Genomic DNA, 288,358 nt, shown 5'->3' on the forward strand with positions numbered 1-288,358 from the left:
TTTCAAGACGCTCATCAAGATCTCTCCCTTTCTGCACCTGCTCGTTTAAGACTTTCTATTATAATCTCTTCTCCACCTTGCAAAAACAAAACAAAAACAAAAAACAACAACAGCAAAAAAAAAAAAAAACCTTCAAATCACTCAGCCCAGGACATAAAGGCTTATAAGAACCATCCACTGACTTCTTCTGAAAAAGAATTAAAGTAAGCTTAGATTTGACCCAGCTTAGCCAGTCATTTTTTTTTTATCACCTTTTGAGAAACGGAGAATCAAGACCACAGATTATCCATAGTGTCGCTCACCTATATTTGCTTATTCTGCTCAATGCCCAGGGCCTTTTCAGTGGATAGAATTACCAGCATTTTGCAAATAGTAAAAGGAATCAACCCAGGTCCCAGAGATGCTGGGAATGTTTGGGTTTTATGTTTCCATTATCACAGGCCCAGACCAGTGCATAGTAGGACTCTCAATCTCCTCGCAAGTCCCAGGTCTTATTCTAGGTCAAAGCTGAATTGTGACCGCATACCTCCTCGAAGCTTCATTTTCTTAGCTATGAAAGTAGAGGGTAGGCCTATATTTTATATATAAACTGGAGTGTCTTTCAATTCGGAAATTCATTGAAAGCACGATTTTTCAGCCGTCTTAAAACCAATTTCTTCACCTCGGTCTCTTTCTGAAAGACTCCATGGCCTCAAGCGAAAGGCATATGAGAGAAACTGTCTCGATGATTGAGTTGAGTTCTCCGGCTTGATTTCTCTGCTGAAAAAAAGATTAAAAAAAAAAAAAGAAAGAAAGAAATGTAGAAATGATTCGGACTGTTTCCATTACAAACATATTTGCATTTATTTCAAGCTTTTAACAACCTAACATGTAATCATGCCTTCTCTAGGAGGAATAATACTTTTTCTATGATCGCATTACACAAGCCGGCGCTACATCTTTCTACTAATTTATCATTTATTATGACTGCTTATTTGGGGAGGTTGGCATAACAATTAGCCTAAGTGATGACATTCTATTCTAAAAACAAAAGAAGAGAATGGTACAGTTTATCTTGTCTCTTTGCCTGACTTCATAGTAGGGGATTTCCTAGATCGTATGTATTTTAAATAATAATAATAATAATAATAATAATAATAATAATAATAAAATTATAATAATATAATTATTATTATTTTATTATATAATTATTATCACCATTATTATATTATTGTATAATATAATAATATAATTATTATATAATAATATAACAATTATTATATAATAATATAATCATTATATAATAATATAACAATTATTATATAATAATATAATTGTTGTTTATTATATTATTATATAATATAATAATTATATAATTATATAATAATATAATAATTATTATATATTATTGTTGTTATTAATATTATTATTATTTGGGGTTACTGAGGATTGAACCCAGAAACATCTACCTCTGAGCTACACCCACAGCCCTATTTTATTTTTTTGTTTCAAAACAGGGTCTCGAGCCGGGCATGGTGGACACCCATGTAATCCCAGCGCTTGGGAGGCTGAGACAAAAGGATTGCACAGGTTTGAAGCCAGCCTCAGTAACTTAGTGAGGCTCTAAGCAACTTAGAGAGACCCTGTTTCCAAATAAAGTGTAAAAATAGGTCTGGGAATATAGCCTGGAGGCCCCTGAGTTCCACCCTCAGTACCACACACACAAATCAATCAATCAATCAATAAATAAATAAATAAATAAATATTGCTGAGGCTGGACTCGAACCTGTAATCCTTCTACCTCAGCCTCCCAAGTACCGGGATTCCATGTATGCACCACCCTGCCCAGCTTAATTTATCATCGATTCAAGTCAATGGTAAATAACTTCATGAACGCTGAGGTTGGAAACGAGTTGTACAAGTTATTAAGAATCTTCAGGACTTCCGGGAAGATGGCGACCGAGAAAAGCGGGGCTTAAGAGCCCCGCTAACAACTAATCTCCATTACCACAAAATCAGCGCCTTTCATAGCCAGAAAACACCATCACCAGAGAAACAAAAAAATCACCAGGCTCCAGAGAGAAAGCAGACTGAGAACAGAGCTCAGAGCCACAGAGGAGATACACTGGCCACACGCCCGAGGCCAGGGGAGCAGCGCCATACTGCCGGTGGCAGCGGCGACTTCACCGGATGGCTACAGCAAGCCGAGGTGAGCCGCTGCGGAACAGCCAGGCAGGATTTCTCAGCGCAGAGGGCATCTAAAGCTCCCAGTGGCTGAGCTCAGCACACGCTGCAGGGATTCAGAGTGGAAATCAAAACCATGACCGAGGGCATAGCAGTGGCGCCATATTGCCACCGGCGGCAGCAGCAGAGAATTCACCGAATCCAGTACAGCTACATCTGCGTACTCAAGAACAGTGAGTCAAATTGTGGGCCACAGAGGAGAAATCCCAGTACTGTACTCCCTGGGACTTGACCCAGTGGGGAAGGGGCGGTGGCAGAGATATCACACCATAGGAGAACGTGCAACCTGGCACCCCCCACAGTCTAAAGCAGCCTCTATCAACTCTCTGGGTCGGAGACTCTGTGATACAACTCAGTAAAGGAGTAGTGGGGTCTGAGATACTACAGACTCGAGATCCAGAGCACCTTAAGTGAAGTCATAGTGACTCAAGGGAAGAACCCAGAGAAGGCACAAACTTCCGAAATCATGGGAAAGAGGAATAATACTGGAGCAATGAATGCCCACAACCCCACAACATCAGAACCCGATAAAACAGAAAATCAGAGATTTCTAGAAGAGCAAATCAGGAAAATAACTGTAGAAATAATAGAGGTGCTTCGAAAAGAACTCAGAGAGAGCCAAAAAGAGATAAAGGATGCAGTTAATGAAGTAAAGGCCTTAATTCAAAGCACAAACAACCGATTAGACCACATGGAGAACAGAATCTCGCTCTTAGAAGATGATCATTCCAAAAATGAACGCATAGTTTCTAATCTAGAAAAAAATATCCAACAGCAGGAATCTGATATTGAAGAAATATAGGCCCATTTTAAGAGAGCTAACCTAAGAATAATTGGAATAGAGGAGGGAAAAGAAAGTGAAACCAAAGGGATCAACAATCTATAGCAGAAAATTTTCCAAACATAGAGCAAGAGGTTGATACACAGGTCCAGGAAACTTATAGAACTCCCTTTAGACATGATCGGAGAAGAGGATCCCCATGCCACGTAATTGTCAAAATGACCAATGTGGAAGCCAAGCAGAGAATCTTAAAGGCAACAAAAACAAAGGGCCAAGTGACATTCAGAGGCAAACCAATTAGAATCACTCCAGACTTCCCAAACCAAGTCATGAGAGCCAGAAGGGCTTGGAGTAACATATTCCAAACTCTGAAAGAAAACAACTTCCAGCCCAAAATTTCCTACCCAGCAAAACTTTCTGTCAAATTAGATGGAGAATTAAGAAGCTTCCATGACAAACAGAAACTGAAGGAATTTATGTCTTCAAAACCAGCACTAGAGAAAATACTCAAAGAGATTAACTACAAAGAAGAAATAGGTAACACTCACCAGAACCAGAGAAACAAGATTTTCCATCCAACAGACAACTAAGATTGGTTATCTGTGGAGATTCATTATTTATGTTAGTCTTTTACCTATCTCTAAATGGTATTGTTTGCCTTTATTGTTGTTAATTTTTAGGATTTCTAGTTGGAATATTAATATACCTTCAGATATAGCATTTGTGAAATATTTTATCCCATTCTATTAGTAACTGTTAACTCTGTTTACATTGTCTTTGGATATACAATATTTTTTTTATTTTTTAGGGAGTTTGTATACTCTTCTGTTGCCTGTGCCATTGAAATCATATACAAGAAATCACTGCCAATTTCAATGTTGTGAGGTTTTATTACCCAGATTTTCTTCTAAAAGTTTATAGTCTTAAGATTTATATTTAGGTCTTTTATCTATTTTGAGTTAATATTTGTATATGGGATTAGGTAAGGGTCCAACTTTATTCTTTTCCATGTAATTATTATGTTTCAACAATATTTAGTTAAAAGATTATTATTTCTACCACCAAATGTTCGTGGAAACCTTGTCAAAAATAACTTGACAATATAGGGAAGAATTTAGCTCTAGGCTTGTATTTAACTCCAATGGTTTATATATCTGCCTTTAGAATAGTACTACACTGTTTCAATTATTGTAGCTTTATATGGTTTGAAATCAGAAAATATATATCTTCTAGCTTTGTTCTTTTTCAAGATCGTTTTGGGTATCTAGAGTCCATTTTCCATATTAGGATAGATTTTTTTTCTGAAAAATAAATATATAAATATATGATAGTTTCACCTAAAAAAATAGAAAAAAAATATTCTCTGGTAAGAAAGAAAGTAAAAAGAAATATTGAAATGTTATCTTTAAGTCATCAAAAGCTTGGTATCAGACAAATGAAACTGTTATGTGAGATTATCATTTTTAATTTTGGATAAATTGCTATAATACTAGATGTCAACCAATAAGCCAAGCATGGGAAGGAGGGATGGGGAGAGAATGGGGTGGGGATCGGGTGGGGGCTGACTGGGCGATGTGTGCGTGTATGTCTACAAAAGTTTGTATCCCACTATGATGTATGAATACAGTGCACCAATATAAAATTTAAAAAAAAATCGGAAAAAAAAAAGAATCTTCACTCACATCTTCCTGACTCTGTATTTTTCTTGCCCTGAGGTCACATAGTGGAGCTACCTGAAGAAAGTGGATTGGGATTCTTGATGAATTTGATTCAGTTAATTAAGTGGCCAATTAAAAACAAAAGGGCAATTAGTGCTGAGCACATTTGTTCTTTTGATGAACCTGCTGGCTGAAAGCGGATCCAGATTTTGTTGTGAAATTTCTTCCCGTCAAACCAGTGTTGTTACAAATAGGAGGGAGAAGAAAGTCTATTAGGCATCGCGAACTCACAACAGTGGTTTCCTGATAGACCAAGCAACAGAACTCAGACAGGACCCAAAGGAGAAGTCGGCCAATATATTAGAGCAATATTCCTCAACTAGCTATGCGTTGCCCTGGACCAGGAGCAGTAACCATAGCCATTTGGCAGCCGTCCCCCCACTCCCGTCACCACCAGTATGAGAAAAACCATTTCAGCTAGTGCGTAGGGTTAGAAAAGGATGTCATTAGTAATCAGCCGGAAGGTGCCTATAAACTACACGCATGCTCACGATCCTCCACTATCCAGTTTAGCATCATCTAGATGTATTTTCAGAAATCAAAGAGCATTATGTCAGCTGTGTGCGGTGGCCACTGAGCTATAATCCCAGCACTTGGGAGAATGAGACAGGAGGCTCACAATTTTGAGGCCAGCCTCAGCAATTGAGTGAGAGCCTGTTTCAAAGTTAAATAAAAATTTAGGACTGAGGTTATAACTCAGACACCACTGGATTCAATTCTCAGTAGCAAAAAACAAAAAAACAAACTTGTGTTGAGAGTTGGACAGGAATAATTTTCCATTTCTCTCCATTATCATGTAATATAGCATTTTAAGTCATCATTGGTCTTCCCTGAAGCTCATTAAGTGTAGTTGCTAAGACCCTACACGAATCCTTTACGAGCTCATTGCAAAAGTTTATTACAACGCTCTGCCGGCACCTCCAGCCTGACTTTTTAGTCAGAGGAATATCCCTCAATCTCAGCGTAAAGACAAGCTGGGAAACTCTTTTATAAAGGACGCAGAAGAGAGAAGGCATCTCTGGGACGCTGGGTACTCACTCCATGGCAGTGACCGCCTCAGGCCTGGCCACCACTGAGCACCCCGTCAACGGTGGCTGCGCGCACAACGGTTTAGGGACCAGGGCACGGATAGAATGACAGTGCACCATTCCCAAACGTGATTTTTCTGAAGCCAATCAACTGTCGGTATTGTCTGAGTCAAGCACAATTAGCACCAAGGAAGACCCTTGCAACTGTAATGATTTCTTAATTCTTTCCTTATTGGCCTTCTGGGATAAGATACAGATCTATGGAAGACACATGGTAAAAAGAGGCCAGTTAAAGGCAGGAGACACCGTCTGGAGCCATTTCAGTATCCAGGACCCACTCTTTCTTTTCTATTTAACACATGGTGTTGAATATATATATATATATATATATATATATATATATATATATATATATATATATTGTATATATTTAACACGGTGTTATACACACATACATATGTGTGGGGTTAGAGAAGTAAAATTCTGTCATCTTTATATTGAAAACCTCACATTCAAATGTATTTTAGAGTTACAGTCACTTAGACAAATGGGACTCAGAAAGAAAGGTCACTATGTAAACCTAATTTACAGGGATCCGCAAAGAAATTTTCAGAGATTCCAAAGCCATAAAGAGTCACATAATAAAATTTTAGAAATTTTGTTCTTTGGTTTGTGATACTGAAGTTTGAACTCCGAGGCACTAGACCTCTGAGCCATGTCCCTCAACCCTTTTTCTATTTTGTTTTTTGTTTGTGTGTGTGTGTGTTGTTGTTATTGTTTTGAAACAGTGTCTCACTAGGTTGCTGAGAGTCTTCCTAAATTCTCCAGGCTGGACTCAAACTGCAATCCTATCTCCGCGTTCTACATTTTGGGATTACAGGTATGCACCACCACACCTTGCTGGGATTTTTTTTTAATTGCAAGAAAGTGATATCCACACACACACACACACACACACACTCTCTCTCTCTCTCTCTCTCTCTCTCTCTCTCTCTCTCTCTCTCATATTTTTAGAGCATTTAAAATAGTTTCTTTTGCACTGAGAAAACCCACAAAGAATAAATGAAGACACACGATCCGGGGAATCCACAGTTTAACCTAGTAATAAGAGAACAGTTAGCTCTGCAGACAGGTTAGGAGTCCAGCTACCTACCTCTGGGCACCAAGCACCACTGAAAACAGCATACGGCCTGTCAATCTCAGCTTCAGCCCAAAGTGAGAGAGAACGTTTATAAAATGTTTTTAGAGCTCCCAGAAGTTCTTTGAAGTGAGGTTTACATAGTGACCTTTCTTTCTGAGTCCCATTTGTCGAAGTGACCTGCAGGATGCCAGGGACCAGCGGCCGATCCGCACGCCACCGAACAGGACCTCTTTCCCGCTGCACTGTGTCCCTGAGTCCTCTGTGCGGAAAAAGCCAGACGTTCCTCGTCCGGAGCATTCTCGTGTGGTTCAAGTAGTCTCCGTCCTCGGGCACTTTCAACTTTTCCAAGTGGAACTTTTGCAGTTGGTAACCAATGCATAAATATCAGCTGCTTAGCCCACTTTATAGAGCAACGCCAAATAAAATACCTTCTGGCTCTGTTCTTACCGTTTGCTGAGAGGCAGCCAGTTATAAAGGGCAGTGTTTGCTATGAAGCAGTACAGTGGGTTGAATCACACGGCTTTAGAATACTGGGGAAGGACGGGGCTTAAAAATGGTTCCTAGGTTCAGCCTTCAAAGGAGGAAGCTGATAGTCAAAGTGACTATAAATGTCACCCCTGTTAACTACTCCTCAGCTAGGTAAGAGGAAGGTGGTGGTAACAGCAAGGGACGTGCAGTCCCACTTCAGCCGTCGCCCCCCAGTCCTCACATTACTAGGTTTATGTTTGCTGTTCAAACATCAAACAAAAACCTAGCACCTAATTAGTGCATAGATCTGAACTCTGCATGAGATAACACATCAAATTAAATTTTTTTTTTTTTTTTTTTTTTTTTTTGCGGTACTGGGTATGGAAGCCTTGGGCCTTGTACCTCTGAGCTACAACCCCAGCCCTAGATTTTATTCTTTATTTTGAAACAAGGTCTCACTGAGTTGCAGAGGGCCTCACTAAGTAGCTGAGGCTGGCTGCGAACCGTGATCCTCCTGTCTCAGCCTCCCAAATGCTGGGATTATAAGCGTGCGCCACCATGCCTGGCTTCAAATTAGTTTTTGTTTTTATTTCTTAATATTGCAGATTGAACCCAGGGGACATTCTACTGCTGAGCTCTGTCCCAGCCCTTTCTATTTTTATTTCTTAATTTTTTTGGTGCTGAAGATTGAAGCCAGTAGCATCTTACCTCCGAGCTACCCTCTCCCAGTCCTATTTTATTTTTTAGTTTGAAACAAGGTCTTGCTAAATTGGTGAGGCTGTTCCCAAACCTGTGACCCTCCTGTCTCAGCCTCCCAAGTACTGGGATTACATGCCCACACCACCACATCTGGCTCATAATTTCAGTCTTGATCAAGATAACAGCTGTGAAATAGCCTGACAGACCAGTTCAAAAGGTGTAGATAGTTAAAGCTTAAGGAAAAGCTTACACTCTCATCCTGAGAATATGGACGGAGGTCCTGGCTTTGACCGTCATGGATTTTGGTTAAGGCGTATGGTCCATCTCTATACAAGATGCGGTCATCAAGGGATGGATTCCTGACCCACAAAACCCTGGTTACAGGTTCTTCCCTGGAGCCAGAAGATAGAGCTGGTACCATTCCAACTGTGTGGACCCAGGTTATATAGGGAAGTGGTGCCCCTAATAAAGTCACAGAGCTGAGGACAGCCAGATAGGGTGGTATACACCTGTTATTCCAGTACTTGGGAGGCTGAGATGGGAGGAGCACAGGGTTGAGGACAGCCTGGGCAACTTAGTGAGGACCTCAGTAATTTAGCAGATACTGTTTCAAAATAAAGAATAAAATAGGGAGGGAGAGTAGCTCAGAGGTAGAATTCCCCTCCATTCATTTCTCAGTAACACACACACATACATGCGTGCATGCACACACACACACACATACACACAAAGGACAAAGTTGGGTGTGGTAACACACACTTGTCTTTCTCGTTACTCTGGACACAGAGGCAGGAAGGTCTCTAGTCTGAGGCCAGCCTGGGCAATGGAGACAATGACATTCCGTCACACAGTAAGATTTGAAAAGCCGCGTATGTCCTAGTATGTACGAGTCCCTGAGTTCCATCTCTACTACCAACAACAGTAAATAAAAGGACAAGAATGTCTTGTGGGGAAAAAATAATGAATACCCATTAAACAAGTGGACCATGTAATTTATCTTGTAAACTAGATTTTTTTTTTGAGAAAAAAGAGTACAATTAATAATCCTGCCAGGACATTTGAGTAAACAGGAATTGTTCGGGGAAAACTGGTATAAGATGGTCTTGCTACTATCACGTAGTTTTGAAAGGATTTACAGGTACTATGGGTTTTTTAATACAAATCAAATAGCGTGTATATAGGGATAATGTAGGAATCTGTGTCAAGTGAGTGGGAACAGATCTTTGTCACTGAAGCCCAATTAAACCGGTTATGAAAAAGGTCATCCATTTCTTTATGACCTTGAATACCATTCCAAGGACTTCTGATGTTTCTGCAACTGAGAATGGCTAAAGGTTTTAGCATATTGGCATAGTTGGTCCAAATTCTTTTAGGAAGAGAATTCTGGGGGATAATATTCAGATGGGTAGGGGGAAAAATATTTGAGGCAGGAAGGCTGTTCAGCAATTTAATTTATTTTGCCTTGCAAACCATTACTTTAGTTAAAGTAAGCATCCCTTTCTCCAATGACAAAAGTAACCCTTAATTTATCTGCACAATTCTACTCTTTTCTCCATTCTTTCCTTTGTGGACAGCAGCCAGAAATGTATATTCAATTTTTATTTCACTCTCTACAGAATCCCCAGCTATAATCCTAAAGTACTATACCCCTACTGTGGCCTACAGGTCTTAGCCACTTGAGATTCTTTCTCGTCTTCTGGAAATGCCCTGGTCTCCATCAGATCGACCCTTTTCAGTCTTTAAAAATGTAAACTCAGAACAATAGTGAGACCCTCTGCAGCTCATCCTTTTTCAAAATGAAAATAAAATATTATTGGAGGTGGAGCTCAGAAGTAGAATTCCCCTGGGTTCAATTCACAGTGCAAAAAAAAAAAAAAAAAAAGGAAAATAAATATTTCATTATTTATTCATTATTTACTATCTTCCAGTTTAAATTCTCCATACTTCCAATAGGTATTTAAGAGTATAAGAAAATATATTTCTACTAAGTTAAAACTTCCGAAAAGGTCTTATCATTTTATATATAATAGTTTATATCAAGTTTTTATCAAATATAATCTGAGGCTATTCTGAGCTCACTCTCAATTTTTCTGAATGTGAGCTTTTACAGCCTTTCTGTTAGACTTTCCTTTTGAAGCAAAGGCCAAAGTTACACTTTATCTTGATTTCATTTATCACTGCATAGCTTAAATGTCAAAATAAATTAGAGAAAATTACGATGTAACCCCTTAGAAAAAGCAGGTTTTGTTTCTGAGAGATAACACTGCCAGAAATTGATTTCTTGCAGAAATTTTGAAGTACAATATTAGTTTAAGTTATACTAACATTAGGAAAGCTAATGTTTTCTAATGACTGTGCTCTCTATAATATTGATAAACCATGAAGAAAATCTATGAAATTTATAAAATCACTGCTACCATTTTTAAGATAGTTTCTCGTAATTAATAATCAAAAATACAGCCCGCCAGAAGCACTGTAGAACTTGATTTAATATGCTTTTATCAGCTTTAACATTTCAAAAATAATTGAACTTAAATTTAAGTTAATGAAGCCAGGCTTGGTGGCATATACTTGTAATCCCAGTGCTTGCTTGAAAGGCCGAGACAGGATAAAAGGTTCTAGGACAGCCTCGACAAGTAGTGAGACTCTCATCAGCCTAGTGAGACCCTGTTTCAAATTAAAATTTTAAAAATAGGGCTGTGGTATAGCTCAGAGATAGAATTTCCCTAGGTTTAATCCCCATAACCACAAAAATTTAAATAAATGAATATTTAATCTACATGGAACGAATTCATTCAAGTACCATTCTAACTCATTTAAAACAACAACAAATGCCACAGCAGATAATATATGAGGTATAAATAGAAATCATAAACATAAGAACCGAATCTAGTGAAACTTCGCAAGACATATATATATGATAAATGTAGCTATTTGCATTGATTGATGGTGGATAATTGTATCTTAATGTTAAATTGAATCAATATCTAATGACCGTCATAGAGGCATTACAATCCTCATGTTTGTATGTTTGTCATTTCATGACAATTTTGTTTCTTTCAGACTGTTGAGATACTGAGTGGAAGAATCCTGCTGATTGTATGGGAGAAGATTTTTTTACCTTAGCAAGTGGAGATGAGGTTGCTATGGAAACTGGTAATTCTGCTGCCACTCATAAACTCTTGTACAGGTAAAGTGTCCTCTTATTTTGAGTTCAGACCGATAAATACGTTGGCATTGTGTGTCTTTCTAGAGGTGAAACAACTTTCAAAATGCACAATGCATATTTTATTGGAATGACTAAATACTAAAGTTTTGAAGGTGATCTCTATGGCTAATATAGGGAAATTATAATCCCAAAGATATATACTATAGTAGCCTTTATATATCTATATAGAGGCTATTTATCTTTTTTAGATAATTATACAGAGATCTATAGGTTAAAATGTATATGTGTATAGATATACATTTATATTTATACCTATATAAATATATTAAGATATAGGTAAATAGATATGTAGAAAAATAGATATAATTAATAAAATTAATTTTATTACATTTGTAGAAGTTCAAATATGACATTTCATAGTAGAACATGACGGCTTTCATCCCCAATAAACAATAAATGATTATTTTTATTAAATTTCGCTTATAGTATCTAAAAGACTAAATTTGAAATACGTTTCGCCTTAAATGTGTCATTTCTCTTGAAAAAGTTGCTATGTTGAAATACAGGAGTAGACTATTACGTAAAAGGTGAAATAACCTCAGTAATATTTTCTTTCCCTTCTAATATCCCAAAGAAGATCAGAGCCCGTTGTTTTGACCCAGCCTGTGTATCAGTTAACATTTCAGATAGCCACGAAGCGATCAGGTAGCTTTGTAACAAGCTACCTTGACTCAGAGAAATCGAAATACCAAGTAGCCACGTATTTAGGGGCATTTCTGCGGCTGGGCGGAGTAGGACGGACTCTTGTGCACCGTACCACCCTTCAGGGTTTGCCCGGGTGACGGCCACCTGTGGTTAGCTAGAGGTGACTGACGTCTAATTAGTCGAGAACATTCTCAGCCAAGACAACTGGGCTCCTCTGAATTTACCCAGGTGGCCTTTGATCCTCTGTGAGTCTGGGCTCGTCCACGTGGTGTCTGTTTATATTCCAAGAGGAGCTCTGGGGCCTGGGCTGGAAATCCCCACGGTGTCACTTCTGAGCCATTCTTTTGATAGATACAAGTCATGCGACAAGCCCGATTTGAGGGGTAGAGAAAAGGCTCTTTCTCCTGATACAAGAGCTCTAAAGCTCCACTGTGAAGGGGCATAAGTATAGGACAGAAAACTATAGTTATTTTGTTGAAAATAATCAACTACCATTTATTAAGGTTTTTTGTAGTTCTATTTTTTTTTCTCTTTTTTTGGTGTGTGTAGTACTGGGGATTGAACCCATTCTACCTCTGAGCTGTATGCCCTAACAGTTTATTTATTTATGTACTTATTGTTTATTTATTTATTTATTTATTTATTTATTTATTTTTGTGGTACTGGGGATTGAATCCAGGGTATATTACTTCTGAGCTATTTAACCCCAGACAGATTGTATTGTTTATTTTGAAACAGGTTCTCACTAAGTTGTGGAGGGCTTCACCAAGTAAGTAGCTGAGGCCGGCCACAAACCTGCGATCCTCCCATCTCAGCCTCCCAGGTACCACCACGCCCAGTTTTTCTGGTTTGTTTTGTTTTTATTTGAAACAGGGTCTTGCTAGGTTGCTGAGAATCTCCCTTAATTGCTGAGGCTGGCCTTGAACCTGTGATCCTCCTATCTATCTTAGCCTCCCAAGTACTGGGTTTCTAGGTGTGGGCCACCCTACCTGGAAACTGCAGTTCTGTTCTTACTTGATAAGCCCGCCTTTCCTAGAAGCTACTGAGGTATCTTCCAAGAGCATGGGGTGTTGATTAGACCGTCACACTACCACAGTAGCCCTGCCCCCGTTATTATTATCGTTCTGTCCTTCCTAACCGTGTGATAACATTTACTATTGACATTTCATATATTCATAACAGCAGTAATATATTGGGAGAAACACAGGAACAAACATAATAGCCTACAAGCCAGGAAACACAGTAATCGTAAGAGACATATATTTAATAGCAATCCCCAGAGAGATGGGAAAGGAGAAGAACGCTAAAATAATGCAGAAATCAACCAGAAAAATCAAGAGTGCTACACAGAGGTATTTCACCCCTAGCAAATCCACCAACTAGAAATGCCACTGTTAAATTTATTTTAAGCAATCACATTGTTTTGACTGATGTCACTCCTGATTCTCGGCACCAAAGATTCTGAGTTAAATAATAATGTCTTCGTTTTTGTAATGGATTAAGAAAAGACAGACGAGAGTCATCGAGGTGGCTCCAAATTATATGTGTGTGATTAAGAATTCGCTGTCTACCCTAAAGTTTCAGCTTCCTGTCAAAATTCAACATTAACATTTCACCCTTTAAATGTGTCTATTGAATTAGCATAGGATCTCCAAAAGACCTTTTGTGTTAAATGGAAATGATTATTATTCTCAGAACACATATCAAATCTGAGCAATACTCTAGTTCTTCTATTAACTTTTATTTATCCAAATTGGATGTGACTGAACATGGCCCTTTTGATTTGTCCTAAAGGAGGAACCAAGTATATATTCTTGGGAAAGAAAAAAATTTGCTCTAAGTTTTAAGTCATTGCTATTTAAAGGGGATAATCTAGGGTAAACATTGCCCCGGGGGTAAAGACGCCAATAATGTCATACATGAGAGAATGTTGTTTTATATCTGTTAGTTTTGTAAGAGATGTCATCGTGTCTCTCTACCTGTGGATCTTATGTTAGCTTAGAAAATTATGTCTGGTGATAGAGTTCTGTTTTTATGCATATGCATACTATCTTGTTTACCTGAAACTTTTTCTTGATTCGGAAAGGCTAACACGTCTTTCCAAATTACGTGGTTTTTTTTTTTCCTTCCTATTTTCACTGTTTAATTTTTTTAAATGGCGATTTTAAATCTCCCTAGACTTCAAATTGGAACTGAAACATTGTGCCACCAACCAGGGTTTCCTTTATGTTTTGTTTTCATTAACTCTAATACTTCCTTTGCTTTTATCACAGATACTGGCATCTGGAACCTGTAGAGTACAAATTAATCCATCTAACACCATTTATTCTGAAGTAGTTTTAAGGTTCTGAGTGATTAAAAGTAGACTTGTTCTCTTTTAGTATTTTTTTTTTAATTTTAGGAGAAAAGCAATGTGTAGTGTGTGTGTGTGTGTGTGTGTGTGTGTGTGTGTGTGTATTTGATATCACTGTGGATTGAACCCAGTCCATCCTACGCTTGTAGTCTATCCCCAGCCCTATTTTTTTTTTTTTTTTTTGAAACAGGGTTTTGCTAAATTGCGATGTGCTGGCCTCAGACTTATGATCCTCTTAGCCTCCCAAGTACTGGGATTACGAGCATTCACCACCATGCCGGGATAGACACTTTAAAATGATTTTATTAATAGGTAGGTTGGGTTAAATAATACCCTTCTACCAATATCCAGGTCTGTAATAAGGTAAAGTGGGTTTTGCCGGTATGGTTAAGGATCCTGAGGTGGAAACCTGGACCGACCTGGTAGGCAATTCAAAGTGTCTTCATAGGATGGGGGCAGTTGGATTGGACCCAGGAGAAGTTAGAGAGAGATACGATGATTCTCCATCATGGGCCTTAAAGATGGAGAAAGAGATCAGGAGCCCAGGAATGTACAGAATAAAACTCTAGAATCTAGGAGGGTAAGAAATAGATTCTCTCCAAGATGTATGGGGAGGATACTGCTCTCCCAACACCTTGCTCCTGGCACTATAAAATACGTCTTAAATTTCTGACATCTGGGACAGTAAGAAAATCAGATGTGTGGTTGTAAACCACAGTGTTAGCAATGATTTTTCCAGAAACCAGAGGAAACTAAGCTAATATGTTCCTCCCTCACTCGGCTTTAATATTTAAGATGGCAAGGACTCCATCTTCCTGCCATTCGGTAGGAGTTCAGTAAATACTTGTGAAATGAGGGAATTAAGCTGGGCGTGGTGGCACATGCCTATAATCCCCATACTTAGGAGGCTGATAAAGGAAGATCTCAGGGTAGAGGCCAGCTTCAGCAACTTACCAAGATCTTGTTTCAAAATAAAAAATAAAGTAGGGCTGAGTGTATCTTGGAGATAGAACACCTCTGGGTTCAATCCTTAGTCACACACACACATGCACGCGCACACACACAGTAATTCATCTCTTGCTAAAATTTATTGGTTTTGTTCCTATTTATAGTAAGAGAAAACAGAATGTATTTAACTTCATAAACTTCTCTGGGGAGTTTGGTCTAATCCATCTCTTACCCTTGTCCTTGTTGTATGATGTTAAGTTCCTAGGACTTTATTTTATTTTATTTTATTTTTGGTGGGACTGGTCATTGAACCCAGGGACATTCTACCTCTGAGCTAGAACCCTGGCCCATTTTTTTAATTTTGAAAGAGGGTCTTTCTAGTTGGCTAAGAGTCTCGCCACACTGCTGAGGTTGTCCTTGAACCTGAGATCCTCCCGTCTCAGCCTCCCAAGTACTGGATCCAGGACCGGGTTACAGACATGCACCACCACATCCAGCTGGAAAGCGCTGTGATTTCCATCTGCTTTCTTCGACTCTTTTTCTATCTGCTAGTAGATGGATTCTTAGTATCTGTCAAGTGAAGACCGTAGGACATTCATCTGAGCAGATGTGCGTATCGATTACCAGCTGTGACGTTCCAGTAACCGAGCCCCGCGTTGACCCCCAACAAGCCGAGCGCCCTGGTCCCTGCCGTCTTTGGACTAGCAGTTTGGAAGGGGAAAGGGAAAGCAAAAGCCCGTGAAGGATTGCAACAGGGGGAAGACAGGTCGATAGTTTAGGAACACGGCTGGAAGCTTATAACATGGAAGTGGTGCAGGAGGACACATCTCCGATGGTTCTGTGTTCATCCATTGCTCCTTTCTCTGGCAAGACTCCATCTTTTATACTTTTATTGGTGCATTGAACTTATACATCATAGTGAGACGCAAAATAAAATGTTCCGGCAGTACTCTCGGTACATTTTCCTGCATGTTTCACCCTCCTCCCATTCCTCCCTCCCCATATATATTAGGGAGATCGGTAGTGATCCTTTTGTGTAAGGACAGAACCTTATTTGAATTGTGCCCTTCCTTAAGCCTGATATTTCATCTCCATCCCCCTCTCCCTCTCTCAACCCCTGTCTACTATTCTTCTGGTCTCTCTCTCCCTTTGTCTAGAGGCCTTTTTATTTCCTCTTCTCTCTAGTTTCCACATGTGAGATAAGACGTACGACCCATGGTTTTCTGAAACTGGCTCACCTCAATTAGCGTACTATTCTCTAGTTCTATCCATTATTCTTTTCTACCAATCACATTATTTTCTTTTTCTTTATGGCTAAGTAGAATCCCATCATGTGTATATATACCAAACTTCTTTTTATCCAGTCATCTATGATCTGTTGATACTTAGCATAGTTCCATAAATTGACTTTTTTTTTTTTTTTGGTGGTACTGCGGTTCCTGGAAGCCCTTCTACCTCCAGACTACACTCCCAGACCTATTCTTACATTTTTATTTGGAAACAGGGTCTCCTAAGCCAGCGCGCGCGGCTGGCTTCGAACCTGCGCGATCCTCCTGTCTCCGCCTCCCAAGCGCGGGGATGACGAGCGTGCGCCACCACCTCCGGCGACTATTTTGAATTATACTATAAACTTGAGCACACATATATTGATATAATATTCTGACTTTAATTCTTTTGGAAAAATTCTAAGGAGTGGCAAAGCTCAGTTATATGGTGGTTCTGATCCTAGTCTTTAGAGAAGCCTCTACACTGATCACCGTAGCTGTTACACTAGTTTGCAGCCCCACCAACAGTGTATATGAGTTTCTATTTCCTGGCATTTATTATTGGTGCGTGTGTGTGTGTGTGTGTGTGTGTGTGTGTGTGTATCTGTCTCACACTGGTAATTGAACTCAGGGGCCTTCTATTTCTGAGCTATACCCTATTCAGGATATATTTTTTAATTTTTTTTATTGGTGCATTTTAGTCTTACATCTTAAAGGAGTACAAGATGGTGGAGGCATACATGCACATATCACCCAATTCCCATCTCATTCCCTCCCCCCATCTAATGTTTGGCTTAGTAATTGACTTTGACAGTTTGTGGCTGTACATCATGTGTATTAGAGAATTTCCCTCTTCCCCCTCCCATCCCCTCAGTTAGGCCGCCTTATTTGCTCATCTCTAGTCTCTCCTTTGTCTCGAGTTCCTCCTATGGCCCATTTTCTCCCTAGCTTTCACACGTTAGGGAGAGCATCCAGTTTTTTATTTTTGTGTGACTGATTAGTCTCCCTTAGCATAATGCCCTCCAGTTCCATCCATTTGCCTGGAGATGACGTAACTGTGTTTTTCTTTATGGCTGAGTAAAATTCCATTGGATACATATCTCATAGTTTTGTAATCCATTCATCTGTTGGTGGGCAGATACACGTGCATTATTTTGGAAGTTTGGTTTCCATTCTTTGGGGTAAATATGCAGGAGTGGTACTGCTGGATCAGATGGTTAAATCCATTCCCATTCTTCTGAGGATTCTCCATACTGTTTTCCAAAATGGTTGCACTAATTTGCAGTCCCAGCAACAATGTCTTAGAGTTCCCGCTTCTCCACGTCCTCGCCAGCATCTGTTGTCGTTTGTGTTTTGAACGATTGCCATTCTAGATGGCAATCTCAGGGTAGTTTGATTTGCCTCTCTCTGATTGCTAATGATTTTGAGCTTTTTTTTCATACATTTATTGGCCATTTCAACTTCTTCTTTCATGAAGTGTCTTTTTAGTTCACTTGCCCATTTTTTAATTGGGTTATTTGGTTTAGCGCTGAGTTTCTTGAGTTCTCTATATATTCTAGATATTAGTCCTCTATCAGAGGAGTAGGTGGCAAAAGTCTTCTCCCATTCTGTTGGCCCTCGGTTGAGGTTCTTGAGAGTTTCTTTGGCTGTACAGAAGGTCTTCAGTTTAATGCAGTCCCACATATTGATTCGCCTTTAAGTTTCTTGTGCCTTTGGGGTCTTGTTGAGAAAGATTTTACCTGTGCCTATGTGTTGCAGTGTTGGACCTGTGCATCTTCAAGGAGCCTCAAGGTCTGTGGTCTAATGTCCAAGTCTTTGATCTATCTTGAATTGACCTATACAGGGTGAGAAAATGTGGTTTATTTCCATTTTTCTGTATTAAAAAGTCAGTCCTTAAATTAATTTGGAACAACAACAACAACAACAAAAAAAAAAACAGAATAGCCAAAGTACTTCTCAGCCACAAAAACCATGCAGGAGGAATCACAATACCTGACTTTAAACTATACTACAGAGCTATAATAATAAAAACAGCACGGTACTGGGACAGAAACAGATACATAGACCAGTGGAGCAGAATAGAAGACTCAGCAACAAATCCACACACTTACATTCAATTGAGTTTTGACAAAGAGGCCAAAAGCATGCACTGGAAAAAAAGATAGCCTGTTCAACAAATGGCGTTGGCAAAACTGGTTAACCATATGCAGGATACGTTTTATCTACGCACGTTCCTGGGTTTTTGCTAAAATAACACGGCAGAGACGTAATTCCTTCGGGTTGTTCTGTACGTACAGTCTAAGAATATAGTGGGATCTACTATGCTGGGGGAGCCAGCCTGAAAATGGAAACGAGCCCAGCAGCAAGACATTTCGAGAAAAGTAAGGCCCAATGTTTTAACTCTTCCTTTGGACCTTTAAGTAATACATGCCAATAATGTCTTTTTCCCTTTTTTATGCTTGTATCAATTGAGATTCTATCCCTGGAGACTGAACAAAAATTTAAACCACAGACGGAGAGTTTTGCATTGCAGTGTTGTGCATCTTCAAGGAGCCTCAAGGTCTCTGCTCTAATTTCCTGCTGATGACTAAAGACACTGAGGTTAGGTGAGAAATGGAACTCTGCTGGGGTCGTATCCACCCACGGCTGGGAATAAGGAACGGAGCGCTTAAAAGGGCAAAAGAAGTCAAGGTTTCCTGGAAGGGAAAAAGAATCGGGAAGTTTAATGTAGCGGGGAGCATGGTGGTACGTGCCTGTTACCCCAGTATTTGAGGGGGCTGAGACAGGTTCAAAGACAGCCTCAGCAACTTAGTGAGACTCTCAAAAACCTAAAGAGATCCTATTTCAAAACGAAAAATAAAAGGCTGGAGATGTAGCTCAGAGGTAGTATGCCCCTTGATTCAATCCCCATTACCACAAAAAAAAAAAAGAAGAAATTATTTAATGTAGTTGGGCATGGTGGCACAAGCTGGCAATCCCAGCATTCGGGAGGCTGAGACAGGAGGATCAAGCTTCAAAGACAGCCTCAGCTACATAGTGAGGCCCTTTGCAACTCAGTGAGACCCGGTTTCAAAATAAAGAATAAAAATTAGGCCGGGCGTGGTGGCGCATGCTTGTAATCCCCGCGCTTGGGAGGCAGAGACAGGAGGATCGCGCAGGTTCGAAGCCAGCCGTGCTGGCTTAGGAGACCCTGTTTCCAAAAATAAAATAGGTCTGGGAGTGTAGCCCGGAGATAGACGGGCTTCCAGGAACCCCAGTACCACCAAAAAAAAAAAAAAAAAAAAAAAAAAAAAAGAATAAAAATTAGGGCTGTGGGTGTAGCTCGGATGTAAAATGCCCCAGGGTTCCATCCCTAGTACCACAAAAGAAAAAAAGAAATTATTTAATGTAGACTCAGTAAATTTACTTTTAGCTCCCAATAACTGATTTACCCACATGTCATAGGGCAGAAAAAAGACACATTCTAATGAGACAATTTCGGGAACTACAAGTCTCACTTTTTTCCGTAGATAATGTGAAAGTAATTTTCATGAAGAAATACCTTATTATTCATAAGAGATTAATACTAAATAGTACGGCTGAAATATAGCTGTGTAGATACAAAACAAGAATCTATCAACTTTGTAGAGCCAGATCCTGCTGGTGCAAAATTGTTTTATGTATGAGAAACCTAAACCCCAGATGTAGTGTTGCACTCGTGTAATCCCAGCACTCAGGAGGCCGAGACAGAATAATCGCAGGTTCAAGGCCAGCCTCCGCAACTTAGCAAGGCCCTCCGCAACTTAGTAAGACCCTGTTTCAGAATTAAAAATAAGATAAAAATAGGGCTGGGGGTGTAGCTCAGAGGTAGAACATCCTTGGGTTCAATCTTCAGTAACACACACACACACACACACACACTCACAGAGTTTATGGATGAAGTTGGTTAAGTGCTAAATTTTCCAGTACTGAGAAAAGGGTCAAGATATACCACACATTCTTTTTCATAAATTGTTTCCCTTATTAGGCATTGTAGGATTTTATGTGTCCCTGAAAGATTCATGTCTTGAAGGCCTAGCCCTCATCATAGCAGTACTGGGAAACAGTAGGGCCTTTAAGAAACAGAGCCCAGTAGGAGACATCCAGGTCCTTAGAGTGCACCCCAGAAGGTGGTAGTAGACCCACATTTCTTCACCTTTCACTATTTTACTTCTCACCCATGAGGTAAGCTGTTAGGCGCCATCCTACACTCCCGCCGTGATGTACCACCTCACCAAAGGCTTAAACTACAGGAAACTCCAAAAGTGTGAGCCAAAATGAACCTTTTCTCTTTGTAAATTGATTGTCTCCTGTGTTTATTAGAGTCATAGGAAACTGATCTACTTTTTTTTTCTTTTTTGGCGTGTGTATGTGTTACTAAGGATTGCACCCAGGTATATTCTACCTCTGAGCTACACCCCATCCCTCTTTTATTTTTTTATTTTGAAACAGAGTCTCACCAAGCTGTGGAGGGTCTCATTAGGTTGCCGAGGTTGGTCACAAACCTGTGATCCTCCTGGCTCAGCCTCCTAAAAAATGGGATTACAGGTGTGTAGCACCGTGCCCAGCAGGAGTAAAAGTTTAAAAAAGATTTGTAGAATCAAAGTGACCCTCAACAGCATCATGCACTGACCACGTATAAGTTACGCAGGCCTGGACATGCACAGTTTAAAATCCAGCAGTTAATAGAAGCTCTGTCTCCCTTAGTAACATTTTAAACGAGGGTTAATGATATGTCTTATTAACTCAAATATAATAAGTAGTAGCAAACATCACTGCTTATAAGGCGTGTGATTTCCCTGCCACTCAATATTTTTGCTGTTTTAAGAGTTTCTGCTTCATATATTATTTTAACTTTGCTACTTAAACAAAATGAAGTCATCTGAATGGAAGTGTCGGGTTTTTTATTTGTTTTCTTATCAACTTGGCTCAGGAATGCAAGAGGTTAATTTGTGCACCGTTTGTGTTTTATGTGTGCCCGTGGGTTCATAAATCTAAAAGGCTCGTTTGTGGCCCACTTGTATTTATTTATTTTGCTGCAGGTTGCAGTGTTCTGTGTATATCTTACAAAATTATGAACCGAGCATCTCTTTGGTCAGTCCTAAGGAAGTGCCGTTATTCAGCCTGAGACCTGGGCTTGTCAGAGAGAGGCTGAATAATTTATGAAATAATAATAGAGCCAGTCACACACATTGGCAGGCGAGAGCTACAGGCTTGCTCTGGCTCGGGGGCCATTGTATGATGTCATTGCAAGCTAATGAGCTGTTTTCTCCCGCGGCACTAATCACTCTTAAGGACTAAGCTTGAGACTTGAGATCATAGGAAGGCTTTCCTGAATCTTTTCCATGTAAAGTCTACTGATAATTATTCTCAAAACATTTTTATTTACTTTCAGTACTGTCGGGAGCATTCTACTGAGATACACTCTATTTTTTTTTGGGGGGGGGGGTGTACTGGAATTAAATCCTAAAGCATTCTACTACTGAGCTGTACCCTTAGCCCTTTTTTTATTTTTTTTATTTTGAAACAAGGACTTGCTACATTGCTGAAGCTGTCCATGAACCACGATCCTCCCGTCTCAGCTTCCCAAATGCTAGGATTACCAGTGTGTACCACTGTGTCTGGATCTTAAAACTTTTACATGGTAGTATTATATTATTCTCAAAACTTTTATATTATTTTACGTTATGTATAATGTAAAATAATTATATATATATACATATATATGTATGTGTGTATGTGTATGTATGTATGTGTATGTATGTGTGTGTGTGTGTATGTGTGTGTATATATATAAATTTCTTGCCGGGCGTGGTGGCACACGCTTGTAATCCCAGCATTTGGGAGGTTGAGACAGGAGGATCATGATTTACAGACTGCCTCAGCTACTTAGTGAAGCCCTCTGTAACTCATTGAGACCCTGTTTAAAAAAAAAAAGAATAAAAACTATGGTTGGGGGTATAGCTCGGAGGTAGAATGCCCCTGGGTTCCATCCCCAGTACGGCAAAAAATACAATAAAATAAATAATTCTCAGAACTTTTATATTGATTTATGTTATACAACTCTATATTATTACAAACTTATATTATTCTCCAACATTTTATATTATTTTATATTATATGAAATATACATTGTATTATTCTGAAAACTTTTCCCAAACTAATTGATTCTTAGAACCTGGGTTCAGTTGTTTTTTTTCGGGCTAATGCTGATAAAGAAAATATTCTATCTTGTCAGAATTTTCATGTGGCTTGCCATTTTAGAAATGGAGCAGCCTAGAAGAATATTGGGGGGAAATTTCATCCCTTGATTCTCAATAATCACAATCAGGTACTAATGGTAAGAATTCATTGAAAAGCATCTGATAGTTGCTTGAATTTTGCTGTTTCAAACATGGGCCTTTTATTGAATTGAAAGCCAGGGTAAGCGAACTCCCCAAGGGGCAGGGGGAGTCACGAGAATTGTAATATTCTCTATGACCAGGATTTCTTCAAAGAAAACACTGTGTCACAACACAGCAAATCCATGAAAACTGGCAAATGTAACAAACCTGCTTTGCGTGAAGATCCCAGAAGCATAGAACGGACACCCCTTTGGGTCCAGTGGCAGGGCATCGCGAGGCCTCGCAGCCTGCACTCTGCCCCTGGCCACGCTCAGATTTACTGTTAGTTTAATAGCACCTTTAGGAACGGAGCGCTCGGCCATATTTTTAAGCCAAGCGACATCTTTGCAATTTATAATAGAGACGGCCCAATTTAGAAATGCTGAGAACACCATTTTTATTCAATGCTGTCCGATACGAGGTGGTTATATGATGATCGGCCCTTCCTTCCAGAGTAATGGATTCTTAAGCCCTAAGTGAAAGTGTTTCTCAGGCCTGAGAAGCATGTGGGGAAGGAGCTCACTTGTCAGCACGGGGAGGAAGTGACGGGGGCGCGGACTCAGAGGAGAGGAAATACGGACCGTTAGTGGAAGGCGTGTAAATAGCGTGGGCAACAGGAAACTTTTGGGAGAGACGGTCAGGGTTTCCATAACCAGGATAACGTCAGGTAATATTTTTTTAATCTTAATGGTGCTTATAAATAGCTATGCCACAATTTGAAAATATTATGTAAAGATTGGCAGAGTTTTTCTTTTCCTTCGTAAAGCTTTCTTGAGGCTTAAAGCCAAACTCTTTACTAAGGCCAGCGATCATTAAGTAATCTCTCTTTTGCCGCATATCCTCCATCCTTCTTTTTTATACCGGGAACCAAAAACCCAGGGACATTCTACCTCCAAGCTATACCGCCACCCGTCCTTTATTTATTATTATTATTTTCTTAAATTTTGAAACAGGGGCTCATCTGGCTAAGTTGCTGAGAGTAAGTTGCCTAGGCTGGCCTCGATCCTGCGATCTCCTGTCTCAGCTTCTCAAGAACCGAGATCGCAGGCGCGCGCCACTACACCGGGCTCCTTTCCAGCCGCCGTGCAGCCAGATAAGCCCCCACCCCCGCCATTACCTCTCCTGGAGAATTTCCAGCAGTCTTGTGTGTGACTCCCCCGTGTCCCAAGGCATCCTTCCCACGGCGCAGTCTGTCAACACACACTCCTGCACACACACAGCTTCATGAAGCACATCTCGTGGTGTCATTACTCTGTGAGGATCTTCTCAGACACCATTTCCTGGGAAATTCAAACTGTCTAATCAGGCATTCAAATCTAATTTCCTTCGACAAATATTGGAAGTTCTCCAATTAATTCAATTCATCCTGTGTCAAGACTTATGCCTCCCCCTGCCCTCCTCCTCGTAGCCTTCATTCAAGCCAGACTGTGCTGGGAAGATTCCGTCTCCTCATCCCTCCTGGCGGCAGGTCTCCGCCTCCAGCTTCATTCCTCCCCTCTCTTTCTCCCTCCTCTCTCTCTCTCTCTCTCTCTCTCTCTCTCTCCCCCTCCCTCCCTCCCTCCCTCTCTTCCTCTCTCTCTCTTTCGGTCTCTCTCTCCCTCTCTCTTTCTCTCTCCTCTCTCTGTCTCTCTCCCTCTGTCTCTCTGTCTCTCTCTCCTCTCTGTATCTCTCCTCTCTCCTCCTCCTCCTCCTCCTCCTCCTCCTCTTCTTCTTCTTCTTCTTCTTCTTCTTCTTCTTTTTCTTCTTCTTCTTCTTCTTCTTCTTCTTCTTTTTCTTCTTCTTCTTCTTCTTCTTCTTCTTCTTCTTCTTCTTCTTCTTCTTTCTCTCTCTCTCTCTCTCTCTCTCTCTCTCTCTCTCTCTCTCTCTCTCTCTCTCTCTCTGATGGGAAATTGAAATGAGGGACGTTCTACTTCCAAGCTACACCAGCTCTATTTGTTTACTTATTTATTGAGATACTGAGGATTGTACCCAGAGGCATTCTATCTCTGAGCTATACCCCCCGCCAGCTTTACTTTATTTTTTATATTTTGGATCAGGGTCTCACTAAGTTGCAGAGGCTGAGTTCTGAGGCTGGCCTCAAACCTGCCATCCTCCTATCTCAGCCTCCCAAGTACTGGGATGACAGGCGTGTGCCAGCCCACCCAGACAGCATTTAGGTTTTGATATTTTTTCTTGCAGAATTAATGCTTAAATTTTGGAGCAAACAGAACACAATTTTGACTCTGTTAAAAAAAAAATCTCCTGAAGATGCATCAAATAGGTTACCAGAAAAACAGATTAAAAGAGAGTATTTTTCTGACATAATTAAAAAATCAAACCCACACTTCTTGTAGCTCACAGATAACAACAGGTTTCTATGCTCACTTTGCCAAGAGCTCCCAGTAGAAAGAATTAGGTACCTACAGAATCTATAAACAACATCGTAGGAAATAGCAAAACTCTCCTTGCCTGTTCTGATTAACTCTATAATCAGGTCTCAACACAGAGCCCAGAAGCAATGATGGTACTTTTAATGGCAGCCCGGGCAGGGAGCTTTGTATGTTTTACTGGTGTGTTTTATCTATAATTTCATACACACAAATTTCAGAAAGCACTTAAAATCAAAGAAGGCACCCTTTGGTGGTTGGAGCTGTGCACAGCCTCAGTTGTACAGCTTGAAAGGGAGGCAGGGCCAGATGCGGTGGTTACCCCCCTGTACTCTCAGTAATTGGGAGGCTGAGAAGGGAGGATCCCATGTTTGAGGTCAGCCTCAACCATTTAACTAGATCTTGTTTTAAAATTTAAAAACAAATAACTAAGCTGGGCCTGGTGGCGCACGCTTGTGATCCCAGCACTTGGGAAGCGGAGACAGGAGGATCGCACAGGTTCAAAGCCAGCCGCACTGGTTTAGGAGACCCTGTTAACCAAATAAAAAGTATAAAGTAGGTCTGGGAGTGTTGCCCGGAGGAAGAAGGGTTTCCAGGAACCCCAGTACCACCAAAAAAATAAATAAAAATAAATAAATAACTAAGTAGGGTTGGGGAGGCAGCTCAGGGATACAGCAGCCCTGATTTCAATCCCTAGTTCAAGAAAAAAAAAATAGAGGGAGGGGGAGCGGAGGCACACACCTCCGTCTCTAATTCGAAATCTTGTTCAAAGACACTAATAATTGGGGTAGGAGGAATAGCTGAGAGCAAATTATTGAGATGTGTGTTTTGTGGTTTCAGCATCTTTTATTTTGTTTTGAATAATTAATTAATTTTTATTGGTGCATTGTAGTCATACATCTTAATGGGGCATATGATAGTAGAGGTACACACACACACACACACACACACACACTCACACACACACGCACACGCTCAGCTCCTTCAGCCCTTCCCCATTTCCCACCCCGTCCCCTCCCCCTCCCTCCTTCTCATGTCCGGCCTAGTGATTGCCTTTGATGTGTCTGTGGATGTTAATCATATGCACGAGGGAAAACCCAGCATCTCTTAACCCTTTGTCAATCCCCTTCCTGCCTCGGTCTCTTGGATAAGGCTTCGCCCAGCCGACCCCAAGGCCGTCACCGCAATTCCACACACCTAAGTTCATGGCCATTCACCTGATCTGCTTATGCAAAATCTCAGTCCCTCTTAAACAGAAGCTGGCATCCGTTAAAAGATCTGGCAGTGCCTGAAGAAATATTCAAGGAAGTGGTTTGATCCTACTTCTTCGTGTTGGAGAATACATTTCCCGGGCTCAGAGTGAGTGAGCACCGTTCACAGGGCTGGGCTCCGAGAGCCCCTCTCCCAGCAAAGCCACCTTCTACTGAAATCCCGGGTTTTTCTATTTTCCACCCAGCTGGACATTCTATTCCTTTGCGTCTGACGACTGCTTCTATTTTCAGTGTCAAAATCACTAAAAATGAGAAAAGAGGGACAGAAAAGAAAATAAAAGCTCAGCTCAGACTTTGGAATAATTCCCCGTCTGGAGACTGGCCCATCAGCCACTGAGTTCTTTCTTGTCCCTTCAAGGCGGATGGGGCCAGACATGATGGCACATCCCTAGAACCTAGCACCTGGGAGGCTGAAAGGCAGGATCTGAGGTTGGTGGCCGATCTCAGCAACTTAACAAGATCCTCGGCAACTTAGTGAGACCTTGTTTCAAAGTAAAAATATAAAATAGGATTGGGGTGTAGCTCAGAGGTAGAATGCCTTTGGGTCTTCAGTTCCCAAAAGTACTTTGGGAATTTGCCTTTTGGTTCCCAGTGACCCCCAAAAAAGGATGAGTTCGTGATTCTTGTACCAAAAATCCCCATTGTGCGTCCCATTTCTGGGACACCGTAGTTTAAAGATAAAAAGCATAGCGGGGTTTTGTAAATTCTTGATAGTCCTGATGAAATACATACACGAGGATATTGCAGGGTCTTTAGCCCCAGGGGAGTTTTCTGAATTTTATTTTTCTGTTTTAAGCTGCTCTCTCTGGTAATTGTAAGTAAATGGCTGTGTTCTCCTTTTGATCCAACAATATTTTTTAAATTTTTTTCCTCCCTTTGGCACCAGAGACTGATCCCCAGGGGCATTCTACATCTGACCTACACTTCCAGCTCTTTTTTAAGATTTTATTTTATAAGAGAGTCTCACCAAGTTGCCAAGGCTAGCCTCAAAGCTACACTCCTCCTGTCTCTGCCTCCTATGTGCTAGGATTCTAGGCTTATGCCACCACATCTGACTCATGGTTACACTGAACTGATTGTCCTTGATAGACTGCAGCCACGGCGGGGCAGTGTTTCCGAAACTATCACCGTGCCACCACTCTCTCTCTGAGTAAGGCTGTGGTGTACGCTCACATCCCACTCTTCAAAGCCTTCTGACTACCCGGCCTGTCTGTCAATATCATCAATCAGGTCATTGGAAGCGATGCCCAGTACACCACAAACAAACTATTAATGGAGACTGGCAGCCTGTAACACATGTCACAGCTGACGTCGTAAACACTTTGCTGATCTATAATCAATTGGCACTTGTCTGTGAATACCAGCACGTAGGTGTGGTAGAAAACTGATTGAAAATCAGGGGGAAATTGCATTATGAAACAACAGGACCCACGGACTGACACAGTTAGCTTGAGTTGACTGGAATTTTCTAAATTTTTGTCCCTTTCATGTACAGGTCTGTATTAAGGACTAAAAGATGACCAAAAGAATTAATGTGTATTCACAGGGGAGAAATGATGGTACTTTGTGAGCGCTATGTGTGTGTTATCCAATGAGACAGGTAGATGGTCTGTTCTTTTATTACACTCTTTCAGGGTCTACACCCTTAAAACTATTTCTCCCTCTTTTTCTAGATTTTTTTATGTTAATGGAAACTGAACTCAGGGCCATTCAACCTCTGAACTACATCCCCAGCCCTATTATATTTTATTTTTTATTTTAGAACAGGTTCTCATTAAATTGTAGAGAGCCTCACTAAGTTGCTGAACCTATAATCCTGTCTCAGCCTCATATGTACAGGTGTTAGAAGCCTGTGCCATGGCGCCCGTATGTACAGGTATTAGAAGCCTGTGCCACGGCGCCCGTATGTACAGGTGTTAGAAGCCTGTGCCATGCGCCCGTATGTACAGGTGTTAGAAGCCTGTGCCATGGCGCCCGTATGTACAGGTGTTAGAAGCCTGTGCCACGGCGCCCGTATGTACAGGTGTTAGAAGCCTGTGCCATGCGCCCGTATGTACAGGTGTTAGAAGCCTGTGCCATGGCGCCCGTATGTACAGGTGTTAGAAGCCTGTGCCATGGCGCCCGTATGTACAGGTGTTAGAAGCCTGTGCCATGGCGCCCGTATGTACAGGTGTTAGAAGCCTGTGCCATGGCGCCCGGCTAAAGAGATCCCCTTTTGCGAATTATCTATAGTGGTTTTGCTTTCTTGATAGAACCATGACTAATACAATTCAAATTTCCCTTACCTGATGGGGAAAAATTATCCACATCACCATACTTTGATTTCCCCTGTGTTATCTGTTGAATATTAAGGTTTTTGGGAGACTAGATATTTCAGGTGAAGTGTGATTAGTATACTGAATAACTCCTTGGGAAATTTTAGTAGAAGCAGAACATGTATGGCTCTAGGCAATATGACATATATTTGCAAAGATTTCCTCCTGTGTTCTCTATCTATGTTGAAATTTACTATTTCCCTGTGTCATTTGGTTATCAGAAGTTAGTCGCTTTTTACCACCCTAAACTTGTAACCTGTGACTCTCCATAAAAGCCACCTTTGGCCTTATGTTCCCCACAGCTCGAATTTTTTTTTTTTTTTTTTTTTTTAGTGAATATGCTAGTTCCCACACAAAAACTAAAGAGTGGTCTCATGTAATCCCTGTACCCGTCTCCATCAACCTTCACCTCACTGTGATTCAAAACAGCTGGCCACGCAACTTAGAGGAAGGAAAATGTATTTGCTCACGGTTTTTGGAGATGCTGGACTCAGTCCATGTGTGGATGGGACTGGGGAGCTCAGGCCATGGTGGCAGGAAGCAGATGGAGGGAGAAAGCAATCAAATCATGAAAGCCCAAAGCAGGAGAGATTCAGCAATCGAGGGGACTCGGAGACACAAACGCAGTCTCCAAGGCCACACCCCCAGCGACCCCCAGCAAGTCCATCACGGCACCTTCATCTCCTGATGAGATTCCAACCTTCATGACACAAGCACATATCTCCGAACATGAACGCGCGAGCTCTTCGGGGGACGGTCTCCATCTGATTATAACAGCACCTCTGGGCTGAGTCACTTTTGATTTGGCCATAATTTGGGGGAACTTTAACTCAAAGGAAGAAAAAATACAAGCAAGTGTAGGAGAGTATCAGGCTGTAATAAAATAACAGGGTTGTACGTTTTTAATGGCAACATGTGCAAAGAGGAGAGCATTTTCCCGCTTCATCCCTTATGGCACACATGATTTCTTGGGAAGTATTTGGAAGGGGGAATCATTAGCTGTGATGATTTTGTGTCCTCGCTTTCCTGTTTGATCCACTAAAATGCGCTCGCACTTCAGTGAAATGAGGTCACGGGCTCCCGCCATCCCTAATCTTATGACTCAGTTATCCCTTATCTTTCCTCTCACCCAGGTTATTTTCAAAAGAATCTGCAATTGTCTTTCTTCTGTTGTGAACCCTACTCTTACTCGTCTCCTACTAACAGAACTCACAGATAGAGTCGTCTTCCTTTTCTTGTGTGTGTGGTACTGGAGATGGAACCGTGGGGTATTGGACCTCTGAGCTACACCCCCAGCCCTGTTTTTTACTTTTTACTTTTTTTTTGTTATTATTATTAAACAGAGTCTCACTGAGTTGCAAAGGGCCTTATTAAGTAGCTCAGTTGTTCCTCAAAACGCCATCCTCTGGCCTTCGCCTCCCGAATGGTGCGTGTGCCACCATGCCTGGCCTTTCTTTTATTAGTTATTGTTTTGTTACTGGAGTTAGCCTCCAGAGGGGACATTCTAGCCCTGCGCTATTCCCCTGAGCCCATTTTATTCATATTTTTAAAGTTTGGGACAGTATCTCACTATGTTGCTGAAGCTAGCCTCGAACCCATAATTCTCCTGACTCAGCCTCCTCAAGACTGGGATGACAGGCTTGGGTCACCACGCCTGGATTGTGCTCCTTATTTTGAGATTTAGTTTCAGAAGAACATCTGCTTGGATCTTATATATTGAGTGTGATTCATTTGGTACAGAATCAAGTGGACTCTTCCCAACATCATAGTGAAGCCCTGGGAAGCATTTCCATACTGTCTTTTGTCCCCACTTTTATTTTATAAAAACCCGTTGCACCGGGCAAAAGAAGAGCACGCCCCCGTTACACCGACCTGCCTAGTCAGTTTTTTTGTGTGAAATATATTGGTCTCAGTAATGCAAAGTTGACTAATGCAAGTATCATAGGAAGTTACTGGGCTGGGGATATAGCTTGGGTACAAATCCTAGCATTTGAAATAAGGAAGGAAGGAAGGAAGGAAGGAAGGAAGGAAGGAAGGAAGGGAGGAAGGGAAAGGAATGAAGAAGAAGGAGGAGGAGGAAGAGGAGGAAGAAGAGAAGGAGGAGGAGAAGAAAGAAAGAAAGAAAGAAAGAATGAATGAATGAATGACTCTGAATGAGGATTTGGGGCAAGCAGCTCTTGTCTACCTAGGAGCAAAGGCGAGCTTGTTTCAGCAGACCTGTCGGGCCAGCTGTCTCTTTTCGGGAATGATTTAGAGGCGTCTGGCCTCTCTGCTGTCAGTGTCTCTCCTGGCCATTCATCACCAGAGGCAGGACAGCCGCCTGCTTCACAGAAGGCACGTGTCTTCCCGCTAGCAGGTCGTCCTCCGAGAGCGAACGGTCCAGGCCAAGGTCTGTGCGTGCAAAGTCGAGCGGGGGCTCTGTGCTCTCCACGCCGCCCAGCACTGACTCGGCGCCCTCTCCCACTTAACCTGCTCGTCTTCCTATTTGGGTTTCTTTTCTTCTAGCTGTGACATCTTCAGGCAAGCCTTCAGGAGGGGACGTGTTTAAGGATATCTCCGTTTCTTTCAACCTACACGGGTTTAGCATCCTCGCTGAAGCTGAAGATTGTACGGACCACACTTCTTTCCATTTTGCAGCAGGATTATATCAGTTTTGTTTTTTTTGTTTTTTTTTTTTTCGTCTTCTGCTTCTCCCTCCACTCCAGCTTCTTCTTTCAGAAGACTACACCTCGTGCTGAGCGCCCTGAAGGACTTCAGCGTGCACAGACAATAGTGTGAATGCCCCAGGAGAATTAGCTGCCTCTCTGTGTTTGACAGCATGCGCTATCATCATGCTAAGGGCTGAGCAATTGGCTGAATCATTTCATTTAACCCCCAGAAAACTCGTAAAGGCTGGAAGACTCTTTAATTTCCATTTTAGATAAAGACAATGAATCAGGAGGTGTTAAATGTCCAGTTTCAAATGTCCAGCTTCCTACTATGGAAAAGGGTTGGGATTTGAACCTCTATCTATCTAGGCCCTGGGCCCAGCATTGTGACCTTCCTGTGGATATCTATTGGGATTTTATTTTTATGAATGTATGTGGTACTAGGGATTGAACCCAAGGACATTCTACCTCTGAGTTACACTGCTAGCCCCTATTTATTTTTTATTTAAGACACAGGGTGTCTCTTGGTTGCTCAGAGAATCACTAAATTACTGAGGCTGGCCTCAAACCTGCAATCTTTCTGTCTTAGCCCCACAAGTACTTGGAGGACAGGAATATGCCGCCATACCTGGCTTGTTTGAATTATCTTTTCTTGTTAGACCAGAAATATTATTTGCTTTCTCACTTTATTTGTTGGTTGACAAGATGAATATGTTCTTGGAATCTCCAATGACATGTAAATTGCATGACAAAAATGATATCTGAAACTCCCTGTGTCTTACTATTTTTCCTATTTAAAGAACCCAGAATAATGACCTAGCCTAGGTGACTTGTCTCAAATCTGCCAGCACTGACTCTCTCTGACAGGAGAAACACTAGATTCCTGGCTAAATTTGGAGTTCTTCATTTGTGAATCGGTGGGGTTGGAATTATGAATGCTCATTTCATTTCTCTTTCTGACCTTCTAAAATGTCCTGATGCCAAAGGCATGTCCGCCTCTCAGAAGGCGTACAAAAATCCACTAGAGGAAAAACACCAGTAGAAAATTCTACATTCGCATCTACTTAACTTTATCCTCATTCAAACATCTCCATAGCACCTCTCTCCAGAGACTCCAAGCACTTACTTAATTTAATACAGCCCTTGATAAAATGGGTCTTCTCTGCAAATCTCAGCTCCGGGCATTTCTCCGGTATCCACACTATACATTCACTCTTACAGAGTCTTTATTTCCCTCCCCCCTAAGAATTTCCTGTTCATTTAGCTCCAGCCAGAGGTAAAACTAACAATTTGTACATCTCTTCAGAGGCACACGATTTACTAAATGTCTTTTAATTGGCATGGGATCCTGTAGAATGCCTTCCAAGAGGCGACGGGAAGAGTTATTCCCTTAATTATAAAGACGGAGAGGAATATCTATAAGCTGTGTCTCTTCCTGGGCAGTAGAATGGACTGCACCCCAAGCTGAAATTGTCTAGCGGCATCTCCTGGGCTGCCCAGGCGTTCTTCTGCCCGTTCTTCCTGCTACGGTTATGACCTTGACCAATGAACGGTAGAAATGATACCATCTGAATACTTGTATTTTTTCTCCTCTTTAGATCAAAAACATCATTGTGATAGGAGGTAGGGTCCGCAGTAATCTCGCAAACTCTCAGCCATCCCATCCACAGTTAGTCCGGCATCATCTCAGTGTGGAAATCAGCTTCTGCCCCACAGGAAACAGTCTGTGGAGAATGTCATTAAGTTGGCGTGGACTGTGCCGCGGGTCAGAGGATGAACAAAAGCGACTCTGACACAGGTGCAGAGTCTAGACTCCAGTCACTGTTTGTTCTCTCACACATAGGAACAAACACACACACACACACACACACACACACACACACACACACACACACCCCAGCTGGGCATGGAGGACCACAGCTATAATTTCAGTATTTGGGAGGCTGAGACAAGAGAATTGTAGGTTCCAGACCAGTCTCAGCAATTTAATAAAATTCCATTTCAAAACAAAAAATAAAATAGGGCTGGGGGTAGCACATAGGTAGGAAGTCCCTGGCTTTATTCACTAGTACCACAAAACAAACAATCAAACAAACAGATCTTTGAGAACATTTTTTAAAAATTCCTTGTTCTGGAGAGCTCAAAATAAGCACACTTAGCCCGGTGCATTGAGCTTGCATACCTGTAATCCAGTACTTGAGAGGCTGAGACAGGAGGCTCACAAGTTTAAGGCCAGCCTCAACAACTTAGTGAGACCCTCGACATCTTAGTGGAAGGAACCTTGTTTCTAAATAAAAAATTTAAAAAAGACTAAGAGTCTAGATAGAGGTAGAATGCCCTTGCTTTTAATCCCTGTTTCCCCCTATACAGACATCCCCCAAAGAAAAAAGACACTCTCAAGGAATTAGCTTCTAACTAAAATATAAGTAATAATTGATCATTGATTATTTGCAACGACAAAAGGCCCTTAACATAGAGGCGATTTTTTTTTTTTGTACTAGGGATTGGACCTAGAACTGTTCTACTTCTGAACAACACTCCTCGCGATATTTTATTTTATTTTATTTTTATTTGAAGACAGCATCTTGCTAGGTTGCTGAGGCTAGCCTCAAACCTGCAATCCTCCTTTCTCAGCCCCCCAAGTACAGGGATTACAGGTGTGTGACACCATGCAGGGGCTGAAGAACGTTATGTTAGGTGAGATTAGCCAAGTGGAGAAAGAGAAGGGACAAATGTTTTCTCTAATATGCTCAAGCTGGGGAGTATTAGGGAGCCCAGAGAGACTCCAGATAATGGAGGGGAAACCTCAGCAGAGCCAGAAAGGAAGGGCAGGGGAGGAAGAAGGCTGAGGCTAGTTAATGAAAAAGCTACATTTGAATATGTGTAGACATGTGATTAGAACATTGTTAACCTAGACAGTCAGTATTGGGAGGAAGGGAAAAGAGAGAGGGGACACCAAGGACCACGCGGATATATGCCATCGTCAACTCGATCCACATTATGATGTGAGAAAATAGTGCACCAAGAAAAGAAAATAAGAAAGAAAAGTAATAAAACAACAGTATTCACAATAGCAAAAAAAAAAAAAAAAAAAGCAACAGCAAAATAAAGACATGGAAGGAGGCAGGACAGGCTAGCAAGGTTAACGGCAGGCAGTGCAGACAGCAACTGGAAAACCTGCCCACGAGCGACAGGTCCCCTCACAGATAATTACGGACTTATCTCTTGGTCCTAAAACAGAGTCCGCTCACTAAGGAATTTCTAGCCAGAAGCCACCACCATGCCTGGCTTCCTTTTCAAACGTCGCATGGCCCAAGTAGAAATGGAAGGATGCTGAAACTTATTTTCAAATAAATTCAGCCAAAAGAACACGGAAAGAAAGATCTACAGTCCATGCACAAAAGAGAAGCAGGTAGAGACAGAGGTTCATTAACAGGATCAGAAAGATTAAGAAAGAATTGCTGCGTCTAGATGCTGTGAGGAAGGGCTCCCCTAATGCTTTTAGCAGGACCTTCTCAAAACTTAGTGAGATCCATTTCAAAATAATAAATAAAATAAATAAATAAATAAATAAATAAATAAATAAATAAATAAATAAATAAATGGGCTAGGGGGGTAGCTCAGAGGTAGAATGGCCCCAGGTTCCATCCCCAGTGTGTGTGTGTCTGTCTGTCTGTCTGTCTGTCTGTCTGTCTGTCTCTCTCTCTCTCTCTCTCTCTCACACACACACACACACACACACACACACACACACACACACACACAGTAAACAATTGAGTAAAGTATTATTTACAGTAATCCCAACCAAAGTGGGCGAGTCATGTTTCTCTCTCTCCCTTTCTGCTCATCAGCCCTAAGACACTACGAGCTCTGTTTCCAAAATCCAGGCCTGATAAATATTTCATCTTCTTATCCCCCAGCAATGTTTCGAATAGGAACGAATGCTTCTGCATAAATGAGCCTCTCATTGAAAGAGTCAGCCGATCGGAAAGAGCAGTAAATTTGGAATTAGGAAAACAAACTAAGCTTCTGCGCAAGCTGGTTCTTTTTATGAATATTTGCGGAGAATCTAGAATGTTCCACTGATTGTGACAGAGGGTCCAGAAGCCAAAAAAAGAAAAGGCTAGCTCTGCTACCTGCCAGGTCTGTGAACTCGCACAGGTTTGCGTGGTTCATATCCTCTTATCCTTTGTCTCCATCTCTGAGGAGCATGAACAATATCCCCCAGCCTCAGTGAGTGCGAAATGACTTTGCGTGTCATAAATGAATCACCCCCAAACGTATTACTGTAGTCTTTTCCTTGCTGTGTATTCTTCTTCACTTGTTCGGTGTCTTCTCGTAACTTTTCTTGCTTCCCTCCACATTTCCGCAGCGTCCTTGGCCTTCGTTTCTGACTTGATTTCGTTTGCGGCTGCTTACGGTGTTATTGTCATTTACAACCGGATGTTAATCAAAACCGTGAATTTCCGCACGGGCCTCGTGGGTGACCTCTCTCCCTTTGATCCTGGCTTCTGAAAGCTTTTTATACATTCTAATTCTCTTCCATTTTAATAGCTCTGTGAAGCAGGACTATTTTCTTTGACTGATAAGATCACCGAAGGTGACCCGATTTTCTCCCGAGATGCAAAATGAATACAGCTTGTTTCCGTCCACATCCTTCAGCTGGGGGACGGGGAGGAGACTGGGGTTACGCCGCACGTAAATATGGGGGTCGCCAGAGGAAGAAGGGGCTTCTCAGACCCTGGTTACAAATGCCTCGTCAAATTACGCGCACCGCTTTATCTGTTACTCCACGTCTTTGCTTATGAGTTTCCATTGTCAGCTCATCTGCTTTCTGCATCAAATTCAAGTGCAAAAATTTACACCACAAGAAATACAGTGTTTGTTTTTGTCTTCTTAATGAGCTCGGATGATATACGCACCTTAATTTGGGGGCACCATCTCACTGGGGCACAAAAGTACACATTCATATATATATATATATATATATATATATACATATACATATACATATATATACGTATATATATGCATGTATGCATGCTTCCGTAGAGCTGTGTGTTTGGGTGCCCCGGGCTGTCACATTCACGCCGCAGTGGTTGGTTTGCAAGGTGACCCACTTCTGTCCTGGTATGTGCTCTGTGCACGGGCTCTGCTGTCCTTGTGACTGGTTGGCGTCATGTTAATGACTCTTGGCTTAAACAGCCTGGCCATTCATAGGTGTGGAAAATTGATATTTGAGAGCATTTTATTTTGCTCACTCAGGCTTATTCTTTATAAGGAATCCAAATACCGATAACATTTACAGAAGACTAGCGAGGCGAATAGCCAGTGAACATCTCTTCCACGGCCTCGTGTCTTTCTGTACCCTCTCTGTGAATCACTCTGCCCACCATTACCCCCAACAACTTGACTCCTCGAATCCTTCTCCCCTCAAGTCACCCCCGAACATCTTTCTCTTGTTCCGTGACTGCGCTTTTATTTAATAACCCTATTTTTCAAAGCTTCATACTTTCTCTCTCTTTGGTATGGATTGCATCATTTAAAAATATTCTGTATTCACCCATTTGGGTAATATTTATTTGTTACTATGCTTCTATCCATTTTATTTAGGAATGCTAGAAGACTCTGCCCAGAACATTATCTCAATATTAAGTATAAAAATAAAAGTAACTTGTCTTTTTCATGAGCATTTAATAGTTATGGTTGCATATAGAATATCCCCCAGAGAGCTCATGTATTAATGTTCAGAGTCGGTATGGTTAAGTCATGAGGGTTATAATATCATCCGTGGATAATTGTGTCCTAATGGATGTGCAGGTGCAGTGAGGATGGAGAATTTGGGTCCCTGTGCTGGCACCGTGGGCTCTCCTCGCTTGCTTGCTCTCTCTTGCTTCTGGGCTCCATGGTGTGAGAGCAGAGCCCTTACCCTCTCCCTCTCCCTCTCTCCTTCCTGCTTCCGTGATCCGAGCTCCACAGACCTGACCCATCCAGGCAGGAACCAAAACTCAGAAATCTCAAAAACAATTGTATGCAAAGAAACCTTCCTGTAGTTGTGCGGTCAGTTTTTTTTTTTTTTTTTTAATCAGAACAATGTAAGTGTTGACTGAAACAGTCCCATGAAAGTTGAAAAGAGGGACCCCTCATAACTGACTCTCCATAGTTATTTTCCACACGGTGCTAGAAAAAAAAACAGGTCATGCAGATTAGAATGGAGTGTTCCTGAAGTTACTGTGGGGCCACTGTTGCTCTGTAGTTTATTTAGAGCTGGTCTCTTTGACTCTGTTATAATTCAGAACAGTATCAGATTCCATTCTCATTCAAAACAGTCTCATCATCAGAAGCAAGGACGGTAAATATGTGGCCGTAAGGAGGACTCTCTTAATCAGGAGTCTGCATTGAAAGAAAGGCGAGCGTTCTGTCTGGTGCTTGTACCGTTTTCTCTAGTTTTCCTTATTTCTTTGTAACTGCTAAAGTATAAGTCATACAAAGTGTGGATATATTTAGAGCATATATCACACATTTCATCTGGGTAAAAGGACAGAAAATTGATCAAACATGCCTCAATGCTTGTGGGATAAAATCATATTTCAGTTCCAGCTATAAAAGTGTAATCCAATTGAAATGTTTACCATGCATCTGTGAATATTTTTTTCTTGCATGCATAATGGTGTTGCATAGACAGATTCATTTCTTTCTTTTAAAAGTAATCTTGAAGAGATCCATATGTACGTGTGTGTGTGTGTGTTCACCATCCTGGGTATTTAACCCAGAGGCACTTTACCTCTGAGCTATACCCCTGGCCCTTTATTTTTAAATTTTGAAGCAGGGCCTCACTAAGTGGCTGAGGCAGAGTTGCTGAGGCTGGTTTTAAACCACACCTGGATTTCTTCTGAACCTTTTTAATAGATACAACCAAAGACTGGTTCTATCAGAGTCCAGAGTGAATGCATGAAACATATTGTCTCCGTTATTTGCCTTATGGTTGACAAGCTCTCATTCTTTAGAAGGCATGGAATGTAGAAGGTAACATATAATGTTGCCAGTGTCCTATTGACACTTACACTGGAAGGAGAAACTGAATTCTCTCTAAGGTTGAGATTATCATCGGAAATAAAAATGTGGTGAAACAAAAAAGTAGAAAAAACCAAGAGCCCCTGTTAAGTCTTAAAGATATTTTGTGACAAATTCTGCTGTACAAAGAGAAGCCAGGCATGGTGGCACATTTCTGTAAAACCCAAGTAGTTGAAAGGCTGAGAGAGAAAGATTGCAGGTTCAAGACTAGTCGCAGCATCTTAACAAAATAAGTGCTGAAGTTGTAGCTTAGGGGAAGAATACGGCTGGGTATAATACCCAGTATTACGGGCGTGGTGGCGCACGCTTGTAATCCCAGCGCTTGGGAGGCTGAGACAGGAGGATCGCGCAGGTTCAGAGCCAGCCTCAGCTGGCTTAAGAGACCCTGTTTCCAAATAAAATATAAAATAGGTCTGGGAGTGTAGCCCAGAGGTAGAAGGCCCCTGGGTTCCACACACACACACACACACACACACACACACACACACACACACACACAAAGAAAGGTCATGGCTTAATACATGTTATTAACCAACTAGTAATTTTATAGTTTGAAACACAGAAAAGTAAAAAAAATAAATAAATAAATATGTTGAGCAGAGGCTTGGGTAACCAGAGAGTTGGTCAAGACCATAATTATTGTCTTTGAACGTTAGTTGAATGCCACACAGCCTCACAAGATTTATATTGTATAGGCTGCACAGTGTATCGCTGGCTTTCCCGTTTTGTAGTCCTCAGTATCACTGGCTTTCCATGCATTTTGGAAATCTTGTGCTTTTCCGTGCAAATGTTCCGTACGTTTGACGGAGCCCTTCTTGGGCTCCAAGCCCCAAGTCCGTTCCTGGCAGCCTTCCCAGAGGACGGCCGTTGGAATCCCCCTATCGATCCTCTGTGGCCACATATCAATACTTTCACAAATGGGAGTCGCTTAAAAGCAAAACACATTTCCTGCACCGTAGTGTCTGTGGGTCAGTAGTCTGGGCCTAGTTCCACCGGATCTTTTGTTTTAAGCTTTCAATTTAAAATTGCAATTAAGATAGCAACCAGCCGGGCGTGGTGGCGCACGCTTGTAATCCCCCCGCGCTTGGGAGGCGGAGACCGGACGATCGCGCAGGTTCGAAGCCAGCCTCAGCTGGCTTAGGAGACCCTGTTTCCAAATAAAATATAAAATAGGTCTGGGAGTATAGCCCGGAGGTAGAAGGCCCCTGAGTTCCATCCCCAGTACCACCAAAAAAATAAAAAGTAAAAAGACAACTATGAGTTAGTCAGACTGCAGTGAGAGAAAGCTACTTCCAAGTTCATGTGGCGGTTGGTGAAACTTTCTCCCTTGAGCTCGGCCAAGCTCTGGGCCTGGCTACTGGGTGTAGGTGGCCCTCAGTCCTTCATAACCAGTTTCTTCCGTCACTGGGTCCCTTCTCTCATTACCCCATCTTGGGAGCAAAAATTAAACAGTTTCCCCTCTTATCTGACAGTTGTTCAGCGGATTTTCTACAAGGAAGTCCAGACTCTGGTGAAGCACGTGGACACATGAAAGCTTATTTGCAGGATAAGAAAAAATATATAAAATAGAGGGAACAGCCACTCAGGTTTTGAGGAAATGAGAGTTTATTCCTTCTTGTAGTCCTTCATCTGCACTTCGGTGATTGTTCACAATCGGGTCTTGGAGGCCCAATGTCTTTTGCCCAGTTTCAATTCTTAATTTGAGTTTTTTCCTCTATTCTCCTGTCTCCATATATCTCCACCCCCCCCCCCTATCTCTTCCCTTTGATCACACTTGGAGTTGTTCACAAAGTTTGTTCTTAGAATACTGCTCATGGAAGGGACTGAAGTTTTGCTTTGATTCCCGTAGCTCTTGCCTGGCCATTGGTACCCTTATATCTTATTAGCCTTTCAAGTCTGGGATCTTATATAGATGGTTTCTTTTAACCCTTCCTGTTTCCAGGTACCTTGCTTCATGAACCTTTTCTTCAAGGCTGTAGAAAAAGTATCCAGTTGAGTAGGCTGTAGAGATGATCATTAAAGTGTCCAGCTGAGTAGGTTCTGCAGAGAATCTTCTTGCAAGAGAGAAGTTTCAGTCCTGTGGACCTAGTCATGGAAATGGCGTACTGTTACGGTTTCGGTGTGTCTCTCTGTCACGGGCTCACACCTTGGTGAGTGAACCCCAAATGGAACAGCACTGAGAAGTGAGACTCTGGAGAGGCAATTACGTTCTAGATTACTGGAAGTGGTTCAATACCATATTTTTTATATAAAACAATAACTTCAACCCCCTCTCCCATCTCATGTTCTATGTCCCTCCCGCCTTCTACCCTGGGACGACATGATAAGCAGGTCCTCACCAGTTACCCTAGTCCTGATCTCAGACTTCCCAGATGAACAAATTGTGTGAAATAGGTGATCCATTCTGAATCACTCAGTTTTCACAGTTTTTTTTTTTTATACCAACAAAAAATGAACTTAAACGCCATCCACCCCTTGGCTAGCTTGTGTGAGTTAGAAGCAAGTCTCACGTCCCTGTCCACACCTAAGAGCCAAGATGGAATAGGAGGAGGCAGGGTCTCTATTTTGTAAACATAAAAGGAAAAAAAACTTATTTGAGAAATAAAAATAATAAAAACAAATTTTCTGTTAGTTGGTAATTTGAGCATTTTTCCAAATGAGATATCGATATGGATAACAGAGGATTTAGTGTCTGTCTCTGAGTCTAGGTCTGACCCAAAGCGTAGGGTGAAGATGGAGATTCAGACGCATGTGGACATTACTTGCTTCTCTTCCTTGTCTGCTACAGAAAACCCTTGTGATTCTCGATTCAGGAAAACAGCATTTTGAGATGATCATGTATTGTAAAGGTGCCTCCCTTCAACCTTTTGTGGATATCCGTATACAACGCCAGATACTTGTTTTCATAGTAACGTGAGTGTGGTAAGAATGCAAATAAATATGGTTTAAAATGTTGGGAGGAAACACAGCCCATATTTGTAACTCGTCCTGATACATAATCCAGTGATTACACAGGGATGCAATAATGACCCTCTACATGAATGTTTGAAAATAAGCAGAAGTTACTTTTTGGACCTAGAAAATGATTTCCATAACGACTTGAAAACTGAGTTTGCGTATAATTATAGTATTAGGAACAACTTGTGCTTATTTTAGCATTATGTTAATATCCAGTCAGTGTGGATATTACAGAGAGCAAAAGGGAAGACACAGTGAAAACTGTTAGATCTACACTTAATTGTTATCATTCCATTAAAACTATTTGGTAAAAATCATTCCTAAAATTTGAGGACTAGTGATTCCTGTGACATCCTTACCTAATAAGGAATTACAAGCGGTTTAGAAGTTAATAAAGAAAGTTCTGTAGGATACAGGTACCAGAATATTCCTCTCCTTAAAGTTATTAGATTCAAGAAGGTACTGCTTGCTAACTGTATAGTTACTTTTAGTAGTTTTAGCACTCAGGGATTTTCATTGCTCCCAGGGTGGATGTTATTTATTTTAAAAGAATGGTGATAGGCATGTATAGTGGCGTATGCCTCCAATCGTAATACTTGGGAAGCTGAGCTAGGAGGATCACAGGCTTGAGGCCAGTCTCAGCAACTTACTAAAACCCTTAACACAAGCCGGACGTGATGGCGCACACTTGTAATCCCAGCACTTGGGAGGCTGAGACAGGACGATTGTGCAGGTTCGAAGCCAGCCTCAGCTACTTAGTGAGGCCCTTTACAACTCAGTGAGACCCTGTTTCACAATAAAGAACAAAAAATATAGTTCTGGGGGTGTCACTCAGAGGTAGAAAGCACCTGGGTTCCATCCCCAGTACCTCAAAAAAAAACTCAGTGAGACTATATTTAAAAATAAAAAGAAATCAGGCTGGTGGTGTAGCTCAGTGTTATCATGTCCTTGGGTTCAAACTAGACTTTTGCACTTTAAACTCCTTACTAAAGAAGGCATTTGATTATTTACCTAGAAGGTGTCAGAATGAGCCTTAGAGATAGATGGCTGATGTTTACCAAGGGCCATTTCAAACCAGGTTTGTAGCTACGTGATATAAATAAAAATGTCAGGCACCTTCAAACCTTCCTGTCAACTCAAACCCAACTTCATACATTCCAACTGCTTCCCCAAAACCATTTTGGAGAAGAAATGACCTGGTTTGCTTTAGCTATTTTGAGAAACTTTGATATAAAAAGTTTGATACACAAACTTTGTGTACACACACACACACACACACACACACACACATCTTTAACTTAGACTAAGCCAAATATTGTATCTTCCAGATGGACCTACTAAACCAAAATCAAATGTCAGTAATTTTGTTACTCTACCCTCTGTTTGGGTGGTGTTTGACTTTCTTGGATATTTCTTCTGACTTTGGGCCCTTTAATTTTTGATTTGTAGCATAGAAGCTAAAGGGGTGCCTCTTGGCTCCTCCTGGTACCAAGTGGGAAAGATGGTGGCCCATGGCTATAGTGAAATGTTTGTAAATGTGGTCTCCCTGGCTGGAGGCCTTTACAGGTCTGAGCCCCTTTTACAACGTTTAAACATCCGCCTCCATCAGTTACCTTTCTGAAGTCACTTGATTCTATCTTTATTATTTTTAATAAGGGGGCATAAAAGAAGTAAACCGGCATGGTGGCACACACCTGTGATTCTTATACTTTGGAGACGAAAACAGGAAGATTGCAAGTTCAAGGCTAGCTTCAAGCAATTTAATGAGACTCAACAACTTAGACCCTACTTCAAAACGAAAATCAGAAGGGCCGGGGATGTATCTCTGAGTTGAAATGCCCCGTGGGTTCTATTCTCAGTACCACAAATAAATAAATAAATGAGTAAATAAGAAGAGATGAATTATACTGCTCCTAACTTTTCCTTCCCCCTGCTTAAATACAGATATAACCTTGACATCTATAAAGAACTCTTTAATGGTGTCTACAAGAAAAAGGGAATTGGTAAGTGAAACCAATTAGGAAAGATGGAAGAGAAAAAGGGGATACCAGGGTGTCCTACTAAACACCCAACATGCAGGGACTTTCACCTATTTTATGCACATAAAATGCCTTGCAGAAAGACTTTGTTGTTGTTTTTACAATTTATAGACTCCCCACTGATAAATTCCAATGGTCCATTTCCCTCTTAAAGTGAAAACTTTCCTTTGGGAGATAAAATTAAGTTCAAATCCCTGCTTGATGTTCAATAAAGATTTTTTTTTTATTTTTTCTTTTTTGTAGGCCATACCAATTCTATCCGCACATACATTTTTATGTCTCTTTTTTTTACCCAATCACCCCCTGCCCTGCCTTCCTTTGAGCCCTGGAGGCCAATGAGCATGAAATACAGTTCGTGCCCTGTTGTACACAAATCATCCTCCAGGAGATGTCTTTGTGTGGTCTTTTGTAGAAAACATAGTATGTTTATCTACACAGTCACAGGCCCATGGGGTCAGGCTACAAAGGCTTCAATTCTCAGTATCCAAAGCCCTCCTGCGATTTTCCAAGGATAAATTGGTAACTTCCCTCCTGTAACCCAGCAGGTGACTGGGTTTTAACTTTTGGTTCTAAAGATTTTATGGGGCGACAGTAGGGGAGCTGAGGTGATCTGAAGAGTCTTAGCAGGGAACCAAGGATCGTCCTTACCCTGAATTGGCTAAGTTGTGGAACCGAGAAAAAGTGCAATTGTGAGACCCCCCCCCCTCTGTATAAAATACTGTGCAGGGCCCTCGAAAGCACAGTGTGCTGTGTAGCTGCATAAGTCAAATGTGACCCACCCTCGTCCCCGGGCACACGGGCAGCAAGGGCACTAGACATGGCTGTCATTTGGAACGTGAAGTCATTGTGCGTGGTCAGGCAGTCTATGGTCTATGACTTCATGCCGTTTGGGGGTCGTCGGTTTTCTGAGTACTTTCTCAACCAAAAGCCCTTTAGACAAATCTCTTGGTGGATAACTCTATCGCAGTGCAAAATATTTACTAGTGATCCGTTACTCAAGAAGAATATTCAAGCAATGTTCAGTAACAACTCAAAAGTCATGCCCATCATCTCAAGGGGAGGAAGGATTCAGTCTTCCTAAAGTATCTGGTCTCTACTCTCAGAACTGGGGGGACATGTTTACATGTCTTCATGTAAGATGTATGTATGCTGGGTGTAGTGGCACACGCTTGTAATCCCAGTACTTGGGAGGCCGAGACAGAAGGTTCGTAGCCAGCCTCAGCTACTTAGTAAGGCCCTCCACAACTTAGTGAGACCCTGTTTTAAAGTAAAGAATAAAAAAATAAGGCTGAAGGTGTAGCTCAGAGATAGATAGCTTGGAGGTAGAATGCCCCTGCGTTCCATTCCCAATACTAAAAAAAAGAGAGATGTATGTCTTTCTCTTTCACAGTATGGATCATAAGGTTCCACTTTTTACAAATTCTTTCTCCAATAGGAGATTTTATTTTATATTTTGTACTGAGGATTGAGCCGAGGGACTTTTTACCTCTAACCTAGACTCCAGCCCTATTTTTATTTTTGTTTCGAAAGACAGTCTTACTTGGCTGCTAAAGGTCCTGCTGAGTTGTGAAGCGGGACTCAAATCTATGATCCTCCTATCTTAGCCTCTCAATGGCTGAGATTAGGTTATGCCACCAAGACATTCTAGAACCAAGAAGATATTTTTATATCAAGAATATAAAAGAGTCACATATTACAGCTTTTGAAAATAGCAAGAATTTTAAATTTTTGGAATTTGGAGAAATTGACAATACAATAATATTTTAAAGTTCCATATTTTTATTGTATCAGGAAAGATAAAGAATCACTGGATATAGAGAATTATCTAACTTATTCATTATACCTTTGTTTTTTTTTATAGTCTCTAAAGACTGGATTATGGTTAAGAAAGCAAATTTAGCAATTAAGGGCTCCTAAGTCTCTTTTATTTCAACAAACCCAACATTGCAAAATGAGAAATAATTAATTGTATAATATCAAAAATGAGTTCTGCTGCCAGCTGTGTTGGCACCATCCTGTAATCCAAGTTGTGGGGAGGCTGAGATAAGAGAATTGCAGATTTGAAGCCAGCCTTAGCAACCTAAGGAGAACCTCTCAGCAACTTTATTGAGATCTTGTTTAAAAATAAAATAGGGCCAGGAGGTTGTGGGTTGGCAATACCATGTCCCTGGGTTCAATCCTTAGAATAAGGGGGGGAAAAGGGAATGCTGTCAATGACCAAGATAAATAGTGGCCATAGATACAGTGAAAGCTCTCAGTTTCAATATTGATAGGAGGAACAGGGAGTTGGTTCCTGGAGAGAGAGCGGTGGGCTTTCTCCCAAGCCTGAGCTGTGTAATATGATATGAAATTGTTATCACTGCCTTTCTATTAGAAATCATCTTCCAATTCCTTTTCTTTTATTGGTGCAATTCCCTCGTGTTTAGGGCTGGGCTGCTTGCTCTGCACATCTCCAATTGCAAATTCTTCTCCGTAGCCTTAAGTCACTTCATTTCATGGTATCACAGACCTGGTAGGAGCCTCACCTCTGGCATGCAGATAGCACAGATGATATAACAAGAAGCTGAAAGAGTCATTTGTTGAAAATAATAAAAATATAATAATAATAATAATAAAGACTCAGCATGGTTTGACTACTTTCTAGACAGGCAGGCTCATATATTTGACTGGATGTTATTAGACTCGCCCAGTGATTTCAGGGGCATTTTTTTTTTATCTCATATTCAATTTTTGACTGTGATTTTTGACAGGGTTCTGAAATCCCTTGAAATTTTCCGGGTCATAGAGCGTCTTTTGGTTGAATAGGTGGCAACTTTTTTTTTGTGGGTTCCTAGATAGCTTTGGGATGGGAGATGGTCGGTAGGAAGACCAAACCATGATTAGAAGTTTGGAACCTCCAGCCCCAACCCAAATACTTTGGAGAGTGATAGCACTGGAGATTGAGTTAATGGTCAACCATGTCCATGTCGTGAGACTTCCACAAATCGCCTCAATTACTGAGCTTCAGAAAGCTCCTGTGCAAACTGGTGAATTACAGATGACATGGTGAAGCATGTCTGTCTGTAATTCCAGGATTTGAGGGGCTGAGACAAGAGAAACACAGGCTCCTGGCCAGCCTCAGCAACTTAGCAGGACCCTTTACACCTTAAACCCAGCTTCAAATTTTTAAAAATGAATTTTTGAGGGGGTGTAGCTCAGAGATAGAATACTCCTGAGTCCAGTCTGCAGTAACAAACAAATGTAAGTAAAGATCTCGTTTAGTGACTGCATACTTGGTCAGGGGTATGGGGTACCCCCAATTCCATAGGGAAGAAATTCCTGTGCGTGGCATCCTTCTAGAGCTCTGCTCTTGGTCTGACTATTCATCTGCATTCCATACAATAAGCCAGTAAATGTAGCTATTTACCTGACCGTTGTGAATTATTCAAGCAAATTGTGGAGTCTGGTGATGGGCTGTGAGAATCTTTGTTTTGTTGAACAGGGCTGTGGACATGCCAGATATCAAGCATTTACAATCGGAGCCTGAGATGGAGGCAGCCTGCGCCACTGAGCCCTTAACTCAGGGGCCACCACCAACTCAGGTGCTGTTAGGATGGGATTAAACTGAGGGGCACCCAGTGGGCCGTGTCTCCAGCGAATGGGAGCATTGCTTGGTATGAAAAATATCTGTGACCAAACTGGGCATGATGGCACACACCTGTAATCTTAGTATTTGGGAAGCTGAGACAGGAGGATCACAGGTTAGAGACCAGCTCCAGCAACATAGGCTGTCAGCAACTTAGGAGACACTGCTTCAAAACAACAACAACTACCACTACTACCACTACTACCACTACTACTACTACTACTAAAAATAAATAATAATGAGGATGATGTAGAGCTTAGGATGTAACTCAGAGGTAGGATGTCCCTGGGTTCAATTCCCAGCAGAATGTGTACACACACACACACACACACACACACACACACACACACACACACGTTTGTGAATAGAAAAGCAGTTTTAAGCAATTTTATAGTGTTAGGAGTTTTGAAAAAATCGCTATTGTGATATGTGTATATAATAGAATAGGAAGTGATCAGAGTGTCACTTTGACTTCTAATGTGGTATGTTCAAAAACCCTTTTTAATATTAAGTCTGCGTCGCAAATAATTCTTTCACGTAGACCTTCTCTCAGTCCTTTAGATCAGTCTCTCATTATCTTTAGTTTGAAGTCTCCTGATTCTTCTAATGAACAAACTCATCTAAAAGATACCTGTGGGATAACACTCCAAACCTTTAAAAGGCCAGAAAATCTTTATTCTTTCCCCAGGGATATCACCAATTCCCACTTTAATAAACATTTTATGCTTTAGTAAGGCACCATGCTATTTGATTTCTTTACATCTGATTTCCTAGCAATTCTTTTTCCTAGAACCTCTTACCTTACCAGGTGTTACTGGTAAACCAATACCTATATTCAAGACTTAAACCCGTCCAGGAAGCTCTTTTTTGTTTAGTATTCTGGCTGTCGGTAGGTATAACCATTTGCAACATGTAAAGTCAAATGTACCTTGTTGACTGCATAAGTGTCTCGGGTGTTGTGTTTAGCGAGCTTCAGTTCCACTCTGCAGACTCGAGAGCTACCTTTTGAAGTAGCCCTGTTCTTCTAGAGGTAAATGGGCTTAACCTTAATCCAAAGTTACTCATATCTTGCCACAGATCCATATATGCTGCTGGGTTTCATGCGGGCATCACAACAAGGCTAGCAATAACAAAATAACAACTGAGCATCTGAACAACACACATGTACGCATGCACTACCATGCGTACTCCATGAAGGGCGTATGTACCCAGGAAGGACTCGTTGGATGGGTTTTAACTCTGTGAGTATCATAGGGTGCGTGTGTGTGCATACGTGCGTGCGTGCATACATGCACATGCACATGTGCGTGCTCAGGTGATTGTAAATCACTTGTCCAAAGTGGCTCTTGACACAGTATCTAGGCAAGGTGGTACACATCTCAAATGCCAGTACTTGGAAGACTGAGATTGGAGGGCCACAGGTTCAAGACCAGTCTCAGCTATTCAGCAAGATGCTCAACTTAGCAAGACTTTGTTTCAAAATTATAAAAAAAAATATGAAAGGGAGCCTGGCACATTAGCACACACCTATTGTCTCAAAACTTGGGAGGTGGAGACAGGAGGATGGCAGGTGCAAGACCAGACTCAGCAACCTATTCAGACCCTATTTCTAAATAAAAATAGGGCTAGGGGTATAGCTTAGAGGTAGAACGTCCCTGGGTTCCATCTCCAGTACCACACACAGAGAAAGAAAAGAAAATACATGAAGGAGGAGGAGGAAGAGGAAGAGAAGAAGGGAAGGAAGGAAGGGGCTGAGTGTATAGCTTGAAGGTAGAATGACCCCGAGTTCAATCTCTGGTACCAAAAATAAAAATAAAAATGCAACTAACAGGACCGGGCGTGGTGGCGCACGCTTGTAATCCCCGCGCTTGGGAGGGAGGCGGAGACAAGAGGATCGCGCAGGTTCGAAGCCAGCCACGCTGGCTTAAGAGACCCTGTTTCAAAAATATAGAATAGGTCTGGGAGTGTAGCCCGGAGGTAGAAGGGCTTCCAGGAACCCCAGTACCACCAAAAAAAAAAAAAAATGCAGCTAACAGTCGAAGCTGAGGTTAGTGCTGGTACAACATGGCATATTGTTTATAGTAAACTACTGGTTTATATGTAGAAGAGGCACACTCCAAAATAATGATAGGCAGAATATTTAAAAAATAGATTGTCAAAAATAGAGAAGCTAGTGGCATGTTTGGTGCCACTGTGTTAGTTCGTAAGGGTATACGCTACGTTTTCCTGTGACTAATCGCACGGTAGATCTGTTGAGAGCAGCATGTGACAGTTAATGTCAGTCATGTCAGGAAAGCGACAATGTCACTGGTGATAAGAATTTTTTATTCCAGTATAATATTATGGAACCTCTGTCCTATATTAGAATCATCATTGAAATGTTGGATGTATATGTATAACCATATACGTATGTGAAATAAATATGAAGAAATATATCTAATAAGCATCGCAAACATAAAGAAATATGTGAAATAAAGACTTTAAAAGTTTATTACAGTGTGAAAACAAGACCTAGTTTTTATTTATATGCAGCGTTAGGCAGCTTAAAGTTATCTCCTACTCAATGTACCCATCATTGCTTCTTGGTTTACTACGGCACAACTGAGCTGCTAGTATGCAAACGACACAAAAAAAAGAGGTCTAAGAAGCCAAGTGCAAGAAAATTTAACACCACGGTCACAAAAATGACTCAGTAAACACAGCACCTCCTCCCCACGTAACACAACTTTGTCTGTTCAATGTACATTAATTTGCCTGGAGTTACTGAATTGGCTTCATGGAACGCCACTGCCACCTTCTGGCCACACTGAGTTATTCAAGTCCTGCAATTAACCAAATTAATCAATTAAAGGGGTCGGGTTTTGCTGCTCAGCCTCTCTTTTCCTGCTCATCTTTCTGTTTTCCCGTGACATAATTTTGTTCCGACTTTTACCTATTTGGAATTAGAATGGTCGGTGTGACCGAGCTGCCGTTTAGTGACCCAGCCTGTATAAACCAATTTAGGCTGACCCATGTTGATGTAATGGAAGTAATATATCTTCATAGTAAAGAACACAGACTTTTATATCAAAAATAAGAATTTCAAGGCTCGGCGCCTTAATTTGTTAGCTACGTGACCTTCAATAGGTCACTTAATTTGTCTAGACTCATGTTGTTCAAAAAGGTTAAAAAAAAAAAGTAGAATAATAGCAGGGTTTTCTTTGTAGGGTTGGACATAACAACTAAATAAGAACTTGGAACCACCAAGCGGGACCTACATACAGTGAGACCGTGTCCTTGAATGTTTTTACAGAGTCACCTTCGTCTGGTTACCATTCTTGTAAACATGCCACCTCCCTCGCACTTGTGTTTTCTCGTGAACCTCATTGTTCGGTTTACAAATGTGTGATATTCTGGTGCTTTTGCATTTATTATGAGAAGGTGAGCGCTCTGTCTAACCCTGTCTACCTATGAAAAACTTCATTCTGCACACATGGGTTTTGAGCCATCTCTCTTCCATCTGTACTGGTTTTACTTATTTATCCATTTCAGTCTTCCTCAACTTTTGTTTTATTGTCACCCTTACCCCTCCCAAAGAAGGGCTCCCTGCCAACGACATTTTAATACCAGTTACAGACTACATTTCTGTGCTTTGTTTATAAAAAAGTGATACTGTTTTCAGTGCCTGCCTAGCCTCCAGAACCAATTTTTACCTCCACGAGGGCAACATTGAACGCTTTGGGGAATATTATGACTTATATTTAGAACGTTACCCAGTCTTCACCTCAAAAACCAAGCCTTGCTAAGGGAGGGATTTGATTTGGCAGGTCCCTGAGGGGTGGCCATGAGGACTATGTATAACACCCTTCTTCCCTAGCTCTCTTTCTTCTTGTGGCCACCATGATGTAAGAACAAGTCCTTCAGTTTTCTTCTGCTGCTTCAGACCACTTCTGGTCTCTCCCTCGCTTCTGTCCTCCAAGATTGGAGAACAATTTTTCTCTTCTCTCCCTCTCGGGGCAGGTATTTCCACTTCCGGCTGCCATAATGCACGGGGCAAGTATGGCAGCCTCCTGCCGCCATGAAACTTAGGGCACGTTCCTTTGGCGTCTCCCTCTGCTTTCAGACACCATGATGTGTGGGCAGGTTTTTCCGGCTTTCCCCTCACTTCTGGTGGCCATGATGTGAGTGCAAGTCTTTCTGCTCTCTACCTCTGCTTCTGGAGGCCACGATGCGAGCCCCAGGTCTTTTTGGTCTCTACTTCCACTTCTGTTTCCCGCCGCCATGATGTGAGGGCAGGTCCTTGGGTCTCTCCGTCCACTTGAGGCCTCCGTAATGCGAAAGCTTCTGCCCCTTGGGCAAATCTGTGCTTTCTGCCACTGAGCCCAGAGCTCCGCATATTTCATCTGGCTTAACATGGACTTGCCTATTCCTTTTGAACAATGAGTAACACTATATTTTCAATAGTAATCAATCTTCTCAACTGTTGTTCTCATAATACCTGAATAATTAGAGTGTGTGTGTGTGTGTGTGTGTGTGTGTGTGTGCGTGTGTGTGTGTGTGTTTTGGTACTAGGGATCGAACTCAGGGACATTCTACTTCTAAGCTACACCCTCTGCTCCTTTTATTTTTTAATTTTTTTTTTTTAACAGAGTCTTGCCAAGTTTCTGCCGATATCGGCAAGTTGTTGGGGCTTAGCTGGCCAAGAACTGAGATCACAGTTGTGCTCCATTGCTCTCGCTCCAACCTACCTTTTCAACCATTTCTGTTTCATGGCGTTGTTTGGCTTTCATGGGGTAAGGATGATATTGAGGGGTGTTTTTAGAGTCATGGTGAAGCTTCACAAATTCTTACATGTTCTTTACAAAGTGATGAATGTGCAGCCTTAGCACCCAGAAGACTCTGACGACCCTCTTGATTGGCCAGTTCCTAGCTATATCATAGTGCACAAATCTTTTAGGCCTCATTTCATGGTCTTCAAAGTGTGATGATGAACATGTCGGTCTCATGGGGATCATGTGAGTAGTTCATAACATGTGTAATACTTTACAAGGGCAGGAAGTCTCCAGGCTACCCTCATGACTGATACTTCTGATAAGTCCAGGAGGTCACCAAAAACACCCCCACATTTGCTAGAGGATGCAGGGAAATACATAAGCCATGATAATGACTTACAGCTTAATGCAGTTAAAGAATACAAAGAATACAGATGCAGATCAGCCGAAAGATGAAGCTCAAATGGCACTGTATCCGTGCACTTTTGGGCCCTGTGATTAACATACCAGACCAGAGCAACGGAGAAGAGGAACGGTTTATTTGGTTCAGGGTTCTAGAGGTCAGTCCAAGGCTGGCTGGCTCTGAGGCAGAAACATGGCGGCAGGACACAGTAAAGGAGAACTGTTCAGCTCAGGACAGCTGAGACACAGAGGAGAGAGAATAAGACTGACCTTGGAGAGATAACATTCCCTATTTCCATGTTCCCACTGCGGTCCTCCAGCCACAGCCCATCTGCCTGCAGTTGCCACCCAGAAAATCCCTTCTAATTATTCTTGCATCCAGTGAATTCATACGTTGATGTGGTTATCAACTCCACACACTGTACAGCCAGCAGATAGCATTCTCTGGGGGAACAGCTCGTATCCAAACTGTGACGTGGCTGGCCCCAGGAAAGTCCCTCCCTATCGTCCTCTCCTTCTGAACTCGTATGTGTGGTGCTTGCTTCTCACCACAGGAGCATGCATCAGAATGCAAGGAGGCTCACCCCTCCCTGGATGTCCAAAGATTTTACTGGGGCTCAGTCAGACGCATGGTTTCTTTGTGGTCTGGCCTTTGTCTCCAGTTTCTTCATAGGTAGAGCTGACAGCCTGGCCCCAGGCTCCCTTGAACGTCCCATACCATGAGTCTCACTATTAGCACATTATTAATCCCCCACCATAACCCATAGTATTGGCATAAACTCTGTGGCATCGACACTTAGAACATGAGCCTGGAAGAGCTGCCACGCTCATTCAGAGCACGGTATGCATTAGTATTATTGAATCACACACCAGCTCATTTGGGGATAAAAGAATCTTCATAGGAGACTATTCCTGAAGAATGTTATAAAACTACTGTCAAACCTTTACTCTTTTTGCTTTTCTCTTCTGGGTCAGTACAGGTACCTCTGTGTTATTAAGGTGTTTTTAGTCATTCAAGATAATAAGGTGTACCTGGTTAAAGCTCATAGCCTTTGATATTTCCTCCACCCTGTCTGCCTCCTTCATCTGTCTCTTGAATGGACTTGGGTGTCCACAGACCTTTTCAAGGACATATTTATAGTCAGCCCCTTTGGCTCTCTGGACAGATGGTTGATCTCATTCATTATGCATTGCGTCTAACCATCCTAACCTTTGGGGTAAGCCTATTTCCAACATCGTAGGGATGAACCACCATTACTTGGTATATCCTGCACCAGTGCTATCCCAGATATTTCAGTAGCCAAAGAGAGCATATTTCTTCTCATAAGCTGGCATAAAACCCTGGTTTGAAGAGGCGCTATCACAAAGCAGGAAGACACAAAGAAAGGTTGTTTTCTTTCTTGTCCTGTCTCATTATTGTTGATGCAAAACTCCAAACTAATTTGTTTGTGGTCAGAGAAATATCTCCTTTGACCTTGGCAAATTCAATCAGAAACAGTTTGTTTTAGAGGTGAGCATGGCATTTTATCAGACAGAATACCCATCCAGAGACTCTGAGATCTACTTGTTTATGTAGTGTGGTTGTTGTTGCAGAAATAGCTCATAGAAGACAGTGCAGACGGCCTTGGGCATGGTGGCTGCTGGATAGGCAGTTGGTTTTGATTAGCAGTGAGGTATCTATCTGTGGTCAGTATCTGGGCTGAACTGGAGCCAGGCTACTAATGCCCTTGTTGAACTACTTGTCCAGCCCATCGTGGTGGCACATGCTTGTAATCCTAGTACTTTGGAAGCTGAGACAAGAGGATCACATATCTGATGCCAGCCTCAGGAAATTAGTGAGACCCATGGCAACTTAGTGAAAACTTGTTTCAAAATTAAAAAAAAAGAAAATAGGGCTACATATGTAGCTCAGAGGTAGAATATCCCTGGGTTCCATCCCCAGTACCATAGGGAAAATAAATATGTAAAACTACTTAACTACTCTGCTAGAGAGGGTTCGATAGTGGTGACACCGTATTCTTTTTATAATCATCAAATAGAAGAGCTTTTGTGTTTTATGTTCTGCTTTCTGCTTCTAATGGGTAGAGGAGGCATCCAATAAGTATTTTTGTTGTTACTAAATGAACGAATGAAGGGTCTTGATGGGGGTTAGCTAGCTTCATAGAAACAAAAGCCCTTAGACCAAGAGCTCAGGAATTACTAGTCACAAAAATATCTAACTACCAGGTGTGATGGTGCATACTTATAATCCTAGGACTTGGGAGGCTGAGACAGATGGATCACAAGTTCAACCCAGACTCAGGAACTTAATGAGACTCAAAGCAACTTAGTGAGACCCTGTTTCAAGACAAGAGAAAACAAACGAACAAAAAACTAGAATAGAGTTGGGAGTGTAGCTCAGAGATAGAACGCTGCTGAGTTTAAACCTTAATAAATACCAAAGGGGGGAAAAGTTCAGGTAAATCGATACGGAATTAACCCTCTATATGCAAAGAGGGTCTTGGGAATTTATATGCAAAGAGGGTCGTATAGGTAATTTATTAACTATAATATTAGAAACTATAATTTGCATTTTACATTTGTTTGTTGATGCACCAGATATGTATTATTGTATATCATTTTTTACAAGGGTCTGGGAGATTCAGAAATAAACAAAAATAGCCAAAATAAGAGATCTCCATTTATAAAACTTTCTTCCCAAGCCAGATGTGTCGGTACATGCTTGTAGTTCCGGTACTTGTGGGCCTTAGACAGTAAGATTGCAGGTCTGAAAACAGCCTCAGCAGCTTAGTGAGGCTCTCTGCAATTTGAGAGACCCTGTTTCTGCCGAAAATTAAAATAGGACTGGGGGTGTAGCTCAGGTGTATAATGCCCCCAGTTCAATCTCCAACACCACCAAAACAAAACAAAACAAAACAAAAAACTTTCTGCCCAGTATAGGTCATTTCTGAATTCCCCTACCCCTATCAATATCTATGAGCAAAAGGGGAAGAAACCTGTAAATGAGTGAGGAAAATCAGTGTTCTGATAAATAATATTCCTACTAATCCTTTGCCATTTGTGGATATGTTAGCTTCTCTAAAAAATCAAGATACCAAAGCATCTTCCCTAAGACAAGAGATTTATTCAGAGCCCCTCCGCTGCCTGTGTCTGCCTGAGAGAATTTCTCAACTAGTTGCTTCAGGTTACAGACATAATTGGCTATTAGTCATTTTGGAGGGATTGTTCATGGACGCACGTCTCAGCATCATCTCTCAGCAGTCTGAAAGCAAGGTCCTGGTTTCTGATTAATCTCTGACTGGCCATTGTGGATATCGAAGTAGCTCTTGGTTAATTAGACCGTTTTGTTTCTAACCCCATCCATTCTCCGGCCGTAATAGCAATAGCGCAATTCCAAGCCTGGCCGGGGACCTTCCTAATCAGCCTTTGTGACTTGACAAGGATAGCATCGTTCAAGTTATTAGAGTCAGATTGTTGTGAGAGGTGGTAAGTAAGTGGGCATTCTTATCTCTAAGTCAATTACACACATGTAATGGAAACGAAGGAGCTCATAAAATGAGAAATAAATAAACAGCAGCACTTGGTGATGTCAGTCACACACACACACACACACACACACACACACACACACACACACGGCGATAAAACAGAAGTCTACAGTTATATGGAGAGAAAGCCCACATGGTACTTGGAAGTAGGAACAGCTCTCTTTTTACCAGCTGGGAGAGCAAGCGTAGGTCAGCCTTCTGAATCACAAACTTGGTTCCCTCTGTTTATCCGGTGATTTGAGATGGGGCCAGGAACTGGAATAGGAAACGAGGTGGAGTACTTAGCACCAAATGATAAGTAACTAGAATGTGCTAAGTACTGAGAGCTAACGAGCCCATTAAAAGACTAGTACTCTAGTTGAGTACTGGGTTCTAGGTACTGCAAGTACGAACTAAGTATTCCAGTTGAATGCTGAATGCTGAGTACAGCTAAGAGCTCACTTACTACTCAGTACTCCGACAAAGAGCTCACTATGGCCCAAACTGAAATCTTCTTTATGTTTTCTATGATGCCGTACAACTGTGTCATTACAAGAACGTGGCACTGGCGAATCCCAGGCGTTTGTGGCAAGTTTATGTGGCAGCCACTTTTGTGGGAGCCTCAAGTGCAGCGTAAGATAAGGAATACCTGAAATGCCCTGGCAGTGTTTGTTAAAATGAAGTTGCTTCCCTGCTTAGCTCTGGAAGCTGCTTGGAAAATTGAGCTGAGGATGTGAATTTTCACAAATGCAGAGCTGAGTACAATTTTGCTGTCTTTTCTTTGTCTGGAAAGACAAAGAGCCAACATGTATTTTTAATTTGTCTCATCGGGCAGCTGCATCCAGTAAAGACTGTGTGAAGGTTCAGCCTCTGGGTGTCCATGGCACTTGGTGGCTGGGCCATCTGTGGGGCCCCGAAGCCAGCCAGCCGCAGGAACAGCCGAGGTCATGCCATGAAAAATGCCAGGGCCAGTTGGAGCCTTTGCGGTCTGACAGGCAAATACAGAACAGAACATTAGCCTTTTTTTTCCTCAGTTCTTTCTTAGCTGAAGTCTACATAAAATCTTGACTTTGTCTTTTAAGTTCCTTCATCATCTCTTCCTCTGCCTCCTCCTCATCCTTCTTCTCTTTCTTCTTTTAATGGTACTGAAGATTGAACCCATAAGCATCCTACCACTAAGTTATACCCTCCATGGCTATTTAATTATTTTGTTTATGAAATAGTTTCTATAAGTTCTGAAAGTCTCATCACTACCTTGCTGAGGCTGTCCTCAAATCGCAGTCATCCTGTCTCGGTCTCCCCCATACCGGGATGACAGGCGAGAGCCACCCACCACACCCGTCTGCTGTTGAGCTTCTTAAGTGCAAGCCCGAACACTTCTAATTTCTAGGCACTTTTGCATACAGAATTTATATATGCTTTGCAAATTCCAAGTATATTCACAAGCTCAAGGTGTGTTTATGGCTCCCTTAAACCCTCAGGGTTATCCCTTTGTTACTGTTTTTATTATTATTATCATTATTATTGAACTAGGGAATGAACTCAGGATATTCCATCTCCCCACTACACCCTCAGATCTTCTTATATTTTTTGTTTTGAAACAAGGTCTTACTACGTTGCTGAGAGTGTAGCTAATTACTTATACAGTCCTCGAAACCAAGTACTGGGAATACAGGTGTGCGCCACCATGTCGAGCATAGTCTCCTTTCTTTAAGATATCTTTGGGTAACTTCTTATATGACCCTGGTTACCTCTCTAGCCACATCATTTTTCAATTCTTTCCTTAAGGAGGATTGCTGGAGTTTTCTGAAGGTTCTCTTCTTTATCTCAACCCAAGGTATTTACATATACTTTTCCTCTCTTTCTATAAGAACTCCTTTGCTCCCAACCACTCTGTTCTTGCCTTGTTAAAAGTGGTTCAACTAGTACACTGACTAGTTTGAAAGTCTGTTCATAAAATGGGGAAATAAGTAAGCTGGGCGTGGTGGCGCACGCTTATAATCCCCGCGCTTGGGAGGCTGGGACGGGAGGATAGCACAGGTGTGAAGCCAGCCTCAGCTACTTAGTGAGGCTTTTAGCAACTTAGTGAGACCCTGTTTCCAAATAAAATATATATTTTAAAAAAACGGTCTGGGAGTATAGCTCAGAGGTAGAAAGCCTCTGGGTTCCACCCCCAGTACCACCCATAAAATGGGGAAATAAGTATATTTTATATTTGTATAGTGAAATTTTTTTTTTTTTTTGGTGGTACTGGGGTTCCTGGAAACCCTTCTACCTCCGGGTTACACTCCCAGACCTACTTTTTATATTTTTATTTGGAAACAGGGTCTCCTAAGCCAGCACGATCCTCTTGTCTCTGCCTCCCAAGCGCCGGGATGACAAGCATGCACCACCATGCCTGGCAGTATAGTGAATTTTATTTATACAACACGCTGATGTCTAGAGTGATAGGAGCAGATGTCCACACAATTCCTAGAGCACTTCCATTCGTTTTGGGTCCCACCGCCCCTCCTTCCCGTGAGGTTGGCATTGGTAATGTTATATGTGTACCTAGCACTATTCCAGCTGTGACGTTTTTACATCCGCTTTCCCGCCTTCCCTCCCTAGACCTCCTCCATCGCTCCATTGGCGTCCCTGCTTCTCTATCTGAGGTAACTCTTGATTTCTCAGAGAGAAAACACACAACTATTTGCTTTCCGAAACTGGCTAATCTGGCCTAGCAAAATATTCTTTCGTTGTGTTGTTTTTTTCCATTTTCTTGCAGATGACATTATTTTGTTCTTCTTTATGGCTGAGTAAAATTCCAGTCTGTGCGTATACACCACAGTTTCATGGTACATTCATCTGTCATGGACTTGCAGTACGATTCAAAGAGATACTACTGAAGGCGAGGGTCGCACATGCAACACCAAAGAGATACTGAAGGCGAGGGTCGTACATGCAACACGTAGTATGTTGCCACGAGTCTCATTATCACGGTCTCCTCTCAGTCCCAGCTTGGATGGATATCACCGGTATTCAGAATGACTCTCCGACCCCACAAGACTCAATTGGGGGGAAATTGGCCAGAATTATCCAAACACTACAAACTTGCATTCCCCTGTATCTAGTAATTCTGCTTCTAAAATATAAGCTAAGGGGATATTATAAATATAGACAAGACACTTGTCATTGCATTATTTATATTAGACAAAACCAAGCACTGTAATTGTTTTCATTTATATATATATATAGAGAGAGAGAGACAATTATTATGGATCATTATGAGCTTTGCAAAATATATGTTTTGGTTAAAATAAATTGCATAAGAACAAGTGAATGAGAGGGATAATAATTACATAATTAACTGAAAAACACAAAGATATATATGTATTTATATAACATAATATATATTAGATATATTATATATAGCACATGGCTATATAATACTAGTAATTCTGCGATGACAAAATTGAGGGGTTTTTTTTTAAGTTCTTTATAGTCTTGGCTTTTTATCATGTATGTCTGTTACTTTTGTTGTGGCATAAAATAATGTTTCCTGCGAGTATCTGTGTATCTGTATAGGCTGGTGTGTGTGTATGTGTGTGTGTGTGTGTGTGTGTGTGTGTGTGTATTATGTGAGTATTACGTGTGTGTATGTATATTACTGGGGATCGAACCCAGGAACATTATACTTCTAAGCTACATTCTTAGTCCTTTTTTATTTATTTTTTTTACTTTCTATTTGGAAACAGTCTTGCTAGGTTGCTTAAAGCCTCACTAAATTGCTGACTCTGACCTCAAACCTGCAACCCTTCTCTCAATCTCCCAAGCACTGGGGATTTAGGCATGCTTCACCACAGCCAGCTTAAAATAAGCATCTTGATTTTAAGAAAAAACTTGCTGTGTAATTGAAGCACTCTCCTATGTGTCCATGCCAACTCTTGCCAGTCCAGAGTGTCACGTATTATTTCTCTTACCTCATTCTTCCTTGTTGCAGAGAATATGGAAGCCAGTTGATATCAACAGGAATGAGGCTGGCATGCAGGCACACACCTGTAATCCCGGTACTTGGGAGGCTGAGACAGGAAGATGGCAGGTTTGAGGACAGCCTCAGAAACTTAGCGAGGCCCCCGGCCACTTAGAGAGACCCTGTTTTCAAATAAAAAAAAATAAAGCTGAGGGTGTAGGTTGAAGGTAGAATGACCCTGGGTTCCATCCTCATTGCCAAAAGAAGAAAAAGGAGGGGGAGAAGGAGGAGGAGGGTAGAAAGCGTTCAGTATACTTATCCTTGTAATGTGTTTACAGTTAATGTATCATCTTCATAAAATTATTTATGTTTGAACATTTATGAGAGAACTAGGTACAAAAATTCAGAACTGAAACTTGAAGGAGTAAACAGAAAATATTTAGGGCTCTTCTCTAAAGGGAGTCAGCTAGTTTTCCTGCTCATTAAGAAAAAGAAATACTTTTACTTTTTATTTTTATTTTTGGAACTGATCACAGTGGTGCAGGCAAACCTGAAACCCCAGGAGGGTGAGACAGGATGACTATATATTTAAGGCCAGCCTCAGCATCTTAGCCAAATCCTGTTTCAAAATAAAAGATAAAATCGTGCTGGAGATGTAGTTGAGAGGTAGAATGTGCCCCGGGTTAACTTTCAATACCAAAAAAAAAAAAAAATTTTAAATTGGGGTTGATTATAAATCTGAAAGAAATGAACTTCCTCATTATTTAATCTTTATATTGGGAGGAAGGCAATATGGCATATTTTCTTATTTCATATTCGAATTCAGTCCAGTACAGTCATGGTGTTTGTGAAGTTTAAACTGATGTAGCCAGGGAGAGTTGGAGAAAATGAGTACTCATTCAGCGCATCAGCGCGAGGAAGGTTTCTTGATGACAAAGGTCTCTTTGGCAGCTACACGAAGTAGAAGAGAAATTTTTCTGTTTTCTTGTTTTTCTTTGTGGTACTGAGAATTGAACCCAGAGGCATTCTACTTCTAAGCTACACTCCTCAGCCCTTTATTTCTTAAATTTGAAATAAATTCCAGGTCGCTGACACTGGCCTCAAATTTGTGATCTTCCTATCCCAACCTCCCAAGTACTGGGTTAACAGGCATGCAACTACCATGCCCAGCTTCAAGAATAAGAATTATAAGCCCAAAACATGAATGAACAAGGTCCAATTTATCAGCCAATAATGTTAATCTATAACAAACTTTCGTGGTGATTGATTGGAAAAGAATATCAAACTAGGAGTAAGTAAATCTTAAACTCAACTCCAGACAGTGGTGGCAGAAACATTTCTCAGTTGCAGCCAGATAGAGACAAAGATGTAAACAAAAATACCTCACCTAGCCAGTCTGTGAAAAAAAACAAAAAAAAGCTCAGAAAGAACCAGGAAATTATAAATGAGTAGATACGCCCTTGGCTGTAGATGAGATCCTGGAGACAGTAATAAGGAACGAGGTTACCAAACAACCAGAGAGAGGCGAGCTGATAAAACTTAATCAGGCTAGTTTCACAAAGGGCAAATGTTTTCTGACAAATTTGGTGGCATTTTTGCCTGGCACACAGGCCAGAGGGAGAACGTGACCGGAATGATAGAATTCTACTGGAGAAGGCTGAAAGGTGGGGAAGACAAGCATGGGAATGGAATGGACGGGAGACAGCCTTAGTCTTCCTTCCTGAAGAGGCCACTCGGGGGACATTCCACCCCAGACCCGGCCACGTCATTAAGATAGTCACACTGACAGTAAGCATAACTCAGCTCAGTGGTCTATCATGTGGCAATGTGTCCCCCAAATTATATGCTCTTTATCATCAAACAATGCACGTGTGGGGTATATAAGAATGCCTGCTCAATTCAGAGATGGCGTAGAATATATCGCTCAGGTATTTTTATCTTTTCCAACTGTTCCTTCAGTTTGTTATTGGTGAAGACGTGAAATTGGTGCCATTTCTGAGAGAGCTACCAATGGGCCCTTGTAAGATCTTAATGATAATAATACATTTAATGGCGATCTCTAACATCTTTACTCTGGAGAGTTAGAGGAAAGTGCTTTTAGGTGCTTTGTATACTTGACAGCATGCTGTTATTTTTTCAAAGGTTAATGTTGAAATGCTCTAAAATTGAGGAAGTAATAGGGTCAGAGACCCAGAAGTTCAAAGGAGAGAATCTGAGTTTCGTGCTCGGTTGGGCTCTTGGTGCCAGGCTACATATAAGCTTGTCTCTTTCATTCTAAAAATATAAGTAATCAAAACTGAACTGCACGAACACAAACACCTTCTCCAGGTCGTGCTGTTCTTTTTTTTTTTTTCCTCTCACCTTTTATCATCTACCTTTTTACACAGAAGTCCAAATACCATGTTGCAATTTTCTTTCAGTCCTCTATTTTTCTTTATGTATCAGTCTATCTTGACTTTTATCATGAAGCGTCTCCCACAGAAGAAATAGGACAATTGCCGATTATCAATACTATTGCTTTGTTTTTCTTCATTTTTATCATTACTTTCTTTTTTATTTTTATTTAGCTTTTATCATTACTTTCTAATATGTGTGTGTAATCATGAACACAAGAAACTGTGACCTACATCCTACAGAGGTCATTATAGAGTCTCTTTTTTTGGTCACTATTCTCACTACTGTAACATGAAACAACTGACCACACAGCTTAGAGGAAGGGAGATTTTTTGCTCATTGTTTTTGGAGAATTCGGGGTTCAGACCATGTCAGGCTGGTGGCTGCAGAGCTCAGGGCACTGTGGCAGGAAGAGAGACATCTGCTCTTAGGCGATAGAGGCCAGAAGTAAATGAGCCAGCAAGCAAGGGGATTCAAAGACACAAGCAGTCCTCAAGGCCACACCCCAGCGACCCATCTTCTCCTTTCACGCCCTACCTCCTCCGTGACCACCCAGTAAATCTACTTCAATGGATCATCCGCTGATGAGCTTGGAGCCCTCGCGACTTAATCACAGCAACTCTGAACAGTGATACATGAGCTCTTCAGGCAACATCCTGTGTCTAACCCTGACATCTCCATTTTTGGCCTTTTATATGATGGATGCAGTAGGCAGAATAGCAGCCTTCAGAGGGGAGACCCCCATCAAAGTAGCAAGACCCTGTTCAAAAAGATACAGCTAGTGGAGTGGTGTAAATGTTAGGAATCCTGGTACTTGGGAGGCTGAGATGCAAGAATCCCAGCTCCGAGGCCGGCCTCAGCAGTTCAGTGATGCCCTCGGCCACTTATCGAAACTCTGTTTAAAAAAATAATTAGGGCTGGCTGTAGCAGAGAGGTAGAATGCCCCTTGGTTCAATCACCAGTACCAGAAAATATAAAATAAAATAAACAGGGCTAGGGGTTAACCTAGCAGTAGAACACCTCTCAGTTCAATCCCTGGTACCTATATATAGAGAGAACTAGTTGTGTGTGGGCAAAGAAGGATGCTAAAATGAATTTCTAAATGAATACAAAAGAGGTTCATTATGGGTGAATTGCATGGTATGTGAATTACATTTCAAGAAAGAGGTTATAGAAATAAACAAAAAGCCTCCTTTATCCACAAGGGAAAAAGGGGGCGGGACTATATGCTTTCCACCGGGCACAGTTTATTTGCATGACAATGGCCAAGAATTATGCCTATTCTTCATGGTTTTCAGCATCTCACAGTGTGGAAAAATAGTTAGAAGACACTGGAAACCTGAATGAATAAAATATTATGATATGTAATATTTCATATATACATATATAATTTCATAATATGACTAGTCATTTGATGCTATATATTTGTGTATGTATATGTGTGTGTGTGTGTGTGTAGACACAAGTAGACACACATATACAGTGAACTTGTATCTACTTTCTCATCTTTTTTCCCTCCCCCTTTCTTCTTTACCAGTTAGACTTCAACATAAATGTTTGTCTGCATTTATCTGTAATGATGAGCTCATAGTGTGTGTGTGTGTGTGTGTGTGTGTGTGTGTGTGTGTGTGTGTGTGCGTGTGCGTTTTACTGGGGATTAAACCTAGGGGCATTCTACCTCCAAACTATACCTCCAGGCCTATCTTATTATGATTTTTTTTTTCCCCCAGTACTCGGAATGGAACCCAGGGACATTCTACCTCCGAGCTATACCCCCAGCTATTTTTTATTCCTATTTTTTATTCCTTATTTTGAATAAGGGTCTCACTGAGTTGCAGTGGGCCTTACTTAGTAGCTGAGGCTGTTTTGTGAACTGTGATCCTCCCGTTTCAGCCTCCCAAATGCTGGATTACAAGCCCGCGCCAGCACACCGGGTACTGCGATTTTTTTTTTTTTAAACGGTCTCTTGCTAGGTCGCTGAGGGTTTTACTACTTGGTGAAGCTGGTCTTGAGCCTATGAACGTCCGGTCTCGGCCTCTCGAGTTCTCGGATTACAGATGTGCGCACGGGCCCAGCCAGAGTCATCTTTAGTGCTCTTTCTTCTATCCCTCATGTCAAATCAGTGATCACATTTTGTAGACATGGCTTCTGAATGCCTTAAAACAGCTCTCACATCCTGCCCGTGGTCTTCATTTGTACCGACAGTGGCCAATTATCTCTGTGTTTTCAAATGTTCAATTAATAATCTCTCTCGTGTTTGTGTTTTGTTTCTTCCTCCGGCAGTGAATCGCAGATATAAGGATGTCATAATTCTGCTTAAAACACTTCCATGTTTTTGGTTTAAGGCCCGTCCTTTAAAACTCTTTTTAATCTACCATCCCATTCTTAGAATTAAATGCTTTCTTAAATTTCAAACTAGTTATCTTTGTTTGTTTGTGTGATGGGGATTGAATCCAGGGACAGTTTTCCATTGAGCTACACCCCAGCCCTATTTATTTATTTATATATCTATTTATTTATTTATTTTATTTATTTATTTATTTATTTTTTTATTTTTTTGGTGGTACTGGGGTTCCTGGAAGCCCTTCTACCTCCGGGCTACACTCCCAGACCTATTTTTACATTTTCATTTGGAAACAGGGTCTCCTAAGCCAGCGCGCGCGGCTGGCTTCGAACCTGCGCCATCCTCCTGTCTCCGCCTCCCGAGCGCGGGGATGACAAGCGTGCGCCACCGCACCCGGCTATTTATTTATTTTAGAAACATGGTCCTGCTAAATTGCTAAAGGCCTCACTAAGTTGTGGAGGCTGGTTTCAGAACCTGCAGTCCTCCTATCTCACCCTCCCAAGTACTGAGATTACAGACGTGCAGCACCACACCTGCATAGATGTCGTCTGCACACTACATGTTTGTTTTGAATGACGTGTGTTTTTTTATTTTTTATTCCAGCCCTTCTTAAAATTCCATCACTACAGCTTCCCACTCAGTGATACTCTCATTTCTATTCTTTCCCACATCGCTTAAATATTGCCAGTTGGCATTCTTCCATAACCTCTAGCTTGAATCAATTGCTTTCTCCTCCGGGCTCTCTTAAAATTATATTTATGCTTTGACATAATACTTACTCCATAACATTGTAGTTTGTTAATTGTTTTCCAGAAGAGTTCTTTTTCTGGAGTGAATATCACAATGAATTAGGTATAGGTTTTAGATTCTGATCACTTAGAGTCAAAATTGGGCTCTAGCCTGGCATGGCGACCCACATCTGTAATCTCAGTAATTGTGAGGCTGAGACAGGAAGACCACAGGTTCAAAGCCACAGGGTGGAAATTTAGAGGGACTCTCAAAATTTCACATAAAAATAAGGATGGTAGTGGGCTACCTGTGAATGCATGTCTAACATCCTAGTACTTGGGAAGATAAGACAAGGGGATTATAGGTTTGGGGCCAGCCTCAATAACTTAGTGAGACCCTGTTTCAAAATTAAAAACAGCCGGGCATGGTGACGCACGCTTGTAATCCCCGCGCTTGGGAGGCAGAGACAGGAGGATGGCGCAGGTTCGAAGCCAGCTGAGCTGGCTTAAGAGACCCTGTTTCCAAAATAAAAAAGTACAAAATAGGTCTGGGAGTGTAGCCCAGAGGTAGAAGGGCTTCCAGGAACCCCAGTACCACAAAAAAAAGAATAAAAAATTGGACTAGGGGTGTAGCTCAGAGGTAGAATATCAATATCCCTAAGTTCTGTCCCCAGTACCAAAAAAAGGGGACATCCTGAGTAGAATACCCTGAGATGCAATCACCTGTCTCACACACACACACACACACACACACACACACACACACACACGGTTCAAACTGCTGCACATCTGCAATCCCAGCTACCCAGGCTGAGGCAGAAAGATTGTGAGTTCAAAGCCAGCCAGGGCAATATTGTATAACTAGTTCTCAAAAAAAAAAATTATTTTCTCCACAATGCTATTTGATACTGGGAAAGTGACTTAATTGAATGAAAACGCAGTTTGTTCTTAAAATAGGGATATTTGAATCATCCTCACAGAGTCCTTTCAAGGGCCAAATAAGATCATTTATGGGCAAGTTCAACTTTAACTCAAGATTTACGGTGTGCGAAAGTGGTTCTTATTTTACGGTCAGTTTCTTGAGCATAATTCACTTATTTTATATCATTGCTATATAAGAAAGGTTTAACATGGACTCAGAACTAATAAGAGTGGGTTGAGTTTTTTGTGTTAAATTGTATTTCTGCGTGCAAGTAGTGTCTAAATAAATAATAATGTGGAATTTTATTTTGGTCTGACTTCCATCTGAAGAGACCCATAGAAGGTGAACTAGGTGGTTAAGAACAATCCATACCATGATTTATCGTCTTGATTCCACTTCTAGGACATCATCTCCAAGCAGGTTTCATGCTTAATTTTCAAATTCTAAGGCCAGGAGAAATATAATATGGAGACTACATGTCTCCAACCTTAGAACCTGACAGTATCGCTATTTCTTTCTGAAAGGGGAACCTATATAATAATGATCAGGATGGTTTTCTCATGACCTAAGTAGACTTTCAATGAAGAACTGTCAAAATGTGGAGCTTCTTATCCAAAAAGTAAGAAACCAGATTCTGTGAATGGTGCTAAGGTAGAGAGTTTCCATACTTCTGTGGTATCTCGGCCTGATGTTGTAGATTGGTCCTGAAATGTCCCTCAGAGGTCCTTGTGATAAAGCTTTGGTCCCCAGCCTGCATTGCCGTTGGAGGTAGTTTATCCTGGAGAAGTTACAACCTGGCAGAAGGAAGTTGTGTCCTTGGGGGACACGACGTTTGAAGGTATTATTGGGTCTTCCGTCCCCTTTACTTCTCTCTCTGCTTTCCAACTACAATCATGTAAACACGTCTCCTTTGAGTATCCTGTTTACCATACCGTATTATAATATCTACCTTATCATATCATGCGGCCACAGGCCCACCATCCATGGACCGAAATATCTGAACCCATAAGCTCAAAGTTGGTTTATTTTAGAGACTTTGCCCAGCAATAGAAAGCTGGCTGGCACACCTGGTGTGGTTTTTTTTGTTTTTAATTTTTATGCAAGTTTCAATGTCATTCTCTCTTGGCGTGAGAATGTTAGCTGAGTGTAGGAGTGGGACACTTGTTTGGCCAGACTCCACTGCTTGGTACAGGTATGAGTGCCCTGCTACTCCGTTGGCTTCCAGGTTCCCTCCTTCACCAGCTCTCTGACCAATGCATAGTGACCCAGTCCTGGGTGGTAACTCATGGCAGACACATAACTGTCAACAATATCACAACATCTCTCTCAATTAGACTCCCACTGCAGAAGATATCCTGGGGTTGTAAGGAGTGGTGTGGGGAGATACATTAGTAGGTACGCGATTGTAATAGAGTTGATTCCAGGGTGTGCCTCTAGAGATCTCTGGATGAGCCCAGGCCTCAGCAATGAGCCTATAAGTAGGACCCAGGCCGGCATAACTTCTAATTTTGTTGTCTTTAGATTCAGACCTTCTTAAGTCTCCAGATCTCTAACTCTCCCTTGAGATTGACTTCCTTTAAACATGTATGGTTAGCAGTCGTGCTGGCCCATGCCTGTAATCCTAGTACTTGGGAGGCTCAGACAGTTTTAAGGATAGCCTCAGCAAAGACTCAGCAACCCAATGAGACCCTGTTTTATTTTTGTTTTTATTTTTTTATTTTTGGTGGTACTGGGGTTCCTGGAAACCCTTCTACCTCTGGGCTACACTCCCACACCTATTTTTATACTTTTTAAAATTTGGAAACAGGGTCTCTTAAGCCAATGTGGCTGGCTTCAAACCTGCACGATCCTCCTGTCTCCACCTCCCAAGCACGGGGATTATAAGGGTGCACCACTACGCCCAGCTGAGACCCTGTTTTAAAACAAAACAACAACAAATAAATAGGACAGGGGTGTAGCTCAGAGGTAGAACGTCTCTGGGTTCAATTTCCAGTAGCATAGATAGATAGATAGATAGATAGATAGATAGATAGATAGATAGATAGCAAGCCCATTGTTGCCCAATCAGGTTGATACTTTAAAGTTGATACTTTATAATTCCAGAGAAATGAAAAGTAGCAGAACCCAATTTTCTTACTATGCTTTACTTGAAGCCATCTTGCTTCAGCTTTAGTTGAAAGAAACTGTGACTCTTCAGATCATGGCTTAAGTATCCCAGAGACGGTGCTTTCCAGAGACTGGCACCCAGGACAGAGAAGCTCAGGAAAAGCCGGGCACGCTTGTGATCCCAGCATTCGGGAGGCTGAGACCAGAGGATCATGGTTCTTGGACAGCCTCAGCTACTTAGTGAGGCCCTCGTTAACTCAGTGAGACCCGGTTTCAAAATAAAAAAAAAAGAAAAATTGGGCAGGAGATATAGCTTGGAGGTCAAATGCCCCTGGGTTCCTTCCCCAGACCTGCAAAAAAAAAAAAAAAAAAAAGAAAAGAAAGGAAAAGAAAAGAAAAGAAAAGAAAGAAGAGAAAGAAAAGAAAAGGAAAAAGAAGAGCTCAGGAAATATGATTTCTCTAAGTTAGTCTTTTCTCCCCATGCCTTTGATGCCTTCCAACTAGTTATTTCTGCGTCTCCATCTTCGTCCTTTACATAGACTAGCGTCCTCTGCCTTTTCACGAGTGTTCCCAAAAGCAGGCATTCGCAATGCCCAAGTGTGAATAACCCCATCTCTGTTCAAGCAACCAGCAGAGACTAGTATCTCGTGATATTGTTTCTAGATCCCCAGGACAGAGAAGCACCGCCATCCAGTAAGACGATAATCACGGCTGGCCACTCGGGCTTGTCTGAAGGAATGAAGTGAAATTAATCAAACACCCCTTTATGTTTCCAGTTCTGCAGGTTAAGAGCTTCTCTTACAGGTTACGTAGCTCATGGGGCACTCAGAAATGACAACATCACCACCTTAGAAATAATCAAATGTTACCACCAGCATTCAGGCAGCTATGATGTGCTGGAGACGCTGACAGGTTTGATCTTGTATTATAGTGGGATTATAGGAATTTTTTTTTTTTTTTACTTTTTCCAGAAGATAATGAAAGCCAGGGCAGAATTCTATGCATACATTTTAAAGCATTGTGTGATTTGCTTTTAATTATCACTTGAAAGCATCTATTTTACGGCATTCGTCTGTTGCAAAATTCTTGCTTTACTGACAAAGAAAACACTTTGTAGCATCGTAATAATAGGAGACTTTAGAATAGAATGTGACTTCAACACAATTATTTAATCACTGAGTGCTACCGTAGCACAAACTATCCTTTCATTGTATTCTCTAATACATTCTTAAAGCAAAAGTACTTGAAAAGCATTTTGATTTCTTGTTTTTGAGATGATCATGTTTCTTGCTCTTCTTGTAGAGAAAACCAGCATTATCTTTCCTCTCTAGAAAAATGGCAAAGTGACAAAAACCTGCTATTATTCAATCATTTTATTATGGTATGAAAGTATCTAACAATTTCCTAGGAGAGAAAATAAAAACTACCTGAGGAGCTAAAAATTTTACTTGTCAGATTGATATAATGATATAATTCAAACTCATAAAAAGTTGATAACAAAGAAATATTTTTGGTTGAGGAAAATTTTTCAAGTCCCAACATCTTTGTCTTTTGAAATGGACCCAAGTTCATCATTAGAAAGTACCTGGTCTTTTAGCCTTAAGTTCCGCATCTGTCAGATGGGAAAGGAAATATGCAATTTACCAAACTAAATCGCACAACTTAATTTAGCAACTTGTGTATGTGGTCGTCCCGGGACACTACAAATCACTCAAGGAAAATATAAGATATTAAGCCAAATTATACCCCTTATTTAGGACATGTAATATTTGAAAAGTTCTTTTATCTAAGTAAGGATAGAAAAATGTAAATGAATTAACTTATATCGTATACCTGTTTTGTGCCCGCTACTATATTTGTTATTAATACACATTGTTTCAGAAAAGCTTTTTTCCAGGTGAGCTGGGAAATTCGGGGTTGAAAATTTTATAGAGTTCTACAAAAATTAACGGAAAACCCATTCATACTCCTGTCACCAAAAATTGGTTATCATCTCAACATATCTTTTCCAGTATTTTTCTTCATTTAGAAAATTTCAGCTTACTTGTTTACCATGCTGAATATTTATTTTAATTATACACACTTTGAAATTCATGCAAAAAATAGAAATCTCATTCCAAATACAAATATTCCTAGAAACAATTAGTGCTGTTATGGTTGGATATAGAACATATATAGAGCTAAGGTTATTAATGCCCAGCATTGATATAATCAAGTCATGAAGGTTGAATGTCATCGGTGGTCAGATCTACTGTAATGGATTTACTGAGTGGTCACCTAGGCAGATGCAGGTGTCTGAGAAGGTGGATTCCTGGGAGCGTGGTCTTAGGGACTATACTTGTGTCTTGTCTCTTCTTGTTTGCTGGCTCTCTGCTTCTGGCCTCCATGATGTGAGAGCAGAGCCCTTTCTCCCTCTTTCTGCTTCCCATCACCATGACCTGAGTTCTGAAGACCCAGCTTGACACTGATGGAACTCTGAAATCTCCAAAAAACTGTGAGCAAATAAATCTTCATTTCCCTAAGTTGTGTGGTCACTTGCTTTGGGTTATAGCTTCGAGACTGTTGACTTAGACAATTCATATTTAGTAAAATCATAGCCCTCTTTCTATGCATAGATATACAAATTCATAGAGGATATAATCATATGGAGGTAAATAAAAGCTTTATAAAAGGAGAAAAAATAATTTTATAGAAATGAAAGCATGCCATAAGTAATAACATTAATTTTCATTTTAGCTTAGCGCATAAGAAAGAAAGAAAACAAAGAAAAATGAAGAAAAATTCTAACCTGCAATATATGACTTAAGACAACAAATTTTTTAAAACATTCTTCAAGGTTAAAACACAGTGAGTAATAGTAAGAGGTCAGAATACGTAATGCCTTTAAAAACTTAAATAAAGCCAGACAAGAGTAGTCCCAGTACTTGGGAATCAGACAAAGGATGATCACAGATTCAAAACCAGCCTCAGCAAGGTAACAAGACTGTCAACAACCTAAAGATACCCTGTTTTAAAATGAAAAATAAAAAGTACTGGGGGTGCAGCTTGGTGATATCCTGGATCTGGGTTCAACTCCCAGTACCATGCTCACAGGAAAGTTCAGTAATATATGTGTATAGACATATGTACTTATAGTCATTTTGCAAGGAAAGATAAAATTAGCACTCATGCATTTCTAACTATATTCTCTCACCCACTCTGATTTTCTATGCATATTTTTATTTTATGGTTACACTATTTACGTTTTTAACATTACTGTTCTGTTCTAGAATTTAAACTAACGTGGTATAAGATGTTATATGATGTTATAATACGTGTACAAATTTGGTATTTATATATACATAATTTATAAATAATTATATATAAATGACATCTGTAATATAAAACATATTACATATAATACATAATATATGGTATATAATATATACAATCTTTTGGTACTAAACACTGAACCCAGGGTCATTCTACCTACACACATTTTATTTATTTATTTTGAAACAGTTTCTCCCTAATATGGAAAGGGCCTCTCTAGATTTCTGAGGCCAGTCTTCAACCTCCAGTCGCACCACACTGGCTTAGTGTGCACTCTTAATTCCCCCTTTATTCTTGGGACTTGTGCATTGATTCATTTTTAACTGAATGAGTTTTATTTTTAGGTGATTTCCTTAAGAAAGGTTGTTCATGGTATTTCTTTTTTTAAATATACGTGACATGCTGTAGTTCACCTCAGAATGCCCTTCATAGTGATAGTGGTATGTATGCACGCAGCGCTTCTCCTCTCTCCCTCTTCTCCTTCTCCATCTTGAGATTGGCTGTGGGAACTTCACGTATGTCAATAATTTAAGTGAGAGCGTCTCCTTCATTAACCCTCCATCCCCTCCCACCACCACCCTTCCCTGACTCCCTCCATCTCCTTACTGGGGCATCATGTTGTTTTTTATAAGCAAATTTTAATTTTCAAGCATATATGTTGCATGTCATTTTCTTTGACAAGCAACTTCGTGGGTGGTAATATCATGCCACATGTTTATTAAAGATATCTGTGGGATCCCGGAGTGGTAGCACATGCCTGTGATATCCGTACCTGGGAGGCTGAGGTAGAAGGATTGCAGGTCCAAGGCCAGCCTTTGGAATTCAGCAAAGTTTTGCTTCAAAATAAAAATACATAAATAAAATGGGCTTGGGGTGGAGTTTGGAGGTGGGATACCCCTGAATTCAATCTCCAGACACACACACACACACACACACACACACACACACACACACACACACACACTGTATATATATGCTTTTCAGTGTTAGTTTTTGGTATGAAATGCTAAAGGCTAACATCTGAGATTAATGTAATTTTTTTTTCATTCCTCTTGTAGATGATTTGCTCTTTCACTGTGGTCTTGTAAAGTCTTCCTTTGACTCAGAAGGCCAGTTCCCTAACCAGCATCTGCTGTGTTGTCTAGAGTCTTCTCTCTCAGATGCTCCGGAAACACAGGACATTCTTTTCATGCATGTGATTTATTTTTTACTTGTTTGTGATGGTGGCGGTGGTACTAGGGACCAAACCCAGGGGCAGTTTACATCTCAGTTACACCTTCCCAAACCTTTTTAACTTTTTATTTTAAAATAGGGTCTCGCTACATTGCTGAGGCTGGCCCCCAACCTTCAATCCTTGTGTTTTAGCTTCCCAAGTACTGGGATTACAGGCGTGTCCCACCACACCTGCAAACTTATGCATGGTGATACCTGTATGTTTGCTTGTTCGACTCCCTGACTCAGTGGCAGTAAAGATTTTACATTCCACTATCTTTATATTCCTTTCTTGCTGTGTTATCTGTGCTTTTAAAAAATTACGTTATTTACAGTGACCTCACATCATTCTGTCATCAGCTTGACTTTCTGTGTATGCCTGCTGGACTGCTCCAATTGATTTAGCAGTTCTCCAAAGTTCTCTCGTGATATTTTGGTGACAGTTTGTATTCTTACATTAGCAGCTACCTCATTCATCCGACCCCACTATCTGTGTATTTTGTCATTGTTACATCATGTAAAAATTCACATTTTTATTCCACGGCCTGAAGCAACGTTGAGAAATTTCCTGGATATTCTTGAGTTGTATTTTATTCTGCATTGGGTAGTTTATCTATCTTTGGTATTTTGTTTTTTTTTTTTTTTGCTCTTGTAATATATTTGCATAGCTACTATTTCATCTCTGTCTTTGTTGCTTCATGTGTTTGAGGAACTGTAGATAGAAATTTCACTTATAACTTAGTAGAGGGGGAATACTTCATTCTCATAGTGTATGGAACTATCTGCTTTCTCTTTAGTTCCAGTTTGGAGGATGGATATATCATGAGCACCCACAGTTTTTAGTCTGAGGGGATGACAGGGTTGAGGAAAGTTCAGCCCTTTCTAGAATTTCTAGAATGGTGTTTTTCTCTATTCAGAAATAAATGTTTTAATGGGTTGTAATCACATAATTAGTGGAAAAGACACAGGCAAATTTCATTGGTAAATAACATTTTCATTTTTCTACTGGGCTTGGGGACATCCTGTATCTAACTGTAACAAATATTTTTTATTAATTTTTTTTGTTTGGATCACTTTGACATGAATAACTTTGGAATGCGTCTTGTTTTTTGTTCAAATGTTGATAAGTTCCCTTTGTTGTCTATATTTACCATGTCTTGCATGAATCATTAGGTTTCGATGTAAGACAAGTCCGCGATACATCTTCAGTCCACTCTTTACCAGTCAGCTCTCACGAGCACACTAACCTGTGAGACCGACCGTTGTCATTCAACAGAAGAGAAATCAAAGAATCTGAGTGGCTAAGTAACTTGCCCAGCATCGGGGAACCATGTAGGAATCGAAAACTTCATCTATATATTCTTCTAGGCAAATACTAAAATACCTTAAAATTAAAACTTAAAGCTGACAGAGAGATTTCTTAGTCTACTTGGGTGCAAGTATTTTAGAAGAATAATGGGAATGGAGTATGGAAATCTTAGTGGACGGCGAAGAGGAGGAAGAGAATATGCTGACCTCAATTTAATTTCGTGCTCTCTCTGAAAGCAGATGGTAAATTTGGAAAAGATAATTTGACTTCCTGGGTTTCAATTTTCTTGTCTGTAATAATAATAAGGATAATGGAAATGACGGAAATTACTATCATAATTTGATGCCTTTCCATTTATTTGCACCATATATAATGTGGCATACTTTATAAGTAAGCATTAAATCTTGAAGCAACTATCTGATACAGATGTTACATTTATCTTACTAGTGAAGACAGTCTTGCCGGAATCCACTGAGGCCTGCTAGATTCCAGGATGTATGTTTTTAACCTCTAATGATACTCTTTCCGAACTAAGATGTATGATTTGAATGGTTCATAAAATATCACCTAGCTGGTCATGATGATACATGCCTGTAATCCCAGTACTTGGGAAGCAGAGGCAGGAGGACCACGGGTTTGAGGGCAGCCTTGGTATTTTAGTGAAGCCCTCGGGAACTTACAGAGACCCTTTTGCAATAAATAAATAAATAAATAAATAAATAAATAAATAAATAAATAAAGCTGGAGTATGGCTCAGAAGGTGAATGCCCCTGGGTTCAATCCCCATATCAGAAAAGTATGGGTCGGGCATACTTTTACAAGCGTAAAAGTAATGCTTATAATCCCAGTATTCTGGAGGCAGAAAGCAGAGGATCACAGTTCACAGATAGCAACTCAGTGACACCACCCTGTTTTAAAAATAAAGAAAGACAGCAGGCGGAGTGGCGCGTGCTTGTGATCCCCTCGCTTGGGAGGCAGGGACAGGAGGATCATGCAGGTTCGAAGCCAGTTCACTGGCTTAAGAGACCCTGTTTGCAAATAAAAATATAAAAATAGGTCTGGGAGTATAGCCCGGAGGTAGAAGAGTTTCCAGGAACCCCAGTACCACAAAAATAAATAAATAAATAAATAAATAAATAAATAAATAAATATTAAAAAGACTAAAAAAGTAGGTCTGGGGGTGTAGCTCAGAGCTATAGGTCTGGGAGTGTAGCCCAGAGGTAGAAGGGTTCCCAGAACCCCAGTATCACAAAAATAAATAAATAAATTAATTAATTAATTAAAATAAAAAAGACTAAAATATAGGTCTGGGGATGTAACTCAGAGGTAAAATTCCCCTGGGTTCCATCCCCAGTACCACACACACACAAAAAAAAAAAGGCAAAAGAAAAGAAAAGAACACAGCATCCTTGAATCTCATGGTGTAGAACACCACAGACATAGGGTTAAAGAAGGGAAAACCCTGGCATTAGAGAACGCTGGCTAGCTTGAAGGAACCTTACTTATAATGGCAAATCTCTTAAAAAGAGCCCATCTTAAGAAGAGGTGTCTCGCGCGCGCACGTGTGTGTGTGTGTGCGCGTGTGTGCTCAGTCCCGAGCCCCATTTCATTTTTTAACAGGGTCTCAGTAAGTATAGAGGAGCTCACTAGTTTACTAATTTGCTAAGACTCGCCTCCACACCGTCTTATCCTGCCTCCCTTTATCTGAGCCTCTCAAGTGCTAAGATTACTGGCACATGCCACTACACCTGGCTTATTAAAGTCTTACAGACTGCACGCTGGGCGTATAGCGCCTAGCAGGTCGCTGTCCTTGGTACTGACTGCGGAAGGAAGCCCCCAAAGAGTGAAACTTCACCAAAGCATGACTTTCCATCACTCTGTTACCCTCTAAGGTCTCCAGGCCAGAAACATCAGGGAAAGACATGGGGGTTGTTCTGAAATGAAGCGGACTACAATTACAAGATACAGTTAAATGAATTTTATACTTCTCAACAGCATCCCTGTGCTGTCAAGAATGTTATTCTGAAAAATAACACAACGAGACCAAAAGCTAAACTTCAGTGTTAATTCCTCGATATTATTGGTTTTGTTGCGGCTTTCTGGAAGGATACCCTCCATTGGTCAGAAATATCAAATATTTGGAGTGAAAGGGGATCAGGTAGCAAAATTATTCTAGGCAGTTCAGAAAAAAAAAAAAAGATTTGTTCAAGTGGCACATGGTGCTGCACACTTGGTATCCCTGTACCCTGGGAGGCTAAGACAGAAGGAAGGCAGGCTCGAGGAGGAAGCTTCAGCAAGAAGGAAGATTCTCATCAATCTCATGGGACTGTTTCAAAATAAAAAATATCAAAATAGCTCAGATGTAGCTCAGAGGTAGAATGCCTCCGAGTTCGATCCCCAGTACCCACGCAAAAATATTTATTTTTATTGTTCTTGCAACATTTTCTGTAAGCTTGAGATTATTTCCAAATGACACACACACACACACACACACACACACACACACACACACACACACGGATGTGCATAGACTTGATACTTTCTCCTGACTTGCGCTCACTGTTCTGCTGTTCTTTTCTGTCCCCAGGTAATGGACGCTTTAGCCGTCCTGTTTTTACTCAGGAGCCACAAGATATGATTTTCCCTTTGGATTTATCCAGATCTGAAATCATCCTGAACTGCGCTGCTAACGGTTACCCTCAACCATATTATAGGTAAACATTTTACCTCTCAAATACATGTTTTTCCATTATTTTCTTAACATTTTCGGCATTGATGTAAAACATACAACTAAAATTGATAAAGCTTGGCGCAGTGGCATAAGCCTGTAGTACCAGTACTTGGGTGACCAAGACAGGGTGACAGCAGATTTGAAGCCAGCCTCAGGTACTAAGCAAGACTTTATTTTAAAATACAAAATACAATTAGACCTGGCCATGTAGCTCAGAGATCGAATTCCCTGGGTTGGTTAATTCCCAGTACCATACACAAAATTTGCTTTTATTAAAATTACCCTAATTTTAACCAGGCGTGGTGGTGCATTCTTGTAATCCCAGCATCCAGGAGGCTGAGACTGGAGGATCGTGGTTCGTGGCCAGCCTCAGCTACTTAGTGAGGCCCTTTACAACTCAGTGAGACCCTGTTTCCAAAATAAAGAATAAAACAAGTACGGCAGGGGGTGTAGCTCGGAGGTCAAATACCCCTAGGTTCCATCCCCAAACCTGCAAAAAAAAAAAAATTACCCTAATTTATATTCTTCAAAGCATCTTTTCTTTAGATACGCAGTTCTATGAGGAAAAAAGAATATATATATATATAGATAGATCCAGTATATTACATAAATATATTACATACATACATATATCTATAAATGTATGTATGCATATATCTATATTTATATAATAAATACATAAATATATTTCCAGAATATGTATTTCTAATTGTATTTCTTATATATCCTAGAAAATATATTACACATATATATTTGTATATATATTTTTTTTCAGTTTTCCATAGTGTCCCCTAATGCCACTTTCTAGGTCCTATTTCCTACTAACCACTACCTCCAAGCAGCCACTGTTATTTCTCTGTCTTATAGATGAAGTTTTCTTATAATATATATATGTATGTATATATGCATACATATATATATTTTTTTTTGGTGGTACTGGGGTTCCTGGGAGCCCTTCTACCTCTGGGCTACACTCCCATAACTATTTTTATAATTTTTTTATTTGGAAACAGGGTCTCTTAAGCCAGCGAGGCTGGCTTCGAGCCTGCGCGATCCTCCTGTCTCTGCCTCCCAAGCTCGGGGATTACAAGCGTGCGCCACCACGCCCGGCCATTTTATTTTATTTTTTATTTTTTATTTGGTGGTTCTGGGGTTCCTGGAAACCCTTCTACCTCTGGGCTACACTCCCAGACACCTATTTTTTTATATTTTTTATTTGGAAACAGGGTCTCTTAAGCCAGCGAGGCTGGCTTCAAGCCTGCACGATCCTCCTGTCTCCGCCTCCCAAACACTGGGATTGCAAGCGTGCGCCACCACGCCCGGCTATAACATGTATTCTTGAATTTGGTCCTACATAGTGTCATTATGATGAGAACTGAAGAGATCAGGATGGAGGGAGAAAGGAGGAGGGAGAGTTTGATAAGGAGAGAGAAAATATAGAAATATTAAAAGAAAACTTACAGAAAACGGGGAAAGAAATATAATGAGAACGTAAGGGGGGAAAAAACTTTTTTGACCCCATTTGAAATACTAGAATGTAAGCTTCCTTGTGTATTCCTCTAAAAGAAATGAATTAAAATGGAAATTTAGGGCTGGGCATGGCGGCTCATGTCTGTAATCCCAGTATGTGGGAGACTGAGGCAGGAGGATCACAGATTTGAGGCCAAACTCAGAAATTTAGCAAGGTCCTTTGCAACTTACTGATGCCATGTTTTAAAGCAAAAATATAGAAAAGGATTAGGGTGTAACTCAGAGATAGAATCCCCCTGGTCTCAATTCTCAATGCAAAAATAAAAAATAAAAAAGGATAGAAACTTTACAAAAGAAATTCTGTGACTTCACGGCTGGTTTCCATTACCCAAAGTATTAATTTTAAAAGAAAAGACATTGAATACATCTTCAGAGACAGAAAGACAGTTACTGTTGCTTGCAAATAGGAAAAGTATCCATTCCTCACATGGTATTTGTGGAGTAATAGGGAAGAAGAATCAATCCCAATTTTGTTCTTATCTTACAATTGTGGAAAAGGAAGAATTTGATCCATTTCGTGGGTGAATTCACAAATTCTGGACAACTCACACGTATGAGTTGCACTTATGTAAATGGTGTTTTCCTGGTAAGAATTGCGTATGCAATGTGAATACAGGAGCAATCCACAGTAAATGTTAAAAATGGCTTCTCATGATTTGGATTTTAAAAGTATTTTCTCTAGGTCTTAGTGTTTATATGTGAAGTTAGATTGACATCCACAAAGGGCACCGATTTAAGTTCATTTTGACAAAATTGGTTTCTTTTGCTGAATTTTTAGGTTGCAAAAAAACATAGTGTACATGTGTATAATCACTGCGATCTCAAATTTGCTTAGATGAATTAGCTAAATATATATATATATATATATTTTATATATATATATATATATATATATTTTTTTTTTTTTTTGGTACTGGTACTGGGGTTTGGTTTGGTTCTGGGGTTCCTGGAAGCCCTTCTACCTCCGGGCTATACTCCCAGACCTATTTTATATTTTTATTTGGAAACAGGGTCTCTTAAGCCAGCGCGGCTGGCTCCGAACCTGCGCGATCCTCCTGTCTCCGCCTCCCCAGCGCAGGGATTACAAGCGTGCGCCACCACGCCCGGCGTTAGCTAAATAATTTCAATGCACAAACCTAAAGGCAGGTCTACCTTATCTTGCTTGGGGAGCTAACTTTTGCACATTTTTACAATGGAAGAGTTGAAAAGCTACAACTTCTCATTATACCTACTAAAACTTGCCTGTCTTTGGGATTCCTAAATCAGTTGAATTCAACTGTAAGAGGAAGATGCATTACTTTACCAATCATTTTGCTCAATTCAGAGTTGGTTTGGCAGTTCCCTTCAAATAATGAGCTGTATTTTTAAATTTAACATAAAGTTATATACATGAAAATATTGATACTTTTTTCCATCATATATAATCTTGAAAAACTGTAATTTTATTTCCAAGAAGCTAGTTTCTTTGACGCGAGGGAAAAGGATATATGAATTCTTATCATTTTTAAAAGTTGGCTAAACATAAGACTAATCATGTACTTGTAAAATGTGTATTGGCTTAGATAGGTGAAAAGACATAAACAATAGTTGTGAAGATAATTTCCTAAATTAGTACATCTATGAAGAAAAAAACAGACAAAAGACTAGAAAGCCTATTGTTAGATGGCCAAAGGTATTTGTAAACTAGAAAAAGATTAGGAATTTAGCATCTTTTTTTTTTTTTTTTTTTTTGGTGGTGGTACTGGAGTTCCTGGAAGCCGGGCTACACTGCCAGACCTAGTTTTACATTTTTATTTGGAAACAGGGTCTCCTAAGCCAGCGCGCACGGCTGGCTTCGAACCTGCGCGATCCTCCTGTCTCCGCCTCCTAAGCGCGGGGATGACAAGCGTGCACCACCACGCCCGGCTAAATTTAGCATCTTTTAATTTCCATAACCTGACTTTGCTCCTTTCTATTATTATCTTATAAAATACTCAAAGGCAACGGGCTTGGAAAAAGTGATAAAAAGTTAAATTTTTAATACTTAAAGGTCAGACTCAGACTACTTTCACCGATATAAACAAAGAACAAGAATATTACAGATAATGTGCGTTTGTAGCAAAATGTGAAGTGTGTGTGTGTGTGTGTGTGTGTGTCTCCAGAGATTGAACCCAGGGACATTTTGCCTCTGAGCTACTTTAACCCTTTACACTTTTTATTTTGAAATAGAATCTCCCTAAGTTTTTGGTGTTGCTAACCTTAAACTAGCGATTCTCCTGTCTCAGCCTCCCAAGTACTGAGATTAGAGGTACGCACCACCACACCCAGCTGAAATTTTGATTTTAATTACCCTTTCTTTTTTCTTTCTTTCTTTTTTTTTAATTGGTGCACTGTATTCATACATCTTAGTGGGATACAAACTTTTGTAGACATACATGCACACATCGCCCAGTCAGCCCCCACCCGATCCCCACCCCATTCCCTCCCCATCCCTCCTTCCCATGCTTGGCTTAGTGATTGACATCTAGTATTATAGCAATTTATCCAAAATTAAAAATGATAATTTCACATAACAGTTTCATTTGTCTGATACCAAGCTTTTGATGACTTAAAGATAACATTTCAATATTTCTTTTTGCTTTCTTTCTTACCAGAGAATATTTTTTTTCTATTTTTTTTAGGTGAAACTATCATATATTTATATTACCCTTCTAACTGAGATTTTATTGAAAAAAAAAATTGCTCCTGCCAGGTGTGGTGGCACATGGCTGTCATCCTTGTACTTGGGAGGCTGAGACAGAAGGATGGGATCTCAGGTTCAAAGCCAGCCTCAGCAACTAGCAAGGCCCTCAGCATCTAGTGAGACCCTATTTCTAAATAAAAACTAAAATAAGACCGGAGTGTAGCTTGGAGGTAAAACATCCCTAGGTTCAATCCCCAGCATACGCACACACATAATTTTTTTTTTTTTTGCTTATAACCATATTCATCTTATAGTGTGTGTGTGTGTGTGTGTGTGTGTGTGTGTGTGTGTCTACCAAAAAGAAAGTCTTTATGCTTACACAGATTCTAGCAGTGCTGGGTTACAGTGTGCAATAATACAAAAGAACCCTTGGTTCAGAACTAAGAGCTATTATTTCTAGTCATAGTTTTGTTCTTCCATTTTTGACCTTTGGATAATCATTTCTGTCTAGGCATCGGCTTTCTTACCCACATAACAAGAAGGGGGGTCTTCCTTGAATATCTTCTGTTGTGTTGTTTGAGTTTTGCACTGAGGATTGAACTGGGGCCCGCCCTCATGCATGGTAGGCCATTGAGCTGGGTCCCCAGTCCTTTATTTTTCCCTTCTATGTTGAGATAAGGTCTCACCAAGCTGCCCAGGCTGGGCTCAAATTTGAAATTCCCTTGCCCCAACCTCTCAAGTAAACCTATATAACATTAAAACACACACACACACACACACACACACACACACACACACACAGGAAATAAAACCAGAAAAATCTGTTGTTTATTTTTTTTAAATGGTATATATATTTTGTGTGTGTAGTACTGGGGTTCGTGGAAGCCATTCTACCTTCAGGTTTCACTCCCAGACCTATTTTATATTTTTATTTAGAAACAGGGTCTCTTAAGCCAGCGCGATCCCCCTGTCTCCACCTTCCAAGCACGGAGATTACAAGCGCGCGCCACCACATCTGGCAAAATGGTATCTGTTTTTTATTGTCAACTACTTCCGTTGAGCATCTCTTAAAATATATATTGTTCAAAATCCAAGGCCTTTAATTTATTTATTTTTTGCATGGTATTTGATTTTTTTGTTTTTATTTATTTTTTATGAGGATTATATTGAAAATGGCACACATTTAGACTGTGCTTGGTGCCCTCCTCCCCCTCCCAACAATGAGTGTCTAGGTTGACCACGTTACATTCACACTTTCACACATAATCGAATGTAGCTCCTCCATTAATCAACCTCAGCCTTCTTCGTCTCCTACTCTCCCATTTCAGCTTTGCTGAGGTTTCCCCTCCGTTATCTGGAGTCCCTCTCATATCCCCAGTGCTTCCTAGTTTGGGCATATTAGAGAAAACATATGCCCCACTCTTTCTGTGTTTGGCCGATCTCACTTAGCATAATGTTCTCCAGGGCTTTCCATCTTCTTGCGAATGACAGGATTCCGTTCTTCTTATTGCTGCGTAGCATTCCACTGCGTGTTACTTCCCATGATTACTTCCCACGTGTCGGTGGAGACCTGGGCTGCTCCCATATCTCGGCTATTATGAATCGTGCTGCTCTGAACACGGGTATGCATGTGTTAACAAACAGAATCATGGCACCAGATTTACATTCTTCTGCTCATTCTTTTTTATTTTATTTTAGGATGTGTTTCCTTTCTTTTAGTACATCCAGCATAGCGGAGGCAGTCTCCCGGCAGAAAAACAGCAATATTAAAAAGCAGAACTTTGAAAACAGTTCAAGAGCAATTAATTCTGAAGTCCCTTTAAATGAAGTAAATACCTTCCTAAACAGGAGCTTAGTGACGGAGAAAAGATTAAACATTAGGCAAGTCTGGTCCTGGCTCTCCTCTGGCAAGGATTACCTGTTTTGTTTCAAAGACTAAGCGACGTGCGAGAAGATAAGGTCTAGACAGCAGGCGTTACAACAGGAAGAGGAATGGGTTACCCCAAGAGGGTACCCGGGTGGGACTGCTTAGACCTAGAAGGCCCAGGGAAATCAGATAGCAGTCAACTTAATTCCACGTATTTTGCTTCTTATGAGAATGAAATATTTCTATGAAGGACATGATTGCTATGACGGATGTACTCATTCTCAGAATTTTTTCGAAGTTGTTTTTTGTTTTGTTTTTTTGTTTTTGGTACTGAGAACTAAACCCAGGGACATCTATCACTAGTGACATCCGCCAGTCACCCCTTTTTAAGTTTTAGTTTCAATTTTCAAACAGTCTCACTCTCCCTACATTATTGAGGCTGGCCTTGAACCTGTGATCATTTTTTCCTTGGCCTCCCAAGTACTAAGAAAAGGACTTAAAATATCATAGAAGATTTCTGGCACATCTCCTCTTGGCCTGGTCATCAAAGGATTCTCTTTTCTAGTTTGTTTGGTTTTCTTAATGGTAGGAATTGAACTCTGGAACATTCAACCTTTAATCTACACTTCCAGCCCTATTTTATTTTATTTTTCAGTACTAGGGATGGACTTGAGGGGCATTCTACCTCAAAGCTACACCCTGAGCCCTATTTATTATTCTTTATGTTGAAACAGTGTCTCACTGAGTTGCAGAGGGCCTCACTAAGTAGCTAAGGCTGGCCTTGAACCACGATCCTCCTGTTTCAGCCTCCCGAATGCTGGGATTACAAGCGTGCGCCACTCTGCCCAGCTTCCTGTTTTATTTTTTATTTGGAAACGAGGTCTCTCTAATCCTGATGAGGACCTCACTAAATTGCTGAAGCTGATCTCAGGGGACTGAGCCCGGACACGTCCTACCTCCGAGCTACATCCCTAAGCCTCTTAATTTCACTTTCCACTTGGCAGCAGGGCCTCAGTAACTCACTGACGGTCTTGCTGTGTTGCAGTGTCTGGCCTGGAGCCTGCCATCCTCCTGTGTCAGCCCCCCAAATATTGGGTTACAGACATGCACCACCACCCACATCGGGTGTCACTCAAACTTTTTTTTTCCTTCACCATTTTGTTATCTAAACAACCTCATGAGATGCAGCAGGAACCGTATGATTGTACAAGATCGTGCAGGTTTCACAATTTATGGGCACGACTTCTGGATGATGAATTAAGGGGGCCTGACCATGGCCACCTTGACAGCCATGGACTGACTGTCAGGGAGAGAGACAGGACTCCGACTCTCTCTGTAGCCACAGCAACACGGGCAAAAATGACTCTGCAGTACAGTTGCCCAGGAACAAACATACACACATGGGCTCTTGTCACAAGCATTGAAGCAGTGCTGAGTGTTGCAAAACAACACACACACACACACACACACACACACACACACACACACAGAGTTTCTCCTACATTATTGAAATACGCCATACAGCCGGGCGTGGCGGCGCATGCTCGTAATCCCAGTACTTGGGAGGCTGAGACAGGAGGATCGCACAGGTTCAAAGCCAGCCTCAGCTACTTAGCGAGGCCCTCGGCAACTTAGTGAGACCCTGTTTCAAAACAAAGAGGAGTAAAAAATAGGGCAAGGGGTGTAGCTCGGAGGTCGAATGCCCCTGGCTTCCATCCCGAGTCCCGCAAAAAAAAAAAAAAAGAAAGAAAGAAAAAGAAATTACTTAAAACACGTTTCCGCATTTTTCAGCATAAGAAGATTCTCCCCGCCAGGCAGCAACATCAGTACCGTGTGCACGGAAATCAGCTGGATTCGTTAAGACCATTTCTCCATTGATTTAGCCATATTAATTAGGTCAAAGCCCACACTAGGAGTTGAGCCACTCATCTAGCTGCACAGTTTAATAATCATTGCACCGTTGTGACTAGAATCACGATGGAGACCCTGAAAAATTCATTTGCCGCAGCTAAGCCAACAACTTCGGATTCGTGTTGAAAACAATTACTGAACCTAATTAGGATCGTGTAATGATGACAGCAGCTATTTCGGTGATTGATTCCAAAATTAAAGAGAACTGGCAAAGTGAGAGCGGAGTAATCTTTGCTTTGGGAATGATGGGGTCGTGGGGACCTGAGGGTCGCACCCCGTAACCAGATTAGGAAGGATGGTTTTACGGCTCTGGTGAGGAGAATATTGGCCTCTTGAGACGGACCTAGAGAAAAGACAAAAAAAAAAAAAGGTTTTTTTTTTTTTTTTTATTCTAATGTTGCGGACAAGAGTCAGACTCTACAAATTCTTTAGGAAGAAAGAAAAGCCTGCAAACAAATTGGCAGAGAATCTAAGTAGTTGAGATGTAGTCTTTGACGGCTGTACGTCAAGTTCCTTTGTATTAAAGAGGGCTGGAAATAGTCAAAACACACACACAAAAAACAGCCAAACGCCTTAAAAATGATGGCGCAGAGCTTTAGATTGAGTTCACATTTGATACATCACTCCACAGCCTTAACGGGATGGAAGATCACCTAAATTCATATTTCTTTTCGATTTCGGTAGGCCTTTGTCGGATTTTCCTCATGTTGTTTCAGGGTGCTCAAAAAAAAAAATAACATGTGAAATCATCCTTTATGACGATTTGATGATTTCGTTCTAACAATTGGCCACACCCTTCAAAATACTCTTTTTTTCTTTCTTTCTTTTACTTTTTTTTTCTTTCCTTTGGTACACGGAACTGAACCTACGGAGTTCTACCTCTAAGCCATACCCCAGCTTTTTTATTTTTTTATTTATTTATTTACTTATTTATTTATTCATCTTGGAAACAAGTCTCACTAAGTTGCTGAGGCTGGCCTCCAACCTGCAACGCTCCTCCCTCAGCCTCCCAAATACTGAGAGGAGAGGAGTGCGCCACCAGGCTTGGCCAGAATGTTCCAGTTCCATTTCCTGATGAAGGGAAGAGTCACAGCAGAGTTGGCCGAGACCCTAAAAAGCGTGGTCCATAAATTGGCTGTATTGCATAGAAAGAGGCCATTCCGTTATTGTTCAAAGAAACCGAGCTGGGGTGCTGTGGATGCATCACCACAAAATATGGTAACTTGACCTTGGAGAGAATGGGAAAGGGGAGTTCACACCAAACTGCACCCCCTCTTCTTCCCTGAAGTAGGTCATACCAGCTTCTGCCCAGAGGTACCTTTTTTAAACCCAGGAACTTCCAGATCCTTAAAGACACCGAGATACCAAAAATGACCAAACAGGCGGGACTTGTTGGGTTCTCCCACATTTGATATCATTTAATCTTACTTTCTTTGGCTAATTATACTTTCTACAACTGTCCAGTCTTGGTCAAGCCCAGTATAAAATGCACAGGTTTAACTAGGCATGTTGGCACATACCTGTAATTCCAGTATGTTGGAGGCTGAGACAGGAGGATCACAGGTTAGAAGCCAGCTTCAGCAACTTAAAGAAGCCCTCTGCAACTGCCTTGTTTCCCAATAAAATTTAAAAAGAGCTCAGGATATAGCTCAGAGGTAGAATGTCCCTGGGTTCAATCCCCAGAACAATATTAAGGAAAAGTGAAGGAAGGAAGGAAAGAAGGGAGGGAGGGAGGGAGGGTGCTTTCTCCTCATTTAGCGGTCTGGTGTTACAGTGGCCTCAACCATAAATTTAGTAATAAATTAGAAAATACTTTTTCTACCTCTACAAACTGGTGGTCATGATTCACTATTTTTAAATGATTTCTTAAGTGGCTCACAACACCACAGTTTATGCCTGGGAATACGTGTCATTAAATATTGCAGTATTCATATTTCAGGATGTTTTGAGATTTTGATGGAAATGACAGGTGCTAGATGGGGAAAGGAACCTGGTTAGAGATGATGGCTGAGTATTCATTTGTTTTCAAATGACCAAGTAGGATTTGAACTGCCCATCTGTCTGTCCGTCCTTCCTTCCTTCCTTCCTTCCTTCCTTCCTTCCTACTGGGGATTGAATCCGGGGGCATTTTGCTTCTGAATTATACCCCATCCCCTTTTTTAAAATTATATCTCTATAAATATATATCTAATATATGTTTTGTGGTACTGGAGATTGACCCAGGGCATTCTTCCAGACCGATTTTGTACTTTATTTGGAAACAGGGTCTCACCGAGTCGCTGAGAGCCTCACTCAGTAGCCGAGGCTGGCTTCGAACCTGTGATCTTCTTATACCAGCCTCCCAAGTACTGGGGTTACAGTTCAAATAGGATTTTTAAAACTATGTAGACGTCTTTGAAAACCTGTATAACTCCATTGTCCTCCAGCTAGTTAATTCCTGTAGTGAAGGGCTGTTGTCGCAACAGCTAAGAAACTTTTTGCTTCCTGAAACGAGAACTTCTCAAGCTGCGCTCATGTTGCTTACTTGCCATTTCAGGAGGGCAGTCGCAAAGTACTGTTGAAACGTTTTCAACATGATGAATTTTCCAAACCACAGAGACAGTCACATCCTGACGTCGCCAGGTTATAATTGTTTTCTTATCAGTCTCAAATTGGCATTGTGAAAACTCTGCCGATGCTCTTCCGGGCTATTTGTAATTACAAGCCTTTCTGATTCCTATCTCAAAATAATCTTTGACATTCACTTTGCCATTACTAGTGGGAGTTTCGATGTGGGCCTGCATTCTTTGAGACGTTTCTAACACAATATGATGAGCCACGCATGGTGGTACAGGCTCGTCATCTCAGAACTTGGGAGGCTGGGACAGGAGGATCGCAGGTTTGAGGACCGTCTCCGCAACTTAGTGAGACTCTGTTTCAAATAAAAAGTGCTTAGAGGTAGAATGCCTCTGGATTCAATTCCCAGCATCAAAGAAAGGAAGCAAGAAGGGAGAGAGACGGCCAGTATCACTGACTGGATGTCTGCTTTTTATTATCCACGTTAAGTCTTCTCTTGCCTCTCCGTGTATATTTGTGTTAATATTTGTGACTTGCAAACAGCACAAAAGCCTTCAAGTAACCTCGTTGCTGGTATTGCTGATACCACGGCCAAGCTCAAGGCAGTAAGCTTTAAGGAACCTTGTACAATTAGCTCCACATGCAACCAGACTTATTGTTCCCTATTGTTTTTATGTTTGTAGAAATTAAAACAGTATGTCATCTGAGACAAATAGCAGTCCCCTCTCTGTCTAAGTATCATTTGATCGCCTTAACATTTTTTTTTGCTGTCTTTGCAGGTGGAAACACAATGGTAGGGATATTGATTTCACCACGAGTTATCACTACAGGTTAGAGGGAGGCAGCTTGGCCATCAGTAGCCCCAGCACAGACCGAGATACCGGAGTCTACCAGTGCCTGGCTGCCAACTTCCTGGGGACCATTCTGAGTCAGAAAGTGAAGCTCCAGTTTGCATGTGAGTTTTTTGGGGGACAAAAAAAAATCTATACTTCTTATGTCACTGAAAATATAATAGTCTTCCAATTAAGTACAAAATATATATACTTATATCCCAATATTTATCTATCTATCTCTATATATATAGTGCCTATCTCAATATCAATCTATTCATACATAATTTATTGCAATATATTATTTATATTAGGAAAATCCTGCTTTGCCAATAATCTGCTCTTTGAGAACGAAAATAACTTGCTGGGGGTAAAAGGATGTGATGGGCTATATTTTTAAAATCTAGACTGCTGCCGGGCGCGGTGGCGCACGCTTGTCATCCCCGCGCTTGGAGGCGGAGACAGGAGGATCGCGCAGGTTCGGAGCCAGCCGCGCTGGCTTAAGAGACCCTGTTTCCAAATAAAAAAATATAAAATAGGTCTGGGAGTGTAGCTCCGAGGTAGAAGGGCTTCCAGGAACCCCAGTACCACCAAAAATTTAAAAATAAAAAATAAATAAATAAATAAATAAATAAAATCTAGACTGCTAATTCTGAGTCAGAAGAGTAGCTTCACTTAACATGTGAGTTTTGGGGGAAAACAACAATATTCTTCATGTCTCTGAAAATATAATAATCTCCATATATATTTATGTCCATTTATGAATACATATATATGCATTATACATATATATATGTACATATTAGGAAATATATATATTAGGAAAAATAATATATATTAAGAACAATCTCACTTTGCCAATACTCTGCTCTTTGAGCACAAAAATAATTTAATGCATGTAACAAGTTTTGACAGTGTCTATTTTATAATTCTAGACTCCTGGGGGTGACAGGAACGTGTTAGAAAAGAAAAGAACATGCCACTGTTATGATATTTTATAAATTATTTTTAGAAACATCTCCCAAAGTTTCAAATATAAGTATTAAGATAAAATAGGCGGGCATCATTGTTCTTTCTCTCCGTTTTTCTTTGGCACTGGATATTTGTGTGCAAAGCCCAGGAAAGAAAGAAAGGAAAAAAAAAAATCCGAGGGCAGAGGTGTCTTTTGGAGGAGGTGGTATTCTTCCAAGAAAAGCCATCACACCCCCACAGCGGGATGGAGATGGAGAGGGGTTGCCAAAAGCAGGCTTTATATTAACGGTACCAATGTCTAGCTGCATTCCAGAAATGCCATCCGAGTAATTACCTTGCTGACATTTGGGGACATTAGCAGATGAACAGTGGACCCACTACTTCTTATTTCCTCTCAATAGAGTTTCCAGGGCTCAAATGCTTCATAACGGATTCAGCAGAAGCCTGGTTGGAGAGTAATTATGTCTGTTGACGTGGACAAAGAGAAAGGCTTGCTTTTCTCTCTGTGTTGTGCCCTACGCTCCAGAGCTGAAATCAGGAAGCCAAAATGGGTAGCTGCTACTTTTGGGGGACAGTCCATGAGGGTCAGGCAAATGTCTGCTGTCTGTTACACTGGAGAACCAGACGCTGTTAAATCGCATTCATTAATACGTGATCCACCCCGCCCTGTGGAACTATGTCGCATCAACAGATACGTAAATGAATAACTGACTCTCTTTCTTGTTGCTAATCTTGTGTTCCTGAGATTATCATACACCAGAGATTGCGTGGTTTTCACCCTGATCTGCTTATGTTTGCCTTTGGGGGCTGGTCTTGTTTCTGAATTTACACACACACACACACACACACACACACACACACACACAAATATGGAATGCATGCATACACATATCTACACACACACAAATCACAACTTGTATCTGAATGTGTTTTCATCCCTGTAAATAAGAGACTGTATAAAATCATAGACAAACATGAAATACATATGGGTAAGGCCTGGTAGCTGGTTTAAACTTGGGCACAGTTAATTTGAGCAATTGATTCCTGCATCTTCTCCTAAGATGATCTCAGGGGAAAAGAACAGGGAGCAGGATATTGCAGGTACTTATTTTTCAAAACTGCAGGATAGTCCCAGAAACATTAAATGATTCTGCCGTAGTTATTATTTCTTTCTCCAGCTTGGGAAGGAGATGGCCCTGGAAGATGAGCATAATTTGAGTCAGATTGAAAATGATAAATGTCATTTTCTGGTAAAGAAAATGTCCTACAGCATTCAGCACTTAATTGCTACCCTTTGAGTTTTATCTTGCGTTATAAATTCTATCTACTCTTGAAAGCAACTGCATTCCTACATCTAAAATTAAAGATACCGTGCTTTATGTGCCCATGTATTTTTTCTCCTGAATTATTCTCCACGTTTTATGAAAACAACTTTTAAAATTATTTGCATTACTATTTAAGTTGTTTTTCCTACTTTAAAAACACACCTAAACTGGGCATGATGGCATATGCCTGTAATCCCCGTGCTTGGAGGCGGAGGCAGGAGAAGCTCGGGTTCGAGGCCAGCCTCAGCAACTTCGGGGGAGCCCAGCGTTCTAATGAGACTCTAGTTCAAACTAAAAGAACAATATGGGGCTGGGTCTGTAACTCATAGTTAGAACACCCCATGGATTTAATCCCCAGTGCTAAAACACACACACATGCACGCACACACACGCACACACACACACGCGCACACACACACGCGTGCGCACGCACACACACACGCGTGCGCACGCACACACACACACACACAGTTTCCCTAGTTAAAACACATTTTGTTTTTACCCAAAAAAAATGAAAAAAGAGAGAAAAGGTTAAAGTAGAAAGAAATTTAATATTTTTATTTGGAGAAATGAAAGAAGGCAGTACTGTAGCTATCGCCGACTTTCCTGTATCCACAATTTATTTTTCCTTTGAGCTAAACGTATATGACTGTTAATCCTTAGAAACGCTTCCATCACTATTCATGCAGAAAGCGAAACAACTGTATCCACTAATTGAACTTTCTCAAAAGTTAAAGGATCTTAAACTGTCAGATTTTTTAGCATGTGAAAAAAAAAACAAAACAAGAATTGCTAGCCCTCTGCCTCTCCGTCCAGCACTACAGTGCTACCATGTCTGAAGTGGGTTTTATTACATCCAAGGAGAGATTTGCCAGAGGGTAAATTACCTACTACACGACTGTCCTGAGTCAGATCTGCCTTTAACCAGCCGTTAACCCAGAAAATGTAGGGGTGGATCTCTTGTTTCTAAAGAGGTGAAAAGTTATTACGTATATAACTGTATCTTCAGCCCAGCTTTAATTCCTCAGCACCTCCTTTCTATTTTATAAACAATGATCGTATGGCTGGAAAGGTCCTTGGTAGGAGAGGAATGGTGGCTGAATGCCGCGGTGTTGGATATGGACAGGTCAGAGTTCAGATTGTATCTCTATCAAATATCTAGCAGAATGAGCCGAGCATAGTGGCGCACAACGGTAGTCCCCAGGACTTGGGAGGCCAAGACAGGAGAATTGCAGGTTGGAGGCTAGCCTCAGCAATTTAGCAAAGGTATTTAAAAAAAAAACAAAAAGTGGGGCTGTGGTTTGGAGGTAGCTTGTCCTTGAGTTCATTACTCAGTACAAAAAAAAAAATCTAACAAGGAAATTAGGGCGGATGTTAACAACATTAAACCTCTGTTAGGAAATCTGACAATGAAAATCCACCTTTCTCCTGAGAGTCTTCTTTCACTAAATCTTATACACATGACCTCCTGCAGCAGGTTCTTAGTGAGACCCTGATTCCAAATAAAATATAAAATAGGGCTGGGAGTATAGCCTGGAGGTAGAAAGCCTCTGGGTTCCATCCTCAGCACCACAGAGAGGAAGGAAGGAAGGAAGGAAGGAAGGAAGGAAGGAAGGAAGGAAGGAAGGAAGGAAGGAAGGAAGGGAGGGGGAGGGAGGGAGGGAGGGAGGGAGGGAAGGAAGGAAGGAAGGAAGGAAGGAAGGAAGGAAGGAAAGAAGGAAGGAAGGAAGGAAACCCAAAGCCAGCCGTGTATGTTGGCACATGCTTGTAATCCCAGCACTTGGGAGGCTGAGACAGGACGATTTCAGGTTGGAGGCTAGCCTCAGCAACTTAACTAGAACCTATTTAAAATAAAAAAATAGAAAGGGTCTGTGGGTGTAACACAGAGGCAGAATGGTCCTGGGCTCAATCCCCAGTACCCAGAAAAAAAAAAAACAAAAACAAATAAAACCATAGCAGCAACCAGAGGAATTCTTACACCATATTCCAGGTTTGATTTCAAAATGGTTCAAGGTTAAAAAGCAATAGTAATGTATTTCAGAGACTAGAAACTTGTAGGCATTGACATTGCTGGTAATTTTTCCCCCCAGAGGGATGCCAAAGGTTTTACCTCTTCCTGTTCCTCTTTGTTCTAAACCTGTGAGCTACTCTGAACCGTGTTTTACGGATGGAGGAATTCGAGGTGAAACAACTACGTCCCTTGCCAAAGGTCACCCCAACAGTGGCCGACCCAGAAACTCTCACATCGCATCTCAAAGCAATCTTTTAAAGCGTGTGTTGGCTTTGTAGGTTAAGGAAAGAAAACAAAACCCTCATAAATCAAAAGCGTAGTTAGAGCGCAATGAAAATGGTAAAAGTCCTAATGTAAAGGTCTTTGGTTCCTTCCAGGAGGATTTCTACGATATTCGTGAACTGGAAAATGACGTGTGATTTTCTTTCTATTTCTTGGTCACAGTGTTTATGAACAGGGAACAAACAGACAAACAAAAATACCCTCACAGTTAGAGGTAAATTTGAAAAGCTTTGTGCACACTGACCAGTTCCAGATGTCACCAAAAGCCTTTCATATATAGAAATGGAAAAAAAAGAGTCGACCATCTTCCTGATGATTTGGGGATAGAGTATATTCTCATCTGGGAAAGAAATTAAAACCCAGGAGAAGTTTTAAAAATAACACTGAAACTTGCATTTGGAAATTTTAAAGTCTCTGATAATTATAGGAGTGCAAAGTGGGAAATGCCTAAATTGTAAATGAAAATGCTAAGTGCCTTTCTACACTTTTGTACATCACAAAAGAACTCGCTAAGCAACTTTCATGAAGAGGGGTTCTTGCCCTTAATTTCTTAAGTGAGAGTTGACAAATCGCTATTGGTTTGTCATTATTACGTGAAAGTAGCATGAAACAACCTCGCAGCGGATTTAATATATCTTTCTGAAATAATAGCGTAGCCACCAGTTGGTCTCCTACCGAGTAGAAAACGTCATCTTTGCTTTGAAAAATTGCACAGGCCTTCCACAAATGGACTGTGAGCGGGGACATGGTTAAATCGCGGCAAGCCACGATTATATTTATCTTTAAAACCAACAGGGGACTTGATTCTCCAATGTTTTAGCTTTATTTGCTCCCATATTATCACTGTGGGACTTCTATTTATGTATTTTCTCAAAAAGGATACTTTCTGAAAATCAGGACTTCTCCAAACACCCACCCTTATGCTTCTATTAAGCAAGACCTCATCTTGGGGGCCCGTTTGAGTACAGCTGAACATTCAGGCTGCCCAGCTAAGGATCTGGTTGAGATTGGACATTTTTTTTCTTTTTTTAGAAAGTAAGAGATTTACCCATCGCACCCAAGTGTTCCCGATTTGTAATAGTAACGAGGAACCACAGGACTGAGATGTAAAATGTGATTCCTGATTACTCGAAATAGTTTGGGGTTTTTTCCCCCCCTGTGGTACTGAGGATGGAACCCGGGGGCATTCTATCTCTGAGCTACACCCCAACTCTTGAAATGGGGTCTCACTGCGTCGTGGAGGGCCTCACTAAGTAGCTGAGACTGGCCTCACACATGGAATCCTCCTTTTCGGCCTCCCAAGAACTGGGATTACAACTACGTACCACCAGACCTGACTAATAGGTAATTTTTTGAAATATGGGTCACATTTCAGAAAAAAAAAATCCCATGATCCTCCCATCTCAGCATCCCAAGAACTGGGATTACAAGTGTGTGCCACCACACCCAGCTACTCTTAAGCATTTTGACAAATAGTTTTGAGGAAGTTTTGTACGTAGCCTTTATATTTTCTTTGGAGATTTATAATATTAGTTCAGATTACAGCAACATTTCTTAATCACGCTAATGGAACAGATAAACCACTTTCTGGCATTGCTACTGACTACAGATCCAGTATTATATGAAAAGTAAATAGAATCAGATGTTTTAAAAAGAAATTTCAATTAATCAAGAGTTTTGGTAGAAATCCCTGGAAATGTTCATTATATTTTAATGTATTAATTTATATGCTACTTTTTCCATTTATATACATATAGGAAAATGTATACAATTAAATGAATATTATTAGCCCATACTTAGGAATAAAATATTGCCAACCAGGTGTGGTGTGAATGTCTGTAATCCCAGTATTTAGGAGGCTGAGTCAGGAGGATCACAGCTTTGGCCAGCCTCTACAGTTTAGCAAGGCACTTAGCAACTTAGTGAGATCCTGATTTGAAATTTAAAAGGTAAAAAATAGGTCTGGGGTGGAGGTAAAAATGTGAAATTCTTCCTTGAGCATCACTGTATCTATTTTTTTATTTTTTTTTTTGGTTTGTGAACACTTTACATTTCTATGTTGTATATACCAGGAAACAGAGTCCCAGGGCCGTTGAGTGTATAAATGGACACATCCATAAAATAAGGTACCAGGCTGTTGCTATTGCGGTTTTACTTTTTATTTTTAATTATTTGTTCGTTTATTTATTTATTATTTCGGTACTAGGGATGGAAGTCCGGAACATTCTACCTCTGAGCTCCACCGCAGCCCTCTTTATTTTTTTAAGTCACACCACGGTCTCACCAAGTTGCAAGGGCCTCACTAAGTTGCTGAGGCGGGCCTTCAACCTGCGATCCTCCTGTCTCAGCCTTCCAAGTACTAGGATTACAAGTGTGCACCACCACGCCCAGCCAGTGAGGTTTTAATCACTTACGCGCTTACCAACAGGGTTTTTGTTCTATCTTCTTGAAAGCATGTGATATCATCCTTTTATTTTTTATTTGTTGGGCACAGTTTAGCACTTTGGGAAGGCCATCTCCTTTGGGATTATTTTATGTGTCCTAATAAGTAATAAGACTATCCCTTAATAATATTTATTGGCCGTCTGGAAATCCTGTTGACCATTTATAGGGAAGTTTAGCTCAAGTTTTCTTTTTTTTTTTTAATCATGTCTTTTCCTCTGTGGTGCTTTCCAGACAGTAGCTCTTCGCTGCTTTTATGTGTGGGAAACTACTTCTACTGTGTGGTCTGCCTTTTTATTCTCTTAATTATATCTTGTGATAAACTTTTGCAATCAGCAGAGTTCAATTTGTTTATCTCTTCCTAAACGGGATGATACTTTTTATATGGGAATCGTTCTCCGGAGCGTTTGCAAGGTCCTAACGTTTATTAGGCACTTATTCAGCCTTTCAGTTCTCAAATCATGAATATACTGCCATGTGCCATCTTCTTTAATACGGATTTGTACTTAATATTTCAGACTATAGTACTCCTGACATGACTTAATTAGCCCGGTGTAATATCCCTTCAATACGCAGTCATTCCTTATATCAGGGGGACTAATTCAAGGCGCCCTCCAGATGCCAAGGACTCTGAGCATTCGTGCTCCTTACATAAAATGATTTTGCTTTGTGTATAACCTAGAAACATCGTCTGGCACGCTGTGAAACATCGGAACATCAGTTACGATACCAATTACAGTGTACATGCCGTGGCACTAATAGTATAATCTGTATGGATTCTGTATAACATCTGTATTCAGTACAGGTGAATTTTCTTTGCGTCATCTTTGACTTATGACTGGTTGGGTCCACACATGCAGAATCTGTGGACACAGAAGTCTGGCTGCACGTTTTGTTCTTCTTCTTTGGGGATCCGGCTATTCAGTACATACATTAAAAACAGCGTCCTTTCTTTGCCGTTCCCTTTGCCATCTCTGATGGAAATCCAGTGTGCGTGCCCGCTCCGGCTCGCTTTTGAACTCTCTGCTCTTCCTTCCTTTGTTGGAGTTGTCTGTGCTCATGTAAGTGATACACTCTATTAATTATTAGCGTCGTACAACGTATTGATATCTGGAGGCAATTATAATAGATGATATGGAGAAATTGGTTCGCATCAGAAGCTGAACCAATGCAGAATAAAATTGAAAGGGAAGAAAAGGAGAATAAAAATTCCTGCCCTAAGGTCCTATCCAGTTCCTGCAGGTGTGCTTTCTAGAGGCCACGGCAAAGCAGGGTGCGTCTCTCTCATGGAATAAAACTGTGCCTCTTGCTCCTGAGCCGAATCATTCTGCCTCTCACTGCGAGACGTGTCTGCGGTGCCTCCCCCTTCACAGCTTTTGCAAGGTACCGGCATTCACTAGGTATTTATTAAGGACTTGTGCACGATGTTTATTTATTTATTAAGAGACTTCCCAAATAAGTGTCCGGATTATGGTTTGAATGTGAAACGTTTCCCCCAAAAGCTTACATATTGACCGCCTAGCAAGGTCCCGAGATGGGGCATGGCTAGAGGACGGCCAGGCTCGGCCCTAGGAACTAGTTTGTGGATGGCCTCTGTCTGCCTCGCCCTCTCCTCCTGGCCTCCATTGATGGAGCAGCTGTCTGCTGCCCCCGCCCCCGCCGCCATGATGTTCTGGCATCGGAGTCAGCCAACCCTGGACTGCACTTCACAAACCTTGAACCCAAATGAAAACGTCCTGCTCTAGGTTGCTCTCGCCAGGTACTCTGGTCACAGGGACGAAAAGGCTGTCAGCCTGCTAGCTTTTACTGCCATTGGAGCCACGGTCAGCAGTGCTTGGGGACCTCACGGTTTCGTGGCCGTGGCTATAACCAGATCCAAAGGTCCTCTAAAATACACAGAGTGGAATCCAGTTGCTAAACTTGTCAAACTTCAATTGAATTGAATGTTTCCTTTGCTCATATATAATATGGCTTTTCTTCTCAAAAGACTCAAAAAACAATGACTGCAGAGCTCTGCTTACCTATTTCCGAAAAGCAGGATGGGAGATTTCCCTCGAGCATCCCTGTGTGTGCTTTTATGAAGTGTTTCCATACTTCCAAGATAAAAGCTTTGGTAAGGTCGATACTCTGAATCCCAGATGTATTAGTACATTTACGTGACACTTTCTCCATCATTGCAACAGTGAAGAAATGATGTGAATTTACGGAAAGAAAGCACACGACCGTTTCAAGTTTCACAACAGTGAACACATTTCCTATGATGGACAAAGCTTTAGATGTATCTCCCTGAAATTACCGGATAGCACAACAGATATTTTCAATTACAAAAAGGATAAATTTAATCTAGTTGACTCCTTCCAAATACTATGCAAAATAAAGGACCCTGCTGTTAGAATCCTGATTTTATAGATAAGGAAAACATAGTTCAGGGGAGTGAAGTCATATACCCGAAAACTTCAGGGCAGAGAGAGGCTGGGATTGGACGTCAGGCATTTCTATTTTTTCTTTTTTTGGTGGTACTAGGGTTCCTGGAAACCCTTCAACCACCGGGCTACACTCCCAGACCTATTATTTATATATATATAATTTTTTTTTTTTGAAACAGGGTCTCTTAAGCCAGCATGGCTGGCTTCGAACCAGCACGATCCTCCTGTCTCCGCCTCCCAAGCGCGGGGATTACAGGCGTGCGCCACCACACCCGGAATTTTTCTATGTTTTATCCACTTTCTTAACATTCCGCAGCACTTGTCAAATTTGAACGTAAACACAGACCTCCTGTGAATCACACTAAGAGCAAATTCTGACTCAGTAGTTGTAAACTGGGGACCGACACTGGGCACCTTGAGCTGAGTGCCTTGGTGACACTAGTATTTCTGGCTCCAGGGCCATGCTCTGAGGCGCAGACAACCTCACAGAGCTTCGGCCAGTTCCAGAAGAACAACTGTTAGCAACATTACCATAGACGTTATCTCAAGATGCTTCAAAACAGATCACACAACATATTTATCAAGCACCTACTACATACCAAACACAAGTGTAAGCAGTGAGAAAAGTAATCTATTTTCTGAATTTGTGCATGTGCTCCAATACAACTGCAGGTTCATTTAAAAAAAAAAAAGCAAATATTTTAATGCCTTTGGAATAAAGAACGAGGAGAAACTGTGCTTGAGTATTAGCCAAAGAAATAGGTTTTCAACCTGTAATCCCTTCCCAGAAATGCTATCCTCCAAGGCAGTGTTTCTATTCATAACAGAAAATGCAAATAAGGAAAAACCTAGATCTACAGACGTGATTGAACAAGTCACGGTGTTTTCCCCTTTTGGAGAGCTGTACATTTGAGAGATCTGCTTTTTACATACATATTAATGAGTTGTTTTGCATAAATCAATGCTGTTTTTATGAATGGAGATTATGTAACCCTCTCTTAATTCTTCCAGAAATCCCATCCAAACACACTCGAGTTCTTCCTATTAGAGTCTGTCCCTGGAGCACAGAGGATTTATTTTAATTATTTCATCAGGTTTAAGCAAAAGTAATCAAATAGAAACAAGTGTTCCGGAGGGCCTCACCCTCTGCCAGCTGCCTCTCAGCCTTCTAGAAGGTTCTCTGGTTTTATATTTTGTACGGCTCTCAGTATTCATGTAGAAAGTAAATCCTTTATATTAAAAAAAATCACTATGAAATATTTCTAGATTGCACTTAAAATTGTTGGCATCTCTTTTTGGTAAGTCTAGCTGAGGACTGTGACTATAGTTATTAATATTAAGTATTAGTGTTAATTAAAGTTTAGATGTATCCAGAGAGCCAGTCGCAGGGCAAAGCAATTCCTGGATTCATTTAATTCTCAAAGAGAGCGCAGGGTCACAAGCTTAGATCTGAGCTGTCTAGAAATAGAAGTCAAGCAATGAATCCAACATGGGTCTTTCCAATCGTTCCCCAGCAGCCGATACCCTAAGGGGGCAGCTCTCCCCTCCTGAGGTCCCAGGCATGTCACTCTTCTTTCCAAAACCCTGCCCCTCAGCAGGAGCAAAATGGCTGTTTGGGGTGTATGGGGTCATCCTCAGCCTGACCTCATATTTGCTCTGACAGCAGCATGTTTGCCCGTGTGTGTGGACGGCATGCTGAGCTCAGAATGGCTGGCTCTCCTCTTAGAGCCCATTGCCCCATCCAACAGAGCTCTGCATGTTCTATCAGAACTGCCATCTCCATCCTCCTGATCTCGGGAAGCTCATCCCCGGGCCTCCCAAAAACCAAGAAGCCACCATCACTAAACCCCGTGCACAGGTGGCCTCCCTGGGCACCCCTCCGTACTCTGTCACCTCTCTGGCATTTGACTTGCATCTGAAGATGCTTCTCTCTGCTGCAGGTGGGGACCGTTTCCTCCCAGATCCCCACCACTGGGTTAGGAGTAGGGACAGAGTCATCCTTTCTTCTCCACGTCACATCCAGACGGTCCCTCCTCCCTCAAGGGTGGTGCATCTGCGAGCGTGGTCAGGCCATCGGGCAGCGCTGCCCACTGCTTCTCTTTGCTGTTGCCATGATCGCACCCCAAACCCCAAAGGGCTTTGAAGAGTCATTACCTCCTAGCCCACCGCCATCTCCATGACACTCGTGACCCATTTCCTGGCAGCTTCCTCCCCTGACGAATCCAGTATTTGTACTCAGTATCCTGATTTCTCAGTTCCTCCATTCCCTCCCTTTTGTTACTGTTCATCTCTTCGCCTGAGCCAGTAGCTGCTCTGTGTCCCGTCAAGAAACTGTCAGTATCTATAGGGCAAGTTTCACAGGTAACATGGCACCTGCCTTCAGTCCTAGCCCTTAGAGGGCTGAGACAGGAGGATGACAGGTTTGAGGCCAGCCTCAGCAACTCAATGAGACTTAATGTTTCAAAATCAAAAGGGCTGTAGCTCGGAGGTGCTGGATCACAGATGGTTTTTTGTTTGTATTTTGCATTATCAGTTCCGAGCCAGGGAGGACATCCCCTGCACCTGTGATATCAGAGACTTGCTTGGTTGCCTAGCATTCAGGCCTACTATGTGAATTTCAGCTTAATAAAGGTAGAACCATTTTTCCAAACGACCTGAGGGGATGGGAGGGGCGAAGAGGGAAACTCCCTAAAGCAAATGACATACTTAAACAAAACATATCAAAGTCAATCACTAAGCCAATCATGGGAAGGAGGGATGGGGAGGGAATCGGGTGGGGAGCAGACAAGGGCTAATTGGGTGATGTGTGCATGTGTGTCTCCACGAGTCTTTTATACCGTTAAGATGTATGACTACAATACAAAATAATGCCTATGAAACATCAAAACAGAAGGCAGCCTCTTCCTTTGCATAAGCCCAACTCTCAATATTGGATTTCTTCCATAAAGTCCCGAGAGTTGTGAATTTGGGTGTGTAGGCCAGTTTTTAAAACACTGCCAATCCTATCTTTCCTCTTATTTTTTAATGTTTTGCTCACATGTTACATTTGTCATCTTTATTGTAGCTTGGCACATGTATACAAGGTGTAATGGTCAAAAGTTACAAGCACTTGTATTTCCTTAAACATTAAGCATTTCTGTATGTTGGCACTTTCATACTTTTCTAGATATTTTGAAATACATCATAGAATTACATGAATAAAGTTAGGAAACTAAGATGCTCAGTTCCTAAATTTTTTTCTTCCTCTGAAATGAAAGATTTTATATAGAGACAGGCGTAAAAATGGGTAGAGTTTGATATTCTAATTAATAATTTAAGCCTTTATTTTTAATTATTAATTAATAATTTTTATTTTTAAAATAATTTATGATTTTATTTAATAAATTGTTTTATTTGTTAAATATTTTATAATATAATATATAATATATATAAATAAAATAAATTATTTTATTTATTAAATTTTATTTAATAAAATAATTTTTGTGTGTGTGTGGTACTGGGGTTCCTGGAAGCCCTTCTACCTCCAGGCTACACTCCCAGACCTCTTTTTACATTTTCATTTTTTGGAAACAGGGTCTCCTAAGCCAGCGCACGCGGCAGGCTTCGAACCTGCGCGATCCTCCTGTCTCTGCCTCCCAAGCACGGGGATGACAAGCGTGCGCCACCACGCCTGGCTATAATTTATTATTAATAATAATTTTAAGCTTTTGTTTTTATATTATTTTATCATTATTTTGTACTGGGGATTGAACTCAGGGACACACTTTCAACCCTTTATTATTATTATTACTATTATTTATTTTGAAACAGAATCTCACTCAGTTGCTGGGCTGGATTCAAACCTGTGATCCTCTTGTCTCAGGCTCCCACGTCCTGAGATGACAGGTGTGTACGCCACACACAGTTCATCCTGTTTTATTTTGCCAGCAGGCAAAGCCCTTCAGAATACCAAATAATTCTTCCAGATTATTATCCTGGTTTCCATCAGATAACTTCTTTGTTTCACTTGCTTTATTACTAGTACCAACATTATTTATTGATTTTCCTTGCCCAAATCCATCATTACAGTCCCATAACCTTCACCCTTATGTTTATAAAAGGAAAAAAAAGAAACGTTTCTATTTGTATTAATGATTTTAACTCATTATTCTTCAAAGACAGAGATCTTAATAGATATCAAAGGAAATTTTCACCCTTTTCCTTGATTTAGAATAATATGCTCTCTGTAATTATTATGTGCTGGTAAATGATAATATATAAAACTGCAGATAGGGAAGAAAAAAATCCCCTATTCGATCACACGATTTAGTAGATTACAGAAACTAATTTTTAACTGATGTGCTCTGGCTATTCTGTGTCATAACGTGTTAAAAGCAGCCATAGAGTAAGGAGGGAAACGTTTGGGAGTCACCTGGACCAAGCAGCTCTTACAGGGTGGACACTTGGGTGAGACACCGCCGTGAAAACTTGCAGATGTTGCCGCGCCATCTTGGATGTTAAGTCAGCCAGCCACTTCCAGCTGGGATGTGGGATTAGATGGAGAGGATGGTACCAGAGACGTTCAGGTGGATAGCTGATGTGTAGCCTTCTCTTTGAAGAAGTACTTTGAGGAAAGGACTTAGAGCTGGGTTTCCCAAAAGTCGGGAGCCTTGATGGGAGATGTCTGGGATTGCAGAGGGAAGCTTTGAGATAACCGTGTGCGTCCGAGAGGGACCCACAAACACGTGTGCTCTGGGGCCTGGGAAGAATTTGAAGTTAGTTGCCATGAGTCAAGTTTTCAGTCACCAAGAGATAAAGTCTCTGAAATGAATCCAACATAGTTCCAATTACCGGGAACAAAGGAATATCCACAGATGTGCTGGCACTTTTAAATGGCAACTAGTGTCCTAGTATATAACTTTACTGCAATTATTCTAAATAAATGGCTCATGCTATATTTTTTTTCTTTCGTAGGCAATGATTTAATTACTGTTGTATATCTCTTTACCCATATGACCAAGTGTATCTTTAGTGTGGATTCATGAAGGTTGAAATTTGGGGAACAAGTAGGTTATACAATTTAAATGTGAATATACTTTTAAAACCTTTGAAAAATAGTTAGACCAAATCATACTGGCAATACCAATTGCTTAAACATGCTATATGTCAGCATCTCACAATAACATATATACTGTGTATACAAATAAACACACAATTTTATTAAAAATTAAATTATTACATTATTAAAATATAAGTATATATATTTACTATTCATAGCAATCTGATGAGGGATACATTTTTTTGTTTTCCTTTGGATTTCTTGGAATGTTTACTAAAACTGAACTTTTTCTATACACTTAGTGGCAATTTGGAATGCTTTTACAAAGTTCTTCACTATCATCTTTTCTTTTTCTTTTTCAGTTCTTTTATATAGCATTATTTCTTTTTTTAAAATTTTTTATTGGTGCATTATATTCATACATCATATTGGGGTAAAAAAACTCGTGTGTACATACATGTACATCTTTGACTACTTTTCTATTGAAGAGTTCAGATTTGTTTATAGAAAATATTCATTTTCTTTTTTAAAAGAAAACGTTTTTTGGTCCGTTGTTGTCTTGGATCCTAATGGAGTTCAGAGTGTCTAGATGGTACATGCACATGGCACCTGGTGCACTCCTCCTCCCCTATACATGGGGTTGATTTTGGCACGGATACCTTCACATATGTATGTAGTGCACACTAATATTTCTCTGATATAAATGAATAATTTCTATTATAAATGATGTGAAGTTAATATCATTTTATTATACATCATGTGGAATTTATCCCCATGTGTTTTAAATTGTCCAGTGATATTTTCGTAATACAGGATATCTAGCATAAAATATGTTTTTCTCTTTTTAGATACAGGGATTGACTGATCCCATGGGCGTTCTGCCTTCAAGCTCCATGCCAAATCCTTTTTATTTTTAAGTTTAAACAGGGTCTCACTAAGTTGTTGCAGGTCTTGTTGAGTTGCACAGGCTGGCTTTGAACCTGCTACCCTCATGTCTCAGCCTCCCTGATACTGGGATTACTGCCAGGCGCCACTGTACCCACTCAAAATTGTTTAATTCAACTTTTCCCTCATTCTCTTTCTAATTTTTATTCTGTGACACATGAAGAACCCTTTTCTCGGGCCCTGAATTAAAAGAGGCGTTTTTGCTTGGCACTCTTGTAATTTTGTGTATTACTCTAAGCTTTTGATTCACTAGTATTTTATTTTGGGGATGAGACTGAGATAAACCTCAAACGCCACATCCCTCCTCTGAGTACATAAAGTGTGCTCAGTTCTACTTACTAATTTATGCAATGTTGGCAGAGCCAGTTTTCTACTTAAAATCCAAGTGGTTTTCCTCGGGGGAGGCAGTGGGTTATGATGGTTAGGGGAGACGTCTAATTGGGCTGTGTGACTTCTCTTCCATCCACTTCCCCTCCTAGCAATATGCAGTACTAGTTGGCCAGGGGGAACTGCTCTCCGCTGCCCAGTTCTGCACTGCGGGGTAATATTTCTCCTCTAGAGAAAGCCCATCCGTTTACTAAGGAAAAGCTTTGAAAATGGCAGCAGTGCCCAGATTTTAGGGTTCCTGGTGTTTTATTCTTCCGGTGAAGAGGTAAGATACAGAAGAGTCAGAGGCAGCATTGAGACCAGACGCAGCCGCGTCTAAACTAGGGAAAGCAAGCGAGGAGTTGCCTTTCAGTTCACCCCATCCATTTCATTGTAATCTGATTTATTTGGCTATATGTCTGTCCCCCTCAGCCTTCCCGATATCTGCTTTATCACAAATCAGTCCCGGGCAGGTTGTATTGGAAAAGCAATATGTTTGATGGAGATGCTGTTAACAACAAAGCCACCTCGGCCCCCAGAGTTGTTAGGTTCTGATTGATAAAATTTAATATTTTGAAGGGAGGGGAAAAAGTGATTTCAACTCCTTCATCTGTAGTATGGCTGAAGTTCCTTTTATCTCCTCTACTTTCGTTGTAGCAGTATGACCGAGATTCCAATAAATTACTGAATGCAATATCCAGATGTCCGGATGATTTTTTGGCACTGCTTCTACTTCTTGGTAGGCAAGGAAAAAAAAATAAAAATAATAGCTGAAGTTCTGCAAAAAGTGTCAAAGTGTAGCCATAAAATAAGAATTTCATTGAACAGAAACTAATGAAATCACCGGATTTATTTCCCTTTCACTGTCGTAATGCAGGTAAATCTCACTTCACAGGAGCCACAAAACTGGATATACCCTGGTCTTACTCCTGTGGTGTGCATGGTTTATCTCCTGTGGTGTGCATGGTTTATGTGTGAGGGATTGGGAAAGTACTCATAAATACCTTTGTTAAAAAATGCGTGGAGTAAAGCAGCTTAGTTTTAGAAATAAAGAAGTTTCATTTGTGTCTGGGATTTCGGGCCATGAAAAGTCAACTTTTTCCATTTTTCCTCTTGGCACCACCTGCTATGGTTAGATAGAGACTGTCTGAAGAGCTCGTGTATTAATGTTCAGAGCTGATAGAATGAAGTCAGGAGGGCTGTCATCTCCTCAGTGGATGAGTGCACGGTAATGTATTTACCGGGTGGTCACCTAGGCAGGAGGGATGTGGCTGGAGTAGATAAGTTCCTGAGGCTGTGGCCTTGAAAACTGTGCTGGTGTCTAAAATCCCCTTGCGTGCTGGCTCTCTTACTTCTCGACCCCGTGACGTGAGAGCAGAGTGTCACCTTCTCCTTCCCTGTTTCCCTTCTCTGTGTACTGAACTCCATACACCTGGCCTGGCATGGACTGAATCTGAAATTTCCAAAACCAGGAGCAAACAAATCCTCCTCCCTCTAAGTTGTGTGGTGAGTCATTTTGTATTACATCAGTGATAATATTACCACAGTGAGACACCACCCACCTTTGCAGTAACTCTGGTCTTTTGGAGGGATGGATCTCCCACTCATCTGCTCCTCTTAGATCCAGGTGTGATCTACTCCATGACACAGCTGCCTTTGTTCAAGGGGACCTTCCATTTCCTCTATCGGATGCTTTTTTTCGCTGTTTTGATGGCATTGTTATTCTGAAATGACGTGAGGGATAGGATAGACCAGGGTGAGCAAAGTTTTTCTCAAAGAGCCAGACAGTTGATAGGCTTGATCTCTGCTGGTATAGGGAAAAGCCAGCCCGATGACACCTGGTTAACTCATGAATGTGGCTGTATTCCAATAAAACTTTATTTATAATTAATAGGCTATGGACTAAATTTGGCTCATTCATTGTTTTCTGAGCCAGGAAATAGAATAGTTTTTAGCTGTTTTCTGTCAATAATGACAGGCAACACTGATTGAGTATTTACTAAATCTCTGGATGGATTATTGTGTTTCCCATGTCATTTAGCAAAACTAAAAGGAAGGTAATTTTGTAGATACATAAACTGAAGTAGAAAAAAATCAAATAACTTGCTAGTGCATTATTAGAAGGGCAATTGAGCTTATAACTACTCCCTTTTAGACTTTTCTAATTAGTAGAGATTCAAATGCTATGGAAACTCACTTTGGTGGAATTTTTCCATGTAAGTGTACATTTTGTTTGTTTGGTTGGTTTTGGGCAGGTACTAGAGAATGGACTCAGGGTCTGACCTATACTCTTAGCCATTTTTACTTTTCATTTTGAAACAAGGACTTGGTCAGTTGCTGATGGTCTCACTTAAGCTCCTGAGGCCGCCCTTAGACCTGAGATCCTTCTGTCTCTGCCTTCCAAGTCCTGAGACTACAGGTATATCCCCACCATGCCTGGTGATGAACACATTTTATATACTTAGAAATTAAATATGACTCATGTTCCTCTTAACTACTCACAGAATGCTAGATTGCTTTTATTATTTAAATTTATTATTTACGTTTCTATTTGGGAAAGATTACTGAAATATTTTAATAACATGTAAGTTAAGTAAAATACTAAATATAAGATATATAAAGTCAACATAAAATGATAGAAAGAGAAAGGAATCCGGACTTACGTGAGCTGAATCTCCAAATTTGGCTCTGTGTTTTACAAAATACTCAGCTCTGGGCAAGCTACATTCTGAAACTATCTCGTCTAATCCACAACACTGGAGAAACACTCTGTCTATATTTGCAATTATTTTGAAAATCTATGGAATTACTAAGCACAGAGTTGCTTGTACAGACATGTCATTATATGATAATTATATTTTCAGTATAATATATAGAAGCATACATGCATGCTCATAGTTCTGTCTATATATACATATGAAAACACACATGTATGAAGGTCTACATTAAAAAGCCCCCTTTTCATTTGTAGGAGTAAGGGATTCTGTGTTTAAAGAGTGTACACTAAAAATACTTTGAAGCAGAAATTTGGAAGGTATTTTCACAGATCCTGAGGCTTAAGGAGTCCTTTAGGGTCATTCTCTGTCTTTAGGCAGAGATCTCCTTAAGCCAATGCAGATCAGAATCTGTCTATTTCTTTTTGAGAAGCAATTTAGCCAAAGTGCCTCTAAACCATTTGCTGATAGAAAGAGAACCTCTTGAATACAGATTGCCTCCCTGGTTTCAAGTGACTTTGTGATGGCATGCAAGCAAACTTTGCAAAAACACGGAATATCAAATTCCTTTTTTGTTTTGGTGAGTCTGTTGCCTGGCACGCCTGTGGTTTCCAGATGGGGAATCAGACTGAAAACATCCGGAGGCTCCATGAGCACTTAGTATGCAACTCAACACCTCCTGGGGTCCAAAGGTGAGCCTTAATATTTTATACCATTAACCGTGTGCTTCCAAAGATGGATTCGGGCCGGGTGTTTGATGTCGTGGTTTGTTCAGGTTGCTGAATACCATAGTGACTTCCCTTGCCTGTCTTTGACATTTTCATAGAGGTAACCACAAGGAAAATAGTCCCCTCATCACTGGGGCTTTAGGTAACGGTTCCCCCAAAAGAAAGCAGATTGATGTGTTTCTATCACCCATCAGAGTCTCAGCTTTATGAAGAAATAATTAAGGACACTGACTTTTCACACTCGCCGTGAAGCTTCAGAAATCTGTGTGCCATGGGGGGGGGGATACTGGGGAAATATTGATTTCCCACAGAATAATAATCTATTCTTTCTATTTGTGTCATTGCTGAGCTCCTAGAACACTGCCTGGCAAATGGTGGCTGCTGAGTACATGAGTCTGAGCATTATTATCGGTAGCACTCTCTGTCCTTCTGTCTGAAAGCAGGGCCGGTGACAAAGATGTGGACTGAGTGGTATATTGGGTGGTCATCTCAGGGGCCATGGTGAAGGGTGGAGATGGGGAAGGGAAAAAAAGGATAAAGCAAGAGTTCCTGAATGGGCTAGCACGGGGGCCAATTGTGGTTCCACGTAGCCGAGTCCCTCTGGTAAATTTCAGAGCACACTGCACGAGCATCCCAACACTAACCAAGGAAAGCGGGGTATTTTCTCGTTACGTCTCGTAGCTCCTTGCTTGAGTTTCACAGCCTGGATCAGGGATGCTGCCCGTAGACGTTCATGTGTCGAAGCCCAGTCTCCAGTGCAGCAAAATTCAGAGGGTCTTGCAGACTCTGTCTGTGCTTGGCCATTTCCTTCCCCCACCCCCCCCCCGCTCTGCTTCCTAGCCACTCTGAGCTGAACAGCGTTCTTCCATCACACCAATCTGCCAGGATGTCTCAGCCCTGGAGCCTGAACCTCTGAGACCGCGAGCCAGATGAAACGTTCCTCCTCTACGCTGTGGTTGTCAGGCATTTTACTTACAGCAGTACAAAAGCTGACTGATGCATTGAGGGTGACCCTTGAGGGCATCAAATGCTCAACAGGCTGGCCACTTTTCTAGGAAGGCAAGTATAAACTGTGACATAAAAGTCCTAAGAACAGTGTCAGGCCGAGAGACCCAGGTTTTGAAGGGAGTAAGACCTCACCGGTAAGACCTTATCCCCCCCACCCCCAAGATGACAGGTAACTTTCCACGTGCACTAAGTAGATATAGGACACGGGAAACCGACAGTGGCCGCCACCATGATATCTTAAGAAAAAAAAATACCACTTTAAGTTTGCCAGGTCAGTCAAAATGTGAGAAAAGTTAAGAAACTGGCCTGCTTCTGCATTTTTACATAGTTTCAAATGTAAAAGGTCATAGGTGCTTATAAAGCATAAAACACTCCTATGCCTTACATAAATTAATATCTTATGTGAACATTTGAAAACAGCAGTTTAGGAGTTATATTCATTTTTACCTGTATTTGTCTCTAGTGCTTATATGAGTAAATCGATTATTATGAAGTTATTCCTGGTCGGTTGATTACTATGTCACTGGATGCTTATTCTTTCTTAAACATAATCAAAATACAAAATTGAGAAAGTTGGACAGTGACCTTGATTAATCATTATTGTACAGAAGTCGATAGCTTCTGTTTCTGCCTGTCTTATGAAAGCTCAGGCTTTGGGTGCCGAGTGGGTCACCTCATTGCTGTAGTCACAGATGTGCTAAATATCTCAAAACCGTGAAGGAAGACACAGAGACCTCCATGGTCAGCTCGGGAGCTGAGAAGCTCACAGAGTATCTTGGCGAAGATAATCCAAAGCAATGCCTCCCGCTCTTTTATTTAGACTCAGTACATTTCTCTTCCTGAGACTCAAAGAGACAGGATCATTGAGCGCATGAGTATTACTGTCCTAGAAGCTGGAATGAACTAGAAAATCAGCCAGTTGGCTTTCAGACACCATGGCATCATGGTGAAGCGACAGGTCATCCTAGATGGGATATGGCTCTTGACTGCCTCACGTGATTACCAGTTCAGTGTCCTTTTGGCATTTTTTGAAAATGTCTGTGTTTTAGGTTTCATATAGAAATGGATTTGTTAATAGTCCCTACTTCTTATGCAGTATACTTAGGTAGTCAGCTCGTGTGTCCACAGTGGAATAGTTCCAGGTCCCACCCTAGGAACCAAACTCCACCAGTGTTCAAGTCATTTATGTAAAATGGTGTCGAATTTGCATATAGCCCGCACACATCCTGCTGTCTATGGTAAATCATCTCTAGGTTAATTGTTGGCCTTAGTACAATGCAAATACTATTCAAATAGTTGCTTTACTGTATTGTTTAGACAGTAAAAACAAGAAAGAAGAGATCTGTATATGCTCAATGCAGACACATATGGTTTGTTGAACATTTTTGATCCTTACTTTGTTGGACCTGAGATTCCTTAACTCAGATATGGAGAGCTGTCAATGAATTGAATGAGAATAACATGTAAATATGATTTCAACATGATATTATCAGAAATATAAAATCTACATATATGTGAAACGAACTCTGAATCATCCCAACAGTTATGTCTCATTGAGGGCCATTTGACATGGATATTTAGCAAATTACATATATTTGCTTCTTTAATTCTCACAATTAGATAATGTATTTTTTGGGGGTGGTACTGGGGTGGAACCCAGAAGCTTTCTACCTCCGGGATATACTCCCAGACCTTTTTTATATTTTATTTGGAAACAGGGTCTCGCTAAGTTGCTGAGAGCCTCACTAAGTAGCTGAGGCTGGCTTCGAACCCGTGTGATCCTCCTGTCTCAGCCTCCCAAGCGCGGGGATTACAAGCGTGCGCCACCACGCCCGGCGATAATGTAGTTTTAAAGAATTACATTTCTGGGCTGGGCGTGGTGGCCACGCTTGTAATCCCCGCGCTTGGGAGGCAGAGACAGGAGGATCGCGCAGGTTCGAAGCCAGCCGCACGCGCTGGCTTAGGAGACCCTGTTTCCAAATAAAAAAATATAAAAATAGGTCTGGGAGTGTAGCCCAGAGGTAGAAGGGCTTCCAGGAACCCCAGTACCACCAAAAAATAAAAATTAAAAAAAAATAAAGAATTACATTTTTTGGTGAGATGTGGTGACACAGCTGTGATCTGAGTACTTCAAGGGCTGAGGCAGGAGGATGACAGGTTTGAGATCAAACTGAGTGACTTAGAAAGCCCCTCAGGAACTTTTTGAGACCTTGTTTCGACATTAAAAATAGAAACAAATATGGGGATATAACTTAGAGGTAGAACTCCCCTGGATTCAATTCTTAGTACCAAAATAAATAAGTAAATTATATATGCTTATATCATTATTCTTTTTAGTGACGTTCCTTGAGTGGCCTTTACATATAAGATTCTGAGCATATTAAGGAACATTTAAAATCTTTTAAAAGTACCCTTTTCAATGTCTTACAGTTTATCATTTCTGGCTTTAGATACAAACACAGGTTTGTCTGATTCCAAAGTGCAAACATTTTTCCCACCCCGTGACTTCTCTTTCTTTTCATACGAAAATACATTTCTCTTCTGCTTATGGGTTTGCATGTCTTTTTTTGGCCGTGGTAAACTCATAAAACAGTTTGGGAGATGACCTGTCTTAACTTCCAACAGTAAATCTCACTTTGCTGGTCCAACTTGAGTTTGCACCTTTGATCAGCTTTCCCTCTTCCCCCACCCACCCCTCTCGCAGCCCGTCAGTCAATGAGCTTGTCGTTTCTAGATTCCGAGTAGAGGTGAGATCACGTGGTGTTTGTCCTTCTGTGCTTGGCTTGTTTCACTTATCACGGTGTCCTCCCAGTTCATCCATGTGATAAGATATGACAGAGTTTTCTAATTTTACCAAGACTGAACCCATCCCGTTGTGTCTATACAACACATTCTCTTTATCGTCCGTCTTTGGGTAGACAGGTAGGTTGTTTCTAGGGCTCGGCTAGTGTGAATCATGGTGCAATAAATGTGGAGGTATAGATGTCTCTTCTGTACTGGTGTCAATTCCTTCTCACATGTGTCTAGACTAAATGGACAGAGTAATCATTGCTGTAGCTAGAAAACCAGTGTCCTCCATCACAAATAGAGGAAAACTTGGAGAAGCAAAGCAGAGCTGTGGAAACTTAAAGGGCATCTGTTTTCCTAACGCCTAAGCGAACTGCCCATGACCAGTGATAACTGTCTCACATGCGGGTGACATCTCTCAGGGTGGTTACCATCTCTATCTAAAAGTAGAACATAAGTGAATGTGCTTTAGAAGAGAATTTATTTACAATATTCTTCTCTTTTTCTCATTCTCCTCTTCTTCTTTCTCCCTCCATATCTCTCTCTCTCTCCCTCCCTCCCTCCCTCCCTCTCCTTTTCTCCCTCTCTCTCTCTCTCTCTCTCTCTCTCTCTCTCTCTCTCTTCTCTATATCTATCTCTATTTCTGTGTCAATCTTGATCTCCCTCTCTCTCTCTTCGATACTGCATATACAAAGGTCCTTATCACTGAACCAAATTCCCTTCAGGGCTGACCAGAGAAAGGCACTAACCACGTTGCAGACTGTACTGTGGCCCCAAAGACGCTGCTTAGCACAAGGCCCGTTGACGCCTCGACAGCACTTTCTAACAACACCTTGAGAGTCGCTCTACCTATTTCCCACGTGGCTGTTCTACACACTGATGCCAGGAGATCGAAGCTCTGCTAAACTTACTGCTCACGTCCGTGAGAGGTCTTTAAAAATAACGGTTCTGATGTTATACTCCTGCCATGAACAGGACACAAAACACCGATTTCTTTTTTCTCCTGGTGTTGGGAAGCTGTTCATAGCTTAGTCAGCACCTCGCATAGCATATTTAATTAGCCCAGATCTACTCAACACCCGCTGCGCTTTGGATTCGCCTCTTTGGCGTGGACGTTGGCAAGAGAATAAATGCATGCTTCACCTCTGCTGTCCCAGGCTTCCTCAGGAGCATCCTCAGATACTCGCTGTGGACAGAGCAAGCGCCACGATGCTGCAGAGAGCGAGGCCCACGGTGCCTACAAGCCGCCCTGCCTTCTTATCCACTCAAGGACTCGGTCTCTCTCGAGGGCCCCTGCTTTTGGTATTGAGAAATGTCAATTTCATTACCTCATCCCAGGATGCAGAAATAGCCCCGAGTCATATCTTGAGAGATTATCAACTTAAGAGGTAGGGATGCTGTCTCCCTTGAAGAAGAAAAGTTAGGAAGATGAGCTTTTGTCAGAAAGCAAAGGGCGAGAGCAGCAAGAGGCAGGCAGCCTAGACTTTTCCTGGCTTCTCAGACGCCAAGCCAGGAGGTGACGTCTGCCTCCCGCTGGGCTGGATGGCTTTATGGACAGTGGGTTTCCATGACCCTCCATCCAGCAACGCGTGTCAAGTCAGAGAAACATGCTCCAAAATGAAAACATAACAGGATGTGGCAGTGCTTGGAATCAGAGTCGCATACTTTGGGCTTTAGGCTTTTTTATTATTATTTATTTGTTCGCTGGGCATTTGAGCTGACCACTTGGTAGCGAAAGAAGTCAGGCTCTGTCTTTCAGAAAACATGAATAGTTACATCAAAAGACAGAGATACATTCTGAAAAAAAAGAAGACCTTTGAAAAATTGCAACCATCCTGATTTTCCTGGTATGTATTGGTGTTATCAGTATTGGAATTGAAGCCCCCACATCATTTATTTTGTGCTTAGCACCACCTATGCATAATGGGGACAATTACTGTCACTCATCTGAGGAAGGTAAAAGCATTTTAAAAGTAGAAAAACTTGAAGGAGGAAGAGACTAATTAAAGTTGGCATGGTGGCCCATTCATTTAATCTCAGTACTGGAAGGATGGGATAGGAATATCATAGGATGAAGGCCAGCCTCGGCAATTTAGTGAGGCCCTCAGCAAACTGGTGAGCCCCTGTTTCAAAATTAAAATAAAAAAAATTAAAACAGGGTCAGGAGTGTACCTTGAAAGTAGAATGCCCCTGGGTTCAACCCTCAGAACCACAAAAATAAAGAAAAAACTAATGACTCTCCCCTCAGTTAACACTTGGATTTGATACACATTCTTGGACCCCAGACCTATGCGTTTCGTCATTTTGTCTCTCTCTAAGCTTTTACAGAATGTGTTTGTGGGCTGCGTAATCTCTTTTGCACCCGTTTCTTTCCCTTAAAAAAAAAAACTAAGGGGATGGACTCTGATGTTCTAGTTAAGTCATACGGTGTCTCTCCTCGTACACTGTCATAGTTCTGTTATGTTTCTCTTTCTTTTATCTAATTAGAACTTTAGGGATTATGGCGATTTAAGGGGCTAGTTTGAAGACAGCTCATGTCTAGGACTTGAGTGCTTAAATGGCCATCCCTTCCTCCTCCATTTCTTTACATCCATCCTTCCTTCCTTCCTTCCTTCCTTCCTTCCTCCTTCCCTCCCTCCTTTCCTTCCTTCCTTCTTTTCTATAATCCCAGTACATGGGAAGCCAAGACAGGATAATCACAGGTTGTAGGCCAGCCTCAGCAATTTAATGGGGAGGTATCACACTTTTTATAACCAGACACATAAGTCCATTATAAAAATAAACCATACCCAGCCCTATATGTTATTATAACAGATCAATTAGGTGTTTCATATTTCTTGTTCTCTATACAAAACACTTATCTCTGTGGAAATCTACATGCTGGGCTGACAGAATAGAATGTCCCCTCTATTTTTAATCTATTTTCTCTTTAACGTGGTAAGAAAAGAGTTCTCAGTGAATTTATTATTCCCAGGAAACCAAGTAACAACTCACTTGCTTTCTACTTACTTATGAATTTTTATTTAAAAAAAAATCCTTCCACATCTCCAAAAGAAGAAATCGTAAGTGGGATCGTAAGTGAAGTTGACACCAGAAACTCTCGCAATAGTTTCCCACTCCCTACATGGATATTAGCATTCCAGATTTACATCCAGCATCAGGATTTAGCTATTGTTTATTTTATGAGATTTGACAACAGCATTGTGCTTTATTAGGTTATGTCGTGTTAGGTTACTGAGTTATGCTCAGAAACACGGTAACATCATGAACACTAAAACCCTGCGTGTAGCACCCAGAAAATGAAACTGGTCTCTAGAGAGATATTTTTTGCACACCACTTAATAAAAGCCTGAGGAAATTAATAATAGGACTAAGACACCTCCTTAATCAAAACCACCCAAGAAATAGGAAATGGTAACAGGAACAACTCGGATAGTCTCCGTGAGACCCTCTTCCAAGGAGAAGGATGGATTGCGAATAGCTTGGTGGATTCCTGTCTTAAGATCCTTCGGGAGGATTTTAATTGTGAAAGCTGCTCGTTCTGTGTTAGGGAGTGCTGTGTGTCTACTGCAGAACCAGCGGACTTTTTTTCTTCCCAGCGTCTTTTACCATTTCACATTTGTTGGGCAAGGTATCCGCATTTTTCTGCCCAGCAAGTACATCTTGCCTTAGGCCACAACAAAGCGTGGGCCTTCACCATGGGAACCAAGTCAGGGAGGTAAAGTAGTGTCCTGTGGACGCCAACACGTCGCTCGGCACCAAAACTTCTCTCTTGAGGAAGGGTCCTCAAAGAGGGGGAAGTCGTATTTGATTGATGGAAAGCAGGGGCGAGGGGGAAGTAATACCACATCTCAGTCTGCGAAGCGGCGACCAACGGGAATCGCCGTGGAAGGTTGGACAGGGTGGTGCAGAGAACGGTCTCTGACCCGGAGCAGATCACAGGGACTGGGTCTGGGTGAGGGTCGAGGGAGGGAGCAGGCGAGATGGTCTTTAAGTATCAGGGCTCTGGAACTTTGGGGTCGAGAATTGAATTTTATTTTTGACCTATGTCAACTTAGTGTAGATTAATTGATTTCAGAGAGAGAGTGAGGAACCAGAAGGAACTGAGGAACTGAGGGGTGTGTGTGTGTGCGCGTGCGTGTGTGCGTGTGTGTATAGATACTGGGGATCGAACCCAAAGGCTTTCTACCCCCAGGCCATTTTTCTTCCACTTTGAGACAGGGCTTTACTAGATTGCTGCAAATCTCCCTATGCCAAAGAGTCTGTCCTCCAACCTGCCATCCTTCTGTGTCGGCCCTCTAGGTCCCGGGATTGCAGGCATGTGCCACCATGCCTGCACTTTTCTTTTTTTTTTAGACAGCAGAAACTAGTAAGATTTATGATTTCTCTTGCCTCTGAATAAAATAATGGTGGTAGGGAGGTAGTGGAAGAGGAAAGTAGATACAAGAAGCAGAGGAGAGCTGGCTAAACGGTGTTTTGGTTTTAAGGCGTTAAGAGTTGAGCGGAAGGGGCAGCGCATGGCTGTCGTTCCGATACTGGGAGGCTGGGACGGGAGGATTGCAGGTTTGAGGCCAGCCTAAGCAGCTCAGAGAGGCCCTCAGCAGGTCAGTGACCCCCGGTTGCAAAATAAAGAATGAAAAGAGCTGCGGGGAAGCTTGGAGGTCGAATGCCTGAAGAGAAGGAGGGGGAAAGGAAGGAAGGAAGGAAGGATTGAGTGGAGCTGCGCTTTTACTGAGTCAGTGAGATCGACGCATGTGCAGAGAGGAGCAGAGGTGCTTCGTGGTAGTCACGGGAACATCTCTAGGTGGAAGGCAAAATAAGGGGAGGGTCCACGTGTGCAGCAACATGAATATGGGGATGAACCCAGACACAAACGCAGGTTCAAAAGGGCCAGGATGGGGGAGAGAGACACTCTCTAAAGCTCAGGATGGACTTACACAGACTTCCCGAGGTCAGTCACTAAGCCAAGCATGGGAAGGAGGGAGGGGGAGGGAGTGGGGTGGGGTCCGGAGGGGCTAAATGGGTGATGCGTGCATGTCTGTCTCCACAAGTCTTTTATCCCGTTAAGATGTATGACTATAATGCACCAATAAAAAATGAAACCGGAAATAAAATAAATAGCCCAAAAGAAGAGTCAAGAGTCAAAGATGGAACGCTTCCTGTTTTCTAAAAGCCTGGCGCCCCTGTCCCTGGTCACAGCGGTACATTTTTTGTAACCCCAATACTTGGGAGGTTGAGAGAGGAGGACCCACTGGTCGGAGCCCCACCTCGGCATCTTAGGGGGACCCCCAGCCACTTAGCAAAGCCCCGTTTCAAAATTAAAAATTAAAAAAAAAAACGGGGGACAGGGTATAGCTCCGATATACAACACTCGTAGGTTCAATCCTTGTTACCAAAATAAACACATATTAAATAAATAAAAAATAAATAGATATATGCAGGCACCCCTACCTTCCTCCAGGAAAACGCACAACCCTGCAGAAGCATGGGGCTTCGGTTTTACGTGGTGTGGCAGGAATATCAACTCACTGCGCTTAAAGCGACAGGGAGCCGGGCGTGGTGGCGCACGCCTGTAATCCCAGCGCTCGGGAGGCTGAGACAGGAGGAGAGCGCAGGTTCGAGGCCAGCCTCAGCTACTTAGAGAGGCTCTCGGCAACTTAGTGAGACCCTGTTTCCAAATAAAACATAAAGTAGGTCTGGAAGGACAGCCCAGAGGTAGAAAGACCCTGGGTTCCACTCTCAGTACCACATAAATAAATAAATAAATAAATAAATAAATACTAATAAATGAATAGATAAAGAATAAACGAATAAATGAATAAAGTGGCGAGGGCTGCAGGTTTACACCTGGGGATGGCGGGGCAGCGTGGCGCCTGAGAGCGTGAGCCATGGAGACAGCTGCTCCGTGTCAGCCCTGTCTGGGCTCCTGGGAGCCCCGTGGGCTTCGGCCAGAGCGAGTCCTCTGCAGCCAGTTTCCTCCTCCTCCTCGTATTCAATGTGACCGTGGAGCATGCCTGGCAGGCTGGCTGTGAGGTCTCCACAGGGGCTCCAAGTGTCTGGCCCAGAGTAGCTATTCTTCACATAGCAGAAAAAGCAAATGAGACGGAAAAAAAGAGAAAGAAGACTTCCAGTGTGAGATGGAAACCCTTCGCTCATCACAAATGTGCCAAATGCAATTACCATCATCGTTCAGACTTTGCCTCCGCCCCGATTCCTGCCAGCATGCACGTTTTCCTGGTAAACGAGTGGGTCTGCTCTTCCGATGTTTCTAGGGGCTGCCTTTGGCCCTGGCCAGTGACCCGGACTGTGTACATCCTTCCCCCAAGCCTCGGAGGCTTGGCAAACCGCCGGCGTCCTCCTGTGCCAAGGGCTGCAGCCGCTGAACATCCCCCGGAACGTGATCCTCGGGCCCTGGCTGCAGAGGCCCCATTTTCTTACTTTAATTAAGCTGAGATTCATTCCTCTATGTGAGAGCTGCGAAGATGTGTCCTCCTTAACTCTCGACGTCGCAGGACTTAGCGCGGCCCGGTCTTCATTTTAAGCACATTTCGAAGGCCCTCGTCCCTGCTCTGCACCTTGGTTGCTTCAGGAGGGAGCATATGGCCCGGTAATTCTTTACAGCTCCTGCGATGGGCCATTTTCAGGCACGTCCTGCTGGCCTTTGGAACCGTGCCTCGTTTGTGACGGCGATTTCGCTTCTGTGCCTGCCAGACGTTTCCCCCGGAACAAGCAATAAAACCACGGGCCCCCGCAAGCTCTGGTCATCATATGGGCTTAATGAGAGCAGCTTCAACAACCAGGGTGTCTCACAGGCGCCAGCCCTGCAGGCACGTACCTCCAGCACAAGGACAGCCTTGGACAGGTCGCCTGTGTGCTCTGCGGGAATAACTCCAAAATATTATGGACTCTGAGTCCATCACGGGGAACAATCTCACACCAAGCTATTTTCTCTTAAGCAAAAAAATGGAGAGAGAAAAAATAGAAACTGTGCCTCTCTCTGGCCTCTCCTTGTCGAAGGATAAATCTAAAGTTGTTAAAGGTCTGAGACAGAAAAAAAGTAAGTCACTGGATCTGCCAGCTCAGTGAGCTTGGCCTCAAAATGTTTTCTGAGCCGGGTATGGTGGCACAAACCTGTAATCCCAGTACTTGCGAGGCTGAGACAGGAGGATTGAAGGTTGGAGGCCAGCCTCAGATACTTAGGGAGACCCTCTGCAATTTAGCAAGATCATGTTTCAAAATTTAAAAATAAAATAAAATAGGGGCTACAGCTATACCTTGAAGGTAGAATGTGTTCAAGTACCATACAAAATAAGATGAGGAACTTTTTCTCAAATAATGGGTCTTGATAGCAGAAAGGTATTTGAAACACCCATTGGATATATAAAAGAGATCTTGTTCAAAGCATACTGATGAGAGAGGGAAGTTCCTTTAAATAAGGCAAAATTATAGCTTGTCTCCGACCTGCATGCAATTAAATAATATCAAAATCTGCATTATAAAAACCTATGAACTAATAATATTTGGAAAAGACCTAGTTTTGATAGCTCCCCAGGACTCAGGTGGCTTTGGAGAGGAGCTGATTCCTTTTTCTATCCGCCAGTTTCTTTCTAACGTAAGAAACACATGGGAATTCTGTTTAACTGGAAGGAAAGGCAGAGTCTGAGGAAGCCTCGGAGAGGAAGGAAGATTCATTTGCTCACAGAGTTCAGAGATTTTGAAGTTCAGGCCACGTGAGGCCAGGTCCGTGGGGCCCAGGGCGTGCTGGTGGCAGGGATCAGAGAAGAAGAAAGCAGTCTCTGTTCTCATATCATGGAGGTCAGAAAGAGGAAAGCCAGTAAGCAAAGATTCAGACACACGAGCGCGGTCTCCAGGGCCGCAGCCCTGGTGAACCACCTTCTCCAGCCACAACCCACCCGCCTGCGTGACCACCCAGTGAATCCACTGTATTCATCCACTAGTGATATTACAACCCCCATGACTCGATCTCATCAACTCTGACATTAATACCTGAGCTCTTCCAGGGACATTTTGTATCTGACCATAATACATTGCATCTACTTACCTTATATACCTACAAAGCAGTCTGAAAAAAAGTATCCTGTATTTAGGAAAGGATTTTTTTTTGGGGGGGGGGGATTCCTGGAAGCCCTTCTATCTCTAGGCTACACTCCCAGACCTTTTTTTTTTATATTTTTTTATTTGGAAACAGGGTCTCTTAAACCAGCGAGGCTGGCTCTAAACCAGCGCGATCCTCCTGTCTCCGCCTCCCAAGCACGGGGATTACAAGCGTGCGCCACCACGCCTGGATTTTTAATGTACAAATCTACTATGGTAAATAAAGAAAGGGTAGGTCTTAGTAGACGATTCGCAATCTCTTTCTCAGAACACTTGTCCTAACTTGTAAAGAATACATTTTTTATCAGTCTTCTGAGTTATTTATTTGCTTATTTATTTCTATGTGTGTGGTACCGGGGATTGAACCCACAAACATTTTACCTCTGAACTATACCACATCCCTCTTTAAAATTTTCATTTTGAATCAGGGCCTTGCTAGGTGGCTGAGAACCTCCCTACATTGCTGAGGCCGACGCCATACCTGTGATGATCCTCCTGTCTCAGCCTCATAAGTACTGGGATTATAGGCAGGGACCACAACCCCCAGCTCTGTTCTTCTTAATAGATCATAAATGCAAAAGTGTAAGGCACATGCCTGCTTTATTTATTAATGCGTCTTTGACACCTACTAGCTTCTATATTTTAGTAGATACTAAGTCCGTTGCCTGACTGAATGTATGAATGAGATTTTATAGGCGAAGGAACAGAATCTTAGAGAAATTAAACACTTCCCTGATTCCTAAGGAATGGGTAAAAGGTCAAAAATCTCATATTTCAAATGGATACCTTAGCAGGGCATGATGGCACATGCCTGTAATCCCAGCACTTGAGACGCCGAGACAGAAGGATCACAGGTTCAAAACTAGCCTCGTTAACTTGGTGAGACTCACGGTAACCTCCCGAGAAAGCTTTCTCTTCCATCTCTGAATGTCTAGGGTTATTTGATGGAGGAAGGCACAACATTCCAGATAAGGTCATGGAGCAGCGTCGTGAAGAAACAGACCAAAAGGGCAGAGAAAATACAGTTTCTGTCTGGCCGTTTCTGTCCCACAGAGCTCTCCCCCTTCCTACGTCATGCCCTGAATTCTCACAAACTCCAGCCAGCCATCAGAATGGCAACCATTAATCTTAGATGCTGGGAGACTGCGCCAGATGTACTACAGACCTTTTTAATCACACCTTCCTCAGACAGGAAGAGTCAGTACGTGCTACCTTTAAAAGATTTCCTGCTGGGCTACAGACTGTCTGGGTGAATAAAAGTAAAAAAAAAAAAAATAGCAGATAATGTTAACACATGGCTATCACACACATTATTTAATTATGTTTAAAAAAAAAGATGGGAAGAAACACAAGAACAGGAATAAATGAATAAATGCATCACCAATAGAATCCCCTGCTGGGCCAAGTAGAGAATCCATTGCCCTTAAAAATAAAAAATCAGTTTTTAAGTTCTCTGCGAAAACCTTCCTCCTGCAGCCGGCCATGGGGACGCACATTGCCTTTGGGAGGCTGAGACAGGAGGATTGAAGGTTTGAGGCCAGTCTCAGCAACTTATAAGGTCCTCTGCAACTTTGTGAGACTTGTTTCAAAATAAAAACTCAATAGTGATGGGGGTGTAGCTCAGAGGTAGAATGCCCCTGGATTCATCCCCAGTATTAAAAAAAAAAAAAAAAAGCTCTCTCAGCAAAGCAACTAATTCTAAAATTGTTTCTTTTTGTTTTCCAAGATATTGAAGATTTTGAAACAAAAACGAGGAGCACAGTGTCAGTCCGAGAAGGCCAAGGTGTGGTCCTGCTGTGCGGGCCGCCGCCACATTTCGGAGGTACGGAGGGGTCACGGGTCACAACACTGGTGCCATCTTTTGGACGGCTCGGATTCAGTGGTAGCCCTCCATCCAGTCAAAGGCTTTATGAAAGCTCATCAATCTCATGTCCTGCATCCGCATAGTCCAATATCAAAATATCTTCGTGAAAAAAAAAAAAAGTTACTTATTCCAGCCAGGCCCAGTGGTGCATGCCTGTAATCCCAGGACGTGAAGATTGCTGAGACAGGAGGATTATTCTGGCACATTCGAGGCCAGGCGCAGCAACTTAGCCAGACCCTGTATCAAAATAAAGAGGACTGGGTGCGTAGCTCAGTGGTAGAATGCCCCTGGGTTCAATCTCCAGTGATATATATATATATATGAAAAAAAGAATAAAAATAGATACTCAAGCTCTAAAGTACAATCTTTATGACAAAGGCAGCCTGTTAAGCTTCTTTCTCTCCCTCTCCCTCTCCCTCTCCCCCTCCCCCTCCCCCTCTCCCCCTCCCCCTCCCCCTCCCTCTCTCCCTCTCCCCCCCCCCCCTCTCTCTCTCTCTCTCTCTCTCTCTCTCTCTCTCTCTCTTCTTTTATTGGTGCCTTGTATATCCCACATCACACTGTAGTTGAGAGCGCCGGGGGATACATGCACACAGCACCTGGTCAGCTTCCCTCTGGCTCCCTCGCCCTCTCCACACATGATACTGAGATCGGCGGTGATAACTTGAATTTTGCGTATGTACGTAATACCCAGGCTCCATTTCCTCTCCTGAGCATTAGGGATACTCACTGATTTTTATATTTATTGCTGTGCTAAGTATTAAACGAGCTCTTGAATGTAAACTGGCCGGTACTTCATTTTTAATAAGAAGGTGGAAGTTTTTTTTTTCACTTTTTGTTACTGGACTCTGGAGAAGCAATCCTTATCCCCTGGCAACGCCACGCTAACACTGGGAGGGGAGTTACCCCATGGACCAGAAGCACATTTTGGACGACACTGAATCAGAGTATCTTTGCGTACTGGTCAAAACCAATCAGTAACTGAGAGCTTCTCTTTTACAATACTGCCTTGATGGATCGCTCAGCCAATCCGCCTATTGCTGGGGACCCAAAACTCGTCCTGCCTCTCCTACCCTTATGGATGGGATTTTCAGATTCCAGATGATTTAAAAAATTTGATCATCCTTCCCAACTGGAACCTCAAGTACCGGCAAAGCGCCTACCAAATATATCATTTAGTATAATTCAGTATTGTGGGTACTGTATTACAGATAGTACAGATGTAGCTAAATCCTGGTTTTTGTTTTTGTTTTTGTTATTGTTATTTGTTGTTGTTTTTTTTGTGGTACTGGGGATGGAACCCTTCTCCAGGCTACACTCCCAGACCTATTTTATATTTTTATTTGGAAACAGTGTCTCTTAAGCCAGCGAGGCTGGCTTCGGACCAGCGCGATCCTCCTGTCTCCGCCTCCCAAGCACGGGGATGACAAGCGTGCCCACCGCGCCTGCCTGAATCCTGTTTTTTTTTTTTTTTAATATAATTTTGTTGGTGCATTAGAGTCTCACATTGCACAGTAGTTCAGAATGATAGAGACATAGGAGCACTTGGTGCGGTAGACTTCCCTTGGCTAAATTCTCAAATTCTTCTTTTTTTTCATACTGAGAATTGAAAGCAGGAGTCTTTTACCTCTGAGCTCTACCCCCAGAGAAGTTTTATTTATATTTTGAGACCTGGTCTCAGTACACTGCTGAGGCTGGACTTAAAACTGTCAACCTTCTATCTCAGCCTCCCGAGTGCTAGGATTACAGGCATGTGCCTCACCACAGCCGATGGGGTATACGCTATTATAATTATTTTCTTACAGAGCCAGTATATTGAGGTAGAAACAGATGAAGTAACTCTGTCTGGGTCACAAAGCTGGGGAGAAATGGACCCAAGAATGAAATTCAGGCAGTCTGGCCTCTAAACCTCTCCTCTCAGCCATCACAGCCTCTGCGTAGGATAACTTTGGAAATTGACAAAATAGATGCTTACACATAAGATGCAAATAAGTCTCTTTCTAATGTTAAACCAAATGTTATTTTTGAGCCCTTAAAACAATAAATAAAATTAAGTAATCCGCTTTAGGGGCATCTGAACAGTCTTATATCCAAATACCTTTTTTAAAAAAAAATAGATAACTCACCTGGCGAGGCGGTGCACGCTTGTAATCCCCGCGCTTGGGAGGCTGAGACAGGAGGATCGCGCAGGTTCGAAGCCAGCCTCGGCTACTTAGTGAGGCTCTCAGCAACTTAGTGAGACCCTGTTTCCAAATAAAACATAAAATAGGTCTGGGAGTGTAGCCCGGAGGTAGAGAGCTCTGGGTTCCATCCCCAGTACCACACACATTCAGTAAATTCCATCACAAAGGATCTATCCTCTGAGATTATAACCCTAGTGACTTAATCCTGCTAACTCTGATAATGAGCTCTTCAGGAGACATTCTGCATCTGACCATAAGATCCGGGTCAGATTTGCCAGTGTATATCCAGTCTTAGTGGTCTCTGGAATTTAGCAGTAATAGCAACTCACCGGACCTTTCCTTACTGGTTATTAGATGGCCCTGTATATTGCTACATCAGTGATTCCAAAAAAAAAAAAAAGTCAGATAAATGAGAAGGGACCTAGTAAAATCCAGAAATTGTGAACAAAGAGAAAACCCAATAAAGGAGATTATAAAGGTCTCAGGAAGCACTGTGGATTGCAACTGCATTATAAACTTGCTCAGCCCAATACCCAGGACTTCAGCCCAGTAAAGGAGCTCTTGTTCTAGGTCAATTGCTATTGAACTAGTACAATTGTAATTTAGTACCCAAGAGCTAGTCACATTTAATCCTGAAGCACTACACAAGGTTGGTGGTAAAGTTTATTTGTTCTTGAATATTCCAAAGGGTAGACGTAGTCATTAAACATGAGCCATATATGTCAGATTCTTTATTCTACTCATTTATTTTTCCACCTCAAGGAACACGAAACCGATCCTGAGATCTGTTCTACTGCACCGAGAATTATTTTTGGTGTCAGTGTTTATCATTACCAGTCTCTTTCGTCTGAGGTACTTCCCCTTTAATAGAAATTACATCCCATATAATGGGTATAATTGTGTATATCTTTTGTGTTTAAATTTTAAATATCAGAGCAGAAAATACAAGGCTGTAAAAGTTGTCAAAACATAATCATGCTCTGGGGAAAACAAGATCTGTTGCATGCTTGGGAGAGCACAAGATAGAGGCTTCAGTAGCTTGCCACAGATCTGCCATTTCTAATAATAATAACATTGTAGAGGATATGGTGTCAATGAGAAACTGCAAGAACACTTCAAGAAGGAAGGGGAAATTATCATTCAACCTTGATGTGGCCGCTTAACCGTCTCAGAAAAAAAAAAATTCATGTCAGAGAGGGGAAAGAAAATACTTAAAAATGCAGTGCTTTCAGCCTATGTGGCTCATGCATTACACATTTAATTAAGAAGAGCCAAAGGGGGAGGTTTAGAAGCTTCCAATTTGCGAGATATATGTATTTTATTTCTTTTCCCATTTAAAAAAATATACAAAGGAAGCATTGCTGGTTGCTGGTAATAGCCCAATGAACAGAGCTCTAACGGAGGGCTTTTTATGTGGATTAGTGCAAAGGGAGAGCCAGCAGGAGGAAGGGAGCGGGGCATGGGGAGAAGACCCTGACAGCCAGAAGTGGGAGTGCGCACCTGGAATCCTACTACTTGAGAGCCTGAGACCGGAGGATCAGGATTCAAGGACAGCCCGAGAAACTTATCAAGACCTTCAGCAACCGGGCAAGACCCTGTTTCTGCACACAAAAAATAAAATAAATCTGGGGACCAAGCTGGAAGGTAGAATGTCCCGGGGTTTGATCAATCCCCAATACTGTGCACACGTGTGCACAAAGATGCATGCGCGCACACACACACACACACACACACACACACACACACACACACTGACAGAAGGACTTTCAAGTCACATCTTCCCTAATTTTCAGAAGACCTGGAGTCATGCTTGGACTAAAGTTCCAGAAACACTGCTGGCTTTTTCTGTCACTTCACTTGGAAAACAAGGCTGTTGACACCGAAGATCTCAAATCCCCACCAGCCAGGACATTCGGGAAATGTATGGACTAAACAAAATTCTCATCTCCAGCTCCCAAGGCCACCCAAAGAAATGTACATGGTGTCTCCCAGTGCTCGGGAGGTTGAGACAGGAGGATCATGAATTGAAGGCTAACCTTAGCAACTCGGGAGGGCCTGTTGCAGAATAAAAATTAAAATAGAGCTGTAGCTCCTAGGCAGGATCCCTCTGGCTTCGCCTTACAGAGAAAGAAAAAGAGAAGAATGAGAGAGAAAGAGAGAGCAAGAGAGAGAAGGAGAGAGAGAGAAGAAAGAAGAAGGAGGAGGAAGAGGAAGAGGAAGGAGGGGAGAGAAAAGAGGAGAGGAGAGGGAGGAAAGAGAGGGAAGTGGAGAAGAAATTTTATAAAACCGATTTGGGGAGAATTGAAGCAAAAGTGCTTTTTAACTTTTATCACTTTTATGTATTCTTCTCCTCTGCTGGGTTGAAATCTTCCAGAGGCTCCTAAATATTTCACTGTGGAAGAAGGACACACCGCACGTAGGAACAGATCGGAAAGTTTCAGTAGCTCAGGTAAAAACGAAATCGGCAAAGGAGCAAAGAAAATGACAGTTTCAGGTCCCAAGATTATAGGTTGAAGAATACAGAGATTTCTTGGGCACTAGCAGCAGCCTGTAATTTCTGTTAAGTGGAAGAGGTTACATTGATTTCTGAGAACTAAAACTTATTTTTTTTCCCCAAAAAAGGCCTTGACTAAGGATTCCTGAGCCAAGACATGGCCCTGGGAATTGGTTCATGATTGTCTTTATTTCACAAAAGGTTCAAAAGATGAAGAGTCACTGACAACAGGGGAATATGAACTCCCCCCTTCGTTTTATGTGGAGGAAAACTTTACTATCCAGACGACTCCACGGCTTCCAACCAAAACCTTTGAGCATCTCTTTGGTGGAGACGGAGCCACAGGCTTGGAAGTCAGGCAGCAAAAGAGATCAGTGAAGAAACTCAGAAGCTGGAGACCGCAGGAATGATGAAAAACTCCAGTGGAGACTTGTAGCAGAAAATGAAGATTCAGTATCTGTAGAACAGAACGGGAATGTCAAAGCATGGTTTTGAAACTTAAAAAAAAAATGCATTGCTTTTATGCATACATGATATAAAAAGATAGGCTCTTAGATCAAAGCAATGTTGGGGTGATGTAGATCACTCACAGATGCATAAGTATAACCTCTCTCGTGTTGTAAAAATAAATCTTTTTTTTTTTGCAATATTCTAAGCACTGATTATATATGCTCTGCTTCCTGATTTCTAATGATAGACCTCATTGCTTTGTCAGACACCCACTGTTACAGCTTTCAAATATAGACTGTGTTAGTCAGCTTTCAGTGACTATAACTAAGTACCTGAGATAATGAACTTATAAGAGATGAAGGCTTAAGCCAGGCATAGTGACATACACTTGTAATCCCAGTACTTGAAATGCTGAGAAGGGAGGATAGCAGGTTCGAAACCAGCCTCAGTAGCTTAGTGAGACTACCGCCAACCTAGTGAAACCCTGGTTAAAAATTAAAAAATGAGATAGGGCTGGGGATGTGGTTCTGAGATGGAATGCATTTGGGTTCAATCTCTTGTGCCACAAAAAATAAAAATTAAAAAAGCAAAGGTTTATTCATCTCAGAGTGTTGGTGCTTTCAGTCTAAAATCGGTTAGCCACGTTGCTAGGGATTGTGGCAAGACCGCACCCCATGGAGAGAGCTAATGGTGGAGCAAAACTAATGGCCAGGAATTGAAATAGAAAATGAAGGAGTCGAGGTCTGACAGAGACACACGCCAATGACCTTTAGGCCACTCCTCTCAAGTTTTTTTTGTTTTTTTTAACCACCCCCCTGGAGATCCCCACAGAAGGTCACGTCTTGAATGCTTGGGCCTTTGGGGAACTTTCTGGATTCAGACCGCAGCACTGTTGTTGTGTCAAGGATTCAGTCACATTCTGTTCTTAATTGCAGCCACCATCCTCTGCCATCCATCAGGACCTCTCCAGTGATGACCTATTTAACCCTCTGATTACTAGCAGCCCTTCTCTGTGTGAACACACAGCTCTGATGTCCTTCCAGAATCTGTTTCCCAGGATGAAAAATCCAGTCATTTCATTCTCTGACATAGCTTCTTGCCTGCACTAAGCTGTGTCATCTGTCTCTTGAGACATTGAAATATTTAATTCCCCTCTCAATAAAGAGTGATATGAACATATTATTTCATTTAAACTGCATGACCCATGTAGTGGGTGGAGAAAATATATTTTCCAAGGTACTTCACCCAGAGATATAAGGAAGTCGAATTGCAGGGAGTAGAGTTAGCTGTTTGTGTGTTTCTCTTTTCTAATTTTTTTTTGGGGGGTGCAGTACTAGGGATGGATGGGAGTCAGGGGCATTCTACTTCTGAGCTATACCCCCAGCCCTATTTTTTTATTCTTTTGTTTTAGAAACAGGGTCCCACTGAGTTGCAAAGGGCCTAAGTAGCTGAGGCTGTCTGTGAACTGTGATCCTCCTGTCTCAGCTTCTCAAATGCTGAGATAACAAGTATGCCACCACATCCAACCTCTTTTTTAAAAAATTTTTAAAAATTATTTTTATATTTTACTGGGGATTAAATCCGAACTGCACCCTAGTTCTTCTTATTTTTTATTTTAAAGCAGGGTTACATTAAGTTGCAGAGGGTCTCTCTAAGTTAATAAAGCTGTTCTGGAACCTGTGATCCTCCAGTCTCAGCCTCCCAAGTACTGGGATTGCAAGCATCGACCAATATGTCTGGCTTCTATGAATAATGCAAACACATAATTTTATCTTCCAAACTGGGATATAAGGGAATGTTGTAATTACTCCCAGGTAAGTAGCTCTTATCTAGGTAAATAGAAGAATAGTTTTAATCTGATCGTAGAAACCTTAAACACAGACGTCTAAAAGAAGATTAAACAGGGCACAAGGAGGGAGCTCTGGGGACCCTCACCAAGTGCTGTGTGTAATATGTGAAATGCAGATCTGAAATACTATCCCTCCGAAACACATTATTTCGTGAGACAACAATGCACCAAGAAAAAGTGTGCATCTAAAAGAGAATGAATGCGGGACGGAAAATAGAGGCTGTTTTTCTGCTTTGCAGATCTGTCTTACGCGTGGACCTTCAACGACAACCCCTTGTACGTCCAGGAAGACAACAGACGCTTTGTGTCTCAAGCGACTGGAAACTTGTACATTGCGAAAGTGGAACCGTCAGATGTGGGCAATTACACCTGCTTCGTAACAAACAAAGAGGCCCAAAGAAGCGTCCAGGGACCCCCCACTCCCCTAGTGCAGCGCACCGATGGTAAGATAATGAGCTGTCTGGGGGTCTGCTTGGTGGATCATACAGAGCGGGAAGATTTGCTGAGCCTTCTGCTTTCCTCTTGCCCGGTGGAGCCAGATCCACGTACCTGACTCTATGACTTCAAGGTTCAGTTTACAAATAGGAAAATTGGACATTACCGAAAACATCACAAATGCTGGAATCCGCTGACATGGTACACTACGCGTGGTTCTGGCTGTACTGTACCATCTCCCATCCAGCACTGGGACAACCCGTGTCTTCTTTGTTTAAGGACTAGTTTGTTCAAAGAACAACGTTCACCGGGGGAGCTGGTGCGTGTGTATGTGTGCTGTATGGGTGCTGCCAAATTACATACTTGAGATGATAGGTTTGTAATAAAATGTGGGCTGCCGCCCTTCTCTATTGCCCCCTGTCTTTTCCACCTTTGAATTTTGGGGCTCACATTTAGTTTTCCTGGCTGGTTCCATGAGGTGGTAAAAAAAAAAAAAAAAAAGTTAATATTGGAAAGCCACCCAACACCGATTATGAGCATTCCAAAGAAGAATGCAATGCAAAATTTATACTCACTTTATTTCCCCGAGGCCCATGCCTCCGAGGAGTTCTGTAGCTCAGTGAAGTCGTAGCTAGCACAAGGCTCCGAGAGCCAGCGAGTCGCCGAAGTGGAAAAAAATCCTCTCGTCGATTCTTTAATTAAGTGTTCGCAGCAGGATATGCAGAGATAGGGAATCCGTTAGTGCATTTTACGATCAGATTTTGGACCTGGAACTCGGCACCTCAAAAAATGTTTCTCCCCCCCGCCCAAGAGCTTAAGACAAGTGAGACCCTAACGCTAAGAAAGGCTCACGGAACGACGACGCCAACTTCAAAGGGCAAGTTCACAGGGAAGAACTCTCATGACTAACCACCCACGTATATTTTCAAGATCTTAATTCACGTTTCAGGCACCATGAGATTTTTTTTTTTTTTCTTCACAAATCTCTTTTTTCCCCTTCAATGAATTTGCAGGAGACGAGTTCAGACACCAACAGCAGGCGGAGAAAGTCTGCCATGTTTTTTCTTTTTTCGTTTTGTTTTTTTTTTTTTTTTGCACTCTCAATTTCTACCTCCCCCCTAATTCCTTCCTTATTCCCTTCTCCTCTATTTCCTTGATTTATTTTTGTGATAAAAACAGAGCAGTATCATTACACATAATACAAACAAATTCAACCTCTCCTATAAGTAGGCATGCAAAATATAACAGCATTCAGGAGAGCAGAAAGAAACACGAAATATACAGATTCAGGTGGATGGAACAGCCCTCTGCCTGCTCAACCACAACTGCTTGAGATATTTGTCAAGGTCCAGCTGGTATTTTTATTGTACCTTTATATTGTAATTTTTACATTTTCCGCAGTTCTGCCGACCCTGCCCCCATATATCTATTTCAGGAATGAGTCACCCTGATATTTAGTCTATACATTTAAAAAATGATACTTTCTTCTGCTGACCTCAGCCCATAGTCACGATTCCTCACTGAAAATTTAAAGCTGTGAAGACAATGTCCATATGTGTCTCGCAATCTGAGCAAAAAAACCTTAGCGTGCCGACATTTGAATATTTTTGTTTTTCATCTCAATGTGGTTGCTTTGTCTATTTTGCTACAGAAATTGTGACATTCGGATCGTAGCCTTGCATGAGACTTCTTACAGTTTTAACTGAAAAGTTCCTTGTCCCCAAACAGATCTGGCCCCATGAGTTTCCGGTAGGGGTGATGGATGGGTCCGGATATCACCAGAGAAGGATCTGTATGAAAAACTCAAAAGTATATGCAGTTCCTAATTGGAGTCTCTAGTTCTTATTAATTCCAAATAACGGAGTTTGGGTTAATGAAGCATTTACTTCTTAGGAAACTTCTTTTCTCCAGAAATGCTGCTAGCTCTTTTGATGTTTAACAGGTGTGATGGGGGAGTATGAACCAAAGATTGAAGTGCATTTTCCCGAAACTATACAAGCTGCAAAGGATTCATCTGTAAAACTGGAATGCTTTGCCCTTGGCAAGTAAGGCGGTTTCGTTTTGTTCTGTTTTCTAGTTGCTTTAATTTTTTTCAAGCCATTTTATTATTCAAACATTTCTCTAAGGCGAACTACCAAATAGGTTTCAGATGCTGGGCAACAGTGGGACTTCCTGGTGGGGACTGAAACAGACACGTCTGATTTTTCTGACCATGGTTGGGGTTGCAGTTCTCTGCTGAACACGTGTGCCTTTCCACTAGATTGAGTATAAACGAGACCCAGTAGACAGTGCGTGGCAGGAGAAAATACAAGCTTTTATAACACAATGGACAAATTGCAAAGGCTTCTGCTTAGCCTTCACTGTCTCTTCTCCTCCATCCAGAATGCATTGCCTGGAGTGGTTCTCGGCTTAATTAATCAGCAATTCTTATAAATGGAAAGCCTGCACTGTTCACTTCCAAAATTAGACAAATGAAAGTCCATTGTTTGTAGTAGATGAGTGGAATCCTGTCTAACCTGCTCTGAGGACTTTGTTTACTCTGATAAGTGTTTACCAGAGACATGTTTGGAATCCTTTCTAAGCCAGCAAAAATATTTGCATTTTTTTTTTTTTGCAATGAATTAGCCAGAGCACTTCTCTGCCTTACCATGTTATTCAAATTTGGTCGTTAATGCCTGTAATCACCAGAAAGAAAAGTAGACTAGATCTTCTATTTTGGAAAATGTAGCATGCATTTGAATTACCTCCGAATGGGGTTACATTGGAATTCTGAATCTGCAGGTCTGGGATGAGATCTGATATCTCCATTTCTTACCAGCTCCCACATTATGCTCACACTTCTTGTCTGCAGAATATACTTTTGAGTAGCAGGCAGGAAGATTCTCCCTCTGAGCTCTAGGGCTTCCCTTTATTAAAGCCAACATTTATTTATAACATGACAGTCAGATAGACAAACAGAGATTTACTTTCCAAACTCTGATAATACCCTTAAAAGTCCCAGACTTTTTATTAACTAAATGTACTCAGCAATCCAGCAAATGCTGGCTACTTTACTAGAGCTTAGTCTCTCTTTTAAAAATGAAATTGTGTACACTTTGAATGAAGTCCATCAAATTATTCATTTCTCATGGACGGAAGAGATCATATTTTATTTTCACGCAGTACTGGTCTCTCAGCATTTGCCCATTACTAATTACAGATTGATTTAACAACTCTCAAGGAAACTACAGAAAGGCACTTCAAATCAGTTTTTATTTGTCTACCTTTGAAGACATGATGAACTTTCACCATGCTTAAACTTTCTCAGGAATTAAAGTTGACTGAAAGACAGGAAACATTCATCACCAAAACGCTTTGAGATTTAGATGATTTTTTAAAGGAAAACCATTGACAAATAGTGGCTAAAAAGAACATTAGTCACCGGTTTTGTCACAGCGGGCATCAGGAAATAGGGATACCTTAAGTAAGTAAGATTTATGTAATTAAAACAAAAGCGTTGAGGCTCGTGCTCTAGAATCTAATGGAAATCATTTCATTTTTAATCATCTAGAACTAAGCATTTATGATATGAAGTCATATATGCTTGTTAAAATCTTACAGGACAAATCTGTGTTTTCATTATATGTAAGAAACTAAGGCTTGGGTTGGATAAGTATACTGTTCAGTTCATGTATCTTTTCTGGATTTAAGTACTTTTGAGTTAATGGAGCAGAGACAAATCCCGGTTTTCTCTAGAGTTATGTGATCATTATCAAACATGCTTATAACCTCTCTATATCTCCATCCTCTCTCCATACCCTCATCCCAAAGGAATCATGAAAATACCTATTATGTATCTTTTTTGTAAAGATCGGAAAAGATGATCCATGTCAAAACATTTAACACTGGGCTGGGTATTCGTTGTTGTTGTTTTTGTTTTTTTTTTTTAATGTTCATTGAATTATTCTGCATCCAGAAAGCAAATTTCATTCTAATTCTTAGGCCTGATATTGGAGACGTTAGGGAGTGAAAACTAGAATGTCTGTCTCAGTCTACACTCGCCTTTGCCAGCACACTCGCCTTCCTGCCTAAGTGTTGAGAGTGCGAGAGACGAAGGGGCCGTCAGGGCCATTTGGGGAGGAAAAGAGAAGAGGATGAGAAACTTTATCAGTAATCTAAAGTTCTTACCTACCAGGTGTCCTTATTTTATGTATGTTTATAGTATTTTAAACCTATAGAAAAGTTGGAACATTGGTTCATGAGAAATCATAAATCTTTTACCAAAACTGTCAACAAATACAAGTGTAAACTGTTGGGACACTGCATTCTCCTCCTCCTCCTCCTCCTCCTCCTCCTCCTCCTCCTCCTCCTCCTCCTCCTCCTCCTCTCCTCCTCCACCTCCTCCTCCTCTTCCTTCTCTTCTTCTTCTTCTTCTTCTTCTTCTTCTTTTTCTTCTTCTTTTTCTTCTTTTTCTTCTCCTCCTCCTCCTCCTCCTCTTCCTCCACTTCCTCCTCCTCCACCTCCTCCTCCTCTTCTTCTCCTTCTTCTTCTTCTTCTTCTTCTTCTTCTTCTTCTTCTTCTTCTTCATCTCCTTCTCCTCCTCCTCCTTCTCCTCCTCCTCTTCTTCTCCTTCTTCATCTCCTTCTCCTCCTCTTCCTTCTCCTCCTCTTCCTCCTTCTCCTCCTCTTCCTCCTTCTCCTCCTCTTCCTCCTTCTCCTCCTCTTCCTCTCCTTCTCCTCCTCCTCCTTCTCCTCCTCCTCTTCTTCTTCTCCTTCTTCATCTCCTTCTCCTCCTCTTCCTCCTCCTCCTTCTCCTCCTCTTCCTCCTTCTCCTCCTCTTCCTCTTCCTTCTCCTCCTCCTCCTCCTCCTCCTTCTTATTCTTATTCTTATTCTTATTCTTATTCTTATTCTTATTCTTTCTCTCTCTTTACCTTATACCTACGCTTTAGTAGATGGATGATTAGTAATAACATAGCCATAGCCTGTTTCAGTAAGCAGAGTGTGTTTACTCAAAGTATAACTGAAGAGCCACATCTCTGTCTGTTTTAGTCAGCATCATGACTGCTGTCATCCACAGCCACTGAGCACACAACTTAGAGGAAGGAGGAGCTATTTGCTCACAGCTTTTGGGAGTCTCAGAGTTCAGTCCCCGTCAGGCCGGGTCTGTGGAACTCAGGGTATGGTGGCAGGGACTGAGAAAGGGGGAGAGCAAGGGTTCTGCTCTCGTCATGGGATCAGAAGAGAGAGAACAAACAAGCCAGGGCATTCAAAGACACCAGCACAGTCCCCAGGCCACACCCCCAGGGGCCCACCTTCCCCGGCCACTCTCAGCGGCCCAGGTGACCACCCAGTGAATCCATGAAAGTGGATTCACACACGGATGAGATTGCAACTCTCATGACTTCATTGCGCCAACTCTGAACATTAATGCAGGAGCCCTGCGGGGGACATTCGACTTCTAACCGTGATGATACTTTTCATCTCGGCCCGCTGAGAAGTTAGAGAAGCGAAGAAAGGTAAAGATAATAGTAAATTTTAACCTTGCCACTTAAGAGCTGGCCTTTGCCCTCACCGTTTAGATCCCATCCTGGATAGATGCTCAAAGAATTCAGGAGAAACAGGTGGAGGAGACTGGTTAACAATTCAGTCAGGACAAGTGAAGTTTTGGAATCTATGAGGTATTTGGAACTCTTTAGAAATAAATATAATGATATCTTATTTGTTTGTATTAACCTCAAGATAATGATACAATCCACATTAAAAACTGACAGCCAGTTCAATTGCACAAGGGAAATGTTGTCACCTGAAAAAAAAAAATTTGAAAGCACTTAAACTGATTCATGAAAAACAAACTGGCAATATTAGAACCGGGAAAATTTGCGTGGGAAAGTAATAGCTGAAGACTCTCAAATGGGAAAATATGATTTATATGCACAGAAATTCCTGATTGACATATCATATGCTCATCATTAGGCTTATACAGAAATGAACTCTCGCACATGAACTAATATTAAGTGAAGAGTAGAAAATAATGTAAATTACTTAACTGTACTTCATAGAAAATTGTCGAGAAAATAATAGAATTTTACGGAAAGCACTTCAGAAGATTTTATCAGACAACATTAATCAATGGTAAGATTCTATTTATAAAAGTAACTTATTAATATTGAACTGAGATAGCATGGAATTAAAACAGAAATTCCAACACATCCACTAGGCCTCTATGATAATGTTAAACTGTCCTGTATAAGCAGCTAAAATTTGTATAATTGAAATATTGAAACATTTCTCATTTCTTCAAATGAACAAAATCTACGTGAAAATGGTTGGTCCACTTAGGAAAATATACAAATGCAAACTATTACTAAATTGGGTTTTATATTTGCTTGCTAACAACTTTCAAAAAGCAAATTACATTGCATTTGAGTCATTAAAAAATACTGAAAAACCTCAATCTATTATAAATTTTGACACTTACTAAATACCATACCAACTCTTCTATATCTACAGACAAAGTAACAAACATTTTTTTTAAAAAGGGTACTTATGAGAAAATTGTTATTGGTTATAAGTAGCCTGAAAATAACAGATTTAAGGTACTTTCTTTGTAAATTATAAATCTATAACTATCATTCATAATAGCAATCCACATAAAAATCTGCTGCGGGCATTCAGGAAGGTAATATTGTCAGAGAGGTGTAGGGAATCTAGTCATTTTTAGCCAGCAGAGGGGGTCAAGAACAATTAAAACAAATACCTGTTGGGTGTAATGGTGCACACCTGTAATATTTCTACTTGGAGGCTGAGACAGGAGGGTCACAAGTTCCAGACCAGCCTCAGCAATACAGTGAGGCCCTCAGCAATTTGGCAAGACCCTGTTTCAAAATAAAAAAGTAACAAGGGCTGGGGGTATAGCTTGGAAGTAGGATGCCCCTGTGTTCAATGCCCAGCACCATAAAAATAAAGACAAAAAAAAAAAGAAGACAAATATCTTCCTGCCCCATGATTGCTGAGACTTTGGGGGTATCTAAGTCATTTTTTTCCCGTGTTGGGTTTTGAGAGCTGACATGATCAGAGCTTTCAACACTCAGCTCTGTCTCGTTTGTTTAACCCGGAAGATTCTTAGTTATCTAAATTGCAAATCAGTTGTGTTTTGAAACCCCCTGGGAAACCCCATGTATAGGTCTTATCCTTGCATAGGTGCCACGTATATGTAGGATGGCCGATAGATCTGTGTATCTCCTTTGGAAAAAATATATAGCCCTTTGCTCTTAGTAAAGAAATGTAAGCAGAAGCCAAGCATGGTTATTTAGTCATCCCAGTGCTTGGGAGGCTGAGACAGGAAGATCTCAGGTTGGAGGCCAGCTTCAGCAATTCAGCAGGGGCCTCAGCAACTTAGCAAGACCGTGTTTCAAAGGAAAAAAATAAAACCCGGAGTATATCCGAAGATAGAAAGCCCTGGTCTCAATCTCCATTGCCACACAAATGAACAAACAAATTAATTAATTAAACCAATGTCCCCTGTGACTCTATTGTACAGCTTTTGTAAACAACCAAGTATATTTTCCTTCCCTTCTGTTTCCTCCAAGTATATTAATTTAGTAACATTGCCGTCGAGTACTCTGGAAGGTACATAAAATTCGTAGTGGCACCGAATATCCCTGTGTGCTCTGAGACCTTCACACGGACTAGAGGACCCTGTGTGTGTGTACACGTACATCTTGGTTCCCTTTTCAAACTTATGAAGCCAACAAGACCCATCTTGGATATTAATGTCAAATGACACATTTGAAGTCTCAACCCGGTACTCTTAGTTGTTTCAGAATTTTCAAGTGACAGGGAGCTACCTCTCGTCATGTCTGCGTTTTCCCGCACACGCGGCCATCGCTGCAGACTGGATTGCATCGCGCATTCCTAAATCGAGCAGGATGGCGATAGAATTTTGGGGGGCTTTTTATACTTTTATTAGTGCATTGTCGTTATGCATCCGAGTGAGGATCGTCCACGCACACGGCCCTGGGCGCACGTCTCTGCATTCCAGGCCGTTGCCCTCCTCCCTCCCTGTACTCAGGGGGATCGCTAGCGATCCCCTCACCTGGGAGCACGCCGTCATGTGCACTGCTCCCCCAGCCTCCCTCCCCAGCCCCCTCTCACCGTCCTACTTATCTCAAGTTTCTTTTCTTTCCTTCTTTCTCTCTAGCTTCCAAAAACGAGAGGAAACTTAGAACATTTGATTTTCATTTTTATATGTTATTGTACCAGCTAGCATTTTCATATACAGAGCTGACTCAGGGACAAAAGGAGACATCCTTACATTTTATCTCTATTTTATTATTTATTTACTCATTCTGTGTGTGTATGTGTGTGTGTGTGTGTGTGTGTGTGTGTGTGTGTGTGTGTGTACATGCGTGCGCACCTAGGGGTTGAACTACTCGGGCATCCTCCCTTTGAGCTACACACCAGCTGTACTTTTTTAATGCTTTCCTTTGAAACAGGGTCCCACTAAGTTGTGAAGGGCCTCGCTAAGTCGCCGAGGCTGGCCTCACACACCTGACATCCTCCTGTCTCGGCCTCCTGAGGCCTGGGCGGACAGGCCTGCTCTACCACTCCGGGCTGCATTTGTCCTGTTTTAGTGTGAGAACATTCAGCTTCTGCTCATTACGCATCCTGTTAGCTTTCCATGTCTCATAAACACTCTTTATATCGAAGACACTCCCTCCTTTCCTCGTAAGCATTTGGAGATGTCCTCTTCCTCTTTTGCTTTGGGAGTTTCCATTATGAATGGATGTTGAAATTTTCCAATTCACATTCATTCATTCATTCATTCATTCATTCATTCTCCTTCTCTCTCTGTCTCTCTGTACCGATTGATATAATTGGATGCTGTTCCTTCTACTGACCAGCAGATTCCAAATCTTCAAAACCATCACCCAAAGAGAAGACAAATTGGACCAGTCCTGCGCACCTCGAGTTAATCCCACTTGATGATGATATATAAGTCTCTCAGAAGCTCCTAAATTCAATTTTCTAATACATTTGGACATTTATGCATTTCTATCATTGATCTATTTGAGAGACTTCGATCCTTGGTATTTTTTTTTTTTTTACTTAAAATGTCTGTATTTTGAGTTTGGATTTGTTCCCGGGGTATTTATTTATGTATTTATTTATTTTGGTTTGAAACAATTTCCATATTTCCCGAGAGTCTCCCTAAGTTACTGAGGCTGGTCTTCAACTTGCGGTCCTCCTACCTCAGCCTCCCAAGTCCTGGAATTACGGTTGTGTATCACCTTGCCCGGCTTTGTTTTGTTCATGTGATAATGCTGGTCTTATAGAAAGAAATCGTTTCCTCTGCTTCTCTTTTCTAGAAGAGGGTACAGCAGAATTGTTATCCCCTCTTCTTTAGGTGCTTGGAGAATTCTTCAGAGAAGCCACCCAGGTCTGGTGCTTTCTGTTTTAGAAGATAATTGATAATTGATTTAATTGATTTAATACTTGCTACTCTATTTATATATTGATTTCTCCTTGTGAGGACTTTGGTAATTTATAGCTTTCAAGAAATAGGCCAGTTTCTGTTTCAGCTGGGCATGGTGGGGCATGCCTGTTATCCCAGTCCTTGGGAGGCTGAGACAGGAGGATCTCATCATGTTCCCAGCGACCAACCTCAGGCATCTAGGGATACTCTCGGCAACCTAGTGAGACCCTACTTCAAAGTACGGAGATAGAATGCCCTTGTAACCCATCCCCAGTCCCACTACAATGGGAAGATAAAGGAAAATAAACTGGTTTATGTATACATCTTAATGTTCATGAATCAGTAGCGTCAGCATACTTCTCACTGTATGTTTTTGTGGTCTCAGAGAATGAAACCCAGGATGTTCCACCTCTGGGCTACTCCCCCAGCCTCTTTTTGTTTTTTGGAAACAGCATATTGCTAAGTTGCTGAGGTCTGTCTTGAACTAGAATTGCAGGCATGCATCACCGCACCTGGCTGATATTTTGTTCATCATTTGTGCTATCTATCATATTTATAGCCTCTGTTTCTCCCTTTATTGACCTAACTAGAGATTTATTTGTTTTACTTTTGCTTCCAAAGAACCAAGGGTTTGATTTTGCTCTGTTGGTGACTGTGTGTGTGTGTGTGTGTGTGTGTGTGTGTGTGTGTGTGTCTGGGGATTGAACCCTGGGGCATTCTACCTGTGAGCTATACTCCCAGCCTTATTTTATTTTTTGTTTTGAAAGAAGGTCTTGCTCGGTGGCTGAGGCTGCAACCCTCTTTCTCAGCCTCCCAAGTCCTGGGACCACAGGTGTGTGCCACGAAGCTCGGCAAAGGAGGACTTTTATTCTTTTTAATTCTTAAAAATATTCCAGGTGTGTTGGTGGCACTCGCTTGAAATCGCTGTACTTAGGAGGCTGAGACAGGAAGATCAGATTGCAGGTTTGAGACCAACCTCAGCAACCAGCAAGATCCTGATTCATAGAAGAAAAATAAAAAAAGGTCGAGGGTGTAGCTCAGAAGAAAGAAAGAAAGAAAGAAAGAAAGAAAGAAAGAAAGAAAGAAAGAAAGAAAGAAAGAAAGAAAGAAAGGAGGGAGGAAGGAAGGAAATGAGAGAGGGAGTGACAGAAAGAGATGGAAGGGGAGGAAAAAAGAAAGAATGGCTGGAAGGATGGATGGATGGATGTAAGGATGGATGGATGGATGGATGGGTACTCTGGAAGGGAGGAAGGGACGGAGACATGAGGAGTGACTTTCAGAGAGACCCAGGACCTGTTCAACAAGTGGCTTCATTGTGTGTTTATGCACACACATACACACACACACACACGTACATATATGTCACCCAGGAGACACTAGAGTTCTTGCATGTCAGTAATTGGTACTTGTAGAAGAGCAAGATTTCTGATCTAAGTTGGAATTGAGCTGCGAGAAAAGAAGGGGTTATTTTTCTTTCTTTTTCTTTCCTATTTTCCTGCTCACCTTGGCGCCAATCTCCCTTCACTGAAACTTGGAGTCAATATGTTTAAAACAAAACACATCAAAAACGCATCTTGAATTCACCCTCTGGCCCTTTGTACAACCTCTCTACCGGTTGCAAGTTCATTTGGTAAAGAACATAGAGCTGAGCACATGTTCTATATTCTAATAAGAAGCAGGCTCACTTTGTAGTTGGCTATTTTAAGCAGGAGCACAAGGCCAGGTGTGGTGGCACCCACCTGTAATCGCAATACTTGGGAGCCTGAGACAAGAGGATCACAGGTTCAAGACCAGCCTCGGCAGCTTATGAAAGGCCCTGTTTTCAAATAAAAATAAAAAAGAGCTGTGGATGTAGCTTGGAAAAAAAGTGACCTTGAGTTCAATCCTCAGTAACTCTCCCCTCATCCTCCCCCCCCAAAAAAAAAACAGGAGGAGAAGCTGTGGTGGTTTAGAGCCGTATCTTTTTCCTCAGTGGAATGGCAGGTGTAGGCTTGAAAGCTCTCTTTTATTTATTTCCTTGCCACATAATGCTGAGCATGTTAGCAAGCTAGCCTCATCCTTGTCGCCTGGTGGACAGACGTGAACCACCGTCATCGTGCATGCCATAGTCTTTCAGTATGGTTTTAATAAATTACGTAGCTCAGTGTCTGTATAGAATATGTGCTCAGGAGAGGTTTTATATAATAGTGATAGAATGATTAAATGTTAGTGTGCTGTTTTCAATGTCTTCTTTATTTTTTTTTCATTTATTTATTTATTTTTGCATGTGGTACTGGGAATTGAACCCAGGGACATTCTACCTCTGAGCTATACTACCAGCCCTATTTTATTTTGAAATGGGGTCTCACTAAGTTGCTGAGTGTTCCACTAAGTTGTGGAGGCTGTTCTCGAACCTGCGATCCTCCTGTCTTAGCTTCCCAAGTACTGGGATAACAGGCGTGCACCACCACATCCAGCTTCCCTCACTACGCTATATAAAAGTCGTTGCTGGTGAGTTGAGAGACAGTCAAGCCAAGGAAATACCAGGTAACCCGAACCTCTGGAATCCTACCTGCCTTGACCTCTTTTGCGTTTTCTTTATGAGTACCAGTGGTATCAGCCAGGCAAGGTGTCACATGGCTTCATTCCCAGTACTTGGGAGGATGAGACAGGAGGATTGCAAGGTGGAGGCCAATCTCAGTAACTTAGTGAGGCCCTCTGCAGCTTAGTGACAGCCTGTTTCAAAATAAAAACCAAAAAGGCTGGGGGGGGGGGGTGCCTCAAAGGTAGAAAGTCCCTGAGTTCAATCCCTAGTATCAATGAACGAATGAGTGAATGGATACTAAAGATTAGGTGTCTCATAAATAAAAGACATATATTTCTTGCAGATCTGCAGGCTGGGAACTCCAAGACCAGACACAGGCAGATTTAGTCTGGTGGGAGACCATTCTTGATTTTATATATAGAAAACTCTAGCATAGGAGAAGAAACACACTAACCTGTACCTATTTTATTTATTTATTTATATTTATTTATATTTTTTATTTATTTTTACCTATTTTTATTTATTTTTACTCATTTTTTGGTGGGCAGGGAATAGGACTCAGGAGTATTCTACCTCTGAGATATACCCCCAGCCCTATTTTATTTTATTTTATTTTATTTTATTTGAAACTGGATCTCACTAATTTTCTGAGCCTCAGCCCTGCAACCTGAGACCCTCCTGTTTCAGCCTCCCAGTACTGGGATTATAACCACCCATGCACCACCCACCATTCCTGGATCATACATCTTCAATAAAGGCGCCAGGCTCATCCTTCAGGGCCGTATCCCATGGTCTAGTTACTTCTCAGAGGTCCAACCTCCTTACAGTTATGTCAGGGATCAGGAATTCAACATGAACTTGGGCAGGACATAAAAATTTAGGCCAAAGTAGCCCTTGACCTCTAGAATATAATCAGATTGCATTTAGACCATGCAAAGGAAGTGAGATTGCTTTTCAACAGAACTCACGAATGTATCCATATTATATCTCCAGAGGCCAGCTTTATGACCCAAGTTCCTTATATGACTATTTTAACTTGGAACAATAAAAATGGCTAACTGAAAGCTCTAGAAATTTAACAAAGGCACTCTTTGCTGGTATTATTATTCTGATTCACTCTCTTTCTTGGAAAAGGCCATGGCAGGATCTTAAGAGATGGGGTTGAAGTTAAGAATAATCCCAAATCCCAAAGACAGCCATGGTAGTGATCCCAGTACTTGGAAGATTGAGACCGGAGGATCACAGATTTGAGGTCAGCGTCAGCAACTTAGTGTGACCCTTACAATTTAGTGAGGGCGAAGTCATACCAATTAAAAAATAAAATGGCGTGGGGTGTAGCTCAAAGGAAGAATGCCCCTGGGTTTAATCCTTAGGGTACAAGCACACAGACACACACACACACACACACACACACACACACACACACACACTCCGAAAAACAAGCATCATAAGAAACTACTTCTCTTCCCTGGTCTCTAGTTCAAAACTTAAGGCTAGACTGGACTGAAGCTATGTGTAATAAAGTTTAAGCCATCCAGGGGAGAAATATAAGCTTTCTCAAATGACACTCTAAATGAAAATTCTCTTTGTGGGCTAAAAGTATAGAAGAAAAGCATAGTTTCCACTAGCGTGTGGAGAGCTCTAATTAACTTTCAGTGCAGGTTGAACTAGGCTACATGGTTAGCAAATGTATTCTCTCCGTTGAGATAAAATTAATAGAATGCTCACTCCGTAAAAGAGTAATACATGGGGGATTGGAGTCAAAGCCCTTATTCTTGGCCATGGTTATTTAAGTCGCCCAAAAACAGAGTGGAGGGAAATGGAGAAGGGGATGAAAAAAACCTGGCTTTTATCACCTACTTGTATTTCATAACCGTAGGGCTTAGGTTTCAGGCACACAACTAAGATAGTAGAAACATCACGAAAAAAGGCTTTTACAATGTCAATTTGGAATACAGCGTTCAGGAATCCTCCTCTAAATCGGAGGAAACTGGGGGAGACAGAATTGCCTGAGATGGGTGCTATTCCTTGAGATTTACACCCAAGTTTGAATTCTTAAGAAAATGAGGGAGGGAGGTTTGCAGCTGAAAGGAAAATGTTGCTGGAGATGGTTGACCTCCGGGGTTAGGATAACGACGGCACCCATGCAGCCTAACCATAATCATCATGTAAAGATGCTCTTTTGCTCACAGAAAATATGTAATTTTTTTTCCCTAGGGGTGGGAGAGACAGGAGATTGAATCCAGGTACATTCCACCTCGAAGCTACAACCCCAGTCCTGTTTTATTCTTTGTTATGAAACATGGTCTCCCTGGGTTTTTGAGAGTCTTTCCAGTTGCTGAGGCTGGCCTCGAACCATGTGGTCCTCCTGTCTCAACCTCCCAAGTACTGGAACCGCCATGCCTGGATTTTGGTGGTCTTACTGTAATTATTTGCTGGCTTTGCATTTTATCGGTCATGTTTTGTTTAACTGAACTGAACCACGTTACTAGTGTCATCAACGTGGACAAGCGAGACAGACCCTATAAAGATTGGCTGAAGACAGAGAAGGAGGAAGAGTTAGCTAGCACTAGTCATCGGAAGGGTGGAAGAGAAATAGAAAAGGATCGGAAGGTGGGTGACAGTAAATCAGACAATTCTGAAACTCCAAGGAGAGGAGCACTGGCAGGTAATAATTTAGGCGAAATTATCTCCCTAAACGTGAGCACCATTCTGAAAATGTAATTAGCATTGTTAGAAGTTGCCAGCTGAGTAAGGACCTCGCGTGACACAGAGACAAGACACCATCTGTCAGCATGCCTGGTACATAGTAAACACTCAATTAACCATTATTAATAGGATTTTAAAGGGCCCAGCTTCCTTACACAGTATTTTGGTTTCTTTGGACAGCGGTGTGTCTCACTGCTTTTCTTCTGCCAAAATGGTATCTCTGAGTGAGCCGCGTAGGGAGGGAGGTCGGGCTTGGTAGTGCGTTTCATCATATACTGGAGAGGTCTCTGCGTTTGTCACGGGTGCTGAGCGCAGGCTCTGTGGTCAGGGATCTTCCCTATACATTAAGCCATGGGGGGGGGGGCAACTTATTCTGATGAACATATACATGTGGAAGTGTACCATTTCATTTTGAGCCGGGCTTACTTGTAATCCCAGCATTTGGGAGGCAGAGACAGGAGGATCATGGTTCGCGAACAGCCTCAGCTATTTAGTAAGACCCTTTGCAACTCAGACCCTGTTTCAAAATAAAGAATAAAAATAGGGCTGGGGTGTAGCTTGGAGGTAGAATGCCCCTGAGTTCAATCCTCAGTATCATACACACACATTCTCTCTTTCTCACACACACGGGCTCTGGGCAGCGCTCAGAGTAGATAATCTTTGAATAGGAGCTACGCATTTAATATTTCGACTAACTACTTTTTGCAAAGATAATCTACTGAGTTTAAAATTGTTCATGTCTTTTCTTTTTTGATACTAGGGAATGACCCCAGGAGTATTCTACCTCTTAACTAACCCCCAACCCAGTTTTAGTATTAAGGTGGTGTCACTAGGTTCCTGAGAGTCACCGAGGCTATTCTCAAACCGGCGATCCTCCTGCCTGGGCCTCCCGCGTACTGGATGAGAGGCCTGCACTGTGGCGCCCAGACGAATTTGAATTTTAATAAGCATCAGCCTCTGATATCCCGCATCTCCGTTAATAGTCATTCTTTTTTCTCTTTACTTTTACATATGCTGCTGACCCATTTCTAAAATGGCATTTTGAAATTTTATTATTTTCCAATACATTCCACTTTCTTAGTGTTTTGTGGCTGAGAACAGTTATACTTTATTTTCCAGCAGGTCACTGATAGAATTTAATTTTACAGCTTATTTTCTTGTGGATGGCTGTTCACAGTTTTCAACTGATTGGCCCGAATTTTATGGGGCTAGTTAAATGTAAGAAACAATTACATCCATGATGACAAACACTTAAAGATTTTTATTTTTGTTCATTGGCTGTAGTTCTACTTTCTTCTAAAGCATTTTATTTAATATAAGGATATATATTTCAGGTGTTATGGTGCACACCTGTAACCCCAGTATCGGTGAGGCTGAGACAAGAGCACTGCAGGTTCGAGGCCAGTCTCAGCAATGTTGAGTGAGACCCTGATTCAAAATAGACACAACAACAGGACTGGGGTTGTAGGTCAGAGATACTGAACCTCTGGGCTCCATCTTCAGGACCAAAAAAAAAAAAAAAAAAAGGCAAAGAAAAGAGCATCCTAAGTCTTCATTTATGGAAAGTTGACAAGCTCAGGGGCGCATTTGCATAAGTAATACCAGTAAAGGGCCTGGATAAGACACTTGTATCAGGAGCCTTTTTAATACTAAGTAAGTAGATATTCTTGTTTCTGGGAGTGAATCTCTCTTCCCTAAGATGGGATGGAGGAATGTTTTCACAATGTGCCTCTGAAGCAGGTTCACAGAATAGCAGAGGGCATGCCAGGGGCGATGGGGTGCAGGAGAGAGGGTGATCTGTGCTGTAGCTGAGTTAAAAATAAAGGGGGGTGCATAAGAGATTCCATTTAAACTTTTTAAAGAAAGTTGTATAGGAGTTCTCCAAACGGTACATAAAAATCAGTACAAATTTTATTTTGCCCGAGTTCCTTTTTTTTTTTTTTTTTTTTTGCAGAAAGGTCAATTCTGAACCTAGGCATGGTGGCACACACCTCTGAATCAAAGTCCTTGGGAGACTGAGACAGGAGGATCACAGGTTGGAGGTTAGCCTCGCAACTCAGTAAGACTCTGTTAAAAAAAAAAAACTCAAATAGGACCAGGGTGTAGCTCAGAGGTAGAATGTCCTTGGGTTCAATCCCCTGTCTAAGGATGGCACAAGGAAGGATAGAAGGAAGGAAAGAAAGAAGAAGGAAGGAAGGAAGGAAAGAAAGGTTGGTGGAGACATATTTATGGATTTCTTACTGTTTGTATTGTAACTGAAGGGTTGCTCTGGAGAGAAGGCAGGTCACAGCAGAAGTCGTCCCAACTCATGGGAGCTCAAGTTTCTCTACCCAGCATTCATTTAGTCATTGGGTAAAGATCACCCAGAAGGCCTGTAAATTCCCAAGTGCTCTCTGCTTTCTCTTTGTGAAGGTAAAATCAGGTATGATTTGAAGGTGGTTCCCTATCATGAGGGATGATGCAGGCTGTCCCTGGTCAAAGTACCTGGGGACCGAGGGCGGGTTGAGAAGGCAGAGGCATTCAAAACTGCAGTGTTGCACTAGGCGACTCCTCCCGGACCAGTGAATCCATCCAGGACACTATCTGTCTGCTTTCCGGGGAAAATGCTTGTCCCGTGAGAATTCAGAGTTAGTGCTGAGTCCATCTCTTTTGGGGAAATTTGGAATAATAGAGATTAGTTGAACGTCTTTTTGACTTCATCCAACCGGGCTCCTTAAAGTGTAAGTATACTTTTGTAAGGGCTACAAACACTTAGGCTCTTGTAGGATATCCCTATGATAGCTACAAGGTCAGTATCGCCCTATGATTAAAAATGGAGCTTTTGCAGGAGGTGGTGATACAGGCCTGTAATTACAGTACTTAGAAGGCTGGGATCGAAGGACCACGGACGGAGGCCAGCCTCAGCAACTTTGTAAGACTCTCAGCTACTTAGGAAGATGCTGTTTCCAAATAAAAAAATGAAACATGTCTGGAAGTGTAACTCAGAGGTAGAATGCCTGTGGGTTCAATCCCCAGCACCACAAAAAAGGGAAAAAAATTATATATGTGTGTGTGTGTGTGTGTGTGTGTGTGTGTGTCTGTGTGTGTGTGTGTCTGTGTGTGTTTGTATGTAGTTTCTTATCTGAGGCAGAAAAATATTGTTAGGAATCCTGGCTCTGCCTCTTTAAGTTATAGAAGTAAGTAAAATCATATACACATATACAATGCTGACACAATGTTTGTGGTTGCTAAAGGGTAGCTATTTGTTGTGATATTATCATAGTTACTACTATCAGAATTTTACATTATTTAGGTATTTAGCAATATGAAAATTTGACTTCTATTTTTGCAATCAGTATAAAGTCCTAAGATATAACTAGAGGAAGAACGCTCTGTTTTTATTTAACTTTCTGTCTGAAAATGTTAGGCTAAATCCCTTTCGAGATGGATAATTTCTACATATTTCTTCTAAACCTCAGAGTTTTCCTGACATAAAAAGATAACAAAGAATACGTATTTGTCCTAAACCTCAAAGTTTCCCTACCATAAAAAGATAACAGGATCACGCGTTCTGACAAGTATAAACGTCTCTACTACTCTTTGTAAATTAGTTTTCTTAGAAAAAATGTATTACGCAGGTAATGCTTGCTCTTTGCGGGAAATTCCTGGAAAAGAGAAATAAGCAGAGAGAAGAAAATAAAAGGAATTCATATCCCAGCTCCCCACAGATAAACAATATTTATACTCACATATGCCATGCATGTATATTTTTAAATTGAATAGTACCAACCATAATATGAAATTCATCTGACTTTGTGAATGTCTATCTACATAAACTTCCTTCACTTTCTTGGTTAGATATTCCATAAAAGGAATTAGAAAACCAATTACCCGAGGTCAATTGCTGCCGGGACCATGTCCACATACAAAATGTCAATCTAGATTTGTGAAAGTGGCCAAACTTTTGAAAAGGCCAGCCAGCACATTTAAGATGGTGATCGCGTTGTTTTATGTCCAACAAAATTCAAGTGATAACAGTCAGTGCATGGTGACTTTGAGAAAAACAGATGACGCCAGCCCGGGTCCCAGCATGCCTTCTGACAAGTGTGCGTGAGCAAGTGTTAGGGGTTTTCTCTGCTCTACCCTTGAGGCACACAGGAGGGTCCCGATCTCTTGCCGGGAACATCTTGGAGGGCTTCCTCTGCTTTTGTGCTTTATTTGAGCCTCTCCTGGGTCATCCCCATTTTCTGCTGTTGGTTGTTTACTGTTCAGACTCCGAAGATCCTTTATTCACTGACCCTTTGGGTAGGATCAGCTGACTCTCCCACACGGCTCCCAGGGCGTTGGAGAAAGCGTGTGTCTTCCGTGACACTCGCACATGTGACTTACTGCGATCACTGTTATCAGTTTGAAATATGGCTGGACTAGATGTATGTGCGTCATCTGAAAATCTACAGAGAAATGGGGATGGCTTGGCAGTGGTCACAGAAGGAGACTGGAGGTTGATCTTTCCCGTGATCAGTTTATATAATGACTCTTTCTTGTGGTACCTTCTCCTGTATCTGGGTTGGCTCAAACCCGTGATACCGAGACCTTCTACATCACAGATCTCTTAAACACACCCCATAGAAACTGTGTTCCCAAATAATCTGAACATATTTTATTTTACTGACACCCACTAATATTCCAGCCCATCCATCCTGTATGTTCCTAAAAACCGCTATCGCTATCAGTTTAATTGCAGAGGAGTCTCCATTTTTGCCTTAGAATCAACAATCACCTTATTTCCTTGACCACCACGTTTAAGTCAATATAACCTTGTTACGGTCTCCGTGTCATTTTTTCCTTCATTTTAGACATTGCAATTGGCAAATGTATTTATTTTTAACCCTTTGTTCAAGGTATGTTTCTTCTCTAAACTGTAGGCCACGTGAGGATAGAGAGCGCACCTATTTTGTTGAGCAGTCTGTTCCCTGCGCATAGAGTGATTTACTTGCGGCAGGCACTCAACCCAGTGTTAAATAAACGGTGGAATGAATGAATGGCTGTGAATGATCGCATGGTCTGAAAGGCAGATTAATGGAATTGTTGTTCCCGAGAGTTATTCTTAAGGACGCTCCCGTTTTATCCTGCTGCCCTAAAGACCAAAGCATCGTCCGTTCTAATGAGGTGTAACTGTTCAGTCCAGTCCCCAGTATTAGTTGGAAGAGGTTGGATGGCAGCCCATTGCCAGGCAAAGTCATGTACAGCAAGTCCCACGCTCTCCTCGAGATCCCGAGCTTCCAGCAAGAAGATGAAGGTGTCTACGAGTGCACAGCAGGCAACCTTCGAGGGAGGAACCTGGCGAAGGGCCAGCTGGTTTTCTATGGTGAGCTAAAAGAATTTCCCAAATAACTGAACTATTCCGTGGTACCCTTGAGGAAACTGCAGAGGTCATCGGCGTGTTTGGACGAGTGTCCCGGGAGAAAGAGCAGAGACACATTTCCAAGTCGATGCCTCCTGCACAGATGAGCAGGCAGAGACGTCCATCTTGAAAATGCGTCCCTGTTTCCAGCACCATCTCTGCACGCTACTGCTTATTATAATTGCCTGCGAAATAGCAGCGGGGTCGTGGTGGGGCCATATAAGTGTATAATACAAGGTAGCACGAATTCCAATATATCTCCCATAAAACATTGAGCAGCAGCCCCTGGCCATCTTAATTATAATTCTGAGTAGAATTTACAAATGGGGGATAAAAAATGGTAAGAAAAATATAATCCTGAATGATATATTGCAGCAATTGCTTCTATTTTTTTTTAAGACTTTGCCATTCTTTTTTTTTTTGGGGGGGGGGAGTAGTGCTAAGAATTGAACCCAGGAGCATTCTATCTCTCATAAGCTACATTCCCCAGTCCTATTTTATTTTTTATTTTTTAATTTAGAAAGATGATCTCGCCGAGTTGTAGAGAGCCTTGCTAAATTGCTGCGGCTAGTCTCAAACTTTTGATCCTCTGGTCTAAGTTTTTCAAATACTGAAATTGCAGGCATGTGGCACTATGTCTGGCTGAAAAATAATAGTTTTGATAACTAGAAAATTTTAGTGTTTCATAATGACCTCATAGGAATGCTTATTGTGTGTCCCGTGGAGAAAATATATTGTGCCTTGGTTATATTATTTTCTTTTTTTTTTTTTTTTAGAATTTCCAATATTAACCTGAACTGAAAACGACTGTTTTATAAATAGAATTTTATTTCCTACTGGTTATTCCCCCTGCAGTTTTATCAATGCTTGCTAAGAAAAGACAATTTTCAGTAGTACCTACTTTTGAAATGAATGTCTTTAGAATTTAGTATCCTTTGTCAATACAATTGTGAAAAGGACCTGGAAGTTATTAAGTTATTTTCAGAACCATGGTATCAAAGGTTTTGGCTAGCTTTTAAAAGTATTTATTTATTTATTTATTTAGTCGCTTTAAATTGAAACCAGAGGCATTATACTCCACCGCCCTATTTTATTGCTAATTTTGAAGCAGGATCTCACTAAAGTGGTGAAGGGCCCCGCTAGGTTGCTGAGGTTGGCCTCAAACCTGTGAGCCCCCTGTCTCAGTCGGCCAAGTGCTGGGATCACAGGCAGGCAAGCGCCACTGTGCCTGCACCGTGCCTGGCTCACACATTTAATTTGGGTCCCAAAGCACAGTCATATTGGCAGGAACCTTTCTGTTACCTGAGGCTAAACATCCTCCAGGTTCTAGAGAATTTCCTTCTTCCCCCTCCCATCCCCTCCTGTAGGTTGTCCTGTTCACTCCTCTATAGGATTTCCTTTTTCATCTAGAGTTCCTCCTATGACCCATTTCTCCTTAGCTCTCACATATTAGGGAAAGCGTCTGATTTCTTACTTCCCCAACCTGACGTCATGGGCATGCTGTCCAGCTGCACTCCATGAACCTTGCACTGGCCTCTCCAGACCTTCAAAGACAGTGTGTCGTCTTGGCTTACCGTCTTGCCAAACACTTACCCTTGTATTTTGTTTGGTTTTTAATAGCTCCTCCAGAATGGGAACAAACCATACAAAACACCTACCTCTCTATCTATGACAGCTTGTTTTGGGAGTGCAGAGCTAGGGGAAAACCAGCCCCGAGGTACACGTGGTTAAAGAATGGTGAACAAATCAACCCGGAGGTAAGCAGGTCGACTGAGAGTAAAACATCGCCTGGTCTGCTGAGTAGATGTTGTTAAGAATACACATGGCAGGAATGAAAAACTGGAAAAAGGCTCAACATCATTAGCAATCAGGGGAATGCAAACCAAAGCTACACTGAGATTCCATCTAACCCCAAACCGAATGTCAGTCATCAGAAATTCAAACAGCCATAAATGTTGGTGGCAATGTAGGGGGGAAGAGATCCTTCTACGCTCTTGGTGGGACTGCAAATTAGTGCAACCTCGATGGAGATCAGGGTGGAAGTTCCTCAAACTGGGAATCGACCCGCCATGTGAAACAGCTCTACCACTTTTGGGTATCTCTCCAAAGGGACTAAAGTCAGGATCTTCTAGCAGCACATGCATCCCCGTGTTTATAGCGGCACAGTTCACCATATCCGCATCATGGAAGCAACCTAGGTATTTACCAAGAGATGAGCGGACTATAAAATTATGAGATAGCCACACGACGAAATTCTACTCGTCAGTAAAGAAGAACGAAAGTATGAGATTGGCAGAAAAATGGAAAGACCTAGACAACATTTGGCCAAGTGAGATTGGCCAGTCATAGAAAGTGAAGGGTCCTATGGTTTCTGTCATCTGAGGAAGCTCGGGAGGAATAGGGATGCCAGAGGGACTTAGATAATCAAGGAGAAACCCCAACGCAGTGAGGGAGGTGGCCTAGGGGAAGGAGAGTCAGTGAAGGAAATACTTCCACTGACATTCTAAAAACATGTAACAGCCCAATGCCAATCTCAATATGACGTATAGGGAAGGAGAGGAAGTGGGGGTCACCCGGTGCTGTGTGCCTGGGTGTCCCCAACACGCGGCACTGTATTTTGATGTGCGACTACAGTGCACCCGTTAAAGTATACTAAAACGAAGAGAGACACATCAGTAATTGCCACACCGAGATTCTGTTTATGAAGGGTCTGTTATATTCCAGAAAAGGTACAATGAGCCTATTTAACCTTTAAACAAACTCACACAGGACACATTGCTATTATCCCTCTTTTTCTCATCAGAAAAGTAGGGGAAAACAGGGTAAGGAAAAGGAGTAAGGAGCCCAAGTTCACCCATTGATCACGGTTAGTGATAAATCCGTGATCGAGTCCTGTCCTCACGATAGCTAATGTGAGCTCCGGTAAGCCAGGGCCTTCGTTACCTTGCTCTACTCTCCCATCTTATAAGAGGGAATCCATTGTCATCCCTTTGCGTAGATGAAGACAGAGAGCACAGAGAAGTTAACCCACTTTTCCAGGCCCACAGAGCTGCTGGTAACATCTGTAGCAATCCAAACCTCTGGGAATGCCAGGACCCTGGGTTTTATTCCTTTCCCAATACCTTCTTTTTTATGAAGTCTGATGGCTTTCTCTAAACCCATAGACAGTGCAGACATGAGTCACCTATCCAGATATATTTTTCCTCTACACACACGTTTGTGTCCAGTGTTTAGAAAGTCAGAGAGTTCTTTGTTCCCCTTAGATTGTCCAGAGACGTAGCTGGCTCTCCGCTCTGCTCTGCGCATGTGCAGCCCAGGGAACATCTGTTGTTTGGAATGGACTAAATGTTTTTCTTTGTTTTTATTTCAGTGTAATTTTCCTCCTGCAAGCCTTTTGTGTAGAGCGTATTCTGTTTCCTGCAGCCTGTGTCTATTATCCTTAGACAACAGGAATGGGTACCTTGAAAGACTTTGGAGTTAAATTTGTACTGTTAACTATTTTATCATAATACTCAAAATTGGAATACTCCAACCAGGACTACATAAGGGATTTTGGATATGAAAAGACACTATTTTTTTAAAAAATATCATCTCACTAGGTTGCCTAGAACCATGCTAAGTTGCTGAGGCTGACCTCGAAACTTCAAACCTCCTGACTCAGCCTCCTAGGTACTGAGATGACAGATGTCACCCACCACACAGGGCCTTAAGTACTCTGTATGGTAGAATATAGAAAGGAAGGCTTCTTTCCTCCAAATTAGGGTTTAAATAGCAAGTCAAGCCATCATGTTCCAAGTCATTTGGGCCTTATTTTAGTATACTAATCATAACATCCAAGTCTGAGCCTGTTGTCAGTCATCTTTTATGGAATTACTGGGATGGTGGAGAGTTCCAAATATTCCATCATAAGCTGGGCGTGGTGGCGCACGCTTGTCATCCCCACGCTTGGGAGGCTGAGACAGGAGGGTCGCACAGGTTCGAAGCCAGCCTCAGCTACTGAGTGAGGCTCTCGGCAACTTAGTGAGACCCTGTTTCCAAATAAAATATAAAAAAGGTCTGGGAGTATAGCCCAGAGGTAGAAAGCTTCTGGGTTCCATCCCCAGTACCACCCCCCCAAAAAATCCCAAATATTCCATCATATAACATAAAATCAACATATATTTGATGGAAAAAATGCCTGTTTTTCATAAATAATATAACATATACATTCTAGCCACTAATTCAGTTTATAATTAATATTATACTAAATATGCTTTATTTTCTTTCTCTATTTTGCTTTTGTGTGTGTATATTTACGTGTGGTGCTAAGAATTGAATCCAAGTCTCGTCTACCTGTGAGCTATACCTTCAGCTCTATTTTATTTTGTATTTGGAAACAGTGTCTCACAAAGCTGTGGCGAGCCCCTCTAAATTAAAGAGGCTGGCCTCAAACCTTCAATCCTCCTGTCCCAGCCTTCCAAAAACTGAGATGACAGGCACGTGCCACCATGTCTGGCTGTTTCCATTTTTAAAAAGACTTCAGAACACTGCCGAGGATCTTGTCGTGATACACCAAATTATCAGATTTCTAAGCTCTGCATACACAGTGTTTAATCACATACTCTGGTTAAGAGACTGTTTATGCTAACACATTGATCGTTTTACATGATTTTTCTTTTATTAGGAGAGAATCCAAATAGAAAATGGAACGCTCATCATCACTATGCTGAACGTGTCAGATTCTGGTGTCTACCAATGTGCTGCAGAAAACAAGTATCAGACCATTTATGCTAATGCAGAATTGAGAGTCTTAGGTAAGTCATTTCTGTATAGCCAAAAGATTACTTTATAATCACAACCCCTTTATGACATAAAAGTGACATTTTTAGCCAGCTCTGGTTGTACGTAATCTAAATCCAATTTTTCTGTGCATTAGAAACTCCTTTATCCTGAAATTTCGAGAAATATCAAGAGTAGCTCTTGCCAGGATTCCAGGTAGTAATAATAATTCTGTTTGGGCAATGCATTAATTACTTTTAGAAGAGCCTACTATTAAGTGTGTCCATATCAGAAGAGGCTTGTTGGCCCCGATTCAAGCATGAGAGTTTGAGTGCTACCCAAAGCAGATTTATTAGGAAGATTCTCAGCAGAAAATCTAAGAAGAAATACATGCAGTTTGATAGACATAAGAAAAGACCATCGTAATCAAATCATTATCTACAGAGACTTAACAAATGGGGAGATATTTATAACGAAAGGGGTAAGGGCTATCCAGTATGGTGCTACAACTTGGCAGTGTTACCCTCCCTCTCTCTCCTCTCCTCTCCTCCTCCTCCTCCTCCTCCTCCTCCTCCTCCTCCTCCTCCTCCTCCTCTTCCTCCTCCTCCTCCTCCTCCTCCTTCTTCTTCTTCTTCTTCCTCTTCTTCTTCTTTCCCTCTCCCTCTCCCTCTCCCTCTCCCTCTCCCTCTCCCTCTCCCTCTCCCTCTCCCTCTCCCTCTCCCTCTCCCTCTCCCTCTCCCTCTCCCTCTCCCTCTCCTCTCTCTCTCTCTCTCTCTCTCTCTCTCTCTCTCTGTGTGTGTGTGTGTAGATTGGGTTCTTGGTAGGTTTCTGAGGCTAGCCTTCAACCTATGATCCATCCATCCCTCCCAGCCTCTCAAGTTCTAGGATAACAGGCGTGCACCACCACACCCGGCTGGCAGTGTTATTCTTGGTATTTTTCCCTTTTACTTGTGAACACATGGTGTCAAAGTGGCAACTGTGGCTACAGAAATGGAATCCATATCCAGAGCAGAAGAAGAGGGAGGTTACCACACTGAAAGCGTCCGTCTCTTTTATTAGAAAAGAGAAGTGTCCCTGGGATTGTACAGCAAGTTTCTTTGATGTCACTGACTAGACCTCAGTCCCATGGCCACCCAGACACCAGAGAAAACTGGGTAGTGTCCCGTGATGAAAAATGCTGATGTTCAAGAGGTTTGAGAAAGACACTTTGTGAAATCCAAACAGTACTGTGTGCCACAACAAATAACTCTTGTTCTTTCAGCCTAAGGTCTATCTTTGGTAGAAGAAAGAACAAAGGAAATAAACGAAAGATAAAATGAAACCTAACTATGGAATCATGAGTGGCGGTCATCCACTCATTGTTTCTCCTTCCTTCCTTCCTTCCTTCCTTCCTTCCTTTCCCCTCCCTCCCTCCTTCCATATTTTTCTTCCTCCTCCCCTCTCCTGTATCTTTCTTTCTTCATGTTAATTAAGTGATTTCACCATTTTTAAAATTTTCTTTTTAGCCTCCGCTCCTGATTTCTCCAAAAACCCTGTTAAGAAAAATTCAATCGTTCAAGTTGGTGGGGAAATTGTTATCCAGTGTCAACCAAATGCTTTTCCCAGAGCCGCTCTTTCTTGGAAAAGAGGAACAGAAATCCTGAGAAAAAGTAAAAGGTAAGACAAACATATATATATATATACTAGGATTTACTCGATCTTCCCAACTTGGCTCCTCTGTGAGAGGCCCTCGGAGCTATATGCAGGGAGGCCAGCATTTTTCACATGATTCTTACAATTTCTTTGTAAGAAATTGGCCACACTATTTTCAATCCAAGCACTTGGAAAAAAATATATATATATATACACATACACACATACATATACATATATATGTATATTTAAATCCTTTAAGACCTTTTATTCTGTATTCACTGTGAAGGCTTTTTCCTGACCCAACGTACTAAGAAATCAGCGAGAAGAATATTACGCAAAAGAGACAGACACCAGTAGGCGCACACCTGGTGTTGGGTTTTTAAATAGCCACACAGGTGTTCACCCCATGACAAAATGAATTCACCGTATGAAAAAAAAAAATGTAGAGAGGATTCCGTAGAGAAAGAAAAGCACTCTCCTTCTACCTGCCTGTCTTGTGAGAAATCTTAGCCCAGACATGTTTTCTAGCAGTGTAAGGTAGAACAAAACAGTTATTTTTTTTTTCTTTAAAATACATTTCACCCCATTGTACTGTCGCACCTTATCTACAGAAGGGATGGCCAGACCAAGGTTTCAGCTGTTTTTGACACATGTGTGTGTTCCCATGTGTAAAGTTGCCCTACAAATTAGCCCTTTTGCTGAAGATATAAACATAGTCTCTTTAATTCAAGTAAAATCCTGTATTTCTTTAACTTATATATCCATTCCTCGCAAGACAGGTAGAAGGCCAGATTGAAAAAAAAATACAACTAAATGTAATGAAAAATGGCAGTCTTTAGTTTGGGGAGAAAGAACCGGGGTGTGGGCTGACACCTAAAAAAGACCGTCAACACTTGGAATTCTGCCAAGTGCTATTTTCCGGGAAAGTCGGTTCAGGATGGTAGAATGTCCAACATTTATCCATAAGCCAAGATTCTGCATTTTGGCATAAAACCTCCCAACCCAGGAAAAGAAATCCCCACAGACTGGATGTGGGGTCCCTCTTTTGACATTTCTAGCTCCAAGATTGTATTAATAAAAAAAGAAAAAGTGCCGGGCGCGGTGGCGCACGCTTGTAATCCCTGTGCTTGGGAGGCGGAGACAGGAGGATCGTGCAGGTTCGAAGCCAGCCGCGCTGGCTGTTTCCAAATAAAATATAAAATAGGTCTGGGAGTGCAACCGGAAGTAGAAGGGTTCCATCCCCAGTACCAGGAAAAAAAAGGAAAAAGGGAGAAAGCCCCCCCAAAAAAATCAAATTTATATTGATTTTGTCAAGTGTTATTTTGTTTATATCTAATATTATATCTATATATTGTATAAATATATTGTTTATATATTTATACTATGTATAATCTGTATTGTCTATATATTGTCTCTCTCTATGTAGTCAATATTAATGTCTATGTATTATCAATATATAGTCTGTATATTATATATTGTCTATGATATTGATTATATATATTGTCTATATATTAACTGTATATTGTTTATGTATTGTATCTATATCATATATTGTCCATAGATAGTATATATATATATACTTTATATATATATATATATAAATATATATATATACTTTATATATATATACTTTTATATATATATATAAGTATATATATATATATATATATATACTTTTTCAATATACTGTTTATGTATAATATATATCGTCAGAGCCAGTCATGGTGGTTCATGTCTGTAATCCCAATACTTAGGAGGCCAATACAGGAGGATCATGTCTGTAATCCCAATACTTAGGAGGCCAATACAGGAGGATCACAATTCAAGGCCAGCCTCAGCAACTTATTGAGACTCTTAGCAACTTAATGAGACTCCATTTCAAAATAAAAAGGGCCGGGATATAGCTCAAAGGTAGAAGGCCTCTGGGTTCAGTCTCCAGTACAAAGCAAAGGAAGAAAAGAAAAAAGAAAAAGGAATAGCCGGGCGTGGTGGCGCACGCTTATAATCCCCGCGCTTGGGAGGCAGACAGGAGAATCGCGCGCTGGCTTAAGAGACCCTGTTTCCAAATAAAAATATAAAATAGGTCTGAGAGTGTAGCCTGGAGGTAGAAGGCCCCTGGGTTCCATCCCTGTTACTACCAAAAAAAGAAGGAAGAAAGGCAGGAAGGCAGCCGGGCGTGGTGGCGCACGCTTGTCGTCCCAGCATTCCGGAGGCTGAGACCAGAGGATCACAGTTCGCGGCCAGCCTCAGCTACCTAGTGAGGCCCTTCGCAACTCAGTGAGACCCTGTTTCAAAATAAAAAAATAAAAAATTGGGCAGGGGGTGTAGCTCAGAGGTCAAATGCCTCTGGGTTCCAGCCCCAGACCCGCAAAAAAAAAAAAAAAAGAAAGGCAGGCAAAGAAATGATCCCTGTGATTTCTATTTAAACATTATTCTTCAGTAATTCTCTTCTTACTTTAGGCTTTAAGATCTCATTAAAGGTTTTTATTTATTTTTTTCTTCTTATTTATGTATTTACTGGCCCTGGGATTGAACTCCGTGATGTTGTACCTCTAAACAGCATCAAGTGCTTCTTATTTTTGGATCTAGAAACAGGGTCTTGCTAAGTGGCTGAGGCTATGCTCGAGCCTGCGAGCCTTCTGTGTAAGCCTCCGACATCCTGGGATAGCAGGTGCCCGCCACCACGTCCCGCTGCCTTCTGAGTGTCAACCAGGGGAAGCCGACACATTCTTTCCTGAACACACATTCCGAAAAGCTGCAAAAGTAACGGAGACCCTGCAAAACGCCAGAATTCCAGACCCACCTCTCTGCAGGCGCCGGCCCTCGAAGCCTTGCTCTCTTCCCAGGATTCCTGCCTGGCCCTCTTCCGTGGCCTCCTGACCTCACTGCCTTCATTAAGCGTGTGGCTTTAAGCTGCTCTTGGAAAATTCAGCTTGTGCATTTCTTACTGTGTTGGCTTAACGGCCTTTTAGTAGTCTTGACAAGGAGACTTCTAAAGGGGATGGAGATAAAAATTATAGTCGTGGGGAGGGAAGAGAGGACGTGAAAGAAGGAGGAGAATGAAAGGAAGAAGAAAGAAAGGAAAGGAGGGAGGGAGAGAGGGAGAATTGCTGTTTATTATAGAGACAGTATGGTTTATGGAAGATTCCAGCCCTTGTTCTTAGTATTTAGAGCATAACTTTGGTAAGTTTTTTGAGTAAGTCTTTTTTTTTTTTCCTCTGAAGACCTCCACACATAAGATGGATTAGAAAACATATATCTCTTAAAAGAGTTAAGAAAATCCAATCTAGATGACCTCTTTAAGCCCATCAGGCCTAAGATGAGTCATCTCTTTTGTATCAGTGGCCTGAGCTTTTGAAGAGAAACTGATTTTATTTTTTTAAATCCTCATGAGCACAACTCTCCTTTTCAAAAAAGTATCGCCATGATAGAATCCAAATCCTACCGAAGTAATTGAATTTGGCTTGAAAATATATACCACAGTGGAAAAAAAAGCTTTGGAGATAGTAGTATTAAAACGGTAGGTAATTTTGTAAAATATTTCAAATCATGTTTTATGAATTACGATTTTCATTTTCTGTACTGGAAATGGAACCTCCAAGATATACCCCTATCCCTATTTTTTAGTCTTTTTCTTTTTTATTATTTTGTGGTACTGGGGGTGGAACCCAGGGCCTTTTCTCCCTCCAGGCTACACTCCCAGACCTACTTTATATTTTATTTGGAAACAGGGTCTCACTAAGTTGCTGAGAGCCTCACTAAGTAGCTGAGGCTGGCTTCGAACCTGTGCGATCCTCCTGTCTCAACCTTCCAAGTGCTGGGATTATAAGCATATGCCACCACACCCGGTTTAAAATCTTTTCTTTTTTGAAATAGGGTCTCATGGAAGTGCAAAGGCCTCCCTAAGTAGCTGAGGCTGTTCGTGAACAGTGATCCTCCAGTCTCTGCCTCCTGAATGCTGGTATTACAAGCGTGCACCACCATGCCCAGCAAATTATGATTATTTGATCGTGTGTGTCTTTGTTTGGAAGGTGGTAGGCATCAAAGTTCCAAATAAAATGTTATTAAATATCCTAAAAGTGCTAGGCATAGTGATACAAGCTTTAATCTTTTTTTTTTTTTTTTTTTTTTTTTTTTTTTAAGTGGTACTGAGGGTGGAACCCAGAGGCTTTCTACCTCTGGGCTCTACTCCCAGACCTTTTTTATATATTATTTGGAAACAGGGTCTCACTAAGTTGCTGAGAGCCTCACTAAGTAGCCGAAGCTTGCTTCAAACCTATGTGATCCTCCTGTCTCAGCCTCCCAAGCGTGGGGATTACAAGCATGCGCCACCACGCCTGGCTTACAAGCTTTAATCTTTAAACTTTAATACAACCTGGCTAGCTGAGATAGGATAATTGCAGGTACGAGGCCAGCCTCCTCAATTTAGCGAGCCACTATTTCATCATAAAAAATTAAAAATAGGTCTGGGGATATAGGTTGGAGATAAATACACCTGGTTTTAATTCCTAGTTAACTCTTCCGCCTTGAAAAAACATATCCTGAGACTCATGGACACAGTATGAATCATAGAGGTTGGCTGAGAAAAGATTTCTAGGTTTGATTACAAAATACAATTCTTCATATACCTCATAGAGTTCGATTTTACTTTTTCCTTCATTTTCTTTATTATTATAATTTGAAATATGTTTTGTTTTGTTTTGTTTTGTTTGGTGGTACTGGGGATGGAACCCTTCTACCTCCGGGCTACACTCCCAGACCTATTTTATATTTTGATTTGGAAACAGGGTCTCTTAAGCCAGCGCGGCTGGCTTCGAACCTGCGCGATCCTCCTGTCTCCGCCTCCCAAGCGCGGGGATGACAAGCGTGGGCCACCACGCCCGGCTTTGAAATACGTTTTTATTGGCACATTATAGTCTCAAATCATCTCATAGTTGTGTGTGGCAGGGACATATAAGCACAGGAATATTGGTGTTCCTCCCCCCCCATATGATACTTATTTAAATACTTTCCCATAGCTACCTTCTAAACTATTAATGATTCTTTCTCTTTTCCCTTTAACCCCCAAGCATGGTATCTTAAACACAAGACTGCCCCTTTCTCTGTACCTTTTTGCTGCAGCATTACTGGAAAGCTGGCTTCTCTCCCATCACCCCCACCTCGCTGAGCTTCCTCATGCTTACAAGCAAATCAGCCTAAATTTATTTTGTATCACCAACCTCTTAATGTAATAGCGCTTAATACATCAGGTAGCAGGGGTATCAAATAGGCAAATGAACCATATGTTCTGGTGTTTAACAAAGACTGACAGTCCGCATGATGCCAGGCTTATTAGACCCTCCCTCCCGGGCTGCCTCTTTGTAATAAAATTTTAAAGCCATTCGTACTGAACTCCCGAGAGCCTTGTTAAGGTGAGTCTTTCCCAGAAAATGCATGTTGGAGATGTCAGGAGCCATCTGATACGCTTCCCGGTGTCACAGAAAGATGTAACCAGCTGAAGTCCTGCAGGAGCTCCGGCTCTTCCCCTCCTCTCCCCTCTGGCCACTGAATCCTCCTGTCTTTCTCCCCACTGACCTTCGGCAGACAAGGCCGCTTACCTTGCAGACAATGTATTCAGATCCACCTGCTTCCTGTGGTCTGTGAAAACTCAGGTTCATTAAAGATGCAAAGCCTGCTTTTAAGCCAGCCTCCGTAGCAGTGACATGTGCTGTCTCGCCTGGCTGCCTGAGGTTGGACAGTTATTGCCAGAGGTCCCTATAGAAAGTGCTCGCCCAGCTGAGCATGGTGGTGAGCACCTATAGTCTCAGTAAATTGGGAGGCTGAGACAGACAGATGACAGGTTTGAAGCCAGCCTCAGGAATTTAGTGAGGTTCTGAACAAATTAGCAGAACTGTGTTCTGTTAGTTAAGATTCTGATTGCTATACTCCAAAAAGATTGACCACGTAACTTGGAGATTTATTTGCTCACAGTTTTTGGAGATTTCAGGGTTCAGTCAGTGTGAGTCTGGATCTGCAAAGCACAGAGAGAGAGAGAGAGAGAGAGAGAGAGAGAGAGAGAGAGAGAGAGAGAGAGAGAGGGAGGGAGGAGAGGGAGATATGAATACATGAATAAGCAGGGGGAGGAGGGAACCATCTATAATCCCCAAGACCACACCTCAAAACTCCTCTTTAGCAACCTAGCCCAGCTTCCAACACTGCCACCTGGTTTTCCCTGAGGGCTAGGTAGACATTCTCCATCAAAACCACTATGCCGGTTTTAAAATAAAAAATAAAATTAGGATGTAGCTCAGAAGTAGAATGTCCCTGGGTTTGGTCTTCAGTACCCAAAGGAGGAAATAAAATAAAAAGTGCCTTCCTGTGTCCGTAAACCAAGGACAAATGGGACAAGAAATACGTTTTACAAAATGAATAACACTTTTAAATTCCTGTACTGTATCCTACAATAGAAAGTTTAGGACCGGCTCCATTGGCGGGTTGCTGTGAATTCAGAGGCCGCATTAGCAGGTTTCAAATTGGATGGAGCATTGCATGAACCATAGGAAAAATGCAAATCCCAGCACTGTGACTTTTGATTCATAAAATACAGAGTAGGATGGAAGAAGCTCAGTTTTTTCTTTTTTTTAAATGATACTAATTAAACTTAGGGACATTCTACCTACCTTTGAGCTACATCCCAGCTCTTTTTAGTTAAATTCTTTTTGTTTTGAAACAGGGTCTCCCTAGGTTTCTGACATTCTCTTTATGTTACTGGGGCTGGCCTGGAACTTATGATCCTCCTGTTTTAGCCTACAAATACGGGGATTACAAGCATGTGTTACTGCGCACATCTAAAAATTTTCATATTTTTACAAGTTTACTACTTGAGTCCCCAAGAAAAGCTGGGCCTGTTGTGTACCACGTAGAAAAACACATCTTTGGTGAATGCACATCTTCTGATAAAATGTGAACTTTCTTTGTCTTTTCTCTTCCCTCTCTGAACTCGGCTTCCTATTCTAAAATCTCAACCTTTTCAGCTTATTTCACTATTGAAGACATATAAGTCCTCTGTACCCTTAATTCTTGAAAATAAGAATGTAATTGGCCCTAGAACAGTATCCACTTACAGTTATTGCTTGCTTCTAATTTCTAGGTGACATTTATATCTCCCTAAATTTACATAAATATTCACCAGCAATAATTTTATAGACAGAAAAGGTCAATTATTTTGTGTAATTCATACAAACGACCTTCTGTTCTGGGTTTGGTGCTTTAGAAGTGAGTATTTGATATGCTTCAAGCATAATGTTCCTCACTTAAAATAAAAATAGTTGGATGGGTGTGGTTTTCATGCCTGGAATTGTAGTACTTGGAAACTGAGACAGGAGGACCACAGATTGGATGCCAGCCTCAGCGATACAGCAAAACTCTCATCAGCCTAGTGAGACCTCATTTCATAAAAATTATAAAATAGGTCATGGTTATAGCTCAGAAATTGAATGCTCTCAAGTGCATTCTTCAGTATCCACTCAAAAGAAAAGAATGAAAAAAAGAAGGAAGGAAGGAAGGAAAGAAAATTATTTCTCAATATATTTTTGTTATGCCTACACTTTTCTATTGATACTGCTGAGCATAGAGAAATAAATAAGTAACAATTAAAAGGATCATTACTGTAAATTATCATGGGAGAACTAAAAGCTGGACTAACAGTATAGATGTCACTACTGTTCACATCTTCAAATTGATTTAGGCTGTGAAAACATTACTTTTGAGTTATTTGCTATACATTTTCTCATGTTTTTGTGTATTGGAATTTTTAAGTTTTTCAACTGGGGTTTATACAGGAACACATTTCATAAAACAAATAGTACTAAACCAGGCTAAGGTCCTGGGGCTGGGGAAGCCGAGTCTGACTAATTAGCCTCACCACTGCTAACCATCTGTAGACTGAAGATTGAAAACTCTTGATTTCAAAAGTCAGATCTAATTCTCAAGTGTCACTTGTAAAATTATTCATCTAATGATATGCTTCATCCAAATCAATTTGTTAGATTCTGAGTTTAAGCCAGTTCAGGTGGTGCGCACCTTTAATCCTAGTATTTGGGAGGCTGAGACAGAAAGATCAAATTTTTGAGACCAGCTTCAGCAACTTAGCAAGGCCCTGTTTCTTTCTTTCTTTCTTTCTTCTTCTTCTTCTTCTTCTTCTTCTTCTTCTTCTTCTTCTTCTTCTTCTTCTTCTTCTTCTTCTTTTTTTTTTTTGTGGTACTGGGGTTCCTGGAAGCCTTTCTACCTCTGGGCTACACTCCCAGACCTCTTTTTACATTTTTATTTGGAAACAGGGTCTCCTAAGCCAGCGCGTGTGGACGGCTTCGAACCTGCGCGATCCTCCTGTCTCCGCCTCCCAAGCGCGGGGATTACAAGTGTGCGCCACCACGCCTGGCCTAGCAAGGCCCCGTTTCAAAATAAAAAATAAAATAGGGCTGGGGTATAGCTCAAAAGTAAAATATCTCTGGGTTAAACCCCTAGTACCACTTAATTGATTAATTAATTATCAATAAAATATATGATGATTCCATCTCTCATCTAGGAGACATGTCCACAACTATCACACAATGACACATGTGACCCACAGAAACTTTTAGAAAGCTTGTACCGCTCACTAACTTGTCCTACAGGGCCATAAAGGCCTTCTCAGGCTGCATGTCATTGAGTGGGCACTGTAAGGGTAAGTAGGAGTTTTTTCCAGGGAAGAAAAAGTGAAGGTAGAGGCTGGTCCTATCCATGTCTCTGTATCCTTGGGGTTGTTTCAAGGTTTTCACATGGACTTTTCTCTCTCCAGGCAACATTCTTTCCTCCCAAGACACCTCCATACATAATTAAAGGATAATGAGATCATGTTTGAGTGTGCCAGCACTTGACACTTTGACTATATAAGGGACTTGTTGGTTATACTTAATAATACACATTGCTTATTTTACATCTGATGAAATTAACTGGTACAGCCAGAAATTTCTCCTTCCTGTACTTAACCCTGATTTTCATTACAGAAGAAGGAAAATGGTGATGGTGATAGTAACATTTATATAGTACCCACCACGTATAGATGGTGTGTCATGTGTTAGACACATCGTTGTATATAGTTTTATAACACGTCCTTTTATTTTCTATTTTTATACTGAGGTTTGAACTCAGAAGCATTCTACTTCTGAAATATGTTCTCAGCCCTGTTTTCATTTGTTAGTTCGTTTGCTTGCTTGCTTGTTTATTGGTACTGAGGATCAAACCCAGGGGCATTTGGTCTTTGGGCTACACCTCCAACCCTATTATTTGGAAACAAGTTCTCACTAAGTTACTGAGGGCCTCGCCAAGTTCATGAGCCTGGCCATGAAGTGACCCTCTTGTCTCAGCCTCCCAAGTACTGGGATTATAGGCATGTACCACCACACCCAGCTGAGAGGTATTTGTTGGTCTTTTTTACATGGATGGAACTAAGGCTTAGCAGAGTTAAGCATTACACCCATATGCACACAGTAAGTCATAGAAAAGCATCATTCCAGGAAAGTCTGATTCCAAAGCCATCTACATTTATTTTTCAATTTTTTTATTTGATGGTACTGGAGGTGGAACCCAGGGCTTTTTTTTTTCTACCTCTAGGCTATACTCCCAGACTTAATTTATTCTTTATTTGGAAACAGTGTGTCACTAAGTTGCTGAGAGCCTCACTTAGTAGCTGAGGCTGGCTTCGAACCTGTGCGATCCTCCTGTCTCAGCCTCCCAAGCATGGGGGTTACAAGAGTGTGCCACCACGCCCGGCTCTTTTTCAATTTTTGATGCTATGGATCGAATCCAGGAGCACTCTACCTCCAAGATACACCCCCATTCCTATTTTACTTTGTATTTTTGAAACGGGGTCTCATTATGTTGCTTAGGCTGTCCTCAAAGCTGCAATCCTCCTCCACCACCCCACTGTCCACAAACATTTAATCACACTGTGCATAATATAGCACAAAACGCCGGCTCAAAGAAATAAAAGTATTTGCCTAAAGGTAGGACAGAGGCTAAAAAGGTATTAGAGATAATATCACCATGGTTTTTATAAATCACTTAAATATTTAGGAACTACTGAGTAGTTCCATATTATAATAACTGAAAAGATTTTGTTAGCCGGGCGTGGTGGCACACGCTTGTAATCCCAGCATTTGGGAGGCTGAGACAGGAGGATCGTGGGTCGAGGACAGCCTCAGCTACTTAGGCCCTCTGCAACTCAGTGAGACCCTGTTTCAAAATAAAGAATAAAAAATGGGGCTGGGAGTGTTGCTCAAATATAGAATCCTCCTGAGTTCCATCCCCAGCACTGCAAAAAAAAAAAAAAATTTAAAAAGAAAAGATTTTGTTATTGGTTGTATTGTTATCTTTATTTTCTCAACTTAAACTGTATAAAATACTGATTAAAATCAATTTTTAAAGTTTAAGTGTTTTGGGGCATGGTGGTACATGCTTGTAATTCTAGTACTTAGGAGGCTGAGATAGGAGGATTATAGGCATGAGGCCATCCTCAGCAATTGAAGAAGGCTCTCACCAACTTATTCAGACCTTGCTTCACAAAACTAAAAATAAATAAAGGGCTAGGAGTGTAACACAGAAGTAGAATGCTCCTGGGATCGATCCCAAGTACCACAAAAACAAAAGGCAAAAAAAAAAAAAAAATATATATATATATATATATATATATATATATACTCAAGTCTTTCTCTTGAAATATGAATATGTTGTAACTCTTATATTACTTTATACAGCAGAAGTGAACTAATAAAATTTAGTCACCAAAGGACCAATGTTCAGAACTAAAATGAACATGTCTTGTGGCCCGTTCTACCTCCGAGCTACTCCCCAACCCTTTATTTACTTGTTTGTTTACTTATTTATTTGGACACAGGGCCTAAGTCATTGAGCATCTCACTGACTGGCTGAGGCTGGCCTCGAACCTCTGATCTTTCTGCCTCGGGCACCCAAACACTGGGATGACAGTTGTGCGCCATCTCACCGAGCAGCACGCCTTTTTAAGCAGAGTAATTATTTAATTGGGTGACTTTCTGCTCAAATTACCCGAATTTACTTATTTATTTGTGGTATTGGGCATTGAAAACTCAGGGGCTTTTTGCCTCTGAGCCCAGCCTTTATAAAACTTTATTTATTTTTAATACTTTTCTTGGTGCGTGATAGTCTCACAGCGGAATGTCATTCAGAGTGTTGGGGACAGGGTCTCACTAACTTGCCGAGGCTGGCCTCAAACCTGCGATCCTCCTGACTCGGCGAGTGCTGCAGACCGTAGTGGTTAAGGATAAGGGTGTGTTCTAGAAGTCTGCATGATTCCCTGGGAAAGAACAGAAATTACCTCAGGAAGTCCGCAGAAATAAAACAGAGAGGGACCTTATCTTGCTGGAGTGCAGAGCCTCTGCTAGATGGGAGAGGAAGAGACCCCAGGCTGATGCATTCCAGTTATACAAAAGAAAGTTCCGTGATGAAAATGAGCAGGCCAGGCATCTTGGTCCAGACCTGCAACCTCTGCTGTGATGCTTCGAGCAGCCGGAATATTAGAGAACCGGGACTTCACATGCCCCTTGTGATCTGTACCCAGTTAATACCCTCAGCCAGGCAGGGCCAGGTTCCTCGTGACCAGAGACAGCTAGCGTCTTCTCTGAATTCAATAATGTTAAGCATATGCTATTGGATACAACAGAAGGGCATGTGCTTAGGATTTTAAAGTCGGTAATAATAGCTAGGTGCAGCGGTACACACCTGTCATCCCAGGACTGGGGAGGCTGAGATAGGAGGATCGCAGGTCCAGCCTTAGCAACTTAGGAAAACCCTCAGCAAATTATCAAGACCTTGTTTTCTTTTCTTTTCTTTTCTTTTTTTTTTTTTTTGGTGCATTGTACTTATACATCATAATAAAGCAAAACACTTGTGTAGACTTAAATGCCCACATCACCCAGGCAGCCCCCACCCAGCACCCACCTCCCTCCCTCCCCATCCCTCCCTCCCATGCTTGGTTTAGTGGTTGACCTCGATATGAATAAGTACTTCATGTGCTTTAAAGAGTTTCCCTCTCCCCCCTCCCATCCCCGCAGTTAGGTTGCCTCATTTGCTCCTCTATAGGATCTCCTTTTTCACCTGGAGTTCCTCCTATGCCCCCATTCACCCTAGCTTTCACATATTAGGGAAAGCATCCGATTCCTTACTTTTTGTGACTGACAAATCTCACTTAGCATAATGTCCTCAAGATCCATCCATTTCCCTGAAAATACCACAATTGTGTGTGTTTTTTTTTTTTAATGGCTGAGTAAAATTCCATGGTGTACATATCCCACAGTTTTGTAATCCATTCATCTGTTGATGGACATCTTGGCTGGTTCCATAGTTTGGCTATGGTGAATTGTGCAGCTGTGAACATAGATACACATGCATTAGTCTGGTAGTTTGGTTTCCTTTCTTTTGGGTAGATACCCAGAGGTGGTATTGCTGGATCGAATGGTAGATTTGTTCCCATTCTTCTGAGGATCCTCCATACTGTTTTATCTCCCACAAAAAAAATAAAATACTTAGGAATAAACTGAACCTGTTTTCAAATTTAAAAAATAAAATGGCCTGCAGGTATAGCTCAGAGGTAAAAGCCCCCTGGGTTCAATCCCTAGTAACGCACACACGCACGCGTGCACACACACACACACACACACACACACACACACACACGTGATTTACATGAGTCTTTCTTGAAAAAAGATATGTATGTTCTTTCCCAATAGTCAGAACAAGTAAAAGAGATAAATAAAATATTCACCCGTCAACTTTGCCGAACTCTGTGCCGTGTTTCCTTGGCCGATAGGTCATGCTTTGCAAAAGATGGCCCACGTCACTCAGGATGCACCTGCCGGGCTTCTAGCCGGCGGCCCCTTGCGTCGTGTCTCCTGCGATAGCACTTGGTTTTAGTTCTGTCACTTTCCTTCATTTTTATCTTGTGCATGATCTTGGAGAGGGAGATACATTGGGTTTTCATCAACTGGTTGATTAAATCTTTAACTTTGGCCTGGCCGGAGGCATGAGGTTCCGCTCAGTGTAATTGCGGCCCATGCCACTCAAAGCTATTGACGTAAAGAGTTAGAAAAGACACGCTTTATTTAAAGGAGCAAGATTCAGGGTGTAGGTGCTTGTAAATCATCACGTCAATCATCTTTTGTAGCTTGTTAAATAAGGGATTTTTCAAAACGGGGTTTATTAATTGACAGTGGGATTAGCTTAGATATTATACCTTAGCTCTGATAATCAGGCCCTCGTATCATTAAAATGCAATATCAATATTTGATTTGAAATGGATTCCAGTGGGACATTTTACTTAAAACTGAAATTGTGAAGAGTAAAAATTTATACACACTTGCCTACTTCTTATCTAACTCATTTTAATCCAATCTATTTTACATTTTTCTGGATATCCGTAAAATTAGACAGTCAATTAAAATTTCATGGTCTACAGTATTATCTTTAGACAGAACTGGAAGTAATACTCCAGTTAATAATCTTGCTATAAAAATAGCAATATTGCTCTAGTTTCTGCAGTAGGAAATTATAATTGTCCAATGTCCTGGTTTTCTTTAGTTCGAGAAATGTGGCTATTGTTAACATCCTGCATCCTCACATTTTGTGCTAGCCATGGCTGCCATCAGACAGTGGAAATCAAAGGATTCTCATTTTATCTTCCCCGTCGGAATCCATACTTTGCAATGCGTGTCGGTCTCTTTTCGGTTTATATACTTTCAATGAGGCATTGAAGTGTCATACCGTAATGTATTTCAAAATGACGCACCCGGCACCTGGCGAGCTTCATACGTGACATTGAAATTGCATTGGTAATTTCGCATATGCACATACCATCAGCCACTTGAATAAGGAAGGAAGGGTTTCCTTGACTAATTCTCTCTCCCCTAGACCACGTCCATCGCTCCGCTGGGGTTTCTCCCCGTATCTCAACTCCCTGTGGTAACCCAGTCCCGCCCCAGCTTCCATAAATGTGTGAAAACATATGATCCTTTTACTTTGTGTGACTGGCTGATCTCACTTAACATAATGCCCTCCACACCCACCCATTCTCCTGTAAACCGCATAATTTTGTTCTTTATTGCTGAGTAGAAATTTTTTTTTTTTTTTTTTTTTTTTTTTTGGTGGTACTGGGGTTCCTGGAAGCCCTTCTACCTCCGGGCTATACTCCCAGACCTATTTTTACATTTTTATTTGGAAACAGGGTCTCCTAAGCCAGCGCACACGGCTTGCTTCGAACCTGCGCGATCCTCCTGTCCCTGCCTCCCTAGCGCGGGGATTACAAGCGTGCGCCACCACGCCCGGCCTGAGTAGAATTCCATTGTGTGCATATCCCATAATTTTATAATCTGTTCATCCGTTGATGAACACTTAGATTGGTTCCCTTAGCTAATTAAGAATCGGAGGTGAGCTGTACGTGGTGGCTCAAGCCTGCCATCTCAGTACTTAGGAGGCAGAGGCAGGAGAGTCTCAGATTTGAAGACAACCTCAGCATCTTAGCCAGCCCCTGTTTCAAAACTTAAAAAAAAAAAAAAAATTAAAAGGGCCAGGAGGAGTGCAGCCTGGGCCCAGTCCCCAGTACAAAAACAAAACAAAAACAAAAAAGTTATTGAATATATAACCAAGTGCCGTGTGCATGCTCACACGTATCAGCTTGAACCTCACTGTGACGTATAATCACAGTGCGCTAATGAAAGTATCGCGGAAGATTGGACAGACACTAGATACAAAGTCATTATAAAATGGATGTGAATCCATCCATCTCTATTTAGATGGTTTATGATACAGATGGGTCACCTGCGTACCGGGGAAGGAGTGGTGTTAGGAAAGAGAGCTAGGGAGAAAGGCAAGCCGGCCGCAGATGTAAACAATGCCCCAAACACCACCTCAAACCCCTCCTGATGCCATGTGGCTGTCAACCCAGCTAGTTCTTCTCCATTCCTACTTGTTTTATACCCCATCAAGCAGCCAGAAAAAGAATGCAGTGCTTCACAAAGCCTTACAGTTAATTTTTCTCTCAGGCCAATGACCCTGTTCCATTTACACATGGAAATGTCTTCCAGTTCCCAGCTTTTGTTTCTGTTTTTTAATGTTATGAAATGCCAGTTTTGTAGTCTGTAATTTAATCATCTCAATGGAATCCCAAGCCTTGGTAATTACGGGGGAAATTTTTCTATTCAGTTAGGTGAAGAGTTGAAATATTCTAACTAAATGGATGGTTGAGGATAAAGACCTAGGAAGAAGAGCATTACTCAACCGAGAAATGCTTATAGTGGAAGATGTAAAGAAGACGCCTTCTTAAGTCAAGGCTCAGAAGTTGGTGATGCCAGGACAATTCAGCGAGGCTCTCAGCCACCTAGTGAGACCCTGTTTATCCCGAGACTGATAAAGACAACTTAGTTAAAGCCATAAAACACACCGCTCAGTCTAGGAAGGCCCAAAGATAGTAAGACAGTTGTTATCAGCAAAAGCTAAAGTGAGGATCAGAAACAGCACCCGGATGGTAGAGGAGAACCAAGGCCCAAATCATAACGGCAGCAAAGAACATCTTTGACTAATAGCTAGCGTGTAGTTGACTTTATAGCAATGAGATTATCGCTCCAAAAATAAAAGCTCCAATACTGTGCGTCGGAAAGATTAAGTCGCCAAGGCCACAGACAAGAATTCGCATGAATTCAGGGGAGGGCTTTTAAGTAGTTAAATGTAACAGTGGGGACAGTCTTCCTGGAATCAGGCTCCTTCCAAAAAGCCTGGAATGATGGTCTGCAGACCCGTCCACATTGTCAGGTATGATAGGATCCCATGCTCTTTTAGGGTTGCATAGTATTTCATTTTGTGTCCGTGTCACGTTTTCTTAAATAAAATAAGCGTAGAAAGACATACCGCAGGCTCTCATTCATAACGAGGATCTTAAAACGTCGATCTCATAGAAGTAGAGAGGAGAGTGGTGCTTCCCAGAGACTGGCAAGAATAGAATGGGGGACGAGAAGCAGGTCAGTAAGAGGCCAATCACCAGGGTTATTCTTTAGAATTAGAAGTAATGTGTTCTTGATTTTATAACAGGTGAGGAGAGGAACTTGGATATATTCTCCAATAAATAATGAGAAAAGTATTAGGAATACACATGCAAAATACTCTTGTTCATCACTATCCAATTTCTACAGGAAACAGAGCATCACAGCAGACCTTACAAATGTACACACATGTTTTGTGTTAAAGAAAATTTGGGGTTTGTACTAGACATTGAACCCAGGGGCATCCTACCTCCAAGCTACACACCAACCCTTCTTTCTCTTTATTTCTTTGTTTTATTTTGACACAGGGTCTAAGTGGCTGAAGGTCTTACTAAGTCTCTGAGGCTGGTCTCAAACCCGCCTTCCTCCCGTCTCAGCCTCCCAAGGCCTGGGATGTCGGACATGCTCTACCACATCCCACCCGCTCCAGTCACGAGCTGTATATTGCAGCTGCGGTTTCGGTATCCTTCTCATGAACACACAGTGCTCCTTGCTCTCCATACATACGTTTACAGTCCGCCGACTATAACCAACACCACCGTCATATTAGCTCCCAACTAAAAAAATAGACCTATAACCAAGGAAGCTTGATGATGGCCTTTTATTTCTTGTTCACTTCACTAATTGTGCAAGCCTCTATTTGTGTTACCAGAATGTTTTTCAGATACATATATATATATATATACACAATATATATGATATTATATATAACATATAAAATATAACATGTATGCTATATATCATACATATTATATATTTCTCCTGTTTTTTTTTACAAATAACCTAGTTAATCTATACTTGTGTTTGTGTTTCATTTTCAAGTATTAGTGAGGCCAGGCAAGGTGTTAAACACACTGATATCGCCAGTACTTGGAAGGCTGAGACAAGAGGATCTCGAGTTGGAGGGTGGCCATAACCACTTAGCAAGATCCTCAAAATATTCAAAATAAAATATAAAATTGGACTGGAGATAGAGCTCAGAGGTAGAATGTCCCTGGATTCATCCCCAGTACCCAAACACATTGCAAGTAGAACAGATACACAGTAAGGTTGAATTTTTTAATTTCTTTTTTTGATATGGCAGGGCCAACCATCCAGAGAAAACATCTTTTCACCTATTTCAAAGGACGGCTAGAAAGGAAAATCAGTCTTTGTCTTTCTCTGGGAATGTTACCAAAGCCATCACTTAAAACCTCCCATTAATTTTCACACATGTATACTCCAACTTATCTGAAAATGTCCACAGTGTGATCATCTGGTCTCAGTTGGCTGTTCCTCCTTCCACATTTTTTATGTATAAAGGAAATTTGTTTTCTGGCTCTTAAATATCATCAGTGTATTTTTTTTATCATGGGAAGTATTTTATTAGCCAATATTCAATGTTTTTATGCTAGTAAAAAAAAAATAACTAATCATGCCAAAACGCTAGAGGTAGATGATTCATGCAAATCCTTCCGAGTTTGACCCCTTTAATTAAATCAGATACACAGTGATATTTGGCCTGATGTTTGCTGGAATACCTTTGTGACTGTGTCAATGGTGATAACGCTCAGTTGTTCATGTAAACTGGGATCTGTTAAGCTGGACTTTTCAGAAATTAAATAGCATCTCAAATATCTGTTATTGGGGAACACTCTAAAGTAATGGTTTTAAATACTCCAAGTTCTGTGTGGTGGCGCCCGCTTGGAACTCCAGTACTCGGGAGGCTGGACACGGGGCGGTCTCAGGTTCACACCAGCCTCAACAACGTAGCGAAACACTGCTTCACGATTCAAAATAAAACAGGAATAGGGGTGTAGCTCGGAGGCGGATTGCCCCTGGATTCAACTGAGAGTAAAGAAGGAAGTAAAGGAGAGAAGAAGGGAAAGAGGAAGGGAAGAAAGAAAAAGAAAAGAAATTAGATCACAGGCCCTGGAACATCCTAAAACCCAGATGGTGTCCCCTCTCCTTACTGATAAAGTTTGAAACCTTTCAGTAATAATAAATCTGGAAGTTGAGTTTATATAAATTGGTTGTTACTCTCTGTGTTTCAAATTGGTAATTAATTATATGAACTACATTTTATTTCGTACACACATTGGGAACAATGATATGTTTTCAATGCAACAAAGACTGTTTTGATGTTGTTAATGGATGCGTCGCCCATGCAGATCGGTCTTGCGTTTCTTTTCTTTAAGGCTGTAATCATTAAGTCTGGCGTGGTGGTGCGTGCGTGTAATTTAGAAGGCAGGAGGATTGCAGGCTTGAGGCCGGCCTCAGCAACTTAGCTAGCCAAGCTAGGAAGACCCTGTGTCAATATCAAAAGATAAAAAGGGCCGGGCCTTTTATAGCCCAGAGGTTGAATACTACTGGGTGCAATCTCCAGGATTTCTCAACCACACGCGCACACACACACACACACACACACACTGTTACCATTTAAAATGTTTTGTAGTCACTTATTTCGGTCAAATCTCGCACCTACTAGTGTTGTTAATCTCTCTGTTGAGAAGGTTGCTAACTAAATAGGTAAACTGGGCGGCATTCTTTAAGTTTCTAACCTGTACTGAACGGTAATTCAAGGTGGAGCATGCTATTATTTTGATATTAATGTGTCAAAATAAAAGCTTACATCATGCATTTTAATATTTCAATTTAGAGATTGATCTCAATTAAGCGTAATTAAGGGAAGAAGCAAGTTTGTATCGTCAGGTGCGTCTAATTAGGGGGAGGGATACTGGGGACGGAAACCAGGGGCATGCTACCACTGAGCTACGCCCAGAGCCCCATTTCATTTCTCTTTTATTATTTTTTTATTTTATTATTTTTATTCTTTTTGGTGGTACTGGGGTTCCTGGAAACACTTCTACCTCCGAGCTACACTCCCAGACTTATAATATATATATATAATTATTATTATTATTTTTTTTTTTTTGGAAACAGGGTCTCTTAAGCCAGCGAGGCTGGCTTCGAACCTGCACGATCCTCCTGTCTCTGCCTCCCAAGTGCGGGGATTACAAGCGTGCGCCACCACGCCCGGCTCATTTCTGTTTTATTTTAAAACAGGGTCTCACTAAGCTTCTGAGGCTGGCCTCAAGCCCGTGATTCTCCTGTCCCAGCCTCCTGAATATTACGATGACAGGCATGCGCCACCACGCCCAGCACATATCCATCCTTTTAATAAAGTTTGAAAGTAAAAGTAGGCAGGTACCATTGGTCTTGAGTGACTCGCTTTCCCTCATGAATTCTATGATTAATTTTTAGAGTATTTCAACTGGAGGATGGCAGCATCAAATTCTATAATGTGACCAGGTCGGATGCGGGACCGTACACGTGTGTAGCCACAAATCAGTTTGGCACGGCCAAGAGTACTGGCAGCCTCGTAGTGAAAGGTACTGTGTTGACTTATTTCTGTTTTATGCTTGTTAGGAAAACATATGCATATCATTACCCCTCATTGCAGTGTCAGATCTATCAGATTATATGTAGGAAGTATTTGATTTCACTATTTAAGAGCTCTGTTCCCATGGTCCTTAAAGGGAGGCATAATTTTACCAAAGGAATATCATAGTATTTGAATACTTTACCAGCTGCAAAGATTAGCTCTGTTTGACTTGACAGTTTGAACCTCTAACTAAAAGATCTGATTTTTCACAAATGCCTTCATGTGTGGGGCCGTGGGCATTATGATAAGGTCATTGATTCCGATTCTCCTTGGTTAACCTCATTCAGAAGCTCTCATTTTGTATGAAGTTCTTACATGGATATAACGTGTCCGCCACAAACAACCCACATTCTCACTGTGTCATCCAAAACGTAGAGGAAGGGAGGGTTAGATGCTCACAGTTTTTGGAGATTCTGTGGTTCAGTCCACGCGCAGGTGGGTCTGTAGAAGAAAGAAAGAGAGAGAGAGGAGAGAGGAGAGAGGGGAGAGAGAGAGAGAGAGAGAGAGAGAGAGAGAGAGAGAGAGAGAGAGAGAAAAGAAGAAGAGAAGAAGAAGAAGAAGAAGGAGGAGGAGGAGGAGGAGGAGGAGGAGGAGGGAGGAGGGAGGGAGGAGGGAAGAGGAGGAGGAGGGAGGAGGAGGGAGGAGGGAGGAGAGAGAGAAGAAGAAGAAGAAGAAGAAGAAGAAGAAGAAGAAGAAGAAGAAGAAGAAGAAGAAGAAGAAGAAGAAGAAGAAGAAGAAGAAGAAGGAGGAGGAGGAGGAGGAGGAGGAGGAGGAGGGAGGAGAAGGAGGAGGAAGAGAAGAAAAAAAGGGAAACAGAAGGAGAAAAAAGAGAAGAGAGAGGAGAGAGAAGCTCTGTTCCCACATAATCGAGGTCAGAAGCAAAAGAGAACCCACAAGCAAGAGACACGAGCAGTCTCCAGGGCCACACCCCCAGAAACCCGCCCTCTCCAGCCCCGCGCTACCTGCCTAGGTGACCACCCAGTCAATCCAGACAGTGGGCTTCTCCACCGACACGACGACAACCCTTACTTACGTCAGCTCTGAACACGGATGCATGAGCTCATCGGGGGACAGTCTACCTCAAGCTGTAACAGCTGTCAAATCCATAACCGGTTCATGTGTGTACACACCTCTGGCTACGTCACTCCCGAAAAGCTTTCTCTCATTTCTAACAAGCAGGCCTTTTCACAGGGCGAATATTAAAATCACGGTGTGCTATGAGTCATTGTTTGGGGTCCTTCGGAGTAAGCAGATGAGCTCATTTTAGGTGGCAAAAGGGCACCTCCTGTTTTTAAGGCTTCTAAACTGGTACCAATCCAGATAGACGCAGCCACATTTATTACCAAGGGGCGTAATTAGGACCAGAAGTGTCGGGTCTCTATTGTTGTTCCTTTCTTCACTGAATCTCAGCTCATAAAACTAGTATATTTACCGGAATCATATCACCTTTCTCATTTCTTGCCTCCCGGATGATAAAACGACTGTCTCAATAAAGCAATCGGAGCAGCTAATTAAGCCCAGATGATTAAATTTAGCGATGGGTGCTTTCTCATCTTTTCTATTAAAAATAAATATATTCAATACAAAGTACTTAGCTGGTAGTATTCAACAATCATTTAAAATGGCTCATGAAAAATAAATACCCACCTTTATCCCTGGGAGACGTTTCTGCCAAGTTGTGCCAAGCAGATTAGATGATGTCTGAAACCCTCTGGGGAGCGGTGGCAGACGCATGTCACTGTGTCAAAATCTAGCCAGTGTGGCGCAAGTTTAAAAAAAATTTACTTCCTGAAGATCGTGTTATCATCAGGGTTTAAGACAGAGATGGATTTATAATCTCAAGGTATATGTTATGTTTGCATTTAGCATTCACATACGTACCAAAAAGTGTGAGTGTTTTATATTTGAAAAAAAATCACGTGTTCAGTAATGGGTGAGAAGGAAGGTATTGATGACGGCCTTTCAAATTAAAAAGGTACAAGTAATGTGCACTTAGTTATTATAGCACAATATTTAAAAATGATAATAATAGTAAGAAATTATAGTTAAGACTTCCAGGTAGCCAGAAATTCAGGGTTATTAAAATATAAAATAGGAAAAAAAAATCCGGGCGTGGTGGCGCACGCTTGTAATCCCCGCGCTTGGGAGGCTGAGACAGGAGGATCGCGCAGGTTCGAAGCCAGCCTCAATTACTTAGTGAGGCTCTCAGCAACTTAATGAGACCCTGTTTCCAAATAAAATATAAAATAGTGCTGGGACTATAGCCCAGAGGTAGAAAGCCCCTGGGTTCTACCCTCAGTACCACTAATAATAATTAATTAATAATAATAATAATAATAATAATAAATAAATAAAATAAGAAAAAAGAAAACTTTAGTACTAAATGTTTATTTTATTTACTTTTGGTATTGGGGATTGGACCCAGGAGCATTTTACCAATGAACTACATACCCCATGCTTTATATATATATATTTTTATTTTGAAACAGGATCTCAGTAAGTTTCTGAGACTGTCCTCAAACCTTGAATCCCCCCATCTCAGCTTTCCAGTTTCTGAGATTACAAGTGAGCACCACCGTGTCAGGCTAGTAAAATATTTCGTAAAAGAAAATACGTGCGGGATGCCGGTGCTTTACGCCAGTGAGCGACTCCGAATTCCGTAGTTGGGGCAGCGACTTCGCTGCTAGAACATGATGCCGAGGTCCATTTTACTCCAAGGCTGAGGAGCAAAACCAAATGCTCTTGGATATAGTAACCTAAATAAGTGGTCTCTCTTCAAATACCTCTTAAAGCCTTGGGGGTCATGGCACTCGCCATCCACTAACAATAGACGGGAGAAAAATGAAAGATGGAAACTCACATAAGTATCGACTGCGCAGCTTAAAAGTCGCCAGGCCTGACTTTGTCCTGATGATGAAAACCGCCGGCGTCAGATGTATAATCTCACCATGTTTTCTGCAACATACGTTCCTAGTATTTTGTATTTTGTATTTTATTTTTATTTATTTATTTATTTTTATTTTATTTTATTTATTTTTTTTTTTTGCGGGTCTGGGGATGGAACCCAGGAGCATTCTACCACCTAGCTACACCCCCTGCCCTATTTTTTTATTCTTTATTTTGAAACCGGGTCTCACTGAGTCGCCGAGGGCCTCGCTAAGTAGCCGAGGCTGGCCGCGAACCGCGATCCTCCGGTCTCAGCCTCCCGAATGCTGGGATGACAAGCGTGCGCCACCACGCCCGGCTTCCTAATATTTCTTATGATGGAAGGAAGTTTATTTATATTTGAAATATTTCATAAAGCACATCGGAATCCCCTGTCTCTCTCAACCTGCAGTTCCAAGGGTCTGACCTGGCTCTGTCTCTGGGCCGCGTCCTCTGCTGGGGCCCCTGGAGCACAGCAGGCGTCCAGCCCTCTGCGTCCAGCCTGGTCACCTCCATCAGCCCCACTTTCCTTCTTCCCTAGAATTCTTCAGCTTCTTACAAACCAATTCACCGATTGTTTTATGGTTTTTGTTTTTTTTTCCCTTTCAGAATGAAAGCATAGTCAGGGCAGTTGGTTTTGGTGTGTTATAATCAGTGACAAGCCCACTTAGAGCATGGCCATGGACCGCCCAGCCCAGTAAACGTTACAGCCTCCATGAAAGGCTGTTCACCTCGCACACCCCCAAGTCCAAGGGGATCGTTCCATCCGGACTTCCTTGCCCTAAAATATGGCAGTTTTCGATTTTTGATAAGCGAAGGTGTTTTTTTTTATTTTATTTTTATTCCATTTGTTAGTGGCATGGAGGATTGAACTCAGGGACACTCTACCTCTGAGCCATACCCCCCCACTCCATTTTATCTCTTATTTTGGAACACGGTCTCACTAAGTTGTGGAGGCTGGCCTCAACCCTGCCATCCTCCTGTCTAAGTACTAGGATCACAGGTGTGTGCTACCAGGCCGGATGGATATAAGCTTCTTAAAACGCTTTAGGAGATCATCGGACAGAAGCAAGTTTTAAATGCTTTCACTTTTTGAATATTAAGTGTATTGTTACACACTTCTAATAGACCCCGAGTTCCTTGGTTTCTCATTTCGCTAAGGGTCAAATCTTAAGTTGCCTAAAAACCCTAAAGATATTGTGACGAGGTTCGTGGCCCTGTGTTTATAACACAGTGCTAGTTACAGCTATATAAAGAGAAAATTAATATAACTGATGTTAATATATATGAGTATCAAGTTATTTTTACTCATGTACGTCTGATCGTAGAAAAGACATTTTGGTGGGATAAACCAAATATATACGTATACAAAAATATGTACATATTTTTGTGCGTGGTTCTGGGAATTGATTCTACCTCTGAGATACATCCCAGCCCTTTTTTTTTTTCTGACAGAGTCTTTTTAGGTAGCTGAGTCTCACTTCGTTGCTGAGGCTGCCCTCAAATCTGCAATCCTCCCGTCTCAGCCTCCCAAATACTGGGATAACAGGCGTGCACCACCACACCTGGCTGTGGGGGGCCTTTTTAACCGCCATGAAATATCTGCATTCCACTGTGAGGGATTCTAGGGTTTTTCCTTTCTTTACCATTGACAAGAACCACCCTCAAAAAAAAAATAAGTAAAAAATGTGTGCACAGTAGTTATAAAAGTGTGTTTATGCCTTTTCTTTATTATCGATCTATCAAATACAATGTGTTAAATTGTGTGATTACCATTACGCATACCCTCTTAATTAGACTGTTCTCTCAAATTCCCTTTCATCCAGAATATTGAAAGTATCCTTGTCAAGTAATTATTATTTTATGCCCTAAAATATGGAGCTCTTTTCTAGGAAGGAATTATAATAGTTTGCGTCGAGCCAGGCCTGGCGGCATATGCCCGCACTCCCAGTACTTAGGAGGATGAGACAGGAGGATCGCAGGTTCAGGGCCAGCCTCAGCAACTTAGTGAGACCCTGTTTCAAAATAAGAATAAAATAGGACTGAGGGTGTAGCTCAGAGGTAGGGTATCCCTGCGTTCAATCCCCAGTCCCAAAACAAAACAAAACAAAAGTTTGCAGTGATTCAACTATTTTTGACTATTTATTATAGACCCAAATGGTTCTTGAGATAGCTGAATATTTCTGCGAACGTGTTTCCCATTTATAATATTCTTTCGACTATCATCACGGAGTCAAATATAATTTGGTGTCTCAAGCCCAAATCAGGCTCCAGTGACCTTAACCATAATAGGGTGTTAAACAGCAAATGAGAAATTTCAATAAAGCTGATAAAAACAATCCCCTGCCTTTGAATTTACTTATCAGCTTCAGTCATGCAAGAAATGTTGTTGTCAGATAACATGGCAACAGATAATAGTTACAAGACTGAGGTATTTGCCGGGTTTCCTTTGGAGCCAATGCGCCTGGCTTATCTGCACTAAGTGGATTCTGGAATGTCGGAAATTTCTGCCTCACTAATGGGGCCACCGGACGGGGCAACTTTGCAGACAGCCAAGGAGAAGAGCGTGAAGGGTTTCGAGGTGCAGGACTTAGGTGAAGGCCACGTTGGGTACGCGGTATATGCAAAACACAGAAGGAGGGAGATTATTTGATCTGGCGTTTGGAAAATTATTAAAAAGCAGAGTCACAGCAGGAGATAAAAACGGTCTCGTTCGCCGGCAGCATTTGTTCCGCTTTCCCACCGGAGAAGTTTGGGATGTTCAATTATGGGGCTCATTGCTTTAGCATTATTTTCTACCGAAATGTCGGAACTTGGAAAAGCATATCTAATGTGCAAATTAAGTTTATTGCCGTTCATTTGGTTGTTTATTCTGTGTGATAGAAGTCTTTATTATATCGGCACGCAGAATGGCCCATCCGTTTTCTCCAGCACACTGATGACACACTCCAGGGTGGACCTAACATTTGAAAGAGAAATACTCGAGGCCAAGTGGGTAATGGGAAGCTCGGTGGCTTTGAAAGGCAATTTAATCCGGGCATGGTGGCCCGGGCTTGGAATAGCAGTACTTTGGAGGCTGAGACGGGAGGATTGCAGGTTGGACAGAGGCCAGCCTCGACTTAGCAGCGTCCTTCATAATTTAGTGAGGTCCTGTTTCAAAATAAAAATCAAATAAAATTGGGATCTGGGTGCAGGTCAGAGGTAGAACGCCTCTGTGTTCAATTCCCTGTAAAACACAAACACACACACACACACACACACACACACACACACACAGAAGGAAGGAAAAGAAAGAAAAAAATTTTTTTTGTGGTACTGGGGTACCTGGAAGCCCTTCTACCTCCGGGCTACACTCTCAGACCTATTTTTATATTTTTATTTGGAAACAGGGTCTCCTAAGCCAGCGCAGCCGGCTTTGAATCTGCGCGATCCTCCTGTCTCAGCCTCCCAAGAGCGGGTTTTACAAGCGTGCGCCACCACGCCCGGCAAGAAAGAAAAATTTTAAAAATGCAGTTTGAAGGCATTGAGTTGTCCATCCCAGCTTTATTAAGAAGCCAAGCTTGATCAAAGATATAAAAAATACAATATCAGTCCAAGGGCAAGATATATTGGAATACCTTCTTATTGTGTTGATTGAAAACACCAAAAAGTCTCCAAAAGCCTAACATTGCCCCAAAAATGTTCAACTCCGTACTCCAGTTTCTTACCAAAATTAATTTAAAGCATTTTCCTCAGAAGGAGGTTTTCATTTAAAAGCTTTTTTGATGAAAAATATTTTCAAGGTGGGAAAGTGTAGAATGAATTATCATTCCGATCAAAATGAAACTTTCTTTCTCCTTCTCATACTGAAAACAACGCCAAGTGAATTCTTGAGACTTGAAGACCAAATTGCAAGCAAAAACAGTAGAGAGTTTGGGGTGTGGGTGTTACACACCCCAAAGTACTGGGACTACCCAGTACTCTGGAGGATGAGACAGGAGGATTGCAGGTTCACTTAATCAACTTAGCAAGGCCCTATGCAACTCATGGAGACTCTGTTTCAAGGTAATTTTTTTTAAAAAGTGGGTGCTGGGGATGTAACTTGGAGGTTGAATGAACCCGGATTCGATTCCCTGTATAAAAGAAAAGAAAAGAAAAGAAAAAGGGAGGGACCAAAAATACATCACTTAAGCTCATTAATATTCATACAGCTTGGCACATAGTCTTTAAAAGATATATTAAATATCATTTAGAATAAATTTTTTTTTTGGTGGTACTGGGGATGGAACCCTTCTACCTCCAGGTTGCACTTCCAGGCCCATTTTATCAACTTATCAACTTGGAAACAGGGTCTCTTAAGCCGGCACGGCCGGCTGCGAACCAGCGCGATCCTCCTGTCTCCACCTCCCAAGAGCGGGGATGACAAGCGTGCGCCACCACGCCCGGCCATTTAGAATAAATTTTGAAGCATGGGAAACACCTGATCTTTATCTATAATGCTGATTTTGTAGTATATAAAGGGCGTTTGCTAATGCTTTTGGGTTTACGCTTCTTTTATATCGTTCAAAACATTTTACTACATAAATTAAGCCTCTTATTGGTGTAGATTTTTTTTGTTGTTTTTATTAAAAACAGAGGGTGTGGTGAGGCGTGGCGGTGCATACTTGTACCCGGGAGGCTGATACAGGAGGATAATGGGTTTGAAGCCAGGCTCAGCAATGTAGCAAGGTCCGATTTCAAAAGGGAACAAAACAGAAAGAGGTGGGAGTGTATCTTGGAAGTGGAATGGGCCTGAGTTAGATCTTAAATAGCACCGCCATTAAAAAACTGTAGGATGCTATATGAAGGCTGACCAGGAGGAGCGCAGGCTGGAGGCCAGCCTCAGCCGCTTAGCGAGACTTGTAGCAACCTAGTGAGAATCTGTTTCAAAAATAAAAACAGGGCTGGAGATGGAGATGGAGCTTGGAGGCAGAGCACCCCCGGCTTTACCTCCCAGTGCCAAAAAAAAAAAAAACCCAGGAAAACAAGTTAGTAGCAGGACCTTTTCTTCCCCCTTCTTTTTATCTTCCAATAAATTTATTAGTAAATGCAGAAAATAATTTTACATGGCCTTCTTTAAAAGTCCAGAGGAAAGAAAAAAGGTCGTAGGTGGTCGATAGACATTAGGACTTCCTCCTGAATCTTTGAGATTCGATCAGTCAGTCCTTTTTTTTTTTTTTTTTTTTTGGCTTTGTTCGAAACTTGAGGTAGAATCTAAACTCTTAGCGTGGACATTTGCTAAGTTTCTTCAAATGCATACGCCTGTAGAACACAGCCACACCAAGACGCAGAAGAGCGCCATCGTCTCTGTTTATACACTTTCTCCATGTCCTTCCTGAACCGTGGCCCCGCCCACTCCCACAACCAACACGGTCCTCCAGAGAATGGTATTTTTAGTTTTTTCTCCCTTTTTTGTTTTTGACTTCTTTCACCCAGCATACGGCTCCAGTTATCCACCCCCTGTGTTTACCTTTTATTTTATTTTATTTTTTTTGGAACTGGGAATTGAATCCAGGGGCATCCTACCCCCAAGTTACACCTCTGGCCATTTTCGTAGTTTTGTTTTGGAAAAGAGAGTCTCACGAGGTTGCTGAGTCCTGTTTACTTTCCGAGGCTGCCCTCCAACCAGCAATCCTCCTGTCTCGGGCCCCCCAAGTACTAAAATTACAGGTGTGCACCACCATGCCTGGCTCACCGCCTATGGTTATTAAAAATGAACAAAGCAAGACTTTGACCTGAAGCAAGTTGCCCCTGTGAACTAAAAGAAATTCTGAATCTTTAAGCCTTTTCGATTTTCAGTTTGCCTTCTAAACCTGCACTTACTTGTGAGAAGGGTTGGGAATTAGGAGTCAGGTAATTTTTTTTCTTGACTCCAATCTGATGCTCTGAGAAAGAAGTAGGCTATTTTTCTTACCTCTTAGACATTAAGCCAGCTCCCCGGTCACCTACTTTCTGGCCCCTTTTAACATCAAAGAATAGAGCATGTCTCAGCACAGTCGTGTCTAGTTCCACCCATTTCTCTGCCACAGGCATCGTCTGGACTTCTGTGTGCTCGAGTAGAATCCCCTGTGTCTAGGAAACACATACTTTTTCACCATTCACCTGTTAACGGACGCTTTGGTGGGCTCCATCCTTTGGCAATGGGGAATCGTGCTCCCAGAACCCATGGATATCCATGGCGGATGGCCCTGGGCATTCTGACTTTTAATTCTGTGCCCCATGAAGTCAGCCGGGCGCAGAAAGGCACAGGCTGAGTGGTCTCCAGTGTGCGGAAGCCAGAGAGAAAAAGGAAGCCAAGGAGACTGGAGATAGAGGAGGAGACAGACCCGTAGGATAGTGGAAGAGGTGGGGAGAGGGGCAGGGAAAAGAAGAACCCAGGAAGGAGACAGTTTGAATACTGCCGAGTCCATCTATGAAGGGACCACTCGCGGTCTCACAAACACGTTAGTACAGGAAGCCTGGAATTGGTGTGTGTGTGTGTGTGTCTGTGTGTGTGTGTGTGTGTGTGTGTGTGTGTGTGTGTGTGTGTTACTGGGAATCAAACTCAAAGTCATTATACCTCCGAGCTACACCCTCAGCCCTATTTTTTTTTTTTTTTAATTTTGAAACAGCGTCTCGCTAAGTTATAAAGGCTGTCCTTCAACCTGGGACCCTCCTCTCTCAGCCTCCCAAGTTCTGGGATTACCAGCGTGTGTTTTATCACCCAGCTATAAAACGCTCATCCTATTCTTTACCAAGCCTGGCATAAAGTTGTAGTTGGGGACAAGTCTAAGTGGAAATTGCCTATTTATAAAAGGTATAGATACGGTGCCATAAATAATCACCATTGCCTATTAAGTATTAATGGCTTCGACACCGAGGTGACGTCAAATATAATTAATCTAGTAGAAGTTATAGCTCTGGCTGTTTTTAAATAGATGGCAGGCCATGATTACTATGTGTTAATATAAAGAATCTCCGTCTATATTTTACCTCATACTTACCAGTTAAATGCTTAGAATAACTTAGCACAGGTAGGCAGTGTAGTCGCATTACATTTAAACCTCTCAAATTGTAAATGATCACTTTCTGCAGACCAGTTTTTTCTATTCTTCTTTTACTCCGGGGTTCTTGGAAGTCTTTTACTATTTCTTCTAAGTAATTTCAACAGTGAAGCAGACAATAAATGGGTAATCATAGCTTCAAGTAAGCTGGAATATATTGACCACATTCCCTCGGGGCCTTGAAATTAAATTATATTCTGCCAGCAGCAGTAGGTCACACCAGGAGCCGAGTGTGTGCTTTAATCTGGATAAACACGTCTACACAATCTTGCCGCAAGTATATTACACCTCTGGACACAGGCGTTACAAGTTAGAAGAAGAAAACACATTACATAAAAAGTGAAATAGCTTCTCATTTTGCTTTGCTAGAAGTACAGAAACAGAGACTCCCTGCTGTTGATTTTCTTGTTTGTTGAGTGTTCGGGACCGGCGTACCTTTCTGTGGACTTGGCGTTCATTTATTTCCCCCTCTCCATCCCTCTTTGATTCCTGCAGTATGAACCTGGTGCTTAAATACCGTGCTTTTTCTTAACAGAGCCCCTCATTTGGGTAAAATAAACCTTCCAGTGGATTATGGGAGAATAATGCAAGAAAGATACCTTTTTTTTTTTTTTTCAAAAGCACTTGTGTTCGAAAAAGCCTTGGTTCTCTACTTACTTTGATGGATGGTGAAGTCAGAAATTGAGTTTTAGATTGGAAACCGTTACTCTTCAGAGATTTACATATTTCTCTGTTCTAAAAGATGAAAGTATGTTGATTTTCGTCGTGTTTTATGCGGTATCTTTTCTGTGTACGGAGGCCTCTTTTCCCCAGGATTTCGCAAGCTCAGGGCTATGGGCTGTGGCTTGAATTTGTTTCTAACATCCCATTGGCTGTTTGATGGGCTTTGACAGCCTATAAACATGAATTATAGTTCCAGACAAGCATATTGTATCATTTAATTTTTTAACACTAGCATTATTCTCCCTGTGGGCTATACCCCAGACCTATTTTACATTTTGTTTTTAGAAACAAGGTCTTACTAGGTTGCTGAGAGGCCCCACTAAGTTGCTAAGACTGGCATCAATTTTCCGGTCCTCCTGTCTTAGCCTCCCAAGTACTAGGATTGCAGGTGTGTACAGCTGTGCTTTGTCATTTGATATTTTAAGTCATTTTTTTTCCTGGAAGTCCTATCTGTTTTTTTGTTTGTTTGTTTGTTTGTTTTTTGGTGGTACTGGGGTTCCTGGAAGTCCTTCTACCTCCGGGCTACACTCCCAGACCTATTTTATATTTTTGAAACAGGGTCTCTTACGCCAGCGCGGCTGGCTTCGAACCTGCGCGATCCTCCTGTCTCCGCCTCCCAAGCGCAGGGATGACAAGCGTGCGCTGCCACACCCGGCTGGAAGTCCTTTCATTTAAACGACAGACTTTCCTAAAGTATTACTCTGATTACATTTATATTTGTACATGGGCATATGCAATATACATAAATGTATATATACTTTTTTTTTCTTCCTAGTATTCATTTCAAAACTTTTTGGACTCTACCTTTATCTCCCAGATTATTTACAGATGATTTTCTTCTTGGTTGGGTTTTAGAAAAATAGAATTGTGTCAGTCAGGCGTGGTGAGGCCTGCATATAATCTCAGTGCTTAGGAGGCTGAGCCAGGAGGATTGCAGGTTGAAGGCCAGACTCGGCCACTTAGAAAGGTCCTCAGCAACTGAGCAAGACCCTGTTTCAAAACGAAAAACTAAGAGCTGGAAAATACACGTATTTGAGTCTGTTAGCAATTTTCCCGTGGACAGTTCAATATTATAAATTATAGTCTTCATAGGGAATGTTCAGTCTGCAGACTTAAGTCACCGTGTATCACTCACGCTGTGCCCCTGCGCCCACTTCTTATCCAGTTCTCCCCCCCTCCTGTGCCCGGTCACTCCTGTCCTATTCTCTGTCTTCATTCCCTAGACTTTTTATATTCCACGCACAAGCTAGTTCCTGCAATACTTTTCTTTCTGTGCTATATTTCACGTAATGTTATTCGGGTTTATACATGTTTGTCACAAATGATAGCACCTCTGTGTGTGTTTGTTTAGTTTCGTGGTACTGGAGATTGAACTCCGGAGCTTTCTATCTCTAAGCGGCACCCTCAGGCCTATCTTATTTATTTGTGTTTTTAATTTGGAAACAGGATCTCGCTAGGTTGCTGACAGTCTCACTGCTTGCCGAGGCTGTCCTCGAACTTGCGATCCTCCTGCCTCAGCCTCCCAAGTACTGGAATTTCAAGAGTGCATCACCATGTCTGGCTTGTATAATTCCAATCTGGAGAATGTAGCCAAGAGAAGGAAATAGCAACAGAAAGGGTTCATACACTAATACTTTAATGTGCAGCATAATTTGAGATTCTCGGGAATTAGAAAGAGGACCGAGTTCCTAAAGTATTTATTTCTGGTCTTCACAAGTTAAATTGAGAGAAAAAATATCAGAGAATCTTGTCACCTGTTTTTGAGGTGCTATTTATATACTCGTTTACTTTTTCCTGGTATCTTAGCAACATTTCCTTATTATAATGTGGTAGATAAACAGAGCCCAGTGTTTTTACAGGCAAAGACGACTTGGATAATTTTTTTTTTCCATCCGTCCATCCTTTGAGAGGAGCTGGTAACTTCAGAAATACTTTAACACTTATTCTGAAAAGAGACACTGCACGTCACAGATGAAGATCTTACTGAAGCAGAAGATACCAAGGAAAGACATAGCGATTTAAAAAAAATATATAGTATTTTCAGCCAGATGTGGTGGCACATTCCTCTAATCCCAGCACTTTGGAGCTGGGACAAGAGGATCACAGGTTCGAGGCCCTCAGCAACCTAGTGAGACCCTCTTTCCAAAAGCATAAATAAATAGAATGAGGTTTAGGGTATAGCTCAGAAGGAGTATGCCCCTAGCTCAATCTCCAGTAACACACACACACACACACACACACAAATTTAAAGAATAATATTTTCTGGGTGGTGAAGTGGACACGTTACTGTCCTCTGGTTTCTTAGGAGTTATGTTGTGTGATCGTGCACTCGGCCATTGACGTAGACAGCCGCTTCCATTTGCGTTTGTAGGAATCATGCTAAATGATGTTGACGTAAGTTTTGATATAATTACTTTTACGAGTGCTGGCGAGCTCATAACGGAAGATACGTTCTAGAAACTTCGCTGGTAACGGAGTCAATTTGAATAAGGCTTTTCCTCAAAAGTGTCTCACGTTCTACGAAACCTCTCCTTACACTTGTTGAAAACAAGATGGCTCTACAAAGCTATTTTGATAAAAATGACTTTGATCTCCTGGACATAGATTGAAAATGGCGAGTATTACAATTGTGCAGGTTGATGACCTTTTACTACTTTTGCAGTTTTGCTATTGTTTTCTGAGAAGGGGTCTTGCTAAGGTACCCAGGTCTCCAGAGCATGACCCTCCTGCCTCAGCCTCAAAGTAGCTGGTATTACAGGTGTGTCCAGCTAGTGACCTAGCTGGACATTTCTTTAATAGTAATCTTCAAAGACCAATGGGTTCTTGTTGCTTTAGAAGCTAAGTGGAAAATATTCCTCTCTGTTTTGAAGATTAATATCAATTACCCTATCATTTCTCACTGTCTTTTGTTATTATTGACAATTAGAAGTGGGACGCAGTGATGCATGCCTGTAATCACCGTACTTCGGAGACTGAGCCAGGGAGGCCTCGGGTTCAAGGCTAACCTCAGCGCTTAAGTCAGACTCTCAGCAACCTAGCGAGATCCTGTTTCAAAATAAATTTTTAAAAAAGGCTGTGGTCCAGCCCAGAGGCAGAATGCCCTTGGGTTCATTTCCCAGTATCAAAAAGAAGAAAAACAAAATTGGAAACACGGAAATAGAGAAAGTAATACAGGACACTCTCGTCCACACATCACCCAGTGTGGATAATGAAGAATTCATACCTGACTCTGTTTCTTTGTTACCCTCCCCTACTTTTCTAACTCCCATCCCATTTATCTGGAGGAAAATGTCATACATCCTATCATTTGATCCATAAATATTTTACAGTGTATTTTTAAAAGATTAGGTAACCTTCTAAGCATACAAAAGAGTTTTATTATCTTAAAAAGTTATCAGTTGCTTCAAAAGTATCTAGAGCATAAATGGCCATGATCGTGATGGTTTCATAACCATGAAAGTATGTGTATGTTAAATAATCACACGTGTGTAGGTATAGGCAATTGTGTAATCATCTTCCACTACAAAAGCAACATTTTCAAACCTTGTTCCTTAGAAACCCCTGCACTCTAGGCAGGCATGATGGCGCGCTCCTGTAATCCCAACAAGCAGGCGGTTGATGCGGGAGGTTTGCAGGTTCAAGGCCAGCCTCGGCAACTTAGTGTGGCCTTCAGCAACTTGGTGAGACCTTGTTTCAAATTTAAAAAAAAAAAAAACACTGAGGGTGTATCTCAGAGGTAAAACTGTATGACTCGAAATACTTAAATTCTACCAAGTGCAAGAAACTCTGAATTAAAGTGTTTCTTTAACCCAGGAATACTTAGAGCTTTCTGTATGCTAAAATGTTCTATGAAACTCTAAAACCAGAAGTAATATATAGAACTCCATTTTCATTTTGTTTGTTTGTTTATTTACTTATTTTTCTACTACCTCCGAATTACTTCCTTGCCCTGTTTAATTTGGAGTCAAGGTCTTGCTAAGTAGCTGAGGCTGGCCTCAAACCTGCTATCTCAGCTTCCTGAGTGTTGGGATCCCACACATGCACCACCACCCCAGATAGGGCTATAGTTTTTATAAACATACCCCCATTTGCCTCAGCGCATTTAGGTTTTACACTGTGCCCCTCCTCTGTTTCATATTCCTAATGTTCCCCGTATTTTTCACACAAATCTTTTAAAAACACCTTAATTGACAAATAATTGTATACGTTTATGGAGTACAACTTGATGTTTTGATACATGCCTTTGTATTGTGGAATGATTAAATAAAGCTAATTAACATATCCATCACACCGCATACTTATTACTTTGGGGTAATGAAAACATTTAATATCTACACATTTAGCAGTTTTGAAATGTATGGCGCGTGATTATTAACCATAGTCAACCAGCTGTGTGATAAATCTCCTAAACACATTTCTCCTGTCTGTTTGAAACTGTGTAGGCTTTTTCAACATCTCCCCATTCCACGTCCCTCCTGCTCCAGCCTCTGGTAATCACCTTCTGTTCTACTCTCCCGTTCCGTATAAGGACAAATGTCCTGGCATGGCATTTGGGGCTGGTTTCATGAACATGTAACGCACTTGCATAGAGACCCTTGTTCAGGAATGTTCTGTGATTGACTTAATGTTCCGCTGTTGCTAAGAAGATATTTGTACCAAAATCCATGGTGACATCAGCTTCCCCATGTCTCCCCAGAGCCTGGCCTAGTACCATTTGCAGAAATATTAACTCTTTAGAACAAGCACCAGGTCAGGATGTATGAGTGGTCAAGCAATAGACTTAGTAAACTACTACTACAAAAAAAAATATGCATACGTTAGCTCAGTTTGGTGGTGCATGCCTAGAATCCCAGTACTTGGGAGGCTGAAACAGGAGGATGGCACGTTCAAGGCCAGCCTTAGCAATGTAGGTGCGACTCTCAGGGACTTAGCGAGGCCTTCAGCGGTTTAGCAAGATCCAGTTTGCAAGCAAAAACCAACATGAGTCCGGAGGTGTAGTTCAGTACCTCAGAAACAAACAAACAAACAAAAAATCATACTCTCACGCTGAGACATGAACATTTTAATAAAGCATATCACAGAGATCTGAAAATTCTTTAGAGTGTAAAAGCTCCAATTTTGAACTTTCTGTAACATCGCAAAGCTAATAACCACAGGCTCAGAAATGAAAATTTAATGTGAGGACTCTTCCATTCCAGGGCAAGAATACTATTTTTACATGAAGCTCCAGGGGATCCAGTTATTAATGAGTTTTTCCTTATAATTGGAGATACAGCAATGACATGATATCGGGCAATTTGAATTATATACAAATAATGAAGTTACTTGCAGTTTCTTACACAAATTCCACGAGGTACAGCACACATCAGAAAAAGCATTCAAAATCTTATTTCATAAATATATGACCATGCATAAAGTAGAATATGTAATATATACTACACTGTACATTGAAATACAATATTAGTAATATTAGAATTACCAACAATTGTAATATGCACATATATATACATATGATGTACATATTATATGTGCATGTACAGATAAATAGATAGCATACACATATGTGCATATATACATATAATATAAATAGATGTACATATATGTACATGTATGTAATATACATCTGTAATATATATATACAAATGCACATATATGTTTATTTGTATATGTGTGTAATATGTATATGTAACCCATATATATATGAAACTGAAAGTAACTTCATTATTTGTATATAATTCAAATTGCCCGATATCATGTCATTGCTGTATCTCCAATTATAAGGAAAAACTCATTAATAACTGGATCCCCTGGAGCTTCATGTAAAAATAGTATTCTTGCCCTTGAATGGAAGAGTCCTCAAATTAAATTTTCATTTCTGAATATATATATGTAGACATATATATACACACACAATAATTTGTTTTAAACCTTCATTTTTCCATTTAAATCTTTTGAAACATCTATTTGGGGTAAAAGAGTTTATATTTAAAAATTTAGATACATGCTCAAGTTCTCCTTATCAATAATGAGATCAGATTTTGGTCAATTTTCTGAGCCCTAGATTTGTAACTCTTTCATATTCATATGTGAAAAGTTCATATATATGTATGTATGTATGTATGTATATGTATACGTGTGTGTATGTATATGTATAGATTTTTTTCTTCTCTCTATATACATACATACTTTGGGGCATTATAGTCTCACATAGTCCAGAATTTCACTTAAACATACTTTTATTGGTGTACTTTCAACTTTTTTTTTATCATAGAAAAGGAACCAAAAATGTTATAATTGCCAGTCTTCATATATAGAGGTGTGTGTATGTATATCCATATGTTTGTACATATATGTATATATATGTGTGCATTGCAGCTATATATGTATCAGAAATAAAACTGAAGAACTCTAGAGTACCAGTGGGACACGCATGGAATTGTCCTTTGAAACGTTGGTCAATGAAATGCTGAGAGTTACAGAGCAAAGATTGACACTGACACTGATGTTTCTAGTGGGTTGTTGTTGTTTTTCTGACACACAATTCTAATATTCTAAATTCTGCATTGAAAGGAAAAAACATGTGCTGGGCATGGTGGCACACACTTGGGGAGGCTGAGACAGGAGGATCATGGTTTGAGGCCAGCCTCAGCTTACATAGTTGCCCTCTGCAACTCACTGAGACCCTGTTTCAAAATGAAGACTAAAAAAGAGGGCTGGGGTGTAACTTGGAGCTAGAATGCCCCTGGGTTCCAATCCCAGTAATGCAAAACAAAAACAACAAAAACAAAACAAAACAAAACAAAACAAAAGTAAAGAAAGAAAAGAAAGAAGAAAATGTCCACCTTTCTCATTTTTTTTATTTAGCTTGCATCTTTAGCTAAAAGAAAATTGTCATCAGAAATAAGTTAGAAATCAAGTAGATCTGTTGCATTTTTACTTTTGAAAATAATCAGATGACTATAAAACTCTTTATGAACTGTGGTGGCACAGCTTAATTTATAGGCTCTCAAGCTAACAAGCCCCTTAGGGCTGTACGCAGTGTGTGGTTTGCAATGTTATGACCGGAATTTGAGAATAAAAATTATAAAGAGCAACGAGGTGTGGTGCTGAATACTGTAATTCCAGTACTTGGGAGGCTGGGACAGGAGGATCGCAGGTTCAAGGCCAGTCTCAGTAAATTATGTTTCAAAATAAAAATATATAAGGGGATTCCCAGTTTTTGCCTGTGAAATATGATGTTGGCTTCGGGATTATTGTATACTGCCTTCAAGATGTTGAGGTATGTTCCTTCTATTCTGACTTTTTAAAGTGTTTTTTAACATGAATGGGTGTTGGATTTTGTCAAATGTTTTCCAGCGTCTGTTGAGATAATATGTGATTTTTGTTCTTAGCTCCATTTATGTGGGAAATAACATGTATCGATTTGCATATGTTGAACCAGCCTTGCTTTCCTGGGGCAAAATCAACTTGGTCACGGTGTACAATTTTGTTGATGTGGTTTCGAATATGAATAGCTAGTATTTTGTTTAGAAGTTTTACACCTATGTTCATGACTGAAATGGGTCTTTAACATTCTTTTCTCAAGGCAGCTTTATTTGGTTTTGGTATTAATGGGATGCTCTCCGCATAGAAGGAGATTGGAAGAATTCTGTCCCTTTCAATGTCTTGGGACAACTTTTGAAGTACTGGGTTTAGTCCTTCTGAAAGATTTTGCAGAATCCCCAGGAGTCGAAAGAGAAAGCTTATGGAATGAGAAGATCTTTGCCAGCTATTGCTCTGACAGAGGATTCATATCTAGAATATACAAAGAACAGAAAAGTATTTACACTAAAAAAAAAAGCCAATCAAGAAATGGGCAACTGAATCGAATAGACACTTCACAAAAGAAGAGATACAAATGACCAAAAGATACGTGAAAAAAATGTTCACCATCATTAGTGTCAGGGAGACGCAAATGAAAACCACACCGAGATCCCATCCGAGCCCCATCAGAACGACAGCCATCAAGGAGTCAAATAACGACAAAGGTTGGCGAGGAGGTGGGGAAATAGCAACCCTGCTACGCTGCTGATGTGTTTGCAAACTAGTTCGGCCACTTTGGGGGTCAGGGGGGAGATTCCTCAGAAAACTGGGAACGGATCCACCATGCGATCTGGATATACAACCCCTGGGTATTTTTCCAAAGGGGCCAAACTCAGAGAACTCCAGTAATACATGCATAGCCATGTGCATAGCGGCACAATTCAGAATAGCCAACTTATGCAAACACAGTCCAACAGATGAGTGGACTGCTAAATTATGGGCTAGCCACACAACGGAATTCTACTCAGCAATAATGAATAACAAAGTTATGTCGACCGCAAGAAAATGGAAGGGCCTGGGAAACATCGTGTTAAGTGAAATTATCCAGTCGCGGATAGTAAAGGGTCATACGTTTTCTCCAATATGGGGAAGAATGGGAGTAATTCGAAAATCAGGGGGACTCCAGATAATGGAGGAGAAAGCTCAGCGGAGCCAGGAAAGAGGTCTAAGACGAGGGGAGGGGAGGGCCGAGATTCATTAATGCTGCCGTAGACTATTTGTATATATGTGAATATTCCAACGTCAGTCTCAGTACCTAGGAACGGAGAGGGGCGGGGGGCGGGCCCCAAGTGCCGTGTGCATGGATGTCGCTATCCACGTGAATTACGTGATGACGTGAGACTCTAATGCACCAATGAAACACATTATAAAAAACAATTATAAAAGGGGCTCGGAGTGGAGAGTGGGGGTAGACGATCCCTGGGTTCAACCTCTAACATAAATAAATAAGCACAAATGGACAAATGAGCAAGATTATATATATCCTATATTTGTGAAATGTTCTTTTAAGGCCGATCATTTTCTTTTAACTAGGTCCATATGAAGAATGAGTAAAACTTCGATTTTATTACTATAAGTAGCGAGCGACACTGATGCTAAATACAGGACATTAAAAAAACAAATAGAATTTTTTCTCTTGAATCTAGTAGACCTCTTCAAATAACGTCGTGTGATTGCATCCCGTTCAAAAGATATGTATGCTCTACCGGTGGATTGGCATTTTAGTTAATAAATTATTTGTTTCTATGGTACTGGGGGGTTAAACCCAGGGGCATCCTACCACCTATGAGCTACACCCAAAGCCCTATTTTATTTTTATTTTGAAACAGTAGGGGGTCTCGCTAAGTTGCTGAGGGCCTGACTGAGTTGATGGGGCTGGCCTCAAACCTGAGCTCCTCCTGTCTCAGCCTCCAAGTACTGGGGTGACAGGCATGTGCCACCACGCGTGGCTGGGCTGGCGTTTCCTAAGCGTTTCCTCCTTATTTTTTCCCACAGAGAGGACCATCATTACTGTCCCACCTTCCAAAATGGACGTCACGGTGGGCGAGAGCATTGTGTTGCCCTGCCAAGTCTCCCACGACCCCTCCATTGACGTTGTGTTTGCGTGGACTTTCAATGGAGACGTTATAGACTTAAAAAAAGGGGTGGCACATTTCGAAAGGATTGGAGGAGTGAGTGTTCCAAATTCCTAAGCACTTAATAAAAGGAATCGGGCCTTTCCCATGAATCACCATCGTTCATAACCATCCTCTCCATCTTTATTTGCATGGGCAGTCACTGTTTATGAAGCCCCATCTGGTGTGGGTTTGGTTTCATTTGGGCTTATGTCCCCCATAGAAATACTTGTCATCTGGATGTGAGTGTAATAAAGAGAACAATAAAAGGTGTCCGATATGAGCACCCACACTAACCCCCCAGTATGGTAGAATTCCATAACTATGTGATGTTCAGTATCGATCCAGTTCTGTAAAGAAGCAGGACCTGTTGTGTGTACTTAGCCTGATATCTGCTTCCCTCCTTCTTCCCTCAGGAGTCTGTCGGGGATTTGATGATAAGAAATATCCAGCTCAGTCATTCAGGAATCTACCTGTGCGAGGTACAGACCACTCTAGAGCGATTATCTGCGGCAGCCGACGTCATTGTCAGAGGTAAACATAAAGGGCTAAAAACAGTGATCACATCATTGTGATTGGCCAAAAATATTGATATCTAAATTTTTGACCGACCACATCGTAATAAAGGAGTAAGATAAAATCATGTAGATTTTAATTTTAAATTCCAAAACTTCATAACATAGATACTCTGGATGTGGACGACTAATTTTTTTTTTTTGGCTTTTGTCTGTGTGTTTATTTATTTATCTGGTACTAGGGATTGAACTCAGGGGCATTCTAACTTGAAGCAACACCCCAGCCCTATTTTAATCTATATCATCTTATTTTGGTACTGAAAGTTGAACCCAGAGGCATTCTACCTCTGAGTAATACCTCCAGCCCTATTCAATGTTTTTTTATTATTATTATTTTGAAACGGGGTCTTCCTAAGTTGCTAAGGGTCTCAGTAAGCTGCTGAAACTGGCCTTGAACCTGCAATCTTCCTGTCTCAGCCCCCCGAAGTACTAGGATTACAGACATGTGCCTCTACTCCCAGATCTTTTGTCTGTTTAACAAATTTATTTATTTATTTATTTATTTATTTATTTATTTATTTATTTATTTTTAAATTTATTTATTTATTTATTTATTTATTTATTTATTTATTGCAACTGGAAATTGAACCCAAGGAGATTCAACCTCTGAGCTACATTCATAGCCATATTTTATTTGTTTATTATTTATTATTTGATTTTTTTTTTAAACAGAGTCTTACTAAGTTGCTGAGGGCCTCCCTAAATTGCTTAGTCTGGCCTAAACCTGCAATCCTCCTGTCTCAGCCTTCCGAGTACTGGGATAGCAGGCATGCACCACCATACTCTGCTCTTTTGTCTGTTTATAATGAATGATAAGGCCTGGAAAACTGAGTCAGTCCCTAAAATATAGGTAAATATAGACTTGCTTTCCACTTATAATAAACTATTTTTGTCAGAGCACAGTGAACTCTACATGTTCCTACAACTGCTCAAACTCTTTTTACTCTTTTGTGCATTAGATTTTGAGAGAGGAATGGAGTGTTTCTCCTTTTCTGAGGCTTGTGTCCAATCAGATGCCATTCAGTCACACCGTGAATGACATTTTCTAATCTCCAAAGCTTGCTATTCTAAACACAGGCTTTACCATGTAAGATGAAGTCATAGGACTTAATCTCCACAGTTTGTCTGTGGAGATCTAAAACACCAAAAGTAACAATTAGCTGAAAAGTAAGTATCTGGTCATTATAGATTGCAATTTGCATTATTTCATGAGCATCGACGTCACTTCCTGATATTGGCATTGAAATGACTTCTTAAAAAATCGAAATCTCTCTTCTGTTTAACTGACGCGACTCCGTAATGTTCCAGGGGCTCAGATCTAGTTGCTAAGTGAGTACGTAACTTAGAGTGTATCACCCGGCTTTCACGTAAGGTGGACCCAAGTCTCCTGATGAAGTATTGTCTTGGCCAAAACTCTCACTGCTATCATCGAAAACAACTGACCACAGAACTTCAAGGAGGGAAGATTTATTTTCACGGTTTTTGGATATTTGATTGCAGTCCATGTGGTGTTCAGTGTGAGGCAGTAGGGAGCAGAGAAAGGGAGGGAGCACGGCTCTGCTCACACATCATGAAGGCTGGAAATGAAAAGAGTAGAAGGGGAAGAGAAATTGATATAATCCCCAAGGCCACACCCGCTGGGACCCTTCCTTAGAAACTCTTCCTGCCTCCAACATGGCTGCCTTGTTTCCAGGAGGGGTAGGAAGCCATCTAATTCCATACTGTTAACTATTACGCTGGGTTAGCTGACTTATTAGGACTTAACCTCGAATTAGGTGCTGCAAACACATTATGGTCCATATTTTATGTTCCCAGCCTAACAGGTCAAAACTAAACCATCGTTGTCCCAAATTGATAGATTGAAACGTCTCCAATATAGTCATCATCAAATATTTCTTCAAGGTCCCCCAGGTCCTCCAGAAGATGTGACAGTCAGGCACGTGTCTAGTACGACCTCCCAGCTGAGTTGGAGGCCGGGCCCAGAGAACAACAGCCCCATCCAGATATTTACCGTTCAGACCCGCACGCCTTTCTCGGTAGGCTGGCAAGCTGTTGCTACAGGTAAGTGAGATGCATATATTTAGATAGTACTCTAATGATAAAAATTTGCTTTTAAATTTAATGGATTTAATAAATATAACTTTATAGATTTTAAGTTAATAATGATTTTATGTAATAATTATTAATGTTCATAAAATTTGTTAAGATCCATACATATTAGCCAGGTGTGGTAACACACACCTGTAATTCCAGTACGTGGGAGGCTGAGTCAGGAGGATTGCAGGTTAGAGACCAGTCAGCAATATTAGGAGACTCTCTACAACCTAGCGATACTCTGTTTTAAGTCAACAACTAAAAATGTAAAGGGCTGTGTGTATAGCTCAGAGGTAGAATGCCCCTGGTTCAATCCCTAGTATCATAAAACAACAACCAAATATCTACACATCTTCTAGATTTCAGGGCTTGTACCCTCCTACAGAGCCCCGTGTCCCTATCAACATCATCAGCATTATTATTATTATTATATTTAATAATTTTCTACTGGAGCTGATTTCCTAGCCTGACCATTTTTGGGTGTTCAAGACACTAAAACTTTGATACCACAAGTGTGCGATACTTAGCCGGATGTGGGGGTGCGTACCTATAAGCTTGGGAAGCTGAGACAGAAGGACCGAAGGTTTGGGGCCAGCCTCAGTAAGTCAGAGAGACGAGATCTCATCAACCTAGCAAAACCCTGTTTCAAAACAAAAACATTAACAATTGAGCTGGGGGCGTAGCTTGGGTAAAATGCCTCTGGGTTTAATCTCTAGTACAGGCGCAAGGGAATAAAAAATAATATGAGACATGGGGAGAGACATGTCTTCACTTATATGTGGAAGCTAAACGCTGATCTAACAGAAGACAAGAGAAGAATATTGTTGGCCAGCGATTGGCAAGGGGATGGAGAAAAGATGGGTGATGGGTATAGAGATACAGACGAATAGGGAGGACAACTTTTTTAACACTTCTTTTTATTTATTTTTTACTTTTACGGGTGCACTGTAGTTTACATCGCTGTGTGACCAAAGACATACAAACAGATACTTGCAGAGGCCAGGTCCCACCCCCGCCTTCCCCGCATGATCGATTATAATGGGTGCCTTCCTCCCTGGACACGGCAGGCTTTAGATTGGTCGCAACATGTTACCTTAAAGGGTCCTTTTTCATTTCAGTTCCCGAAATCCTCAATGGCCAGACATACAACGCGACCGTAGTTGGTTTGAGTCCGTGGGTGGAATATGAATTCCGGGTTGTTGCTGGGAACAACATTGGGATTGGAGAACCAAGCAAACCTTCAGAATTATTAAGGACTAAAGCATCAGGTAAGGAGCTGGTGTTTCTATAAGACATGAAAGTGTCTTTAAGGAGCGCGTGTGTGTGTGTGTGTGTGTGTGTGTGTGTGTAGTGCTACTTGGGATTGAATCCAGGGGCATTCTACTTCTGAGCTACACCTTCAGCCTTATTTTTTATTTTTGTTTTTTTTTTTATATTTTTTTATATTTTATTTGAAAACAGGGTCTCACTAAGGTGCTGAGAGCTTCACTAAGTAGCTGAGGCTGGCTCGGAACCTGCGTGATCCTCCTGTCTCAGCCTCCCAAGCACAGGGATTACATAATTACATGCATGCACTGCCACACCCGGCTAATTTTTTTTATTTTTGAAATACGGACTCACTGCATTGCTGAGCCTGGCCTCAGACCTGCTAGCTTCTGTCTCAGTCTCCTAAGTACTGGGATAACAGGCTTGTATTTCTTAGTCCAGCTAGGACATATCCTTATCATTTTGTAGAACTAGAAATTGAACCCTGAGGTATCTCCAAGCTTTACCTGTAGCTTTTTTTAATTTACTTTTTTAAAAAATTATGAAACAGAATCAACACCAAAGGGAGCAAACCAATGGTACTCATTTTAACATTTTTTTGTGGTCCCAGGGTTACACTGACTTTGAGCTATACCCCCAGCTCTTTTTATTCTTTATTTTGAAACAGGGTCTACATTACTGAGGGCTTCACTGAATTACTGAGACTGGTCTCAATCCTGTAATTCTCCTCTCTCAGCCTCCAATGTACTGGGCTTACAGGAGCGCACCGCCATGCCCGGCTTATTTTAACATTTTTCTGTGCACAAGGCCGAGTGTATTTCCGTTGACTGCCGGGGCTGAATAAGAGATTATTAGCTTGAAGCCAGCATGTCAAAATGAGAGTTTTTTTTTTCTGAAGCCGTCTGCATCTTATCTATTCTCCAGCCAGAATCCAATCTGAAGGTTGGTGGATGCACTTGAGTTGCTGCTTATTTCATTAAGATGTTGAGGCCAAGAATTAATCGAGTCTGTGTTTGAGACAGCCAGCCGTATATTTCCATCTATTTCTCAACTCTGACCTGGTTACAGCTTCATTGGGCAACAAGTTAAATTCCTCCCCATGCAAATGAGGCCCGTCCTAAACGGAGCTAGCAGAAGGGCTAATTGAGCAGCAGCAGGTCCACACAACAGCAGAATACAAGTGGACCCGGCTAGAAAATACGGCTCCTTGACTCCTTTAAAACAGAGTCTCCCTAAATTGCTCAGAGCCTCGCCAAATCGCTAAGGCTGGCCTCAAACCAGCGATCCTCCTTTTTCAGCTTTTCAAGTACCAGGAAGAGACGCCAAGCCTGGCTTCTCCCAAGTTTCTCTGTTACACTGAATTCTCTCTCTAGCCCCTCTTTAGCATCATCATAGACTGACTTATCAATACGTTTCAAGTTTCAGAATGGATAATTTGAAATTTTAGCAAAAAAACCTTCAGAACTGTATCTCAGAATATTGAAAATGTTGTAGAAAATGAAAGTCTATCTAAAGTATAATTTAAAATAATTTTCCTTATATAGCCAAACTCCGCACAGGTCCTGAAATAAAGTCACTGTAGCTGGCAAATGCTATAAGCTCAGCAGCTATGTAGAATCTATGCTGATATTACTTTGTTATTATTTTCTTTTTTTCAGTAATAGTGGGAATTGAACCCAAGGACATTCTACCTACACGCTACATGAATTTATTTTGAAAAAGGTCTTGCTGAATTGCAAAGGGACTCACAGAGTTGCTGAGGCTGCCCTCCAACCTGTGATCCTCCTGTCTCAGCCTCCCGAGGGCTGGGATGACAGGTGTATACCACCCCTCCCGGCTTCATGTTGCTTTTGACCAAAAACATTAGAAGACTTAAGAGATGTGTTTTAGGTCCAAGTAATCTTTTTTAAAAAAAAAAAGTATAAGCAGACAAAATCAAGAAATATTTTGAATATGAAAATATATGTCTGACAGGTGCTGTTTAGTAAAAGAATAGTTCGCGTTTTATCATTGTATTGCTGAAAGAGTAAAACATCTGTATGATATGAAGTCAGTAATCCAGATTTCTTTTTTTAATTGTTTTATTGGCGCCTTGTAGCCCCATCCATCTTCATGGAATGAAAGACTTGTGTAGACATACATGCTCACATCACCCAATTCGCCCCTACCCAATCCTCACTCCAACTCCTCCTCATCCCTCCTTCCCATGCTTGGCTTAGAGATTGACTTTGATATGTTTAAGTCCATCAGTGCTTTAAAGACTTCTCTCTTCCCCCCTCTCATTCCCTCAGGTCACTTTATTTGCTCCTCTCTATTTCTTTAGATGGTCTCTATGGTGGGAAAACACATTTAAATATGCATTTGAGGCTGACTAAATCTCTGCCTACCAGTCGGTCCCCAGGCATACCACATGCTTCAAGCCCTACCTCTGGTTACTGGTTAAAAATGGTCTGGTAGAGTTTCATATAATTTATACTTAGAATATCTAGCAGGTTTTTAAAGTAAACTCAAGAGGCTCACCATTACCAAAAACTTAGAAAGCTGGGTGTGGTGGTACCCACCTGTAATCCTAGTACTTGGGAGACTGAGAAAAGAGGATCCCAGGCTTAAGGCCAGTCTCAGAAATATAGTGAGGCTCTCAGTAACCTAATGAGACACTGCTTCAACAGCAACAATAAAATAATAATAAAATAGGGCTGGGGGTGTAACTCAGTAGTAGAATATCTGGGTATAGTCCCCTGTACATTAAAAAAAAAAAGAATTTAGGATACTTTTACCTTGAATTATAATTCACTGTATTACCCTTCCAAGGGTGTAGTTGAAAGCAAAATATTTTTCTAATTTTTAGTGTCAAATGATAGAATTAATCTTCCCACATTTGGGGGGGGGGATATTGGCAATTGAACCTACAGCTGCTCTCTTTCTTGACAGTACTCCAGCCCTTTTTTCTTTTTTGTTTTTTAAAACAAAGTCTCTTGCTGGGCGTGGTGGCGCACACTTGTGATCCCCGCTCTTGGGAGGCTGAAACAGGAGGATGGCACAGGTTCGAAGCCAGCCTCAGCTACTTAGTGAGGCTCTCGGCAACTTAGTGAGACCCTGTTTCCAAAAAAAGTTTTATAAAATATGTCTGGGGATGTAGCCCAGAGGTAGAAAAGCCCCTGGGTTCCACCTCCAGTACCCCCCCCCAAAAAAAAGAAGTCTTACTAAGTTACTTGAATATCTTCCTAGGTGGCCGAGGCTGGCCACCAATCTGTGATCCTCCTGCCTCAGCCTCCCAAGTATTGGGATGACAGGCATCGGCCAGCCACAATCATCTGCTTTTACAAATAGTCTGCCTCTGCAAGTGAAAAGTTTAAAGTCCTTGTTCTCTTGTGAGAAGCAAGCATCGGGTTCTAAAATAAGGACGCCTTTATTTCCATATTTCTCAGGAAGCCTAATTTTAAACATGAAATAATCCCGATGGCTAAGAACTTGGGAAAAATTATTTCAGTGTGTTTATTGACAAAAATAATTAATGAACCGACTGCCTGAGTAAGTTGTTTACAGCACAACTGCATAATTAGGCGGCCCATCGGCAGTCACTGCTACCATCCGAATGGGACATCGTTTTGCCAATTAGGAGAGAAGCAAAATAATGTCAGAGACACGATGTTACTCGATTTCTAATTAATTTCCGAGCCAGGGTGGCTCGTGTATCAAATGCAACCCGCGTCCGCTCTCTCTCAGAAACATGGATTTGTAGAAACATAATTTATGATCATTAAAAATGCAAGGCTCCATGGCAGTGTGCCTGGGTGGGACTTGGAAAGGTGGGACCCAAAGCCAGTTTCTTTTTTTTTTTTTTTTTTTTGATGAAGATGTGCTTGAATAATCGCCATCCTCCCTCTTCTCTTGATTGCTTCCAGTCCCCGTCGTGGCTCCGGTCAACATACAGGGCGGTGGAGGAAGTCGATCCGAGCTCGTCATTACTTGGGAGGTAATTTTCTGTCCAACTAAATTATTTTGAAGGAAAAAGATTTAGCCAGCCAGGAAGAAAACTGAAAAACAAAACCAAAAACAAAGAAGAAGATTTATTTGCTCACTACTGAGAGTATATCAAAAAGGCCTGGTATAAAAATACATCGTCCTGATGATGATGAATTATTTAGAGAGGTGGTATTAAAAATTTCTTATTTGTACTAAAGTAAGAGTGGGTGACTAACTCAGCACAATTTTCTCCCACATATAAGAAAGGCAACTGCAATATTGAAAGTCAGTTGCACTTCCGTTATGAGTGGGTGAATTAGGCACTGTTTTATTATTATCTGTAGAACTATTGTATGGTGAATGAAGTTGTCTCTGTAGAAAATAATCAAAAGGTGATCGTCGTCTTAACATCGACATTTTGATCCTATTGGCCTCTTCTTCCCTGAATTTAGATGAAAACGTAGGCATGGGGAAAACTTCCAGTCATTATCTTTTATATTAATGTATAGGCTCTTACTGATTATATATCTCATTGTTGTGTATTATCATAATCATTAGGCTTTGAACCAACCTAAAGCTTCTCTCTCCCCAGTAGCTCAGGGCTCATTGTCTGGTACGAAAGGGGATGTAGATTGCTATCTTGACCAACATTCTCACTACTGTAATCCAAAACAACTGACCGCACAACTTACAGGAAGGAAGATTCATTTGCTTACAGTTTCTGGACACTCAGGGTTCAATCCCTGTGAGGCCAGGTCTGCAGAGCTCAGGACGTGGTGGGCGGAATGCCCAGAGAGAGGGAGGGCGCAAGGGCTCTGCTCTCACATAATGGGGGCTGGGAGCAAGAGAGCCCACAAGCAAGAGGATCCAGTGATATCTAAGCACAGTCACTGAGCCCACACCCCAGGGACCCACTTTCTCCAGCCACATCCGCCTGCCTAGGTGTCCACCTAGTAAGTGATTACAATGGATGTACCTGCTCATAAGACAACAGCCCTCATGACTCAATGAGATCACCTCTGAACACCACGACACGAGCTCTTCAGGGAACAGTCGACAGCTAGCCGTAACAAGTCAGTTCTTTACTTTTCCCCATTTTTCTCCTTTCCCCATTTTTTCTCTGTAATTTATCCATGATTCTCTTTAGTTTCTCCTTCATTACCCACTGTGCTGCCCCTGGATTTTCTAGGATGCTAGAGGGTTGGGGTTGGGAGGATGAAAAGGAGTAAGAAAGATAATGATTTTTCATACATTTACAATTTGGCTTTGGTGCATACCAAGCATATAAAATAACCAGATGCTTGTATTTATTTTACTTTGTTTTAATTTTTATGTATATCACATTAAAAGGGTGGGGAAGTAGCTCAATGGTAAAGGACTTTTCTAGAATATGCAAGAGCCTGGGCTCAATTTCCCCCAGCACTGCAAAATTTTTTTTTAAAAGAATTATATGTTATACCACATATAAATAAGTAGGTATATCTATGTTGCCCAAATCTTTATTTTCACAACCACGCTGCATTCCAGATTTGGGTAAAGTCTGTAGTTTGCTGAACCTTGGTTTATACTAAAATTTAGGGCTTAAGACATCAAAGTTGAGAATTCAATTATTCATCTTTATCAGTCTAAACATACTTTACTCCCAGTAGAATTTCTTTATTCTGCGGAATGCTTTCTCTATTTAAAGGAGAAAACTCGCTTTCCGATCATCTTAAAACAGCTATGTACATGCTGGATGTGGCGGTGCACGCCTGTAACCCCAGTCCTCGGGAGACTGAGGCAGGAGGATGGAAAGTTCAAGGCCAGCCTCAGCAACTTAAGGAGACCTTGTTCAAAATAAAGAGTGAAACAGGGCTTGGCGTGTAGCTCAGAGGTAGAACACCTCTAGATACCCCTCCCACACACACCAGTTATGTAGACTTTTTTCACCGTTTATCTCTAGGTCCAAATTAGAAAAAGAAAAGGAAGAAAACAAGTCTGTTTTTCTTGGCTCTAAAATAAGGATATTGGGCTCACACCTACCTGGAAAGAAGACCATGAGAAACAGTCATTATACTCGATTCCTGAAAACCAAAGTCCTGAACTCTGACCTAGCATTGTGTTGACTTATAAGAGCAAAGGCACATGGGAACGAAATCTCCTCCTCTAGAAAGTTCTTGCAGAGCTCTTCCAGATCATTCAGACTTAAACTTTTATAATTCTGGACTCTGCAGCCAACCAAAGGGAAGTATTAATACAAAGAGACATCTTTGTTTCCTAGATGTGAGGACCATATTATTCTTTTCTTAAATCTTTTCCACTTCTTAAATTTTTTTTTTGACCATTCCAAGTGGCAAGAGACAGAGACCCACTCAGGGCATCTTGGTTAATGGGGATTTATTTGAAAGCGACACCGAGAATAATGAGGACATCAAAGAGTCCTGTAGCCAGGCGGCCAGGCAGATGCAGAGGGGAGGCATTCAACACTGTTCCTAGCTCAGGAGCCACGGTTACCTGTCAGCCCCAGTTTTCCCACCTTTCACTGTCCCTCAAACCTGAGTTCCCACTCTTTCTGTTCCTTTTGCTTCCTGTTTTGTACCTGGCTATGCACATAATTCTGTTTTTGCTTTAATTGATGGCTTCTGTGTATCTTAGATTTAATACCCCAGTGTCCTTATCTCTGCCTGTTTTCTACTGATGGCCAACACAGTGTTATTCTATTATTACCACCACTGCACCTAGTGCTTTTAATTCAGATGCAAGCCCTGAACATGAGAACATCTTTTGGGGTCTTTTGGCTGCCATAGAGTACAAGGATTTGGCACCCGAAAACCCCATAGATACTGACCAAGATGGCGCCCTTGATACTGGTGCCCTAACTGGGCAGTCAGATATGGTCCATCTTGGTAGGATAGTAGAACCCAGCAAATGCACTCTGAAAAATAAGGCAACTCTCAGAAATGGCACTGCAAACTTGATGGATGCAGAACTTTAAAGAACTTTATGTCCTGTTCAGATATACCTTTATTGGATGGTGGGGGGGGGGTGCTAGAAATTGAATACAGGGGCATTCTACACCTAAGCTACCTCCCCAGTCCTGTTTTATTTCTTATTTTGAAACAGTCTTAAAAATTTTCAGAGGATCTCACTAATTTGCTGAGGCTGTCTTTGAATCTGGAATCCTCCCGTCTCAGCCTTCCAAGTACTTGTATTAGAGATGTATATTATCCAGCTCAGAGATACCTATACCTCTCTTAATCTATTGAAATATTTAGAAAGTATAAGAAAAGAAAAACATTTTCTTTTAGGAAATAATGAGTAAATTTTGTCCATTTTTGAGCATAAGTTTCTTGTAGTCAGGTGAAATGTTTGTCTAAACCCCAACCCAAATTCATTTTCACTGGCTTAGCTTAGGTGAATATTTGTAAATTTTACCTATCTGTGATTTTCTGGGAACACATATTTCTGTTTTGCAATTTTAATAATTTTAGGTTTTAAATGTATTTTGTGGAATTTGATCTCTGTGGGAATTAGCAATGTATTTTTTGCATCAGAAAAATGCACACTGATTATGCTACTAATGAAGATATATGCTTTAAAAATACTGGGAGGATCTGTATGCTTTTTCTGTGAGAAATACTCTCTGTCTTAAGTTGTATGTCATTATAGAGTAATTACAACTTCCTCATCTTATAAGATTTTCTTGAAAATGTTGTGAAAGGAAAGCATATGTAACCTTAAAACAGTTTCCCAAGTTAATTTTGTACTGAGTTGAAAAATTAATATAAAATTATGTTTTGGCCTATATCTTAAAATCTTGCAATCTTCTAGACCATTTATTATTGTAATTTATGACTCCTTGAGGAAAGAGATATAAATATGCAACGTCTGTTTTATATTTCCACTTGAAAGCCTCAACTGTTTATCTGCATACCTTTCCTTGGGACCTCTTACCTCTATTGGCATCGCAAATAAAAGTACTTTTGTCAGTTTTTCTTAAATCAAGGTAAATCAAGTATTAGTCTCCATGAGAGAAATGTCGAATCATTAATAACTAACATAATAACTCAATAAAATCTGTTTTCCAACACTCAGTGACTGATTAAATTTTGTCCAAGTCCGTTCCAGAGGAACTGCAGAATGGAGAGGGGTTTGGATACATCGTCATGTTCCGGCCAGTGGGCTCCACCACCTGGACCAAAGAAAAAGTGGCATTTGTGGAATCCTCCAGGTTCGTGTATAGAAATGAGAGCATCACTCCCCTCTCTCCCTTTGAAGTCAAAGTGGGCGTCTATAACGACCAAGGGGAAGGATCCCTGAGTACCGTGTCCATTGTCTACTCTGGGGAAGACGGTAAGTGGTCTTTACCCTAGAATGGATTTTAATGAGACTCTGTGCACTGCATCTTGTATTCAGATTTTCTTAGACCACTCTGCTAAAGATGAATCTTTGTCCGCCTGGTAGAACCTCAGCTGGCCCCAAAGGGAACTTCCGTCCAGAGCTTTTCTGCTTCTGAAGTGGAGGTTTCCTGGAACGCGATTGCCTGGAATAGAAATACTGGCAGAGTGCTGGGTTACGAGGTAAGCCACGTTAGCTGCCCTTTCCCTCATGAAAGCAGCAGCTCAGGACACGCAGTTCCCCGCGTGGCAGTCCTTCCTCTGCTACTAACCTGGCCCTTAGCATAACTTAGTATTAGCTTTTCAGATTCTTTTGGCTCAGAAAGAAGATTCTTTTGGCTCAGAGGTTTGGAATTTTTACTTTATGATGGGCCGACCAGTTGCTTTGAGGATGTGGCAAGAGAGCTCGCCATGATGGGAGTATGTTGCGGAGGAGGCTGCTCAACTCTGAGTCACCAAGAAGTCCAGAGAGAGACGGAAAGGGCCCGGGCCCCAGAATCCCTTCAGTGACCTAACTTTCTTCGATTAGGTTCCACCTCTTATTTTTCTATTTCATTTTCTTTCTCTCTTTCTTTCTTTCTTTTTTTTTTTTTTTACAATACTGAGGATTGAAGCCAGGAGTTTATTCTATCTCTGACCATTCTACCTCTTAGCTGTACCTCCAGCCCAACTTTATTTTTATTTGGAAACAGGGTCTCGCTAAGTTGCTGATAATGGACTCTAACCTATGATCCTCCAGTCTCGGCCTCCCAAGTACTGGGATTACAGGGGTACGCCTGGTAATCAATTACAGGGTCTCCACCTAACTACAATACCCTGGGGCAGACGAGGCCAAGCCTTCTCCCGTGCGCCTTTGGGGAAAATGCCAGACCCAAACTTTAGCAATGTTCAGAACTAGAGGTGAATGAAGGGGAGAGAATACTTTCATACTAATAAACAATAGCCATTTTAGTAGCTATAGAGTTTCACTATTTAGCAAAAATAGAGTTTCATTTAGCAAAAATTCACCTCTAGGTGAATGAAGGGGAGAGAATAATTTCATACTAATAAAGAATAGCCATTTTAGTAGCTATAGAGTTTCACTTAATTTAAGTTAGATGAGCAAGTTCTAAAGACCCTCTCCATTACATTGTATGTGTGGTCAACAATAGCACGTCAAATAAAATACGTTAAGAGCATACATCTCATGTTAAGTGTTCTTATCACAATACAATTTATAAAGTAATACTTTTTAAAAAGTAACCAGCCAGGTAGAAATGGTGGCATATACCTATAATCCCAGCACTTGGGAGGCTGAGACAGGAGGATCACAGGTTGGAGGACAGCCTCAGCAACTTAGTGAGACTCTTAGCGACTTAATGAGACACTGCTTCAAAATAAAATAGGGCTGGGGTGTAGCTCAGAGATAGAATGCCCCTGAATGCAATTCCCAGTACCACCCCACTGTGTACAAATGTGATCAAGAAGTTATTTGATTTAAGTATCCAACTGCAGTCATTTTGTCCTTTGGGGAGGGATGAAGCCTCATCCCCAGTGATCTTAGACTATAAAAGAATTTCAGTATTCAGCCTGTGCTGTGAATTAGGGTCTGACACAACACAATCATATTAGAAATGTTGCAGGACAGCCGGGCGTGGTGGCGCACGCTCGTCATCCCCGCGCTTGGGAGGCGGAGACAGGAGGATGGCGCAGGTTCGAAGCCAGCCGCGCGCGCTGGCTTAGGAGACCCTGTTTCCAAATAAAAATGTAAAATTCGGTCTGGGAGTGTAGCCCGGAGGTAGAAGGGCTTTCAGGAACCCCAGTACCACCAAAAAAAAAAAAAAAAGAAATGTTGCAGGACCCTCAACACTCCCCCCACCAAGTTCCTGGGGAAGGGTCTCTGGAGGCCAAAAAGCAGAAGCAGGTTTCTTTCTTTACCAGGAAATAGCTCATTAACAGTAGTCCCAGAAGAGAACTTCCAGAAAGGACTCACACGATTCTTGCACCCTTGATCTCCCACTTTGGAGAGGGGAGGACTAAGCACGAGATTTATTATACCTCACATAAGCACGATGCAGAAAGCAGGAAAGGCAGTTCAGTTCCATACCATCCATAGCCCTCTCCAGGGTCCTGACAGACCCTGTCTTGTTTACATTAGGGAGAGCTCCTGGGTTTCAACTCCAGGCTGCCTGAGAGTCAGCTCCTTTAACTCTGGAAGTTGTCCACGTGCTTACTCAATCCTGGGCACCTAGGGGTAGGGGCTGGGAATCCTTACCTCTTCCTATCTTAAGTCTAAGTCTTGATATTTTTAAGGCTCTGACTGAGTTCCCTACCTCAGCCAAGGCGACTAAGCAATAGGAAGAAAACATATGTTCTTCTAAACCTTGTTCTTCTATACAGGGTGAAGCACATCACATCTGTAGGCCTCTGTGTTGATGAAGATACAGAATGAGAATATGTAAAATAAATCGCCGGGCGTGGTGGCGCACGCTTCTAACCCCTGCGCTTGGGAGGCTGAGGCAGGAGGATCACACAGGTTCGAAGCCAGCCTCAGCTACTTAGTGAGGCGCTCAGCAACTTAGAGAGACTCTGTTTCCAAATAAAGTATGAAATAAGTCTGGGAGTATAGCCCAGAGGTAGAAAAGCCCCTGGGTTTCATCCCAGTACCACCAAAAATTAAAAAAAAAAATGAAATACTGAGAAAAAAATCGTGAATTGTTCATCTTGCAAATACGATAATTCACAAAATGGAAACAGTTTATTTAGAGTTAGAAGTATAATTCCAAACATCTTTATTTTTCTTGTTTTTTTTTCCTGTATTGGAAATTGAACTCAGATTTATTTTACCTCGGAGCTGTATATATCGGACATATTTTTGTCATTTTTATTTATTTATTTTCTTTTCATAGAATCTCACTAAGTTGTTCAGGGTATCCTACAATGTGTGCTCCTCCTGTCTTCTAAGTATTGGGATTCCAGGCATGCACCACCATGCCTGGAATATATGAATCTTCAGATCCAAACAAAAACTAGTGATACAATAGTCTTTTTACCATTCAATGCCTAGAATACTTTCTTTCTCACCCGAGCCCTATTTATTTCTCAAGGCTCATCTCTAAAACACACACACACACACACACACACACACACACACACACACACTTCCTAGCTAGATTATAAGAAGCTTAAAATGGGTATTAAAATATATCTTCAGATCCAAACAAAAACTAGTGATACAATAGTCTTTTTACCATTCAATGACTAGAATACTTTCTTTCTCACCCGAGCCCTATTTATTTCTCAAGGCTCATTTCTAAAACACACACACACACACACACACACACACACACACACACACACACACACTTCCTAGCTAGATTATAAGAAGCTTAAAATGGGTACTAAAATATATTTCCCCCTTTTTTGTGGTAAAACAATACTAATGTATATAAAGGGATCCATATAGGTTGACTTATTTATTAACTTGTGGCTCAAAGAACACTGGATGCAGCGTCAAATAGCACAGCATCATTACTGAGGTCTTTGTTTGATGACATGATATTTGCTTTGGTCTAACTTGTTATGCAGCCATTGTTACAGCTGGTATCCTGCCGGGTCCAATGGCTCACACCTATAATCCCAGTACTTGGGAAGCCGAGGCAGGAGGATTGAAGGGTCAAGACCAGTCTCAGCAATTTAGTGAGATACTGTTTCAAAATATACATTCATACATACATACATACATACATACATACATACATACATACATAGGACTGGGAGTGTAACTTAGAGTCAGAATGTACCTGGGATCAATCCCCAGTGTATGTATGTATCCATCCATCCATCCATCCATCCATCCATCCATCCATCCATCTGTATCTCTGTCTCACACACACACAAACACACACACAGATAACTAATTAATTACTTTATTTTTATAATTTACAAAAGCTTAGGCTCTCTAATTTTTACAGAGAACATGTATTCACACGTAATAATTTTTCTTTCCTTTCTAAACAAATTAGACTTTGGCTACCATTTGTTTTAGTGTGTTCATTTGTGTGTGGGGGGGTCTGGGGATGGAACCCAGGGGCATTTGACCTTTGAGCTACACCTCCTGCCCTGTTTTTTATTCTTTATTTTGAAACAGGGTCTCACTAAGTTGAGGAGGGCCTCACTAAGTAGCTGAGGCTGTCCATGAACCTCAATCCTCCGCCTCCCAAATGCTGGGATTACAAGCACGCACCACTATGGTGTGTTCTTTTTTTTTTTTTTGGTGGTGGTACTGGGGTTCCTGGAAGCCCTTCTACCTCCGGGCTACACTCCCAGACCTATTTTATACTTTTTTATTTGGAAACAGGGTCTCCTAAGCCAGCACGGCTGGCTGCGAACCTGCACGATCCTCCTGTCTCCGCCTCCCAAGCACGGAGATAACAAGCGTGCGCTACCACGCCCGGCATGGTGTCGTTCATTTTAATTAGGAAATATTTTTGTAATCTCTACATGCCTCATAGTTGATAGTTGTTGAACAACAATGGATTGCTTGTTCTCGGTTTGCATCCATCAGGTCTTATACTGGACAGATGACTCTAAGGAGTCCATGATTGGTAGGATGAGAGTCAGCGGAAACGTCACAACGAAGAACATCACGGGGCTGAAAGCAAACACCATCTACTTTGCCTCTGTGAGGGCGTACAACACGGCGGGGACGGGGCCCTCCAGCCCCCCAGTCAACGTCACCACCAAAAAGTCTCGTAAGTACACAGCACCGTCCAGGGCACGGAACTGACTTGTGAGTGGGAACGTTCTCCTTTGCTCAGTGTCCATTTTAGTCCATGGCCCAGGCATTCCACTGCTTGGTTTGTCTGATCAGTTGGCCCGTGGGTAATTATTCAAAACAGGAAACTGTTTTGATATTTTGGAAATTCTGAGTATATAGATGCAAGACAGAAGAGGGTCATGCTTAAGAATGTCCCCTCGAATGTTCCCCAAAATTAATTAAAAAGTCCACCTCCCATCCTAGGAATGACAGGTGGTATCTCAGAAACATTCTCATTGCTATAATCCAAAATGGCTCACCACACGATTGGAGAAGAAAGATTTGTTCAAAGGTTTTTGGAGTTTCCAGAGTTCAGTCTATGTCAGGCCGTGTCTGTGGATCTCAGAATAAAAGGAGCAGAGAGAGAGAGCTAGCAGGGACCAGAAGCAAGAGAGAGAGCAAAGACCAAGGGGACTCAAAGATACAAGCACAGTCTGTAAGGCCACAACCCCAGGGAAGGGACCCACCTCCCTCAGGCACACCCCACCAGCCTGGGGGACCGCCCAGTAAACCCCCTACAATGGATTCATCCACTGATGAGATTACAGCCATCTTGACTTAATTGCATCAACTATGAGCATTAGTACACGAGCACTTCAGGAGACATTCTCTATCTAACCATAGCAGGTAACTACTTGTAGTCATTCAGAATCTCAGCAGCGGCACCTGTAAAATGGGGGTAAGTTGCTATTAGATGGCTTTTGAGTTGTGCCCAAGGCTGGACGAAATTATAACAAATACATGGCACTTACTTTGGTAAATGTTAAGTAAATGTGTATTTTTATTTATTTTTATGTTCTATCATTGGAATATTAGTGTGTGCTCTGTCAGATAAATAATCTTATCTCTTAGGATGTGAAATCGATATATATTTTAAGTGGTCCCCTGAAATTTAAGGCTAAACTCTTCTGTTATTTCCCATCTTCTTAGTAACCAGCCAGGTATCTTTAACATATTCCATACCTACTAAATGAAAGATGATTGTTCCCTCATGGTGTCTTATATTGAGCACACATGCCAAATTATGAAGCCCAATGATAACTAGGAAAAGGTTTAATCAAGCATAACTTAGTAATAGCTGATATATATAACTATATTATGTATTTATGTACAGCTAACAGCTGACGTAAGTATATATAAAAATAAACTGTATATATATATAGTTTGTATGACTGTATAATATTTACATATTATTTATACATTGTAGATGTACATTATTATTCATATATTATCTGGCTATTAATCTGATAACTGAGATGACTAGTAAGTGACTAATGGGTGGGTAGTCCGTGCAGCTTGGATACAGTGGACAAAGGAATGATTTTTGTTCCAGAAGGAAAAAATAGACTTTATTATGATATAACAGCAAATAATATAAAAATTATTATTTACTTTTCAAATTTTCCATTTACTATTTTCTGACTATGGTTGACCATTGATTAGCTGATACCGTGAAAAATAACATTGTGATTAGTGTGTGGGGTAAGATTTTGTAGTTGCTACATTTTAAGAAAGACCAAGACAGAAAATCACTGTCTTTAACAAGAAGGGAACCTTCGGTTTGCCTGTGAATCCTACATCTTTTTGCTCTTGTGTACTGGGAAAAAAAAGAGGTGGTAGAGAAGTGTTTGTTAAGTGATAATAGAAGATTATTTTCCTTTTTTATGTATTTTTATGGTCAAAAATAACTGGAAAGTTATCTCAGTTAACATGCCCTTGCTTAAACAGATTAGGTAGGTAGAGCCATAGAACCAAAGCAACTTTCAGAGACCTGTTCCATTTCTGGGCACATCAGTGGCTCACAGCACACGACATGAAAGTGAGTAAGACATGCCCTTGAGTCGGCTTCAATTTTCTTTTCTATTTAATAGAAAGTCTCTCTGCTCTCACTACCTTCCTCAATTAGAAATGAAGCACAAAGGAGGTATTAATGCATTCTGGAAAATGCCAAGTTCACTGGGGCTGATAAGAAGGAAACAAAGGAACCGAAATCCTCTAGGGTCAGTCTGTTGCTAGGGGGAAGTGTTTGTGGGTGGGACAGTCCTGGACCACATCTACTCCAGGCTTCCCACTTGACATGGGCTGTGACCTGGGCGTGATTCTCTAAAATGGATTAGCAAAGACATCTCCCACTCCTCCTCTCCTAGTTTTGCTCTGTGATAACTAAATCATTGAAGTCACTGCCAGATACTTGTATTATGATTTGCCTCTCCGGTTCTCCTGGGGTCACTCAGCCTTTTTCACAGCTAATCTGCAAATCTGGCTGGAAATCACCAGTCAATGTACGGCCTTAAGATTTCCCGCATATTCGGTTCTAGTCGACTGAGCGGTACCATCATAGGAACTCTGGGTGTAAGGCAGTTTCTGTCTCAAGCAAAGTCAAGGTAAATAGAAATGTGAAATGTGTTGTTTTTTTTTAATCAAAGATTTATATTGCGATAATCTGACACACATTGCTCTGGTGGTTTCTCCGTAGTTGACACATGATATTGCCTCATCCAAGGGTCAGGGATATATACGTTTTTGTTTGTTTGCTGGGTCTGGTTTGGAGACACTAGGTATTTAACCCAAGGGCTTTCTACCTTTGAGCTGGACCCCTAGCTCTTTTTCTAAAACTTTTTTTTTTTTGGTGCGTTGTATTTATAGATACAAAAAACTTGTTTAGACATAAACGCACACATCGCCCAGCCAGCCCCCAGCCCACTCCCCACCCCTCCCTCTCATGGTTGGCCTAGTGTTTGATTATGACAGGAACTAGTACATCGTGCTCTTTAAAGGGTTTCCCTCCCCCCCTCCCATCCCCACAGTTAGGCCGCCTTATTTGCTCCTCTGTAGGATCTCCTTTTTCGCCTGCAGTTCCCCCTATGGCCCCTTTCACCTTAGCTCTCACATATTAGGGAGAGCATCCGATTCCTTACTTTTTGTGCGTGTATATCTACGTTCATAGCTGCACAATTGATCACCACAGCCAAACTATGGGAACGGCCAAGGTGTCCATTAAAAGATGAATGGATTACAAAACTGTGGGTTATGTACACAGTGGAATTTGACCCTCAGCTCTTTTTCTTTTAAATTTTGAAAAAGAGCCTCACTAAGTGACAGAGAGCCTCGCTAAATTGCTAGGGCTGGCCTCAAACCTGAGCGCCTTCTGTCTCAGCCTCCCAAGTTCTGGGATTACAGACATGCGCCACCAGTGCCTGGGGAGGGGACATATATTTTGGAAACAATTAACCAGAAAGAATTTCATCCGACGTGCAGTGCTGGGAAATACCTGCAAAGAGAAAAGCAAAATGAGAGCCACCCACGTGTGAGTGAAGATTGGGGTGTCTTTAAGCAGAGAATGAAAACTAAGCAAGAGGCAGAGTAGATTTTAGCCAACCTGTCTCAAACGTTCTTTTTATGTCTTACGCTTCTATCTCTGGAGGCACCGGGCTCACTGGTACTCTCAAGTTGAACGTTCACTTATCTGTTTCCGCGTACTTTCTGAGCCCGTAAGTGTCTCTGCGTTCCTATTAACAGCCGAATGAATGTTCTTTCTGCTGCCCCATTACTTTTCCAAGTTTGCAGCTGGCTCCTTTGAGAAAGAGCTGGGAAGAGGGTGAATGGGGCTCCGGAGTGAGAGAAGTCATGAGAATCCCAGCCCGGCCTCGTCCCTTCTTTGCAGCAGGTCCAATTATTTGATAACTCTGGAGACACCTGCTCATTCAGAAATCAGAGAGGATGTTGATATTTAACCCTGAACTTTGCTCTGAGAGCTAAAGGATGGCCCATCTCCCTAGCGGACCCAGCGGCTGCCACGTCTTGAGGGCTTCATGCGTGAGAACACGTGTTATTCTCCTTGAGAAGTGATTCTGCAGCTGGGCTTGCTGGTTCTCCCCTGTACTCCCAGTACTTGGGAGGCTGAGACAGGGTCACATGTTCACTGCCAGCCTGCGCAGTTTAAGTGAGGCCCTCCTCAACTTAGTGAGACCCTGTTCTAAAAATAAAATAGGACTGGGGGTAAAACTCAAGGCGGAATGCCCCTAAATTCAAACCCCACTACCAACAGCATCAACAACAACAACAACAAAAAAGCAATTTAAATGTTGCTTTTGTTTTAATGTAGGAAAGAGCAGCTACTTGCTAGTTTCTTCCCATTTGTAAATACGCTGCAGAGATTTCCTTCAAAGGTCATGGAAGGACACCCATAACATAGATGAAACGCAGCTATAATGAGACACCGAAGAAAGCCGTGGTTCTAAGTGCTATCCTTGGACTGAACTTTGATTTTCCGTGTCCTTGAAATGACATCAGAATTAGCTCTGAAGAGTGGTGACAGCCCAAATGATTCTGCGTCCATCACATATTCAAACTGTCACCATCTAGATTTTCAGCCTGATGCCTGATCTTTCACTGTTAAATCTGAAAAAGCAAAGCTCACATTTTTCCAAAAACCTGTCTGTTCTGATTTGGCAAGCTAAAGGGAATTCAGACCTTTTGTATTGCTATTTTCTTGAAATGTGATGGTTCAGTCATCCAGTCAAGCAAGAGAGCCTCCCGCAGACCCTGCACAGGCTTAAGAGCTGGGGGGCTCTTAAGTTTAGGCAGTTTTTCTGTTTAAAAAAAAATAAAACTGAAAAGCTGCAATTAAATGGAGTAATTATGAATTATGAGAAAATTCATGTAGAAAGTACGAAGTACAGCTGTGCATAAGAGGGAATTCTTGCTTGAGGAAACCCACATAGTTGCTTAGGACACAAAATGTATAAGAAAGCCAGGCATGGTGGCACAAACCTATAATCTCAGTACTGGGGAGGCTGAGACAGGAGGATCACCGGGAGGAGGACAGCCTCAGAAAGTTAGAAAGCCCCTCAGCAACTTAATAGACCCTGTTTCAAAATTAAAAAAACAAAAAGGGCCAAGGGTGCGGCTCAGAGGTGGAATGTTCTTGGGTTCAATCCCCAGGACCAAAAGAAAAAAGAAAAAAAGATGTCGACATAGCAGACAGAGGGACACCCACATTGCCGGGACCACAGATGCACAATTTCTATTATTGTCGCTGCAGATACCGATGAGGATGGTGTTGTTAAATAACTATTCCCCAGCCGGGGCGTGGTGGCGCGCGCTCGCCATCCCCGCGCTCGGGAGGCGGAGACAGGAGGATGGCGCAGGTTCGAAGCCAGCCGCGCGCGCTGGCTTAGGAGACCCTGTTTCCAAATAAAAATATAAAAATAGGTCTGGGAGTGTAGCCCGGAGGTAGAAGGGCTGCCAGGAACCCCAGTACCACCAATAAATAAATAAATAAATAAATAAATAAATAAATAAATAAATAAATAAATATTCCTTATTCAACTCCCAAGTGCGATAGATTAGTGGAAATGTCACATTTGCAAAAGAGAAGTGAGAGACATCTCTGGGCACACGCTGCGATCCACGCAGACATCACTCATGTGGAATTTCAGATTTAGGAGAAGAGCAGTGTGTACATCAATTCCAAACGGAAAGGGGGGAAAAAAAAATCAACAAAACCCTGCCGATGTAGACAGAGTCATTCAGACAGAGTAACAGAAAGTGTTTACAAATTTTGTCTCAATTTGGCCCCTGACGTTGACTGACGAGAGCCCCGTACCGGGTCCTTTCGAGCTGTAAATATGCAATCAATCCGTATTTAGACATAAAGGAAGCATTAAGCCTTTATTCCATCTCGCACTTATGTTCTTTCTCTCCTGCCCAAATGTCAACCCCACGCTGTTACTTAGAAGGGTAACATTAGAAGTTGTTTTTGAATCGAGTTCGCAGTGTGAGCTACTGTCGAATATAAATGCCATCTCCGGGAAAAAAAAAATTGATTACAGGGAAATCATTAGAGCTGCACGGGGCTGGTTTAATGCTGCTCTGTCACTTCATTAATAGAAAACGATTGGTCCTTGGAAAATGCCTGCAAAAATTCTTAAAAATAGAGAGGAAGTGCTTGTTTGTTGAGTATGCAATAACAAACCCAGTACAAACAACCTGGCGCGGGTCTCCTGTCCCCCGTATGACAGTGTTTGGGGTTTTTTTTAAGGCAATAGAAATTTTAATGTCATCATAGACATTTGCAGTCAGCTTTAATCAGCCTCATCAAACTAGAACCGTGAGTGCTGCTGTTATTAAGGTAATTGCCTTCCAGAGCAGCTTTCAGAGAAGTTGCCATCGTCTGCCTTGTTGTTATTGTTGTTTCGGAGACTGGGGCGTTCTACCTCCGAACTCCGCCCCCAGTTTTTATTGTTGTTTTTGATTTTGAAACAGGGCCTCCTAAAGTTAACTGAGGGCCTCGCTGAGTTGCTGAGGCTGGCCTCGAACCTGCGATCCCCCTCTCTCAACCTCCCAAGCCCTGGGATGACAGGTGTGTGCCACCGTACCCAGCTTGTTTTTGTTCTTTTAATTCCAGATATATTACATGGCCATTGGAGAAACACAGATAAAGATGAGAAATGCTAGAACCTAGGCGAACTTCCCAGATAATTGGCCAAGATGTTCCCAACTTTTCTTCCTTTCAAAAAGAATCCAAAAAGAGCAGTGTTATTAAAGGGCAATCTTGAATATATGCTAATTATAATTTAAGATATGAGTCAGTTGCAAACTTTGAAATTTTTATTATTCCTAACAAAGCACTCCACACACAATTGAAGAATTGATTCTGTCATAACACCGCAGTGGAGAACGGAGAACTGTTTCTCTTAGGTAAGAGAAATAACAGTTATGGAGGTTCTTAATATAATATGCACCACAAATGCACTGCAGAACGGCTCACGTTTTATTTCGAGTACAGTCGAGAATTTTACAAACTAGGAATTACTTGTCTCATTGCAAATATAAGAAAACTAACTGGAACTGTTGAAAGAGATTGGATACAAACAAAAGTCCTTTTTTAATTTCAGAGCCTATTGTGTGTGTGTGTGTGTGTGTGTGTGTGTGTGTGTGTGTGTGTGTGAATTACCAGGGACCAAACCCAGGGCCATTCTACCTCCGAGCTCTACACCTCTAGCTCTATTATTAATTTTTATTTTATTTTTTTTATTTCGAAACAGGATCTTACTAGGTCGAAGTGTGTCTCACTTCTCTCTTGGGCTGTCCTGGAACCTGATCTCCTCCTGTCTCGGCCTGCACTCCATTTGTATAAAAAATGTCTTACACGCCTGGCTAAGAAATGTCATTTTCTGCCCTTCAGATAGTAAGAGAAATAGAGCCTGTGAAGTAATCTGTGTAATTTGCCATTCACACCGACTAAACGACTCTGGGTAGAACCTTTGTTGTTGGTGGTGTTCCTTTTATGCCACAGGATGTTTTCCTTCTGCCTCCATAAAGGAAGAAACAGATTCGGACATGTAGTGGCAAGGTCACTGTCAAGGTCACTAACAGCTGATCTCCACAGTTAGTAAAGGTCAGTGCTCAGTCTCATTGGCTTCTGTTTCAACAGTGGACTCCTCGTGTTGAAAACAGGGCTATTTCTCTAAAACAGACAGGCCAAATCGAAACAGCAGTAGATGAAACCTTCAGAATTGATCAGCGGCTGGGCTTGGTGACATACGCCTGTCATCCCTGTACTTTGGAGGCTGAGACAGGAGGAACGAAGCTTTGAGGACAGTCTCAGCAACGTAGGAAGGTCGTTTGCAACTTAGACCCCATTTCAACATAAAAAAAATGAAATAGGGTTGCGGGTGTAGAGAAGAGGTCGAACGTCCCTGGGTTCAATCCCCAGTATCTCCCAATTAAAAAAAAAAAAAATCTATCAGGAGCAAAAGGTGACGTTATGTTTTCTAATATGAATTGTATAATGTTGTTAACATTAGCGCTTAGTTTTAAAGGAGAGACCTCATAAAGGTTAAATCCATACAGGGCTTTACTACTAATGTCACAAACACACCTGGGGGGGGGGATGAAGAAGAAGAAGAAGAAAGCAGATATATATCTCTATATAGAGCAGATATATATCTATATATCTATATATATTTCCTCTATATAGAGGAAAAAACACCACGTGCTATGTTGAATGTGTTTCTGTATCACTTTGAATCACACTATGAGGTATAATTACATTGCACCAATAAAAGTAAAAAAAAAGAGAAAGAAATACATCCAAATAATGCATTACATAGCAAATGTGTGATATCTTGTGAGAAAAAGATGAGAAAAGGCAAGTATGGTGACATACCCTTGTAATCCCAGCACTTGGGAGGCTGAGACAGGAGGATCGCAGGCTCCAGAGGCCAGCCTGAGCAACTTAGCAATGCCCTCTGCAACTTACTGAGACCCTGTTTCCAAAAAAATAAAAATAAAAAAAAAGCCGGGCGTGGTGGCGCACGCTTGTCATCCCCGCGCTTGGGAGGCGGAGACAGGAGGATCGCGCAGGTTCGAAGCCAGCCGCGCGCGCTGGCTTAGGAGATCCTGTTTCCAAATAAAAATGTAAAAATAGGTCTGGGAGCGTAGCCCGGAGGTAGAAGAGCTTCCAGGAACCCCAGTACCACCAAAAATAAATAAATTAAAATAAAAAAATTAAAATTAAAATAAAACGGGGCTTGGAATGTAGCTCTGAGGTAGAAGTCCCCTGGGTTCCATCTCTAGTAGCCAAACAAATCAGAAACACAAAGGCACTTAGATAAAGTGAGGAAGGAGAGTTACAAAATCATTACTGCTTCTATCCAGTCGTTGAGAGGTAAATGCATTGACAGGCACGTATCGAGCGTTTCCTAAACATAGAAGCCTTTAATTATGGTTGGCGTCTTGTTAAGAAACGTTCTAAGGCGTGTGTGCTCCAGTCAGTCTGTCCATCTTATCGATACATCTGCATGCGTTGCCGTGGGTCCAGCTGTGGCATCTGGCCTTGAACACAGGGCAGCCTAATACGTGGTCGACCACTGTGTGTCGCCTCTGAATTTGCCCACAGCCCATGAAGCAATTGTGTGACCTGGGAAATCACGCGGCACCTCGGGCTGCTGCCTTTAGCCATCCATTTCACAGTCGTTTATTAAACGTGGCGGAGCTGTGTGCCTCTTCCGTGTCCAGCCCTGAGCCAGGGGTTGGTGCTGCAGAGTCAGACAAGGCGTGTGGCCTTACATTTAGAGAACTCCATGGCTAAGAGCGGCTGAAGTTCAGTGTGGTGTGTCCATCATGGGTAGAAATGGAACAGTGGGGCGGGGGGAACGTTTCTCTACGTAGCACATCCCAAACGCGGCAGCGGTGCTGGGTCCAGCCATGCTGATGTCCCAGTGGGCACGAGGAGGCGCGAGAACGAACGGTCATCCGATGGTCGACACCCCGGGCTCGGTGGTGTGACATCGTCAAGGATGGACTCATAAGGGAGAACTCATTTTCATCAGGATGAGTGAAATCTAATGACTACTCAGCTTCCCGAAGTCAAAGCAGACGCCTAAAACATCTTGCTGGGCAGCTGTATCTTAGCCTCTGCTTTCCGGCTGAATTATTTGGGACCACTCTGAGTTTTTCCATCCCCCAAAATAATTATGCACACTCCCGTCTTTGAGAGGCACGGAGAAGCATTGGATTGGAAACCAAAGGACCAGGCTTCTGATTTGATTGTGCCATGAGTTGGCGGTGTTCTTTCTGATAAGGACCTTCCCAACCTGAAATAGCTAGGTTACACACACACACACACACACACACACACACACACACACACACTCTCTCTCTCTCTCTCTCTCTCTCTCTCCCCCTCTCCCTCTCCCTCTCCCTCTCTCCCCCTCTTTCTCTTTTCTTTCTTTCCTTCTTTCTCTCCTTCCCTCTTTCCTCTCCTCCTTTTTTCTTTCTTCTTTCTTTCTCTCTTCCTTTCTTTACTTCTTTCTTTCTTTCTCTTTCTTCTTTCTATACGAGGGATTGGATCCAAAGGTGTTCTACCTCTCAGCTACATCACCAATCCTATTGTTTATTTTTATTGTGAAACAGGGTCTCACTAATTTGCTGCGTGCCTTGCTAAATTGCTGAGGCTGGTCTCCATTCTGTAATCCTCCTGTCTCTGCCTCCCAAGTCCTGGGATTCCAGGCATGTGCCACCATGCCTGACTGGAATTTAGATTTCCTCGTGTATAAATTTTTCTAGTTGAGCTAGATTCGTTGCTTTAGGAGGCTGATTCTAATTCCTTCCTTCCTTCCTTCCTTCCTTCCTTCCTTCCTTCCTTTCTTCCTTCCTTCCTTCTCCCCTGGACAATATTAATTTTATGGAACTCAAAGTCACTGGATTTAGAACGGACCCACTCTGGCATGGCCAGCCCGCTTGTGATGGCTGCTCCCTTTTCTGGGCTCCCAGAAGTCCTGTTTCTATCAAATGACATGTACCTTTCACCTCCTCCTGCAGCCCCAGTCGATTGAGCCCAGATAGAGGTGTAGCCAGGTAGAGTCAAGGATTGGCTTCCTTGCAGGTGTGCAGCCTGGGCGATGCTACAGAGAGGAGATTTCAGACTGCAGGCTTTGTGTGTAGTTATGATTTCTGTCACATCTGCTGAGAATAGCAGAGATGTGGCCTATAGCGACAGGAGCCTGCAGCAGACACTGCTAGGAGAAGCGGAGATGTGCCTTTACTTTGGACAGATTTTGTTTACTCTCAAGGCTTTGCTGCAGTCTGCCAGGAATGCTAAGAGGCATCCCTATAGCCTGCCCAACCTACTACTAGTATTGTGTTTAAAGTATCTTGAGTTGGTTGCATTATATACAGCTAAGGAAGACTAACTAATGCCCTAATACCATGGTACAGAATAAATGAAGCCAAGTGTGGTGGTGCACGCCTGTAATCCCAGCAACTGGGAAGCTGAGACAGGAGGCTGGCAGATTTGAGGACAGCCTCAGCAACTTAGTGGAGCCCTCCACAACTTAGTAAGTTCCTGTTTCAAAACAAAATAAACAAATAAATAAATAAATAAATAAATAAAATAAAAAGTAAATAAAAGGGCGGAGGGTATAGTTTGGAGGTAGTGTGCTGCTGAGTTCAATCCCCAGTTTGAAAATAGTAAATAACCATTAGGAATAAACCAGTAGACTGACGTACGTAAAAGCTTCCTAACCAAATCAGCTTCACACTCACTGACTGAGAGCCGAATACACCAGAAGATAATAAGGACTTTCTGTCCCTCCGTATATAATAGAGTAAACAAACTCAACAGCAATGATTAATACATGAACACTGGACGTTCAGCAGGCCATTATTAATTCATAAGTCGGTCACGAAGCCAGTCCCAGATGACCAGAATCCGAATAACCTTGCTCTCGCTGGTTAGAACTAATGTGGTAATTCAGATGCCACCGAAAAGCCATTCTAGCTCCTTGGATACGAATCTTTGAGGACTTAATTTTTCCTTTGCATGTGGGTACATCCTCCAGTGATCGCTAGCAAACCTGTGTTCATTCGGGTCTCTGGTTTATCTTTTGAAGCTCCAAGCCAGCCCCCAGCTAACATCGCCTGGAAGCTGTCAAACTCTAAGTTATGCTTGAACTGGGAGCATGTCAAAAACATGGAGAATGAGTCCGAAGTGTTGGGCTACAAGGTGAGTGGCTTTCCCTCCAGTCAAACACGCCAGGTTACCCAGGAATCAGAAATGTTACAGCCAATCAGAAAGCAAACTTTGTGTCTATGAACATCGTCACAAAATTGTTCAAAAAGGCCATTACTGCACTCTTTTAATTAAAAGGGTTTTCAGTCCACTACAGTGATATGGTATAGAATGTCAAATAACGAAATTCTACTAAATACAGTATTTTTTTTTTCCTCCCAGTAACTCTTCTTGCAAACCAGATATGATGGTAGCCAGGTGTGGCGGCACATACCTGGAATCCCAGTACTTGGGAGGCTAAGACAGGAAGATGGCAGGTTCCAGGCCAGCCTCAGCAAGTACTGAGTACTGAGATTCTCATCAAACTAGTGAGATGTGTTTCAAAATGGAAAAGAAAAGGGTGTATTCATTCGAGCCACCCCTCCATGCCAGTCTGGTATGGAGCTGTACCTATCCTCTATATATTTCTATCTTTTAATAAACTTCTTTAAATCTTCTAGAAAGAAAGAAAGAGAGAGAGAGAGAGAGAGAGAGAGAGAGAGAGAGAGAGAAAGAAAGAAAGAAAGAAAGAAAGAAAGAAAGAAAGAAAGAAAGAAAGAAAATAGGACTGGGGGTGTAGCTTAGAGGTAGAATATCCCTGGGCTCAGTCCCCAGTAATGCACACACAAGATCACAAGATGCTGGTGTATTGGGGTAGTAGATAGGAGATGTGACTGTCAAAAAATATTTTTGACTAGAATTTCTACAAGTTAGTGTGTAGTACAATGTGGTTTTTTTTTAACAACATAACAGGAGTCTAACAAAGTCTATGCTCAAATGCCCAGAGTAAAACGTGTCCATCACAGGTAAAAGACATCAAGTCTTGGCAGAGATATACATTTAGACATCTGAAATGGATCCAGACAAAGCAGCAAGTCCTGCAAATAATAGCCTCAAGCCATTTAATTAGTAGACATGAATCCACCCTAATTTCAGAGAAAATGGGCCAAAAGAGAAATCTTTCTCTTAAGCACAAATAATTTTAAAGACATTACCTGGATTTTTTCGTGACGGGAGTACAGCATATGTAGTGATTTACCTTAGTGTGGTCCATGGCAGGGGTCCAGCTACCGCAAGCCCAGTACTTGGGAGGCTGAGTCAGGAGGATCTCATGCCGAAGGCCAGCCTCAGAAACTTAGTGAGACCCGCCGCATGTAGTGAGACCCTGTTTCAAAATAAAAGAATAAGAAAGATCTGAGATCTGGCTCTATAGCTTAGAGGTTGAATGCCCCTGAGTTCAATCTTTAGAAACACAAAAAATGAAAAGAAAGAAAAAGAAAAGTAGCATGTCCGTGTTAACTTAACGTGTGGTTTTCTTCAGATCCTCTATCGGCAAAACCGACAGAGCAAGACTCATATTTTGGAAACAAACAATACATCAGCCGAGCTCCTGGTGCCGTTCGAAGAAGACTACTTAATAGAGATCCGAACCGTCAGCGATGGCGGGGACGGGAGCAGCAGCGAAGAAATCAGGATTCCAAAAATGTCCAGTAAGTGCCCCCCACACACACCGCACTGAGCCCGAGTCGAGACAGCTGGGCATGGAGGCCAGGCTCCAAGAAACTGCCCAATTCGGGTTTCAGCATCAGGTGAAAATTAAAAGATTTGGGTGCCCGTGTCAATTGCCAGCCAAAGGTGATGAGCCAATTTATCTTTAGATGTTATTTTCAAATTGTCAGCATGTGTCTGTATTATAGTTTTATGTTTCCAATTTGAAAATCAAGAAGAAGAAGGAGGAGGAGGAGGAGGAGGAGGAGGAGGAGGAGGAGGAGAGGAGGAGGAGGAGGAGGAGGAGGAGGAGGAGAAGAGGAGGAGGAGGGGAGGAGGAGGAGGAGGAGGAGGAGGAGAAGAGGAGGAGGAGGAGGAGGAGGAGGAGGAGAAGAGGAGGAGGAGGAGGAGGAGGAGAAGAGGAGGAGGAGGAGGAGGAGGAGGAGGAGAGGAGGAGGAGGGGAGGAGGAGGAGGAGGAGGAGGGGAGGAGGAGGAGGAGAAGAGGAGGAGGAGAGGAGGAGGAGGAGGAGGAGGAGGAGAAGAGGAGGAGGAGGAGGAGAAGGAGGAGGAGGAGGAGGAGGAGGAGCAAGGGGAGGAAGGGGAGGAGGGAGATGAGAAGGAGAAGGAAAGAAAAAGAAGGAAGAGGAGGAGGCGGCAGCAGCGGCGAAAACGGGTGTATGATTCATGACTCAATCTATTGACACAAAAGTCAGGCAGCTTTTCTGTGGATTCTCAAAGCCTCTTAGAAGAAGCAAAGCAAATATGAAATACACACACACATACATATGTACATACATGGATAGATAGATAATAGATACGTAGATACATAGAAGGCACACGCCTGTCATCCCAGTACTTGGGAAGCCGAGACAGGAGGATCGCAGGTCCCAGACCAGCCTCAGCAACTTAGTGAGAACCTGTTCTAAAACAAAAAAAAATTTTTTTTAAAGGGCTGGAGGTATAGCTTGGAAGTTAAACGTCCAAAGGGTTCAATTCTCCATACCATAAGAAAAAACCAAAATCATTGCATTCATACTGAAATAAGTTTTCGCATTCTTCTCTGTAAGATTCTCTAAGCTGAACAAGGCCACTCATCACTACCACTTGGCATGTAACAGTAACTGACTCTTACTGCTTTAGGAGAACCAGTCATGCTTCTGCCTGACAGTCTTAGCAATGACAAGCCTTTAGCCACCCAAACGCCGGCCAGTTTTAATCTCCCCCTTGGGCAGGCTTCACCAATAGTTGGCACTTTTCAAATACATTTTTTATATTTAAAGCAGACATCCTGAGACAAAGGAAAAAGGCACTTCGTAAAATTAAATATAATGAGAACAAAGTTAATACAATAAAAATACATCATTACTATTTCGTTTGTTTGGGTGGTACTAGAGATTGAACCTAGAGGCTCTCTACCTTGGAGCTATACCCCTAGCCCTTCTTTTATTTTTGATTTTGAAATAGGGTCTCACTAGGTTGCTGAAAGTCTCACTGAGTTGAATAAATTATTGGAAGAGAAATGAGTCGTTTGTTTCTTAAGGAATGAATATAATAAATGATTTTTTTCCTCTTCTAAATCATTTTTGTTTTATTTGTCTGCGTTGCAGGTTTGAGTTCGAGAGGAAGCCAGGCCTTAGGACTCAGCCCCCATTTCCTGTCCATTGTGATTTTTTACTGTTTTGCTATCCAGCCACTTCGACGACGACGAGGTGAATGAGACCGTAAATCACTGGGCCTTTCCTAGAAGCAAATCATTCTGCAAACGCGCTGCCTGGTCTTCATTACCAAGCATCTCTTCCTACAGACTTGCTCAGAGAAGAAGAAAAAAAAGTATATTATTAAGGTCTTGTAAATATCCGTGGCACATTAATAAAACAGTTTTAAACACTTTTGAATTTTAAAGTTTGCGCACGACTGCATATATTCAAAGGTACCAAGTTCTTCTGGGGAAGGGGACGTGTACTGGGTCTTACCAGAGACGTAGGGGGAGAGTATAGATAACTCGTCTCTGCCCTCGTCACAGTGATATACACCAACTACTTTTGAATCTATGTACTTACATACTAATCTATATACGTACTTACTTACTTACTTACTTAATTAATTAATTATTTCATTTATTTTTTTACTTGGTAGTACCAGGGATTGAACCCAGGAACATTCCACCTTTGAGCTATAAACCCACAACCCTGTTTTATTTTTGGTTTTAAAACAGGACTCTCTACATTGCTAAGGGTGTTCCTGAGTCTGGCCTCAAACCTGCCATGCTTCTGTCTCATCCTCCCAAGTACTGGGATTACAGGCGCGGGCCACCATGCCCTACTCTGATATAAACAATATCTCACGGCCAAATTATTTTTTAACTTATTCCATATTCTCCTAAGTTAAAGTTGTGTGACCAGGTCTCAGATAATTATCGCAACTTGATAATAATACATGTGGCCCTATTTTTATAGAATTAAAGACGATGGGAACAGATTTTCTGGCCTATGATAACATCATCTTTTATTTTTTTGAAAATGTCTCTGCGATCATAAAAATAATTCTACAAAAGCCAGATCTGGTGGTACGTGCCTGTAATCCCAGTGCTTAGCTGAGACAGGAAGATCACAGGTTCAAGGCCAACCTCATCAACTTAGTGAGATTCTCAGCCACCTAGTGAGACCCTGTCTAAAATTACAAAAACAAAATCGAGCTGAGGTGTGTAGCTCAGAGGCAGAATGCCCCAGGGTTCAACCCCCAGCATCACAAAACAATAACAGCAACATAATCATAACAACCCTGCACTAACCAGGGCATAGGAAGGATTATTTTTTTCAGATTTCCTCTTCTCAACAGTGAACCTCTCAGGTGATGGTCACATTTCTTGGAAAAGCATAATCTGGAGAAAACCTAAGGTGAAAATAATTTCCTTTCTTTCTCACCCAGCCGTGTGGGGTTTGACCCAGCTGCCAGCCTGGCCACTGTGCAACAAATGGGGTTTGTTATTTGGGGGGTGTGGAGAACGGTCATACTAGCCAGCTTGACTTTTCTGCTCTTCTTTTTCTTTCTTTCTTTTTCTCTTCTCTTCTCTTTGCTTTTCTTCTATCTTTTCTTTTCTTTCAGCACTCGGGATTAAAATAAGCCTTCTCCCCCCTGAATGACACCCCTAGCCCTTTTTAGGTTTTCTGTCTTGGAATAGAGTCTCGCCAAGTTGCTGAGGGCCTTACTACGTCCCCGAGGCACAGGGAAGAGGGGCCAGGAGGTGATATTTTTGGAAAATGCCTCTGTAAAGCTTCGGGCTGCCCAGGTAATGGGAACTCCAAGCTCAGCTCCATCCATTCACCTCTGCTACTCAAACTACAATTCTTTTACTTTTATTTTCTTTTTTTTTTATGGTAGTGGGGGTAGAAACCAGGGGCTTTTCTACCTCCGGGCTACACTCCCAGACCATTTTTATACTTTATTTGGAAACAGGGTCTCACTAAGTTGCTGAGAGCCTCACGAAGTAGCTGAGGCTGGCTTCGAACCCGTGCGATCCTCCTGTCTCGGCCTCCCAAGCGCGGGGATGACAAGCGTGCACTTCACACTCCAATTCTCTAAGCCCAGTGGCTCTTTCCCACTATACCCAGGTTGTGCTCGAGGAAAACATACCTGGGTGGGACCCAGGGGCGTTCTCCTGTCCAGTTACACCGCAGCCCTTTTTATTATTTTGAAACAGAGTCTCCCTAAGTTGCGGAGGCCCTCACTAGACTTCTGTGAGAAGACACCGGAAACGCTAAGCCATTTTGCCATTTCTATAACATCTACTTTACAATCTGGTTACCTTAGAATGGATTGTGTTCAGAGTAAAGCTGTAGAGAGAGGGAATCCTGGTAACTCTGAATTAACAGTAGCAAATTGTAGCTGAATAAGAGAGAAAATAAATTCTCACATAAAATTGACCTGTTCCACATCCCCCCCACCAAAGACAGGAACTGAGCCAAGTGTGGTGGTGCACACCTGTGATCCCAGTGCTTCCGAGGCCGAGACAGGAGGATCACGGGTTCAAGGCCAGCCGTAGCAGCGTGGTGAGATTCTCAGCGATGTACGGAGAAACTGTTTCCAAATAAAAAATTAAATAGGGCTGTGGGGGTACCTCAGAGGTAGAATGCTCCTGGGTTCTCCACAACAAGAAAGAGAGCCGGGCCTGGTGGCTCACAGTTGTAATCCTGGGCTTGGGAGGCTGAGACAGGAGGATCGCACGGGTTGGAAGCCAGCCTCAGCTACTTATGAGGCTCTCAGCAACTTAGTGAGACCCTGTTTCCAAATAAAGTATAAAATAGGTCTGGCAATATAGCCCAGAGGTAGAAAGCCTCTGAGTTGTACCCCCACTACCACAAAAAAAGAAGAGAGAGAGAGAGAGAGACAGAGAGAGAGAGAAAAAGAAAAAGTGAGGAATATATATTCTTTATATATTCTTTATATATATATGAGACCCTGACCCTGTTTCAAAATAAAGAATAAAACAATAGGGCTGAGGATATAGCTCAGAGATAGAATGTTCCTCGGTTTTATCTCCAGTAGCACAACGAGAGAGAGAGAAAGGGAGAGAGAGAGGAAGAGAGAAGAGAGAAAAAGAGAGAGAAAGAAAGAAAGAAAAGAAAAAAAGGAGAGAAAGAAGAGAAAGGAAGAAAGAAAAGAGAAAGAAAGAAAGAGAAAGAAAGAAAGAAAGAAAGAAAGAAAGAAAGAAAGAAAGAAAGAAAGGAAGGAAGAAAGGAAGGAAGGAATATATATTCTGGGTTAAAATATCTGCAAGTTTGTCCTGCTCTTTCCAGAACCAAAGCTCTATTGGGTAGGGTCCTATGCTTGGGCAGTGTTCATTAATATTTATGAGTCATTTTGGAGATGAAGAGCACTCCATCAACCCTAACAATTTTTCTTAGGGTAATTTTTTCCCCCAGAACCGTGTTGACTCCTGGCAAGGGCGCGTCTTGAAAAGGCCTGTGTTCATCACTGCGGCCAGGTTCTATGGGCGGAGGAAAACGGCAATGGGGAAATTTGAAAGGTAGTAATTTTGAGATACTAAAATTTTAGATGAATCCCTTAATAGCCTGCCAGACGAACTAATTTTAATTCGAACACGCAGTAATCTGCATCTATTCATGATTGACTTTTCAGCTTTTGATGTAAATGTCATAGCATCAAAATTTGTTCCTCGAATGGGAGCCGCATGTACTTAAACAACAAGCCTCGCGTGCTCGCCTCCCCTTCAGGCAGGAACAATGATGACTGCGGGCAAGTTTCATTCCCTTTAAGTGCGCGAGTCGTAAAATCTCCCAAGTCACCCTTGAACAGATTAATTTTGGCCTATTTATGTTGACAGCAAAGTGTAATTGTGTAAAGTCCCGGCTTTGCAAATTGGATCATTTCTCTTACCTCTTTTAAAAGCCAAAGTTGTCCCATCAAGTATGTGTTTAGGTTCCCGAACTCACACAAAACTCTGCAAAATTTAAGTTCTTACGCGTGGGTACCCTCCGAGAGTTTCCAAAAGCCGCGTTCGCGTGCAAAAGCATAGCTCGTTATTTTGAGTAGTGCTTGGAATTAATATTTCGGTCCAGAGGGTGGGTACCAAAAGTGTTGAGACTACTGAAAGTCAACAAGGAGAGCCTGCATCTTGTGGCCGTCGGGGACAGAAGTTAACACCCCTGCGCACTTGTGGGTGACAATGAAGAGCTTAGGTTTGGCTTCATGAAATTATTTTGTGTTTTGGTTCTGAGGTATGAACCCAGGAGCATTTTACATCCTAGCTACACCTCTGGCTCTTTCTCTCTCTCTTTCTTTCTTTCTTTCTCTCTCTCTCTTTCTTTCTTCCTTTCTTTCCTTCTTTCTCTTTCTTTCTTTCTTTCTTTCTTTCTTTCTTTCTTTCTTTCTTTCTTTCTTTCTTTCTTTCTTTCAGTTTGAAATAGAATTTCTCTCTAAGTCGACGAGGGCTTCCCCAGATGGCTGAAGCTGGCCTCCTGCGACCTGTGATCCTCCCGTCTCAGCCTCCCAAGTACCGGGGTTAAAGTTGCGTGCCACCATGTCTCACTATGAAATTAATACTCTCCAACAAAAGGCTTGGATAATTTTATTGCAGCATGCTGCGCCTTATGATATTGAGCTGTGTGTGTGTGTGTGTGTGTGTGTGTGTGTGTGTGTGTGTGTGTGTTGTGGAAGTGTCATTTTAGGTATATGTACTTTGACCCTTGCTATATATATTGCAGTCTACTTAGAAAGCAGTTTATAATGTGAGAGAGACCTTTAAACTAGCAAACCCAAATTGGATGACCGGAAGCAAGGCCCTTATTTGCTCTAAACTTCAGCTTTTTTATTTGTAAAATGAACACAAACACCTTTCCCCATATGACCCACTGGAAGGTATTCTAACCAATAAATACATGAAGTAAAGTCTCTTAGGATGTAAAGTGTTAAAAGAAATAACTGAGCCAGGCACGGTAGCGCAGGCTTGTAATCTCAGAACTTGGGAGGCTAAGAAAGGAGGATCCTAGGCTCGAGGCCAGCCTCAACAACTGAGTGAGACCTTATTTCAAAATTAAAAGAATAACAAAGCCGGGCGTGGTGGCGCACGCTTGTAATCCCAGCATTCGGGAGGCTGAGACCGGAGGTTCGCGGTTCACAGCCAGCCTCAACTACTTAGTGAGGCCCTCTGCAACTCAGTGAGACCCGGTTTCAAAATAAAGAATAAAAAATAGGGCAGGGGCTGTAGCTCAGAGGTAGAATGCCCCTGGGTTCCATCTCCAGACCCGCAAATAAATAAATAAATAAATAAATAAATAAATAAATAAAAGAATAACAAATAGGGCTGGAGGTAGAGCTCAGAGGTAGAATGCCCCTGGGTTCCATCTCCAGACCCGCAAATAAATAAATAAATAAATAAATAAATAAATAAATAAATAAAAGAATAACAAATAGGGCTGGAGGTAGAGCTCAGAGGTAGAATGCTCCTGGGTTCAATCTCCAGCACCAAAAAAAATAAAAAATAAAAAAACACTACACACACACACACACACACACTGAAGAGGTACTAATTGGTTCTGAATCTCTTTGCATGAACTTGTTTTTGATGAAGGGTTTGATTGATTTTCAAATAGGGCTGGTGGAATAGTATCTTTCAGAGCTCACTTTAATCCTAATTATGCCAATTTCTAACTTTACCACCTGTTGCTGCTAGCCTAGTAATTAATATTGTCCTTGTTTTTCACTGTATATTCCTCTATACTCATTTACATTAAATACTTGATTTTAGCTTTCACAAATTCTGGGCATTTAATAGAAGACCGTGGAACATTTGTATGGAGTGAATAGGTACAGTTGCGATGATAAGAACTTTATCTTTAAAAATGTTTTTTTTTTTCCCGTTTGCTGTGAGTTCCAAAATATTATAACTACTCAGGGGATGGATCCACATATATAACCCCTGAAATCATTGTGGAAAACATGATCTGCCTTCCAGTTCCATACATTGAAATTGGAATGCAATTTTTAAATATTATACATTTATATTTTAGGAAGCTAACCTACCTACTGTGTGCCCAATGGCTTGTTCACAGTCAAGAATGGAAACCAAGATTCCCGTAGCCAGGTTGGTATATATATATATATATATATATATATATATAATTCTAGCATTTGAGAGGCTGAGATCGGAGGATCACAGGTTCGAAGCCAGCCTCAGCAACTTAGACCCTGTTTCAAAACAAAAATTAAAAAGAGTTGGGCACTATAAATTCTCCAGAAGTAGGTTTTGAAGAAATACACACACACACACACACACACACACACACACACACACACACACACAAAATATATATATATATATGAAAGGCAGGGAGACAAAGAAAGACACTAATTTTTTCTTTGCTTTTTAGAAGGTCTGAGTGTGTTTCGCCAACCATGTCTTTTAGAAAAGAATTAAAATACGTGAGTAGGTAATTATAATATTACTCTAGGTGGCCTATACATGATTATCATATTTACAAAGAGCGCATCGTAAAATAGGAGGAAAATAAGCATACCATCGACATGAATCATGAATTGTCTCATCTCGGGCAAGCCGATGCACACATATTTTAAGACCTCACAAGTGGCCTCACGTGAGTTATATTCTGAGGTTTGCATTTAAGAGTCTTCTGTTCGCTCATGTGTTGAAGGCTTGGTCTGCAGGAGGCGCTGTCGGGAGCTGGTGGGACCATTCGGGAGGCTGAGACCTGGAGGATCGCGGTTCGCGGACAGCCTCAGCTACTTAGTGAGGCCCTCGGCAACTCAGTGAGACCCGGTTTCAAAATAAAGAATAAAAAATAGGGCAGGGGGTATAGCTCGGGGGTCAAAAAGCCCCTGGGTTCCATCCCCAGACCCGCAAAAAAAAAAAAAAAAAAGAGGTGGAGCCTGGCAGGAGGAAGTTAGATCTTGGGAGGGGCATGACCAAGACCCTGTTTCAAAAGAAAAAGAAAAAGGGTTGGGGAAATAGGTCGGAGTTAAAACGCCCAGTACCAAAGAAAGAACATACTGCTGATACAGCCTGTTTTATAAGACGCTAAAGATGGAACATAGATGAGATATCTTGGAGGAAATATTCAGAGTATTTGAGGGAACCTGAGTCAACAGCTCCTTCCTAGAGCTCAGAAGGCAAACTGTCACTTCGAAATCCATAGTTTTCCACAAGGATCGAAATAGACAGTTCCTGCTTCTGAGCCTCCTTCTTCCCTTTTAGACAGGCACCACCATATCGACCCTGGGGTTGTGATGCTGCTTGCCTGAACCAGTGCGCGGAAACCACTGGGGACGGGGTGGGCGCCCAGCAGTCACGGCTTGCTTTCTTCCTCTGTCTGTCTCCGTCAACTCTTTGCCGCCTGCCTTATAGCGGTCCTTCCCCCAAATTAGTTGCTACCAAATGATACAGGACACCGAGTTTTAGGTCCACGCTTTGGGTCTGCGTATGGCGCCGGAGATGGAACCTGGGTGGATGGTACCTCCCGGCTACATCCTAAATACGCCATTTCGTGGGAGGCCAGGATACGGTGGACGGGGAAGAGGAGGATGTTTCTGGGGGACCAATTTACAGGGAAAATACTCCTCTCTGTTGGAGCCCAGACTCCGTGTCAGCTGTAACATCTACATTTTATCAGTCCTTGGGGACCTCCTCCTCAGGCAAGTAGAGAAGGAAGCTACACAAAGAAAATATTGGCAGATGAGACACGTGTGACATTTTGAGCAAACACGGATATTTAAAGCCCGGGCTCAGCAGGTCCTCTTACCACCGATGGGTTTACCTGCTTCTCTGGCCAAAGGATGGAGCCCCGGTGCAGAAAAAGGCTCTGTACAGATCAGGAGCGGCCCCACTGTCTGCCAGGCGGGATTTACCTATGCATGCAAAAGAGAAAGGCAGCAATTAACCAGAAAACTCAGCCCCAGCTAAGTTACGGGCTTGATTTCCGCCATACTAGAAGACAGTGGCTTTCTCTAGCAGCCATTGACATATGAATCTTTAACTGCCAACCATGCCTCTCTTGTTTGCTGGGCTAAGGGATGCTCACCTCCATGCGGTATTTATGATCTTGTTTATTTTCTCAGAATAACCCTCCAGCAAAGATATTTTTTATTCTGGTTTTGGCAAAAACAAAGCCAAAGCTGACCGGGAGGCTGAGGCTGGAGGATCGCAGGTTTGAGGCCCAACCTTAGCAGCTTACTTAGCGGGACCCCGTTTCCAAACAAAAACATTTTAAAAGGGGCTGCAAATGTCATTCAGAGGTACAAGGCCCTTGGCTTTAAATTCTCAATACCAAAAAAAAAAAGCAAAGGGCCGAGTGTGGTGGCGCATACCTGTAACCCTAATACTTGGGAGGCTGAGACAGAAAGATCACAGGTTCACATCCCGCCCGTGAAACTCAGTGAGATCATCATTGAAATAAAAAATAAAAATAAAAATAGAGGCCGGGCGTGGTGGCGCGCGCTGTAATCCACGCGCTTGGGAGGCAGAGACAGGAGGATCACACAGGTTCAAAGCCAGCCTCACTGGCTTAGGGGACCCTGTTTCCAAATAAAATATAAAAAATAGGTCTGGGAGTGTAGCCCAGAGAAAGGTTTCCAGGAAACCCAGTACCACCAAAAATAAATAAATAAATAAAAAATATACCAAACAGAAGAAAACTTGAAAGCCAATGAGCTAAGTGTTCAGCTCAAGAAGCTAAGACAGAATAACAGAATAAACTCAAGCCAGATGAAAATAGGAAATAATAAAGATTAGAGAAACACTTAAAGATAGGTTTTTAAAAACAAACAGGATTGAAGCCGGGCGTGGTGGCGCACTCTTGTAATCCCTGCGCTTGGGAGGCAGAGACAGGAGGATCGCGCAGGTTCGAAGCCAGCCTCACTGGCTTAGGGGACCCTGTTTCCAAATAAAATATAAAAAATAGGTCTGGGAGTGTAGCCCGGAGGTAGAAGGGTTCCATCCCCAGTACCACCAAAATAAATAAAATAAAAATAGGGCTGGGGGTGTAGCTCAGAGGCAAAATGCCCCTGGACTTAATCCCAACCATCACACCCACCCAAAAGCAACTAACTACAACTGAGAAGAAACGGTTTGCGTGACTCATTGCTCTGTAGGAAAATGGCAGACCAGGAGGCCAGATCAGGTGTTGGAGACTCTGAAATTCATCCTTAGGACCCAGTGGCGAGCTGGCTCCCCCCTGCATGGTGTGTGTGCACCTACACGCGCGCGCATGTGTGTTTGTTTATAGGTCCAGGCGTGCGCGCGTGTGAGCATCTGTGGGTATATCCACAGCCGGTTCTGAAGGAAAACAACCCTCACTCTGTGCCCTTGGGCAAAATGGTTTTGCAAAATCCCTGGGGCCCCCCAGAGGTGATGGCAAGCCGCCCGTGGTAGGACCCTGCTTCTGTTCCTAGCTCCGGAGCCCGGGGGAGGTGATGGGGCCACGCATCCCCATCCAGTGAGCCAAGCAATGAGCAGACGCCATTAGTGACCCTCTGCCACGGTCAGAGTCCAGTGACCGCAGCTGGCCAGACCCTATGCAAACGAGCAGCTTCTCATTTCCTGAAAATATCGGCGTTTGCAAACCTAAACATGGCTTCGAATCCTGGGATGATTGTCCAGGCCTTAATGGATCGGCTTTATGGTATTGATTTTCCGTAGCTCCTTTGCTATCTAATAGGCTTAACTTAATCTGCCAGAATGTAAACTTCTAACTTCCGTCTCAAACACAGGGTAAGGAGAAAATGATTCTCGCCCGAGTCCACGGCCACACTGAATCCTTTTTGGCAAAAGACGGGGTATAAATCTTAAATAAATCAATCAACTTTAGCTGCTCCCAGATTCTTATGATCTTACAAGATGGATTTTTTTTTTCTCTTCCTTTAATCTGTTTCTAATGAAAGGAATATTTTCCTTTGAGACGTGGCCCATAATTTTTTTCTGTTTGCAGTGTGTGTGTGTGTGTGTGTGTGTGTGTGTGTGTGTGTGTTGAACCCAGGGGTGTTCTAGTTCTGAGCTACACCTCTAGCCCTATTTGATTTCAAAAATCAAATTTAACTTGCCAAATTGCCGAGGCTGGCCTCAAACCTGCGATCCTCCTCTCTCAGGCTCCCCAGTACTGGGATTACCACATCCAGGTTTATTTAGACTTTTAATTCCAGGAATAAAGGCAGTCCCATACTTTTTCTTTAATATGAAAGAAAGAAGGCATTTCAAGTTCTTTAATGCTAAGAAAAAGAATTTCTTATAATACTGGATTGAATGCCTTCCAAAGCAAAGGGGTTAAACGCGAAGTCACTTATTTGAGAAGCTTTGCATAATGATCTCCATACTCAAGAGATGAATAAATTATTCATTATCTTTCTCTCTCTGAGAAAAATCAAAGGGCTGATTTTGAAACATTAGATATTTCACAGCAGTGGGCATTTGTATCCACTGTCCACTATAATAATTTCTCTAATTTATTTGTAGCTCCACACTAGAAAAAAAAATAGCTTTCTGATTGTTACAAGAAAATCCAGCTCTCTTCATGTCCTCAAAGTTTCTCTTTTTTTATTGTTGGTGTCTCTATTCCCAAGTCAACCTTGAATTTTTTCTATGTAATATGAATTGTATCATATTTATGTTTTGTAAAAACAATTAGCAAAGAATTATTCAATTCCTTCCTTCCTTCCTTCCTTCCTTCCTTCCTTCCTTCCTTCTTTTCTCTCTTCCTCCCTCCCTCCCTGAAGGTATCGGGATTTACCCAAAGGACATTTTTACCTCCAAGGTATACCACCAGCCCTATTTTATTTTTATTTGAAACAGGGTCTCACTAAATTGCTGAGTCTCACAAGATTTCTAAGGTCAGCCTCAAATCTGGTATCCTCCTGTCTCAGCCTCCCAAGAACCAGGATTACAGGCATGCACCACCATGCCTGGCTTATTTTTTTTTAAATTATGTCATCCTGCTTGATTTGCATTTTGTCTGTTGAGCGCTAATACCAGTTATTAATTATTGAACACATACTCTATTACATGTGTTAAGCATTAATTCAAATATTTCCTAATAACTTGATATAGTCACCATAGTACTTTGTGGCTTGGTGATATTTTCTGTCTTTTTTTTTTTTTTTCAGGTCTGGGGATGGAACCCAGGGGCATTCAACCTCCGAGCTACACCCCCTTGCCCTATTTTTTATTCTTTATTTTGAAACCAGGTCTCACTGAGTTGTAGACAGCCTCACTAAGTAGCTGAGGCTGTCCACGAACCGCGATCCTCCGGTCTCAGCCTCCCGAATGCTGGGATTACAAGCGTGCGCCACCACGCCCGGCCATATTTTCTGTCTTTATTCCAGGAAAGAATACCAAGAAATAAAAGGAGGGAAATCTATGCACTTACTAGGAGAGAGATTTTCAAAAGCAGCTCTGCCCCATACCAGCTATATGGCCTTTGGGGAAAAAAAAAATATATATATATACTATACATACAGTATCATTCATTTTTTCTAACCCTAAAATGAGGCAATAATCTTTGGTCAGGACACTAGGAAGGTGAAAACAATATGTAAAAATAAAAATAATAACAATTTGGCAAAGTGCATAGTTTAAAGGGCCCAGCGTTTTTTAGTTGCATTTATTTACAGTTGCTTACATTCCCATGAGTACACTTAGCTTGCATAATCCTGACTTCATTCTCTGCCTAATTAACAGGTTTGCTGTTGTAGCTCTAATGAGTTAATGCGTACAAAATGATTTGTGCATTGCCAACCACTGTGCAAATATAGCTGTTCTTCTTTTCTTTGGAATTTACTATATTCTTTGCAACATAGGTAGAAATTATTTTTCTTTTGACAGTATATATCAGGGGGAAGAGAATCCCAAAGGACCTAGGAAAACGTCCTCTGTAATAAAAATGAGAGAAGGCTTGCGATTTAAGCCCAAAAATGCCGCTGACAAGATGCACCCAGCAGGTCAGGCGTGGTGGCACGCGCCTGTAATCTCAGAATTAGGGAAACAGCATCACAAATTCGAGGCCGGCCTTAGCAATTTAGCGAGACCTTATTTTCAAAGTAAAACTAAAACAGGGGGCTGGGGTATAGCTCAGAGGTAGAATGCCCCCTGGATACACACACACACACACACGCACACACACACACACACACACGCACACACACACCTCTTTCCCCTCGGTATTATGTGAATAATCTTGCAGGCAGGGTACCGAACAACTGGACACTTTTGTTTTTTATGTTCAATTTGTAGAAGGAACTTGTGAGCTACAAGAGAGCTTTCTGTGGGGTACAAAGTAGAGTTCCTAGGCTGTCAAGGTGATAAAACCCTGGCAAGGATTATCGAATTAAGTGCTCCAGACCCCTCCCCGGAGCACTTCAACAGGAGAACAGGCCTCTCTCTGTCCCAGACAATTTAGACCTTTAACTGCTGGAGGGCAAATGGAAGGCTTCCAGCAGTAAGGCCAGCTGCATCCCCAAGCCCCCTTCCAACCCGTCATTTTCTGTCTCATCAGTTATATTCTATCTGACGACTTCTCAGAGTTTTAAAAAGGACTCACAGCCTTTCTTAAAGGTAGCTCACGAGCCAGGCAGGGTGGTGCACGCCTGGAATCCTAGCACTTGGAAGGCTGAGACAAGAGGATCGCTGGTTTGAGGCCAGCCTCAGCAACTTAGACCCTGTTTCCAGATAAAGCAATAAAATAGGCCTGAGGGTGTAGCTCAGAGGTAGAACGTGTCTGGCTTCACTCCCTAGCACCACAAAAACATAAATAAATATAAATAAAGAGCTTGGGGTTGGACCTTATGGTCCAACTATTGATTACTATTGATTGATTGCTATTGATTACATTTTGTATAATTTGAGCACAAAATAAATATGTTCTTTAATTACCTACAACTTACCTCTAGCCTTCCCGGCTATAAAAAGAGCCAGAAAGGGCACTCAGTCCCAGAATTTATCACACATGTAAATCTCACGATACGACGCCTAAAGTGACAGAAATCATCGTTTGCTTCTGCCAATGATCTTTTGTTTTTTTAAATTTCCAAATCATATGTGATTATTTTTTGGCAGAAATTCTTGTGTTTAAGTGTGTTTACGTGCGTGTTTATGTAGTGGTACTGGGGATTAAACCCAGTTCAGGCTCTGCCTCTGAGCTACACCCCCAGCCCTATTTTTATTTTTTATTTTGAAGCAAGGTCACAACTAAGTTGCAGAGGGCCTCCCTAAGCCGCCGAGGCTGGCCCCAAACCTGCGATCCTCCCGTCTCAGCCTCCCAAGTACCGGAATTACAGGTCTGTACCGTACTCGTATTGGGAAGAGGTTTCAACATGTATTAATGTACCGGTATTGGGAAAGATTTCCAATTTTGAAAATATATCTTTGGTAGCAAAAACAAAACCTGGAGTATCAGAAAAAAGGGCCTTTTTACATCTCTAAAGAGAAGTAAAGAAAGCCAGGAGCCAGAGAAAAGGGCTTCTTTACATTTCTAAAGAGAGACAAACTATCTCAAGGATGGGAGGAAACCCCAGATCCCAGAGAAGCAATTTAACTCATCTTGGGAGTGTAACCAAAGGAGTGGGGTCTGTGCCGAGACAGAGCTGCCCCCACCCCTGCCTCAAAGGGGACAGATCTGGCCTGGGCTAGAGATTGGGCCACATATCTACACAGCAAAGGACCTGCCTGATAAGTAAAATAAAAAATTAAATGCGAGTAAAATAAAAATAATGTGCGTACGGCGGAGTGTGAAAAACACGAGAGAGGTCCGGTACACGTGGCATGTAAAGTTTTAATTGCGCGGCTCTCCCGGGGATCAGGGCGAGGCACCGTGGGGCCCTCGCGCCTGTCCGAAGCTAGAGGACGCGGGCTCTCCTTTTAAAGGCATGCATCTCGCGAGATGGAGGTTTACTCGCGGGAATGCCCAATTCTCGTGGGGGTTTCAGCCCCTCCCTTGCCCTGCAGAGGTCATGTGACACAAAGTCACATGAGTGCAGGACCCAACTTAACATTCCGGCCTTTTGATGGTAGGGATAATGGATGACGATTGGACCCTCTAGCTTCTTCCTGCTGTCAAGGGGCGTCGTCAGGGGCCCCAGGCCGGGAGGAGTTGGGAGTCCAGTCCCCCAGAAGGGGTGCAGGTGGGTGCATAGCTGCAGTGCGAATTGGAGGTTACCCTGGACAGCTTAGTGATGTGCGCTTGAGGAGGCTTGAACAGGCAAGGGCTATTAAAGAAAAAAACAAATCATGAGATTGAGCAGGCGACCAAAAAGGAGACTGGCTTACTCAGTACCTGGAGAGCTACCCTGAGCTGGCAAAGAGGATGGAGGTTGAGGGATCCAGGAGCCGTCAGTCTTCAGCCAGGCTGAGTAGGGCCAGCGGCGGGGCCTGGTCTGGAAAGGTGCTCCCCCTGTGTTGAGGCACCTGGGGCTCACCCTTTTCCAAGGGCGCTGTTCCAGTGGCCCTCCTGGCCACACGCCGGGCACAGTCTGATTGGTGGGCGTGGCTTCGCCCCACTTCAGGCAGGCTCCTGGAGGTAGTTGTTGTTGCAGTCCTCCACACCTAGGTGGCGCTCCAGGGGGCTGAGCCGCCACCGCCAGCCAAAGGGCAGCTACCAGGGATCTGCTTTTTGGCAAAGTCAAGAGTGTACGCTCCATCTCCGCCTGTTTCTCTCTGGAATTAAAACTTAGATGCCATGTTAAGGTTCTGTCAGCTGCGACGGACCTATACTCACAAAGAGCACGTCCCGAGACGGGTGTCCAGCAAGAATGGCAACGCGGACTCCGCACGGGCAGACAGAGAGTGTCGCCCCAGCCCCGGCCTGTCGTTTCCTGCAGCACCTAGGGCGTGCCCGAGCGGGCCACCCAGCAAAATTGCAGTCTGGTGTGGGCCAAGATGGCGACTGTGACATCACCAGGCAGCGACTATGCGCCATCACAAAATGGCAGCTGGCGGGAAAATAAATGGAAGCTGATGGGGGAGAGCATTTGGAGGGATACCAGACCACTTAGAAAAGTTTCTAACTGTTCCTGGGCCACCGCAACCTATTTCCCAACTCGTATCAAGGCAGACAGGCTCTCAGGGCATCTGCTAGTATAAAGGTTCGACTCCCCATAATTGGTTCGCGGGCAGAAACGAAGAACAGGAAATGGGCGTCCCCGATTTCCCTGCTCAATCGTTCGGAAACAGAGGTTAAGAGATAGGGAAGAACGTCTTCATTCCTTCTCAAAACCGGAGGATGACCTGGTCATCCGCAGCGTGGTCCCAGTGGACCGGGGGACAATGGGTCACCAAGCGCTTGGATTTTTGGGTCCCAGTGGACCGGAAGACCCAAGTCCGGAACCCGCTAACCAAGGGAAGGAGGCAGTTTACCGGAGTGAAGTGTTGCCAGCCAGCACTGGCTGCGACAGAAGCGCTGAGAAGCTGCTGGGAGCGTGGTGGAGCTGGGGCGCGTGGATGCCGGTGGCTGGTGTGGACGGCACTGGCGGCTGGCGCAGGTGGGATCAGTGGGAGTGCGCAGGCGGCATGGCTTGCCGGGCAGGCGGCGTGGAGACAAAATGGCTTCCAGGCACGCGCCAGACGCTGAGGCTGGGCCCCGAGGAGCACCGCCAGTGAGCCTGGCTCGGGGCGGGTGGGGCAAACCGGCCAGAGGTCCCGGCGGTGACCGGAGAACCAAGCTGGAACGGTGCTTTAGGAGGTCCAAGCGGCAGGCAGAGGTCCTGGCCCGCGCAGGCAGTTGGCAGGCAGAGCAAGTGCCAAGCTGCCTGGCTCGGGCCGGAAAGATGGCCGCCGACTCCTAGGATTGGTTAGGAGTGGAAAGTGGGAGGGATTAAAGATTGTGAGGCCTCCAGTGAGGCCATGAGGTGGGAGGGGTTAAGGATGGCAAGGCCTCCAGTGAGGCCATGAGGTGGGAGGGGTTAAGGATGGTGAGGCCTCCAGTGAGGCCATGAGGTGGGAGGGGTTAAGGATGGCGAGGCCTCCAGTGAGGCCATGAGGTGGGAGGGGTTAAGGATGGCGAGGCCTCCAGTGAGGCCATGAGGTGGGAGGGGTTAAGGATGGCGAGGCCTCCAGTGAGGCCATGAGGTGGGAGGGGTTAAGGATGGCGAGGCCTCCAGTGAGGCCATGAGGTGGGAGGGGTTAAAGATGGTGGGGCCAAGATGGCGGCCCCCCAGTGATTCCACGTGTCCAAGATGGCGGGCCAAAGCTGGCGACCCCCCCCCCCCAGTAATTCCATGTGGCTGCTTACCGGAATGGCCAGGCCCAGGCAGCAGGGGTGGGCAGGCACAGGGTGAAGGGCGCCAGGGCGCGAGTCCGAGTGGAGGAACCAGCTGGAGCGCGGGCTGGACTTGGCGGGCTGGGGGCTGTTTAGCAGAGTGGCGGCCACCTAGATGGAGGAGGCAGGCGGCCCCGGCAGGCAGGTCTAAGCAACGCCAGGCGCGGAGAAGACATAGGCGCGTGGTGTGGCGCAGTCCGCGGGCGGCGCTGTCCCATTCCAGCGGCGGGCGGCGTGGGCAGGCGGGAACGGCGGTTTTAGGAGGTCCAAGCGGCAGGCAGAGGTCCTGGCCCGTGCAGGAGGTCAGCAAGTAGAACAGGTGCCAGCATCACCCAAGGAGCCTGGCTCCGGGCGGGTGGAACTAGCAGCCTGGCGGCCGGTGGAGCCTGCACGCCCCGGCGGTGGTGGCTGCGGCCGCGGTGGCAGTGGAAGATGGCCTCCGGTGCTCCAGAAGAGAGCACATGGGCGGGAAAAGATGGCCACCGGCTCTCAGCAGAGCGCGGGGCCGAAAAGATGGCTGCGGGCTCTCAGCAGAGCGCGGGGCTGAAAAGATGGCCGCGAGCTCTCAGCAGAGCCCGGGGCGGGAAGAAGGCCGCCGGCTCTCAGCAGAGCGCGGGGCCGAAAAGATGGCCGTGAGCTCTCAGCAGAGCTCGGGGCCGGAAAGATGGCCGCAGACTCTCAGCAGAGCCCGGGGCGGGAAGAAGGCCGCCGGCTCTCCCGGAGAGCGCGGGGCTGGGGAAGAAGGCTTACGGTCCGGGCAGGCACGGGGCGGCAGCGGCGGCAGTGGTGGGAGCAACGCCTGCAAGCGGAGCGCTGGTGTGGGACCTCACAGTCGAGCTGCTGGCAGGTCGGAGAGTCCGGGGCTCAAAAAGAGAGTAAAAAGAAAAAGAGAAAACAGAAAAAAAAGGAAAAAAAATGGGGAGGGACCCAAGAGTTCTCCCGGTTCGGCACCAAATGATAAGTAAAATAAAAAATTAAATGCGAGTAAAATAAAAATAATGTGCGTACGGCGGAGTGTGAAAAACACGAGAGAGGTCCGGTACACGTGGCATGTAAAGTTTTAATTGCGCGGCTCTCCCGGGGATCAGGGCGAGGCACCGTGGGGCCCTCGCGCCTGTCCGAAGCTAGAGGACGCGGGCTCTCCTTTTAAAGGCATGCATCTCGCGAGATGGAGGTTTACTCGCGGGAATGCCCAATTCTCGCGGGGGTTTCAGCCCCTCCCTTGCCCTGCAGAGGTCATGTGACACAAAGTCACATGAGTGCAGGACCCAACTTAACACTGCCCAGACTCGGTCTGGATAAGAACACTCCGCACGCAGGGGTCTTTGGGGTGCGTTCGCTGGAATCGCACCCCCACCATGTCATTTCTGAATGGCATGGGGCTTTAACTGTCTTCTGTATTTCTATCTCTTTAATAAACCTCTTTAAATCTTCAGCAAGCGCCCGAGCTATGTATACGTATCCTTAGCTTAGGACAAGAACCTGCGCTTTTTACCTTTGTGTGGTCGTGTTGGGGGAATTATTTCTCCCCTCACACACCGCAACGTATTTCACCGAAACATGTACCACCCTTCCTGGGTCATCTACAGTGTTTGAAAGGAGCTTTTTAATTGACTTGGGTTTCTAGTACATATTACCTTCAAAGTCAGATGTAAAAAGGTCTTTGCCAATTTTCTTCCACATCCTGAACAGTAGAGGATACAGAAAGATCTGTGACTCCCTTGGGGAATTTTCACTGGAGCTGGTTGTTAAAAACACAACAAAACAAAGCGAAAAAAGGAGCCTTCTATAAAAAGACAGAACAGTGTGCTACTCTCTTAAGACAAACCTGTTGTACCTTTGTTAAGAGTCATTCTGGGACGGATTGGGAGAATATGGTTGTGGAGAAACCGTTCCCGGGGGACCCCTGTTAGGGTCCCGGACACACTTTTCCTCAAACCACAACAAAACCCCAAACGGCCAAAACCAGAAAATTACCGCGGGTTCTTGACCTAAGCTAAGAATAAATATGCATAGCTTGGACAGTTGCTGACGATTTAAAGAAGTTTATTAGAAAGATAGAGATACAGATGAGAGGTACAGCTCCGTACCAGACTGGCATGGAGGGGAGACTCAAATAAATACACCAAAGGGATCACACGTGGACCGGACTTTTTATCCCCATGACCTCCAACTTGTTTAAATAATTCTGGGGTAGTGAACGTCCCTGTAAGGTACCTCCCCCAGCCAGGTGTGGCAAGGTGTCTTCTTTCCTGAAGGTCGACCCCTCCTACCATCTTGGCTAGCTTATCTAATCGTGTAGCTCTGTCTTTAGATAGAGACAGGCCTAGTTCTCCTCTCCTATTGACTGGTTAATTACTTTTAGCTAGGTTAATTTACATTGGAATCCTTGCCTGCTTTTAGGCCGAAACCGAGTCCTTGCACAGATTTGCCCCTCACCCAATTTTTGAAATATATTAATAATCAGAGCTTTCTCAAATCTCCCCAGGCTGGTACAGTTCATGGGAGATAAGACTCAGAGGTGCTGGCTTTCTGCTAGATAGGAAGAGGATAATAGTCCCCTTTCTATACTCGGGGTCTTTTCTTCTAGGATTATTAGGAGGACCAATTCAGATAATAACGAAAGCCACTGAACACCTTTTCTATAATGTTAGCAATATTTGATAAATGTCACTTGAGCATTTTATGGTCCAGATGGAGATAGGGAGGAAGGATTTCAGGTAGAGGTGATGGGAGGGGGAAGAGGAAATTCTCCAAAACACACAATGGACTTAAACAGATCGAAGCCAACCGCTAAGCCAGTACTTGGGAGACTGAGGCACGGGGATCACAGTTTCCAGCCCCATAACTTTATCGAGGACCTCAGCAACTTAGACCCTGTTTCAAAAGAGAAAATAAAATAGGACTGGAGGTATAGCTCATAGTCAATCAGAAAAAATAGGAAATCAGATGCTTTCCCTAATATGTGAGAGCTAGGGAGACATGGGTCATAGGAGGAACTCTAGATGAAAAAGGAAATCCTATAGAGGGGCGAACAAGACAACCTAAAGGAGGAGAAAGGAGGGGGGAAGAAGGAAAATCTCTAAAACACACAAGGGACTTAAACATATCGAAGTCAACCACTAAGCCGAGCAAGGGAGGGAGGGACGGGGAGGGAATGGGGTGGGAATCGGGTGGGGGTTGAATCAGTGATGTGTACATGTCTGTACACACAAGTTTTTTTTTTACCCCAATATGATGTATGAATATAATGCACCAATAAAAAATTTAAAAAAATAAAAATAAAAAAAAATAAAATGGGGTTTCTTAATTGAGTAACTGAATCCAATGAGAAAAGGGTTTAATATTTTAGAACCTACTTATCATGGGGGACATGATAATTTTATTTATTTATTTTTTCGGTGGTACTGAGGTTCCTGAAAACCGTTCTTATTCTGGGCTATACTCCGAGACCTATTTTATATTAATTTTATTAGGAAACAGGGTCTCTTATGCCACCGAGGCTGACTTTGAACCTGTGTGATCCTCCTGTCTCCGCCTCCCAAGCGCAGGGATTACAAGCGTGCACCACCACGTCCGGCAGGAAATGATAATTTTTTAGCCTAGAATGATCTCTGAGATCCCTTTTCTCACTCATAAGTTTTATAATTCTGGGATTCCAAAGTATACATTTCATCTCACCTAAAAGACATTTTCTCTGAAACAGGAACTGAAGACCAGATAATTCCATGTTGGAGATAATATCTAAAAGTTCGATAATTTCATTCAAACTTGAGGATACTCTTTGTTACTATAACCACCATTCTGCCTTATTACCACTAACTTTTTATTCACCATATAAGTACCATTAATTTGCATTTATTATAAAACTGTTCAGTCCAAAGAAATGTAAGTATTTCTTACAAACAGATGCAAGAACATAAATGTAAGAATGTCACTGTTTTTACAATTAGATGTAAGAAAATAGATGTCACTATTTCTTTTCTTCCTGGAAATTTTAATTTCTAGTACTAGAGAGAAAGACCTCCCCCCCAAAAAAAAAAGGCAGTTAAAATTCTATTTGATATACGAGAGTCTTAAAAAATTTAACAACCATGCATGTTATAAAAAATATTAACTATCTTAAATAATATGTGCGATTCTTCTTAGATACAAGGTTTTGAATTTTCAAGACACTCTGGCTTTTATTTTCTTTGGCCTTTTTCTATTAATCGTTTCCTTATACCTTGTACTGTGACTCCAATGATTATTCTTTGGTGTCCTTGCATTCATGAAGATTGTTACCGACGAAAGTGAAAATGATTGGAGGATCAAAGTTACTCGAGCTTTAAAAACGTTCATAGGTTATTTTGAGGTTTAAAACTGAGGTGAAGGCCGGGCGTGGTGGCGCACGCTTGTAATCCCCGCGCTTGGGAGGCGGAGACAGGAGGATGGCGCAGGTTCGAAGCCAGCCTCAGATCCTGAGTGAGGCTCTCAGCAAATTGGTGAGACCCTGTTTCCAAATAAAATATAAAATAGGTCTGGGAGTATAGCCCGAAGGTTAAAAAAAAAAAAAAGCCCTGGGTTTCACCCCCAGTACCACCAAAAATAAAAATTAAAAAATTTAAATTAAAAATAAAAAAGACTGCCAGGGCGTGGTGGGCACACTTGTCATCCCCGCGCTTGGGAGGCAGAGACAGGAGGATCGCGCAGGTTCGAAGCCAGCCGCGCTGGCGTAAGAGACCCTGTTTCAAAAATATAAAATAGGTCTGGGAGTGTAGCCCGGAGGAAGAAGGGCTTCCAGGAACCCCAGTACCACCAAAAAATAAAAAAATAAAAAAAATAAATAAATAAAACTGAGGTGAAAAGGAACCCTAAGCTCAGAATCTATATATTACCAAAGTGCCTTCTTCAGGGCACCTAAACTATATGTCACCCAAAACTGTTTGACACAGCCTGCGGTTTAATTAACAGAGAAGCATAGATTTAGGAAAATGAATCCCTCTCCTAGCTACTGGATTTTAACCCGCTTTTCAGAGCCCATAATCATAAAAACTAAACTCCATAAAATAATTCCAGACTAATGAGTGATTATCATGAAAATCTGTTTCAGCCATCTGGATTAGTTAGCATTTTTGTGGCTGTGTCTAAAAACGCCCAACAAGTAGAATTTTAAAAGAGGAGAGGCTTATTTAGGCTCATGGTTGTTGAAGTTAAGTCCATGGTCAACCGGCTTCAAGGCAGAATCATTATGGCGGCCTGGTGGAGCTCGGTCATGCCCAGCGGTGATCCACTTCCTTCTCCTACACTCCACCTCTGAACCTTGCCAAAAAATTGTCTTCTCTCTCTCTCTCTACCTCCCTCTCTCTCTCTCTCTCTCTCTCCCTCCTTACCCACCTTCCTGCTTTTTGCAATAGCATGATATTTTCTTGGGGGAATTACAATTCCATGATTCGATGTGTTCCTTTTGAAAATGGCAATCTCAGCCGCTAGCCTGGCCACTCTCTTATTTCTGGCCAGGACAGCTGGCACTTGACTTACACATGGACAATTGCACTCATTCTTTTCTCTGAAAGTTGAGAGTTGAACAGTGACACAGAATTGAAAATATGAGTGAAGGGTTATTTTGAGTGTCAAGACAGCGTCTCACTTTCTGCAACAAAGACCTTCCCTCTGACCTCTAAGTGGCTTCGGTTCCCACCTTCCCGTGCAAGGATCACCGATCTTTCTTTGATTATTTTTCCTTTGAGCGCAAATGACTACGTTGGTAAGTTGTGTAAAATATTTAAGGGATACATAATGCCAGTTGTAACTTTCTTCAGTAATATAGGAAAAGTTCAATTTTCCCATCTCTTTTGATAAGGTCAGCATATAAGGTAATAACATATATATATAAGGTATAATAAAGGATATATAAAGAATACATATTTTGTATATATACATTTATATGTATAACATATTTTATGTAACAATAAATTTATATGCAATATATACTTCTATTTAATACATTATACATAATATTTATAAACCTATGTACCCTGTCTACCATAATGAAATCCTAGTACTTGGGAGGCTGAGACAGAAAGATCACAGGTTTGCAACCAGCCTCAATAACTTAGTGAGACTTTGTTTCAAAATAAGAAATAAAATAGGGCTACGGGTATAGCTCAGAAGTAGAAAAGCCTTAGATTCAATCTTCAGCACCACACACATAAAAATTAGAAACTTATTTTTAATAGCACAAAACTTGAAACATCCCAAATGTTTATCAGTATACTAGATAATTTTTTTTGTATTTTCATAAAATAAAACCTACTCCAAAGTAAATGGTTGCATTTCTCAACCATGTAACATGGATTATTTTTTAGATACCCTATTAATATACCTATTTTTAAATACCTGTTAATATACCTAATATACACAAATCAGTATATAACGCTTCCATAATGTTAATCTTCAGTGACAAATTTAGAGTTATAAATTGATTTTGCAGGTGGTAGGATGCATCAGTAAGGAGAATTAATAACTATGGCATGCGTCAGGCACTGAGGTGTCCCAGTATTTGGGAGACCGAAACAGAAGTATCACAGGTTCAAGGCCAGCCTCAGCAAATTAGCGAGACTCTCATAAACCTAGCAAAATCCTGTTTCAAAATAAAAATAAAATAGCCAGGCATGGTGGTGGTGCACACTTGTAATCCTAGCATTCGGGAGGCTGAGACAGGAGGATCGCGGTTCGTGGCCAGCCTCAGCTACTTAGTGAGGCCCTCTGCAACTCAGTGAGACCCGGTTTCAAAATAAAGAATAAAAAACAGGAATGGGGGTATCTCTCGGAGGTCATATGCCCATGGGTTCCATCCCCAGACCCGCAAAAAAAATAAATAAATAAATAAACAAAATAAAAATAAAATAGAGCTGGGGGTGTAGCTCAGAGATAAAATGCCCTTGGGTTCAATCTCTAGTTCATAAGAAAAGTTGCATACACACATACACACACACGCATACATACACATACTTACAAATCTATATATCCAGATTTCTTTGGGCCAGTACCAAAGTCATAATTAAGATATCACTGGCAACTCGAAAACCCCAAATTCTCTTATAGTTTTGTTTCAATTATCCATTTATTTACATATTTGTGTAATGACTTCTCTCTCTTGGAAAAGTCTTGGGAAAGTTTCTTTGAAATCTCAGGCTGCGATAGCACCATTACGTTCTATATATCTAAAATTTTTTTTAAGCATTAAAATGGAGCTCCCATAAGGTCGATTTGTTTCTGTGAACATTTCCACCACAGTAGAAATCCATGCAAGTACAGAACAGTTGGTTTACTGTACACATAATGGGCCTCTTTGCCTGGTGGCCCCAGGAGAAGGATCAGAAAACTCAGAAGGTCGCAGGGGCTCCTTCTACCCAAGCTGAGTCACCAAAGTGAAATCAAAAGAAAGGAAGAGATGGAAGTGGACGAGCTTCCCCACTGGGCCAAAGGCAAAGTTTTTATTTGGTGCTGTAATTGTGCCATGTGATCCGTGCCCATTGTTTGGTGGCCCTGCCTCGTTCCCTCAGACTTGATTTCACAGCTTCCGTCCCTGCCATCCACAATCAGACGCACACAAAAGGAAGCCTTTAGCAGTTCTTCAGCACTGGGCATTTTTCTTTAGACTCAAAAGGCAGCGGGGAATAACATTTGTCCTTGGCTATAGGTTGCTCTAAAGTAACTCAAGCCACCTGGCTCCCACTGGTCTGCGCAACACAGAATAACAGAATGGGCCGAGGACAGCAAGCGGGGAACAGCCGGCACCAAAAATGCCCATTTTAAGCAGGCTCAGACACGGTCAGCAACGGCAGCAGGGCCATCCTCTTTGTGGATGCTATTGAAACCACCGACTTTTTGCCCCTGTCCCAGAGCAAGCATGCAATTCAACTTTGTGCAAAACAGTTCCCCAAAAAAGACTTAGCGTCCATGTTTGTTTTTACTTGTTAAAACTCAAGAGTTTGGTGCTGGCGAGCTGGGAATAGTGTCACTCTCTAGCTTTTTTTATGAAATCTATTTGGTATTCAAATAACTATTGGCTTCAGCTACGTCTCCTTGGATGGACAGACCAGACCCTTACACTGTTATTTTTTTTAGACCTTTCACACAGATTCAAAGTTCAGGGATGAAAAATTAGTTCGGCCACTGTGGAGATCATTGGGCTGGCTCCTCAGAAAACTGGGAGTGAAAACATCAAGCAATCCAGCGACACGCCTCCTGGGTATCCTCCGATTCAATTGAAGCCGATATACTCATGCTTACAGCATCACAATTCACAATAGCTACATCATGGAACCAACTTAAGTGTCCATCAACAGATGACTGGATTACAGAGCTCCAGAATATCAGGTGTGTTTGGTGGCACGTGCTTATAATCAAGTACATGGGAGGCCGAGCCAGGAGGGTCACAGGTTTGTGGCCAGGCTCAGCAAGACCCTCTTGCAGCTTAGGAAGACTTGTTCCAAAATAAAGAAAATAGGACTGGGGGTCTAGTTCAGAAGTAGAATTCCCCTGGGTTAAATCCCCAGCACCACAAAAAAAGAAAAAGAATGTGCACACAATGGAATTCTACTCAGCAATGAAAAATAAGAACAGAGCCAAGCGTGGTGGCGCACGCTTGTAATCCAAATGCTTGGGAGGCTGAGACAGGAGGATCGCACAGGTCCGAAGCCAGCCTCGGTTACTTAGTGAGGCTCTCAGCAACTTAATGAGACCCTGTTTCCAAATAAAATATAAAATAGGGCTGGGAGTATAACCCGGAGGTAGAAAGCCTCTGGGTTCCACCCCAGTACCACAAAAGAAAAAAGAACAGCCGGGCATGGTGGCGCACCCTTGTCATCTCAGCATTCGGGAGGCTGAGACCAGAGGATCGCGGTTTGCGGACAGCCTCAGCTACCTAGCGAGGCCCTCTGCAACTCAGTGAGACTCGGTTTCAAAATAAAGGAAAAAAAAAAGAGGGCAGGGGGTGTAGCTTGGAGATTGAATGCCCCTGGATTCCACCCCCAGACCTGCAACCCCCCCCCAAAAAAAAACAAAGAAAAATAATGTCATTTGTAGGAAAATGGGCACACCTGGGGAACCTAAGGTTAAATGAAATTGGGCTGTCACAGAAATTAAAGGGATGTATGTTTGCTCTCAGACGTGGAAGCTACAGAGAAACTGAGCTAACAGAGAGTCTTCAGATAATGGCGCAGTAACCCCAGTGGAGTGATAGAGGTTGGCTAGAGGAGGGTGGAGAATTAATGAAGGAAATGGACCTATATGTGGACTCACCAATGCCAATCAATCTCAGTATCCCTTATGGGGGATGGAGGGGGAAGCCCAGCAAGTGCTGGGTGCGGGTAGGTCCCTATCCTTCTGAACTACATTATAATGTGAGCCATCAGCACCCATAAAAGTATGAAAAATAAGAAAAAGGTAAAAGAGAATTCAAGTGTCTGACACTCTGTCAAGCCTGAGACCGTGCACTCTAACCAGCCCCACCGCCGCCCAGCTGGGACTCAAAACTCAGCTTTCGGGTTCTAGACCCCAGGCCCGTTTCCCCAGTAAGACAAGGAGCCCTAGATCTGGGCCGGCTTTTCCTTCCAAGTGCTAGGAGGACAGCTGCACGCCACAGCACCCAGCTGGGGACTGAACCCAGGGGTATTCTATCTAACTCTAAGCTACATCCCCAGCACTATTTTGGATTCTTTATTTTGAAACAAGGTCTCACTAAGTTGCAGAAGGCCGGCTACAAACTTGCAATCCTCCCATCTCAGCCTCTCAGTCCTGGGATTGCAAGCCTGTGCCACCACGCAGGGCCCTGGCCCAGGCTGGCCTCAGACTCCTGGGCTCACGTTTCCTTAGCTCCTTCACCTCCCACATAACCTAGGAGGACAGCTGCACGCCACAGCACCCAGCTCTTCATGGTTTGGGTGTCAATCTCCACCAGGAGCCGTGTGCGTGGAAAGCTCGGTGCCCAGCTCGTGCGGCTGGTGGGAAGTTGGTGGGAACCTTTGGGAGGTGCGGGAGGAAGTTGTGCCAAGCGGAACTTAAGTCCTCAGGGCGTGCGCTGCAGGGGGATCTGTTGGGATGCCAGCCACTTCCGGCGTCTCTCTCTTGCTCCTACCCGTGGAGGTGGACAGACCTTTTCTGCCGTATTCTCCGCCTCTGCCTCCTCGCCACAGACCCCAAAGCGACAGGGACTTCTGACCGTGGACAGACATCTCTGACACAGTGAGCCGGCATAGTTTCTCTTCTGTATAAGTTGATTACTTGGGTATTTGTCCAAAGGCACAGAAAGCGAAATACCGCAGCCTCCGGGAAGCCGTAGGCCCCAAGCCTGTTCATTTCTACCTGTGACGCGCTTGGAGTTGTGTTCTTGGGACTTGGGAGAACAGCCCTGACTCGGGCCTGGGACATCGTTTCTCACGTCAGAGATGTTTTGTCTTAGGCTGGGACATTGCAACTGTTAACTGCATGGCTGGGGAATATAGATCAGCTTGGAATCCAAGTGGCCCGCAGACGTAGCAACCGTAGGAAAGACCACCAGGAGAATAAGCCGAAAGGAAAAACCCTGTAGGCATGTGGCTGGTCGCCACCTTGCTCTTTCCCCTACATAGAAATAGAATTGGTAAATAAACAGGTGCATAAGTTGAAATAGGCAACTAGCGGTCAGATTGGCCCGTGCTCCTGCCTCAGAGCCGAGGAAAATACCACTAACAGCCATTCAATACCGGGAAAGACCAGCCCTGGCTAAATGTGTTTGCTTTTAAAATAACTTTTAACCCTCAAAATAGTTGGACAGCAGAGATTTGCCGTGAGTCTTATACTAGAAATAACTCTAAAACCTGAAAAGATCAAGTAAATTGGAAGAAGTATATTTTAAATCAAACCAGTCCTTGGGGGAATAGGCTAAGGTGTGCAGCCAAAAGCTAATACTGCTCAGGGTTGTGGAAGGGGCCATTGGCATTTTAACATCTTGGGAAAATGGTATGATTTCTCACTAATCACAGAAATTGCACAGAAATGATATCTTTCCAGGCATTTTGAATTTGCCAACAGTTCAGGGTAAGGATTGCAGTTCTGCTTTGGTCCTTACTGTTTCCAGAATGAACGATTTGTATTGTTAACCGTGTGAAAATGTTGATCCTCTTCAGGCTCCAGAATTCCACGCATTTCTACCTTAGGCTAAAGAAATGCCCTCAGTATTATGCAGCAAACTTATATATTTTAAGTCCTAGTTTTTAAGCAAAATCCAAAGAATATATTGAATTAGTGGAAGTTAGGGAAAAGATGGCAAAATCAGATTTATGAACTAAATTCTAGATTATATGAATTTGTAACTGATAGAATATTCAAATAAGATGACAGAAGGTCTAACTTCGGTATTGCTCTGTTTTATAGTGACATTTGAAGGCTTTTTGTGAGTGGCGTTGTATTCAGGAAAAATGGAGTTTAGAGAATCATGGTCTACATGCCCTGTGATAATAGTTAAAATTGTAAGCCAGAGAAATCACATTTAATTAGAAAAATACCGAGGAAGATTATGATGGCTATTCTACATCATCTTCCAAACTGTTAGAAATTAATGGCCTCATAATCTATCCAGAGAAGTGTGTGTGTGTGTGTATACCTTTTATATACATATAACGTATTTATTTGCATATATATTTTATATATATATATATATCCTGTATCTTTATATACATATCTCTATACACATCTATATATTCTGTCTCTATATTATATATAAAATGGATATATATATGATTTGTGTGTATATATAGAGAGAAGTATATATGTATGTATATGTGTATATATACATATATAAAGAAAAGGGATATAAGTATATCTACTGCAACATATATATATATATATATGAATAGGATATATATAGAAGGGATACACACACACACACACACACACACACACACACACACACAGATATAGATATATATAGATGGGAGAGAAGGCGCAGCCTCTTTCCCCAACTCACTAAACATGTAAACTTACAATAGTTTTTGAACCATTTTTGGCCTCTGCTATGTATTCTTCACAGTGGAGATGATCATAAATCCACATCTTTGGGGGCCCTCAGTACTTATTGTAACTGAGTGACGCTTGCCAAGGGCTTTGCCGTGCCTCACGCCGTCTCTAAGGATCGACTCCCCAGGTGTCTGGAGTTGGACGCGAGGCTCGTTCCTTTTCTTCCTGGTTCTTCTTGAATGAGCTTAGGATCACCTGGTTATCTTTTGGACCCCCGAGGGCCCGAGGCCCACGCTCAGAGAGGCTGATTTAACAAGTCTCGGGTGTGTTCGGAGCCACAAGAATTGTAAAAGTCTGTCAGATCGTGTGACTTGGTATTCAGAGCTGAGAACCTTTGTTTTAGACCTTAAAGATTTTTGTTTGTTTGTTTTTGTTTTTGGCGAATGATCACAACTGTCTGTGTTACTCAAGAAACTCAGTGAGAATCCTGGCATATTTCAAGCCTGGCACCTTAGTTATTTCTCTTAGGCGCATTTCCCCCCTCTTCTTGCCTTCTGAGAAATAAAAGAATCAGTGGAAAGTGAGGAGACTTGGTGATTGTAAGTCAGAACCTGAGTACTTTCGTCTTGGCCTTTACTAATAGCGAACATAGGAATTCTCTGTAAAACAGTTTTAATTTAGTTGCTCAAACAAAGAAATGAAAAAACCAAGCGCCAGTCCTTTGAGAAGACCAAGTGTGTTGTGCGCTTAACCTGTTTTTGTGTCACACTGGAGTCTTTCTGAAACAAGCCGGACTATTTATATCATTTGATAATCATGGAAAATAAGAAAGCCAGTCACCTGCTCTAAAGAAGGGAGTGATCACTCTCTATCTCCTGGTCTTTATTTTTCTCTTTTTTCTTTTTTGTTTAACTTCTGCACCCCCTCATTGTAAGACCCGACCACCCCTTCCTCCTTCGGAGAAAAGGAATTCCAGGAGAGGCTAATTAGAGTGGCCCAGGGAAAGCGGGTTCCCCTAGGATTGATAGCAGTGCCTGGGAGAAGACAAAGTAGGAACCTGTCCTTTCTTTCTCCTTGTTAAGAGTTTAGTTTCCGTCCTGAGGAATGCTGGTTATTTATTTTCCATCAGAGACAAGAATGAGCCCTTCACTTTTGTCTTTGGTAAAAAATAAGATCTCTGTCTTCTCTGTGTCACTGACCCGGCATCACATGGTTAGATAGATCCTCTTATTCACTGCTGTTCTGCTAATAGGGAAGTAAGTAGGTTCATAAGAAACAGACCAGAACGTGCAATTAATAGGAAATGCTGCAAAAAAAGGTTTTTTTGTTTTTTTGTTTTTTTTTACTGGATACTTCCTTTAACCAGTAGATTAGATTTATGGTGTGTGTGTGTGTGTGTGTGTGTGTGTGTGTAGGTAGTACTGGAGATTGAACCCAGAGGCATTCTACCACCCCGCTACACTTCCAGTTCTTTTTTTAATTTTTGCTTTTAAACAGCATCATGCTAGGTTGCTGAGTCTCCTTAAGTTGCTGAGGCTGTCCTCAAACCTGTGATCCTCCTGGCTCAGCCTCCCAAGTACTGGGATGAGCCAACAGGCCTGGCCGCAATCATGATTTAAAAATCATTTGAAGACTTGGGTGATCGCATCATGTAAGGAAATAATTTGATCATACCCAGAGAAGGATAGCAGGGTTTGTTTATGAAACAGGTACTAACACTTTCTAGACTAAAGCTTTCTTCATGCAAAAAAAAAAAGAAATAACTGAGTCAAATTATTGTCAAGGGTCCTGGTGATTCTTGTATTTTGTTATTCTAAAAGCATGATAAAATACAGGCCTTTTGGATGTCTTACGAAGACAAGTGGACACTGGCAGTTATGGCTTCACAGAATTTTAAGTTTATGTCTCTCGAGCAGTAAGGCACACTGCTGTATTTCTGAGTGAACAAATAAAGTCATCCTGGGATTAAATTTTTTTAGAAAGAAGGTGTAACATACGGACCGTAATCTTTAGTTAGATTCATTGTGGAAGGTCAGACTGTCTTAACCATAATCATAACGGCAGCTTTTGTTGTTGTTGTTCGAGTTACTGAGGATGGAACCCAGGGGCACTCTACCTCCGAGCTCCGCCCCCACTCCTATTTTTTATTCTTTATTTTTAAACAAGGTCTCACTGAGTTGCAAAGGGGCTAACTAAGTAGCCGAGGCTGCCCGTGAATCTTGGTCCTCCTGTCTCAGCCTCCCAAATGCTGGGATTACAAGCTTGCACCACCGTGCCCGGCTATAATCACAGTTTTAAATGAAGATTTTATTTTGAGGAAACCTTTTACGACAAGGCTGATTACTATTTGTGCTTAGCGGTATTTTGTTTGTTGATTTATTTATGTATTTGTTTTCCATGTGTGTGTGTGAGGAGGTACTGGAGGTTTTAAGGGATTGAACCCAAGAATGTCTCCCACTGAGCTTTACCCCCAGCCCTTCTTTTAAAATTTTGCAATAAGGTCTCGGTTACTGAGGGGCTCGCTAAGTTGCTGGGTCTTGGCCTTGAACCTGTGACCCACCAGTGTCAGCCTCCCAAGCACTGGTATTATAGATACACTAATACATTTTGAGAGAATTTAGATTGGGTTTATCAAAGCAGACAAGCTACAAAATACCTCCTGGCTCCCTCTTGAGAGTGTGTGTGTCAGTGTCCCGACCAAAAACCAAGCCTGTTTCTCAGAATTTCTAATTATTTTAAGAGGAGGAAGCTAGACATGTTTATTTATGTGTGTTCATTCCAAAATGCATTCTTAAGCATACCCTTGCTGTCAGAGGACGAGGTCTGGGAAATGCAGAAAAGCTTGCAATCTCAAAGCATTTTTTTAAAAAAGCGAGCAGTGTATGAACTCTGCAATTCAAGGTCATTTCACTGTGGGAGGAAACCGATAGAGTCTAATTAGAGAAGAAAGGCTGTAAAGCCTGTCCGCTCAGAGAAGAGGGGCGTCCTCGCACAGGCAGGGAGAAGCCAGAAGAATATATCAAATTGTTCCTCGGGGATTTACCTTCCGGAGGGCCTGGTGACGCAAACGCGTGTTAGCCATCACCTACAGGACTCTGTCTCTCTTAAGACAGTAAACCATAAACTTGGAGAGCTTTTTCCTGCCCAGTTTCTGATCATGCGTATTCAAACCCACACTAAGTCGTAGGATTAATTATTTTCTATTTTTCTAAATTCTTTTGATATTGGGAATTGAACCTGGGGCATTCAACCTCTGAGCTATGCTCCCAGCCCTATTGTTTATTTATGTATTTCTTTCTTTTCTTTTCTTTCTTTCTTTCTTTCTTTCTTTCTTTCTTTCTTTCTCTCGTGGTGCTGGGGATTGAATCAAGGGGCATCCTATCACCAAGCTACACCTGAAGCCTCCAGTGTTTTTGAAGCAGGTTCACACTACGTGTCTAAGGTTTTCTCTCACTTGCTGAGGCTGGCCTCCAAGCTGTGGACCTCCTGTCTCAGCCTGCCAAGTGCTGGCATCACCGGCGTGCCCATGGTGCCTGGCAGTGAGACTTCTTTCTTGTGAGTCATCCAGAGAGAGGGGGTGGAGAAGAAGAGGGAGGAGGAGTAACAGTGATCTGAGGGCTCCCGGAGTTCTCGCCTGTTAGTTGCTGCCCGTCAGTGAGGTTTTGGACTTTGGAAGTGTGACATGCATAATGACATATTCCTGAATCTGTTCCTGTTAAACTATTTATATCTTGATCTTGGGTATTTTGCTGGGAAACAGGACTTTGATCTTAGAGAAATCTGAAGTTGAAGCTTGTGCCTCAACTTTGATCTGATGTCTTATCACAAAGCTCCTTCTATCGCTCAGTCCCCTAGTGACCTCGTTTTCTCAGATTGAGAGTAAGTAGAGAAGGGAATCTATTCAAGACTTTAAGATATTTCGTCTCTGGTCCTAAACAACAACAACAACAACAAAAAAAAAATACAGTTTTGGTATCGCTATATAAAACCAAGAGGATGGCTGGTGTGGTGGTGCCCACCTGTGCTCCCAGTACTAGGGAGGCTGAGACAGGAGGATCACAGGTTCAAGGCTAGCCGTCGCAATTTAATGAGGTCCTTCAGAACTTAGACTCTGTTTAAAATGAAAACAAAATAAAAATAGGGATAAGGGTATAGCTCAGGGATAGAATGACTCTGGGTTCACACACACACACACACACACACACACACACACATACACACACTAGAATTAAATTTGCCATAAGTAATTTGGGGTCTAGCATAAAGATGGAACAACCAATTTTTTTTCTCTTCTTGCTTCATATTATTTGTTGTTGCTTTCCCTGGAAAAAAAAAAAAAACACTACAAAAATCCCTACAAAATGTTCCACTTGTCCTTTTTATGAAGAGCTGGGCAGTCAAGTGCATTCATGACCAGTATAATTTATCAAAGGGACCCTGGTTCTATGTAGGTGAATTCTAAAATAACATTAAACCCAACCCTCCTCATTCACGTTCTGTCAGATTTACTGCCCGTCCATTAATCCCTCTTGACTTCATGGTGCTGTTTTATCTTCTAATAATGTTTTTTTATGAGCTCGCCAGGGCTCGCCCTGGGATATGCACCTGGGAGACAGATTATTTATCATCGTTTACACTCTCCTGTTAATGTTTTTGTGGACTTTGATTGTGTGACTCTTTAAAGTTCTGCAAGCAAAGAGTGTCATTCCAGGAAGAAGGAAGAGGTCATTTTAAAAAATGACCTGAATTTCTTGTATTTTTTTTTGGTGGTACTGGGGTCCCTGGAAGCCCTTCTACCTCCGGGCTACACTCCCAGACCTATTTTTACATTTTTATTTGGAAACAGGGTCTCCTAAGCTAGAGCGGCTGGCTTCGTGCGCCACCACGCCCGGCTTGTCCCCAAGAAGTTACTTTAGTGTGTCTGTATCTATTACTTTTTGTGTCCATTTTTAATGAGTCATAATATTTTTCTATCTCTATAGAGTATGTTATGATAAACTAATATTTTTATATAATGGCTAATAACCAAACCACGCTAATAAACACTTACATTTCTTCAAACATTAAATTTTCACGTCAGCTTTGTGTGGTGGCACCCACCTATAATCCGAGTACTTGGGAGACTGAGGCAGGAGGATTGTAGGCTCAAGGCCAGCCTCAGCTATTTGGCATGACCCAGAGAAACACAGAGAGACCCAGTTTCAAAGTAAAATAGTACAATAAGGCTGAAGGTATAGCGCAAAAGTAAAACACCCCTTGGTTAATTTCTCAGGATCACAAAACAATGTTGCTCCTGCTGCTGCTGCTGATGATGATTTTAACGTGTTGGCAATGTCTTCTCATTTTGAAATGCATATTGCTTTAAACACTAGTCACCCTTCTGTGTCATATTAAAACAAACCCCGTACATAACAGTTACACGCCTATGTTATATAAAAGCAAAATGAAGCTGGGGGGCGTGGTGCGTGTGACTGTAATCCCGCTACTTTGGAGGCTAAGACAAGAGCATCACAGGTTCCAGGACAACCTCAGCAAGCAGGGAGGTGCCCCGCGATGTGGCAAGATCCTACCTCCAAGTACAACTAAAACTGGTATGGAGGTGAATCTCAGAGGTAGGATGCCCCCGGTTTTAATCTCCAACAACACACACACACACACATACAGATAAAAATTTTAAAAATTATTTAAGCCTTTATGTTTAAGCCAGCTCAATTTAGATCCTCTGCAAGCTAAAGCTTATGAAATAATTCATACAAGGCTTGTATTCAGCCAGTGGGGTCCCGTGTCCCTGGGAGGCCGAGAAAGGAAGATGACAGGTTTGAGGTCAGCCTCAGAAACTTAGTGAGATCTCCGCAACAGAGGAAGACCCTGTTTCCAAACGAAAAATAAAATAGGGCCGGAGTGCAGCTTGGAGGTAGAATGCCTGTGGGTTCAATCCCAGTACCAAAAAAATACCATTAATTCATAAATTTAATAATTGATTATCAGATGATATTACCCACAGAAGGTTACGTCTTATATTCATTCAACTCCTTTGGGCTCACTGGGCAGCATTTTTTTGTTTTTCTACTTTGGATTCTTACCTCCGCCTAACAGTTCTGATGCGCTAAAGTGTATGGTGACGTGAGTCCACAGAATATCCACAAGGACAGACAACACGTCCCTCCCTCCGTCCTCCTTCCTCTTCCTGTTAACCCCATGCCGCCTGGGTCCAAGCACATCCTCTCCTTTGACGTTGCTACACAGAACAGTGACATTTGTCTCCAGTCCCCTTAAGTATAAGCCATGATATTTAGCCAAGGCTCAGAAGGAAAAAAGAAAATAAAGATCAAAGATAAAAGAAAGGGAAAGGGAAAGCTTCATGTCCCAATCACGCTCCTTATCTTGAGACAACTGGAAGTCCTTTCAGGTGTTTGTGAAAGCAAGAGAAAAATCGATGAGAATTACAGTGGGGGGGGGGGCATCAGCCGTTCTCAGCCATTTGCGTGTGGCTAGGGGGCCCAATGGCTCTTGCTGACCTGAGTCTGTCACCTGTCTCAGGAGGACAGCCAGCTATTGCTTTTATGTTTATGTGCGTATTGTGTTTCTGTTTAGAACCATCCGCAGTGCAGATAAGGGGGTTAATAACCTTCAGGGGGCTAGCAAGAAGGTCGTGGGTAAGAGAAAAGAAAATTCCTTGAATCGAGAGCTCTTGTAAATCAAGGAGGGATATTCAGGTTTCTCAGGAATTATCAAGAGCACACTCTAGACTACTTACCATACAGCATAAAAGAAGATAAAAATAGCAAAAGGAAGCCGAGCTTGTTGCCAGTACATGGGAGGCCGAGACAGGAGGATTGCAGGTTGCAGGCCAGCCTCAGCAACCTAGCAGGATTCTCAACAACCCTTCAAGACTATGTTTCTAAATAAAAAATAAAAAGGGCTAGGGGTGTGGCTCAGAGGTAGAATGCCCCTGAGTTCAGTCCTCAGGACCATAAGAGGGGGATAAAGGAAAGAAGGAGATAAAGGTGAAGGAGATGGAGGAGTCTGGGTCACCTCGAGTGATCCCATTTTCGGGGTGCATGCATGGCCTCTTGTCAACCGGTGAGAGAGCAGGACTCTAGTAAACACCTGCACTTCTGCTTGTGGACCCGCAGCGGTCACCCGCAAGCTGGGCCCCGCTCGCCCGTGGAGTCCCTTTAGGCGTCTTCCTGTTGGAGGGGACGGAGACTTGGTGAAGGAAAACGATAATTACAGGTGCGGGATGATTGGCGGGCCGCTTCCTGACGCCGTGTCAACTAGTGTGTAATTCTGGAAGGTGCTGAGGAGTCCTGCGCGTGTGATCAGTAGACATGAAGCTAGCAACAGCTTCCTGTCTGTCTTGTCTGTCCGTCCGTCCGTCCGTCCGTCCCTCCCTCCCTTCTTTCCATTTTGCTTTTGGTACTGAGGTTTGAACCCACGGCCTTCTACTTCCAGCCTACACCGCAAGCCCCTTTTATTTTTGGTTATTTCAAAACAGGGTCTTGCCCAGACCTTCAGGTAAGTTGCTAAGACTTGTCTTGAACCTGCAATCCTCTTGTCTCAACTTCTCAAATACTGAGACAACAGGCTTAAAATGTGGCTGTGTGTGTGTGTGTGTGTGTGTGTGTGTGTGTGTGTGTGTGTTACTGGGGATGGGACCCAGGGGCATTCTACCTCCAATCTATGACTCTAGCCCTATTCTTTTAATTCCTTATTTTGAAACAGGGTCTCACTAAGTTGTGGAGAGCCTCACTAATGAGCTGAGGCTGTCTACAAACTGTGATCCTCCTGTCTCAGCCTCCCAAGTACTGAGATTAAAAATGTGTACCATCATGCCAAGCAAGATTTCTTTTCTCTCTCTCCCTCTCTCTCTCTGTCTCTCTGTCTCTCTGTCTCTCTCTCTTGGAACTTGCAATTGAACCAGGGCCATTCTATCTCTGAGCTATACCACTGGCCCTATTTTTAATTCGTTGTTTTGAAACAAGGTCTCAGTTGTGGAGGGCCTAGCTAAGTAGCTGAAGCTGGCCCGGAACTGTGATCCTCCTGTCTCGGGCTCCCAAGGACTGGTATTCCAAGCGTGCACTTCCACAGCCTGGCTACATCTGGGCCTTTTAAGGCGGTCAGTGTAGAGATGGCTCTAAATGCAGGGGGTCTGATAAGTCTATCTAGGAATTTCCAAGAGAAACATTGAAAGACCCAGAAAAAAAAAAAAGTCATCTATCTGCCAAAAGGCCATGAAATCGATTACGTGAGTTGGGGAAATGGAACTCACGGCCACTCTTTGCAGATGTTAGAAACTGGCTAAGCGTGTACCCAGAAGAAAATTCGGTAGTGGTAGCTCCTAAAAAGTTAATCCTCTAGCAAGTTAAAAATCCATGTGCCCCTTAAATAATTCAGTCCATCACTCGTGAAATAAAAAGTAGCTACTTCTCAAGGTAAACAGGAAAGAAACAGAGAAGAAAAGCAGCAAGGCAGGGCTGTCCTGAAATGCACAAGGCAAACGATTTGGGAGAGTCGTTATTTTAGAAAGCTTCTTGTGGACTTGACCGCAGGTAACCTAGGGATTTTAATAATGGAATGGCTCCTTCTTGTTAATGCAACTGTTTTGCTACATAAACGGCCTTTGTTGCTTTTATTTTCTCACTAAGTATTTTAGACTTTACTTTAGTGTGTGTGTGTGTGTGTTACTGGAGACCAAACTCAAAGGAACTCTACCTCCAAGCTATACCCCACCAGCCCTATTTTGTTGTTTTTTTGTTTGTTTGTTTGTTTGTCTTGAAATAGGGTCTCCCGAGTCCCTGAGGGTCTTGCTGAACTGCTGAGGCTGGCCTCAAACCCATGCTCTTTCCGCCTAAACCTCCCAAGTACTGGAATTAGAGGCAGGTACGACCACTTAGTATTTAATTAAAAAACAACAACTGACCATCGTGATTGACCGTATCTGTATGTAGATAGAAACAGATGGATAACTGACAGAGCTATCTGGAAATAACTGCTTATCTCAGAAAGTAGGAAGGGGGCAAGCTTTGCTTGACATGGGACCAGATCGGAGAGACGAATTCAGTAGCATGTTCGCGGAGGTCAGCAGCCGCTGTCTCTGCTTGGAAACCGGGAGCAAAGGCTGCCCCTTACAATGTGATACCAGCAGCCCTCTCTCCCCGCAGCTGGACGGTAGCGCGTCTTCTATTCGCTTATTTATTTCCCTCGACTGTAATAACCGCTGCGTGTTTCTGGCCTGTGGACAGTTAGCTGCCCGTCATAGCGGTAGACACACACCAGGACGATGCCTCCCAATGGTGGTCTCAGACAGAGCTGTCCAGGAATCTCTTTGTTGTTTTTCTGTGGTAACGGGGATTAGATCCAGGGTCCTTCTACCTTACAGCCACACCCTCGCCCTACTTAATTTTTTTATTCTGAAGCAGAATCTTGCTAGGCTGAGTCTCACTGTGTTGCTAAGGCTGGCCTCCATCTGCGATCCTCCTGTCTCGGCCTCCCAAGTGCCGAGATTGAGGGGTGTCGCGCCAGATCCCTGGAGAGGAATCTGCGTCCGCTGTGACGCGGAAGCCTCCATGTCTAACAGGGAAGATCTACCACCAGATTCCTCGGCCCACAGGAGCCCAGGCAGTTTTGCCGACGGCTTTCCTCAGCTGCACGGCTGAGCTCTTCCTTAAAATACAATGAAATTTCCAGCTTCATGACGTATTCAAAACAGGACAGGCAGGTACTTGGTGGCTATTCAATGTTCACTCCAAAACTCAAATTTGCTGAGCTTAAAAAATGTTTTATTTTGTTTCGGGGATTAACCCAGAGATATTATACCTCAAAGCTATACTTCCAGTCTATTTTATTTTTAATTTATTCTATTATTGTATTTTAATTTTGTGGCACTGAGGGTTGAACTCAAGGGCATTTTACCTCTAAGTTATATACTCCCAGCCGTATTTTATTTTGTTTTTCTTAAACTAGGTCTCACTAAGTTGATGAAGCTGGCCCGCAACCTGCAGTTCTCCTGTCTTAATCTCCCAAATCTGATATTACAAGTATGTACCACTGTGCCAAACTTGAAAAGGTTTATAATAATTATTAGGAAAAAATTAATAAGGTGTGCTTCTTAAAAAAAATTCTATGTCCTTAGAATGTGACATGAAAACTGATGTACCGCATGTATGTCTACAAAAGTATTTTCTTTATACCACTATAATGTATGAATACATTGCACCAATAAAAAATAAATTAATAAAAATAAATAAATAAATAAATAAAAAAAAAGAAAAAGAAAACTGATGTACCAGTACTGGAACGGCCTAGGGAGATTTGGGAAAGCTCTGATTATTAATACATTCCAAAAGAAAATAACTGATATATTTCCAAATAGTTGTGTCAAAAGGGCGGCAGACGTGGGTAAAGAAAGGACTTGATTTCTGCCCAAAACAGGCAGCTATTCCAATGTAAATTAACCTAGCTCAAAGTAATGAACCCGTCACCAGTCAGTAGGAGAGGAGAACCAGGCCTTTCTCTCTCTGAAGGCAGACCTACGTGATAAGCCGGCTAAGATGGCGGGAGACACCCTGCCACGCCTTGGGCAGGGACTTGTCTTCCTCCTCCTTCTTTCCCCCTTCTCTTCTTTCTCTCCCCCTCCTCCTCTTCAGCCTCCATCTGTAGCACTGGCAATTGAGCCCAGGGGACACTTTACCTCCAAGCTCTGCCCCCAGCCCTGTTTTATTTTATTTTATTTTTGGAAACCTGATCTCACTAAGTTGCTAAGGGGCTCTGTAAATTGCTGAGGTCGGCCTCAAACCAGCGATCCTCCTGCCGTGGCCTCTCAAGTACTGGGATAACGGGCATTCACCACCAACACATGGTTACTTTGATAGTTTTCCAAATCAACTCTCCGCCTTCCTTCCTTCTCCTCCTCCCGGGATAGTTTGCTAACTCTGGTGTTAACGATTCATCTCTCTAGCTCATGATGTCACCCCTCAAATTCATCCATCGTTCTTTTGCCCCTGTAATCCGTCTAAAACAACCATTTCTGCCCTGCCGCTTTTCTGCTTCAAAATGATCAAAACCTTTCCACTATTAGAACAATTATCCAAGTGCCGTTGCTTGCTGACTTTTGATAGCGTACACTTCGATAGTTTTAGTTCTCGAAATAGTAGCCACTAGTGACAAGCAGCATTTTAAAGAGAAATTAATTCAAACTGAAAGACCCCCGAGTGGTCTTTCCCTTAGGAATGGAGACCCCGGAACCCAGAGATCAGTCCGAGACCACAGGATGCAATAGCATGAGGATTTTATTAAACACAGGTACCTGTGGGCGGCAGAGTCTGCACAGAGACTTGCGCGCCCCTGGTCTTTTTCAGGGGGCTTTTATAGGGGCAGCGGAAGCGGGGTTACAGAAGCAGAAAAGCATTGTTAGCCTAGATACAGAGTTGCTATTGGTCCCGGTAACTAGGGAGCAAGACGACCTCGATCATGAGGTTGTTTTGGCCTTTACTTAATAGAAAATTGTATAGGACATACGGTAACGGTCTGTTCTGCCAGGAGACTGCTAGCGAGCAGTTATGCTCCCATTCTTCCTGTTTGGCAGGCTTACTGACTTTTGAAACCCTCCACAGCAGCACTCTACCTTCCGGGTTCAGATTTAGGTTAATCATGGCTTCGCTTTAGCTAAGCTGAGCTAGGGTCTTTCAAAACACGTTTTAAAATTCTCTTTTTTGGCGTGTGGTGTCAGGAATTGATCCCAGGTATGACACCTCGGAGCAACGCTCCAGCTCTTTTTATTTTATTTATTTTTTATTTTTTAAATAAAGTCTCCCTAAGTTGCTGAGGCCGGCCTTGAACCTGCCATCCTCCTGTCTCAGGCTCCCAAACGCGGGGATCGCACGCGTGCACTGCCACACGTGGCCAACATGGAGGTTTTCCGCGTCAGCGGCCTCATTTGAGAGGCTCACTAGGCACGTGGGACCGGAGGCCGCATGCTGGCGTTAACGCAGAGTGTGTCCGCGATTTTGTAAAGCGCTCTTAGAACAGTAAAGGTCAGTGTCCTGCGGCCTCTTGTCTGCCCTCTCCCCAGCTGTTTTCTCGACTCGAGCTCCTGTGTGGTTTGCAGTTTTGGAGCAAAGCATGCATATTCATGTGTCTGTGGCTTGGCCATCTCATCCTGCTTGGTATGCTCCTGACGGTGTCCCAGAGACGGCCGTTACATACTCTTCCTAGGAAGGCAGCCCCGGGGCCAGGGCTCAGCCAGCGCCTGCCGGGTCCTGACCTGTGGTGGCCGTGTGATCAGTTTGTGCGTGCCTTCCTCCCGGACAGAAACCCTTGCCCTCCACAGTCTTGTTCTATTTTGTAAGGGGGGATATCCTAATATCATTCTCTGTCTCTCCCCCATCTCTCTCTCCTTTATTTCTTTCTCCTCTCCTTCCCTTCCCTTTCCTCCTCCTCCTCCTCCTCCTCCTCCTCCTCCTCCTCCTCCTCCTCCTCCTCCTCCTCCTCCTTCTTCTTCTTCTTCTTCTTCTTCTTCTTCTTCTTCCTCTCTCTCTCTCTCTCTCTCTCCCCTGAGGATTGATTGAATTGATTTGAATTGATTGAAGCCAGGAGCATCTACTTCTGTGCTACACCCCAGCCATGTTTTGTTTTTGACTTGGAAACAGTGTCTTCCCTAAGCCAGTGAGGGCCTCGCTCAGTTTCTGCGTCTGGCTTCGGACCTCTGATCCCTCTGTCTCAGCCTCCCAAGTACTGGGATTCTCAACCTCTTACCTGCTCGACATAGGAGAAGCTATGAAATGGACTGAAGTTCAGAGATGATCGGAGCTGAGCACCTTTTTCTTTTTGCTGTGTGTGTGTGTGTGTGTGTGTGTGTGTGTGTGTGTGTTTTGTGGTACTGGGGGTGGAACCCAGGGACTTTTCTACCTCTGGGCTACACTCCCAGACCTATTTTAATACTTTATTTGGAAACAGGGTCTCACCAAGTTGCTGAGAGCCTCACTAAGTAGCTGAGGCTGGCTTTGAACCCGTGCGATCCTCCTGTCTCAGCCTCCCAAACGCTGGGATTACAAGTGTGTGCCACCACGCCCGGCTCACCTTTTTCAATAATGACAGTAAAGTTTAATTTCTGTAGATTGCCTCAAATGGCCATAAACCCTTCAGATGAGACGTAAAAGAGGTGATATTTCTTTATTTGAGGATCTGATAGGTACAATATTTCTAAAAAAAATATATTCCCTCCTTCAGAGAGTTTTTTTTTAATCCTACTGTGGGCTAAACCTAGAGGCATTCTACCTCTGAACTATACTCCTAGCCCTACTTAATTATATATAATATTTGATTACATCAATAGCTATATAATTATATTAAATACACACACATATACATTGGTGGTAGAGATTGAACCTAGGGGCATTGTAACTTGGAGCTACACCCCCAGCCCAATCCTGTATGTATGTATATATGTATGTATGTATTTATGTACTTGTTATTGTGGTTCTAGGTATTGAACCCAGGCTGGTCTATCTCTGTGCTGCACCCCCTGGCCCTATTTTATATTTTTTATTTGGAAACAGGGTCTCAATAAATTGTGGAGGGTCTCTCTAGGTTGCCGAGGCTGGCCCTGAACCTGGGATTCTCCTGTCGCAGACTCCCAAGTCCTGAGATTACAGGCTTCTAGCACCATACCCGGCTCCTCTGGAGATCTTCACCATCTTTGATTAAAACATGGTCCACTGCCGGGCGTGGTGGCGCACGCTTGTAATCCCCGCGCTTGGGAGGCAGAGACAGGAGGATGGCGCAGGTTCGAAGCCAGCTGCGTGCACTGGCTTAAGAGACCCTGTTTCCAAATAAAAATGTAAAAATAGGTCTGGGAGTGTAGCCCAGAGGTAGCAGGGCTTCCAGGAACCCCAGTACCACCAAAAAAAAAAAAAAAAAACAAACAAACAAAAAAACAAAACATGGTCCACAAATAGGAAACCTAGAATTTGTACTCAGATTTTTTTTTTCCATTCTCTGTTTAGATTTCTTACTGTCTGAGGATAGACGAACGTCTTCTAAACATCCTGCCTGACTATTTGTCCTGCAACCAGAGTCTTCCTTCACTGGGTTCCATCTTGGTTGCCAAAATGATAGGGGTGTCTCCTCTTATTGGAGTCTTATCTACTGTATTTTGACAAATGTAATTCAAGGACTAATGGTGGGCATAAAAATAAGAGTATATAGCCAGGCGTGGTGGCACACGCTTGTAATCCCTGAGCTTCGGAGGCTGAGACAGGAGGATCGTGCAGGTTCGAAGCCAGCCTCAGCTACTTAGTGAGGCTCTCAGCGACCCTGTTTCCAAATAAAATATAAAATAGGTCTGGGAGTATAGCCTGGAGGTAGAAGGGCTTCCAGGAGCCCCAGTACCAAAAAAAAGTGTATATATATATTATACACGTATATTTATATTATATATAAATATAATATATAGTATATATTATATTTATATATAATATGTATAATATTATATAATATTTATATATTTATATATTATATAATATATTATATAATATATTATGTATAATATATTATAATATATTATATAATATATAATAATATATAATATATAATATATTATATATATAAAAGTATATATGTATATGTATGTGTGTGTGTGTGTGTATATATATATATATGTATGTGTATATATATCAGGTCTGGGGATGGAACCCAGGGGCATTTGACCTCCTATTTACACCCACCCCCTGCCCTATTTTTTATTCTTTATTTTGAAACAGGGTCTCACCAAGTTGCCTAGGGCCTCACTAAGTAGCTGAGGCTGTCTGCGAACTGTGATCCTCCAGTCTCAGCTTCCCAAATGCTGGGATTGCAAGTGTGCGCCACCACGCCCGGCTTAAGAGAGTTTATTTTTAAGCCCAAGCAAAATACAAAACCCAAAACAGCTCCGCACACACAGGGGAAAAGATCCCCAAAGAGAATAACCACTAAAGTTCTTAGGAGCTTCTTTGGTTCCCCATCTGCTCTTCCATGATTGACCAGAGTTGGGTCTTGGGGGCCAAAATGTCTTATGCCCAATTTCAGTCCTTCATTTGAATCATTACCTCATGGGCTGGGGCTCTAACTTCCTGGGCCACTCGTCTGCTGCCTTCTCCCGTCCTTGTTTGTACAGTGCGTCCTCAGAGTACAGCCGCAGAAGGAGCCAACGTTTTTATTTCCGTGGTCCTTGCCTGGTCAGGGTTAACCCTCATCTGATTAACCTTCCTTCTGTGTGTTCCTGCTGTGGCGCCTCTTTTAACCCTTCAGGCTCCCGGGCCGCTGCCTGCCTGCCTTCTTCAACCCTAGTTCACGCTGGGGAAGCAGCAGCCTTCCACAGGGGCCTCGAAGGCCGGCCGAGCTCGGCTCCCGTCTCCATGATTCGCAAGCTCCTATCTCAGCAATGCAGTTAGGCACTTTGCATGCCCGTCTTTAAGTCACATCTCAAATCTTTTGTTCTTTGACATTTAACAGCATTCTCCTCCAGTAAAGGTTGATGCCTTTTTCTTTCTTTCTTTTTTTCGCAAAGACTTTCTGACCTGTCTTTAAAGTCAGCCCTCCAATCAGTCTCCCCTGACACACAGAGAATAGCGACATATTGACTTTTACAAGAGATGAATCAGAAGGCGCCGAGATGTGAAGAGATGGAGCCCCGAGTTTTACATATAAATGAGAGTGTCATCTTAATGAAGCAAGCACTTTCCCCTTTCTGCAAAGTCACTGCTGGGGGCTCTGCTCCTACAATAGATATTTGACTCAAAACTCTGCATCGTCTGTGGTATTCCTGTGGAATTGTGGGCATCCGGAGTTCTTTTCCCCTTTATATACTTTTATTTGATGTATAGTAATTATATATTATGCTAAGATATAAAGTGATGTGAACCCACAAGCACACGTCTCTCCTTGAAGCACTTCTCTCTGGGTCTGCCCCCTCCGTGTATACCTTTGAGACTGAGATAGGCAATTTCATATACTTATATAGCATTATTTCAACAGTTAAATTTTTAACATCTCCATCCCCTCTTCTCCCTTCCCCGGACCCCTCCATCTCTCCACTGGAGTCTCTGCTCTTCTATCTGAGGTTACCTTTGTTTCCCAAATTCTGTCTAGCTTTTACATATTAAAAACAAAACAAAAAAAAAACGTAGAATTCATTTTTGAGGCTGGCTAATCTCCCTTAGTGCCACAGTCTCAGGTTACATCCATTTCCCTGCAGACGACATAGTTTTGTTTTTTGTGGCTGAGTAAAATCCCACCGTGTGTGTGTAAACCAGCTCTCTGTGTCCACTGATCTGCTGATGTACGCAGATGCTTGTCCCTAATCGGGCTGCTGCGACTCGTGCTGCTTTGAGCATGGGTATGCACGGGTCTCCATCATACTCTGACTCCAGGTCCTTTGGAGGATGCCCAGGAGGGGTGCCGCTGGGTTATGGAGGTCCCATCCCCAATGTTTTTTTTGTTTGTTTGTTTTTGATGGTACTGGGGTTCCTGGAAACCCTTCTCCAGGCTACACTCCCAGACACCTATTTTATATTTTTATTTGGAAACAGGGTCTCTTAAGCCAGCACGGCTGGCTGGCTTCGAACCTGCGGTTTCCTCCTGTCTCAAGCTCCTGCGCCACCACGCCCGGCTATTGTTTGTGTTCTTTTAATGCAAAGTTGAATTTGACTCTAGTACTGGCTTACCTTAAAGAGCCATGCAGTTGGAAATTAGGTCCATGATATCCAGCTCCTCCTCCAGTTTCTAACTTCATCTGGGAAGCTATGAATGTAGCCAGAGTCCAAGAACTTGTAAGAGACTGCAAAAGCTACGTAACTTAAGTCGCCCTGGGAACGTCCTCAGACGTGCTTTCAGTCTGCATCTGATCGGACGTCTTCCTTGTGTCTCTTGTATCGTAGTTGCCGAAGCTGTGGTTAATAACAATAAGCACTGGAATCTGTGGTCAAATTCCTGGCATCTCTTGACCGTTTTCAACTTTTTCTCAGTGTTCTTTGCACAGTCCACGAGACCCACACTAATCGATAGGTCATTGATTTTGATTATCAGAATGTCAGAAAAAGTTGATTGGGCATTCAATTTATGATAGTTCCCATACTTAGAGATTGCCTGCATGGTCTTAGACAATCTTCAAAAGAGTTGTAGAGAGACTTTTTTTTAAGCTGGGCATGGTGGCATACACTCATGGTCCCAGTACTTGGGAGACTGAGATAGGAGGTTCACAGGTTTGAGGCCAGCCTCAGCACCTTAGTGATACCATGTTTCATAAGAAAAAGTAAAATAAGACCGGGTGAATATCCCAGTGGTAAAATGTCCCTGGGTTCAATCTCTAGTACCACCAAAAGAAAATTAAAAATTTTATATCAACATTTTAGTTAATAAAATGAAAGAAAACAGACCAATTAAATATCATATCCTGCCGGGCGTGGTGGCGCACGCTTGTAATCCCCGCTCTTGGGAGGCAGAGACAGGAGGATCGCGCAGGTTCGAAGCCAGATTCTCTGGTTTAAGAAACCCTTTTTCCAAATAAAAATGTAAAATAGGTCTGGGAGTGTAGCCCAGTGGTAGAAGGGTTTCCAGGAACCCCACTACCACCAAAAAATAAAATAAAATAAAATAGGTCTGGGATTATAGCCCGGAGGTAGAAAGCCTCTGGGTTCCACACCCAGTACCACACACACATTATATATATATATATATATATATATATATATATATATATATATATATATATAATTTTTATTTAATATATTTTATTTAATATATATTTAATATATAATATTTATGTATATATATAAATTATATATATAAGATATATATATAAGATATATATATCATATCTTAATGAATAGCAAAACTTTTCTTCAAGCCCTCAGCTTTGAGATTCCAAAACTCGTGTTCTTAATTATATTATTCTCATCTTGCATGCTGATATATTCAAGTTCAATTTATTTTTAACTTTATAAAAGTCTATTTGCAGTTGGGCATGGTGGCCAATGGCTGTAATCCCAGAAGTTGAGATGTGAAGCCAGAAGGATTACCGATTCAAGGACAGCCTTGGCAATTTAGTGAGACTCTCAACAACCTAATTAAGACCCTGTTTCAAAAGAAAAAATTAAATGAGCTAGGGATGTAGTTCAGAGGTATAATGCTCCTGGGTTCAATACCCTGTACCCCACCCCCCAAAAAAGTGTGCCTTCTGTATATATATATATATATATATATATATATATATATATTTATATTTATATTTATATTTATTTATAGATAATATCAATATATATATTTTTTACAGTACTGAGGGAACCCAGGGACTTTCTACCTCTGAGCTCTACCCCTAACCCTATTTTTTACTCTTTATTTTGAGACAGGGTCTCACTGAGTTGCAAAGGGCCCTGCTAAGTAACTGCGAATCGTGATCCTCTGGTCTCAGCCTCCCGGATGCTGGGGTTACAGGTGTCCACCACGCCCGGCTCTTCATGTTATATTTAAGACATATGGAGAGTGGTATCATTCTTCTCTTGTGGACAGTGTGTGTTAGAACACGTGAATATTAGCTTACAGAAGACATTTATAAAAAAAATTATTTTACTTCCTGACTCCATAATCTATTTGGCTCTGAATTCTAATCATTATGACAACACTGTCATAACTAAAAAATATCAGCGTATTATCAAACATTGTATGAAAGTGGAGCGTGTTTTGAAGATGCCAACTTCTAACTGAACAAAGGCACTAGCGTAGCGCTGAGTCACCCATCACTGTGCCGGTGGAGGATTGCTTTAGAAGTTCTTTGTGAATCCGTGAAATGATTATTTACCGAGAGTACATGTTGTTCAGATAACACACGCAATGCAAATATCTTCATGTATTTTCACTTAAGAAGACTCTTAGCGGATGTGGTACACGCACATGTGATCCCAGCAAATGGGAGTCTAACCAGGAAGATCCCAGGACAGCCTCTGCAGCTTAGTGAGATACTTGGTAAGTTAGCAAGACACTGTTTCAATATTTAAAACAAGGAAAATGACTGGGCGTGTAGATCAGGGGTAGAACACCTCTGGGTTCCATCCTCAGTATCACAAAAGAAGAAGAAGAAAAGAGATAGGAGGAGGAAGAGGAGAAATAGGCAACAACTTCTTTTTTTATGGTATTGGGGATGGAACTCAGGGCATTCTACTTCCGAGCTACACCCACAGCCCTATTTTTTTATATTTTTTATTTTGAAACAGGGTCTCACTGAGTTGCAGAGGGCTTCACTAGGAAGCTAAGGCTGGCTACGAACCACGGTCCTCCTGTCTCAGCCTCCCGAATGCTGGGATGACAAGCATGCACCCCCATGCCCGGCTCAAAGTATGGTAACCTACGTGGGTATTTTGCCATGAAAGTAAACCTATAAAAAGATGGAAAAAGGAAAACAATGGCTGACAAATGAGAAGACATTTATGGAAGAGAAAATAATGGGTGACAACTTAACTGAGGAGGGAGAATGAGTAACCACCCAGAGCTACAGGGTACCGAGGTGGCGCCCTAGCTAAGAGCAAGGCAGAGTGGGATTCGGGAATGTTACACGCGGCTGTAAATCTGAATTTTTGGAAACTTCTAGCCTGTCATGATTCTGTATTATTTAGTCCACCCTTTTCCCGGTAGTTTATTTTAGTCTCCATTTCCATCTCTCGGAGACTTTCATAAATAGTCTAGCAAAATTTGTTTGTATGCCTTTGCATATTTAAGAATAAAAACCCGTTGGACTTGGTAGAACACACCTGTAACCCCAGTCTGAGACCGTACAATCTCAGGTGCAAGGCTAGGCCCAGGAACCTAGGGAGGCCCTCACAACTTAGACCTTGTTTCAAATGAAAAACAAAACACTGGGAGTGGAGCTGGGATAAAGAATGTCCCTGGGTTCGGTCCCCATCACCTAACTAATACTAATACCGATCATTGAATAAACCAAAACATAAAAGATAATGGTCAGAATCATCTGTTTAGAAGGACAGGCTACCGCTAGAACTATCCAAGGCACCAACTCATAGGAGGTGTATTAGTTTTCACTAAATTAATTCCAAGTATTAATCATGATCTTGAATTTTTGAATTTCACGGTGACGTGTTCCAAGATGATCAAGTATCGCTAATTGCTGGACTTGATATTTTTAGAAAGCTGTTACTCATCAAGAAATTTATGCATTTGTAGCATTGTTCCTTCCCTACCATCACATTTTAATGACTCTCACATCTTACTGGCAGACACACTCAGGTGAGAAGGAAGAAAGGGGATGGAGCCATCTTTTATGCCTTTAATGAATCTTCTTCCTGAAGCTCATTAACTGGAGATTCTTTCCTGTTAAATAAACGGGAGATGGTAGACTTTTTGCCTTGAGCGATATCTGAACATCATTCCTGGAAACCATCCACATACCCGTCGGAAACTTGGAGAAGTCGTTTTTAATTGCATTGCTTTTAGAACTTGGGGTTGCTAAGCCCTGTTTTGATGCCTGCGACAGTCAGGAAAGAGTTTGACGCCTGTCACACCGACGGGCTGTGCAGCTAGTGAGGCTGACTGCGTGCTGGTGCCAAAGCCCTTCCAAAGGCAGGCTCAGTAACCAGAAAGATGATAACTCATTAATCATTGAACACGTGTTTAATATTTAAACAGCCAGGTCCTCCAAGTTGTTAAACTAGTATGAAAGAGGGATAAAGGCAGCGTGCTTACTGGCAACTGTCCATCTTACAAATGTCTTTTGAAGATCTGTCGTGATGGTGCACCGCGATACCATCTGGCGAGCAGGGTTGCGTACCCTCGCCAGCACTGGGGAAAACGGCAGACACTTGGGACCTGAAATCACAGCAGTGTGCAACTCCAGTGCTATGATTAATGGGTTATTTTATCTCTTACATTTTATGATTTTGATTTTATTTATCTGTGTGTGTGAGAGGTGCTGGGGATTGAACTCAGGGACACTCTACCTCTGAGCTACATCCCCAGTCTGATTTTATTTATTTTTGGATACAAGGTCTCACTAAGTTGTGGAGGGCCTTGCTAAGTTGCTGAGCCTGGAAGTAACCTGTGATCCTTCTGTCTCAGCCTCCCAGGTACTAGGATTACAGGCGTGCACCACCACGCCCAGCTAATACATTTTTAAAAAACTCATATTTTATGGTTTTTTTTTTTACCTTTCCTTATGGCTAGTGAATATATAATTGGTTTCTTTTGACAATGAAAGGAATGTTTATATCAGATTAGGTATTGGGAATTACTTTCCTTCTAACTAACCTTCAAATTTAAAGGATGTTAGGCATGGTGGCTCATTCTTATAATTCTAGTACTGGAGAGGCTGAGATAGAAAGATCACAGGTTTGAGATCAGCCTCAGCAACTTACACCCTGTTTCAAAAAGAAAAAAATCAGGACTGAGAGGGCATCTTGGAGGTAGAATGCACCTGGATTCAATCCCCAGTACAACACACACACACACACACACACACACACACACACACACACCCCTATACACACACTCCAAAACATCTTTCAAAGTGTTAATTGTTTATGCAGTGGCTTATTTACTTATTGTTAGCCCCAAAGTCTTCTTTTATGATCTACAGTGAGTCAGGTACATTGGGGAGCGAGGGAGAGGGGGTCACGTATTGTTGAGCATTGGCAAGGGCCAGCGACCGAGACCTCTTGCCAGTCACCTTCCTCATACAGCCATGACCTTGGTGGGGCCCTGCACAACTCATCGAGACCCTGCTTCAAAATGTAAACACTAGGGATGGGCGTGTGGCTCAGAGGTAGAATGTCCATCAGTTCAAGCTTCCATATTGCAGAGGCAAATCTAGCGTGGTTAACTCTCGACAGTGGGACCGTTGGCCAGCTTGGTGCCTATGATGATAATGGACCAATTGCTTTTTCAAGGTTCATCTCTAATCCTCCAAGATACACTTCCTTGGAGAACCCTAGTTTCAATTGAGACCAGTTTTATTACAATAAAAAATGTGGACCTATGTATCAATCAATTTTTTTTTTCCTAAATAGAGGGGAAATGTCTTTGCGGATTTACTTGCAGTTTGCATTTTCAACAGAGAAATCCTGGACAAATGAATGGTTCTTGAAGCCACTACTGGGGTGTATGGGAAACAGTATTTTATCTTCCCTGAAGATTTTCTTTTTGACTTCTGGGAACTAGAATCTATTTCCCCAAAAGGCCTCAGAATATTAGCATGCTGGAAGAAGCTAACACAGGCTAACACAATTTCCAGATTTTGCTGGTATTTTTCCTGTTGTGTGTATGATCTAGTGTATGTTATAGAAACGTGCTTGAAACAGAAAAGAATACCCACTCGCCCTGGACACACTGTATACACACGCATCGCTCCTGTTCTTGCTAACAGCAAGTGGCTCGTCTGGGAGATTTATTGGAGGAAATACTATAAAGTAGAAAAGAACAAAGATTAGGGGCCTGCAATAGGAGCTCTGAGACTCAGAACAGAAAGACCCCCGGGAGGAGAGAGGGGAAGGGAGCTGGAAGAGCCCCACACCACAGTTCAGGTCTGGAAACTTCTCGGGCAGGAGAAGTAGGGAGTCCTTAGCAGGCTGCCTTCCAGAAATAATCCTTCCCTAGGCAGGAAGGGCTGGGACTGGTGCCCTGGGTCCCACTCAGTGCCTGGCAGCCGCCTCTAATGAGTGAGACCGCCTTCTAATCTCTGAGAGTCTCCTGCGTTGCTGAGCTGGTCTGGAACCTGCGATCCTCCTGCATCAGCCTTCGCAGAAAAAGACTGTTTCCTAAAGACTCTGAGTACATTTTTCACTCGAGTCCAGCAGCAGGAGCCCTTAGAATCTCTCCCCGGAGTTGTAGAGGAATGGACTTTTCAGAATTCAGTCTTCGGGTAGCCTTCAAGGGGTGTCATTAAGAAGTAAAGTGAGTCGCTGTAGGGTCAGATGGTGATGGTGACGCACGCCTGTGATCCCAGTCCTTGGTTGGGAGACGGAGTCAGGAGGATCGCAGGTTTGCAGCCAGCTTCCAAAACTTAGTGAGACCCTGTTTCAAAATAAAAATATAAAGCCGGGGGTGTAGCTCGAGAGTAGAATGTCCCTGGGTTCAATCCCTTGTTCCAAAAATAAATAAATAGATAAATTTAAAAGGAATCAAGCCACTAGAAGAGTCAATGGCAGTATAGTCCCAGTGTATTTGTTAGCTCACCGTGAATGGAGATTGCACGGGACAGCTAAACTTAGCACACGGAACCTGACACGCACACCTGTCCCGGCCCGTTACGATCGCGTTAGCTGCCTGCCTTGTCCTTCTAGATACTGGTGTCTAAGAAGTAATTAAAAAACTGTGTAATCTAGAAGGAACTGTATTTTCTCCCCAGCAGTTTGTCCGTCCTAATCATATTTGGAATGAGTTAAATATTAACGATTACATTCGCAGAGCACACATCCTTGCAGAGGCCGACGATCAGTGTTCTGCACAGTGGGACAAGATTAATATTTAAACTTTTCTGCAGGACGGAATCATTTACACCTGCCTCGTTGAGAATAGACAGCTTTCAACAGGTTACAAACAGTCCTCGACTTCGCAGATGAATAAAGAAGCGAGTTCTGCAGTCACACTTCCTTGCTTGTTGTTTGAATACTGTGGACCGCCCCAGGGGCGGTCTCCCTCTGAGCTACAGCCCAGCCCTATTTTGTTGTTTATTTTGAAATAGAGTCTTGCTAGGTTGCTGGGAGGCTCACTAAATTGCTGAGGCTGGCCTGGAACCTGTGACCCTGCTGTCTCAGCCTTCCGGGGACTGGGTTTACATGCACACGAGTCCCGGAAAACTTAAGAGTCCACCTTGTCATTCCAGGGCAGCGGTTGCTGGGTAGACTATTGCCATGAGTAACCAGTGCAATTCTCCTGGCTGAGTATGACAAAAATGAGTCACTTGCAAGAGAATTGAGGGACTTGGAGAATATCTTGCTGAGACCAGCCAGTCATAAAAAAGGAAGGATTATTTATTTTCCCTCATAGGTGGGAGCTAAACAGAAGCAAGGATACGGAAGAGGCTCTAAGCAGAGCAACAGAGAGCCGGGGCCTATGGAGGGAGCCCAGGGGATGCAGGCGGGCGTGGGGAGGCGACGTGGCCCTGGACTTGGTGCAGAAGCCAGATTATCAATGCCAGCGTGAAACGGGGCGGGCGGGGCAGGGGGCCTCTTCAGGTGCGTGTGTCCTGGTCACTCCAGACTCCGCCATGATGTGACAGAGACTACACTGCTCCAACGAAAGTGGGAAAGATAGATCAGATGAGATGATCGCAAAAGAGAATACAGATTAGGTGTGCTTGTATAAATATACTTATAAATGATATGTTTACATATGCATAAATATATGGACATATTTATATGTAAAGGAAGTATAAATTTGTAAAGAAAATATTTTCTTTGTATATAAAGTCTATATAAGTTTCCTTATATATGATATAAAATATATACCATCTTTTTATAAATGATATATTTTATATCATATATAAATTTTATATCATATAAATTTTATATGATCTATTTTATATCATAAATTTTATATCATATATAAATTTTATACGATCTATTTTATATCCTATATTTTATATCATATATACATTTTATATTATCTATTTCATATCATATATATTTTTTATATCAAATAAATTTTATATGATCTATCTTATGTCATATATAAATTTTATATATGTGAAATATATAAATTATATTAATTATGTGAACATATAATTTATATTGATTATATTATAACTTTCATATATGTTTATTATATAATTATAGATAATATAAATGTATAGCTTATGTTTATAATTCATGATGTTAATACAGCATATTAACATATACAAAATTGACCTATATATCTCTCTATATTTTATCAATAACATCAATATTATCTATATATCATATTTTATATATATACAAAATCACATATAATTTATATATAATCATCTATATCATATATTTATATCATTTAAGTATGTATTTTAAATATATTCGTATCTATAAAAGGAATATATATGGAAAATATCCAGGAAGTTCTGAAGGACCGAGATTCCCACAAGCCAGCTCCCGCACAGCTGCCTCCCGATCCTCGGTTTAATTTTACCTTCATCCCGGTTTTGGCGTCAGATCCGGGAATCTGTGGTTCAGACACCTTTGCAGGTGCCCCGCGCAGCTAACCTTTCAGGAAGATTAACTGCCAGCCCGTGACATTTGATGTGTGATAACGCGCAGCTTTCTGAATTTTCAATAACTCTGCCTATGAATCGAGATGCAGTAAAGACGTCGCTGAAGGTATAATCGAAGAACAAACTGCTCGGATGAATTCCACGCAGACAGAAACGCTGGTTGGTAGAAGAGTGAGAAGTCATTTGCGGAGATGCGTCAAACATTTGGACATAATCCCGGGAGTGTCTTCAACGGCAGGAGTTTTACAAGTGGGGTCTCCGTAGTGGCCTTGGTCACCACAGCACAGTTCAGACAGGGAGCCCACTGAAAGAAAATGGCGGGACCGTCTCTCTCTGCCTGTGGACAGAGTAATAGTAACAAAAATAGACGTGGCCAAGGCTGAGCTTGGTGTGGTGGCGCACCCTGTGACCCTAGTGCTTGGGAGGCTGAGACCCCAGGATCGCAGGCTGGAGGCCGGCCTCCCCAACTTAGGGAGGCCCTTAGCAGCTTAGAGAGACCTGTTGGAAAATAATAATAGTAATAATAATAATAATAATGATGATGAAACAACTGGTGCCGTAGAGGTAGCTAAGAGGTAGAGCGCCCTGGATTTAATCTGCAGCACCACATACACACAAACTCCGAATCCCTAGAGTTTTACCGGTATCCTGTCAAAGGCTGTCAAAGTGGCCTGATAGGAGTGTCATCTCCTATTTCTGCACATAATCTTTTACAGTGGGAACTGGGCCACGCAGCTTGGAGCGCTCTCACCACCTGGCGCGTGCTGCATTCCCCAAGCCTCAACCTTCCCCAACACCTTCGTTCCGCCGTGGTGTGCAGGGATGGTTGATTAGATCATTCATATTTGCGGGTTGAATTCGAGTTTCCTCTCCTCTCTTTTCTCCAGTGTTAAGGGATTGGGGTTGGTGCTTCATTTCTGCCTATTATTAGGAATTCCAAGGGTTTTAGGAGCTCTGAATAGGACCTGGAGGTGAAGTCCAAATATATACTTCTAGCCAAGCATGGCAGTGCACTCCTATGTATATCCTAGTATTGGGGAGGCTGAGGCAGGAGAGCAGCTTATAAGCTGTTTTTGTTTTTGTTTTTGGTGGTCCTGGGGTTCCTGGAAGCCCTTCTGCCTCCGGGCTACACTCCCAGACCCATTTTATTTTTGGAAACAGGGTCTCTTATGCCAGCGCGGCTGGCTTCGAACCTGCGCGATCCTCCCGTCTCCGCCTCCCAAGCGCTGGGATGACAAGCGTGCGCCACCACGCCCGGCTCAGAGCAATATGGTTTTAAGGCAGAGAAGCAAACAGGCCAATAAGATTAAAGAAAGACGTCTCTAAATTGACTGACTGGAGATTTACAGTTTTCCACTTCAGAGGAAAGTATAAGGTGCATTAAATAGTTATTGTTTTACAACTTAATATATATGTCCGAATGAAAACTTGAGTATTTATAAGGTTAATGTACCGGAATGGCTATACAACTATTTTGAAACCTGTATTTGAGATTTTATTGAGATGTAATATTTTTCACACACGATGAAATACTTTTAAGCTCTTTTGTATGTGTTTGTAAGGGGCTAGGGATTGAATGTAGGGTCATTCTTTCTTCGAGCTACACCCCTTCCCCTGTTTTAGTTTTTTATTTGGACACAGGTTCACCCTAGGTTGAGGGGGGGGGCTCACTCAGTTTTGTTGATTGGAAAATTCTCATTCTATTTGTGGTGGTCCTGGAGATTGAGCTCAGGGGTGTTCTATGTCTGAGCTACTCCATCAGCTCTCTTTTATTTTTTTATTTTGAAACAGGGTCTTACTAAGAAGCTATAAAAGCCTCCCTAAATTGCTGCGGCCGGCGTTGAACCCGTGGTAACTCCTGTCTCAGCCTCTCCAGTGCCGAAATCATAGGTGTGCCTCCAACTAAGCCCCAAAGATGGAACACAGATCGTTCAGACTAGTCTTTCTCTCAGTGATATTACCAGAAGCATTTCTCCAATTTATTTAAATTGATCTTTATTCCAGTACTGGGGAAAGGGAGTTGTTTTTCTGATGAAAAGGGCCTTTTGCATAAAATAATGACACAATTACTGTCCCTTTATCTTGTTAAAGCTTGGAGATGAAAGATTCAGGAAAATCTGCCAGGAATCCCACCCGAGGTGGGCTGAATTGAAACTTAGTTAGCTGAGAATTCTGACTAATTTATTCCCCTGTTGCACTGGCATGATGAGTACAGTTGTTTTTTTTTTTTTTAATAATATGTTGGATTTTTGTACAGCAATACCAGATAGTAGATTAACTGGTATCTGATGAAGATTCGCAATTATGCCCTAATAAGTTATTTGTCACGAATAGCGCACAAATGTATGTTGACTCTCAGATGGTTTCAACTGATGTGGGTGATCATTTGATAAGGAAGACAGATTGGTTTAATTTGAGCCCTGCGTGGAGAGAGTCAATACAGCGATTGCCAATATAAGCAATTACACGCGAAATGGAAACGGGTATAGTCCATTTGAGCGTAGAGCTTGCTTTTCAAGTTTTTGCATAATTGCAAATGATGACATTTCAATGAGGCAATCTGTGTAGCAGGTCCCGAAGGTGTCAAAGCCTCTCCCTGGGGAAAGGCAGGGGTTGGAGCTTGAAGGTAAAAATATTGGACAGTGAAAACAGAATGTGAGGAGAAAGAGAACGGGGAGACAGTATGAGGGTTCCTCGCCTGATACTGCATTGCGCTTAATGACTGAATGAACGACCCTGTTACAAAGAAACGTTCCAGACGCGTGTGGTGGCATTCACCTATAACCTCAGGATTTAGGAGGCTGACACAGGAGGCTGGCAAGATTTGAGGCCAGCCTCAGCAGCTTTGCAAGACTCCCAGCAACCTAGCAAGAGACTCTAATTCAAAATAGAAAAAATAAAATAAAATAGGGCTGGGGTTATTACTTGGAGGTAGAAAGCCCCAGGGTTCAATCCCCAGTAACACAGGAGGAGGGGAAAAAAAAAAAAAAAACGAAACTGCTTGTTGACTTTTGTCTATATTTTCCCAACGGGTAGAATGTGTAGCTAATCAGGTCAAGGAAACTTGAAAAATTTCCTTACCCATATTAAATATAAATTGCAAATATATCTGGAAAGGTAGTGATTTGCAATATCACCATAGTAACCACAGCTGCTACTTTTACATCTAGGCTTGATTTTTTTTTTTTGTATTGCCTCTAACAAATTTGTAACCCAAATGCTACTGAATAGAGGAATAGAGGTGATAACGTGTCCACGTATAAAACCGTGAGAGTTGACTGCCAGGCCTGGAGTTCATGGAGCAGGTAGGGGGAGAAAGAGTAAGAGGTTTTTTATGTGATCTTTCTTACAACTAGAGATGAACTAGCCGTCAAATCAGTATGGATCTACGTCATATGTGGTCATACGTGGCCACCAGTGCTTGGGAGGCAGAGACAGGAGTGTTTGAGGCAAGTATCCAACTCATCATATCAACATAAACAGATTATGCAAATGAAATCCAGTTCAGTCAGCCCAAATTTAAAAGTTGCACAATGCCTGGCATGGTGGCACACACCTGTAATTCCAGTACTCAAGGAGGTGGACACAGGAGGGTTGGAGGTTTGAGGCCAGCCTCAAAAACTTAGTGAGGCCCTCAGCAATTTGGCAAGACCCTGCTTCAAATTAAAAAATGAAACGGGACTTAGGTTGTAGCTTGGAAGTAGAACACCTCTGGGTTACAAAAAAAAAGTGTAAAGTAGATTTTTATCTTTTCCAATGTGTTTAGTGATCTAATCGCTCTTAATTTGAGGCATAAAGCGTATGATTTGGGAACAACTACAAATTGTGTGCTTGCAGATATTTTATAGTGAGAGCCTGTTATTCCAATTCTCAACACTATGCTAACGAAATTAGCACTTGGGAGACCAAGACAGGAGGGTTGCAGATTTGAGGCCAGCCTCAACAACTTAGTGAGGCCCTCAGCAATTTAGCAAGATCTTGTTTCAAAATAAAAATGAAATAAGGCTGGGAGTGTAGCTCAAAGGTAGAATGCCCCTGAGTTAAAGTCACAGAACTGGAAAAAAAAGAGAAAGATGGAGGGGAGGGGAAAGAGAGAGAGAGAAGGAAGAAGAAAAAGAGAAAAAGAGCGTCTCCTGCTATGTGATTACTCCTTTCAATAAATCATTGTTGCAGCCACGTAAGTGTTCAGCAGCACGAGAACCGTGGCATAAATTATAATATATCTGGATGACGGGATTCTTACATAGACATCATATTGCATGTTTTTAAAAATAGTTCACGTCTCGGAAATGTGTTCATTGCATAATATTAAATGAGGGTGGAAAGACCGATTCGATCCAACTTTTTAAAAATAAGACTCCGACTGTGGGAATGCAGGTGTGTACATTTAAATCCAACTCTCGGTGAGAAAAAGAAGCCCTACCAAATTGTTATCTTTAGTCAGTGTGGCTCCGGATGATTTTTATTTTTATTTTTGTTAATTTTTGAGTACCGGTTACTCTTTTTGAAATGATTCTATGATTTTTTTTAAAAAAAACGTGAATTATGTAATTAACAGAGTGGCGATGTAGACACACACACACACACACACACACACGTCAGGAATTCAATTCATGGAAACACTCCAATTCCCGGCTAGTAGAAAGGATGAGCCTATCTCTGAACATGGTATGCTAGAGCACTTAACGGATTTATTTACCAACAAGAGAAGCGTGTGTATGTGTCTGTATGTGTGTATGTGCTGCCGAGGCTGGCCTCAAACCTGTGATCCTCCTGTCGGCCTCCCGAGTCCTGAGACTACAGGCGTGTGCCAGCACGCCTAGCCAAGAAGAGATACTTTTAAGAGTGAAAGAAGACACTGTTCATAAATAGTGTGGGATGACCATGCTAAAACTCTATTATTAATATCCGAAGCAACGTTTATTTTATTTTATTTTTTTCAGAATCCTGCAGCTGGTCGTCCAGGGTATGGCGTAGAAATGGATTCTTTGAGCCAGGAGTGGTGGTTCATACCTATAATCCCAGTGCTTGAGAAGCTGAGACAGGAAGGATTGCAGATTGAAGGCCAGGCTCAGCAACCGAGTGACGTCTCGTTTCAAAATTTAAAAAAGTTAAAAGGGGCTAGGGGTGTAGTTCAGAGGCAAGGAGCTCCCGAGTTCAATCCCCAGTACAAAAACAAAACAAAACAAAAATCAACAACAAAAGAAAACATAAAGCGATTCTTTGTTGGTAAAGAGGAAAACAAAATTTAATCACAAAAGAAAAGGCCTTTATTAAGCTAGACCCTTTTCCTCATTAAACTGAACACGGTTTGAGAGGAAAAATTCCTCAGAGCGGGAGCGCTCACTGCCGACCCCCACCGGGTTCAACGTGCAGTTCTGGTAGAACGAACATGAGGCGCTTACTGTCTTTGATAAACATGTGCTGGCAAGCCTCAGAGGGTGCTTCGATCGTAAAATATTTGCATCTCCCTCGTGCCGGGTAAATTGCAACTAGAAAAGCAGTTGCTTTAACGAAATATGCCCTCGAAACGTGATATTACGTCTCTTTTACTGGGGTGCGGAGACTGGGGACTGGCATTCTGTCTCCAAGACATACCCACTTTTTGTTTTGAGACAGGGTCTTGTTAAGTCGCCGGGAGTCTCACTAAATTGCTGAGACTGGCCTCGAACTTGTGACCTTCCTGTCTCAGCCTCCCAAGTGCTGGGATTGCAGTTGTGGGCCACCATACCCGGTTTGATTACAGTTTTTTACTAAATGAAATTTAGCAAGCTGACTTTATCCTCCGAACTACTTTTCTTGGCTCCTTTTATCCGTTTAAGTGGAGATTTGACTTTTTTCCATAGAACACAAGATCATACGAATGGTTTATCATGTTTTAATATTTCTTGAGAACTTCCGTTTTTTATTGTTTGCACTTTTTTTTTTTCCAGAAGAACTGTGACTTTTATAACTTAAATAAAGGCAGTGAGGTGTCATGGAGCATGCCTATAATCCAGTACTTGGGAGACTGAGACAGGAGGGTCCCAGGTTCAAGGCCAGCCTCAATGACTTAGTCAGGCCATCTGGCAACTTAGTGAGAGCCTGTTTCAAAACAAAGAATAAAAATAGGGCTGAGGGTGCAGCTCAGAGGTAGAATGCCCCTGGGTTCAATCCCCAGTTCAAAACAACAACAAAAAAGACTGGTATTGTATAGATAGCTAATTTAAATGTATGTTGATAAATTTATGTTGATAAGCGGGGTGACTGATTATCCCATCAAAGCAGCAGTTGACCAAAAAGACCTCAGTGAACACAGGAATTACTGTAGAGTAGAATTTGGGAATTGATAAGGACTTTTAGATACCAGGAGACAGCCAGTCACATACAGAGGGAAGGAAAGGGCGGCCCACTTTCTAGCCTGGGCAAATGGTTTCAGAGTCAGGAGTATTGAAGAGTTTGATTTAAGTAGTTAATTAATTAAATTATTTATTTTGGTATTGCAGATTGAACCCGGGGCCATTCCACCTCCAAGCTATACTCTCAGCCCTATTTTATTTACTTTATTTTATTATTATTTCAAAACAGGGTCTCAGTAGGTGGTTGAGGGTCTCCTGAAATTGCTAAGGCTGCCCTTGAACCTCTGGAACTCCCGATTCAGCCCCCCAAGTACTGGGATCACAGGCACGCACCGCCACGGGGGCTTGATTTGGTTTTAAACAGGCACCAGTAATGTGTGTCACTGTTCAGCCGAACACAAACTGCTTCTTTTTCTCTTACTATTGGACGGAAAATGGAACGAATGTGTGTGTGTGTGGTGGGGGGGTCATGATAAACGGAATGAAGCCAGAGCTCACCGAGAACGCGCTGGACTAGTCAGAGCAGCCAAGGCTGACTTTGTTGAAGTCTGTAATGAGACAGGGAGAGAGAGAAAACAAGAGAAAAGGGTGAGAACAGGGAGAGGAATATTTGCGGTGGTGGTGGTGGTTTTGTTACTAGAGATGGAACCCAGGGGCTTTTTACCTCTGAGCTACACCCCAGCCCTACTTTATTAATTAATTATCTAATTTATTTATTTATTTATTTTTATTTTGAAACGATTGTCTTGAAGTGGCTGAGTGTCCTGTGAAATTGCTGAGGCTGGCCTGGAACCTGCAATCCTCCTGTACCAGCCTCCTGGGCCTTGGGATTGTAGGTAAACACCGACTCTGTGTTTGCTGCTGAGAGTTTATCAACTGCAGGGATCTCACCTCCCTCTCTCTGGGAGGTAGAGGCTTAGTGGAGGGAGAGGCCCATGTTTGTAAATCATTACATTGTAAAGATTTGGTCCAGACCCTTGAGCGAAGCCCCCCTGGGCTGTGAATCCCAAAAGCAAACAAGAGGAGATTTGCATCTCAAAGGACCAGGAGGAGAATCCGCCGAGGAAAGTTTTCTGAATTCCGTGCTCTAAGAACCAAGAGTTCAGAAGCCTGGAGTCCCCACAATTCCTGCCTGAAATGGATTGAACGCACGGGATGTTGGGGCCTCTTGTTCAGAGACACTTTGTAGCTCTGGTGAGCTAAGCACTGGCTCTCATTGACCAAGGTTCAGGAGATCTTCTCCTCCTCCTCCTCCTCCTCCTCCTCCTCCTCCTCCTCCTCCTCCTCCTCCTCCTCCTCCTTCTCCTCTTCCTCCTCCTCCTCCTCCTCCTCCTCCTCCTCCTCCATCGTCCTTCCTTCCTTCCTTCTTTCTTTCTTCTTTCTTTTCCTCTTTTTTCCTCTCTTCTCTTTCTTTCTTTTGTTCTGGTGATTGAGCCCAGGGCATTCTCCTCCGAGCCATTGCCCAGCCCTATTTTATTCTTACTTTGAAATCCATCTCCCTAAGTAGCTGAGTGGCCTTCAGCCTGCGAGCCTCCTGTCTCAGCCTCCCAAGTACTGGAACTAAAGGCATGTGCCACCACCACGCCCTACTGTTCATTAATTTTTGAGAGCCATTTTAATTTTTTTATTTTTTTGTGGTACTGGGGGTGGAACCCAGAGGCTTTCTACCTCCGGTCTATACTCCCAGACCTTTTTTTTATATTTTATTTGGAAACAGGGTCTCACTAAGTTGCTGAGAGCCTAAGTAGCTGAGGCTGGCTTCGAACCTGCGCGATCCTCCTGTCTCAGCCTCCCAAGCACAGGGATTACAAGCATGCGCCACCACGCCCGGCTTGAGAGCCATTTTTAAATGACATAGGACTTAACTGAGACCCATAAAAACCCATCTTTTAATATTCTTTTAATTCAGAAGACGTTCACAGCTTCAGACTGCCATTTGTTAAATGGTCTTAGCCTAAGATCTGCTGTGGAAATTGAATTTGTTTCTCTCCCTGAGAACATATTTTGTTTTTCTTTATACTAGGATTGAACTCAGAGGCATTCTACCTCCATGTTACACCCCCAGCCCTATTTATTTACTTACTTACTTACTTACTTACTT

General features: G+C 42.0%; 1 protein-coding gene across 1 annotated transcript; it reads left to right on the forward strand.

The window, feature by feature from the left end:
* Positions 1 to 11,193: 11,193 nt before the first annotated feature.
* Positions 11,194 to 226,661, forward strand: CNTN6 (contactin 6; the record flags this gene model as incomplete). Its single annotated transcript, XM_080718223.1, has 22 exons — positions 11,194 to 11,248; positions 76,739 to 76,865; positions 88,188 to 88,363; positions 121,124 to 121,219; positions 128,474 to 128,677; positions 130,612 to 130,714; positions 148,519 to 148,703; positions 150,360 to 150,496; positions 153,403 to 153,532; positions 155,003 to 155,153; positions 174,458 to 174,585; positions 194,705 to 194,880; positions 195,240 to 195,357; positions 197,301 to 197,459; positions 198,611 to 198,760; positions 202,664 to 202,734; positions 206,822 to 207,056; positions 207,168 to 207,283; positions 211,647 to 211,833; positions 223,298 to 223,410; positions 224,777 to 224,945; positions 226,552 to 226,661. 22 exons carry the CDS (start codon positions 11,194 to 11,196, stop codon positions 226,659 to 226,661), a joined length of 3,096 nt encoding a protein of 1,031 aa, XP_080574349.1.
* Between the last annotated feature and the right edge of the window lie 61,697 nt (positions 226,662 to 288,358).

Source organism: Muscardinus avellanarius, assembly GCF_963383645.1.
Source record: "Muscardinus avellanarius genome assembly, chromosome: 22".
NCBI classification, from domain to species: Eukaryota; Metazoa; Chordata; class Mammalia; order Rodentia; family Gliridae; genus Muscardinus; species Muscardinus avellanarius.